This window comes from Scyliorhinus canicula, chromosome 1 (assembly GCF_902713615.1).
Source record: "Scyliorhinus canicula chromosome 1, sScyCan1.1, whole genome shotgun sequence".
Classification (NCBI taxonomy): domain Eukaryota; kingdom Metazoa; phylum Chordata; class Chondrichthyes; order Carcharhiniformes; family Scyliorhinidae; genus Scyliorhinus; species Scyliorhinus canicula.
The window spans coordinates 127,265,282-127,553,639 of NC_052146.1; the positions used below are offsets into that span (position 1 = coordinate 127,265,282).

Genomic DNA, 288,358 nt, shown 5'->3' on the forward strand with positions numbered 1-288,358 from the left:
GGACAGGGCATGGTGGGACAGATGCACATCCGCTGGCACTCCCCCAGCACCTTGGCACTGCCAGCCTGGCAGTGCCACAGGGTCCCTGAGTGGTATGACCAGGGTGCAAGGCTGCAGTTCCACAGTGCCCAGGTGCCAGGTTGGTACAGCAGGCGTCAGGCCTGGCGGGGGCCTGGTCATCTAGAGGGAGGGGTGAGTAGGATCCCCAGGGCTACCCCAAGGTTTGGGAGGTGAGGGGGTCAAAAGAGCATGGGGGTGGGAGGGGGACGATCAGGGCTGCTGGACAAAATGGCACCCTGGTCTGCAAGGAGCCCTTCCTTCAGCTGACCAGCAGGAAATCACAGTGTGCGACCTCGGCGGAGAGAATTTCCTCAAGGCCAAAATAAGCAGCAAAGTGCCGCTAGATAGCAGGGTGTTACTCGCCACTGCAGCCATCGGGAAACACCCCGCTAAACATGCCATTCAGAGGTCTTTAACTTGAGTCTGCTGAATCGTGCCCAATGAGTTACTATGAGCTAGAGCAGGGGTTTTCACACTTAGGGTGGCGACCTGCAGATGGGTCACGGCAGCTTTCACGAGGGTCGTGGCGCGATCGGTCTCAGCGTTCTCAATCATGGGAGGAACGCCCAACGGTCGCGACTGACTTTTAAAAATGCCGGTGCAACAGACTTTGAGATTGCCGATCATCCCGTGCATGCATGCCAGATCAAGCAGTGTGCCTGCCTGGAGCCCAGCGGCGTGGACCGCTTGCCCTTGACGTCAGCACGCTGGCCATGGCCAGTTTTATTCAGCAAATGACAGAGCCCTCCCACCGGAAGCGGTGGCAGAGTACAGATCACCCGCGCCCATACGCTGATATTACGTGTTCTGGGCACAAGAGAGATTTCTCCATTTTGTAGCTGCCAGCTGTGCTGGTGTGAACTCCAGGGCCTCTGGTGAACAACCCATGAAGTAGAAGCTGAAAATAAGTACAAAGCAGCACAAACATGATTACTTCAGTTATGGGTTATTAATTGAGCCACTGCAAACCAGGATTCAAAGCTCATGTGTGTTATATACAGGAAGTACTAGCACGTGAAAGTTCAAAACCTCAAAGACATTTGAAGACCATACATGGAGAGTTTGAGAACAAACCTCTTTATTTTTTTCAACAAATTCAGAGAGATCTTAAATCACCAGCTGAAGCCATTATCAGAAATGTAACATTGAATAACAAAGCAAGTGAGATTGTGGGGGCCAAGCAGACTTACCTGTCATATTAAAGGGAAGTGAAATGATGGGTTGCAAAGATTTGCTGGTGTGGGTTGCGAAGGTGGACCAGCCTGGGTTGCGAAGGATGGCCATTTGATAAAAATGGGCCCCGGGCAAAAAAGTTTGAAAAACACTGGGCAATGGATGCAGATTCAATAGTAACTTTAAAAAGGGAGTTGAATAAATACTTGAAGTGGAAAGATTTGCAGGGTTGTGGGGAAATAAGAGGGGAGTGAAACAAATTAGGTGACTCTTCTAAAGAGCCAGCACAGACATAATTAATTGAATTCTAGAAGTATCTTGCCACACCCCTGCAGAACGGATTCCTCATTTAAATTACTCCTCTTCTCACGCCCTCCAAATACCTCAGGCAATGTCCCCAGAATCTACTTACGCAACAATTGCAGCGGAAGAAATTCAGATATTTTTGTCATTTATCTCAAGAGGGTTGGAATATAAAAGCAGCGATGTGCTACTGAGCCTTTATAAGGCTCTGGTTAGGCCCCATTTGGAGTACTGTGTCCAGTTTTGGGCCCCACATCTCAGGAAGGACATACTGGCACTGGAGCGTGTCCAGCGGAGATTCACACGGATGATCCCTGGAATGGCGGGTCTAACATATGATGAACGGCTGAGGATCCTGGGATTGTATTCATTGGAGTTTAGAAGGTTAAGGGGAGATCTAATAGAAACTTACAAGATAATACATGGCTTAGAAAGGGTGGACGCAAAGAAACTGTTTCCGTTAGGCGAGGAGACGAGGACCCGTGGGCACAGCCTTAGAATTAGAGGGGGTAAATTCAGAACAGAAATGCGGAGACATTTCTTCAGCCAGAGAGTGGTGGGCCTGTGGAATTCATTGCCGCGGAGTGCAGTGGAGGCCGGGACGCTAAATGGCTTCAAGGCAGAGATAGATAAATTCTTGATGTCGCGAGGAATTAAGGGCTACGGGGAGAATGCAGGTAGGTGGAGTTGAAATGCCCATCAGCCATGATTGAATGGCGGAGTGGACTCGATGGGCCGAATGGCCTTACTTCCACTCCTATGTCTTATGGTCTTATGGTCTTAATATGATTGTGGACGTTCCCGACTCACATTTGGACAAACACCCAAGGCAGCAAAAAATTTGGAGAAGGGATGATTTTAAGAACCCTTAACCATTGGAGGCTTTTCTCAAATCCCAGTGTGTTTCGTCTCACAACACTCCTGCTGTAGGTTGAGCAGGATGTTTTGCAAATAGTGAATATGAAATGAACTTTTAAGTGCAATAGCAAGTTAAACATATATCCCATCTATTTCGGCATTTACATGTTTCAATCAAACATTTGGTTTGGCATCCATAACATTATATTAGTACAGCTAAATAAACACTTGCTGAATAAAGAAATGATTCAGTGCAGTATTAAATTGGGAAACTATATACCATTTGGCTACAGATTCTAGAAGTGGGAACAAAAAAATATATAAAAATAACAACCTTTATAAAATCTGCAGATTTCAGGTCAAGGAAGCCCTTTCTTCAGTATGGATTCGTACTAGCTTATAATATTCCCCCAAGATCACATTTCTTCCTTCGGTTGGTTTCGTTTGACCTCAGTTCATTTCACAGCAGCAAGTTACCAGTTACAAGTTACCAGCAAGTTACCAGTGCACATCAACAGAAAAGCATGGCTTTTCAGAGCCTGAGCGAATTTGGCTTCCTGATTTTTTTACTTGGTGAATTTTTTCCTTGTCAAAGTATCTCGTCTATTTGGCCCCCTGGCCCATCGCATTCATAGTAAAATTTTAATTAGACAACTCAAATTAATATAAAGAAGATATAGTCAGAGATTGCTGTACCGGATAATATTAATAATGGTCATTTGAATGCATTTCCTACTCACCATTTTATATGGTGCATAGGCATAGGGAACATGAAGTAGACCATATAATAATATAGTTATGTTCCACATGATTTGGGAAGAATTCACAGGAAGTAACAGCTCTTACCGTAGATTGAAATAATTATTTTCTCACCTCCCTCCACATTTCAAAGGAAATGAGGAGTTAAGGGGAATATTGTGGAAGAGGGAAGACTGCTGAAACGCAGCTAGTAGATTACCCCCACTATTGATGTGTTGCATTGGAAAGAGTTCTCCCAAAGTCACAAGTAATTACAGAGGAAGAGCATTGGGAGTAGGAGAGGGTTCGGGTTAGTCGGTAGCACAGTGGTTAGCACTGCTGTTTCACAACGCCAGGGTCCCAGGTTCGATTCTTGGCTTGGGTCACTGTCTGTGCGGAGTCTGCACATTCTCCTCATGTCTGTGTGGGTTTCCTCCGCGTGCTCCAGTTTCCTCCCACAAGTCCTGAGAGACGTGCTGTCAGGTGAATTGGACATTCTGAATTCTCCCTCAGTGTACCCGACCAGGCACCGGAGTTTGGCGACTAGGGGATTTTCATAGTAACTTCATTGCAGTGTTAACGTAAGCCTGGTTGTGACAATAATAAAGATTATTATTATTATTATGGGAGCCAGCCTGATCTATTCACCCAGTGTCAGCTATCAGGCAAAGTTACAAAAACAAGCTGTATCAATAGCTTTGATATGTTTCTTTAGAAAAGAGGGAATGTGATGTGAAGGTAGGTAGGTGGGGTCAATTTGTGAAAAAGTGTTTTTTCTTAACGTTCATGTTCTTGATGCTTTTTACATGCCAGCTTCAATACATTTTCATAGAATTTACAGTGCAGAAGGAGGCCATTCGGCCCATCGAGTCTGCACCGATCCTTGGAAATGTCTGAGCTATGTCTGAGTGGGCACTTTGCATCAGTGGTTATGGGGTCAAATCTCACTTGAGAGATTTAAGCACATAATCTAGCCTGACATTCCGGTGCAGTGCTGAGGGAATACTTCACTGCCATAAGTGCTGTCTATCAGACAAGATGATAAATCAAGGTCCTGTCTATCTTCTCAGGCAGATGTAAAAGATCACATGAAACTATTTCAAAGAAAAGAAGGGGAGTCCTGGTCATTACTTTTCCCTCAACTGCACCTCAAAACAGATTAGCTGACCATCATCATATTGCTGTTTATGGGTCTGACAGCATCTGCGGAGAGAGAAGGGAGCTAACGTTTCCAGTCTGGATGAGCCTTTGTCAAAGCCTTCAAAGTATTTTCTGGGTTTTTTTCAGATTCCAGCATCTGCAGTAATTTGCTTTTATCTTGCTGTTTATGGGAGCTTGCTGTGCACAATTTGGCTGCTGTGTTTCCTACATTACAACAATAACTACATTGTCAAAACTACTTCAATGGTTGTAACATTTTGGGGTGTACTGAGGTTCTCAAGGTACGATATAAATGTAATTTATTTCTTTACAGTCATTACAATTTATTAAAAGGACGCTGAGGGGGTGTCATTCATGCAGTTCATGTTGCCCCTTTTTAAATGAGCACAAAGCTGCAAAAATCTATATTTAGGCAGAGCCTTTCAAACACAGGAGTGTTTTTGATATCTTTAACGAAACAGCTGCAAAATATTCCACAATTTTATAGCTCCTGAAAGTGCTAAGTTACTAAAAGTAGCTCAGGATTTGAAGCAGATGTTTACTTAGGCAGTGTCTGCCATGAGACTAATTTTCTTCACAAGTTAAGCAAACTGTTAAGATTGTTTGTCATCCACATCTACCTCTTTTATAAAATGTGCAGTTTTCCGACACAACATTGAGAAAGAAGAAAAGGCAAAGTACTGCGTAATTGTATCTCGGAGTAAACCAAATCAAACGACTTACAAAATCATTTGTTCTTCAAATGAATTTCAGATGCCAAGCACTTCAGTCTTTGAACCCTTGTGGCTTGAGTTCCAGCAAACTCTGGAAAACCAAAGCTATTAAAGTGACAGTGTATTAGAGTGCCACTGATTACAGGGGAGAACAAATAGAGAACCCAGTCTGGTCAACCACCCACCCTGCCCTGACATGACATCTATACTTCACAACAGAGTTCACAAGATAGAAGGTATATGTTCTGAAGGAGGAACGTATTGGACTCGAAACATGGGGATGGATTCTCCGTCGGCTGACTCCAAAATCGGGAAACGCGATTGGGCTGACAATATATTCCAACGGCAGAATTGCAGAAGGTGGCGATATGATGCCAATTCACATTTCTCCGTCACCTTGACAGCGGTGTCAATGCAGTCTGGAACGTACGTATAGTAAACACCGTTTGCATATTCATTAGTGGACCTGACCCAGTATTCTCCGGGGCCTCCACGATTCTCCACCTCTGATAGGCCGAGTTCCCGACATTTGTGCTTTTAAAAATTATGAAACCGGCGTTGTATCTGCTGAAGGAGAGAGGGGTATGGAAAGTGTCCAAAATCGCCATAATTTGCTGATAATTGTGCCGCTGGCTGAGGGGATTCTGCCAGGGCCGGGTGGAGTAGTGGGGGTGGCCAAGAGGTGGGCTGTGAGGATGGGGTGGACAGGCATGGAACACCATTGCCGCATTCAGAAAGGCACGCCGCTGACAGCCCACTGTGAACTTAGGGCCACGGGTCGTATACGTGTTCCCCAGGACACCACCCTAGGTGCCCTCTGGGCCCAGCCGACCCATCAGCTGTACGGGCGTGCTCAAGCACAACCAATGCCATCTTGTTGGCTGGATTGAGCGTGTGTGGGGATTATAATATGTATATGTGGCTGCAGCTTGTTAGCCTCCCGTGTGTCAATCAAGGACCTGGCGAATCCGACAACATTTTTCATCGGAATCAATTGTGTTCCACGTGGCGCCAGTGCTAGCCGCTCCACAGTCGCTGAATCGGTCCAGGTGTGGAGCCCATTTTGCTGTCATGGAATTCCATGAATTGTGCGCTAATGTCAACACCTAGGGCTGGATTCTTCTATCCCGCCTAACGCAAGATCGCCACGGTCGAGATGAAGGTCGCCGGGCGGGTGCAGCCGGAGAATCCAGCCCTTAGTCTCAGAAACAGAGAATCACGTCCATTAGTTCTGTTGCACCCTCCACAGATGTTGTCAGACCTGTTGTTTACCAGCACTTTTCTATTTTTATTTAAAATTTTCAGTCTCCACAATATTCTGCTTTTAGTCATAAGGTAGCAATTTTTGACGGGGAAGAGCTGAAAATTGCGAGACCAAGGAGGTTTCTCCTGATGAACTCCTTAAGCAGAACCTCCAACCATCTTTCTTTGTATCAGGTATGACTCCAAGCACTGGAGAATTTCCCCCTTGACTTTCCTGGACTGCAGTATGGTCAGACTGATTGCTGATCAGTTGAGTGCCTTTTTAATGATGGAATAACAATTCAGTTCTCTCATCTGTAATTTAACTGCTGCTATGATTGAGGTTTGGAAACAAAAAAACTGCTCACAATATTCTAAATGGGGTCTGACTAGAGCCACATACAGCTTCAGCAGTACATCTCTGCTCTTGTATTCTAGCCCTTTCGAAATGAATGCAAAAATTGCATTTGAAATAAAAATTGCTTATTGTCACAAGTAGGCTTCAATTAAGTTACTGTGAAAAGCCCCCAGTCACCACATTCCGGTGCCTGTTTGGGGAGGCTGGTACGGGAATTGAACCGTGCTGCTGGCCTGCTTCGGTCTGCTTTAAAAACCATCTATTTAGCCCAGTGTGCTAAACCACCCCTTTAGGCTTCCTAACTGCCCACTGAACCTGAATGTTAACCTTAGGAGAATCTTGAACTAGGACTCCCAATTCACTTTGTGCTTCAGATTTCCGAAGCCTTTCTCCATTTCTAAAATATTCTATGAACCTGTTCTTCCTACCAAAGTGCATAACCTCACACTTTTACACATTGATTTCTACCTTCTACTTCTTTGCCCACTCTTCTAGCCTGTCCAGGTCCTTCTGCAGCCCCCCTGCTTCCTCAATATTAACTGTCCCTCTACTTGTCTTTGTATTGTCTGCAAACTTAGCAACAATGCCCTCAAATCCTTCTTCCAGGGCATTAATGTACATCGTGAATAGCTGTGGTCTCAACACTGAGCCCTGCAGAACACCACGGGTCACCCGCTGCCATCCTGAAAAAGACCCCTTTATCCCCACTCTCTGCCAGAGGCATCCGGATGGTTTCAGAAATTCTACATAACTTTACATTTACCAGTTTCTCTAATATTGAAGAATACAGAAGGTCTTGCCTCAGAGCAAGTAAGTCTAAAGAGTGTGACTGGACTCTCTTAACGTTGGCCAAATGTCTAGCTCAATTTCAATATATTTAACAAAATATTACCCAAAATGCTTTATTTTCTTCCCAAAATATGGTGGAGCACAGATAGTTTATTTATAGCCTTAAAATAATGTAAAGGCCCTCTTCAGTATTCTTCCGAGAGGCCAATCTTTTTACTCAAATTAGGATTCTAAGATGTTTGACTTTAATGATGTGATATATCGTTTCAGTTGGTCTAATTCTCCACGGCCGCACTCTACAAATAGCACCCATGGGGTTCCTTAATCCATTTTGTGTCATCAGCCAATTCAACTTTGGTTAGGTTCTCCCTAAATGCACAAGCATGTTTGGTAGGATGAAATGGAATTTTATTTCTGAAGTGCTTTCGCAAGATGTGATTTGGTGGAATCTTAGTTCTGAGAAGATTTACCCTTCATTCCCATTTTCACTTACCTACCTCGTTAAGCAATGCGCCCTTCTGGCTTGTTTGATCAATCTCGAAAAATTTGAGAGTTGCTATCACTCTTCCCCAGATGCCCCAGTCCATTGGCCATAAAAATATGGCCAAGCCAAGGTAGCTGCAGATTCCACACAGACAGTGACCCAGCAGGGAATCGAACCTGGGACCCTGGTGCTGTGAAGCAACAGTGCTACCCACTGTGCTATCATGCCGCCCGGGTTTCCTCTGGGTTCTCCGGTTTCCTCCCACGGTCCAAAGATGTGCAGGTTAGGCGGGGTTACGAGAATAGGGCGAGTGTGTGGACTTCAGTAGGGTGCTCCTCCAGAAGGTGGGTGCAGACTCAATAGGTCGAATGGCCTCCTTCTGCACTGCAGAGGTTCTATGGAAACTCTCCCTACTCTACCCTGAAACCCCCACACTAGTCCTGGATTCCAAAACGTAGACTCTGGGGACTTCAGACAGTCCCGGCCCTGTCTCCCACAGCTTCTGGGCAGCACGGTAGCATGGCGGTTAGCATAAATGCTTCACAGCTCCAGGGTCCCAGGTTCGATTCCCAGCTGGGTCACTGTCTGTGCGGAGTCTGCACGTCCTCCCCGTGTGTGCGTGGGTTTCCTCCAGGTGCTCCGGTTTCCTCCCACAGTCCAAAGATGTGTGGGTTAGGTGGATTGGCTATGCTAAATTGCCCTTAGTGTCCTAAAAAAATAAGGTTAATGGGGGGGTTGTTGGGTTACTGGTATAGGGTGGATACGTTGACTTGAGTAGGGTGATCATTGCTCGGCACAACATCGAGGGCCGAAAGGCCTGTTCTGTGCTGTACTGTTCTATGTTCTATGTTCTAGGGCTAGAGAGCTCGTTGAGGTGGGACCCCCCTCGTGAATATGGGGCTCAAGTCCCACCTTGGGCCAATTAATCCTTTAATGCTCCTTGGAGTGGTAAATGACTGCAGAGCTGCCAGTATCGATGGTGATGTGTTCTCCACAGTCTTTTCGGCTGAGGATTCTCGCCATCCGAAACTTCCTGGCCTTAGCATTGCTGGGTGCAACTGTGACTGAAGCAAATGCTTTAATTATGTAATTTTGCCATTTGTGATTTAACTTTTGGTGAATTATGAAGCCTGGCAGGCAGAGCAGACAACATGACGACCTTAATGATTCAGCTGTCACATTACAACACATGTCTAAGAGGTGGAATTTAACACTTGCCTTTAAAAAGCTATTAGTGAATTATTCCGCTATGTGTGAGGTACTTAACCATTGGGTCTGCTTGGTTCAAAATTCCACCTGAAGTCCTCAGTTGTCAGGAGAAAGTTTGATATTGAATCACATTATGTCTTCCACTTCTCTTTACTGTAACAACAAATTAATATTTTTCAATTAAAAACTTTTATTTTGTTCTTGCAGGTTACTTTTGTACATGACTAGATAGTTTTGGCTTATAAACATTGGCCTGGATTTTGTGGACAGCAGCAAAATAACAGCACTCACCCGTGTCCTTGAAAATTGCAAAGTACTGGCAATTTCTGTGGTGTGGATTTAAACTTTCCCAATGGTAATGTTTTCCAGTGTCAGCGTAACGTGATCACGTCCAGTGACAGTGAAGTCATCAAGCAGATTACACAGCCAATCACATTGAAGAATTCTCATGGACAGTAAACCAGGAATTAAAAAGCATAGATTATCTTTTACCTTTTATTCACTTTACAGAGAGAGAAATACAGATTGCAACATACACATGTTCAATTATCATCAAGACAATTATTCTATAAATGTATGGGATTTTTTATTACAGTGGTGAAATTTGACATTCCACAAATATACAATTAGTCTTTCAGGATGAAAAAGGTTGTCCAGCATTAGTTAGGACTTAATACACTATTACAAAGAACAAAGTACAAAGAACAAAGAAAAGTACAGCACAGGAACAGACCCTTCGGCCCTCCAAGCCTGCGCCGACCATGCTGCCCGTCCAAAACCTTCTACACTTCCGGGGTCCATATCCCTCTATTACCATCCTATTCATGTATTTGTCAAGATGCCCCTTAAATGTCACTATCGTCCCTAATTCCACCACCTCCTCCGGCAGCGGGTTCCAGGCACCCACTACCCTCTGTATAAAAAACTTACCTCGTACATCTCTAAACCTTGTCCCTCGCACCTTAAACCTATGCCCCCTAGTAATTGACCCCTCTACCCTGGGAAAAAGTCTCTGACTATCCATTCTGTCTATGCCCCTCGTAATTTTGTAGACCTCTATCAGGTTGTCCCTCAACCTCCTTTGTTTCAGTGAGAACAAACCAAGTTTATTCAACCTATCCTCATAGCTAATGCCCTCCATGCCAGGCAACATCCTGGTAAATTTCTTCTGCACCCTCTCTAAAGCCTCCACATCCTTCAGGTAGTGTGGCGACCAGAATTGAACACTATACTCCAAGTGTGGCCTAACTAAGGTTCTATACAGCTGCAACATGACTTGCCAATTTTTATACTCAATGCCCCAGCCAATGAAGGCAAGCATGCCATATGCCTTCTTGACTACCTTCTCCACCTGTGTTGCCCCTTTCAGAGACCTGTGGACTTGTACACCAAGATCTCTCTGACTGTCAATACTCTTGAGGGTTCTACCATTCACTGCATATTCACTACCTGTATTAGACCTTCCAAAATGCATTAACTCACATTTGTCCGGATTAAACTCCATCTGCCATCTCGCCGCCCAAGTCTCCAAACGATCTGAATCCTGCTGTATCCTCTGACAGCCGTTATCGCTATCCGCAATTCCACCAACCGTTGTGTCGTCCGTAAACTTACTAATCAGACCAGTTACATTTTCCTCCAAATCAATTATATATACTATGAACAGCAAAGGTCCCAGCACTGATCCTTGCGGAACGCCACTAGTCACAGCCCTCCAATCAGAAAAGCACCCTTCCATTGCTACTCTCTGCCTTCTGTGACCTAGCCAGTTCTGCATCCATCTTGCCAGCTCACCACTGATCCCGTGTGACTTCACCTTTTTTACCACTCTGCCATGAGGGGCCTTGTCAAAGGCCTTACCGAAGTCCATATAGACAACATCCACTGCCCTACCTGCATCAATCATCTTTGTGACCTCCTCGAAAAACTCTATCAAGTTAGTGAGACACAACCTCCCCTTCACAAAACCGTGCTGCTTCTCGCTAATACGATCACTAACTTCCAAATGGGAGTAAATCCTGTCTCGAAGAATTATCTCCAGTAATTTCCCTACCACTGACATAAGACTCACCGGCCTGTAGTTCCCTGGATTATTCTTGCTACACTTCTTAAACAAAGGAACAACATTGGCTATTCTCCAGTCCTCTAGGACATCACCTGAAGACAGTGAGAATCCAAAGATTTGTGTCAAGGCCTCAGCAATTTCCTCTCTTGCCTCCTTCAGTAATCTGGGGTAGCTCCCATCAGGCCCTGGGGACTTATCCACCTTAATATTTTTCAAGATGCCCAACACCTCGTCTTTTTGGATCTCAATGTGACCCAGGCTATCTAAACGCCCTTCTCCAGACTCAACATCCACCAATTCCTTCTCTTTGGTGAATACTGATGCAAAGTATTCATTTAGTACCTCACCCATTTATAGAACATAGAACATAGAACAGTACAGCACAGAACAGGCCCTTCGGCCCTCAATGTTGTGCCGAGCCATGATTACCCTACTCAAACCCACGTATCCACCCTGTACCCGTAACCCAACAACCCCCCCCTTAACCTTACTTTTATTAGGACACTACGGGCAATTTAGCATGGCCAATCCACCTAACCCGCACATCTTTGGACTGTGGGAGGAAACCAGAGCACCCGGAGGAAACCCACGCACACAGGGGGAGGACGTGCAGACTCCACACAGACAGTGACCCAGCCGGGAATCGAACCTGGGACCCTGGAGTTGTGAAGCATTTATGCTAACCGCCATGCTACCCTGCTGCCCCACGTGAGCCTCCTCTGGCTCCACACATAGATTCCCCCCCCTGTCCTTCAGTGGGCCAACCCTTTCCCTGGCTACCCACTTGCTTTTTATGTACATGTAAAAATCCTTGTGAGTTTCCTTAACCCTATTTGCCAATGACTTTTTGTGACCCTTTTTAGCCTCCTGACTCCTTGCTTAAGTTCCTTCCTACTTTCCTTATATTCCACACAGGCTTCATCTGTTCCCAGCCTTCTAGCCCTGACAAATGCCTCCTTTTTCTTTTTGACGAGACCTACAATATCTCTCGTTATCCAAGGATCGCAAAATTTGCCATATTTATCTTTCTTCCTCACAGGAACATCCGACCCTGAACTCCTTTCAATTGGCATTTGAAAGCCTCCCACATGTCAGATGTTGATTTACCCTCAAACATCTGCCCTCAACCTATGTTCTTCAGGTCCAGCCTAATATTGTTATAATTAGCCTTCCCCCAATTTAGCACATTCACCCTAGGACCACTCTTATCCTTGTCCACCAGCACTTTAAAACTTACTGAATTGTGGTCACTGTTCCCGAAATGCTCCCCGACTGAAATTTCTACCACCTGGCCGGGCTCATTCCCCAATACCAGGTCCAGTACAGCCCCTTCCCTAGTTGGACTAACTACATATTGTTTTAAGAGGCCCTCCTGGTTGCTCCTTACAGACTGCCCCGTCGAAGCCCCGAGCACTAAATATTTTTTTCCCAATTTTAGCGTGGCCAATCCACCTACCCTGCACATCTTTGGGTTGTGGGGGTGAGACCCACACAAACGCGTGAAGAATGTGCAAAGTCCACATGGACAGTGACCCAGGTCCAGGATCAAACTCGGGTCCTCAGTGCCATGAGGAATCAGTGCTAACCAATGCGCCACCTTGCTGCCACCTTAATACACTATTAAAACCCCTAGTTAGAATTCATTCAACAAGATGTACCTTTTTCAAGGACTTTCACATGACCTTGGCTAACAGTATAAAAAGTGGAAGCCGATATCATGCGACTTTGGGGGAACTTTCAACAGCACAGTAATTAAGTACATTTTGGTGTTAATTGTAGTCAAGTGCTGGGTATTATTTGGGAACTTGGCTGTTTTATATATATGGAAGCAGATTAAAAGGGATTTCTTGTTGGAGATGCTTGCTGTCCAATTTATTTCTCCAATGGAAAGCCAGTGGACGGAATTCTCCGGTTGTTGCAATTCATTTCACCCACTGGCAACGCACTCAGGCTTGCGGGGTTCCCAGTGGCGTCAGGTGGTTACATTAGGAAATCCCATTGACAAGCTGCGGGAAGATAGAATTCCACCCCCAGCGAATGGCGTGCCGCCAAGAAACATGCAGCAGGGAACTAGAGAATCCCACCCAATAAGCTAGTGAAGATTAAACTCCAGTGTTCTATCCTTCACCGCTTGGCTATTGAGCATTAACACAGTGCACCATGTAGAGGAGCAGGGAATCAACGACAACAACTTCTCGATCCTTTAACTGCACAGGTGCAGGCTGCAGAAGTTGCTGCGGGTTTCACAGCTGTAATGACACCTAACACTGACAAACCCACCTTCGTCCCACTGTAAAGTTCAGGCTATTGACCCCTGCTTCTGTCCTCAGAGTCTTACTTTGGACTTCCCATTACATTACTAGACGGATAGGCTAATGGAAAGCATTGCAGCTCGTTTAATATATCCCAGTGTTTGTCTCACATATAAAAATGCCTCAGTGCTGATCGACCTCCTACGGTGATGTATCCTGTGAAACAGGAAAGAGAGGAACTGTTAAGAAAAATATTTTCCAGGTAAAATTAATCTTTCCTGTTGAGATGAAAGTTTTTTTTTGTGTTGCACGGTTTCTTGGGACCTGCCCCAAGTTATTCTCATTCACCATTTGGCTTGTCATCCAAAATACCAAAAAAGTAAAGAATGTAGGAGCATCCTTGGGGATGGTGGTGTTGGTGGGGAGGGGTGGGGGGTGGGGGGGATATAATTCCATTAATAAGGTTGTGTAGCATTCCAGCTCTGCCTCAATTGAAACTTGAATATTTAACATAATGCTGGCATTTCCGTCCTTGTTTTTACAAGCGCTCCTTGCAAGGTAAGTACCTATATATATTTAAGTGGCAGAATAATTCTCCTCCTCTCCTCCCGCAGCCCTACAACTCTGCCAGAGAGGTGATCCATTCTCTTGCTTTGCAGGCAATCAGTCACTTTCTAGGAAAGATCACACGTAGTTGTGATCTCTCTCAAATAAAAACATTTTTCCATTGAATTTACCATGCCAGCTTTATGCAGAAACAATCACTGTTAACAACTGTACTGCAGTGACACTTAGTGGCCAACTTCAGGTCATCCAATTCTGAGTAACTATTGATTAATGGTGAACTATTTCCTCAAATCTATTGCCACACTCACATGAAAACTGAACCGCGCGATTCTCCGCAAATGCGGAGAGTCGTAAAGGCTGCCGTGAAACTGGCCGTGTTTCATGGCAGCCTCCGCGCCCCCTCCCGGGACCCGATTCTGCTCCCCGGTCGGGGCTAGCAGCGCAGCCCTGTGAAGAACGGAATCGCGGGCTTAGCGACCGTCGCTAAGCCCGCGCACCAAGCGTCACGGCGGCTGACGCGCACGATGACGTCAGCCGCGCATGCGCGGGTTGGACGGCTCTAACCCGCGCATGCGCGGATGACGTCATCACGCATATGCGTCAAACCCACGCATGCGCGGGCCGTCATGCCCCTCAGCCGCCCCGCGGACTGATCCTGCGGGGCGGCGGAGGAACAAAGAGTGCGTGGGTATCGGACCCGCTGCCCGCGATCGGTGCCCACTGATCGCGGGTCCATGCCACCCTTGGCACGGCCATGGTGCTGCCATGCCAATCGGTGCCATGGTTGTCCGGGACGGCACTTTGCGGCCGTTTTCACGAACGGTGAGAGCAGGTGTGTTTGCGTTTGTGAAAACGGCCGTAAAGGCCTGGGAACTCGGCCCATCGGCCAGGGGAGAATCGCTGTACGCCGTAAAAAGCGGCAAGCAGCGATTCGTGTCGTGGGGCGGCCGTGGGGGGAGAATAGCGGGAGATTGGGAAAAATGTCGGGAAGGCCCTCCCGCTATTCTCCGACCCGTCGTGGGCAGCGGAGAATCGTGCCCAATAATGTATCCGATGGAACAATTCAGCTGATGGTCTGAGATTTTCACACATCATAACAAATTGTAGCAGATGCAATTGGCTTCTCCCTTCGAGACAGTTACAATTTTATCATTGGCTGAAATTGCAGCTAATTGAATGCTGAACAGGGAAATGATTTAATTCAAACTTAGATTGAAGTAAAAACATTCATCGTGTGGCGCAGTGGGTAGCGTCCCTGCCTCTAGACAAGAAGCTCCGGGTTTGAGTTCCATTCCAGGACTTGATGGCCAAGGAAAGTGCATTCATAATGCAGCCAAAGAGGTTGAGAATCAACTTGTGAATCCATCCAACAGACACCAATCCACAGGCAGTAAGAGTGCGAGTGATTCCTGGTCAACCATGTGATGGAAGGCAGTTGGAGCCTCTACCAACACTGAGTATAGCTCCAGGCTACAACATGCATGTAAAAGTGTAAGTTTGCAACAAAATTCTAGACATGCCCAGTATTTGATATCAGCTCATTAACTTGATGGAGAGTCTAGTCAATCATTTTGTAAAGAAGCTCAGGCTAAACAAGGAAGTAATTTTTCACCTTTATCTTTAGCTATTTCCTGACCTTTCATGATATATGCATGCTGCCCAATTCTCCTTCCTATGTTTCATTCTTTACACTAATCAATGATCAATTTACTCGGGTATTGTTTCTGCCCAGCAATATCTCACTTCACTTTTTTTGTCATTTCCGGGCTGCCACCTTTGATACCTTCAACTGTGATATCATCTGAAAACTGGTTAAATTTGCATTGAGTTTCAGAATTCAAGGTGGTAATGCAAGTTGGAAACAGTAGTGATTCCAACACTGAGTCCTGAAGTACAGCTCAGTACTTCTCCTGGGTCAAGTGTCGAGTGTTACTGCTTTAACCAATCTCTGATCGATACTCAGGTTTTGTGCTGATTCCTCACAACTCTGACTTTACTTTGTAACCTTTCAGACGGACCTTCACCAGATAACTCATGGAAGGTCTAGGTTCCTGGGTTCTATCTGCATGTTCTCTTTTGGGCAAATCCATTCTGTTGGGTCTCCCATCTTGGGCCTGTGCTTTTAAAAAAAATCTATACAAGTTACTCAGGCAATAGAGATCTTGAAATGACTAGTAAATCTTTCAGAGAAGTAAAGGCTGTGATTCTCCAGCCTCGTTGCGCTCACACTCAAGTGAAACGAGGCCGGTGAATAGCGGGAGGGGAAAAAAACTAGAACTGCGCCAGGAGGCAAACAGTTTGCGATGCAGCCAGCCCACTCCTCCAGGTGAAATTGGGATCTCGCTGTAGTGTGGCGAGAAACCAATTATCACCACATAAACCCCATTTCCATACATTTAACAAGAGCCACCCCATATCCAACAGCCTGCCGTCATTCAGCAGCCTCCCCAGCAAGTGGTCATGCTTGCGGCGATTAGTACTCCTTTTAAAAAGGCGAACCTGGCGGAAGGGCTTCTGTGGGGAGCCGAGGAGGGGAGTAGCCATCTTTGCTCACAGGCTCGCCACCCCAGGGCACGGTGAGGATTGGGGGGCCCTCGACTGGGGATGGGGGACCCCTCTGCAGGAGGGGGCCACCATGGGAGGGTGGGGGGGGGTGCGCTGGGGAGGCAAATCCTTGGGTTGCGCAGTCCTTTGGTTCCTTATCTATCTTGGTTTTTGATTCTTAACTTACTCCTCGTTGCTGGCGCCGAACAGGTTTTAGAACAGGCCGACGAACTTCCCCCAAGTATCCAGGAAGCCTTCCTCTTACCCTCGGAGGGCGTACTTAATCTTCTCCAGGTGGAGAAATTCCGAGAGTTCAGCGAGCCAGTCTGCAGCTGTGGGTGGTGCTGCCGATCGCCAGCCCAGCAGGATTCTCCAGCGTGCGATTAGGGAAGCGAAAGTAAGGGCGTTGTCCCCCTTCCCCATGTGTAGTTCTGGTTCTAATAGGGAATTGACAATCATGGTTAAGTGAGCACTTCACACAACCCAAGTGGATTCCCATGGATGGGCAGGCCATGTAGCACGTGGGACTCATTGCCCAGCATCCGAATTACAAATTGATACCTGGACACTGTGCTTGAACACTGCGGGAGGCAACACCACACAAGCAACAGCCAACATCTGAACACCCAGGGGATGGGACACAGCTCCGGGGGACTTGTCCATGGCTGGAGGGTGGGTGGGTGCCGCAGGGAGTGGAAGATGCCTGGAGAGACGGGCCAAGGGTTTGGAGGTCGGCCTGTATCGCGGATGAAGGTGACAGAGGCATCATACTGAGCACAAAGGTGTTTATTGTGTTTGACAATCCCTGACCCTCCCGATGGTGCTGCCCCCTGCACCTCGGCAATGTCCACCTAAGACTGGGGCAAGCTCCGCTGCACCTTGGCCATTCCCACCTGAGAGCGGACATGTCCCGCAGAACCTTGTGAAGCTCAGCCTGGTACTGGGTGACATCCCCCAGAGAGGCAGACATTCTGTCGAGACCCTCAGCCATGGCTGTCACTGACTGCTCGACGCCTTGGACACCTTCACTAATGTTGCCAACATCATGCACCAGGATCTCCTCTGGGACTCCTCCAAGTGGCTATAGATCTTCTGGAGCGATGCTGACATCTCTCTATGAATGTCCTGGCCGCTCCATAATGTCTCCATCAGCTCCGGGAAACCCTGTTCCACAGGCTCAGCATCAGGCTGGGACCCAGCTGGGTCCAGCAGTCCTCTGACTGCTGTCTCACCTGGGGGTTTCTGCCTCCATTAGATATACATCAGCAGCAGATTGAGCCCTCAAAGCCTGACCACGAGCATTTCCCACCGAGGTGTGTGTATCTGCACTGGTGGGGATGACAACAGTGCCATGAATATTACGGTTCCACCCTCGGGGATCTCCTCTGGGGTGGTCTCCTGGGATGCTGGAGACTGTGCCGCCCGGAATGTGCCGGCGACGTCAGCTGGAGAACCTGCAAGAGAATGGACATGTGGTGAGTGGGAGGGATGGGTCAGTCTGGAAGGCAATGGCGACTCACGTTGATAGGTCCCCTGGGTGGAGGCCGGTGGTTCCTCACCTCTGTGATGTCTGTCAGCCTCTGTGTGGGTGACCGATCTGCCCTCAGTCACCCCAGTCACCTCCAGGGCACACTCCTCAAAGAAGCTGAGGATTCTTTGGCCAGGCAGACCACCGCCAGCCTGGGACCTCTCCCAGTGATTATAGAACATAGAACATAGAACAGTACAGCACAGAACAGGCCCTTCGGCCCTCGATGTTGTGCCGAACAATGATCACCCCACTTAAACCCACGTAACCCGTATACCCGTAACCCAACAATCCCCCCATTAACCTTACACTACGGGCAATTTAGCATGGCCAATCCACCTAACCCGCACATCTTTGGACTGTGGGAGGAAACCGGAGCACCCGGAGGAAACCCACGTGCACACGGGGAGGACGTGCAGACTCCACACAGACAGTGACCCGGCCGGGAATCGAACCTGGGACCCTGGAGCTGTGAAGCATTGATGCTAACCACCATGCTACCGTGAGGCCCCTAAATTATGGGACAGCTTTTCCTGAGGTGACACAGAGAGGGCATCGTTAGCCACACATGTGGTTCACAGAGTGAGAGGGGGTTGTGAAGGGAGAACTGGGTGGGGTTGAAGGGGAGGGAGGGTTGGGGGTTGCATGAGGGGTTGGGGAGTGGATATTCCCATGGGCTGGACAGGTCTTGGGCTGCGTGGGGAAGAATATACTCACTCATGCTGCCTGGTGTAGGTCATTAACCTTCTTCCTGCACTGAAGGCCAGTCCTCCTGGCGCTCACAACTGCTGCTACCTCGCCCCAGGCAGCACTGGATGCCTAGTGGCTCACCCTCCGAGACACTCGGGGGAACAGGACATCCCTCCTGGCCCACAGCGTCCAGAAACCTCCCTGGGTCAGTGTCCTCGAATCTTGAGGCTGGTTTCCTCGGTGCCATTGTTGTGAGCAGGCTGGGCTTGGCTGAGCAAGTGTTGATTAAGTGCTGCTCGATATTGTTAGCGGGAGGCTGGCGAGCACGGTTCCGGAAAATCGCCTGGTAAGCCTTCATTTGTGGCAAGAACCCCATGAGGCCTCATTAAATGGACCAATTAACGTTGAATAGCATTGTCGGCCTCACTGGGCTGAGCACCGGGGAAGCTCATGGCAATTCCCGCTCGCTACCACATAGAACATAGAACATAGAACAGTACAGCACAGAACAGGCCCTTCGGCCCTCAATGCTGTGCCGAGCCATGATCACCCTACTCAAACCTACGTATCCACCCTGTACCCGTAACCCAACAACCCCCCCTTAACCTTACTTTTTATTAGGACACTACGGGCAATTTAGCATGGCCAATCCACCTAACCCGCACATCTTTGGACTGTGGGAGGAAACCGGAGCACCCGGAGGAAACCCACGCACACAGGGGGAGGATGTGCAGACTCCACACAGACAGTGACCCAGCCGGGAATCAAACCTGGGACCCTGGAGCTGTGAAGCATTTATGCTAACCACCATGCTACCCTGCTGCTGCCACACTTAAAAACCTTTCCGGAGAATCGCGTCCGAAAGATCTGGGGCGGGATTCTCCAACCCCCCCACCGGGTCGGAGCATCGTCGGGGGGGGGGACGAATCCCGCCCCCGCCAGCTGCCAAATTCTCCGGCACCGGGGTTTTGGCGGGGGCGAGAATCGCGGCCAATCGGCTGAGAGGCACATGACTTACCCGAGTCAATGGGCAGCGAGTCCTCTGCACCAATTCTCCGGCCCGCGATGGGCTGAGTGGCCGCCCGTTTTCGGCCAGTCCCGCCGGCGTAAATCACAACAGGTCCTTACCAGCGGGACCTGGCTCCACGGGCGGCCTGCAGAGTCCTCGGGGGGGACACGGGGGGATCTGGCCCCGTGGGGGGGGTGGTGTCCCCACAATGGCCTGGCCCGCGATCGGGGCCCACTGATCCGCGGGTGTGCTTGTGCCGTGGGGGAACTCTTTCCCTCCGCACCAGCCACTGTGAAACTCCGCTAAGGCTGGTGCGGAGAAGAACCCCCTTGCACATGCGCTGGGATGACGCCAGCTCTCGCTGGCGGTCCCGCACATGCGCCAACTCGCAGTGGCTGGTGGAGGCCCTTCGGCGCAGGTTGGCATGGCGCAAAGCCCTTCCACGCCAGCTGGCATGGTGCCAAACACTCCGGCACCAGACTAGCCCCTGAAGGTGTGGAGCATTCCGCACCTTCAGGGCAGCCCGACGCCGGAGTGGTTCATGCCACTCCTCGGTGCCGGTGTAGCCCGCCCCGTCGGTTCATGGAGAAGCCCGCCCTTCATCTACAGTCTGGCTGAAGTTGTTTGTGCAGAATCTGTTGATCTTGACTCAAAGGGAACTTGACTGAAAGAGTGAGCAATTGGTATTCCTTTCACGACACCTTATTGCTGTGAATTGGATTGTGTGATCCAATTGATTGAGTTGTTTTTTTTTAAATAATTTTTATTGAGAAATTTTGATTTTATACAACATTGACGCACCTTAGTAAAATACCGAAAATAACAATAATATTAACAATCATATTCATTCGCCCCATCCCCATGAACCCAGCATTTTAACAACAACGCAAATTAACACACTATAAAGTTACAGAATAAACACTACAATAATGCACCCCCCCCCCCCCCACCCCCCCCCCCCCCCCCCCCCCCCCCCCCGGGTTGCTGCTGCTATTGACCCAGTTACCTATCTCTGAGCCAGGAAGTCCAGAAAAGGCTGCCATCGTTTATAGAACCCTTGTATTGATCCTCTCAGGGCAAATTTGACCTTTTCCAATTTTATAAATCCCGCCATGTCACTGATCCAGGTCTCCACACTTGGGGGCCTTGTATCCTTCCATTGTAACAGAATCCTTCGACGGGCTACTAGGGACGCAAAGGCCAGGACACCGGCTTCTTTCGCCTCCTGCACTCCCGGCTCTACCGCAACTCCAAAAATCGCGAGTCCCCACCCTGGTTTGACCCTGGATCCAACCACCCTCGACACCGTCCCCGCCACCCCCTTCCAGAATTCTTCCAGTGCTGGGCATGCCCAGAACATATGGGCGTGGTTCGCAGGACTCCCCGAACATCTGGTGCACCTGTCCGCACCCCCGAAGAACCTACTCATCCTAGTCCCGGACATGTGGGCCCGGTGCAGCACCTTAAATTGGATGAGACTAAGCCTCGCACATGAGGAGGAAGAGTTGACTCTCTCCAAGGCATCCGCCCAAGTCCCGTCCTCTATCTGCTCCCCGAGTTCCTCCTCCCATTTAGCCTTCAGCTCCTCCACTGACGACTCCTCCACCTCCTGCATTACCTTATAGATGTCAGACACCTTCCCCTCTCCTACCCACACCCCCGAAAGCACTCTGTCCATCGTCCCCTGCGAGGGCAGCAAGGGAATCCCTCTACCTGTCGCCTAGCAAACGCCTTTACCTGCAGGTATCTGAACATGTTCCCCTGGGGAAGGCCAAATTTATCTTCCAGTTCCCCCAGGCCCGCAAACCTCCCGCCAATAAACAGGTCCCTCAATTTGCTGATGCCCGCCCTTTGCCACCCCCTGAATCCCCCATCCGTGTTCCCCGGGATGAACCGATGGTTGCCACCCAGTGGAGCCTCCATCGAGCCCCCTGTTTCCCCCCGATGCCGTCTCCATTGTTCCCAGATTCTTAGGGTCGCCGCCACCACCGGGCTCGAGGTAAACCTCTTAGGGGAGAGCGGCAACGGTGCCGTTACCATGGCACCCAGGCTCGTACCTCTACATGACGCCATCTCCATTCTTTTCCACGCCGCCCCTTCCCCCTCCATCACCCATTTACGCACCATTGACACATTGGCTGCCCAATAGTACCCCAGAAGGTTGGGCAGTGCCAGCCCACCTCCATCCCTTAATTGATTGAATTGTTATATGACCATATCTGGCCACTATTTCCAAACTGCATTGAATGCTATTTTAACACATACTGCATCACAGCACCCCGTACTCCAGGCAGAAAATAACCCAGTGCAACAAAAGCATCATCAGTTCTCAGGCAAACTCCCAATTGTACACAAGGCATCCTATCAAGAGAAGGCAAACGAGACATAGTGCAACTCACACCATGTGAATCATTGATGCTTGCTGCAAGAAGAAAATTTATGTTAGGGTTTTTGCACTGAGAAATCTCAAATTACTTTGCATCGTGAACTGCGTGCTACTGCCATTACCATTAAAAGTAGATGGGGAAACATCAACAGCCTATGACATGTAAGTTAGAATTGAGCCACAGCAGTTAGCAACCTACATGGCAAAACATTGGGTGAGATTTTCCGTGCTCCTGGCTTCACTCCTCACCCCTCTTCCCCCCCCCCTTGTGGCCAATCAAAACCCATGTGCCTGCATCACCCTCACATCCCACCCTGCATCAAACCCCAACACCGGTATGTTCCTCTCTGGCCAGGTGCCTTGCACATACATGCCAACAGCTACAGACCTTCCGTGTCACTCACCTCAATGTGTCTCACCATGTCCTTTATGTGTCCTCAAGGAAAAGATGGCCCATAATCGCCAGTGGCGGGAGAAGACAGGAGGGGGCCAGACCTCCGGGTTCTCACCTCCGCTGAGGAGAGGGTGAAAGTAGAGCACAAGAACAGGCCCTTCGGCCCTCCAAGCCCGTGCCGACCATGCTGCCCGTCTAAACTAAAATCTACACTTTCTGGGTCCGTAACCCTCTATTCACATCCTATTCATGTATTTGTCCAGATGCCCTTTAAACGTCACTATCGTCCCTGCTTCCACCACTTCCTCCGGCAGCGAGTTCCAGGCACCCACTATCCTCTGTGTAAAAAAACTTGCCTTGTACATCTCGTCTAAACTTTGCCCCTCGCACCTTAAACCTATGTCCCCTAGTAATTGACCCCTTTACCCTGGGGAAAAGCCTCTGACTATCCACTCTGTCTATGCCCCTCATAATTTTGTACACCTCTATCAGGTCGCCCCTCAACCTCCGTCGTTCGAGTGAGAACAAATCGAGTTTATTCAACCGCTCCTCATAGTTAATGCCCTCCATACCAGGCAACATCCTGGTAAATATCTTCTGCACCCTCTCTAAAGCCTCCATATCCTTCTGGTAGTGTGGCGACCAGAACACTATACTCCAAGTGTAGCCTAACTAAGGTTCTGTACAGCTGCAACATGACGTGCCAATTTTTATACTCAATGCCCCGGCCAATGAAGGCAAGCACGCCGTATGCCTTCTTGACTACCTTCTCCACCTGTGTTGCCCCTTTCAGTGACCTGTGGGCCTGTGCACCTAGATCTCACTGACTTTCAATTCTCTTGAGGGTTCTACCATTCACTGTATATTCCCTACCTGCATCACCTCACATTTGTCCGGATTAAACTCCATCTGCCATCTCTCCGTCCAAGTCTCCAAACGATCTAAATCCTGCTGTATGCTCTGACAGTCCTCATCGCTATCTGCAATTCCACCAAACTTTGTGTCGTCTGCAAACTATTCAGGCCAGTTACATTTTCCTCCAAATCATTTATAGGAGAGGGTTACCTCCCAGGCGAAGATCGGAATGGGACAACCAAGTGAGCTCCTAGTGCAAAATGATATCCCTAGCTAGTGAATCACCCCTCTCCCCTCGGCCGCTCCTTCCCAAGATCTCACCTTGTGTCTCATCTTTTGTGTTTCAGGATCACCAACCGACGAAGTGGGCCAGTCTGGGCTCCTCAGCCATAACCCCAGAACACCCCGGAGCACCAGTCCGGGGATGACACCGATTTCTCGGCACTGCATTCACTTACACCCTCCACCAACCCAGATACTATCACTTCGGTGGGTCACATTGGTGAAAAGGTTTCTGGGTCATCTCTGGTGCGCATGTCACACATGTTGCGGCACATCAGGTGGAGCTAGGGACTCCTGAGGGAGGGGAAATCGGAGGGCTGCCCGATCCCAGGGACCAGCTGTAGTCCGCACAGGTGTAGTATTACTGGAAAGGATGATCCCATGACTGGTAGAGATGCAGAAACAGAGCCAGGATTTATAGGATGGGGTATTAGCAACCTTCCAGTGGTGCACTTGGAGGAATCTAACCCTCCACCAATGGAGTGGAGGGTTCAACAATGCAGGTAACCAAGCAAACACTGAACAGGTGGTCACCACGGTGAAAGCCTTGGGTGAAAAAGTCACAGCCATGGGTCAAGACGTTCAAGGCTCGAGGAAATCCGTGCAGTCGATGGCTGAAGCTCAAGTCAGCGAAGCCCAGTCACAGGCAGACATATACCATCCCACATGGACATTGCTGCAGCGCTCCAAAGCTTGCCTCAGTCATAACTGGCCATGGCTGAGGTCATCAAGAGCATTGGCCAGGCGCTGACTGGCCTGGGCCAGGCACACGGTAACATAGCACAGTGCCAGAGCGAGATGACCTAGGCAGTGAGGGACCCATCTCTGTACTCCATGGATGAGGGCATCGAGACCCTGGTTGAAACGAGAGTGGGCCTCCAGGATTGGTAGTGCCACGTGTATGTGGAGCCTCCAGGGCCAGAGGTGTGAGGCCTCTTTGTAGGATAGCTTACCCAGTGAGTGACCCATTGCCATTCACCATCTGCATAAAAGCAAAAACTAGGGCACACCAAACTGCAAAAGCTAGTGGTAAGCTGGAGGATTGGAGGGACTTCAATGTTTAGCAAGAGGCTACTGTCTCAGTCACTGAGAAACATGTCCCAGTCTCAGGGCTCCATGGCTGATGGCATTGAGACCCTGGTTAAGACGAGAGTGGACCTCCAGGACTGACAACACCAGGTGACGGTGGAGCCTCCAGGGCCAGAGATGTGACGCCGCCTTGTAGGATAGCTTACCCAGTGAGTGATTCATCACCGCTCACCATCTCCATAACCATCACCCTTCCACCACCCCCACCCCCACCCCTGCCACCCTCACTTCCCCACTCACCCCGTAACCCCTACACCCCACCCTCTATCCCCCGCCACCCACCCTCACCCCCACCTCCAATCCTCACCCCTCTACTCCAACCCCCACACATTTGGAAACCCCAACCTCCCCAAACCCCACCCTCTACCCACCCCCATCCTCACCACCTCACCCCCACCCCTCCAACCTAACCTCCCCCAACACCCTACTTCCACACCCCAATATCCCCACCCCTACCCCTAACTCTTCCCTCACACCCTCTCCAGTGCCAACCTGTGCTAGTGGCAGTGCCTGGGGAGCCACATGGGTGTGGGTTCCTGTTTTGTGTGATTGGGGGAAAGTGGCAAGGCCATCGAGGTGGGAACTTGCAGGCACGGGTGATGGTGGGGGGAGGGGGGGGGGGGTGCGGGGTGATGGTTTGTTGAGGCAGAGAGTTGAGGGGGAAGGCCGGTGTCTCTTTTGTAGTGGGAGGCCTCCAATGATTGTGCGGGGGGGGGGGGGGGGGGGGGGGGGAACGCCAGCGATTAATCCATGGTCGGGGAAGGGGTAATAGCTGATCTTCAGTTCTGAACAGGGTGTCCTTTAAAGAAGGTGCCCCGATCTCTGAGGAGTCAGCCTCACTGGCTCTATCAGGACACGCCCTGCCAGACCGACTGAGGCCCAAGATCTGGAGTGAAAACTGATCTGTGCAGCTGACGAGTCGGGCGAGATTCTCCCGCAATCAGCGGGGCGGGCCGCACCAGCGCCAAAGAGCGGCGTGATCTACTCCGGTGTCGGGTCTCCCGGGAAGTGCGGAATCCTCTGGATGCCGGCCTGAGTTGGCGCATGTGCAGAACCGCTGGCATGATTCCTGCGCATGCGCAGGGGGTTTCTTCTCCGCGTCAGCCATCGCGGAGTCTTACACAGGCCGGCGCGGAGGGAAAGAGTGCCCCCACGGCACAGACCCACCTACAGATCGGTATCCCCGATCACGGGCCAGGCCACCGTGCCCCCACCCCCCCCGGGGGCCGGATCCCCCCGCGCCCCCCCCGAGGACTCCGCAAGCCACCTACAAAGCCAGGTCCCGCCGGTACGGACCTTGTCTAATCGACGCCGGCGGGACTTGACGAAAATGGGCTGCCGCTCGGCCCATCGGGACCCGGAAAATCGCCGGGGGGGGGGGGGCGGGGGGCGCACTGCCAATGGCCCCCGACCGGCGCAGCGTGATCCCTGCCCCCACCCAAAAACCGGCGCCGGAGAATTCGGCAGTCAGCGTCGGAGCAGCGGGGCGGCACTGCCACTCCCCGCCGATTCTGCCTGATGCTTTAAACAAATGTGGTAAGATTTCGCACTGTGTAATAATTTTTTTTTTTTTTAATTTAGATTAGCCAATTATTTTTTCCAATTAAGGGGCAAGTTAGCGTGGCCAATCCACCTACTCTGCACATTTTTGGGTTGTGGGGGCAAAACCCACGCAGACACGGGGAGAACGTGCAAACTCCACACGGACAGTGACCCAGAGCCGGGATCGAACCTGGGACCTCAGCGCCGTGAGGCGGTTGTGCTAACCACTAGGCCACCGTGCTGCCCATCACTGTGTAATAATAATCAGTTATTGTCACAAGTAGGCTTGAATGAAGTTACTGTGAAAAGCCCCTAGTTGCCACATACCGGCGCCTGTTCGGGGAGGCCGGTACGGAAATTGAACCCACGCTGCTGCCCTTGTCCTGCATTACAAGCCAGCTGTTTAGCCCACTGTGCTAAACCAGCTCCTGACTGTGCTAAACAGCTATTACTGTTGTTGCTTTGTTTTTTGGCAAAGCCCTTCCTTTTGTTCCTGATTGGGAAAGGTATTCCTGAGCAACAGTCACCTTTCAACACCTCACCCAAGTGAATGTGTATCAACCAAGGACAGTGAATATTGGCAAGCCAATTTTGCACAGCGGGCATTGCAGACAAGCCCAATTTAGTATTTACTTGCTGATATATATGTGCATCCAGCAGGGTTTGTTGAAGATGAGTAAGAATGGAAACCTTACCCCTCCCTAACATTGTACAACCCTGAAAAAACAATTAACCTGAATTAAGACTAGCTAAATTAGAGCAAAATATGACCTTGGTCCTTCCCTCATCCATGTGGCTCAATGCAACCAGTGAGTCAAATTGATTTATTGAGTTTTGGTTTTTTTCCACATCTATCATTCAGTTGGGAAGCACTCTTACCTCAGAGTGATGATCTTCTGCGTTAAAGTCCCCATTCCAGGACTTGAACAGAAAAAAACCAAGATTGGCACTCCACTACAGTACTGAGGGAATGCGTACTGTCAGAGGGGCTGTCTTTCATATGGGGTTATACACTATCTGCCACTATTTTGAAAAAGGACAGGAGAGTTATTCTCCGTGTCCTGGCCAATATTTGTCTCAGCCAACATCACATTGCTATTTGTGGGCAGTTGGGGTGAGTATATTTGCTGCTGCATTTCCTACTTTATAACAGTGACAACACTTCAAAATGTATTTTATTCACTGTGAAGAGCTTTCTGTCATTTGAAATGAAAATCGCTTATTGTCACGCGTAGGCTTCAATGAAGTTACTGTGAAAAGCCCCTAGTTGCCACATTCCGCCGCCTGTCCGGGGAGGCTGGTACTGGAATCGAACCGTGCTGCTGGCCTGCTTGGTCTGCTTTAAAAGCCAGTGATTTAGCCTGGTGAGCTAAACCAGCCCCTGGGAGTTTGCATGTTCTCCCCGTGTCTGTGTGGGTCTCACTCCCACAACCCAAAAAGATTGGCCATGCTAAATTTTCCCTTAATAAACATGAAACATGTGCACATGAAAGGCACAATCTAAATGCAATTTTTTCTTTTATTTTACACTTCCATTTAACGGTTACTTTCTCGCTCACCTTCACTCTCGCCCAAGACAATATTTGCTTTTCCTTGTAAAACAATCAAAGGTGAATGTTGATGTCTTACTCTTTTCATTCTCACAAATATTTTGAGATTGGTTAGCTCAATTGGCTTGACAGCTGGTTAGTGATGCCAACAGTGTGGGTTCAATTCCCCTACCGGCTGAGGTTATACACGAAGGCTCAATCCTTGCTTGAGGTGTGGTGACCCTCAGGTTAAATCACCACCAATCAACTCTCCCTATCTCAAAGGGGAGAGCAAGCTATGGTGACTTTCATGTTGCAGTATTCGTCCTCTGGGGCCTAATTTTCTTTGTCCATGACTCACAAAGTTGCTGAGGATGGTTCAATGCCCTGGCGGAAACTCATTCTACATCTGTGAAAAGATAGTGTAAACTGCACGAAAGGTGTGAGCCAAATTTGAAACTGGGTCAAATCTGATCGAATTGGCTAATCCAGTAGCGATCCTGATGACTACCTTATTTGATTAACAAGCGGTAACCCATTGTCATAGTCCTAAACTCTTATCAGAAATCCATTAGTGGAAATATTATAAAATAAAGAATTACACAAAAATAAATTTTGATTATAAGCAGGTGATAACATTGTACAATACAATTCATGACTCTTGAGAATGTCAAATTTGAACTGAGGGGAAGGATCGAGGGGTTCCACAATTCATGGGCGTTACTCATTATGCACTTTCGAGAATTGGATTGCATCAAACATTAGGTAAGGGGGTTATGAGGGTTGGGGGGAGGAGGATTGTATGTGTTTGGGTGATTCCTGATTGCTTTTCATTATTTGTTTATGTTACCATGCGGACTGCTGTCTGGGGGTTTGGTGGGAGGATGGGATCGTTGTTATTTTATTTCATTTCATTGTTATTAATATGGGGACTGACAGTGCAGGAGGCGAAAGAGGCCGGTGTCCTGGCCTTTGCGTCCCTAGTAGCCCGGTGGAGGATCTTGCTGCAGTGGAAGGATGCGAGGCCCCCAAGTGTGGAGACCTGGATCAGTGACATGGCGGGATTTATAAAATTGGAGAGGGTCAATTTGCCCTGAGAGGATCAATACAAGGGTTCTATAAACGGTGGCAGCCTTTTCTGGACTTACTGTCTCAAAGATAGGTATCTTGGTCAATAGCAGCAGCAACCCGGGGGGGGGGGGGGGGGGGGGGGGGGGGGGGAGAGAGTGGGGGGCGGGGGTATTATAGTATTATAGTTTCTATTTTTTTTTCTCTACGGTTATGTAACTTAACATTGTGTTAATTTAAGTTGTTGTTAATATGTTGTGTTGTTCATTGAGGAGGGGCGAATGTTTATGATTGCTATCATTATTGTTATTGTTGGTATTTTATTATGGTTCGATGTTGTTGTATAAATTCAAAATTTTTCAATAAAAATTATTTTAAGAAAAATATGGGGACTGACAGCATTTGGGAGAAAATGTGAAAAAGGAGGAGAATAAAAATATATTTTTAAAAACATTGTGCATACAGATTCCACCCAAATCCAACTACTTCTAAAGTGGATGGCTGTCTCAGATTTAAATTTGTGTTATTACTTAGAATAACCAGGAGATGTCACCATTGATCGTCAAAAAGCTACGGGGTAGGAATTCAGTTGGGCCTGTTTTTGGACCCTGTTTTCAAAGGCAGCACCGACACAAATCCAGAGGCTCGAGGCTCGCTTGAAATTAGGCCTTGGGCCTCATTAACATTTGATGTAGCTCATCTAGTCGAACTGTAAGGGGCAGCACGGTAGCATAGTGGTTAGCATCAATGCTTCACAGCTCCAGGGTCCCAGGTTCGGTTCCCGGCAGGGTCACTGTCTGTACGGAGTCTGCACGTCCTCCCTGTGTGTGCGTGGGTTTCCTCCGGGTGCTCCGGTTTCCTCCCACAGTCCAAAGATGTGCGGGTTAGGTGGATTGGCCATGCTAAATTGCCCGTAGTGTCCTAAAAAGTAGGGTTGGGGGGGAAGTTGTTGGGTTGCGGGTATAGGGTGGATATGTGAGTTTGAGTAGGGTGATCATTGCTCGGCACAACATCGCGGGCTGAAGGGCCTGTTCTGTGCTGTACTGTTCTAAGTGTCTAAGTGTTCTTCTAAGTATGAAAGTTGGGCCTCCCGCATTAAATAAAACTTACAACCTCTGAAGAACCCTATTCAATTTCGGTGAGGGGACCAAAACTAGGCTTTAAGCTTCTTGTTTATATGTGAAGGGACTGATGTTTTAGGCAAAAATGACCGGAGCCAATATTGGGTCAGACGTTTTCCAGCATCCATAAAGACAAGCTGCGTAATTCTCCATCGGTAGGATCCTCCACTCCGCCGGCAGTGCACCCATGCCCGCACGTTTCGCGATGGCGTAGGGTGGCCACAATGGCAAATCCCGTTGGCCGGTTGCCGGAACAAAGGATCCCGCTGCCGGCAAAGACACGCTGCGCCTGAAAACGTGGCTGGCGGACTGGAGAATCCCGCCCAAGATTTTGGCCCTTGATTGATGCATATTGCACCTATTGCGCACTGCAGAAAACAGGCACAATGGGCTGGATTTTCCTATGGCCTCAGGAAACCCCAACCTTCACACTTCTGCATCTTCCAAAATGTACACCTGGCCAACTTTGCCTGGGATTTTTGACTTTTCACACAGGGTCTGGGGTTTGCAGTGCATTTTGTAAACTCTTGAGGGGTGGGTGAGGAGTGTGGTTGTTAAGGCAGGCCAGTTGAAATGCCCACCTCTGTCCTCCAACACAGTACTCCAGCTCCAAACATCTTTTAAAGGCCCTTTAAACCTCACCCCTGAACCCTATCTTCTCTCATGCCACCTCAATGCTCCCTGTGTATCCTCTATAGCTATACCCAGTGTGCAATATGTACAGTCCTCAGGAGAAGGAATAGGAATCATTGGGAAAAAAGTAAGCCTTTAGCAATCTAATGAAACCATGAAGTCAAACACATTTTCATTGGTAATGGAAAGAAATTTTAAAAAGCAGTGCAAAAAGAATCCTTTAAGTGCCTATTAGGTTTGTAAAGAAACCACGTCAAAGGCATAGTCTGTTATTGCAGCCTCTTAGAAACGTCAATCATTCTTGGGTCCATAGACCACCTGCTGAGCTGAAGCCATTGCAGCTCTGAAACCGAGTCAAACATTCATAATAGCTACAGTTGTCATAGCAAAAGTTTCCAACTGTATTTCAAAGCAGAGTGTTTGTCAATCATTGGTGGGTTAGCAGGAGCAGAGATTTCTTTTTTCGCAACTTCCAAAAGCAGAGGTTTTTTTTTAATAGCCAGAGCTATCAGTCGATTTAATTCTCAGATCAGCACATGACAGCAGAAGCTAACAGGAGTTATTTTTTACACATTGGAATGCATTGCAGCATTTTTGACAATTGGAAAAATTCTGTAATGCATGACAACAAACACATAATGCTGGTCAGCTTATCTTTGCAGGTCAGACCCCTGTGATAAATCACTGCATTAAAAACGCATGCACATTGTAATACAGCATCTAGGGAGTTAAAATATTGTCCTGTATCTGAATAGGTGTTTGAATTGATCATTTCAGTTCCCATTCCCTGACCTGATTTATTTTTGAAGATCGGGTCGAAGTTTAATGACAGAAAATCTACAACAAAATTAGAGACATTTTACAAGATCAGAATGGTCATAATATGTAACAAGCTCCAGATACTCACACAAAGTACTCAAAACACTTCAATTTAGAAAGTACATAAATGTTACTGTAAGGAGAAAAATAAGTTTCACTGTAACATTTCTCCTTTGACTTGTCTCACTTCCGACAAATAAAAGGTGTGGCTATCCATTCCTTATCCGGTGATGGACTGACCACCAATATTCATTATAAACCTACGGATTCCCAGAGCCAGCTCAACTCCAGCTCCTGAAACCCATCTCCCTGTAGGAACTCTCTCCCGTTCTCCTAGTTTCTCCGCCTTCATCACATCTGTTCTCATGATGTCACCTTTGAAACTAGTGCTCCTGACATGTCTGCTTTTTTTCTTAATCGAGCTTTACCCCTACCTGTGTTTGACAAAGAACTCAACCGGGTTCGACCCATTTCCTACACCTCCACCCTCACCACTTGCCCCCCACTCCCAGAACCAGGATAGAGCCTCCCTGGTCCTCACTTTCCACCACACTAGCCTCTGCATTCAAAAGATCATCCTCCACCAATTCAGCCAGCTCCAGCAAAATGCTATCACTAAACACATCTTCCTTTCAGTATTTTGCTTTAATAAGTTGGCAAGTTTTTATGCTTTTTCAACAATCTACAGTGATACAAACCAAAATCCTTTCTTCAATGCAAAAAAAATATATATATATATCTGGAGATTCCTGATCCGCAGGGAGATTGGCGAAGTGACAAAGGATTGAAAATTTGAGAGCATAATCTAGGCCGTAGATCATAGAATTTACAGTGCAGAAGTAGGCCATTCGGCCCACCTGAGTTATAAATGGGTCATAAATGTAAAACATTTGAGACTGTAATGCATTGTTGGGGGTGCCGTTGCTTGCAGAACACATTGAATCCAGTTCCCGCCAGTCCCCCCAGGTGGTCATAAATTAATCATTGGCACTATTTCAAAGACAAATAAAGGACTTAAGCCTGGTATCCTGGTCAATATTTATCCCTCAACCCACATCTGAAACAGCTAGCTTGGTTATTTATCGCATTGGCCAGTTTTGGGATCTTGCTCTGCACAAATTAACTGCCACATTACCAACATTACAACAGTGACTACACTTCAAAGTATATCTTCGGCAGTAAAGCATTTTGAATCACCCGGAGGCCATGATAGGTGATGTGTGAATGTAAATATTTATTTTTGAAACCGTCAAACTTCTTTTTAAAATTCTAATAATTGACTCAATTGCCGGAGACTCTGTACGAATCTGCAATATTAAAACCACTTCACTACTTTGGATTTTGTTTATTTTCACGTGTACCGAGGTACAATGAAAAGTATTTTTCTGCGAGGAGCTCAACAGATCATTAAGTACATGAAAAGAAAAGGAAATGAAAGAAAATACATAATAGGGCAACACAAGGTACACAATGTAACTACATAACACTGGCATCGGATGACGCATACAGGGGTGTAGTGTTAATAAGTTCAGTTCATAAGAGGGTCGTTTAGGAGTCTGGTAACAGCGGGGAATAAGCTGTTTTTGAGTCTATTCATGCGAGTTCTCAGACTTTTGTATCTCCTGCCCGATGGAAGAAGTTGGAAGAGTGAGTAAGCCGGGTGGGAGGGGTCTTTTATTATGCTGCCCTCTTTCTCCAGGCAGCAGGAGGTGTAGGTGGAGTCAATGGATGAGGCAGGTTCGTGTTCACGACTCTCTGAAGAGTCCCTGAAGACGCTCTCAGGGCTGTGTTCACGACTCTCTGAAGTTTCTTGCAGTCTTGGGCCGAGCAGTTGCCACACCAGACTGGCAGCCAGATAGGATGCCTTCTCTGGTGCATCTGTAAAAGTTGGTAAGAGTTAATGTGGACATGCCAAATTTCCTTAGTTTCCTTAGTTTACTTCCACGGGGAAAGGAGAAAGGTTCAAACATTCACACCAGGGCAGCATAAGCATGTTATAGTTCCGTTTCTTTGTATTATCACCATTATTCCGCATGATAAATGGGGTGGTTTTAAACAGCACAGGTTTGAAAAGTTGGACAGGACGCAACTGTCCTTGAAGTGATGAGATCATAGATCGTAGAATTTACAATGCAGAAGGAGGCCGTTCAGCTCATCTGAGTTATAAATGGGTCATGAATCTAAAACATTGAGTTTGCTTCTCGAGACCACTTCAGCTTAGAGACAGAAGTTGTTACTTGTCACAGTGTCATCATTAAAATCAGCCCAGGTTCGCAGAAATGTCTTCTGAAGCACGCCTCCAAATTTGGCAAGATATTTTTTCAAATATTGGGCTGGTGAGCTGTATTTATGATCTTCCATCTTTGCCATTAACAGGGACGGGGACCCCATAATGAAAATAATTAAACTTGAGAATCCAGTGGTGTAAACAAAGACAAGTTAAAACCTAATGATATTTTCAGGAACTGCATGTTATAATCCATAAGGTCAGTTGGTGAAGGATGATACTGAAGCCAATCTTTACTCAGTCGTATATTTATTTAGGGAGTTAAACATTGCAAGCACACACCTCCTATCTCAGCCAACTGTTTCACAAGTATCTCTTTATATGTTATCAAATGAAATCCCAGTTAACACCGAGCACCTGCATACAATTTTTAAACATTTAAAAAGTTAAACTTGATAGCCTCCCTATGTCATTTGTGGTCACAAATGTCTTACACAAAAAGGCTGCATTACAAGTAAGCTTACTCTGTGATCATTCAACAACCCACTGTTCTGATATATTCTGCTTAGATTGGGAAACTCTCGGTGCTTGAACAGCTTTTCAAAGACTTTCTCATGCACACGTCACAATATAAAGCTGCTGAGTATTATATAGAACAGTACAGCACAGAGTCAGCTTTTTTAGAGTTGTCATTTTCACTTCAAAACAGCTTCTTAATGGGCAATGTTTCCTTTTAGTCTAAGTACCTTGGTGAAGAATGATAAAAGTTGAAAGCCAGATAAGGAGAAATGGAACAGTAAGAAAGATATAAACTCCCTAAATAAATAAGCATCTGTGCAAAGCTCTGGCATTAGATCTGGATTTAATTTCATGGGGGTGAAGCTAATTTCACATTTACAATTGTCCTACATGTTGGCATCAACATGAAGCTGTTTTGGGTGTGCTCGATTGTCATGGTCACAGTCCGACATCCAAGTTTTTTAATAGTAAGTAGCGTGAGAACCCCATAGAAGTCTTCTCACCTTGCTTCCACCAGTTTCACGAGTAACGTTTTAACATGTCTAAGGTTTCGATGTAACCACTGGGGATGGATTTAATGCAGACATGCCCTCCACACCAGCTGAGTTTTTTTCCAGTATAGCTTCCCCCCCCCCTCCTACCTACTCAATTCAGGAATTGGTTCTGATGTTCATCTGTCAGCTCTTTACCTTTAGTTATGGCAGCAGGGTAGCATTGTGGATAGCACAATCTCTTCACAGCTCCAGGGTCCCAGGTTCGATTCCGGCTTGGGTCACTGACACAGGCATTTGAGGACTGTACCATGATGATAAATAGCATACAAAGATAAAATACTCTGAATGCTGAAAATGTGAAATAAGAACAGACTATTAATGCAACACAGGGTTTAAGCATACAGACTGCTCAAAGGTTTAAAAAAAAGGTTATTTCACCAGCATCAAAACTGTATAAATTGTTAAGTGAAAGAATAACTACAAGAATCAACTAATAACAGAGAGGATGCACCACCGATACTCCAAATCTCTGTCTTGTCCGAACCTCGCTTCCTCATAATCCAGGTCTGTTCAGGTTTGTCCTGTTCCCCATTCTGCTCCATGAGGCTTCTCGAACTCAGGGATACTGCCAATCAGTCTGACTAGGCCCCAATTCGCCTTCTTGAATTCTTCAGCCAATCTCAGGGGCTGCAAGCTGCCCTAAAAGCCTGCCACTCACAACTCCTGGCTTTGCCCTAGTTGCTTCTTCTCTTCCCTCAGAATCTTTACCTCCAGGCCCTCAACCTGTCAAAGACACTAGTCCCGAAAGGGCGGGATTCATCAGGTGGAGCTGACTGGTTTCCCTGCTCATTGCACTCCCCCAACATCACCACCTGCTGCTGGAGGCCCCTGCTCCCCCTCAGGGAAGAAGGCATTGTTCAGCAGAATCATTTTTCAATGAGTCACCAGATATTGGCAAAAAGATTGACACAAACATTGGGTATCAGTCACGTGGCTCTATGGGGTTTCAATCCCTTCTTACTGGAGTTCATGGGTCAGCCAGTTCAGCCTTTCTTTACTGCACAAAGTTCCCTAAATTCAAAATACGTTCACCCTGAATCCTGCTGTGTTCTACTGGTGTATGGCAATAGAATAGAGCTGGGACTGGTTAATTGCAATTAATGATCCCATTGTGTTTCTGAAACTTCACCGCTACATCAGGCAGCCCTCACTTCTTCCTGCTCAAAGCTTAATATCGCAAACACCGTGAGATTTCAGCCGTTTGGTCCGACAGCGTGGCAGAAAAGCCAGGATGAACCATCAGTGAGTTGTGTCAAAAAAAACTGAATTCCACCTGACAGTCACACTTCATTATTGTTCTGAAAGAAATTGTGAACTTTTGTGCCTGCTGATGAACACATTTTTAGGAAGTCTGATTTCACAAGAAATTGTAGATAATAGCATGTTTGCAACAGCAGTAAGTATTAACAGCTGCCCCCTGTTAAATCAGGTTATCCATTTCCCTTCATCAAAGTGTTTTTATTGGCATGATAGCTGTAATTCAGTTAAGGATGCCCTGTAGCATCTGCTATATTAATATTTAAAACAAAATTATGCAAAACAAGGAAAGCTCGGATGGTCATAGAGAATGAATAGAGTCTGGCAGCAGACATTTGCCAATTTGCCAAAGGGTTTGGTCATATAAGGTTCTCACTGAAATATTTTCCAGTACAATTCTTTTTAACTTCTTGGATTGGATTGGTTTTGTTTATTGTTTATTTGTTTATTGTCAATATTAAAATATTTTCCAGTGCAATTCTTTTTAACTTCTGAAGGGTATATTGGTCTTTCTTTATGAAAGTAAGAAAACAAGCTGTAATGGTATACTCTTCCTGTCAGAAGCGGAATCCTCGGCCAAGGCAATAAAACTGACTTTAACAGTAAGGACAGCTTTATATGAAAATATAATCTTGACCAGCTGTTTACTCTTCAGTACCAAGAGGCAGCCCACGCAGATTGGAATTCATTTGACAAGGGAACAGACAGGCCTCACGGTAGCATGGTGGTTAGCATCAATGCTTCACAGCTCCAGGGTCCCAGGTTCGATTCCCGGCTGGGTCACTGTCTGTGTGGAGTCTGCACGTCCTCCCCGTGTGTGCGTGGGTTTCCTCCGGGTGCTCCGGTTTCCTCCCACAGTCCAAAGATGTGCGGGTTAGGTGGATTGGCCATGCTAAATTGCCCGTAGTGTAAGGTTAATGGGGGGATTGTTGGGTTACGGGTATACGGGTTACGTGGGTTTAAGTAGGGTCATCATTGCTCGGCACAACATCGAGGGCCGAAGGGCCTGTTCTGTGCTGTACTGTTCTATGTTCTATGTTAAGGTGAAGTTGAGACCACAATCAAGTCAGCCATGTGGCAGAATTCTCTGTTCCTGAGACTAAGTGGTGACACCGGGTTTCACCCCACTATCCAAAGATGTGCAGGGTAGGTGGGTTAGCCACACTAAATTTCCCCTTAATTGAAAAAAATTAATTGGGTAATCTAAAAAAAACATTCCCTCAATATCTCCTGCCACCTTCTATGCTTGTGCACCCCAGGTTTTTTTGTTCCTTCACACCCTTTAGAACTGTGCCATTGGGCAGCATGGTGATGCAGTGGTTAGCACTGCTGCTTCACGGCACTGAGGACCCAGGTTCAGTCCCGGTCACTGTCCGTGTGGAGTTTGCACGTTCTCCCCTTGTCTTCGTGGGTCTCACCCCACAATCCAAAGATGTGCAGGGTAGGTGGATTGGCCACGCTAAATTGTCCCTTAATTGGAAAGTTTTTTTCAAAGAGATTTTAAAATAGAACTGTGGCATTAAGCTGATATTCCCTCTCCAAACACATCTCTTCTCACTTCTCTCTATTAAATTCCATCTGCCACTGGCCATTATGCAACCAATTTCTATCCTCCTCACTGTTGCTACTTCCCCACGTTTGACAAATTTTGAAATTTGAATCTCAATCCCAATATCCATATATACATTAAAAAAATGGTCCTGGCACTTACCAATTGTCGACCATCCTCCAGTCTGAAAATAATCAGTCTCCATGTTTTGCTGTTTTCTGTCCTTAAGTCAATATTTTTATCCAAGTATATCAAGGAATATTTAAGCCTCCCTAGAAGTATAGTTTTGTAGGGATGCAGGGAGACAGATTGAGGATTCTCCAACCTCGAACAAAGTAACATGCACCTTATTTTGTCTTTCAAAGATCATTTTTAAGAGTTATAACTATGAATGAGCAATATGGCAAAATACTAATTAATGATGTCAAAATGGAACTGTCTGTTCCTTGTTTTTCAGGTGCTATGTAGCCTCTTACCCACAGAATGAAGGCAGCAAGTGGAGACACACTTCAGACTCGCCATTTTGTTTAAAGAAAATGAGCTGCCCTTTTCATCTGCAAATAATCTGCCTGAAGTCCGCGTTGAATTCATTTTCGTTATGGCAGCTAGCTGTCTGCATTCAGGGAAACCAACCCTATGGAATGCCTGCAAAGAAAAAATGAAAAATTCTTCTGCTCTTCCATACCCCACATTATATCATCCTCTCTATCACTGCCACACCTGGCCCCAAACCAACACTCTCCCAACTCCTGACTCCTAGGTTTACTTGTCCCAATCCCTGATTCCCAGTTTTAAGATCCCTGACCCAGGACCCAATCTTGCAGGCTACTGGCTGCCAAAGCAACCCCCATTCAAGTCCTGCGTACCCCATTGAGATCCGTGGCATTACCCTCCTCACCCCCACCACTCCGCTCAATCTCAGACCCACAATCTCTGCCATCATTTACTTGTAGGCTGCTGCGGTATCAACAGCTGCCCAATTTTCAACCACTCCCCTTTATTGGATTCCTCCCACATCACTGCGCTTTTGCAAATGAGAAGAATGGGCCAAGGTCCAGTGCGCCAAGGCATGTGATAAGGGCCCAATGCTTTCTTCAATGCCTCCTTTGAACCTACCTCCACCCACACTTCCAGGCAGTGCATTCCAGACCCGAATCATTTGTGTGAAAAAGTTTTTCCTTGCATCTCATTTGCTTCTTTTGAAAATTACTTAAAATCTGTGTTCTCTCGTTATGGATCCTTTTATGAGCATGAACCATTTTCACCTATCTACTCTGTCCAGCTCCCTCATGATTTTGAACATCTCTATCAAAATGTCTCTTAGCCTTCAAGGGAAAGAGTCCCAAAGTGGCACTCCAATTGAGGTGAGCAAGGGGGGGCAGTTTACGAGCATGGAGAGAAGGCGGGTGTGTTGGCGGGTCAGCTCCGTAGAGAGGCTGCGGCAAGGGAAATTGTCCAGGTGCGGGACTGGGCAGGGAAGTTGGCGATAGCTCCAGATCAGATTAACAAGGTCTTTAAGAAATTCTATGCGAGATTGAACAGGTCAGAGCCACCTGGGGGAGGCCGGGATATGCAGGAATTTCTAGATGGGCTGGAGTATCCGAGGTTAGGGGAGGGGGACAGGGCTACATTAGAGGGGGCGATAATGGAGCAGGAGATAAAAGATGCGATTGGGAGGATGCAGGCGGGGAAGGTGGTAAAAAAATAAAGCTGGTACCACTGATGGTGGGGATGTTTGAGGAGGCGATAGGGAAGGGGGTGTTACCACAAACCTTGGAGAAGACACCGATTTCCCTGTTACTTAAGAAAGATAAGGATCAAATGGAGTGTGGGTCGTATAGGCCCATATCACTTTTAAACGTGGACGCAAAGATATTTGCGAAGGTACTGGCAGGTAGGCTGGAGGAGTGCCTCCCGAAGGTGATAGGTGAAGATCAGACAGGGTTTGTGAGAGGAATGCAGCTCTTTTCGAACCTTAGGAGGTATTGAACGTGGTTATGGTAACGGTGGAGGGGAAGGAAAGAGAGGTGGTTGTGGTATTGGATGCCGAGAAAGCGTTTGACTGGGTAGAATGGGGGTACTTGATGCCAGTTCTAGAGCGGTTTGGAATTGGACCCAGATTTGTGGACTGGGTAAAGCTATTATATAAGGAGCCGAGGGTCAGTGCCCGCACAAACAACATCAGCTGAGAATACTTTCCTCTCCACCGTGGGACTAGGCAGAGATGTCCTATGCCCCCCCTGTTGTTTGCACTCACGATTGAGCCACTGGCCATCACATTAAGACATTCGGGGGTATGGAAAGGGATAGTCGGGGGTTGGGGGGCGGGGGAGGCGGCCAGGGGTGGGGGCAGGGGGGGGGGGCTGCCATTCCGTAAGGCAGGGGCTTACTTTAGATACCCGGGGGTGCAGGTTGCACGAGAGTGTGTGTGGGGGGGGGGGGGGGGGGGGGGGGGGGGGGGGGGGGGGGGGCTCCGAAGGTACAACATTTCTAGTTTGGTGGGGAGGGTGAAAGCTGATCTGGCAAGGTGGGATGGTCTCCCTCTGTCACTGGCAGGTCGGGTACAGGCGGTTAAAATGAATGTGCTGCCGTGATTCCTGTTTATTTTTCAATGCTTGCCGATTTTCCTGCCAAAGGCATTTTTTAGAGAGATTGAAGGGATCACTACCTAGTTCATATGGGGAGGGAAGGTGGCTTGATTTAGAAAGGTGCTACTACAGAGAGGAAGGCAGGCAGTGGGTTTGGGTCTTCTGAACCTGTGGAGAAGGTACAGAGCTGGGTCAGAGGGGTTGACTTCCAATGGGTCAGAATGGAGGAGAGTTTGTGTAGGGGGTCAGGATTGAAGGTGCTTGTGACAGCGCCGCTCCCGACGGCTCCGGAGAGATACTCAGGGAGTCTGGTAGTAATAGCATCGCTGAGAATTTGGAGGCAGTTTCGACAGCACTTCGGGTTGGGGCTGGGTCAAGAGAAATGTTGATTCGGGGGAACCATAGATTTAAGCCAGGGAAGTGGGATGGAAATTTTCGGAGATGGGAGGAGAAAGGAATTAAGACACTAAAAAGTTTATTTCTTGGGGGTCGTTTCGCGGGATTGAAGGAGCTGGAAGCGAAGTATGGGCTAGAGCAGGGGGAAATATTTAGATACATGCAGGTTCGAGACTTTGCCAGAAAGGAGATACAGAGAGCCAGTAGAGCCGGCTTCCACATTGCTGGAGGAGGTGGTGACGACCGGGGGACCGGAGAAGGGGGTAGTATCGGCCCTTTACGGGGCTATTTTGGAGCAGGAGAAGGCGCAGCAGGAAGGGATCAAGGCAAAGTGGGAGGAAGAGTTGGGAGAGGGTATGGAGGAGGGGTTCTGGTGTGAGGTGCTCCGGAGGGTGAATGCCTCCACCTCGTGTGCGAGGTTGGGGCTGATACAGCTGAAGTTGGTGGATAGAGTGCACCTTACAAGGGCGAGGATGAACCGGCTCTTTGATGGGGTAGAAATTGTGTGTGAACGTTGGGGGGGTGGGGCCCGCAAACCACGTTCATATGTTTTGGTCCTGTCCAAAGCTGGAGTATTACTGGAAGGAGGTTTTGAGGGTAATCTCTAAAGTGGGTGCATGTGAAACTGGACCCAGACCCTTGGGAGGCCATATTCGGGGTGTCGGACCAGCCGGGGTTGGAAACATGTGCGGAGGCAGATGTTGTAGCCTTCGCCTCGTTGATCGCCCGAAGGCGGATCCTGATGGGATGGAGGGCAGCCTCTCCACCCCGTGCCCTGGCGTGGCAAGGGACTTGTTGGAATTCTTGACTCTTGAGAAGGTTAAGTTTGAACTGAGGGGAAGGATGGAGGGGTTCTACATTTCATGGCCATTATTCATTATGCACTTTCGAGAATTAGATCACATCGAACATTAGGGTGGTTGGGGACTGGGAAGGTTGGGGGGGGGGGAGGACTGTATGTGTTAATGGTGACTATGGGTGATTCCTGATTCCTCTGTGTCATTTGTTTATGTTAACACACGGGCCAATGTCTGGGGTTTGGTGGGAGGATGGGATCATTGTTATTGATATGGGGATTGACACTACATTCATTACTGATTATTATTGGGTGTAAATTTGGGAGAAAATGTGAAAAAGGAGAATAAAAAAATATTTTTTTTCAAAAGAAGAGTCCCAACCTTTCCAATCTACCCTCATAACTGAAGTTCCTCATCCCTGGAACTATTCTTGTAATCACTGTTTCTAATCACTAGCTTTCTAATCAGGAGCACTGCTCCTTCACCTTTTGGCGTTTTGTTTAACGGAACTCGAAAAGCAGCTGAAGCTGGGAGGCTAGAGAGTGAACAGTGCTCAGCTCTGCCAGAAGCAATGAAACCACACCATGGAGTATTGGCAATAAAGCAATCCAGACAAATTAAAGGACAATTAGTTCTCGAGAATGTAAAGAGGTCTCCAGGAAGATTAGTTTTAAAAGGTACAAAGAGATACTGCAATTTGAACAGGGGACTGTTTGTTGAATTTAAGGTCAGATCTGGAAAGAGCTGAATTAATGGCGTTGGCCAGAGAAAAGCCATGGGTGTGATACTCCGGTCCGCTAGCCGTGTTTTCCTGTGCGCCGCATCCCCACCGGCAGCGAGATTCGCCGTTCCCGCAGGGGCCAATGCGAGCCATCCCACACTGCTGTGAAACGCGCAGGCATGGGTGTGCTGCCGGCGGACGGGAAAATCCCACTGACGGAGAATTCCGCATCATTCATCTGAAGCAATCGTAAGGTTTGGGTCACGATTCGATGGAAAAGGTTCTAAGTATGGGAATGGGAAATCATAGAATCCCTACAACACAGAAAGAGGCCATTTGACCCATCGAGTCTGCACAAACCCTTTGAAAGGTCACCCTACCTCAGCCTAATCCCCACCCTTATAAACTCACCCTAAGGGGCAACTTAGTATGTCCAATCCACCTGACCTGCACATCTTTGGACTTTGGGAGGAAACCAAAGAACCCAGAGGAAACCTACGCACACATGGGGAGAAAGTGCAAACTCCACACAGTCATCCAAGGTGGGAATTGAAAAAGGATCCCTGGCGCTGTGCTGCAGCAGTGCCAACCACTGTGCCACCGTGCCGTGAGCTCCCCGACACTCGGCCTGGTGAGGCCGTCACCGCTAAAAAATGTTAATTGGCCAACCTAATAAGGCCCCACGTGATTCACGGCGCAAATCATGGTTTGCCAACTGATTGGCCCAGGACCTTACTTGCTAACACGTGACAGCAAGTTTTACCACTCCTGCACAGCCAACTCAACTCTGGCCTTAGCCAAGCTGCCATGGAGAGCAGCCCCAGACTTTGGTGACGTCATCCTGGGGTGACTGTTGGATGCGGTGGAGGCCAGAAGAGATGCCCTGTTCTCTACGAGGGTCCAGGAGGGTCAGCCACAGGGCAGTCACCGCCACCTGGGAGAAAGTGGCAGGAACTGTTAGTTCAGGGAACATGATCAGGAGGACCACCACCCAGTACCGCAAGAAGGCCAGCGTCCTCCACCAGGCCACTCGGGTGAGTTTATACTGGACACCCCCCTGCCCCCACATGTACTCTCCCCCCTATCCCTCCCATATTGTACATGCCCCCCAAACCCCCTACCACAATCCCCAAGCCGCCCCCACGCTTGAGGAGTAACCAGGCATGCAGCTAATGATGCCCCTCCCACCCGCTCTGTGACCCACAGGAGAACTGGCTCACAACCGACAGGAGAAGGCCCAGACGGGCGGCAGGGTGCCGGACATCAGAGACCTCACCCGTATGAAGAATGGGCCCTAGAGGTTACAGGGGTGACTGAGGACAGATCGGTCACCAACGTGGAGGTCGACACACACCACAGAGGTGGGGATCCATCAGCCCCTACCCAGATGAACTATAAAACGTGAGTTGTTAATGCCATACAGACTGACCCAGCCCTCCCACTGGCCACACGTCCATTCTCCTGCACAACCTCCAGGCAGGGCCGGCCCAAGGTACCGGCAACGCGGGCAGTCGCCCGGGGCGCCATGTGCTAGGGGGCGCCATGTGCTAGGGGGCGCCAGAGACTCGGGTCCTGCGCATGTGCAGTTGGGCCGGTGCCAACCAGCGCATGCGCGGTGGCCGCCCTCCCCCAGGGCGGCCCCTTCCGCCGCCCCCTCCGTCCGCCCCCCCTCCGCCCGTCGCCCCCCCCCCCCTCCGTCCGCCCCCCCCCGCCCCCGCCCCCGCCCCCCTCGGCCCTGCCCCCGCCCCCCTCGACCCCGCCCCCCCTCGGCCCGCCCCACCCTCGGCCTCGCCCCCCCCCTCGGCCCCGCCCCCCCCCTCGGCCCCGCCCCCCCCTCGAAGGGCACCGAAGTTCAGCTTGCCCGGGGCGCCAGCAACCCTAGGGCCGGCGCTGCCTCCAGATGTCAGTGCCGGCCCATCTGGGGTGGTCCCCCTCCTCCCCCACCTCCCCCATCATTGTAGCCACCTGGGGTGGACACGTCCCGATTTCAAAATGGACACTTGCAAAGAGTAAAGGGAAAATTGGACAATGCTAAGAAAACAAGCAGGTGCAAGGTTTGCCTGTGGATTGGGGTTTGCAGCTCCCAGACAAAACCGATACAACAAGCCATTAGCATAGTAATGAGCTATCTCTGGGGACAAAAGAGAAACATTTAACCAATCGGTACCAGGGCAGACTCCCAGGCGCCAATGGAGACTAAAACAAAGGCAGGCCAACGGTCACCTAGGGCCCGCCCAGCGATCAAGCAACGACCCCTTTATTGGAGAAAATCAATACAAATGATTAGGACAAGGTCCAATTAATTGGGGCCAAGTCCAAGGCCCGCCCAAAAGGGTGCGAAGCCCCTTTGGGGTATAAAATGGAGCCCCCAAGACAGGTCGCTCTCTTCTTCTTCATCTTCATCATCTTGGCCTTGGCTCTCAGCGACGAGAGACCCGCCAAGCACCAGACAAGTAAGTCTAAGGCCAACGCACGCTACGAGATAGACGCTCCTAGCTACTATTCTATACCAGTTCGATGCCAGCAGCCTCAGAACCGGACAACGGCCATTGTTCCTCTGACTGAGTGGGCAGCCGAAGCTAAGTATAGGCTTTTAGTAGTAGTTGTAGTTTAGTGAGTAGAGTTTGTTCATGAGTATAATTGACTGTGTGTGTGTAAATAAATGTGCATTGATTTCAAACTTACTAACTGGTGTATAGAGTCTTTGATCAGTAGTCGGTTTTGAACCTTGTGGCGGTATCGAAAGAATACCTGGCGACTCTTGAGCAATTAAAACAGAGCAAATTAAGGAGAGCATAACGAGCAACACCATCCATGACAATACCTTGGAGGAAAGCTCCATGATGCCACATAGACGCAGCATAGCTATCATCCTCACCCTCCACTACACAAAGACACACACCTCGGTGGGCAACAGAAGTGGACAGGCTTCTGGGGCAGATTCTGGTGAGCACCACACAGTTGCTGATGCACATCAGGTATGTGGTGATGTGCATCACTGTAAATACACAAGGGGTTAATGTAAATACACGTAGACTAGATAGACACTAGAGGGAGCACCAGAGACATGACACACAGCCATTCAACCAATAGGTCAGTAAGATAGGACACGACCAATGGACATTCACGACACACACACAGAGGTGACACTACCACAGGGGGGCATTACACCAACCCATATAAAAGGACACAGCCCACATGATCTTCCTCTTTCCAGTGGAGACTCTCAGTGAGTACACAGGGTTGATTTGAAACACATCACACTCACCACGTAGATTGTAGCAGACTGGTTTGTCAGTCTGAGTAGCTATAGCAGGATTAACAGGAGAGTCGAATCCAAGTAGGAGAATTGTTAACAGTTTACTAAATGTGTTAAAGCTATCTCCAAGTCTGAACCTTCCTTTGTCAGAACGCACATCAAGGAAGCAGCTTATGCTACATCAAGAGCATAACAAAACAGGGTGGAGGCAGGAACCCCCAGGAGAGACAGCAGTCAGAGGTCTGCTGGATCCCAGGACCCAGCTGGGTCCCGGTCTGATGCTGAGCCTCTGGACCAGATTTACCCGGAGCTGTTGCAAATAAAAGCGCGAGGCCTTGATATTCAGAGGGAGATGCCAGCGACCATCCAGCAGGTCCATAGCCAATTGGAGGAGTCCCAGAGGCTATGGGCACAGGAGATGGCGCCGGCAATGTGTGGCACCGAGGCCAACACTGCTAAGGTAGTGACCGCACTGGAGAGTCTGGTGCATAATGTCAGCATCATGAGTCGAGGTGTCCAAGGCGTTGCGCAGTCGGTGATGGTCATGGCTCAGGGCCTTGGTAGAATCTTGAACTCGCTGGGGGACGTGACCCAGTACCTGAACTTGAACCTGAACCAGGCTGAACTTGAAGAGGAGCTGCGGGAGATGGCCCAGTCACAGCTAGGAATTACCCAGGCACTGCAAACCAATCGCAGGTGCGCATTGCAGGGTATAGTCCAGTCACTGAGGAGCATCGCCAAGGGCATCGACAACATGCTGCAGACATTGGGGATGCGCCAGGACTGACAGAGCCAGGTAATACATGGGTAGCCGGGTCTCAAACCAGTTGCCCCTCCATCCCGAGGTGAACCCCCAGGGCCCATGGGCACCGACCAGGAGAAGGGGCACTGGATGCCAACCTGGAACCTTCCTATGGAGTGGCGACGGTGGCCACCAGCTCCCCTGAGTTCCACTCCATTTCGCAGTCAGCACCCAGGACAGTGCGGCAGTGCGGGTCATTTTCCACTGGCAAGTGCCCCAGCGTCCACCAGCCCCTGAGCCCCCAGAGGACACCCGCCAGGTGCATCAAATGTCATGGGATGTGGTAAGCAGCTGGCTGCCTCCACCTCTGATGTGCATCCTGTGGTTACACCTTGACGCAGCGGTAGAGCACAGAATACTAGGCACATCGAGGATCATTGAGAGGGCATTAGGGGTGGGGAAGGGCCAGAAAGTGAGTAGATAGGGAGTAATGGCGTGTGTGTGTGCATTGGGTGAGGTCTGGGGGGGGGGGGGGGGGTATGGGAGTGGTGGGGAAGGAGGCAACACCATCAACAGAATGGAGCAATGATAGATACTCAGTGAAGCCTATTAAAATATCTGGACGAGGCCACATCCAACGTGAAGTGGGTGAGGATGAGGGCCTCCCTGGCCCTCAGGGCTTGCCAGACCCTTGCCACTCCCGCCTGTACTCCATCCTCTAGCTGGTCGTGTGGGTCCCCCCTGGGGTCTTCCTCCAGCCGCTGCTGTTCCGGCACCTCCTCATCCTCGGTAGCCAGATAGTCCTCCACCTCCAGCACATCGCCCCACTGCTGTGCCAGGTTCTGAAGGATACAGCGCAGACCACTACAAAGTGGGTAATTCTCTGGGAGATGTACGGAGACGACCAACAGAGCAGTTGTGGATTGGAACTACATTTTGAGCAGTCCAATGCACCGCTCAATGACTGCCCGGGTGGCCACATTGACCTCCTTATATCGGGTCTCCGCATCAGTCACTGGCATCCATACTGGCGTCATTAACCAGGTCCTAAGCGGGTATCCCTTATCCCCCAAGAACCAACCAGCCACCCTCGGGTGATCGTCAAAGAGGGGGGAGAAAGTCCGACTGGTCCAGGATGTAGCCATAGTGCACATATCCTGGGAAGCATGCAGTCACGTGCATGGTCTTCACCTGGTGATCACACAGGAGTTGGGCGTTCAGGGAGTGGAACCCCTTCCTGTTGATTTAGGACACTCCCAGCTGGTCCGGTGAGCGCAAGGCGACATTGGTGCCATCTATTAGCTCCTGGACCTGGGACAACCCGTCAATGGCAGAAAACCCTACTGCTTGGTATCCTGTTGGGCTTGGTCCATGTCAAAGTTTATATAGTTCACTGTCCGGGCAAACAGGGCATCATGACTTCACAGATGTACTTATGGGCTGTAGCTTGTGAGATGCCACACAAGTTCCCACTCGAGCCCTGGAATGTTCCTGAGGTGTAGAAGTCACGGCGGGGCCCTGGCTTGTAGGCCGGCTAGGTGTGTCCTCGGGGGGGGGGGGGTCCCACGGTGGCCGGTGGCCTGGCTCGCGATCACGGCCCACCGATCTGCGGGCGGGCCTATGCTGTGGGGCTCTGCCATGGCCAACGCGGAGAAGAACCCCCCATGCGCATGTGCAGAAACACGCCAGCCGGTCTGCACATGCGCGGAACCATGCCGCCGGTTCTGCGCATGCGCCAACCCGCGCCGGCTCTTTGGCGGCGATTGCCGTGGCACCGGCCTAGCCCCGGAACTGCAGAGGATTCCGCACCTTCCGGTCGCCCCGACACCGGAGTGGTTCGCGCCGCTCTTAGCACCAGCGTTGGGCCATCCGGCCAGTTGCTGGAGAAATCCGCCCGTGTTTTTAGGTGAATTGGACATTCTGAATTCTCTCTCGGTATACCCGAACAGATGCCAGAAAGTGGCGACTGGGGGCTTTTCACAGTAACTTCATTGCAGTGTTAATGTAAGCCTACTTGTGACAATAATAAAGATTATTGTTATTATTATTAAGCTTTTCAGGTGGCACTTTGTAAAAAGTCTATTGGAAGTCAAGATACATTGAGCTACAGGAGGTACCACAGGCCATGTGGATTCTCACTTCCTCAAAGACTTCGAAGAGATTGATCAGGCAACGCTTTCCCCTTCTGAACCCACATTGATTAATTCTTTTTTTACTGTTATTATTTTATGGAAAATCTTCGTGTTTGCTTCAGTTAATTTATTTTTACATGAGCCTGCCTCTGTTTTGTTGCTCTCTTTGAATATGGTACCCCACCAGTGAATTTCCAATCAACTTGCTCCATCCTTATACCCATTGCCTCAAAATAATGACAGTCGGTGTCTCATAAATATCATCATTATGTTTGCTCCGCACTTGAGGAAATATACCATCCATATCTGGTCATTTACTGTGTCTTGAGCACTTTTAGCCTTGTTAACATTTTCACCTCTGTTTACATCAGTGGCATTTTACTTAAGGGCTGGGATTCTCCCTTCCCCATGCCGGCGGGAAAACCGGCACCAGCGCCTCTGGCGTCAACAGGCCCCCAAGGTGAGGAATTCTCACCTGTCTACGGGGCTAGGTGGATGCCGGAGGGGTTGGCACTGCTCCAGCGGTGCCGAAGCGACTGCACGAGTTCGCAAATGCGCGGAACGGCCGTCATATTTTGCCGCATGCGCGGGGGTGTTCTCTTTTCCGCGGCGGCCATGTTGGAGCCCTACGGGGGCTGACGCGGAAGGAAGAAGTGCCCCCACGGAACAGGCCTGCCCGCAGATCGGTAGGCCCCGATCACAGGCCAGGCCACCGTGGGCCCCCCCCCCCCCCCCAGGGGTCAGATCCCCCCGCGCCCCCCCCCTGACTTAACTGCCAGGTCCCGCCATGTGGGACCGTCTAACCCACGCCAGCAGGACTGGACAAAAAGGACGGCCGCTCAGCCCATTGGGACCCGGAGAATCGCCGGGGGGGGGGGGGGGGGGGGGGGGGGGGCCTGCCAACGGCCCGCGACCGACGTGGCGGGAATCCCCCCCCCCGCCCGGAAAATGGCGTTGGAGAATACGGCAGCCGACGTCGGGACGGGAGTCGCGGGGGGGTCGGGGAATCGCGTCCTAGATATCTCAAATTGGGCAAGACATGTTGCTCATATCTCCCCTTGCAAATATTTGGGAGAATTGATCGTTTGGATTATTTACTATTTTGTGCTCATCCTCAGTTTGGAGTATGTTTGTAGCTTTAATCTTTCTCACCTCTTTCCTATTATCTTACTGTTGTTTCCAAACCTCAACACAATTATGTTTGAAGGTACTTTGCACGGAGAATCTCAAACATAAGCACTCAGCTGACTAAGCATGACAAATGGTTCCTATTGGAGCCAAGATACTAACACTGCATTTATTCTCCTTTTCACTGCCTGGATTCTATCCAGGAAATGTAAGAAAGCCTTTGCTGCAACCCAGTCCAAATAACAGAAACTGATCCTTGTTCCTTAGGCTTACTGATACAATCAAATTAATCAGTGTTATATTCGGTTGAGCATTGGGCATCAGGTCCATATTGAGTGTCAATTTCCTAGCTCCCTGTGATACATGCTCCAGGTGTCCTTGTGTGTGACTATTCCAATATGGATTCCAATTTGCTTACCCAGACAGGCAGAACTTAAATTTACAGTCAAATGTTCCCAAGAAATCTTTCCAAATGTGTTTCGTTACATTCAGGCAAATCTAAATAAGAGTGGTTGAGTGATATGATTTATGCAAAGCTTGTGTTTTTGTACATGTTACTGAGAACTGAAAAGTCCCAACTTGAGTTACAAAAGGCCAAATATGGTCAAAGTATGTTCGCAGTCCAGAAACAGATTGACTTGATGAAATAATTGAGGCAATGAGCTGCAACTTTGCAGCGACCTCTGAATGAGATTGCAATGTGTTGGAAGAATGTGCCTGCTCTTCACAAATGGCATTTAAATTGGAGAAGAGCAGTGTTACACATGTGAGCAGGGCCAGCGATAAGCCCACTTGCAGTTTATCAGAAGGAATTGCAGCCTGTGCTGAAAGGAAAAGACAAGTTATAACTCTCCAAATGTTCGCAACCAATGCCATGAAACTTCAGGGGCTGGATTCTCCCCTACCCAGCGGGGCGGGGGGTCCCGGCGGGATGGAGTGCCGTGAACCACTCCGGCGTCGGGCTGCCCCAAAGGTGTGGATTTCTCCACACCTTTAGGGGTCAAGCCCTAACCTTGAGGGGCTAGGCCCCTGCTGGAGTGGTTGGCGCCCTGCCGGCCGGCGGGAAAGGCCTTTGGCACCATGCCAGCCGGGGCCGAAGGGACTTCGCAGGCTGGCGGAAGTCCGTGCATGCACCGGAGCATCAGCGGCTGTTGACGTCATCCCAGCGCATGCGCAGGGGAGGGGGTCACTTCTGCATCGGCCATCGTGAAGGCTATGGCCAACACGGAAGGAAAAGAGTGCCCTCACGGCACAGGCCCGCCCGCCGATCAGTGGGCCCCGATCGTGGGCCAGGCCACTGTGGGGGTACCTCCCGGGGCCAGATCGCCCCCCCCCCCCCCTCCAGGACCCCGGAGCCTGCCCACGCCGCCAGTCCTGCCGGTAAGGGAGGTGTTTTGATTCATGCCGGCGTGACAGCAGCGGGACTTGGGCCCCATCGTGTGCCGGAGAATCGCGGGGGGGGGGGGGGGGGGGGGGGGGGGGGCGCCAACAGGCGCGCCGCAATTCCCGCCCCCATGGAATCTCTGTTGCCGGAGGCTTTGGGAGACGGCGGGGGCGGGAGTCACACCCCCCCCCCCCCCCCCCCCCCCCCCCCCCCCCCCCCCCCCCCCCCCCCCCCCCCCCCCCCCCCCCCCCCCCCCCCCCCCCCCCAATCGATCTCCGACCCAGCGGGGGGTCGGAGAATCCAGCCCCAGTTCAGTAATTTGATGTTGTTTGCATTCACAGGACAGCCAGCTAAACACACCACTTTGTCTTTGTGTAAGTCATTCATTCAGAATTGAGAGTCCAGGTTTGGTCCCCTCACATGGTGGATGATGTCAAGGTTTTGGAGCAGGCCAGAGGAGAGCCACAAATATGCTTCCCAGTTTAAAATACATTAGTTAGCCTAAATGCTTAAATAACTGGTGTGTAGATTCTTAAGGACTAAATTGTGTGCAGGTTGACAAATTATTTCAGTTACATAGGTTAGCTCAACGGTATCAATTACACAAGGAAAGGAATAGGTTAGATATTATGGGCGGGATTCTCCGACCTCCCGCCGGGTCGTAGAATCGCTGGGGGCCGGCGTGAATCCCGCCCCCGCCGTCTCCCGAAGTCTCCGGCACCAGAGATTCGGCGGGGGCGGGAATCGCACCGCGCCTGTTGCCGCCCCCCCCCCCCCCCGCCTGGCGATTCTTCGGCCCACGATGGCCCGAAGTCCTGCTGCTGTCATGCCGGTCCCGCCGGCGTGAATCAAACCACCCACCTTACCGGCAGGACCAGGCAGCGCGGGCGGGCTCCGGGGTCCTGGGGGGGGGGGGGGGGGGAGGGGATCTGGCCCCGGGAGGTGCCCCCTCGGAGGCCTGGCCCGCGATCGGGGCCCACCGATCGGCGGGCTGGTCTGTGCCGTGGGGCCACTCTTTTCCTTCAGCGTTCGCCATAGCCTTCACAATGGCGGACGCGGAAGTGACCCCCCTCCCCTGCTGACGCTCCGGCGCATGCGCAGATTTCCGCCGGGCGGCGTAGTCCCTTCGGCCCCGGCTGGCGTGGCGCCAAAGGCCTTTCCCGTCGGCGGGCGGGGCGCCAAACAATCCGGCACGGACCTAGCCCCTCAAGGTTAGGGCTTGGCACCTCAAGGTGCGGAGAAATCTGCACCTTTGGGCAGGCACGATGCCGGAGTGGTTCACGCCACTCCATCCCGCCGGGACCCCCGCCCCGCCGGGTAAGGGAGAATCCCGGCCCATGTGTTTCTTCTTTGCCTGGACAACTATGGATCTAGGGAACAAGGTGCAACTTTTGTACACCTTCAAGAGCAACTCCCGCTGGCGGGAGATCACATCACTACAAGAAGTAGGTCACAAATAACTCATGCCATGGTCAATGGGGCATTCTGAGCTAATGTGGTGATTGTCCCTTTAAGGGCACCACAGAAGAGTAAGGGTCACATGGCCCTGTGACCAAACAGGACTCAGTATGGAATCACTCCATGGTGAGAGAGGCTCTTAGACAAAGACTTTGGGAGCTCACCACTGCCATGGGGATGTTGTACAAATCTTATTCATAAATACCATTTGTATTCACTGATGAAATATTTGAAAGAGCACCTTTGCATCTGGTTATGAGGATAAATTACCCTGATAGTGCCTCTGGCCCGACACCTATTTTAATCGAAGTCTGAAACAAAAAGCACTCACCGGAGTGCCTCTTGTTGGGCAAATAGACGCATTTGACTCCTCCACAGGGAATTGAGCACCTTGGGTACTATTTCCAACCAAACAAAATAAGGGAGGAGGCAAAATTCCCCGAAGTATTTGTCGAACTCATACCTGTAACCTTATTCACAGTCTTTCAGCCCCAACCGCGCCTGACTCCAAATTATTTCATGATCTTGTGGACTTAGTGAAGGCTCAATTGCACCCTCAACTATCAGTCATACTCCAGAGTATTAAATTTAATTTGAGGGTAAGAGCTCCAGGCGAATTGATCATGATTTACATTGCTAAACTGAAGCAATTATTGTGATTTTGGAGCCATCCTAAACAACATGCATAGGTTAGTCTGTGGTGTGAACAATGGCGTTATTCAACACAAACTGCTTGCAGAAATCGACATAAATTTTGAACAAGCAAAGGAGATAGTGCTGGCCATGGAAAGCACCAAAAAAGGTGGGCAAGAGCTGCAGAACACACAAAGCGGCGGCATTCACCAGTCAGGGAAGGAATCTGCAGACAGCCATTGCCCCACAACGACCAAAGCAGCCGGGAAGTGGGAAACAATTTCAGCCACTAACAAAACAAATAAATACAAAGTAGGCAATCAGTCAGTAATGCTTAAAGTGGAATGTTACCGACGTGGAGGTAAACACATTCTTGAATCATGTTGGTTGAAGGAGACTGAGTGTTTTTATTGACACAAAAGAGGACACTTGATAAAGCAGTGCGAAGTCAATATCACCGAGTAATCAATCAACCAAGATGTTGCAAGTACACAATGTGGAAGAGCTCAGCACCAGTGGTATTCACTCTCTGTATAATCTAAAAACAGGCAAGACAGACCCTATGACTGTAACATTCTGGGTAAATGGGAAGCCTCTTAAGACAGAAGTGGATGCAGGGGCACCAGCCACTGTGATGGGCAAGCATACATTTCAGGACCCAAGAGAGGGAATCTAACATTGAACTTGAAGACCACTTCTGCCAAGTGAAGGCTTATATGGGAGAAGCAATAAAAATAAAAGGCATCACAGTGGTACCAGTAAGCTATGGATTACAGTCTACCAAGCTCCCAGTGATAATAGTGATGGGTGAAGAACCAATCCTTCTTGGCCGCGATTGACAAAGTAATCAAGTTGAATTGGGCCGGGATTTTTCAAGAGTGGGAAGATAAGAAAATATGAGAGTGTCTTCTGTGATGAATTAGGCAAGATCAAATGGCTACAAGCTCAGAATTTTGTGGATCCAGAGGCGATTCCCTGATTCTTTAGGGCAAGACTGGTACCATGGGCGAGATTCTCCGCGAACCGGCGGGGCGGGCCATTCCAGCGCCGAGGAGTGGCGTGAACCACTCCAGTGTTGGGCCGCCCCAAAGGTGCGGAATCCTCCGCACCTTCGGGGGCTAGGCCGGCGCCGGAGAGTTTGGCGCCACGCCAGCCGGCGCGGAAGGGCTTGGTGCCATGCCAACCGGCGCCAAAGGGCCTCTGCCGGCCTGCACGAGTTGGCGCATGCGCGGGACCGCCAGCGAGTGCTGGCATCATCCCAGCGCATGCGCAGGGGGGTTTTTCTCTGCACCGGCTATGACGGAGGTTGACAGGGGCTGTTGCGGACGGAAAGCGTGCTCCCATGGCACAGGCCCGCCCGCGGATCAGTGGGCCGCGATCGCAGGCCAGGCCACCGTGGGGGCACCCCCCGGGGCTAGATGCCCTGCGCTACCCTGAGGACTCTGCAGGCCATCCATGGAGCCAGGTCCCACCGGTAAGGACCTGTTGTGATTTACGCCGCGGGACCGGCCAAAAATGGACGGCCACTCAGCCCATCGCAGGCCGGAGAATCACTGGGTGGGGGGCCGCTGCCAACAGCCCCCGATCGGCGCGGTGCGATTCCCGCCCCCGCCAAAACCCATATGTCTTATGAGAAAAAGTGGATACTGAGTTAACCAGGTTGAAAGAACTATGCATTATCCAGCCAGTTCAGTTCTCAGAATGGGCAACATGGTCCCCATATTGAAACCGGACAAGACCATCCACGGCAATTATAAGCTAAGATTTAATCAGGCCGCCAAGCTGGTTAAATATCCAATCCTGAGAATCAAAGACCTGAATGCTAAGCTGGCAGGAAGACAATTTTACACAAAGCTGGATATGAGTCACGCGTACCAGCAATTCAAATTAGATGACGATTTCCAGAGTTGTGTCACTGTGGTGATATGCATCACTGTAAATATATCAGGGGTTAATGTAGATATACTAGGACTGAGTAAACACTAGAGGGAGCACCAGAGACATCATGACACACAGACATTCAACCAATAGGTCAGTAAGATAGGACACGACCAATGGGCAGTCAAGACACACCCAGAGGTGACACTACCACAAGGGGGCTACTCATATAAAAAGACAGGGCACACAGTCTCTTTCTCTTTCCATAGGCGACACTCGGAGACACAGGGGCAGATCAGGAAGCATCACACCCACCTCATGGATTAGAGCAGACTGGTTAGTTAGATTGAGTTACTATAGTAAGATCAGCAGGAGAGTCGAACTCAAGTAGGAGAATTGTTGACTGTTCAATAAATGTGTTAAATCTATCTCCAAGTCTGAACCTTCCTTTGTCAGAGTATACATCAAGGAAGCAGCTTATGCTACATGAAGAAGCATAACACAACAGTCACGATAAACACACCCAAAGGCCTATTCCAATATGCACACCTGCCTTTTGGCATGTCTCTGTTTTGTCTTTGTTACATTCTTTGTTGCAGCCGTAAAGAGAAAGAATCAGAGGTGGCACACATCGAGTTCGTACAACATAGTCAAAGGCATTTATTTACAAGAGGCTGCTCAAATAGTTGAACTCCGCAATGCATGCAAAATTCTCTGATGATGTAATTACATAACATGTGATATTACACCAGCCAGTGTTGTTACTCTGCTACGTAGCAGTTAGCAGTGCTGCCTCACCGTGCCAGGGACCCGGGTTCAGTTCCAGCCTTGGGTGACTGTGTGGAGTTTGCGCATTCTCCCTGTGTCTGTGTGGGTTTCCTCCGGGTGCTCTGGTTTCCTCCCACAGTCCAAAGATGTGTGGGTCAGGTGGATTGGCCAGGCTTAATTGCCCCTTAGTGTCCAGGGATTTGCAGGTAGGGTTAGGGTGGGGAAGTTGGCCTGGCCTGTCAGAGCATCGGTGCAGACTCGATGGGCCAAATGGGCTTTTTCTGCACTGTAGGAATTCTATTCTATGGTTCTGTAACAGTTTTTGCCAGATGGATTTTGAAGGTATTGGATTTCCAAAGCATACTAAAGGTGGCCAAGAGGTCAAAAATTAGGTCCTTTGTGAAAGTGTACAACTACAACCTTCTGACCTATCAAGTGTTCAGTTGACATTTCCCTGGATAAGATTATTCTGAAGGAGAATGTGTCCGTGCATCCTGCTTTGAGGAGCCAAAGTAAAGAGTAAGGAATGGTACAAGGCAGGAAAGAACAAATTCTTTTTCCAGAGGCACCAATTCCAACTTGTGTATCAATCTAAATAAATATATTAATTTTGAGCTAAATTCTGCAAATAATTTATTTTTCTTGGTATGGAGGAAAGACGACACACAAATTTGCCTTTAAAATAACTGCTACTCTTGGGAGTGAGGAGTGTTGGTGTAATCAGAATGTAATCAGGCTAAATTTGTTTTCCTCAGAATTTGAAGTTAATATATACAAGTTTACCACTGTGAAAGTCGACAGAATTTATCTGTAATTACTGTAATCATTAAGAGGAAATTGTGCTGGTTAAAAATTTCAAAGCTTTGTCTCAGGCTTTGTCAATTAGATAACAGTTTGACAAGTCAAGAAGGTGCTGTTCACATCACATCTGCTTGAGCTGTAGATATAATTAATATTCTAATTAAGTTTAATTTTCAAAGAATTCCGAATGGGAAAGGACTGCTTTGATACACGATATCAAAGGCCTGCTTTATACTGCTGGTTTTCCCCAGCAATTCCAGTTCGTAGCATCCTGTCTTCTGCTGCAACAGTGGGAAGAGTTCTGTGGAGAAGGAGGCCACTTAATATTCAAAAACTCAGTGAAAAAACAGAATCTGAGTATCACACCAAATGTTTCAACTTTTCATTTTTAGAATCAATTAAAAACTGCACGCACTGAATTTCCAACTGTTCACTAGATTTTTGTTGCCTTGTTTTATTACAGTTCTTTAAATAAACCTCACTATCACTTTAATCTGAACATCACCATCTGATATGTGCTCGTTTCTACCTTTCACTGTGGACAGGAAGCAGCTGACATTTCCTCTGGCGAAAATAATCCTGGTCAGTTCTGTAAATCATGGGTGGGATTCTCTGATCCGGAGGCCAAGCGCTAATGCTGTCGTAAACGCCGTCGCGTTTCCCGACGGCTTCAACATGGCCTCAGGAGCAGCAATTCTGACCCCTACAGGGGGCCAGCACGACACTGGAGCGACCCACGCCGCTCCAGTGCCAATCCCGGCATCAGATGAGCGCCGTGGGTCTGCGCATGTGCAGTGCAACCGGCGCCAACACGCGCATGCGGAGTGGGATTGGCCCGATTGCCACGCATGCTCGGTGGCTCCCTTCTGTGCGCCGGCCCCGACGCAACATGGCATAGGGGTACAGGGACCGGCACAGAACAAAGGAAGCCTCCGGCCCGAGAGGCTGGGTAGGCCCGATCGCGGCCCAGGCCACAGCGGAGGCCCACGCCAGGGGTTGGACCCCCCCCCCCACCAGGCTGCCCCCGGATCCATTCACGCCGAGGTCCCGCCGGGTAAGATCAGGTTAGAACGACGCCGGCACGACTTTGGTCTTTTTGTACGACTGCTCGGCCCATTCCGGGCCGAGAATCGCCGGTGGGACCGATAGGCGCCGCCCCGCCGATTCTCCGCTCTCCGGAGAATCCCGTGCCGGTGCAGCATGGCGGGATTCGCACGGCCCCCAGGGATTCTCCAACCTGGCGCGGCCTCACAGCGCCGGAAATCCGTGTTCGATTCCAGCCTCGGGTGCCGGTCTGTGTCGAGTTTGTACAATCTCCCCGTGTCTGCGTGAGTTTCCCCCGGGTGCTCCGATTTCCTCCCACAGTCCAAAGATGTGCATCTTAGGTGTATTGGCCATGATTAATGCTCTGGGTTACGGGAATAGGGCAGGGGAGTGGGCCCAGATAGGGTGCTCGTTTGGGAGGTCAGTGCAGACTCGATGGGCTGAATGGCCTCCTTCTACACTGTCAATATTCTGGGGATTCTATGGCTATATGCCCATACAAATGCTACAGGAAACACACTTGAATGTGAAAATATAAATTTTATTTTATGAACAGCTGCCAGCAATATACTGGTGTTTCTGCAAAATGTTTTCAATATACAGTGATTTATGTAAGCATACCGTACAATTGAAACTAATAATAGGCCTGAGGGGCAAAAGGACCCAAACTGTACAGAAGTACTTACTTTATATATTTTTGAAATTGGCACATTAATTTTCTGATATGTTTCCAGTACTGGCAGGGTGCTTGTCCTAAATGATAAAGTACGAGTCTGCAATGTTTGTGTTCTCTCGGCATTTTAACTGGATGCTACTAACTCAGTGGCTAGAATTATTTTGCCACAAACTTTATAAATATAACAAAAGGTTATTTGTTGTAAACCAACTTCGAAAGGGCTACAAACAGATACGGCTTTCAAGAAGTCGTTTATAATTTAAATACGTTTTTGTCAACCTGGCATGTGTTCCTTGATGAACGATTAGCCCGTCAGTCTCAATCTTGTTACAACCTGAGGAACACCCAAATGTTTGTCAGTTTAGTTTCATTTTTAGGTGTTGATTCCCATCGAACCTCATTGGCCAGGGCAAAGCAGTAACCCGAGTGGTTCTCTTGTGCAGCACCAGGAAGTCATTTAAATCAGGATTGACTGCAGCAAATACCAACTGTGAACAAAATGAGCCAAACGTTGTTCATTTCATTGGGTTTATGCAGCGATTCTTTGAAGGTCATCACATTTGAAAAATGAAAATTAAAAACTTCAAATAGAAGCTTTATTTTGAAATCTTCAAATCCAATCCAATGAAATGAATATGTCCAGCAGCACTCTTGTGGGTACTGAAGTGTGTGTGCTCCTTGTGGTTTAGAGGAATGTGTGTTGTGCACAAAAACGTGGATGCTAATTCTGTATTAATACTCTTCAGAAGCTTTGTTTCAGTTTGATTAGTGTTACTTTAATGACTTTGCACATAGTGGGTGAAATTTTCAGGGCCCGTTTGCCGTGGGCGCAAATCCCGTTATGTTCCCACACTTTGGCGAGAGGGTCTTGTCGGGATTTGTGATAGTTTTCAGTTTGAGAACCTCCCCGCTGGCGACGAGGACCTGAACCTGATTACCATTCATTTAAATGCGTTATTATGTTCAAAAACGGCCTAACGCCATTGCTTCTGGGATTGTCAGATGTCACGCTGGCCGGAATCACTACTGGGGTTGTGTCTGTATGGCGGGGAGGGGATAGAATCGGGGGGGTTGCCCCAATACTGGCAAGGTTGGGGAAGGGTTGGCTCACCCTGATGCCTGTGAGGCATGGAAGGGGGTGGGTGACCCGACCATTGGTGGGGGGAGGACTTGGCGCTGTTTTAGAGGGTTGGAGATGTTCCCCTTGTCTGCCAGGGACGAAGGTTGGGGGGGGGGGGGGGGGGGGGGGGGGGTGCTTTAACTTAACTTTGAGATCAGGGCACCATTTTTCCGATCTCTGAATCCCTGCTTTGCTGGTGAGTTTAGCCCATGGCCTCCCAACTGGCTATGTGATCCTCGCCAGCACTTCAAAATTGTACAGAGAGGGCAGCACGGTGGCCTAGTGGTTAGCACAACCGCCTCACGGCGCTGAGGTCCCAGGTTCGATCCCGGATCTGGGTCACTGTCCGTGTGGAGTTTGCACATTCTCCCCGTGTCTGCGTGGGTTTCGCCCCCACAACCCAAAAAAAATGTGCAGAGTAGGTGGATTGGCCACGCTAAATTGCCCCTTAATTGGAAAAAATAATTGGGTCATCTAAATTTATAAACAAAAACAAAAAAAAAAATATTGTACAGAGTGCCATTTGATCTGGCTGGAAAAGGCAGCTGAGAAATCAGCGAGTTGCACATGGCTTTTTCTGTCTGATCCTACACTCTCTGCAATTTTTGGAAACTTCCACCCAGTTTCACAATTTCTGTTGATAAAGTATTGCCCTCTCTCTTTAACTAAACACTTGCATTAAATGTGCATAACTATTTCTTTACAAGGCAATTAGTACAAAGAAAATGAACATGGAGAAAATATTTTCAAATGACCAGAACAAATGTGTAGCGAGTACAAGCTGAAAATGGATATGAACATTTATTTAATGACTGAGGCTTTCTACTGAGGTAGCTGCTTTAGAAATTACACATTAATTTATGTTTTCATACAGCTACAACAGGTAGTTACTGTGCCAGCATTAACATGTCTGCATGTATTTGGCAATTGGTACTCAGATTTGAACTTTACAATAGTCTTAATAATCTGTTTCAAATACAATTTCATTGATTCAGTTCATTTCTATTTTTAAAGCATCATCTTTGACAGTAAGATGGGGTTTTATTTTTGCAAGACACAGTTTAGAGATAATTGCAATCTTTCAGCTTTCATTAAGAGATTGTAATCATGATTGACGTTTCGATTTATTCATTAGTGAAAAAGCAGTGTTCCCCACTTTATTATTGTCTAAAAACAAAGAGGAGACAATATATTGCAGTACTAGGATCTTCTGAACATAGCTTCCTCTGAAAGGTCTTTATATTAAATGTCCAGTTAAAACCCAACAAGCGTTTTAACTGTTGTCTTCATTATTTCACAATTTTTGAAAAAACACGCATTAAAAATTGTATCTTAAAATTAGAAATCACAGTGGTGCTACGTCTGGTCTAATGCCTTAGTTTTACTGATGAGCACTGACCTTTAATCAAATGAAGCTCAACGCAACACCCCCTACTTGGAACATCATATTGAGTCGGAACATTTTCTCTGGGTTCTCTTCCAACACTTAATTATTATTTTGCTATTGGCAGGCACAGAGATTACAATATTTTGCCAAATGTCAGCTTAATCTGTGTTAGATGTTCTCTGAAGCTGTTCCGACTTCAAATTCTTAACAGTTTGAGGTAATAGTCAATTAACGTTGACCCCAATAAATAGCCCTTCAGTACATAGCCTTTTTGTATGATACAGCAAACCGTAAACGTTAAGGGACAACTACAACTGGTCACAGGTCCCAGTATCACAAAAACACAATTAGGTATTGGTACAGAGCCTTATATCAAAACACGGTGTGCTTAAAAACTCACCATTGGGTTATCAATGCCATGCTAACTGGAAACTAACTGTTGAAGTAAAGACCATCATGGACCTAAATATGGAATTCAAGATCATGTGAACTTTGGACAAATTGAACCATATTTTTACTTGCAAATCTAAATGTGCAACGTTAAAAAAAGCAAACCTTATGTATAATTGCTGACTTTGACTAGGGAAATGAGTGCGGACTTTGACTAGGGAAATTACGTTTTTTAAAATAATTTTAGAGTACCCAATTCATTTTTTCCAATTAAGGGGCAATTTAGCTTGGCCAATCTACCTACCCTGCACATCTTTGGGTTGTGGGGACGAAACCCACGCAAACACGGGGAGAATGTGCAAACCCCACACAGACAGTGACCCAGAGCCAGAATTGAACCTGGGACCTCGGCGCCGTGAGGCAGCAGTACTAACCACTGCGCCACCGTGCTGCCCTGGGAAATGATGTTTCAGCAAGTTCAGTTACAGGGTACCAGCTAGACTGAAAGTGTGGAAGCTACTCTCTCACCATTGTGATCAGCTAAATTCCTCGATACACCATTCTAGAGATTTCTTTTAGGAATTAGGCTCTTGGATAATTGGACTGATTCTTCCATTATTTATTTATCATCATCAATATGTTGGTAGTCATGAACAAGATGGGAATGAGAAAAGCCAAGCTAAACTAACATTCCTACTGTCCAATTTGTAAAGCTGAGCTCCTGAAAACCTATTGTATATCACCGCACGGTTAGGACCAAGATTGTAGTTGAATTTTAAAAGGTGTATTGATAAAAAAAGGCTGCATCACAAAGATAATATTCTTGGGGTGTCCTTAACACGGCAATTGTGTGACTTCAGTCTCTCAGGGAAAATAAGTCCCCCACCCTCCGGAGTGGCAGTGCCAGAACTCAGTGTTGGCCACGGCTGTCACTCCATGCAGTACCACAAAGAAGGTCCATGGCAATCAGATGTCAAGATAAGTCTGGGGTTTTTGGTCATGAAGGGATTAGGGACCCTAGGCACGGGGAGGAGGGAGGGGTGGTAAACAGAGTTTTGGTGGCCATTGGAGCCAGAAAGGGAAGGGGGGTGTTAATATCTTGAGGAGGTACTCCCAATGGACACAAGGCACCCCCCCCCCCCCACCACCCACCACCACACGGTAGCATTGTGGATAGCACAATCGCTTCACAGCTCCAGGGTCCCAGGTTCGATTCCGGCTTGGGTCACTGCCTGTGCGGAGTCTGCACATCCTCCCCATGTGTGCGTGGGTTTCCTTCGGGTGCTCCGGTTTCCTCCCACAGTCCAAAGATGTGCAGGTTAGGTGGATTGGCCAGATAAATTGCCCTTAGTATCCAAAATTGCCCTTAGTGTTGGGTGGGGTTACTGGGTTATGGGGATAGGGTGGAGTTGTTGACCTTGGATAGGGTGCTCTTTCCAAGAGCCGGTGCAGACTCAATGGGCTGAATGGCCTCCTTCTGCATTGTAAATTCTATGATCTTGATCCCTAAAGGAGGTACCCACTTTCTCTTCCCACCTTTTCACCTGAAATACTGAAGCAGTGAGCTGGCATCCTTCATTCCACTTTTCCCAGCTGCAGATTATTGCATGGATCAGAATGTGGTCCTTAACCATCCAATAATTGGCCAAATAAAGACCTCAATAGGCCTCAGTGTGGACAAGATGGTTGACTCCTTACACATCCATCGTAATATGGGAGACAGCTCGGGTGAGCAAGGGGGCAGTGGGCAAGTAACTCATCCTATTTTACATGGCCACATCCAAACCCACGCTGGCATCAGTGTTCAAATAGGCTGACTGAGGGTGGGGGTGGGGGGGGGGGGGGGGGGGGGGGGGGGGGGGGGGGGTGCAAAACATACACCTGCCTCAATTCAGGCTAATTCAAGATTTACTGAGGCCTATAAACTTGATAGTTTCCTAATATTCTATTTGAAGCCTTGGCTTTGCTCCCTTCCAATTTCTGTCAGTCTTGGTCCCTATCTTTCAATCTGCTTCCATTTGCCTAGCATTGTTTTCAGAAATATTTTCTGAGTGTTGCTAGATTTATTTTCATCTTGGCAGCAAAGTGTGAGAAATTATGAATGCAAATATCCTATATACTCATGTCTATCAGCAAATTTCTTTAAAGTAATGTTCAATGTGATATGAATATTGCAAACATTTGTTATAGTTTCAGGACAGCCTTTGTCAATAAATACCGACCGCTCATTATCCTATAGGTAAATACATATGAACACTTCTGAGCATGGAATATATTTGTTACACAGTTTAGAAGACTCATGTCGAAAAGCAAGCAATAATTCATCAATTCACAAAAAAGGAAATGACTCCTGATGGTCACATAAAAGAGGTGAACGTTTTATTTGGGGGATTTGGCAAGATGGCTCCCGATAGCATCTGTCTCCCTTTCTACACTGTGGATCAAATTCCTTGAATAAGTATTTTCCTTCTGACCTACTTTATCCCCCACCATACGAGAATTAATGTGTACAATACTGAATTCATGTTCGCATCGCTGTAATGTCATTGTCGCCTGGAAAAGTGCTTACCTCGCTCCAAATCCAATGTCAGCATTTGCACAAAATCTCATAAAAACTCAAATCAAATCCAATCCTGATTCAACTTGACTCAGTGTGAACTCAACTGGGCACGCATCGGGGTGAACAATCCAGCATCTGTGCTGAACTAAATTATTGGTGTTATCACAGGGGAAAAGAAAATAGTTTAAGGCATATTTATTGGAACATGATAAAGTCGATCTGGGCTGAATCAAGGAATTAAAGGGCCACTTTCGTGGGAGTTGTACCTTGTCCAGTTCCCAAATGTTTTTGGAGAGGAAAGCACATTCACTTCAAATTTCAAGCTGCGAGCCCCACCTGTGGCTTTACATGATGGGCCGAATGGCCTCCTTCTGCACTGTAAATTCTATGATAATCTATGAATATCTGATCTTCTTAAATTATCACAGATAGTCCTGAAATTATGCATTTGTTACCTTTTGACACCAGCAGTCTCAATTGTCACATTGTTTCAATTAGATGCAAATAATTTCTTCATCCTTGGAGGGAGGGAGTTTCTAGAACTTCCTCACACATATAATAACTATCAACCATTACCTGTTCAACATTCAATTTATTCTTTTCATGCAACATGACATCAACTTAAAACTGAAAAGACAGTGACATTTTCCAGAAGAAAAATGGGTAGCTCAAATGATGTATAGCTGTTTGCTGCCTTTTGTGGCACAATCATTTCTTAAAAGGACATGCTAACATTCAGGTTATAACACATTGAGAATTAGTTTATTCTACAAAATAGAGCAATTCAGCCATTTTGTATTTTAAGTGAAGATTTACTCTACATAAAGATGGAGAAATGTCAACACAAATTCAGGTTGAACCATTGCACTTTGTCACATCATGTGGATACAGACACAGGCACAGAAACAGAGAGACAGAGACACAGGGACAGACAGAGGCACAGACAGAGACACAGACACAGAGTCACACACACAGACAGAGTAACAGACAGAGGCACAGGCAGAGACAGAGACACAGACACACACAGACACAGATAGAGAAACAAACGGAGACACAGAAAAGAGACACAGACACAGGCACAGAGACACAGGCGGAGACAGAGACACACAGATACAGACACAGACAGAGAAAGTGACACAGACACAGACATTCTGATTATTTTGCTTTGCTTATGGAGGTCATGTGTAAATAATGCCAGACGAGACTAATTAATGACTTAATGGTGCTTTGCAACTCAGTACCCTGGGGTAACTATCCCACTTGAGATTTCTTTCCTTGGGAACAATGTTTAGAACGAAGTCAGCCTGGTATCAAGTGAAAGCAAATCATAAATATGACCGTCATTAATTGAGAAAATATAATTTTACAATTCAGGTTTCTTTACAAGCTGGCAGACAATTCTGTAAGCTATCCTGTTACTTACAATAAAAGCACTTGGACTCATTTTAAACTGCTTTTTTGGGGGGCAGAATGTACATTCTCTGGATTCCTCTGATGAGACATTTTCTCTTGCTGTACAGCTTCTGCAGAGGTGATTACCTGGATTGACGACTCTCCAGCACAGGCCTCAATTGTTGTTTTACCATCAGCTGGCTGGAGATGTACACAAAGGTAAAGTGAATGAATTGGCCACAAGCTGATGAAACCCACTGAGCTTAGCAGTTCTATGTCTTGATTGTGCACACAAACAGGCAGCAGCAGTTCAGCTGGCATCAAATGATTTGCATTTCTGCGTTCAGGAGTATGAAAATGTTTAGAAAACCAATGTGGTGTAACTTAATTGTCACTGCATTTCAAAGAGAGTTATTTTACACTGTTGCAACAATCACTTCTATCTGAACTGAAGTTGTCTTGTTACTATTATAGACTTGTAATTCTTCCACCAATGGGAGAAAATTAAATTGGTCCAAAGTTCAACTGAGGAAATGGCAGCTTTTGATCTTCATACAAAATCCTTCATAAAGCGCTAATAAAATGGCATTAAATAAATCACCCTGTGATACCTTTAGGTGATGGATATTCTTTCCAGAGTAACTGTATTACAAAGTGTCTTAGATAAGTAGCCTGTAGGTTGTCAGGTGGCAATGTCTTGTAGTGCAGTGGGTAACATCCTTGTCTCTGACCCAGGAACTCTGGGTTTGATCCCCACTCCACATCTAGATGGCCAAGGAAGGTGCATTCATAATTCAGGCAAACAATCCAAGTATTAACCTAAAAATCCAACACATGCCAAGGGCAGGTGGCTAGAGTGGAAAAGATTCCTGGTCAGCCATATGGTGGAAAGAATGTTGGAGCCTGTACCAGCACTATCTTTAGCTTCAGACTACAACACACATGTAAAAGTGTATATTGCCGCAGCAATCCAGACTTCTGGAGTGAACAGTACAACCACTGTCAGGTTATCAAGTACCTTACGTCTGACAACAAACAACTAACTGAGCAATGAGATTATCAACAGGGAAAGTGTTGTCTTTCATTCTATGCTGAATATCAACCATGAACTGGGCATATGTCAAATGTACACTCCCTTTGTTCTTGTGATTGGTATTCTGATGCAGATAAAGAGCGCGGGGGGGGGGGGGGGGGGGGGGAGAGCAATGAAGGACCAATTTGAACATTCCTTGTCAGAAACCTCTGACAGCACATACCCTATGGAGCAACTGACCCTGCAGTGCAGAGAATTGCATCATGTATTGCATCTTGAGAACATCCAATGTACAACCGGCTTCAGCTCTTTTTGTGCACTGACATATTGCGCATGAGGTTACTCACCCAGGAAAGCTGGCCATCCCTTTTCTTTAAGTATTCAAATGAACCACTCAATCTCTTTTGAAATTACACTAAAACATAGGGAGAGCAATTATTCCAGACTTTATTTGTCTTGAGTGTGTGTGTCTATGTAAGAACAAAATATCCACTCAACAAAAACTTTTAAAAATTCTAAAAGCCAGATATTGCATCACCCTTGACAGCCACTAATCACCATGTTTTACTTCAGTGTTGATTTTGTCTAATCTTTTGCTCAGCCACCCTCTATATCAACTATACGAATTCAGGGCAAACTGATTCTTCTGTTATCAAAATATCTATAAAACCAAAGAAAACAATATAATGTGTCATAATAGTTTAGAATGAAGTTTAACAATAGGGCAAATGGCAATATTTTACTCATGATTAAACAGTCAAGGAAGTGAGGATTATCGCAGCATTATAAATACAATGATAAAAATGAACAGATGAATACTGTAACTTATTTAGCATTTGCATGTGAATTTCTTTCATAATACCTACAACTAGGGCTTTCAAGGTTACCTGCTTACTTAATGATGGTGATTATATCCAGGTTCTTCTGTTAACTAATGGAACACTAAGAAGGCAATTTTAAGCTGCCAACATTTGAAGCTAAGCTTGGGTCTGTGATGTCTACGTGGAAATGTGATCAAAATTGACAAAGATGAGCAATATTCTCTTGCTATCTTTCACATATTATACAGTGATCTTTCACAGCACAAGGTCTTAAAGGCACAGGTTCCTATAACATTTTCTCATAGATATCCAGAAAGCCAACACCTTGTTGGATATCGATTGCCAATTGGTTCCGCTCACCGAGGCAAGTGCTTGCTTGGTTTACTGAACCTTGAAAGCCCTTCCTAAAAATATATATATATATATATGTAAAAAAAAGGAAGGTCGGAGATACCTGAAGTTATAATCCAATGGAAAATATAAAATATCTGACAACTTTGCAAAACCATGCAATAAAAGTAAAGCGTAGTCTGTTAACAAAAGCTTTTCTGTTAGTGAATTCTTCTGCTGGTCTTGTCCACCATCACTTGCTGAGGCGTTTTGCTACATCTGCATAAGCAATTTCAATCTCTTTGTCTCCGGGGCATGTATTTGTGAATTCATCCCTGGTGTAAGCGTTCTGCAGGTATCGCCAGATTCCAGTCATGGATTTTGGAATGTCGAAGTTCCGATACTTCTTTGCTACCACCTACCAAAAAAGGAGAGCTTGCATTTATATATTGCCATATCGTATCATCAGGATGACCCTGTGTATTTAAAACAAAAGGTCCTTTAGAACAACATGTTTCAATCTCATTTGTGTTGCTGATCAGCTGATTGATTTGTGATATGTACTGTGATTTGTAGAATATTATTCAATAAACTTGCAATGACCATCAGTTTCAGTGTCAATATCATGTGTCAACATATGAGCCACATGGTGTGCTCAGATTCCACAATATTCACTATTTGTAAGAATAAAAACCAGAAGGCACAATGATAAAGGTGCTCCATAAGCTCCACTGTAAATGAAAGAAAATAATAGGTGCAGGAGAGTGAGTACAAAGCCATCATTACATCTCCTGGTTCTGGATGGACTGCTTAGGGAAATTGTTGCCATTTACAATTGTCCATTGTTTATTTGATAAGGTTGGAAAGGATCAGGATTTTTACACAAGATTAGGGTTCATGGGATTGAGAGTAATACATCAGCATTGTCTGAGGATTGGTCACTATCAGTGATTAGAGGGAAGTGCTGCAAAGACTAGTGTTTAAGCCTCAACTGTTAACAATTTATATCAATGACTTAGATGAGGGGAGAGAATGTAAAATATCCAAGTTCATTCATGAAACAATGTGAGTTTGGGGTGTAATTTGTGAGGAGAATGCAAAGAGGCGGCAAAGGGTTAAAGAAAAAATTGTTTGATTGGCTAGATTGGAAAAAAGATGGCAGATGGATTGTAATTGTGGGGAACTGTGTGGGTATTCATTTTAGTATGAAGATCAGAAAAGTTGAATATTTTTAAATGGTTCAAAATGTTTAAATATTGATGTTCAGAGAGATCTAAGTGCCCTCATACCGAAACACAGAAGTTTAGCACGCAGATACGAGTATAGTATCTAGTCAGTCATTAGAAAGACAAATAGCATGCTTTTTTATTACAAGGAGATTGCAATAGAGAGAATGGAAGTTTTGCTGCAATTAGTTTTGTACTTTGTTGTGACCACATCTGGGGTATTGTGTGCAGTTTTGGTCTTCTTACTAAAGGAAGCATAGACGTGCCTTGATTATAGTGCCACGAATGCTCACTGATTGATCCCCGAGGTGAGACGTTTATCCCGTGTACACAGTTAAAATAAAATGGGCAGCATAGTAGCATAGTGGCTAGCATGGCAGCTTAACAGCTCCAGGGTCTCTGGTTCGATTCCCTGCTGTGTCACTGTATGTGCGGAGTCTGCACATTCTCATTGTGTCTGCATGGGTTTCCTCCGGGTGCTCCGGTTTCCTCCCACAGTCCAACGATGTGCAGGTTAGGTGGATTGGCCATGATAAATTTCCCTTAGTGTCCAAAAAGGTTAGATGAGGTTACTGGGTTAGAATGGAGGCATGGGCTTGGGTGGGGGGCTCTTTCCAAGGGCTGGTGCAGACTTGATGGGCCAAATGGCCTCCTTCTGCACTGTAAATTCTGTGATTCTGTGAAAATCGGCCGATGATATTTGGTGTTTTGAAGAATGAAAGGTGATTTAATTGAAATGAGTAAAATTATTTGAGGGCTTGACAGGATCGATGCTGATGTTTTCCCTGGCTGGAAGGTTTAGGACTAGAGACCACATACTCAGGATAAGGGGTCAGCCATTTAGGACTTATGTGAGGAGGCATTTCTTCAACTCAGAGGATTGTGAATCTTTGGAATTATCACCCCTGCAAGCCTGTAGATGCACAGTTGAGTACATTCAAGACTGAGTTTGAGAGAATGTTGGCTACAAAGGGAATCAAAGGAAATTACAATAGTGAGGAAAAGCGGGGTTGATGTTGAAGATCAAACATGATCTGACTGATCAGCAGAGCAAGACTAAAGGTGCCAAGTGGACAAACTCCCGCATCTTTTGTTCTAATGCTGCCATTTCTCCATGTTCCTTTTCAACTAAGAATGGCAACAACTGCAATGTCTGCACAGATGAGATCTAATTATGAGCACAAAGAAAATTTGAATATTTTCTGAACTAAATATGCAAAATGTTTACTGATTATTACTGCCTCACAGGGAAGTAAAAAAACATGCTGAACAAAGGCAGCTACAGTGATAAGCTTGTGGTCTTAATATCAACAATATCTGCAGAGTGAAACCACGGGGACTTCATTAATCTGTTCTGATATTTTCTCTCTTTGTTTAGTTTTCATTTGATAACACGGTGGCTCAGAGTATGAAAGTACCTCGAGTTGGCATTTAGGACTGGATTTCCGTCCTTGAGGCAGGTAACAGGAGGTGGGAAAATTCCTGGCTTGCCCTGCACATTTTAAGAGAAAGTGCTCGCCAGAACAGGGGGTGGGATTCTCCAATAATGGGACTATGTCCCCACGCCCGCGTCAAAACGCGGGCGTTTCAGTCTGGACTTTTCTTAAGGAAAGTCCAGAGTGATTCTCCAATTTCCAGGGGGCTAGCAGGGTCCCGGAGTGCTTCTCACAGCTCCAGCTGCGGATACGGGGTCCTGCACCTCCGGTCGGGAGTCCACGCATGTGCACGGCAGCAGCCTGCGTGGCTGCCCCGTGCGATATGGTGGACTCAGCCCGTGAGCTGCCAACTGCGAAGGTGTGCTCTTTAAAAGTCCCGCTTCAATGCTGTGAGATTTGGTCATTGTTAAAATTAAAACAGAAAGGCCCTCCATCCCACACACCCTCACCACACATTCCCTGGGCGGGATTCTCCGACCCCATGCCAGGTCGGGGAATCGCCGGCGGGCCGCGTGAATCACGCTGCTCCGCCCCGCCGCCGGCGTGCGATTCTCTGCAGAGTGGAGAATCGGCGCCATTGGTGCTGGCGTGGTCGGCGTGGCGCCGGTTGCGGGCCACTCTACGCGGCCGGCCCACCGATTCTCCGGCCTAGATGGGCCGAGCGGTCGTAAGAAAAGAGCCGAGACCCACCGGCGGCGTTCTAACCTGCTCTGGGCCGGCGGGACCTCAGTGTGTAAGGGTCGGGTGGCGGCCTTTGGAGGGGGGGGGGGGCTCCGACCCTGGGGGGCCTCCAATATGGCCTGGCCCACAATCGGGGCCCACCGATCGGCAGGCCGGCCTCTATGGCTGCAGGCCTCCATCCCTACGCACCAGCCCCTGTAGTCCTACACCATGTTGCGTCGGGGCCAGCACGGTGATGGAGGCCACTGCGCATGCGCGCGTTGGCGCCGGTGCCACTACGCGTGTCCTCGTTGGCGCCGGCACAACTGCGCATGCGCAGATCCCGCGGCGCACGGTTCGCGCCGGGATCTGCAGCAGGAGTGGCATGAACCGCTCCAGCTCCGTGCTGGCAACTGGAGGGGCCAGAATTAGTCGAGGGAGCCGCCTGCTCACGCCGTCGTAAAACGTGAGGGCGTTTGCGACGGCGTGGACACTCTGTCGCAGGATTGGAGAATCCCGCCCTCTATGTCTCATTAATGCTGCCTCATGCCCCCACCCACCCTCTATGGCCCCTCGTGCCCTGCTATCCCTATCACCCTTCATTCTCCCCATGCCAAGTTATATCCCCCACTCATCCCTGATGGCCCTGCATGCTCCCCCATGCCAAGCAATGGGACATCCAAGCCCATCTATTCACTGTATAGGAGCAATGAACCCTATTGTGAAAATTTTAAAAAAAAAGATTTTCACTTAAAAATAAGCTTATTTTTAATTTCAGCCCAATAAAAAAGTGTCAATCATCTCAATACTTTAAAGTATCAACAGCAGGGCAGCATGGTGGTGCAGTGGGTTAGCCCTGCAGCCTCACGGTGCCGAGGTCCCAGGTTCGATCCCGGCTCTGGGTCACTGTCCATGTGTAGTTTGCACATTTTCCCCATGTTTCTTTGGGTTTCGCCCCCACAACCCAAAAGGTATGCAGCGTAGGGCACGATAAATTGCCCCTTAATTAGAAAAAATGAATTGGGCACTCTAAACATTTTTTTTTAAGTATCAACAGCAAGAATAAAGATTACGAAACTCACAGCACAGATCAGAGAGCCAGAGCTGTCAACCAAACAATATTTTCTCTAGGACTCAGGTCTTTCAAAAGACTAATGGATTGATGGGATCTCAGCCAAGTCTCAATATGTATTCTTGGGGGCAGCACGGTGGCGCAGTGGTTAGCACTGCGGACTCACGGCACCAAGGTCCCAGGTTCGATCCCGGCTCTGGGTCATTGTCCGTGTAGAGTTTTCACATTCTCCCTGTGTTTGCGTGGGTTTCGCCCCCACTACCTAAAAGATGTGCAGGCTAGGTGAATTGGCCATGCTAAATTGCAATTGGTAAAAAATTAATTGGTTATTCTAAATTTTTTTAATGTATTCTTGGCTCAGAGCCCAGTCATCCATTAGAGTACAGTAGTCCCCCTTTATAACGCGGGTGTTGGGGTCCAAGACAGCCACCCGCGTTGCAACCGAGCCGCGGATATCCACGATGGGGGTTTTAAATTTATTTAAAAATCTATGCTAGCGCTTCCCATTGAGAGTCTACGGGGGGCGGGGGGAGAGGTCAGACCCCCGTAGACTCACAATGGGAAGCGCTAGCATAGATTTTTAAATAAATTTAAAACCCCCATCGTGGATCTAATTAAAACAGTGTCAATTTCAGCGGCCGGCTCACTTTGATCCGGAGAGGGAAGCTGCTCTCTCACTGAAACAATCAGCCGGCCGCTGAAATTGACACTGCCCGCTGCTCTCTCCCTCCAATCCAACTTTTAAGTTTTAATGTTTATGATTGGAGGGAGAGAGCAGCCGGCAGTGTCAATTTCAGCGGCCGGCTGATTGTTTCAGTGAGAGAGCAGCTTCCCTCTCCGGATCAAAGTGAGCCGGCCGCTGAAATTGACACTGCCGGCTGATTGGAGGGAGAGAGCAGAGAACACAGGAGGAGGTCATACGGGCCTCTGCAAGACCAGCATGGTCTCACATCGCCCCTCCCCTCTGTAGCTGGGGTTCAGGCTGTGGCTGCTGGGGTACAGGCCGTGGCTGCTGGGCTTCAGGCTGTGGCTGCTGGGGTACTGTGGCTGCTGGGGTTCAGGCTGTGGCTGCTGGGGTACTGATTGGAGGGAGAGAGCAGCCGGCAGTGTCAATTTTAGCGGCCGGCTGATTGTTTCAGTGAGAGAGCAGCTTCCCTCTCCGGATCAAAGTGAGCCGGCCGCTGAAATTGACACTGCCGGCTGCTCTCTCCCTCCAATCAGAAACATTAAAACTTAAAAGTTGGATTGGAGGGAGAGAGCAGCCGGCAGTGTCAATTTCAGCGGCCGGCTCACTTTGATCCGGAGAGGGAAGCTGCTCTCTCACTGAAACAATCAGCCGACCGCTGAAATTGACACTGCTGGCTGCTCTCTCCCTCCAATCCAACTTTTAAGTTTTAATGTTTCTGATTGGAGGGAGAGAGCAGCCGGCAGTGTCAATTTCAGCGGCCGGCTGATTGTTTCAGTGAGAGAGCAGCTTCCCTCTCCGGATCAAAGTGAGCCGGCCGCTGAAATTGACACAACTGACAGTTGGGGTCCATAAGCCCCCCCGCGGTATATCGCGAACCGCGGTATTGCGGAGCGCGGTATAACGGGGGACTACTGTACTCAAACAGCCCCAGTGAAAACATTGCTTGGTTGACACCTCTGGCTTCCTGATTTATTCTGCCAATTTCACATTGTTTGTTTACATAAGATAAAGAGTTTTCACCTGCTTGCAGTTTCAGCTACTGATACTTTAAAATGGCTTGGAGGATTTGCAAGTAAAAAGGAGCTGTTTTGAGAAAGTGGAAAGCTATCAATGAATGACTGTTTCTTTTAAAAACTGTTCCTCATGTCCCACTGTCACTGCAGAATTAATTGATTCAATGCAGTGTATAATGGCTGAATGGGCACCAACGTACCACAGTCTGGCATGGAAGACACAAGAGGTTATGGGGGATGTTTGGTTGGCATACATTTTCGACTCAACTTTCTAAAGATCCCCTCGTGTAGACCATGGTTCACAACACCATGGACTGGATTCTCCATCGGTGACGCCAGAATCAGGAAATGTGATTGGGCGGAGAATCGGTTTTGACATCAAAATCACGGCGGGTGTCGGTTTCACGCTAAATTGCAATTCTCTGTCACCTTGACAGCGGCTTCAATGCATTCCAGAATGCACCAATGCACCATTGGCATATCATTAGTAGACACGACCTGGTATTCTCCGGGGCCTCTGCAATGTTCTGCCTCCACTGGGGTGAATTCCCAAGGGCGAGGTTCACTTGTGCTTTTAAAAATCGTGGAAAAAGAGGTGTACAGAAAGCGTCCAACATAGCCATAATTTGCTGACAGTCGTGCCGCTGGCTGGGGGGATTATGCCAGGGCCGGGGGCAATAGTGGGGGTGGCCAGGAGGTGGGCTGTAGGGTCGGGGTAGACGAGCACAGAACACCATTGCCACAGCCGACAAGGCATCCATGCAGCTGTGCATGTCGCTGATTGCCCACTGTGAACCTAGGGCCACAGGTCAGACGGTGCTCTCTGGCCCCAGCTGACCCATCAGCGGGATGGGTGCATTCCAACGCACCCAGTGCCACCTTGTTGGCTGGGATGAGTGTGTGTGGGGATTATAAAGTGTATATGTGGCTACAGCTTCTCCGCCTCCTGAGTGCCAATCACAGACCCACCGAATCCCGCACCATTTTTCATTTGAATCGATTGTGTTCCATGTGGTGTGGCGCCGGTGCTAACCCCTTAGTGGTCACTGAATTGCTCCAGCTCTGGCGCCAGTTTTGCTGTCGTGGAAATCCATGAATCCTGCCCTGGCATCAACACATTGTCTCAGGAGCGGAGAATCCAGCCGCATGTTTCTTTGAAAAACTGGCCTGAGTACATGGAAATTACAGAGTATTAGAACATGCCTCTCCCATGCTGGTTTGACATGGCAGGGCTGGGAGGACAGAGTGCAGACTCATGATCCAAATCAACCCACACCCTTAAAAAGCACTCCCAAAAATCAGAAACCCTGGGAATGGGATCAGGAATATCAGAATCAGTCCCAGGATGTGTTTTTTAAAAGGGCTTTTGAGTCATCCCAACCCAGCGAAAATCCAGCCATGATTGAAAGAGAGCTAAGGTATCTTCAGTCCTAATTTAAAATGGAGTGACTTAACTACAACTGTCTTGCCCTATTCTAGCTGTCAACGGTAAGGCCTTCCCACACCAAACCGGCAGTATCTTCTTGAATTAACACAGATTGGACTCCAATGACAGCATTGAACCCAATCTGCTGTTCGAATGGGAAAGCTGAGCAGTGGAGTAATGACAGCCTGAGCAAACATGCCAGGAGCTGGGCCATGGGCAGATGAGGTGCAACCAGCTAAGATTCTTTTAAATGGATTTTGCTTTCCTGATGATCCAAGAGGAACAGAATTTCTAAGTTTCATAAACTATTTCACTGCAACGTTATAACTGAATGCAAACACACCCAAAGTGTACTGGCAAAACAATGTGTCCCCATTGTTCTGGATCACCTGGTCCTGCAGAGAATGCTTTCTTATTTGCGTTCTTTGTTGAAGCAAATCTGTAAAGTTGACTGGGTCCAAACACAACGTGAAATAACTCAGTACCTTGACAATGTGAAGCTTTGGGAGCAGATTGCAGTCTGCGAGTGTCATCTCACTTCCATCCAGAAACTTGCGGTTGGAGGCCTTGACATCCTCCAAGCTGTCAGCATCGATCTCTTCGGGGAGGGGTGTGTTCAAATACTCATCCAGCTTCTGCAGTGTCTTCAGCAGGCCTTTTTCCAGAGCTGTGGGAATAGGAATGGAAACAGATATAACGCACTCCAGTGAAGCAGATGTGTCTGATCCATCAAAATAGAAGTGTACAGTAGAGAAAGCCAAATCCATTTAGAGTATTATGGTACCAATTTCTGAAATTTCATCAATAAGCCTTGCTAACTCTTTGCTGCAACAGGTGCTCTATAAAACCTACCTCTTGACTAAGCTTTTGACCAGCTGGCCCTTATGTGGCTCTGATCATATTTTATGTGACAATAGTCCTGTGAAGTTTCTTGGGGTGTTTATTTTTCAAAGGTGCTTTATAAATGTGGGTTCTTATTGGGTAGCCAGATGGATTTGTAGGGAATGGTGCTGGTAATGATTCTGTTATGGTCACTAACAGCTTCTCTTAGCACTGTTGCTTCACAGCGCCAGAGACTTGGGTTTTGATTCCCGGCTTGGGTCATGACTGTGCGGAGTCTGCATATTCTCCCGTGTCTGCGTGGGTTTCCTCCGGGTGCTCTGGTTTCCTCCCACAAGTCCCAAAGACTTGCTTGTTAGGTGAATTGGACATTCTGAATTCTCCCTCTGTGTACCCAAACAGGCGCCATAATGTGGCGACTAGGGGATTTCCACGGCAACGTCATTGCATTGTTAATGTAAGCTAACTTGTGACACTCATCAAGATTATTATCTTTTGTTTGATTTATTGTCCTAATACCATCCCGTGCACCATCATTCTCATCATCCTATCTCAGACATTCCCTTTAGATCTTTCATCCTCTTCCCCCTTTCTCTCCCTCTGTATTTGGTTAGAACCTGTTGCATGTCTAAGTTTCCCCATTTCTGAAAGAGCATCACAACCTGAAATATTCCTCTTTTTCTCTCTCCACAGATGCTGCCAGACCAGCTGAGTTAATCCAGGACGTTCGCTCTTCATTTATAATAGATGTCATGGTTTTTACAAATAGCAGCTAATCCTATTGGAAGTAGACTGCACTCTCCTCTGTATCTCTGAGTGACCACTGGCTCATACTCCATCTGTATTGGATGTGCTCAGTCACAATTACCAGCAATTGATCAATGAAGCTACTCCTAGGTGAAGCTGAAATTAAATCATATTTTATATGCATTAAGCCTGAAGGGCTTAGTACATATAAAATAGTGAAGTTACATAAGGTTTTCCTAATTTCAGCCAATATTTTTACTGGTAATGCTATATGGTGGATATACTGTATTCATGCCTCCCCATTTTACAGCAAATTGTATATATGAATTCAAGAAGTAATTAAGTGTGTTGAGAGAGGCAGAGAGAGAGAGATGGTACTGCAGGGTATTGTGAAGAAGAGGGAAGGTCTGGTTGCAACATCATATTTGACCTGATTGTCTTTCCTGCTTCCAAGAGTGTAAGGAGAACAATAACCTGTTCATAGATTGAGGTCTCTAAAGGTGACAAACATCGCTATTTATTTATCACTTATGTCACTTGAATGACAGAATATTGAAGCCCTTGAACGTATTGTTGCCCCAATCTATACACATCTATCCTACAACACGGGCAGGATTCTCCGACACCCCGCCGGGTTGGAGAATCACCGGGGGGGGCGGCGTGAATCCCGCCCCCGCCCGTTGCCAAATTCTCCGGCACCGGAGATTTGGCGGGGGCGGTCGGCGCCCTCTGCGCATGTGCTGGGATGACGCCAGCACACACTGGCGCGCCCGCGCATGCGCCAACTTGCGCCGGCCGGCGGAGGTCCTTCGGCGCCAGTTGGCGTGGCACCAAGCCCCTTCCCCGCCGGCCGGCGCTGGCGCCAACCACTCTGGCGCCAGCCTAGCCTCTTAAGATGCGGAGGATTCTGCACCTTTGGGGCCCTTCTGCGCTGGCCGGCGCGGCGCAAACCACTCTGGCGCCGGCCTTGCCTCTGAAGGTGCGGAGGATTCTGCACCTTTGGGGCGGCCCGACGCCGGAGTGGTTCATGCCACTCCTCGGTGCCGGGACCCCCTGCCCCGCCGTGTAGGGGAGAATCCCGCCCAACTTGTTTCAATCTCTGGGATCAGGTATCCACCACCGCCACTACACTGAAACTGCCTGAATTAAAGTGGCAAATGACATGCCCTCTCAGTATGACCATGGCCCTTCTCTACTAGTTTTGGCATATTATCATTGACTTTATAGTGCAGAAGGTAGCCATTCGGCACATCGAGTCTGCACCGGCCCTTGGAAAGAGCACCCCACCCAAGCCCACACCTCCACCCCATCCCCTTAACCCAACAACACCACCTAACCTTTTTGGACACTAAGGGCAATGTATCATGGCCAATCCACCTAACCCGCACATCTTTGGACTGTGGGAGGAAACCGGAGAACTCGGAGGAAACCCACGCAGACACGGGGAGAACGTGCAGACTCCACACAGACAGTGACCCAAGCCGGGAATCAAACCTGGGACCCTGGAGCTGTGAAGCAACTGTGCTAACCACTGTGCTACCATGGATAGTAGCTGTTATAATCCCCACGAGGCCTAAGTTGATGACACGATTAATCTCCCCATGAGTCTCGTGGGGCGGAGGCCCATCAGTGGGCCTTGTTGATGCATTGCGATAAAAGCCGGCCCAGGTAGGAGCTGAGTTAAAGAGTAGTCACAGCTGAGACTTGCACTGTTGTGTGTAAATACTTCCCTTGTTGAAATAAATAATTTTTTTACTTTCCTTTCCGGACTCCTCCTTGACTACTAAATTGGCGATGAGAATAAATCAGAACTACAGTCGGCGCTGCGAGCCATTTGAACACAACCACCTCTCCTCACGACGGAATAAGGTTTGCACCTTTTTGAAAAGGCTGCTCTTTGGCACACTTGGTGCATTTGATGCGGGTGAAGAGGACTGGACTCAGTATGTGGAGTATATATGCTTTTGTAAAAAGTGACACTATCATTGGGGATCATTGCCAGATGGTAGGTCTTCTGACTGCCTGTAGATTTCCACTTTCAGCATCAAAAAGAGCCTAATATACCCCGCGGCCCCAGACTCCAAGACTTTTGAAGAGCTAGTGGCGCCCGTGACAAATCACTACGACCCCAAGCTGTCAATCATTGTACAGAGGTACTTATTTAATAAAGCCGAGAGAACCCCTGGGGAGTCTGTTACCGTGTTTTTGGCGCGATTGCGTAAACTACTGGAGCTTTGTGGCTATAGGCAACCCTGACCCGAAATGCTAGGGACCAGCTGGTATGCGGAGTAAATAATATTGCAACCCAACGGAAATTGCTGGCTGAGCAGTTACCAGACCTGACAAAGGCCGTTGAGATCTCCGTCTCATGGGAGAGGGCAGAGAAGGGAGTCAGGGAGTCCAGGAACTCCAAGAGATGCCAGGGATGGAGGTAAACAGTGTAGGAGGCACCCCACCCCCCGATCCATTCTGGTGAACAGCATCCCCTACGTACTGGGACCCTTGAAATCCTACTCTGGCCCAAACACCATTGGAACCAGAACTGTTGGCCAAGGGCCGCTGCAACCAGGCAGGACACCTCTCCGGAACCGATGGAGGATGATCCAAGGCCGTGTGGCCCGCAAAACCATAGGGATAGGAAACCACAGGTCAGCCAGCAAACAAGCTGTCCTACGTGAGGGAGACACCAGCCCAGAACCAGGACCCTCCTGGTGCTAAACCGGTCGTTTAGCTACTCGACCGGTGTAGCACCGCCAGAACAGAACTGTTGGTGGGCCGGGGGGTCAGGACCCGTCTCAGCCTCACGTTTCCCAATATTGGCGAGAGAGTGCAACCTGGTAAAGACTTGTAGAGGCAAGGCCAAGGCAGGCGGACGAGGACCAGAGGTTTCCAACCAGGGGATACTGTGTACATTTAAAACTTTGGGGATGGGTCTCTTTGGGTTCCCGGGGCAGGGTACAACTGACCGGACCAGTCTCATACAAAATAAAGACTAACAAACAGACAGTGCGGAAGCACTTAGATCACCTCAGGAAAAGGGGACCAGTGTTAGAACATGCTCCACCAGAAGAACCATCTTTCAGCTATATTGCTCCAGCTGGGGCTGGGGGTGTCGTTCGTTGGAAGCCCCGACACCGAGATGGAAGAGTGGTGGTCTCGGATTGTAAGATGGAGACAAAGACATCAAAGGCTTCCGGGGCGACCTTACCGGGGATCAGTCACCAGCAGTAACCCCAGATGGTCATCACGTAAACCACATTCGCCGACACCTCCCGACCCTGCCCTGCAGCTGCCGGAAGTGCAGCCACGGGCAAAAAGGAACTGCACTCCTTTCTTCAGAAGGACTTACGGATTTCGATGGGGAGGAATGTTATAATCCGCGCAAGTCCCACAGGGATGACACGATTAATCTCCCAGTGAGTCTCATGGCGTACTAGCTTCCCCGCTGAGGGGCAGAGGCCCATTGGCGGCGGGTTTGTTTGATTCACTACCATAAAAGCCAGGTACGAGTCGAGCTGCAGAATAGTCCCGGCTGGGACTTAGACCGTTGAGTGTAAATGCTTTCGTTTGGAAATAAATCATTTTTCGACTCTCCTTTCCGGACTCCTCCTTGGTTACTGAAGTAGCATAGTGGTGCTGTTATCAGAATAGCAATCCAGAGACCTGTCTACAGTCATGAGTTCAAATCCAGCTAGGGCACCTCTTGGAATTTTAATTTAATGAATAAATCTGGAATAAAATGGTGGGATCATTAATAATGATCATGGAACTGTCAGATTGTTGCAAAGAGCTATCTGGTTCACCAATGCCCTTCAGGGGAGGACATCTGCTATCCTGACCCAGTCTGGCCTACATGTGACTCCAAATCCACAGCAATGTGGTTGATTCTTAAATGACCCAGCAAGCCACTCAGTTGTTGGTGGCTCACGCCACCTGCTGGAGAGCAATTAGGAATGGACAATAAATACTGGCCATTGGCATTGCTACCTACTGCGCTGAGGACCCGGGTTCGAATCCCGGCCCTGGGTCACTGTCCGTGTGGAGTTTGCACATTCTCCCTGTGTCTGCGTGGGTTTCACTCCCACAACCCAAAGATGTGCAGGTTAGGTGGATTGGCCACGCTAAATTGCCCCTTAATTGGAAAAGAAATAATTGGGTACTCTAAATTTATAAAAATAAATAAATAAATACTGCCCATTTCAGTGACACCCTCATCCTAAGAATGAATTAAAATACCACACTATTCTCTTCCAATGTCTTTCTCCTGTACTCCAGTTCAGAGGGACTGTCATCATTTTGTTAAACTCTTCCACAATTGTAGCCAGCACATCTCCACCAACCTCTGATTTAACTTTGGGTTACCCTTTCTCATTACTCTTTTTGCTCAATGTAGATTTTGCTTGTGCGACATGCTTTAAGATATTTTTCTATGGGTAAATTGCTGGATATATACAAATTACATTATGTAGACTATAGGATGGGCTTTCACTAAAAAGAATACAGAAAATCAATGTAGAGATAGATCTCAAGGCAAGCATAGCTTTAGGTGTGTGGTGAATGTGATTCACACTATATATAGTTGCCAATATCACTCCATGTATATATGTTCGTTATCTACCCATTGTAAGTGTAGTTGCACTATCCGACCACCAGGGGGAGTCACTCTGGGAGTATGCGAGAGTTTGTACTGGGCTCCTCCCTTGGCTCCACCCAGGACTCCTCCCCCTGGGACCGATGTATAAAGATCAGTGCCTTAGAGCCAGCTTGCCATTTCACCTGAAGTTCAACGACGAATAGGCTGGCTCTATTGTAAGTGTATTAAAGCCTCTGTTCAGATCCAACAACACGTGTTCGCTGAATTGATGGTTCCATCAAGGTGCTAATAGTGGGGTACGGTGGTGCAGTGGTTAGCACTGCTGCCTCAAAGCACCGAGGACCCAGTTTCAATCCCAGTCCCGGATCACTGTCTGGGTGGAGTTTGCCCATTCTCCCCATGTCTGCGTGGGTCTCACCCCCACAAACCAAAGATGTGCAGGGTAGGTGGATTGGCCACACTAAATTTGCCTTAATTGGAAAAATAATGAATTAGGTACTTTAAATTTTCAGCTGCACTCTCAGACAGATGTCACCATGTTATGCTATACTGCCATTTTTCTAATCATTTTTATTATTGTCTGTTAATGTGAGTTATATTTTCAAAGCAAGAAGAACTTCTTTATGTTGCTGGGATTTGATTCACTCATGTCTTCCTGGGCTGTCCACAGTGGCTGGTGTTATAAATGTGGATACTATACTTAGATGCAAGTGATTATTCCTTTTGTGTATCTGATGACATTAAAGTGACATTCCTGAAATGGCTTGCGTGTACAGAATCAAACAAATAATAAAATATGCAGCTTTGGAGCTATCTGCCTCTGTTTATCGCACAACTCCACTCAATCTACCCACAGAGATTCAAATACTGGGTGAGGTTGCAGCATGATCAGGGGAACTGGCTGCTTGAATCAACTATAAAAGAAAGTGAGATTTAACCTCAAGCCATCATTGAAAGTAGCCCTGAGGATGATTCTGGGCACCAAGTACTGTATATTTAATATAATAATGCAAAAAACTGGATTTGACTTTGCTTACATTTGTGAACTCATTCTGCCAATCATTATTGGGCTAAACTCTAAGCCATGAAAATAGACAGCTTCCATAGAGATTACATTTGAGGCATTCATCTAGTTGGTGCTGAAATATATTTCATGAAAACATTGATTTGCTGTTTTTCATGACACAGCTCATGTTGCTTCAATCTTATATTACTTAGAAATGATAGAGTGTGACATGACCTTGAAAACTACTTTGCTGAAGTGCAGTAACAAATGTTGATGTTAATCAACTTTCTGATAGTCAGAGAACAGTCCTCGTGTAAAGAAAGGCAAAAACCATCACCTTCTGACTGCCCTTGGTCCTGAGAAGTGATCAAAGGGTGCCCACCCATCAGTATGCCTGAGGCCTTTCACAACCACTGGGCTCGCAAGATATTTAATCTTGGGGGTGGTTGGGGGGGGTGTTCCACTCGCCGATGTTTCAGCAAGCAGGAATGGCAGCGGGGACGGAGAATGGAGGGGGTGCCCTAAAATGGCTCTCATGCCAGCAGGAGTTCCCTATTTGATTGTCCACACCCCTGACCAGTGACATAATAGGGCTCACACCATGCAATGACGGGAACCCTTTTTGAATTCATTTGAAGAGAACTAGTGGACCTCCCTCTTGGAAAATCCTTCCACGTATGAAAGTATCTAATTAGATGTTTGAAAATCCATGCTCTTGTATGTCATGTGCCTGAAGGAAGGTAGGTGTTCAGCTCATTGATGCTTCACCCTGAGCTGTTTTCATTAGTGGTGGTTTGCTATTGCCTTCCACTCTCAGGCAGGGAAAGGAGGCAAGTCCAAAGTCTACCTCAGGCAGAATGGGAATTGAACCTGCACTGTTGGCATTATTCTAAACCACAGGCTAACTATCCTGCCAACTGAGCTAACCAGCACCCTTTCATGTAAACCTGTCCAAATGCACTTGCCTACACAGACTAGGATTCCCCAAGGACTATTTGCACTCATACACCCAGCCAGTTACATAACTAGGACATATAAGAAGCAGCTTTACGAAACTGTAGGAAAACACCAAGAATTTTCTTTAACTCCCTTCGTTCAACCAAATCAAAACTATACAGCAACAATGAGCTGCTGAGAGATACATTGCTTTGAACAACAAGAACCCAACTCAGTCTTCCCTTAAATTGTCTGTTGTATTTTGGTGCTTTTCCCGTTACACATTGCTTAGGCAATGGGATCATATAATGAGGACATCTTCTCATCATTACAATAATTCAAACTTTTAATGAACCTTTTGCACAGGTTACAAAGGCAGATTTTAGCTCAGAGGCTGGTAGCTCAAATTGGGAATTTTCCCCACTTGGCAGACATGTCCCAGTGGAAAGTGCACTTTATGCGTTATTTTCCTTCCGGGAAGTTCGGGTGAAGAGACTTCGGTCTGACGTTCCCAGTAGAAGACTGGTGAAGGCCACAGGGATGGCTGAGTGCCAATGCGGTTAAAAGGGCTACCTCGATTTCTAGGACAAAGTCTAGGCCGTCTTAGAAAAGGATTACTTGAGTGAGTATGTTTAGACAGGTGCAGAGAATCGTGGAATCACAGAATCCCTACAGTGCAGATGGAAGTCATTCGGCCCATCAAGTCTGCACCGATTCTCTGAAAGAACACCCAACCTCGGCCCACTCCCCCATCCTACCCCCATAACCCCATCTAACATTTGGACACTAAGGGCCAATTTATTATGGCCAATCCACATAACCTGTCCATATTTGGAATGTGGGAGGAAACCGGAGCACCCCAAGGAAACCCACGCAAACACAGGCAGAACATACAAAGTGTTCACTTTGCTCGATTGACATTTCTATGAGTTTCTAATAAGTTTTTTTTTCTGTGATCTCATTTGTCAATGTATCAATGCTTACTTGCACAAGGTTAATAGGGTTCACGTGCTTACAGTATCTGTTACCAGTAATTTAATGGTCTATTTGATAAGGTTGAAGAATACCAGTTTTTCTTTTTAAAAAATTATGATTTTTTTCCAAGCAGTTTCACTCACACCACTGTTACTATAGGATTCATTGGTTCTTTACACAGTATAAACTGGGTGAATGGAAGTGCTATGAGTTACCATGTAAGATATGAAGAGTTACTGGGGGTGGGTATCAGTTGGTATTAAGTTAGCATGGGATCTACAAGGGATTTAGGGGCTGGGTGGGGGACAGCTGTTGACATTGAGCTGACATGGAGGCAGCATGGCTAAAATATTGTGAAGTTACCTTTCAAAAGATTCTGAATCCAGAATATGATTCATAACTCCTCTGAGGGGTTGTGAACCATGGGTCAGAAGAAGCTGGAATAATTCCTTGGAAAGTATGAGTGGCTAAGATATGCCTACCCCGCAATGGATCTGGCCAGGTTGGGGGTGCAGGGTGTGGGCTCGCCATATACATCCCTATGCTGTACCAGTGAAAACTGGAGGCTTACGGAACGGGGGCTGGAATCCTGAAATTGGGTCCAACCTACCATTTGAAGCCAGCCCCATTGCTCATTACATTTTTGGACCCCGCGAACAGGATAATTGCATTATCAGGAATAGAACAGGCCTCAAGTTTGATGCCTGATAATAGCGATTTGAACAAAAATATAAAAGCAATAACAACCTGTGGTTATCCATCTCTTTCAACATAGTAAAATGTCCCAAGAACGTTATCGGAGAAAATTTGTCACTTAAAGAGATAATTGCCTATAACTTCCTTGGAGCGGCAGACAGTGGTGGATCGCCATTTCATAGTGACTTACCTTCACTTGAAATCCAAAGCCCCTGTCTCGCCCATATTCCTGATTCAGGCCATGTGAGGCTAAAAAGTGTAAAAGGAGTGGAGTGAAGGAGGACACGCCCCCTTTTTACAGCACTAGATGTCGTAAAGTAGGTGAGTCAAAGGGGACCATGGAAGAGACACGATGGGCGGAATTCTTTGACCCCCCGCCGGGCCGGAGAACTGCCAGGAAGGGTGGGGCGCGGCGTAAATCCCGCCCCGCCGCCCCAACGGCGAATTCTCCGGTGCCGGTTTTGTGGCGGGGACGGGAATCGCGCCGGTCGGGGGCCCTTGGCAGCGCCCCCCCCCCCCCCCGGCGATTCTCTGCTCTGCGATGGGCCGAGCTGTATCAATATTGCCAGTCCCACCGGCGTTAATTACCCGTGGTTTATACCAGTGGGACCTGGGCGGCCTCCTCGGGGGGGGGGGGGGGGGGGGGGGGGGGCATGGTGGCCTGGCCCGCAATTGGGGCCCACCGATCTGCGGGCCGGCCTGTGCCGTGGGGGCACTCTTTCCCTCCATGACGACCGCTGTAAGGCTCTGCCATGGCTGGCGCGGAGAAGACACTCACTGCGCATGCGCAGGAATCATGCCAGCGGTTCTGGGAACATGCTGGCGCTCCTGCGCATGCGCCAAATCGTGCCGGCCGGCGGAGGCCCTTCAGCGCTGGTTGGTGCGGCGCCAATCACTCCAGCGCCGGCCTAGCCCCCAAAGGTGCGGAGGATTCCGCACCTTCCAGGTGGCCTGACGCTGGAGTGGTTCATGCCACTCTTTGGTGCCCGTACGGCCTGCCTGCCGGATACCGGAGAATCCCGCCTAATAAGTTTCAACGGTAATTGAACGGAATGGGGTAGTGGTTCAGACAGCAGTTGGAGGCCAGGGAGAAGGGGGGGCAGGTATGGGGCCTGGAAGGGAGGGCTGGAGACTGGGGCAGTTTTGGGTTTGTACATGGGGGTAGAGGTAGGGGGCGGATGATGGAGTCAGGTACGGACACGGGGAATGGGGGGCTGTGACACGGGGGTGGGAGTTTTCGGGGTGGGTGCCGGAGGCCCCGTGCATGGCTTGGTCTGGGTATTTAAAGCAGTGACTCTGGCAATGTTTTTCCCCTTCTAACTCTTTCAAAGTAACTATGAGGGTCAAACTGACAGAATTAGCGATTTAAGTTGTGTTGGTTGGATGATTCCCAGTCTACCACAATTGCCCAGGGAAAGTTGTGGATAATTGTGGGGGAAACCCTTATGTGGGAACTTCCAAAAGGGATTCCCCAGCACATTTTTGGGGTACTCCCCAAATGCAGCACTGCGGAGCAAGGAAGCTATGACTCATTAGGACAGGTGACTGAAAGCTTGGTTAAAGAGGCAGGTTTTAAGGAACAACTTAAAGGAAGAGGGAGGGACAGAGCCTTGGTGCCACAATTATAATGCCTGAAATGCTCTGGGTGACTCTGATAATATTATTGACCCCACGCCCACTTCCTCCCCCCCACCCCCCACCCCAAACAACACCCATGACTATATAACAACCATAGTGAGCATCACACTGTAAACAGAAAACTCCCATTCCCCGAGTGGCTGAGAAACGAGAGGGAGGGACCACTGAGTGTGAGTATTGAGACAGCATTATGTCACCGTTCATATAAAAAAAATATGTGATTATTTTTGTGGTTCTGGATTCATTGTAATGAACCTCGACCCAACCTTCTTTTGCTAGATTTTAAAATAGTGTTTGTCAAAGCAAATAGAACAAAAGACAGAGATGATAGAAAAATCCTCCCTCCTGTTGCATTGTATGTTTCAAAATATTTAAATGTCCTGAAATATCCAAGTACTTTTTTCACGAGGCGATGATGAATTGCTCATGCTCACTTTCACTGGGTTTGGGCAATGTATTTATTCAGAAAAGTGATATTAATACTGAAAGAACTGAAGTGAATTGTCAGCCCCAGCTGCACAATGACTAATCTCCATGGGATGGTATGTTTTCTTTTTTTCACCAGCCCTGTTAGCCTAGTCACGAATCAGAACGGGCATTGAAGTGGCTTCAATAACTCCATTGTCTCCATTTCCAAGAGGCCAGCCAGTGACTGCAAGGAAATGAGCTCAGTCTTGCATGACTTCAGAGACTGATGAGTTATTTAACCTACTGCACTCTTTAAAACTCACTGCTTACCACACTACGTGACCGGTGTGAGGTTGGGTGCTCAGATTAGGTTCAATTCATTCAAAATATTTTAAAGTTTTCATTTAACTTTAAGGTAATTTACTTCAGAAAAAAGAAATTGAAGATATATTTACTCATACAGGAATAAGACAAGAAACCATCTGGAATTCACCTCCTCAATCCCTGCAGATTCATGTTACACTACTCCCCACAGGAATCATCAACCCTGTACTTTGTGCAAGCCAGTACTCTTCATGTGTTAGTTTAAACCTAACTTGAGCTTCATTACATGTTCATTCGCTTCAGTGTATTTATTGTATTCATATTGTCAAAAGACAAGTATCTCTAATGTCTGTCCATCCTATTAATACAAACAGCAACAGCTTTATCAGTTATAAGTTCACGCAAATCCTTTTTTCTTATTTTGGGATATGGCATTGCTGGCAAGGTCAGTATTCATTGTCCATCCATATTGAGAAAGAGGTTGGGAGCCTTCTTTCTGAAGTGCTGGAATCCAAGTGTCAAAGATACTCCCGCTGTGCTGTTCGTGAGGGCGTTTCAGGATTGTGACCCAGTGACAATAAAGTAATGCTGCTGAGTCAGGATCATGTACAACTTAGTTGGAAACGTAGAAGTGATGGTGTTCCCCCACATCAGCTATCCTGGTCTTCCTATCGCATAAGTGTATACAATCAGATTAGAGCTGCCACTGGCACATTGGTTAGCTTGCGACTGCCATCGAGTCAGAGTGGGTTGGGCTGCCAAATGTCATCAGGTCAGGTCCAGGCTGAGAATTAGAGTCAATTGGTGAGCAGAATTTTGAGCTCTCTCCATTGCCAGGCACAGAGGTGGGCAGGCGCTAAAAATGGCACCACCAGCCTGCATGGTGGTTTTCAAGCTCCATCCGCTCCAGAGTTCTTTTTGCAGAGGAGGTGGGGGGGGGACCTAAGCAGAAACCTAACTTTGGGACAAAGTTGATTTCTTGAGGTATGGTTTTGTCAATTGTGCCGATGCAAATAAGGATCCAAAGCCCTTTGGCATTTGGCACGGGGGAGGAGAATCAAAGTTTATGAATCAGGCCCGGCGCCGCTCCGGTGATTCTCCAGGCCCCGAATATCCGCTTTATCCGTGAATTACACCACGCAGCTGGGGGGGCATTGCCAGAGGCCCGCCCTGCGATACTCCGCTCCCAGTAGGCCGAGTTCCCAACGATGTGGTTCTAACTAGGTATGGCTGGTCAGGAACCTTGCGTGGCGGCTGCGGACTCAGTCCACGGCCGCACTGGTGAGGGGTGAGGGGATCAGCATCCGGGGAGAGGGGCGTTATGGCAGCTGTGGCAGCGATCGGAGGAGGGGCAATGCCACAGAGGAGTTTCAAGACAAGATAAGGTGCGGGATTCTCCCCTAACCGGCGAGGCGGGCCGTACTGGCGCCGAGGAGTGGCGTGAACCACTCCGGCGTCGGGCCGCCCTGAAGGTGCGGAATCCACCGCAGCTTCAGGGGCTAGGCCGGCGCCGGCGGGGTTAGCGCAGCGCCAACTGCCGCAGAAGGGCCTCCGCTGGTCAGCGCAAGTTGGCACATGTACAGGAGCGCCAGCGTGTACTAGCATCATCCCAGCGCATGCGCAGGGGGGTTCCTCTCTGCGCCGGCCATGGCGGACGATTACAGCGGCTGGCGCGGAGGGAAAGAGTGCCCCCACGACACAGGCCCACCCGCGGATCGGTGGGCCCCGATCGCGGGCCAGGCCACCGTGGAGGCCCCCCGCAGCCAAATCCCCCTGCACCCCCCCCCCTCATAGGACTCTGCAGGCCGCCCGCAGAGCCAGGTCCCGCCGGTACGGACCTGGTTTGATTTACACCGGCGGGACCGGCCGAAAACGGGTGGCCACTCAGCCCATCGCGGAGCGGAGTATCGCCGGGGGGGGCGCTGCCAACGGCCCTCGACTGCGCGACGTGATTCCCGCCCCCGCTGAAAAACCAGCACCAGAGAATCCGGCAGCCGTCGTCAGGGCGATGGGGTGGGATTCACGCCTCCCTCGGCGATTCTCCTGCCCGGCGGGGGGTCTGAGAATCCTGCCCCAGAAGTTTAAAAACACTCCCATGTTGCTTGAGTGGGAACCAATGAAGGTCAGCCAGCACTCAGGGTGTTAGGGGACCGGCACTTTGTGCGATTTACAAAGGGTGGAATGAGGGAGACCATCCAGGAATGTACTAGAATAGTTAAGTCTCGAGGTAACATGGGCAGCACCGTAGCAGAGTTGCTTCACAGCTCCAGGGTCCCATGTTCGATTCCCGGCTTGGGTCACTGTCGGTGCAGAGTCTGCACGTTCTCCCCGTGTCTGTGTGAGTTTCGTCCGGGCGCTCCGGTTTCCTCCCATAGTCCAAAGATGTGCCGGTTAGGTGGATTGGCCATGCTAAATTGCCCTTAGTGGTAGCCGGGATAGGGTGGTGGTGTGGGCTTAGGTAGGATGCTCTTTCCAAGGACTGGTGCAGACCCATTGGGCCGAATGGCTTCCTTCTGCATTGTAAATTCTAAGATTCTAACAAAGGCATGAATAAGAATTTCAGCAGCAACTGAGACAAGGATGATGTTATAGGGATGGAAATAGATAGTCTTCGTGGTGGTGCAAAAGTGTGGTTGGAAACCTATCTCGGAGTCAGCCATTTCACCAAGGTTGTGAACAGACTGGCGGCGTAATCTCAGACTGTTGCCCGGAAAGAGGATGAACCCTGAGTTTTATTTTGCCCATACATAAGTGGAGGAAAGTTTTGGTTATCCAGTTTTGGCATTCGATAGAACTGTCAACTTCTGATTGGCCCACAGCTCTTGGCAGGTGGGGCCTCAGCCATCAGGGTCCTTGATTCCAGGGTGGCGCAGGACTCTCATCAGCTCTCCAGCTGGCGGGAAAGAGGCAAGCAACGTTGACTAAATAGAACCCAACGTTTCAGGTCAGGAAAGATAGATATTTAGTAGGTGTTAAGCCAGTGGAAAGGGGAAGGAAGAACAAAAGGGAAGGTCTAGGTGAGAGCAGAAGGCTGGAGAGATTAAAGAACAAAATATTCTATGGTCCAAAAGCCAATGATAATGAGTCCGGTAAATAAACACAGCAGCCATGTAAATACAACATAAAGGGTTAAAGATAGAAACGAGACATGACCAAACCAGCCAAAGAAATAAACAAGATGAAGGCAGAGGTTATGATCTAAAATTGTTGAACTCAATATTGAGTCCAGAAGGCTGCAGAGTGCCACAGTGAAACATGTGGCAATGTTCCTCATTCTTGCATGGAATTTCATTGGGATACTGTAGCAGTCATGGGCAGAAAGGGCAGAGTGGGAGCAAGGTAGGGAATTTTTGTGAGGGCCAGGAAGAATCCAGAATGAGTTTGTAGATTCAAGCAGAAAGTAACTTTATTTACAAGCATGTGTACACAGCGCCAGTTGCTCACTACTGGTCCCCTCTCTAGCTGGTACTACACTGGCCAGCTCTTTTTATGCAGCTGTGCAGCTAATGATTGCTTCCCCCCCCCATCCCTTTCATTGGGGGAGCTCATATTGGCCAAATAACATGGAGTAACCAACCGTCCCCAGCCAATAGGATCCAAGCAGGTTATAACAAGAATCAAAAGGACAAGTGACAGGATGTTCAGGGTCATGCTTGCAGAGTAACTTGTCATTAGATAGACAACCTCTCCCCCACACTGCTACATTCCACAACTACTTCTCAATATCAACAGTTCTACAATTAGTGCTCCTTAGAATAAACAATTGAGAGAAGTTCAAAGTTTGGAATTCACCATTTTGCATGTCCCGACATTCTGTTGTGCTAAAATCAATTTTCACTGCACAATCTCTTATTCCGACTATTCTTTCTCAGAATCTCAAGTCTGTGGAATGCCAGATATCCCTGTCTTTTACTCCTCCCACAATCTACAACAGTGCTTCCCAAACTTTTTCCGAGGTTAATCTCATTTTAATGCCTCACATTTTGTGTGAGCCGAGAGTGAAAACTTGGGTGGCGCTCGTTTGGGGGAGCAGTTGAGAGTTGGGGTGTTGATTGAAAGGCAGAGTTTCTTCAAAAAACAACACCTATCTATTCATAAGTTTCAGTTACAGCAGCAATTGCCTCAGAAGCTGGAATCAGATGTAACGGTTTTACAATTGAATAAAGGCCACTACAAGGACATGAGGGAGGAGCTGGCCAGAGTTGATTGTGGAACCTAGCAGAGAAGATGGCGGAACAGCAATAGCAGGGGTTTTGGGGGGTTATTCGGGAGGCACAAGAGAAATTCATCCCAAGGAAGAGGAAACATGCTAAGGGGAGGACAAGGCAACCATGGCTGACAAGGGATGTTAAGGACAGCATAAAAGCAAAAGAAAGAACATTCAGAATATGTGGCAAGGATTAGTGGGAAGTCAGAGGATTGGAAAGCCTTTAAAAGTAAGCGGAGGACAACTGAAAAAGCAATGGAGGATGGGGAAAGATGAAATATACGTGTGAGCTAGCTAGTAATATAAAAGAAGATTGCAAGAGTTTTTTTTCGATATATGAAAGGTAAGAGAGAGGCAAGAATGGCCATTGGACCATAAGAAAATGAGGCTGAAGAAGTGGTAATGGGGAACACAGAAATGGCAGAGGAACTGAATAGGTACTTTGCGTCTATTTTCACGGTGGAAGACTCCAGTGGCATACCAGAACTTTAAGAGAGTCAGGGGGCAGAGGTGAATATAATGGCCATCACTAAGGAGGTGCTGTGGAGGCTGATAGGTCTGAAGGAGATAGCTGAGGAGATTGTGGAGGCATTGATGGTGATCTTTCAGGAGTCAAGGAGAGTCCCAGAGGACTGAAAAATAGCTAATGTAAGACAGTTATTTAAGAAGGGAGGGAGGCAGAAGATGGAAAATTATAGGTCGGTTAGCCTGACTTTGGTCGTTGGTAAAATTTTAGAGTCTATTATTAAAGATGAGACTTGGAAGTACATGATAAAATGGGCAGAGTCAGCATGACTTCATCAAGGGGAGGTCATGCCTGACAAATCTGCTAGAATTCTTTGAAGAGTGGTTAGCACTGCAGCCTCATGGCGTCGAGGTCCCAGGTTCAATCCCGGCTCTGGGTCACTGTCCGTGTGGAATTTGCACATTCTCCCGAGTTTGTGTGGGTTTCGCCCCCACATCCCAAAAGATGTGCAGAGTAGGTGGATTGGCCATGCTAAATTGCCCCATAATTGGAAAAAATGAATTGGATATTCAAAATTTATTTAAAAAAAGAATTCTTTGAAGAAGTAACAAGGAAGTTAGACAAAGCAAAACCAGTATACGAGATCTATTTGGATTTCCAGAAGGGCTTTGTCAAGGTGCCGTACAGGAGGCTGCTGAGATATGAGCCCATGGTGTTAGGGACAAGGTCCTGGTATGGATAGAGGATTGGCTGACTGGAAGAATGCAGAGAGTGGGGATAAAGGGGTCTTTTTCAGGATGGCAGCCGGTGACTAGTGGCGTGCCTCAGGGGTCTGTGCTGGGACCACAGCCTTTCACAATATACATTAATGATCTGGAAGAAGGAACTGAAGGATTGTTTCTAAGTTTGCAGATGATACAAAGATAAGTAGATGGATAGGCAGGGTTGAGGAAGTGAGGAGACCTGGCCAGGCTAGGAGAGTGGGTAAAGAAGTGGCAGATTCAATACAATGTCGGAAAGTGTGAGGTTATGCGCTTTAGTAGGAAGAATAGAGGCAGTGGCAATTTTCTAAATGGGGAAAAGCTTCAGAAATCTGAAACACAAAGGGACTTAGGAATCCTCGTTCCAGATTCTCTTAAGGTTAACGTGCAGGTTCAGTTGGCAGTTAGGAAGGGAAATACGTTGTTCGCATTCATGTTGAGAGGTCTAGAATACAAGAGCAGGGATGCACTGCTGTGGCTGTATGAGGCTCTGGTCAGACCCCATTGAGAATATTGTGGGCAGCTTTGGGCCCCGTATCTAAGGAAGGATGTGCTGGACTTGGGGGTGGTTTCGAGGGGAATGAGGGGCTTGTCATACGAGGAGCAGCTGAGGACTTTGGGTCTGTACTTGAACTAATTCAGCAGGGGGATGGGAACCTAAATTGTAGACCCAGTGTACAGGATGTTGAGAGTAGTGAGGTCAGGGATAGGGTTAAAAGTTCGAAAGAGGGCACCGGCAAGCAGGACACTGGTTTGAAGTGTGTCTACTTCAACGCCAGGAGCATCCGGAATAAGGTGGGTGAGCTTGCAGCATGGGTTGGTACCTGGGACCTCGATGTTGTGGCGATTTCGGAGACATGGGTAGAGCAGGGACAGGAATGGTTGTTGCAGGTTCCAGGATTTAGATGTTTCTGTAAGAACAGAGAAGATGGTAAAAGAGGGGGGGGTGTGGCATTGTTAATCAAGGAAAGTATTACGGCGGTAGAAAGGACGCTTGAGGACTCGTCTACTGAGGCAGTATGGGCCGAGGTTAGGAACAGTAGAGGAGAGGTCACCCTGTTGGGAGTTGTCTATAGACCTCCGAATAGTCCCAGAGATGTAGAGGAAAGGATTGCAAAGATGATTCTCGACAGGAGCGAGAGTAACAGGGTAGTTGTTATGGGGGACTTTAACTTTCCAAATATTGACTGGAAATACTATAGTTCGAGTACTATAGATGGGTCAGTGTTTGTGCAGTGTGTGCAGGAGGGTTTTCTGACACAGTATGTAGACAGGCCAACAAGGGGCGAGGCCACATTGGATTTGGTACTGGGTAATGAACCCGGCCAGGTGTTAGATTTAGATGTAGGTGAGCACTTTGGTGATAGTGATCACAACTCGGTTATGTTTACTTTAGCAATGGGCAGGGATAGGTATATACCGCAAGGCAAGAATTATAGCTGGGGGAAAGGCAATTATGATGCTATTCGGCAAGATTTAGGAGGTATAGGATGGGGAAGGAAACTGCAGGGGATGGGTACAATCGAAATGTGGAGCCTTTTCAAGGAACAGCTACTGCGTGTCCTTGATAAGTACGTACCTGTCAGGCAGGGAGGAAGTTGTCGAGCAAGGGAGCCGTGGTTTACAAAGGAAGTTGAAGCACTTGTCAAGAGGAAGAAGAAGGCTTATGTTAGGATGAGACATGAAGGCTCAGTTAGGGCACTTGAGAGTTACAAGTTAGCCAGGAAGGACCTAAAGGGAGAGTTAAGAAGAGCGAGGAGAGGACACGAAAAGTCGTTGGCGGATAGGATCAAGGAAAACCCTAAGGCTTTCTATAGGTATATCAGGAACAAAAGAATGACTCGAGTAAGATTAGGGCCAATCAAGGATAGTAGTGGAAAGTTGTGTGTGGAATCAGAGGAGATAGGGGAAGCATTAAATGGATATTTTTCGTCAGTGTTTACACTGGAGAAAGACAATGTTGTCGAGGAGAACACTCAGGTTCAGTCGACCAGGCTAGATGGAATTGAGGTTCAAAAGGAGGAGGTGTTAGCAATTTTAGAAAATGTCAAAATAGACAAGTCCCCTGGGCCAGATGGGATTTATCCTAGGATTCTCTGGGAAGCCAGGGAGGAGATTGCTGAGCCTTTGTCCTTGATCTTTATGTCGTCTTTGTCGACAGGAATAGTGCCGGAAGACTGGAGGATAGCAAATGTTGTCCCCTTGTTCAAGAAGGGGAGTAGAGACAACCCTGGTAATTATAGACCTGTGAGCCTTACTTCGGTTGTGGGTAAAATGTTGGAAAAGGTTATAAGAGATAGGGTTTATAATCATCTTGAAAAGAACAAGTTGATTAGCGATACTCAACACGGTTTTGTGAAGGGTAGGTCATGTCTGACAAACCTTATTGAGTTTTTTGAGAAGGTGACCAAACAGGTGGATCAGGGAAAAGCTGTTGATGTGGTGTATATGGATTTCAGTAAGGCGTTTGATAAGGTTCCCCACGGTAGGCTATTGCAGAAAATAAGGAAGTATGGAATTGAAGGTGATTTAGCGGTTTGGATCAGTAATTGGCTAGCTGAAAGAAGACAGAGGGTGGTGGTTGATGGCAAATGTTCATCCTGGAGTTCAGTTACTAGTGGTGTACCGCAAGGATCTGTTTTGGGGCCACTGCTGTTTGTAATTTTTATAAATGACCTGGAAGAGGGTGTAGAAGGATGGGTTAGTAAATTTGCAGATGACACGAAGGTCGGTGGAGTTGTGGATAGTGCTGAAGGATGTTATAGGATACAGAGGGACATAGATAAGCTGCAGAGCTGGGCTGAGAGGTGGCAGATGGAGTTTAATGCGGAAAAGTGTGAGGTGGTTCACTTTGGAAGGAGTAACAGGAATGCAGAGTACTGGGCTAATGGCAAGATTCTTGGTAGTGTAGATGAACAGAGAGATCTCGGCATCCAGGTACATAAATCCCTGAAAGTTGCCACCCAGGTTAATAGGGCTGTTAAGAAGGCATATGGTGTGCTAGCCTTTATAAGCAGGGGGATTGAGTTTCGGAACCACAAGGTCATGCTGCAGCTGTACATAACTCTGGTGCGGCCACACCTGGAGTACTGCGTGCAGTTCTGGTCACCACATTATAGGAAGGATGTGGAAGCTTTGGAAAGGGTTCAGAGGAGATTTACTAGGATGTTGCCTGGTATGGAGGGAAGGTCTTACGAGGAAAGGCTCAGGGAATTGAAGTTGTTTTCGTTAGAGAGGAGAAGGCTGAGAGGTGACTTAATAGAGACATATAAGATAGTCAGAGGGTTAGATAGGGTGGACAGTGAGAGTCTTTTTCCTCGGATGGTGATGACCAATACGAGGGGACATAGCTTTAAATTGAGGGGTGAGAGATATAGGACAGATGTCAGAGGCAGTTTCTTTACTCAGAGAGTAGTAGGGGTGTGGAACGCCCTGCCTGCAATAGTAGTAGACTCGCCAACTTTAAGGGTATTTAAGTGGTCACTGGATAGACATATGGATGAAAATGGAATAGTGTAGGTCAGATAGGCTTCAGATGGTTTCACAGGTCGGCGCAACATCGAGGGCCGAAGGGCCCGTACTGCGCTGTAGTGTTCTATGTTCTATGTTCTATGAGTTTAAGTATGATGAGGGGGATCTCATTGAAGCTTACAGAATACTGAGATGCCTAGATAGAGAGGACGTGGACAAGATGTTTCCACTGGTCGGAGAGACTAGAACCCGAGGGCACAGCCTCAGACTGAAGGGACAATCCTTTAAAACTGAAATGAGGAGGAATTTCTTCAGCCAGAGGGTGGAACATTGCCGCAGAATGCTGTGGAGGCCAAGTCACTGAGGCCTTTAAGATGAGATGGATAGGTTCTTGATTAATAAGGGGATCAGGGATTACAGGTTGGAGACAGGAGAATGGGGATGAGAAACTGAGAAACATCAGCCATGATCGAATGGCGGAGCAGACTCAATGAGTAAAATGGCCTAATTATGCTCCTATAGCTTACGGTCCATTAGGCCACCCCCACCAACAATAAAGCAAGCATTTAAAGGGGCCTCGCAGCTGTCAAAAATCAGTCTGAGCTCCACAGTAGTCATTACCGTCACTTGTGACCCCAAAATCACATTTCATGACTCTATGGGGGGTTACATCCCACAGTTTGGGAAACCCTGATGTAGAAGCTTTAAAAGCGCAGCTTAGAATCACTTCATCCCTAGTTTCTTGATTTCACTGACTTCTCTTTTGCTCCTTCTTAAACTTAGTGCTGTCCTGCACTATGAGCCTCAGCCTAATACCCTGGTTTTTAAATGCTGTTTATTAGTGTCCAAAGATATGCAGGGTAGGTGGGATTACGGGGTTAGGGCAGGGGAGTGGGCCCAGGTAGGATGTTCTTTCGGAGGGTTGGTGCAGACTCAATGGGTGAATGGCCTCCTTCTGCACTGTAGGGATTCTATAATTCTAAAGTTTGACCAACACCTCACTGGCAATAAATACATCCCAAATCCACCCTCTCAAAATGCAAGAATTTAATCCATAACCAAATTACACAGCTTGTTCAAGAGTAAAATTAAACTCACCATAGTCAACAATTAGAGAGTGTATTGTGTGTGTGTTCCTGTGTTGATACTTTGAATTGATACTCAGAAAATTAATGCCAACATCCCACCATTCCCGTACCAGCCTCCCCGGACAGGCGCCGAAATGTGGCGACTAGGGGCTTTTCACAGTAACTTCATTGAAGCCTACTCGTGACAATAAGCGATTTTCATTTTTCATTTTCATTTTTCTGCTTACCTTCATTAGCTTCAGGCTTAGAATTTTTGATGTAAGCTGAGAACTTTGCAAAGATATCATTCCCAGCTGTGTTGGACTCTGGGTGCTTTGTGCCAAGCTTCATGTACCTTCAGAAACAAAAAATATAACGAGTGAGAAATTCAAACAAATCACATTGATGAAAATTGCAGCATCTTTGCAACATTCCAAAATGGTTTCAACCTCCATTAGAGCAGTGGTGTTCAGGCCAGTTTTGGTGCATGCTACAGGGAAGATCTATAAATTGGCTGCCCGGAGCAGGATGTGGGCAGTTACAGTTTAAAATGAAAAATGAAAGGAAAGTCATTGTGGAGGTCATATATAATCACAAATGGATATTACGTATAGAATGGAGGTGCTGCGGAGAACTTCATTCATGTTGTACCGCTTTCTAACGATGCTATACTGACTACCTGCTTCTTGAATTATATCATTGAGCAACACTGCACATGCAGAGGCCCACAATGCTACCCACCCACAGGGAATCAAGAAACAAATATGTTCCCCAGAATCTCCTATCATTTAAGCTTGGTACCTGCTGTACACTTGCATCATCAGACAGACTGATCAGTCTTTCCTCAAGACAGAGGCTTATTAATCAGGTTATATTAAATTAGAACTCATCTTTTTTTGAAAAAGTGAATGAAACATTTCTTAAAGTGAGGGAGACAAGAACTGGAGTGTAGGGGAATGGAGTCATTCATTTATTATTGCACTTTTTACAACATCCCAAAGCACTGTGGCCATCTAAAATGGCCACCCGCAAAGTGTGATGGGAAATGTGGCCAAGCTGGAACACAGACAGGCTGCAGCCTATAAATATCCAAACTACAGCTCAGATTATGCAGAAACTAACACAGGAAAAGGGCCATTAAAAAGGTCTTCTCAGGAACAATAGAACTATCCTGTCAATCACATCGTCAGCATCACCCAATCACTGCTCTGAACACTTCCAGGCATGGCCACTGAGTGCCCATCACAAAATTGATGGGACAGCTCTTAATTGGACTTGATCGATCAGGGGGATGGAGCCCTGATCAATTGATTGACAGCGACCCTTCACAAGAGAGACCGTCCACAAAAGGGGCAGGGAAGATCCAAGCCGATTAAAAGCATTGCGCAGCCATCACCCGCTCTCTCTCGACTGCAGCATCAACAGCTACCAACACCAGCCAAGACCAAGAGCCTACGCCATCCACAGAAGGACGACAACAGAGAACACAGACTACCTACAAAACTGCAACCTCCGCCAATCTACTAGAACCAGATAAGGCCTCATCTACTCTGGAAGTCACCTGGAAGTAAAGTCAAGGACGTTTGAGTGTGTTAGTTATAATCCAATGTGCATGAACGTGTGATTAATTAAGTAAATCTTGTGTATGTCAAATAAACTATCGTACTGAACAAACTTCTGTCATCATTTGTCCATCGTATATGGGTTAAACACACTGTGGTTATAAAAGAGCAACAGCACTTTTAAAAGCTGTGAAAAGCTTTTGAAGCGTATAGTCACTGATTTTATGTTGTACACACAACAGCCAATTTTGTGCTGAGCAAACATCCAAAAACAGCAAAGTTAGAACGGCCAGATAACCTGCTCCCCTGAATTAGGCTCAGGCTCAACTATTGGCCAGTCACTGGAAGGATTCCCTGCTCTTCTTGTTTCACAACCACCTGGGGGGGGGGGGGGGGGGGGGGGCAGATGTGGCCTGAGTTTTTATCTCATTCAAAGGACAATTTGCACTGGAGTGCCAGCCTAGATTTTTTCTCCAGTGTCCGGAGTGGGAGTTGGAATGGAGATTGCTATTGACTGAGCCACCGCTGATACCATGGTTAACCTAAAGCACTCTCAAGAGTAGATGCAACTCTCTTCTCACGACACTTTCCACGCCATCCATCCTGAGCCTCTGACTGAGTTTACCAATCAGTGCCCATGGAATTAACAGCAGATTCAAGAGTGGTCAAAGGCCAGTATCCAAGGAGTATCAGCAGTGCATCTGGGAGGAATTTCACTTTTAGAATGCACCACAGTCCATAGATTTTACATAGGTTTCAGTCATATAATAACCCCACTGTCAATAATTTTGGTTCCGGTCCCTCCCTGGCAGCGAAAATGAGGTTAGCCCCACACCGGCATGCAAAACACATATTTGCATTTATTTAAACGTGATTACCGGGTTGGACCCAGTATGCTCCCCGCTTCCGCTGTACCCAGCCCCTCTTAGGTGGAAGTCACGCAGGCGCAACTTACTACAAGTATTTACAAGCAGAGACTGGACGCCATGGCTGCGGAGGGGGAACGGGATCTAAAAAAGAATACTGAAACACCATTGAAAACAGTTGGGCTAGGGCAGCAGTGGCACAGTGGTTGGCATTACTGCCTCACGGCACCGAGGGCCCGGGTTCAATCCCAGTCCCGGGTTACTGTCCGTGTGGAGTTTGCACATTCTCCCAGTGTCTGCGTCGGTCTCACTCCAACAATCCTAAGATATGCAGGGTAGGTGAATTGGCCACGCTAAATTGCCCCTTAATTGGAAAATAAAATGAATTGGGTACTTTAAATTTATTTTTTTTTAAAGAAAGCTATTGGGCTTGCTGCGGGTAATAGCGGAGAGCAACTTGGCGGCCAAGTCCGTGGACTTACTATGTCTCCCTCGGGATCAGGGTGGCCTGGCTCAGACTGCCATTGCTGTAGTATGTCTTTTAAAAGCGCTCCTTTGGTGCTACCTACAGTCTCCTGGCTGCTCACACTGCTGAGAGCTGCCTGTATCCCTTAAATGCTCAAAAGGCCTCTGGGTGCCCACCCAGGCACCCTCACACCTCAGCTATATCACGAAGAGGATGAATAGGGCCAAGTTCCATCAGAGGCCCACCAGTTGATGGCGCTCCTCAGAAGCGCTGCCCCACTGCAGAGGAAGCAGGTGATCAGCAGGTCTCACCCAAACCAGAGGGCTCTCCCTGGATCTCTGCCCCTCTCAGGGCAGAGGCCTCAGTAGTTACCTCAACCCCTCCGAATCACCAGCTGTCTTCTCCTGGTGAGGCTGGCAGCGCTGACTGCCTCTGTCACCACCTCCCACCCCATGTTCTGGAGGGCATTCGTGAACCTGTGGCCCACCCGAGGGAAGAGGGTGTCCCTCTTTTCCTCATTGGCATGGAGCTGTGGTTCCATCTCAGACTCCCAAACTCAAGGGACAGGTCTTCTGTGAGCCACCTTGGTGGCTGCAGTGAGTGTGTGGTACGTGGGGCATGTAAAAACAGCTCCAACGTCCAGGCTCTTTAGCACTAACTCCAGTTCCAGCGGTTAGAACATGCGTTGGGCTAGGAATTGCTCTGAATATCGCCAGCAGAGTGCTGGATTTGCATGTCCTGAATCTCTTTCTGAATAGTGCCCCCAACGGGAACGGAAATTGCACGCAATTCAGTCCCGGTGTCAACACAAGTCTCCCAAACGGAGAATCCTGCCCCTGGCTGATTGCAGCAAAAACATGATAATTGACATCAATGTTACCGAGATTGAGGGATGTTGTGAGGGTCTTCCTGGTTGTTCCCTTATTTCTCCTTTCTTTGATTTTTACCATTACATTTTTGATTCATGGATGATTTGTGGACACGTGTCTTTAAGGTAGCCTGTATCTTTAATTCAAAGAGAAGGATCCAGAAGGCTGTACTGTTTTAGGCTTGCTGACATCAATGATGACTATGATTGATTGATTTGTCTGGTAGCCAATGAATTGGCTCAAAGGGCTGTGTTCTGCCCGATAGCAGGTGGTGATCGGATTTGATCCCATTGGAATGATTTTTATAGTACGAGGTTCCAGTTTGATTCTGCAGTCTGGATGGGGGAATATAACTACCTCACACCAAAAAGATCTAACTAATCCTCTCCATAGGGTCACTGTGAGGGCTGACTCTCTCTCCAGCGAGTTTGGGTGGCATTCTCTTGACTGCAGAGGCTTGATGTCAAACCACGAGCTAAAAGCAAGGTTTGATGTAAAATAAAGTGTCTATCCAGAAAGTTATAGGCCTGAATATGAACCACGAACTGGAGGCCCAGTTTGATCAGAAATAAAGGGCGCGATTCTCCGCACTCACGACGGTTCGGAGAATAGCGGGCGGCGCAAATTTTCACGGCAACGCTGGTCCGACGCCCTCTCGCTATTCTCCGAACCCCGCACAAACTACAAGTCGGCATTCCCGGCAAACTCCTCGAAAGCGCCCCGGACACGACCAGAATCGCTACTTATTGGCCCCCCCCCGCTATTTTCCGGCAGGATGGGCCGAAGTCCCGACGTCATCACACACTGTTTTCACGCCGGCCAACACACCTGCTTTTCAAGTTCGTCAACCAGTCGTGCTGGCTGACGACAGCTTCGAGGAGGTGGGCGCACCGCTCAGCGCACTGCTGGAGTCTGGCCACAACGGGGAAGGCATCCCCGAGAACGGGAGGGGGTCCAGAGCGGGGGGGAGTGGGGGAGACGGAGGGGGGGAGTGGGGGAGTCTGAGCGGGGGAGTGGGGGAGACGGAGTGGGGAGTGGGGGAGACGGAGGGGGGAGTGGGGGAGACGGAGAGGGGAGAGTGGGAGAGATGGAGGGGGGAGTGGGAGATGGAGGGGGGAGTGTGGGAGATGGAGGGGGAGTGGGGGAGTCTGAGCGGGGGAGTGGGGCAGACGGAGGGGGGGAGTGGGGGAGACGGAGGGGGGAGTCTGAGGGGGGGAGTGGGGGAGACGGAGGGGGGAGTGGGGGAGACGGAGGGGGGAGTGGGGGAGACGGAGGGGGGAGTCTGAGGGGGGGAGTGGGGGAGATGGAGGGGGAGACGGAAGGGGGAGTGGGGGAGACTGAGGGGGGGGAGTGGGAGTGGGGAGGGGGGTAGGGAGAGAGTGAGCGAGTGACCCGTCCAACCCCGGTTACAAAATGTCTGCCACCATGCCATGGCGTGCCGGTCACAAGGACACAGCCGCTGGTTGCCCTGTGGCTTACGGCCACAGGCCACTGACGCACCGGTGAGGAGGACGTAGTTAACTGCCTGTTGGATGCAGAAAGTGACCAGGGGTTAGGCTGCCCGCGTGTCAGCAGCGCGACCAGGCCACCGGGACACACAGGTATCCCGTGGCAGGCGGCTGCTGAGGTGTCGACTAACCTCCGTCTAACATGTCCCGTTTCTCTGCCCCCCACCACCCTTCTGTAGGTTAGCACAATGTGAACAGAACGGCTATGTTCTGCGCAATGGTTGGGGCCGCTGCACTGCATTTGGCGATGCAGCAGCATCCACAGCCACAACCCGCAGTGGCTGCAGGGCCAGCTGCAGCAGCAGAGGGAAGGGCCGAGGAGTTGCCAGTCGTCGAGCAGCATGGGGAGAAGGAGGAGGAGGAAGAGGAAGAGGAGAGAGTGAGGGTGCAGCCACGGCACCAGAGGCAACGACCAAGGCCGAGGGTGTACCGTGCCCGGATCTCTTTCCTAACAATGACGGACATCACCTGCAGGAGGAGACTCCGGCTGCATAGGCGGACGGTGATACATATCTGCCACCTCGTGGCGCACCTCGCCCCACGTGAACGGGGGGAGGACACGCGATCCCGGTTGCCATCAAGGTGACGGTCGCTCTTAACTTCTATGCGACCGGCTCCTTCCAGTCTCCGAGCGGGGACCTCTCCGGGATCTCCCAGTCATCGGTCCACAGGTGTATCCGGGATGTGACCGACGCCCTCTATGCCATCGCCGATCGCTACATCACCTTTCCCGAGGACCGAGCAACTCAAGACTCACGAGCTCGTGGATTTGCCAGGGTGGCCGGGATACCGATGGTGCAGGGAGCAATCGATTGTGTTCACGTCCCCATGCGCCCGCCTGCAGGGGACAGGGACGTGTTCACAAACAGAAGGGGGACATACTCCATGAATATCCAGGTGGTATGCGACCCCCACATGAGGATCATGAACCTCTGTGCAAGGTTCCCAGGGAGTGTGCATGACTCTTACATACTGGCGCAGTCGTACATCCCTGCGATGTTTGAGGGACGTCCCCCCCGGCTGAGGGGCTGGTTGCTAGGCGACAGGGGTTATCCGCTGAGGTCTTGGCTGATGACGCCTATACGGAGGCCTCAGACCAATGCGGAAACACGATACAACGAGGCCCATGCAGCAACCAGGGGTGTGGTGGAGCGCTGCCTTGGCCTCCTGAAGATGAGATTCAGGTGCCTGGACCGCTCCGGAGGGGCCCTGCAGTACCAGCCCGACAGGGTCGCTCGCATTGTTGTGGTCTGCTGTGCGCTCCACAACATCGCGATGCAGAGGGGAGATGACCTGCTGCAGGAGGCGGAGGGAGAAGCCAGTGGCAGTGGCGCCAGCATAGAGGAGGGGGAGGAGAGGGAGGATGAGGAGGAGGAGGAGGCTGGCGGAGTGGCGGGTGCAGCACGCAGACACGACCCAGGTGCTGGTGATGTCCAGGAGGCGGCACGACGGACCCGGCGAGGATGGCGGGCACGCGACGCCTTGGTGGCAGCACGGTTCACGCGTCGTATGCGACGTCCCCGCTGAACACCAAACCACCACCTGCATCGCTAGTCGTGCAGAGGGTCAACACACAACTGCCACCACCACAGCCCCCCCCCCCCCCCCCCCCTCTCAGTGTACACTGCTCCACTTAGACATCACCCTTACCACTGGGTCCAGACGGTATGGCACAACATTGATGGCTGTGTCAGAGGGTGTGATCAGTGCCATGTGGAATGATGACAGCCCGCTCTGTGAAGAGCTGTGAGCTCAGAATCGTTAGAGAGAGTCTGACCCATGGCAATAGCTGAACCATCCACCTTGGTGGCCGCTGAGTTCGTCACGGACACTCCATCACGTGCCCGCGTGGGCTAGCTGTGGGAGGTGGTGGGGGGGGGGGGGAAAGGGACTGCACACCCGGCACCGAAGTTTCACCGCTCGTCGACCCCAGCGACACTCGGTCACCATCACGATTCCTGTGGCTGTGGAACAATCACACGGTATTACAAGTAAGGTGGAACAGTGCGTTTAATGTTAACAAACATTTACAGGTGCCCTAGCCCCTACAACTAAACTGTGCCCTTCACCCGTGCCAACTTACTCAGTGTCTATCTTTGTTGCCTTACGGCCACTACGTCTAAGTGATTCCCCAGATGATACAGCAGGAGTGGAGGAGGACTGCTGCGAATCGCCCCCTTCGACTAGTTTCTCCTTCGGCAAGCGTTTCCTGGGGCGACCCAGCCTTGATGGGCCAGGCTGCTCTGCGGGCGTCTCGGGTAACGTTGTACCACCCTGCTCTGCCTGCTGCCCACTCGATGCACCAGGGATGGGACAGGGGAGGCCGAGAATTCCTGGACGTCCCGTGATGGAGTTAATGGGACGGGCCCCGAAACTTCCTCCTCCCTCGGGGAGCCTGGTGGCCCCCGGGCCTCACATTGGGACAGAGGGGAGGTTCCCCGTCGCGCCACCGACACCTGGCGCTGCCAGTCCTGGAGGCCTGCAACGGTATCCACCAGGATCCGAAGGTTTGCAGAGACGGAGTCCAGGGAGTTAGACATTCCCGCCAGGGACTGTGCGACCTCAACCTGTGAGTGCACGACACCATCCAGCACGTGTCAGGCGGTTGATGTTCTCCGTGACTGACTGCTGGGACTGTGCCATCGACTTACTGTGCCATCGACTGCTGTGACTGTGCCATGGCGTGCTGTGACTGGGCCATGACCTGCTGAGACTCGGCCAGGGCCCGCAGCGCACCGGCAATGTCATTTTGGCTCTGGCGCATTGCTGCCTGTGAGAGGGCAACCCTGTCCAGGGCCAAGGATGACGCCTGCACGTGAAGCCCAACGTCTTGCATAACCTGACCCATGGCCAAAACCGTTTCACCCATTGCCTCCACCGCGGATGCCACCCGTGCGGTGTCGGCCTGGGTTTCTGCCATGAGCGGCACCACTCCCTGCTCATGGACGCGGTTCGACTCCTCTAACAGCGTCTGCAGAGTCTGGAAGACAGCCCTCATCCCGTCATCGAGTCCCTGGGTTTCTTGATGCATCGGCTGTGCGGGTGGGTTGAGAAAGTCCAGGAACTCTGAAAACGTCTGGGAGCCAGTTGCATGCTGGGCCTGGCCTGGCCTCCGCTAGTCCGGGCCCTCGGCTGCTCCGACCTCCACCTGCTGTACCTGCTCAGCTGTGACGTGCGACCCAGACTGTGACCCAGGAGCCTCATCACTAAATAGACCAGCCGGGGTGAGTGTCTCTGGGATGGTGGATGGTGTGGGAGATAGCTGTGCCGCAATCTCGAGGTCGTCTTGGGTGGATGCCTCCTCAATGTCATCGGCCCGCCGAGAGGCCGCAGGGCGTTCGCAGGCCATTTCTTCAACTAGGGGTGTCGCCGCCCTCTGGGCGTCCTGCTCCCCTTTTGGGGAGGATGGGACTCCCTGCTGATCGGGCACCCTCTGTCGTGCGGCCCCGGGTGAGGTGGGGGCAGATGCCTGTGTCCGTCTGGAGCCAGACAGCCCTGGTCGTTCGGCATCATATCCTAGGGAAGAGAATGAAACAGCATATTTAGAGACGCTCGGCCAGGCGCTGGACGGTCCCAGTGGGCAGAGTGTGAAGGGACAGAGGATGGGGGAGATATCCCAGTGGGCAGGGTGTGTGAAGGGACAGAGGATGGGGGAGGTATCCCAGTGGGCAGGGTGTGTGAAGGGACAGAGGATGGGGGAGGTATCCCAGTGGGTGCGGGTGTGTGAAGGGACAGAGGATGGGGGAGGTATCCCAGTGGGCAGGCTGTGTGAAGGGACAGAGGATGGGGGAGGGGGGTGTTTGTCATGCAGGGTTGTCTCACTTGTTGCAGCTCCGCCAACCTCGCATTGCGCGATCTCCCGGGTGGCAGATCCGCCAACAAGGTCCAGAGCCCTCTGCTCAAAAGTGGTGAGGGGCTGCAGGATGGGCGAACCCCCTCCCGTCTTGTTCCGCTCACGGGTGTTGTGAGCGGTCTTGTCCTGTTGGGGGAGGGGACATAGGTAGATCATTACAATACGGCAGGTATCAGCAGTCCGTTCAGATACTGGCACAGTTTGGGGGTCAAGTTGTAATAAGACGATTGCATCTCTCCACGGGGGCCAGAGCGCTGGGTCTGTGACAACTTTGTGAACCACCCTCAACTCACTCTGCCCCAATCCCCCTCCACCCCCCGTGCCAGGGGGGGGAGGTGGGTGATTAAGTAAAGGGGGGGAGTGATGGTTGTGACCCGGGGGCACCCTCTTGGCACTTACCCTGGCAGCCCTGGTGAGGTCGTGCATCTTCTTCCGACACTGGTCAGCAGAGCGAGGGATCTGCCCCACAGCACTGACGCAGCAGCAACCTCACGCCAAGCCTGGCGCACCGCGCTGGCAGGGTGGCGATGCCCTCTACGCGGGCAGATGATGCCCCTCCTCTGCTCGATGGAATCGAGCAGCGTCTCCACATCAGCCTCCACAAATCGCGGGGCTGCTCTCCTCAGCTCCGACATCTTGGCCTGCAGTTTCTGTGCTCGCCCGCGCCTTTTTACGGCGTCGGGCGGCGTCACGTGGGCGTGTTCGTAGCGTCGCAGCGTTCCGGCGTCATCGCGCACGTGATTGACACGGCCCCGCTCCTAGCCCATTTCCCGGACATGAATACCTCGGGAAATGGGTCATGTGGGGCCGTCGCAAAACCCGGCCGTTTTCACGGCCAACTTCGCGATTTTCCGCGGGTGCGGAGAATCGCGCCCAAAGCGTCTCTCCAGAAAGCCTGCTGACTGTAAGTGCTGTATTGAATGAATAACTCTACAAAGAATACCAATATCAGCTGTAAACCAGAAACTTTAATGCTGTGAGGAAAGCATGCTGAAAGGGCAGCACGGTGGCCTCGTGGTTAGCATAACCGCCTCACGGCGCTGAGGTCCCAGGTTCGATCCCGGCTCTGGGTCACTGTCCGTGTGGAGTTTGCACATTCTCCCCGTGTCTGCGTGGGTTTCGCCCCCACAACCCAAAAATGTGCAGAGTAGGTGGATTGGCCACGCTAAATTGCCCCTTAATTGGAAAAAATAATTGGGCAATCTAAATTTAAAAAAAAAAAGGAAAGCATGCTGAAGAACCACCATTTGAAGCAAAGACTATTTTGACCCTTTCCACCCCTCTGTCTTGTGTGTATGGATAGAGGGTGGTACTATTAAAGTGGGTAATGGGTATTAGTTTGTCGTTATCCCGTTGTATTTACTGCATATTTAATCATTATTCTTGTTATAAATAAACAGTAATTGAGTTTCAACTTACAAACCTGTAATCATTGGGCAGCCAAAGGCAAACAACTTTGGGTATTTGTATAAGAATTATTGGTTAATTAACGCATGTTGTGACTCCGGGGCATGTGGGGCTGGAATTGACCGTCTACTTGCCCAGGGTGGCGTAACATGTAAAACTACCCACTCCTGATCGGAAGAAAATTGACAAAATAAATAAGCAATTCTGGGATTTGATATATCCAGTAGCATACTCCATGCAGCCTGTGCAACAGTAGAGATGTGCACTATTTCTTTACTTATTTAAACTGTTTTCCTTACTTGTCCTGAAAGGACACAATTGGGAAACAGCACTGCAAGCCTCTTCGAAAGTGCTGACAATGTTTTTTACAGGAGGGTGATAGTAGCGCATTACTCATTCTGAGGTTATACGCAGCATCTGCTCCTGGCAGCTCTGCATACTACAGCTTTCCTGATATTAATATTACAGACTTGCTGCCTGCACCAATGTGACCATCACCATGGAGAAGTGTCTCTGAACTTGGACTAGCCCTGAATTTGAAGGAGAAAGGAGCAAAACAAGAAAACAATGATTCAAAGGCTTAAAAGGACTCGCCTGATTGAAGCTGTCACCACTTCAAGACATAAATCCTCCACTTCTTAATTAACAGCATCTATAAATAGCAGGGGACTACTGTTGTGCTTTTCACCTCAGAAGTATTTGATGGTTATATGGCAGAAAAGCAAGATCAGCTTTGCAGTTCTAATTAACACTGGGCTACCTTCAGTACAAAACATGCAAGGAAAAGTTCTGTTAGATTTCCTTCTCACTAAAGGTCCCCACCACAATCCCCCTTGACTACTGACAGGAAAATGAAGGACAGATTCAGTAGTCCTGTTGCACACTATTTACCCCTTATATGCCAGCAGTCCTAATAATGGTACACTTCCTTTTTAAAAAAAATAATTTTTATTGAAATTTTTACAAAATACAAAATATAAACATCTTAACTCTATTAACAACCACCCGCGGTAACACCCCATGAACAATACCCCCCCAGCTTCAAGAGCAACTTCAAACAAAAGGAAAGAACAAAACAAAAACAAAAAAAAACAAAAGAGCACCCAGACAACGAAAGGGAAAGAGATATCACCCTCCACAAACCCATGTCACAGTTCTCCCCCCCCCCCCCTCCCGGGTTGCTGCTGCTGTCGGCCTATTTCCCTACCGTTCCGCCAGGAAGTCCAGAAAAGGCTGCCACCGCCTGAAAAACCCTTGTACTGATCCCCTCAGGGCAAATTTCACCCTCTCCAATTTAATGAAACCCGCCATATCAGAGATCCAGGCCTCCATGCTTGGGGGCCTCGCATCCTTCCATTGGAGCAAGATCCTCCGCCGGGCTACTAGGGACGCAAAGGCCAGAACACCGGCCTTTATTGCCTCCTGCACTCCCGGCTCCACTGCAACCCCAAAAATTGCGAGTCCCCAGCCTGGTTCGACCCTGGATCCCACCACCCTCGACACCGTCCTTGCTACCCCCTTCCAAAACTCCCCCAATGCTGGGCACGCCCAAAACATATGGGCGTGGTTCGCTGGGCTCCCCGAGCACCTAGCACACCTGTCCTCGCCCCCGAAAAACCTGCTCATCCTCGACCCAGTCATGTGGGCCCGATGCAGCACCTTGAACTGTATGAGGCTAAGCCTCGCACAGGAAGAGGAGGAATTCACTCTCTCCAGGGCATCCGCCCACGTCCCCTCCTCAATCTCCTCACCCAGCTCCTCTTCCCATTTACCCTTCAGTTCCTCCACCGAGGCCTCGTCTACCTCCTGCATTATCCGGTATACGTCCGAAATCCTCCCTCCTCCGACCCACACCCCCGAGAGCACCCTGTCCCGTACCCCCCGTGGGGGCAACAAGGGGAACCCCTCCATCTGCTGCCTGGCAACCGCCCTAACCTGCATGTACCGAAACATGTTCCCCGGGGGAGCCCAAACTTCCCCTCTAACTCCCCCAAACTCGCGAACCTCCCCTCCACAAACAGGTCCCTCAACCTCCTAACACCTTGTGGTGAGATAACCACTGTAGTTATGTGTACTGCAGTAGGGGGATGTATGCCTGTACTTGTAATACAGGTTCCTCCGGTCAGCCCCTGCCGGCTAGCTCCGCCCACAGGGAGCTTGTGTATAAATATGTATGAGAGCTGCTCAGACCCTCAGTCTACAGTTGCGGATGGAGGGACAACATCGTACAGCAATAAAGCCTCTATTGTACTAGTCTCTCGGCTTTGAGTATAATTGTTAGCGCCACAATTTATTGCTGTACGATTTCCCAGTCACCATGGACATCAGAGTCAAGCCTGACCGTCTGCAGCTGGATCCACATTCGCCTCACGCCAGAAAAGACTTTGATCACTGGCTCGCAGTCTTAGAGGCCTACATCTCTTCAGCACACCCTCCCCCGACGGAGGCTCAGAAGAAGCAACTCCTGTACTCCAGACTTAGCTCCAGCGTCTTTCCGCTCATTCGAGATGCGACCGACTACACCGCAGCTATGGAACTGCTCAAGGAGAATTATGCACCATCGACGAACACCCTGTTTGCGAGGCATCAACTTTCTACTCGCGTCCAGCAGCCGGGTGAGTCGATTGAGGACTTCTGGAGGGCCCTTATACCTCTGGTACGAGACTGCGACTGCCGGGCCCTCACAGCCGCGGAACATTCGGACTTACTCATGCGCGATGCCTTCGTTACAGGCATTGCATCGGACCCCATCCGGCAACGACTGCTGGAAGGGGTCGCCCCCCGACCTCGCGGCCGCAAAGGCCCTGGCGCTCTCCATGACGGCCGTCTCCCGTAGTGCGCACACTTACTCCGCTAGCCACTCGGCCCACCCATCCTACCCCTCGTGGACCCCGCAAACGGCTCCCCAGGCCCATCCGTCCCACCCCTCGTGGACCCCGCAAACGGCTCCCCAGGCCCATCCGTCCCACCCCTCGTGGACCCCGCAAACAGCCCCCCCAGCAGCCGCCCCCGCGCACTATGCCTGCGCTGCCCGCCGCACCGCACCCCCTGGGGGTCCCTACTGTTACTTCTGCGGCCAACAGAAGCACCCTCGCCAACGCTGCCCGGCCCGCACAGCGACCTGCAAAGCTTGTGGAAAGAAAGGCCACTTTGCAGCGGTGTGTCAGTCCCGGACGGTCGCCGCTATCGCGCCGCCGGTCCCCACGCCTCAGCCGCTCCCTCAATGGGCCCCGCCGTCCGCTTCCCCCGACTCCACGTGCAATCAGTGGGCGCCGCCATCTTTTGCCGCCCCCGCCACGTGCGCCCCATGGGCGCCGCCATCTTCATCCACCACAGCCATGTGCGTTCCATGGGCGCCGCCATTTTGTTCCGACCCCATAACGTGCGCTCCATGGATGCCGCCATTTTACCCACAGGTACTGCGGATGCCGCCATCTCGTCTCCAGGGGCCGCCATCACGGGACACGGGTCGCTACCGCTCCTCGTCGGACTCATCTGACTCAACCGCCGACCAACCACTGCTCGCCTCCGTTACGCTCGACCAGTCCCGTCCTCGCAACCTGGCACCCTCTTCCACATCGGTGCTGGTCAACGGCCATGTGACCTCCTGCCTCATCGACTCCGGGAGCACCGAGAGCTTCGTCCACCCGGACACGGTAAGGCGCTATTCCCTTGCGATCCATCCCGCCGACCGGCAGATCTCCCTTGCCTCCGGTTCCCACTCTGTCCCGATCCGGGGTTTCTGCCTGGTTAAACTCACTGTCCAGGGTGTGGAATTCGACCGTTTCCGTCTGTACATTCTCCCCGACCTCTGCACTTCACTCCTACTAGGCCTGGATTTCCAGTGCAATCTCCAGAGCCTCACCCTCAAATTCGGTGGACCCCTACCTCCCCTCACCGTTTGCGGCCTCGCGACCCTCAAGGTCGAGCCCCCTCCCTCTTTGCCAATCTGACTGTGGATTGCAAGCCTGTCGCCACCAGGAGCAGACGGTACAGCACCCAGGACAAGGCCTTCATCAGGTCCGAAGTCCAGCGGCTGCTTCGGGAGGGTATCATCGAGGCCAGCAACAGCCCTTGGAGAGCCCAGGTGGTAGTGGTTAAGACCGGGGAGAAGCACAGGATGGTCGTGGACTACAGCCAGACCATCAACCGGTACACACAGCTCGACGCGTACCCCCTCCCCCGCATTTCTGATATGGTCAATCAGATTGCACAGTACCGGGTCTTCTCTACTATTGACCTGAAATCCGCCTACCACCAGCTCCCCATCCGTAAATCGGACCGTCCCTACACTGCCTTTGAGGCGGACGGTCGTCTGTACCAATTTCTGAGGGTTCCCTTCGGCGTCACGAATGGGGTCTCGGTCTTTCAGCGAGAAATGGACCGAATGGTTGACCGGTACGGATTGCAGGCCACCTTCCCGTACCTCGACAATGTCACCATCTGCGGCCATGACCAGCAGGACCATGATGCCAACCTTTATAAATTTCTCCACACCGCATCTCTCCTTAATCTCACGTACAACAAGGAGAAATGCGTGTTCCGCACAGACCGCTTAGCCATCCTTGGCTACGTAGTCCAAAACGGACTACTGGGGCCCGATCCCGACCGCATGCGCCCCCTCATGGAGCTCCCAATTCCCCACTGCCCCAAGGCCCTCAAACGCTGCCTGGGGTTTTTCTCTTATTACGCCCAGTGGGTCCCGCAATACGCAGATAAGGCCCGGCCACTTATCCAGTCCACACATTTTCCCCTCTCGGCCGAGGCACAACAGGCCTTCGCCTGCATTCGATATGACATAGCCAGGGCGGGGATGCACGCCGTAGACGAGACTCTGCCTTTCCAAGTAGAGAGCGACGCTTCAGATGTCGCCCTTGCCGCCACGCTGAATCAGGCCGGCAGACCCGTGGCATTCTTTTCACGCACCCTCCACGCCTCCGAAATTCGGCATTCCTCTGTCGAAAAGGAATCCCAGGCAATCGTTGAAGCGGTGCGGCACTGGAGGCATTACCTGGCCGGCAGGAGATTCACTCTCCTCACTGACCAACGGTCGGTAGCCTTCATGTTCAACAACACGCAGCGGGGCAAGATCAAGAATGACAAAATCTTGCGGTGGAGAATCGAGCTCTCCACCTTTAACTACGAGATCTTGTATCGCCCCGGCAAGCTCAACGAGCCCCCAGACGCCCTCTCCCGAGGTACATGTGCCAGTGCACAAGTGAACCAGCTCCGTGCCTTGCACGACAGCCTTTGCCATCCGGGGGTCACCCGCTTGTACCATCTGATCAAAGCCCGCAATCTGCCCTACTCCGTCGAGGAAGTACGGACAGTCACCAGAGACTGCCAGATCTGTGCGGAGTGCAAGCCGCACTTCTACCGGCCAGATCGCGCGCGCCTGGTGAAAGCATCCCGCCCCTTTGAACGCCTCAGCGTGGACTTCAAAGGGCCCCTTCCCTCTACCGACCGCAACACCTACATCCTTAGTGTGGTCGATGAATTTTCTAGGTTCCCCTTTGCCATCCCATGCCCAGATATGACGTCTGCCACCGTCATCAAGGCCCTGGATTCCATTTTCGCCCTGTTCGGTTTCCCCGACTATATCCACAGTGACAGGGGATCCTCATTCATGAGCGATGAGCTGCGTCAGTTCCTGCTCAGCAGGGGTATCGCCTCCAGCAGGACGACCAGCTACAACCCCCGAGGAAACGGGCAGGTAGAGAGGGAGAACGGGACGGTATGGAGGGCCGTCCAGCTGGCCCTACGGTCCAGAAACCTCCCAGCCGCTCGCTGGCAGCAGGTCCTCCCTGACGCGCTCCATTCCATTCGGTCGCTACTGTGCACCGCAACCAACAGTACACCCCATGAACGCGTTTTTGCCTTCCCTAGGAAGTCCACATCCGGAGTGTCGCTCCCGACTTGGCTCACGACTCCGGGCCCAGTCCTTCTCCGTAGGCATGTACGGCACCACAAGGCGGAACCCCTGGTGGACAAAGTACGCCTTCTCCACGCCAACCCTCAGTATGCCTACGTGGAGTTCCCCGACGGCCGCCAGGACACAGTCTCGCTCCGGGACCTGGCTCCCTCAGGTGCCGATCCCATGCCCACACCCCTTCCTGCGCCAACCCCAGTGCCCCCCCTATTCGTCCCCATCAGGTCCATCCCTCATCCCCCTGCCCACCCTGGAGGACATGGAAGATTTCGGCTTGCTCTCGGAGTCATCCCGCCAGCAGCCAGCACCAACACCGCCAGCACCTGCACCATCGGGGCCATCACCGCCTGTGCCGACGTCACCACCACAGCTACGCCGATCACAGCGGAACGTCCGACCACCGATTCGGCTCAACCTGTAACCTGCTAACCGGATGGACTCTTGATTTTCCTTGTTGGACCCTCTTGTAAATAGCATCCTTTGTATTACAGTTACATGTCACCCCCGCCGGACTCATTTTTTACAGGGGGTGAATGTGGTGAGATAACCACTGTAGTTATGTGTACTGCAGTAGGGGGATGTATGCCTGTACTTGTAATACAGGTTCCTCCGGTCAGCCCCTGCCGGCTAGCTCCGCCCACAGGGAGCTTGTGTATAAATATGTATGAGAGCTGCTCAGACCCTCAGTCTACAGTTGCGGATGGAGGGACAACATCGTACAGCAATAAAGCCTCTATTGTACTAGTCTCTCGGCTTTGAGTATAATTGTTAGTGCCACACACCTGCCCTGTGCCAGCCCAGAAATCCGCCATCAATGCTCCCTGGGACAAACCGATGGTTCCCCCGTATCGGGGCCTCCATCGAGCCCCCCATTTCTCCCCTGTGCCGTCTCCATTGCCCCCAAATTTTGAGGGTAGCCGCCACCACCGGGCTTGTGGTATACCTCGTTGGAGGGAGCGGCAACGGCGCCGTTACTAGCGCCTCCAAGCTCGTGCCCACACAAGACGCCGCCTCCATCCTCTTCCATGCTGCCCCTTCCTCGTTCATTACCCACTTACGCACCATCGCTGCGTTGGCAGCCCAATAGTACCCACAGAGGTTGGGCAACGCCAGCCCCCCCACCATCCCTCGTTCCAGGAACACTCTTCGAACCCTCGGAGTCCCATGCGCCCACACAAATCCCATGATACTCCTGTTGACCCTCCTAAAAAAGGCCTTCGGGATAAGGATGGGGAGGCACTGGAACAGGAACAAAAACCTCGGGAGCACCGTCATCTTAACGGACTGCACCCTCCCCGCCAGTGACAGCGGTAACATATCCCACGTCTTAAACTCCTCCTCCATCTGCTCCACCAACCTTGTGAGGTTGAGCTTGTGCAGGGCCCCCCAGCTCCCCGCCACCTGGACCCCTAGGTACCTGAAGCTCTTCCCTGCCTGCTTCAATGGGAGCCTACCAATCCCCTCCTCTTGATCCCCCGGATGCACCACAAACACCTCACTCTTGCCCAGGTTCAACTTATACCCCGAGAAACCCCCAAATTCCCTAAGAATCCTCATCACCTCCGGCATCCCCCCCACCGGGTCCGCCACATACAGCAACAGGTCGTCCGCGTACAGCGACACTCGATGCTCCTCCCCACCCCGCACCAGGCCCCTCCAGTTCCCTGACTCCCTCAATGCCATGGCCAGGGGCTCAATCGCCAACGCGAAGAGCAAGGGGGACAGGGGGCACCCCTGTCTCGTCCGCCGATGCAGCCGAAAGTACTCCGACCTCCTCCTATTTGTGGCTACACTTGCCATCGGGGCCTCGTAGAGCAGCCTCACCCACCGGATAAACCCCTCCCCAAACCCAAACCTCTCCAACACCTCCCACAAATACTCCCACTCAACCCTATCAAAGGCCTTCTCCGCATCTAATGCCACCACTATCTCCGCCTCCCCTTCCACAGCCGGCATCATAATGACGTTGAGGAGCATTCAGACGTTTGTGTTCAGCTGCCTTCCCTTCACAAACCCCGTCTGGTCCTCATGAATGACCCCAGGCACACAATCCTCTATTCTAGTGGCCAGGATCTTTGCCAGCAGCTTTGCATCGGCGTTCAGCAGCGAAATCGGCCTATATGATCCACACTGCAGAGGGTCCTTGTCCCGCTTCAGGATCAGGGAAATCAGCGTCCGTGAGATAGTTGGGGGCATCACCGCCTTCAATGCCTCCCAGACCGTTCCTACTCGAACCTCCCTGTTATCATTGGCCTCGAGGTACCTCTCGATACACCCCCGAACCCTCCCGGCCACCTCCTCATCTGCCAACAGCCCCACCTCCAAGCGCCAGAGCGGACGTTGGTCCCTCTCTTCCCCCAGCCCGAGGTCCATCCAGTGCGGGGCATGATCCGAAATGGCAATGGCGGAGTATTCCACATCCTCCACCCTCGACACCAGCCCCCTGCTCAGGACAAAAAAATCAATCCGCGAGTAGGCCTTATGTACATGGGACAAAAACGAGTATTCCCTGGCCCTTGGCCTCGCAAACCTCCAGGGGTCCACCCCCCCCATCTGGTCCATGAATCCCCTCAGCACCTTAGCCGCTGCCGGCCTCCTACCCGTCCGGGACTTGGATCGATCCAATGGGGGATCCAGTACTGTGTTAAAGTCCCCCCCCCCCCATGATCAGGCCCCCCGCCTCCAGGTCCGGAATGCGGCCCAACATACGCCGCATAAACCCCGCATCGTCCCAATTTGGGGCATAGACATTCACCAACACCACCCGCTCCCCTGCAGCTTGCCACTCACCATCACGTACCTCCCGCCACTGTCAGCCACCACCTTCAACGCCTCAAACGACACCTTCTTCCCCACCAGGATCGCCACCCCCTTACTCTTCTCATCCAGCCCTGAGTGGAACACTTGGCTCACCCACCCCTTCCTCAGCCGGACCTGGTCCACCACTCTCAGGTGTGTCTCCTGGAGCATGGCCATATTCGCCTTCAGTCCCTTCAGGTGCGCAAATACTCGGGCCCGCTTGACGGGCCCATTCAGCCCCCTCACATTCCAAGTTATCAGCCGGATCCGAGGGCTCCCTGCCCCCTTCCCCTGCCGATTAGCCATACCCTATCCCTTGCCCACCCCCGGCCAGCGTCCCATGCTCTGCCCGTTTCCCACGGCGGCAACTCCCCCCCCCTCCAGCACTCCCTGCGTCCTCCAGCCCCTTCCTGACCGTTTCAGCAGCAACCCGGTACCCCCCCCCCCCCCCCCCCCCCCCCCAGGCTAGGACCCCTCCTAGCCGCGTCCCCCCCTCTACAGCACTCCCGTGAGCCAGCTAACTTCTGCTGACCCCGGCGACTCCCGCCCTACTTTCGGCTCCTCCCAACGTGGGCCTGCCCCACCTCCATTGTGCCCGTCAACGAGTCCACCCTCCCCCCGCTCCTGTGCGGGAAAAGAAAACACGCCCCCACCCTCTCACAGTGCGGGAACCCCGCAGAAAGCCCGCGCTTTCGCCCTGCCGGGCCCCGCCTCCTCCAGGGCCACTCCCATTGTCAGTCCCCCCCACCAGCTCCCCGAACTCCCCGTTTACCCCTCTGCCCAAACCCGTCCACCTGACCCCTTGTTAAAAACCCATATAGAAAAACCCGTACGACATCACCCCACCCACCCTAAAGCCACCCCACATCTTACACTAAACCAAGCAAATACAAATACAGTATTATACAGCATCCCCCATCAGGGGGACCCTCAGTTTGAGTCCAGCTTCTCGGCTTGCACAAAGGCCCACGCCTCCTCCGGGGACTCAAAATAATGGTGCCGATCCTTATAGGTGACCCACAGACGCGCCGGCTGCAACATTCCAAACTTCACCCTCCGTCTGTGTAGCAGCGCCTTCGTCCGGTTAAACCCGGCCCTCCGTCTCGCCACCTCCGCACTCCAGTCCTGGAAGATCCGCACCTCCGTGTTCTCCCATTTGCTGCTCCACTCCTTCTTGGCCCACCGGAGCACACACTCACGATCCACGAACCGGTGGAACCTCACCAACACCGCCCGCGGCGGCTCGTTCGGCTTGGGCCTCCTAGCCAGAATTCTGTGGGCCCCCTCCAACTCCAGGGGCCCCTGGAAGGACCCAGCCCACATCAGCGAGTTTAGCATCATCACCACATAGGCCGCTAGGTCCGACTCCTCCAGCACCTCCGTGAGGCCCAGGATCCGCAAATTCTTCCTCCTCGACCGGTTGTCCAGCTCCTCGAACCGCTCCTGCCATCTTTTATGGAGCGCCTCGTGCATTTCCACCTTCCCCGCCACAGCCACGACCCTGTCCTCCCTTTCGGCGGCCTGCTGCTGCAGCTCCCGGATCGCAGCCCCCTGGGCTGTCTGGGTTTCCATCAGTTCCCTGTTGGTTACCTTGATGGACTCCAGCAGCTCCAACTTCAGCTCCTGAAAGCAGCGCAGCAGAATCGTCTGCTGCTCCTGGACCCACTTCCTCAGCTCCTCGAAGCCTTCGCGGCCGCCATTTTGTTTTTCTGCCCCCGATTTCTCCTAGCTGTTTCCGACGGTTTTCTCGCTGCCCCACTCCTGGTCCGGACCATGGGACCGTTGGGGTCGACTCCTGGGCTCTTCCCCCGTTGGGATTCGCCGCCTCAGCTCCGTTGGGGGCCCTGAAAAGAGCCCCAAAGTCCGTTATTCGCGGGAGCCGCCGAATGTGCGGCTCAATTGCGCATCGCCGCCACCGGAAGTCCTCATAATGGTACACTTCCATAGAACCAGCTGTTAGGAACCAACATCCACATGACATTTATAGCTTATTCAGTTTTAAAATCAGCTATTTCTCTGAATCTATTTTTAAAGCTATGTTTTAGCTGCACAGATTAATAACGCGGCCTCAAGAGTAGAACAGAAGGTAGGGATTCTGTGGCGAGTAACTCACCTCCTCCCCAAAGCCTGTCCACCATCTACAAGGTATAAGTCAGGAGTGCAATGGAATACTCTCCCCTTGCCTGGATGAGTGCCGCTCCAACAACTCTCAAGAAGCTTGACATCATCCAGGACAAAGCAGCCGCTTGATTGCTACCCCTTCCAGAAACATTCACTCCCTCCACCACTGATGAACAGTGACAGCCGTGTGTACCATCTACAAGATGCACTGCAGTAACTCACCAATGTTCCTCAGGCAGCACCTTCCAAACCCATGACCATTACCATCTGGAATGACAAGGACAGCAGATACTGGGAACACTATCACCTGACCTGGGGGTTCCCCTCCAAGTCACGCACCACCCTGATTTGGAAATATATTGCCGTTCATTCACGATCACAGTCAAAATATTGGAACTCCCTCCCTAACAGCATTGTGAAACTGCAGCAGTTCAAGGAGGCAGCTCACCACGACTTTCTGAAGGACATTTAGTGATGTGAAATAAATGCTGCCAAGCCAGCGAAACCCACATCCCTTGAATGAATAAAAGAAAGGACATTTATAATGGTAATATGCGAGTGACATTCCTACATTCATTTTTGTTTAACAAAGCTCAAAGGCGCATTTCAGCAGTTTAAGTTAAAGTCTGCAAACGGCACGTTGAGAGGGGTGCGTCTCGGCGGCCAAAGCATCAGGAAACATATCGCTATATGACGGTACTGAACCGGTTCCTTTTGGACTCGGGGAATTTTTCCTCACCGAGCCCGCACTTAGAGGGCTGTCTGCAGATCAGGGTGCCATTTTGGAAGGCTGCCCCCATCTTTTCACCCACCCTTTTCAGGCCCCTCTGCTCATCTAACCCCCCCCCCCCCTCAACCTTGGGAAGATCCCTGGAACCCCTCTCCATTAGGCATGGCCACTCCAGGCCTGACCCCTGTCAGTGGCAACCTGGCACTCGAGTGCCTTGGCATTGCCAGTCTAGCAACTGACAGTGGGCCTAGATTGGGTGCTCTTTCAGAGGGTCGGTGCAGACTTGATGTGCCAAATGGCCTCCTTGTGCACTGCTGTGGTTCTATGGATTCTATCATTCTATAGAATGACTTTAAGATGGCTAATCATGAAGTAGAACTCAATTCCTGAGTAATTCGAGGTCCAAATTCCACTGTGTCAGTCCAATGCTGCAATGTTTGTAGTTCACTCAGATATTTCTAGGAAGTTATTTCAACAGTCATGTTTCTCTGAAGTTAATTATTTGTTCAGTATTTGCTTCTCTGAACCCGTACTCTATTCCACCTGCAATCATGTCCTTTATTATATTGAAAGTAACTGAGACACAATTGTAAAATGATTATAAGCATGATCTCCCAACCATGCTGCACCGGAAAAGCATCGCACTACAGCACAACGTGGCCGGTGAAAGCCAGGAGACCCCGCCCCCCCAGATCCACCCAGCTCGCAACGCCTCACGAGATTCAACACGACCTCACAAGACGCTGCAAGGAGAATCCTGGCCACAATGGCAGTAAGCCTTACTCTAACATGCAGATTTCCAAGGTACCTGAGGCTTTGCGATTCAAACACTTCGCCTCGGAGACCTCGGGCGAGCGCCGCTCAGCACTGGTCCCCACAAACAGGGACCAGATGGAACGACACTTGTGGGGGTCTCCAAGGGGATCGGAGGCCCCCACCTACATGCCTTTTGGGCAGGGTGGTGCCCTGGCACTGCTTGTGTCATCCTGGTTACCCAGGCTGTATCAACCTGGCACCTTAGCAGTGTCAGCCAGGCACTGCCAGCTGAAAGGGGCACTGCCATAGTAGCAGGTTGGCACTGCCAACGGGGACTCTCCCATGTTACGTTCGGGCCGGGGGGAGGTCGGTGATATTATTTGTAGGCCCTGGAGATCGAGATGCCGTTTAAAAATGGGGTCCTGATCTCTCGCTACAACGGGTAGTTCCGGCGAGCAGAGTTCCCCATTGTAAAACCAGGGCTATGAGTGGCCTTGACTGTGTGTTCCCCATTCAGGCCCCTTATTCAGCAAGAGTAGCGTTCAATAGCCACGCGTTTCTCGTCACTGCGAGTGCCAGGAAACACGCGGCTATATCTGCTCGCTGGGGACTTTGTTCCCTTTTGGGAAGATCGTGCCCTATATTTCCAAATCTGGGGCTGGATTCTCCGACCCCCCCCCCCCCCCGGGCCGGGTCGGAGAATCGCCGGGGAGCGGCGTGAATCCCGCCCCCGCCATCTCCTGAAGTCTCCGGCACCAGAGATTCATTGGAGGCGGGAATCGCGCCGCGCCTATCCCCCCCCCCCCCCGGCGATTCTCCGGCCTATGATGGGCCAAATTCCCGCTGCTGACATGCCGGTCCTGCCGGCGGGAATGAAAATACCTCCCATACTGGCGGGACTGGCGGTGCGGGCGGTCTCCAGGGTCCTGGGGGGGGGAGGGGGGGCGCGGGGCGATCTGGCCCTGGGGGGTGCCCCCACGGAGGCATGGCCCGCGATCGGGGCCCACCGATCGGCGGGCGGGTCTGTGCCGTGGGGGCACTCTTTTCCTTCCGCGTTGGGCATTGCCTTCACGATGGCGGATGCTGAAGTGACCCCCTCCCCTGCGCATGCGCGGGGATTACGTCAGCAGCCGCTGACGCTCCAGCTTATGCGCAGACTTCCGCCGGCCGGCGAAGTCCCTTCGGCCCCAGCTGGCGGGGCGCCAAAGGCCTTTCCCGCCGGCAGGCGGGGCGCCAACCACTCTGGCGCGGGCCTAGCCCCTCAAGGTTAGGGCTTGGCCCCTAAAGGCGCGGAAAAAAACGCACCTTTGGGGCGGCCCGACGCCGGAGTGGTTGAAACCACTCCATCCCGCCGGGACCCTCCACCCCGCCGGGTAGGGGAGAATCCCGGCCCAGGATCCTGCTTTATCAGGTGCAGTTATTTTAACCCAGGAACACATTTCTCAGGAAACTACAATCAATATAGAGATCAAACTCCATAATAAGCAAACATTTTCTTGAAATTAAACAAAAATGGAATTACTTGCAAGAAGAAAATGACGGTCTGTTTACAAAAACCATAAAAATAACCTCCAGAGACAGTAGATTATTTTTGATTTATATTTTATGACTAACTATACAGTATAGAAGAAGGGGTCTTGTGGTCCCATGGTTGGCATATCTGCCTCTGAGCCAGAAGCTCCAGGTTCAAATCCTACTCCAGGACTTGATGGCCAAAGGAGGTATGTCATAACGCGGTCAAACAGGTTGCGCACATCAACCTGTAAGTCCTTCCAAACACACCAATGACTGGTTGTAAAAGCGGGAGAGACTCCTGGTCAGCCATGTTTGATGGGAAGTGAATTTGCAGCGGAACCCTATGCTGGTGCCCACCATGGCAGGTCGGGAAACCTGCTGGATATGGGTGTGAAACCCATGTACCTCCTGCCAAAAGGGTGCAGATGAAGGCACGACTGCCACAAGTGGCGCCAGCGGCAAAAAATTGCCGGTACGAAACATGTTTGGAACGTGGCCTGCAGATGTTGGAACTCACCTGAACAATGCATGGGACTGCTTCAGGAATTCAGGATGGAGGCTGATGGCAGCCCTCAGCACCAGAACACCACAGCAGTGGGTGTGGGGACCATCTGCGGGCAAACCTTCCTGATTCAGTGTCCTGGAGGGGGGTCCATCTTCCAGCCTCAGAATGTTCCTGCCTACTCAGGAGATCCATCTTTTAGTCTCAAGAGTGCTCCCGGAGATCTATCTTCATTAATGGGAGTACACCTTCTTTCTGCAATAGTGGGTCAGTGATGTTGGGCGCCTTTTCAATATGGCACCCGGATAGCATTGTGAACTATGTGTCATTAGACCTGTCCTGTCACAGAAAACGGTACAAAACACCCAGCTGCATAATTAATGATATTGGGGCTGGAAGAATTGCCGTGTTTTCCCGCCAGATTTCGCAATGGAAAACATTCCACATTCCGAACCATGGCAAGACATTTAGTCCCGAGATGGGAGAATTCCATCCTCTGTTGATTTCAAGTTTAAACCCTTTCTACTCTTGTCTCTTTCACAATTGACTCAGAGCCAGTTAATTATGTGCAAATTTTCTTTGGAGTGAAACAAGCAGTGGATTAGCAGGAACTGCCCCATCTCCTGAAGCTCACTTTCTGCTGATTCTGACAAAACTCACCAGACAAAGGCAGGACATAGTCATGGCAGGTCCCCAACAATTCCAAGATTGTCTGGGAGACTTGTAGGGGAGAAACATCCAGTTGCCTCTTACAAGACTTATAACACTCAGAGGACTACGCCACTCAGATCCTAGCATGTTAATGAAGATCCGTATACTGAGGGAGTTGAAGCATACTGACTCCCAGATAATAATAGTTTATAATAATCTTTATTGTCACAAGTAGGCTTACATTAACAATGCAATGAAGTTACTGTGAAAAGCTCCTAGTCGCCATGTTCCGGCGCCTGTTTGGATACACAGAGGGAGAATTCAGAATGTCCAATTCACCTTTCAGGACTTATGGGAGGAAAACGGAGCACCTGGAGGAAACCCACCCTGATACAGGGAGAACGTGCAGACTCCGCACAGACAGTGACCCAGCCGGTAATTGAATCTGGACCCTAGAACTGTGAAGCAACAGTGCTATCCACTGTGCAAAATCCCACTTAGCACTTTGCTTCATGTTTCCTAGGTCTGTCTCTTCGGATTGTATTTGTTTGATTTGTGCCAGATACGAAATTGCACAGCAGCACAAGACCAAATATGAATTCACTTTTAAAAATAAAGATACATGGTCCAATCACAAACCTAACTAAGTTCTTGAACTGTTGCACTCCCGTGGGTATACCCTTTTAAATCACATTTATTTTTGCCTACATGTATACAGATGTTCCATAAATATACTTACAATTTGTTCTGAAGTTTGTTTTTAATGAACAGCAGCAGGAAGAGGTAGTGTGGGCATCTGTGAGACTTGGTGGGTGGTACGGGGACACTGCAGTATCCAAGGGGAGGGGCAATGGGGGCTCCCGCAGTGGAAATATATCAGGAACGAGTCCACTGTCAGTTAATTCCAGTGTTAGTCTATATGCTTTCAACATTGGTATGAAAGCTATCCCTGTAGTGAGTCTAGTTTACAAAGGGCCAATTGAGAATGTACAATCCAAACAATTTATAGTGGCAAATGTTGATGAGATTTTGGCAGACTCCAGGCAATCTGACCTCCAAATACCATGAATGAATAAAAATTAAGGTCCCAGCTTTTTGAGGCCTTGAGGGTTGGGCTCCTTCTGTACCCTTCCCACCTAATAAGAAAAAAATGCTACATTTTGAGATTTAGAGTCAAAAGGTGTTACAACTTAACAATTACAAAGGCACTGAAACAGAAAATTGATGTGAACTTCGTCTCTTGCAACTCTTTGGGTTAGCCTGGGGCTCAATAAGAGCCATTACTTTTCACCTCTGACCTATTTCAATTAGGTGTTCTTTCCTCAGTTCTAACAAAAAGTCTTGGAGGGATTAAACTGGGAGATGTAAGTCAGTCCCTCAGGGGACTGATCTCTCTAAATGCTTCCATAATGGTATTTTGAATCTGTGTATGTGCACGCACACACACATTAGGTCTATGCCATGTGATCCATTGCTCTGTTTCTCCAGGAGTGATTGTTTTCTACTACAGTTGATCAGATCTCACGAAAAATGGTCTTTGGAAAATACAGGAAAACTTGGTTGAAAACTAACACTGAAAAACCACTGTTCAGGCAGCTTATTTATAGCCATTTAAATCTGCTCAGTATTTGGCATTTTCACTGCCTGTGGATGTAGTTTCCAAAATCGTTCTGTTCGGGAGGTAGATTATGTTTTGTGGGATGTCACATGACACCAAACCACTTGGCTACTTATCATTAATGCCATTTCATTCCTTTTATTCTTCTAAATTTATCTTTTTTAAAGAGTTAATTATTCCTTTACCATTTAGCTATTACATCTTTAATGTATTTCTTTAGTATTTCAATATTTGCATGACAAAAAAAATCTTTATACAAATGCCATTGACTAAACTAGTGTTAAACAATGAGCAAAAGATGTGTAATGTAATGATGCTAATTTATTAAGGATGCCAATTTGATTACCAAAATAGCCACCTTTCATCTTGAGGTGTTAATATATTTTTTGACCTTTTTGTAGAATCTATTTAATACCTATAGTGCAGGTGGAGGACATTCGGCCCATCGAGTCTGTACTGACCCTCTGAAAGTGCACACTATCTAGGCCCATGCCCCTAGCCTATCCCCATCACCCTGCTCATTGATCATGGTCAATCCACATCTTTGGACACTAAGGGGCAATTTAGCATGACCAATCCACCTAACCTGTACATCTTTGGACTGTTGGAGGAAACTGGAGCACCCGGAGGAAACCTACTCAGACATGGGGAGAAAGTGCAAACTCCACACAGATAGTCACCCAAGATCGGAATCGAACCCGGGTCCCAGGTGCTGTGGGGCAGCAGTGCTAACCACTGTGCCACCGTGCCCCCATATATTTCACAATCAGTGAAACACTTAAGGATTTTTACTTTAGTAAATGTGCTTTATTGTTGATGTGGAAACAAAGTTGCTGAATAGATCACAAGATGCCCGTAGCCACTTTGACGACAAGAAACTTGATGTGTGTAGGAGGGTATAAATTTAATGGGGATAAAAATTTGGGAGAGATGTCAAGTAAAGGGTTAACATCAAAAACATACATGATGCTGATGTAGCAATTATGTCAGACCACATGACTGAGATGATCTGGAGAGGGAGAAGCTCCAACCTCTTTTCGAAGTCCAAATGTGTGAACATTTGTTGTAAATAAAGAGTAATGGTTTGGGGAAACTACATGCTCAAGCAGCATGCTTTGGGAAAATTAACAATCCCCAAAAACCCTCTAAAACTTGTCCACCCGATGAAGCATTTTGATCATGGAACAAAATTTTATGTGCAATGTGTGGGTGCATCCCGATCTGGAAATGTGTGAAATCACATGAGAAGAAGTCAGGCGCACCCCTGACATCATCACGTGATTTTCCGGTTGGCGGGCACATGCAGGAGTTAGAAGCACACCTGCCGACAATCAAGCAAGCAATGTAGCCCATTAAGGGGCCATTGACCGTAATTTTAGGCGGCCCATCTGCCTTTACAATTGGCCGGGGGGGGGGGGGGGGGGGGGGGGGGATCCAAAAGGCCAGGCAGCCTTTACATGTAAGCTGCAGCCTCGATCCAGGGCGGGTGAACTGACAGGGCTGAAATAAAATGAACAAATGTGTCTGGGGACTGAGGCGTGTGTATGATTGTGCTGCCTGGACACTCTATGCATAGTTTTTCCATTGCTATTTATTTTTCACAAGTCTGCAGCTCTGCTGTGACTGTCCCCTTGAGAGAGTACCTTGGAAGTGGCAGCCTGCGCCCTCCCTTTTCTTGGCACCCATTCTCTTCCCACCTTAGAAAGTAATCTATTTCTTTAATCCTTCTTTGGAACAAAGTGGATGACCTTATATTTTCCTGTATTGAAATCCATCTGGCACAACGGAGCCCCCCCCCCCCCCCCCCCCCCCCCCCCCCCCAACCCCGGGGTCGGACCCCACCACCCTTCCTCCCCCACAGGCCGCCTCCACGCCAAGGTCCCGCCGGCTGAGAGCAGGTTAGAATGACGCCAGTGGGACTCGGGTCTTTTGTTATGGCCGCATGGCCCATCCCGGGCCGAGAACGCAGCCTCCGACTGGCACCGCGCCGATTCTCCGTTCTGTGGAGAATCGCGTCCCGGCGGCGTGGCGCGATTCGTGCCAGTCGCGGCGATTCTCTGGCCTGGCCCCGGGCTGAGAGAATCCCACCCCCTATGTTTGGCCAACTTGACTATCATTCCTTGCTTTTCCTCTCCTGCATTTCTTAAATAACAGAGAGATAGGCACAATTTTCCAATTTAAAGGAATGGTTTACAAATTGAGAGAACTTCCTTTAATACCCTGGAATGGGAATTGGTCACCAATGTCATTATTTGCCTCATTATTTTGCGTGCATTAATTTTGGTGAGTCCCTGATTCAATATACAGTTTCTTGGGAATCACTGACTTGTCCATGCTTCTCTTATTTTCATTAAGACTATCACTGTTAATAGCTTTTAAGGGACACACATTGCTCCTGATTACCCTCTTTTTCATAACTTCAAAAAAATTGGGTTGATTTAGACATTCTTTTTAAGTTTATTTTCATACTCCTTTTATAGTTCTTTCTATCTGTCTTGTTATCCTTTTCCATTCTTTTGATCTTTTTCATTCTCCAGGATCTTGGCTATTTTTGCATTTTTGTACTGCTTTGCTTTTTTATTTTATGTTGTCGCCTACCTCTTACAGATGTCCGTGGCTGTTTTTTTTGGCAAGTAGAGTTTTTACCCTTTAAGGGCATAAACTGGCTGCATCACATTAACTTTTTTTTCTTGAGCATCTCCTGGTTCTGTTGTTTTGCCCAATAACACTCTTGCCCAGTTTACTGTGGACAAGTTCTGTCTCATTGCACTTGTCGCCTTTCCCACTGCTGCCCCAGTTGGAATCAGTTAACTCCCTCCACCACCAACACACAGTGGCAGCCATGTGTACCACCTACAAGATGTACTGCATGACCTCACCAAGGCTGCTTTGGCAGCCCCTTCCAAACCCACAACCACTACCATCTAGAAGGGCAAGGGCAGCAGACACATGGGAATACCGCAACATGGAAGTTCCCTTCCAAGCTGCCCCCCAACCTGACTTCAAAATAGATCACCGTTCCTTCACTGTTGCTGGGTCAAAATCCTGGAACTCCCTCCCTCGCAGCATTGTGGATGTACCTACACCTCCAGGACTACAGCAGTTCAAGAAGGTAACTCACCACAAATTCCCATGGGCAATTAGGAATGGGCAATAAATGTTGGCCTAGCCAGTGATGCCCCCATCCCGTAAATGCATTTTAAAAACTATGATTCATCTCCACAGTGAACATTTACAGCCCTTTCTTAATCACTAAGGTGAGCCAAGTCAGAGGGGGGGGGGGGGGGGGGGGGGGTGTGGAGTTGGCCAGTCTTTTAAGGTCTTCTTCGGAGCAGCGGTCTTGGGGGTGGGGGGTTGAGGGGTAGTCTTGGTATAAATCTGGATTGATTTGGTTTGTGTTGTATTGGAGTTATTTTTGTAATAATGAAAATTTTGTTTGAATAAATATATTAAAAAATTGAAAATAAGCTGTGCAGAAGCCCAATTGCTACTCAGCAAAGCTAATTAGAATTCAAATGGGAACATTTAGAATAGCTTATGATGAAATGTAAGCAACTAAAAATAGAAGCTGGTCCCTCTAACATCCTGTTGTGCAAGATTTACTCACCATACATGGAAACTAATGAGCGTTTTTCAATCAACACCAGGAAAGTGTAACTGAAGAAAGCCAGCATTCAAGACATCTAACTTACCACCAACCTCCAAAGTAATTTGTTATACACCCAAGAACAATTCAATGCATGATTAATAAATACTGAATAATAATTTTAATAGAAGGCCAATAAATATGAATATATCTCCTCCTTGACCAAATAAGCCATGATTGATACCGTTTTATAAATACCTCTTCTGAAATCCCATGTTTAATTGGCTGTTGAACATAGAACATAGAACAGTACAGCACAGAACAGGCCCTTCGGCCCTCAATGTTGTGCCGAGCCATGATCACCCTACTCAAACCCACGTATCCACCCTATACCCATAACCCAACAACCCCCCCCCCTTAACCTTACTTTTATTAGGACACTACGGGCAATTTAGCATGGCCAATCCACCTAACCCGCACATCTTTGGACTGTGGGAGGAAACCGGAGCACCCGGAGGAAACCCACGCACACAGGGGGAGGACGTGCAGACTCCACACAGACAGTGACCCAGCCGGGAATCGAACCTGGGACCCTGGAGCTGTGAAGCATTTATGCTAACCACCATGCTACCCTGCTGCCCATGCAGCTTCTCCCAAAAGCCTAGTACAAATTAAAATTAGTGAAATTAGTATGGGCTGGAATTCTCCGGCCATCGGGATTCCCAGTTTCCCGGCGGCATGGCTGAGACCTATGCAGGCACAGGGATCCCCTCTAGTCATATTTGAAATAGAAGTAGCCATAGTCCCAGAGGACCATAGGCTGCTCTCCCTTTTGAGAGAGCTGACTGGTGGTGATTTAACCCGAGGGTCACCATATCTCAGGTGAGGGTCAAGGCTGAGGCAACCATGAAGGTTGCCTTCATGGACAACCTCAGCCAGTCTGGGAATTGAACCCACACTGTTGGCGATGCTCCGCATCACGAGCTAGCCATCCAACCAACTGCGCTAACTAACTCCCAGTTTTGTCACATTTATACCACACATTTCTTTTTGTCTTTTTATAAATTTAGAGTACCCAATTCATTTTTTCCAATTGAGGGGCAATTTAGAGTGGCCAATCCACCTACCCTGCACATCTTTGGGTTGTGGGGACGAAACCCACACAAACACAGGCCGAATGTGCAAAATCCACACGGACAGTGACTCAGGGCCAGGATCAAACCTGGGACCTTGGCGCCGTGAGGCAGCAGTGCTAACCATGTGCCACCGTGCTGCCTGACATTTATGTCACACATGATCACATTGGCTGGAGTGCTTTAGGTTTGATCAAGGTTGGCATCCCATCCCAAGTTGCAGCACCAAAATCCCATTCAACTGAATAATATTATTGTTATTTCCAGCTTTAATAATATGCCGCTCACTTTAATTCAAAAAACTCATGCTTGCATAACTTGTATTGAGGTGTTTAACATGATAAGATCATTTATAAATGCAACTGTGATTGATCACTGTACATTCTGAGATCTTCCTCTTCACGCTTCTAAAACTAAATAGGTTGCTGCTCGGATTAAATAACAGCAGCTGGGAAACCCATTCTAAAGGGTTTCAGCTGATTTTTGTTCAGTGTTTCTCAGACACTGGAGGGGCTATTGTCAGAGTGAAGTTGAAATCAGAGAAGATCGGAGGAGAGGTTGCCTGGCCAAGACATTCAGATCCATTTTGAAGGCCGGATTGTACCGTTTGATGCTGGACTGACTGTGGCTGAAAATTCAAGCAAGACAAGCATAGTTTGGGCTTTCATGTGTTGTGGTGTAAAAACAAAGCAATATTCACTGCAAGTTCCTGGGGACTTAACAATGTTGCTGTTCACCCAAAGTGATTAATGCACACAGCACACACACATATTACAGCAACTGTTAGGTGACAAGGCCAAGAGGCTTATACTCAACAGATCAGCTGTAATATTGTCATAAACTTTAGTATTAAGGTAATAAAATGTTTGGAGTCTCTTTAAAATCTTGCATGGAATGTCCATTTTCAAAACACAATCTCGTGGGTCAAATTACATCAGGTCATAAATACTTCAGACAACATGAATGGAAATATGGCACAGTTGGTGATGCAATCTGTTTAACTGTGTTTCTTCGCTCTCAGAACCTAGGTTTAAATCAAAGCCAGACAAAGGAGGTTACAATTTCCGTCATTGTTAAGGGTGGAAATTAAAATGAGCCAATCCAGCCGTCATCCAATTATCATTCAACATAAAACTGACCATAGCATGGCAGTAACTGTACAGTCTCACTCACAGGGCATAACTCATAGCATTCAGAAATCTATTCCTGCTGCAGTAAGGTTTGAGGGAAGGCGTGGGGAGAATGTTGGAGTTGAGGCCAATCATGAGAAGAGTTCAGAACTGCACTTAAACTGTGCTCAGTACAGTGACTGTTTTTTCCATGCAGGAATGGTCAATTGGCGAGCACTATTGTGTTTCACCTCAAGGAGCACAAAATCCTGAAGTAATTTGAAATCAAAGAAAATCGAATGCAGCAACTATAGAGGAGTATTTCACCACAGCGGCACAGAGAGGGGCGGAGCTGCAGTTTTCCTGCAGCAAAAGGTAGCCATCAGAGAGACATTTGGAAGATGAATTGCTACGCAGCAAAATGACAGGAAAATAAATAGGCTGCTTTGTATAGTGACTGTTTCTACAATCGTCGGCAGATGCAATTATCCCAATCAATCAGAGGGAGCTGTGAGGGCCTGTGTTCAACTGGGAATTGTTGCAACAGAGAAGGAATAGAGGCTCTTATAAAGTCGCCACACAAAAAGACAAAGGGAACACATTCAGTCAACCGTATTATTTCAGTTGTGAGATCCGAGCGATCTCGCTGCTCACTTTTAAGAATGTTTGCCCACCGGCTTTGCAAGAGCCCAATAGGACGGGACCCTATGCATTCTAAGCGGAATTTGTGGATTAAAATTATTTTTAAATGACCCTTTCACAACTTGTGATAGAGCTCATTTGGAATTGCAAAAATGACAACAGGATTTTATTTTGAGGGGCACTGAACTATACTTGTGGGCACTAAACCTGATGCCAAATGGGTTGAAAATGGATTGCGTTATATGTTTACAGATTACACGTATCATGGAGCTGTGCACAGCTGAATTTAAAATGTGCTTGCTTTCCATTATAGAAATAATTTTGCTTGATCATGAGTGGTCGGGGCAGAAGAGAATATGGAGAAACTCTTTCAGTTGCAAACCAGACGGGACAGTTTTAAGGTAATTGGCAAAAGAAGCAATGGCGGCAGGGGGAATAACTTTCTCACATAGTGGGCTGGATTCTCCCCTACCCGGCGTGACGGAGGGTGCCGGCGTAGGGGAGTGGCGCCAACCACTCAGGGGTCGCGCCTCCCCAAAGGTGGGGAATTCTCCCCACCTTTGGGGGCCAGCCCCGCGCCGGAGCAGTTTGCACCAGAAGACTGGCGCAAACACCCGGCGCAGTCGGAAGCGGGGCTGGCCGAAAGGCTTTCGGCGGTCGGCGCATGCGCCGGCAGTGACGTCGGCGGCAGCTGGCCGCTGACGTCACTGCCGGCGCATGCGCGATGCGGGGTTCTCCTCCGCGTCCGCCATGGCGGAGGCCGTGGCGGCGCGGAAGGAGAAAGAGTGCCCCCACGGCACTGCCCCGCGGAGTGAGCGGGGGGCCCCGATCGCGGGCCAGGCCTCCGTGGGGGCACCCCCCCGGGTCCGATCGCCCCCCGCCCCCCCAGGACCCCGGGGGCCTGCTCGCGCCGCTGAGCCCGCCGTTTCAGAGGTGGTTTAAACCTCGGCGGCGGGAGAAGGCCTCCCAGCGGCGGGACTTCGGCCCATCCGGGCCGGAGATTTGAGGTAAGTTTTAAAAAAATGAAATCCCGCCGGCGCCAGCTGTTTTCACAGGCTGCCGGCGGGATTTGCACAACGCCGGTTTATGACCGGCGGGAGAATTCAAAAACCTGCGGGAGCGGAAATAACGCCGCTTCCCGCCAATTCTCCGACCCTGCGTGGGGTCGGAGAATTTCGCCCAGTGAGTGGTTAGGATCTGGAAAGCACTGCCTGAGAGTGCAGTGGAGGCAGGGTCAATTGAGGCTATGGAAAGGAAATTGGATCATTATCTGAAAGGGAAAAACTTGCAGAGCCAAGGGGAAAGGGCGGGGGGTGGGGGTGGCACATGGTGAATTGCTCTTTCAGAGGGCTAACGCAGACACGACAGGCTGAATGGCCTCCTTCTTTTTGCTATAACCATTCTATGATTTATATGATCCAATATTAAGTAGATTTTTAAAATTCTGTTGAGCATGTGTTATTTCAAAAGCTATGCAAAGCATACAATTCACCAATCCCAAAACACTTGTGGTAAGCTGTGCGTAAAGAGGGCATAGTTCAGGATCTGACTGTGATGTTTTTGTAGCTCTATCGCTGAACCATTCCCATCAAGCATGTCTGCCAACGGAAACAAAGAACTAGTGAAATTATCCTATCATTCTATGGGCGGGATCCAATCTAAGCATCTTATATGTAAAAAGAAAACTCAAAACAAGCCTGATTTATTTTCTCAATTGAGTTTTGCATTGTACACAGTAAAAGTACTAAACTTTTCAATGGTTAAAAAGTTTTGATATGAAAATTGTCCTGCATCCATTGCTGGCCAGGATTGCTCGGTAGCCAAGGCTAATCACATACACATTATGTGGAGATGCCAGCGTTGGACTGGGGTGGGCACAGTAAGAAGTCTTACAACACCAGGTTAAAGTCCAACAGGTTTGTTTCAAACACTAGCTTTCGGAGCACTGCTCCTTCCTCAGGTGAATGGAGAGGTATGTTCCAGAAACATTTATATAGACAAAGTCAGAGATGCCAGACAATGCTTGGAATGCGAGCATTTGCGGGTAATCAAATCATTACAGATCCAGAGATAGGGGTAACCCCAGGTTAAAGAGGTGTGAATTGTCTCAAGCCAGGGCAGTTGGTAGGATTTTGCAAGTCCAGGCCAGATGGTGGGGGGGTGAATGTAATGCGACATGAATCCAAGATCCCGGTTGAGGCCGCACTCATGTGTGCGGAACTTAGCTATAAGTTTTTGCTCGGCAATTCTGCGTTGTCGCGTGTCCTGAAGACCGCCTTGGAGAACGCTTACCCGGAGATCAGAGGCTGAATGCCCTTGACTGCTGAAGTGTTCCCCGACTGGAAGGGAACATTCCTGCCTGGTGATTGTCGCACGATGCCCGTTCATTCATTGTCGCAGCGTCTGCATGGTCTCGCCAATGTACCACGCTTCGGGACATCCTTTCCTGCAGCGTATGAGGTAGACTACATTGGTCGAGTCGCACGAGTATGTGCCGCGTACCTGGTGGGTAGTGTTTCCACGTGTAATGGTGGTATCCATGTCGATGATCTGGAATGTCTTGCAGAGATTGCCCTGGCAGGGTTGTGATGTCGTGGTCGCTGTTCTGAAGGCTGGCTAATTTGCTGCAAACAATGGTTTGTTTGAGGTTGCGCGGTTGTTTGAAGGCAAGTAGTGGGGGTGTGACAGATCCAACCAAGGAACACATCCACCAACTCAATGGACTGATCAAGACCTTGGATTCAGACCTTCAGAGCACCCTACATGCTCTCATCCCACGTAATCCCCGCATTGGAGATGTCTACTGCCTCCCGAAAATACACAAGGCCAACACACCAGGCCGTCCTATCGTTTCAGGCAATGGGACCCTGTGTGAGAACCTCTCTGGCCGCATTGAGGGCATCTTGAAACCCATCGTGCAAGGTACACCTAGCTTCTGTTGCGACACGACGGACTTCCTACAGAAACTCAGCATCCATGGACCAGTTGAACCAGGAACATTCCTCGTCACAATGGATGTCTCGGCACTCTACACCAGCATCGCCCATGGCGACGGCATTGCTGCAACAGTCTCAGTCCTCAACACCGACAACTGCCAATCTCCAGACGCAATTTTGCAACTCATCCACTTCATTCTAGATGACAACGTCTTCACCTTCGACAACAAATTCTTCATCCCGACGCACGGAACAGCCATGGGGACCAAATTCGCACCTCAATCTGCCAACATCCTCATCCACAAGTTTGAACAAGACTTCCTCACTGCACAGGACCTTCGACCGACCTTATACACCAGATACAGCGATGACATTTTTTTCCTTTGGACCCACGGCGAAGAATCACTGAAATGACTACACAATGAGATCAATAAGTTCCATCCCACCATCAGACTCACCATGGACTATTCTCCAAATTCAGTTGCATTCTTGCACACTAATCTCCATCAAGGACGGTCACCTCAGTACTTCGCTTTACTGCAAGCCCACAGAGAATCTCACGATGCTCCACTTCTCCAGCTTTCACCCGAAACACATTAAAGAAGCCATCCCCTATGGACAAGGCCTCCGTATACACAGGATCTGCTCAGACAAGGAGGAGCGTAACAGACGCCTACAGATGCTGAAAGATGCCCTTGTACGAACGGGATATGGCGCTCGAGTCATCGATCGACAGTTCCAACGCGCCACAGCAAAAAACCGCACCGACCTCCCCAGAAGACAAGCACAGGACACAACTGACAGAGTACCCTTCGTCGTCCAGTACTTTCCTGGGGCGGAGAAACTACAACATCTTCTTCGCAGCCTTCAACACATCATCAATGAAGATGAACATCTTGCCACGGTCATCCCCACACCCCCACTACTTGCCTTCAAACAACTGCGCAACCTCAAACAAACCATTGTTTGCAGCAAATTAGCCAGCCTTCAAAACAGCGACCACGACACCACACAACCCTGCCAGGGCAATCTCTGCAAGACATGCCATATCATCGACGTGGATACCACCATTACACGTAGAAACACCACCCACCAGGTATGCGGCACATACTCGTGCGACTCGACCAATGTAGTCTACCTCATACGCTGCAGGAAAGGATGTCCCGAAGCGTGGTACATTGGCGAGACCATGCACACACTGCAACAACGAATGAACGGGCATCGTGCGACAATCACCAGGCAGGAATGTTCCCTTCCAGTCGGGGAACATTTCAGCAGTCAAGGGCATTCGGCCTCTGATCTCCGGGTAAGCGTTCTCCAAGGCGGTCTTCAGGACACGCGACAACGCAGAATTGCCGAGCAAACACTTGTAGCTAAGTTCCGCACGCATGAGTGCGGCCTCAACCGGGATCTTGGATTCATGTCGCATTACATCCACCCCCCACCATCTGGCCTGGACTTGCAAAATCCTACCAACTACCCTGGCTTGAGACAATTCACACCTCTTTAACCTGGGGTTACCCCTATCTCTGGATCTGTAATGATTTGATTACCCGCAAATGCTCGCATTCCAAGCATTGTCTGGCATCTCTGACTCTGTCTATATAAATGTTTCTGGAACATACCTCTCCATTCACCTGAGGAAGGAGCAGCGCTCCGAAAGCTTGTGTTTGAAACAAACCTGTTGGACTTTAACCTGGTGTTGTAAGACTTCTTACATACACATTAGTGAGACTGAAACATTAATAATTAATCATTATGTCAAGAAACCAGATCAATACATCACTTTGATTCTGTTAAAATATCCTGGTCTTTTTATAATCACAGTTCAATTCAAAGTAGTTGATCCATTGTGGAGGGATTTGTTTTTCTCCCCTTGAAGGATGCTTAGAATTCCATATTGAGCTGGGGAGGGTTGGATTGACAGCCATGCCATCCATTGCTGAATAGCCTACAAGCACAAATTATGTAGGCTCTCAAATGAAGAATGTCAAGCACTGGGGCAGGAGTGGGGGTGCTTTAAGGTGTGAGGGTGGGGTAAGGATCTAGGTGGCATTAGCAGCTGCTAAAACCTTATCCGTTAAAGATCCCTTAAAAATCTTCTGGAGATGGGGGAAGAAAGGTGGCTGAGTAATAAATATTAAATGCTTTTTCCAACTCTGATTGGTGCCTGCAATGCCGGTTTGGATCTCAACTCTTCAGCTCACGCTGTCTCCTAATCTTGCTCAGTTGAATACATGTTCTGCAGTCGGTCGGAATCACCACCAGCATGAGAAAAAGAGATCATTAACTTCTCACTGCAGTTACTGGTTGGCATCTTCTGGCTGTTGCTTCAATTGTACAACAGTTTATGGTTGTTTGAAGTTGCCAGTGTCCACAGGGATTGACCAGGTGCTCAAGGGTTTTTTGCTGACTTCAGACAAGGAAGCACTATCAGGCAATCCTCTTGGAATATTGCATAACCTGGAGTATGAGATCAAGGTGGTCCTCCAGACCCTTCTCCAATCTCCTTCATTGCAAGTCAGCAGCCCTCCCCGAGGCATGCTACAACCACTGGAGTAGCAGTGCATGGGAGGATTAGGACAGTAGAAAACATATAGAAGGCAGGCACTAAAGGAATGACACAGGGGTGACCTTTGGCCTTTGTATGCACTAAATGGGTTAAGGCATGATCTGTTGCCTCTGGTTGTGCGTCATCTTGTCCTGCAACAGACTCTGACAGTTAGTATCATGCAATCATTTTGAGTGATGTTGCTGTTGAATTTGAATAACTGGCAGTGTGTGCAACCTGTGAGACATGGGTGTGATGTGCAAGGTTAGTGTGTGAGGGTGCGGTAAAATGTATGAATGCCTGGCACGAGCACTGACTTGGTCGTTGTTGGTAGTTGAGTGATGTGGGTGGAGTGAATAGAGCAGCATTTGAGGCTACTGGTGAAATTGGTGGGATATGTTTTTTGAAAACCCATTCACTGACCTTGATCAGTCATGTTACTGGACTGGAGGTTACTGAACTTCTTACAGCACTGCACTCAAGTCCTCAGGGCTTAACTCCTGGGTGGAATTTTCCATTTACTGCACTGAGTGCTGACTGAGGTGAAAAACCGTTGTGCAGCTCAAAGGTTGCATAACTGACTTTTCTCAACAGATAATCCAGCACTTTGTGCAAAACTAATCTGCAGGTGGTGGCCCTTGCTGACAGATGGGGCCAGAAAAAGCCAAGAATCCCGAGATCAAGGCACCCATGGAAATGGGGGACCACACCCCATAGATACATGCCCCCCAGCCCCACACGTACAAGGGAAACTACCCCCCAACAAATAAGGGAACCTCCAAACAATGGAGCTCCCCTGAGGACATCCAGGCACTGCCCCTGACACCGAGAACTATTGGGCAGTGCCAGGGTGCCTGGGGACAGTGCCAGTTGTAAACCCTGTTAATGTCATGCTGGTGAGAGGGGATTTCCAAATGTGAGGGAACGATATGGCACAGAAGCCCTCTGGCTCAAGGCCCTCCAAAGGGCATCTGCCAATAGCACCAAAGACCACAAAGTGCCAAAAGCATCAGGGTACCTCCACCTCTGGTGTGCATCTTGGGGACACCTGTAGATGAAGCACTAGACCACAGAAGATCAAGAAGAGAGCCGATGAAATGAAATGAAAATCGCTTATTGTCACGAGTAGGCTTCAATGAAGTTACTGTGAAAAGCCCCTAGTCGCCACATTCCGGCGCCTGTCCGGGGATGCTGGTACGGGAATCGAACCGTGCTGCTGGCCTGCTTGGTCTGCTTTAAAAGCCAGCGATTTAGCCTTGTGAGCTAAACCAGCCCCTAAACCAGCCCCTAAACCAGGATCACTGAGTGGGCACTGATGAGGTAACTATTTGTAGCTGGGGGGAATGGAAATCTATCAAATTGAAATGTTTACCAGCTCTGGGTCACTGTCCATGCGGAGTTTGCATATTCTCCCTGTGTCTGCGTGGGTTTCGCCCTCACAACCCAAAAGATGTGCAGAGTAGGTGGATTGGCCACGCTAAATTGTCCCTCAATTGGAAAAAATTAATTGGGTAACTGAATTGATTTTTTAAAAATTGAAATTCTCACTATTAAAACACGTCACTAATCTTCACAGCGGGTCTGCCGCCACCCCTACCATCCCTGGGCACAGTGGTCCAAGATCAAAATCTCCAGATGCAGACCCCATTCAGAGGAAGGGTGTGAGTGCGCTGTCAGCAGAAAGACAGGGGTCAGACATTGGAATAAACTGAGGATCACCAGAGCTTACCTCACAGCGAGTGATCATCACTCTCCTGCCTTATTGACCCGCTGACAGTGCCAACACAGGCCCATCATCCTGCAGTGATGTCGCACAGACCCTGGGAGGGTGGAACAGGGTGGTTGGGGAGGAGGCGGTGTGATGGAGGGGGAAGGGGGAATTGGGGTAAAATGAGGGATGAAGTGGGCAAGGGAAATGTGCGGGAGATGGGGGAGTCGGGGATGGCAGAAAAGGAGGGTGGTGCACTGAGCTGACGGACACAGCCTTGTCCTCTGAGAATGTGGAAATGATAAGGGCCTCCCTGGTCCTCCTCGCATGTCGGAGCCTCGCATCAGCCTGTCCTCCATCTTCTGGCTCCTCCTCAGGCTCTTTTTCCAGCCCCTCCTGGTCCACCTTTGCCTCCTCAGATGAGGCCTTCTCCTCCTCCAGCATGTCACCCTGCTGCTGTGCCAGATTGTGAACCGTACAGCAGACCACAACAAAAAGGGTGACCCTCTAGGGGAGGGGGGGGGGGGGGGGGTGTACTGCAGGGCACTGCCAGAGCGGTCAAGGCATCACAGAATCACTACAGTACAGAAGGAGGCTATTCAGCCCATCAAGTCTGCGCTGATCTTCTGAAATACCCTGCCTAGGCCCATTCGCTCACCCTATCCCCATAACTCAGTAACCCCACTTAACCTTTTGGACCATAAAGAGGCAATTTAGCATGGTTAATCGCGCTAACATGCACATCTTTGAAATGTGGGAGGAAATTGGAACACCCAGAGGAAACCCACGCAGACGCGAGGAGAATGTACAAACTTCGTACGGACAATCACCCAAGGTCAGAATTGAACCCAGGTTCCTGGCACTGTGAGGTAATTGTGCTAACAGTGCCATCACGGCAGCCCAATGCCCCGCTCAATGACAGCACAGGTGGCAGCATGATCCTTATTTTATTGGGTTTCCGCCTCAGTCTCAGGCCTCTGCACCAACGTCATCAACCAACTCCTCAGCGGGTATTCCTTGTCCCCGGATGAGGATGAGCTCACCCGTCATCCTGGAGTGGTTCTCGATGACACCGGGAATCTCCGAATGCCCCAGGATGTAGCTGTCATGCACACTCCGCTCGAGCCCTGAGATGATCCAGCAGCATAGACATTTAGGGCTGCAGTGACGTACACGGCCACCAGGAGCGGCTGTCCTCCTCTGCGTAGACGTGGCAGAGGTGACGCATTGTCTCCCTGTTGAGACGGAGTCTTCCGTGGCATATACCATCAGCTCATGGAACGACCAACGACACCTGTACAACTTGGGCTATCGCTGGGCTCCCGTTCCGGCCCTCTCCTCAGCCTGATGATGCCCCAAGCCTCCCCATGACTTTCCCACCTTCTCTCAGAGTGCCATTCAACGAGCCAGTTGTGCTGGCAAACCTTGCTCTGCACACTCACCCCCGGCCATGTCAGGAGCCCATAAACCTCAGAGTCTGCCGGGAAGATTAGGGAGGCCGTGCTCAGCTGCCCTCTCTTTACTCACATACTTACCCTTTTGCAGCAAGAGGATCCTCAATGGCGAAGTCCTGCTCTTTAATGTTTGATTGTTGGCAGCTGCCTTTATGCTGCTAACACCCCGAGAGTTCAGGAAAACTGTTCAGGCATCAAAGACTGCTGGACATGCAGTGCACTAATCATCCTTTGAGACATGGCACCTGTGCCTTCGAGGAAGCGCTTGCAAGTTCAGGAGCATGAAGTGTTCTCACAATTAACACGGCTAATTCCTCATTTGAAGTAGCCTTCAGCTATGAAGCTAGAGGCTGCTCACAGTCAAAGGGAGTGAAATTGAATTTCAGGATAGAAGCCACAGAAGAGCTCTGCCCTGAGAGAGTTTGTTAGGACAGACAGGCTGCAGCTGTGGTTGGCCCTGTTAGGGGTCTCCACAATATTTAAAATGTCTTCTGGCCCAGCTCAGTTGCAACCCCCAACCTGGAATGCCCAACCCCCCATAGGCCACCAACAACCCTTCCTTCCCAAGCACTGGAGCAGTAGCTCCGGTGCCCTGAAATGCATGCTGGAAAATGGAAAGGGCTACTCACGACATCACTTCCCCTCAGTAGCCATTGCACCACCTTCCCGTTTTTGAAAAGGATTACTAAACGACATCCGCGTGACTTCCTGTTGGGGAGTCAGGTAATTCCCAGGATGCTGCTGCACTCAATGTCAATCTCGTTAAAGAGATTGAAATTAATGCAAATTATGGTTGAAGGTATTCTTGTCATTTTTGGGCGAGAGCCGGAACTCACGAACGGGTGGGCCAGGTAAATTGCAAAATGGTTCACGTGAGTCTTGATTTGCCCTCTCCAGCTATTCGTCTGGAGTGCCCAGATCCACAGCGGGTGCAACACACTAACTTAATAGTGCCCATGGCATTTTCAGTCCAGTGGTCGAGATCCAACAAAGCAGATTCTTTCATTTGCTTAAAGGAACCAAGCCATAGAGACCACAAAAGGGTTGGCTTGTGACCTCATGTCTGTGCTGGAGCGGAAAGAGTTGCTACAACTGACGGCCCCCATGTCAAAATTCTTGTGTCCGATTGTCTTCCAAAGACTCCGACTTGAAAATATGTGTGGATGCCTTTGTGCATAACTTTAGTTATACCCCTTATAATGCAACAGCCTGACCAGGCAGAAGTGCATGTCCATCGTGTCTCAAAATAATTTGGATGAAAGAAAAAAAAAAGAGTGGATATGGAAAAAATGGAGAGGATTAGTGGGGGGATGAGATGACCAAAAGCGTGGTCAGAATAAAGAGCTTCCAGGAGATTTTTGCAATCAGGTAAGAAGGTGGCAAGGAGCAGAGAACCAGGCAAGAGGATCTTAAAGATCAGGGTTGTCTGGCGGCACGTGGCGCAGTGATTAGCACTGGGACTGCAGCGCTGAGGTTCGAATCCCGGCTCTGGGTCACTGTCCGTGTGGAGTTTGCACATTCTCCCCGTGTCTACATGGGTTTCACCCCCACAACCCAAGGATGTGCAGGGTAGGTGGATTGGCCACTCTAAATTGCCCCTTAATTAGAAAAAAATAATAATTGGGTACTCTAAATATTAAAAAGAAAAAAAAATGATAGGGGTTGTCACAACATGTGGATATTGTAAAGTACATAAAGGGGTAATGTAATCTCACTATCTGGTGCTATAGAGCAACCATATAAATATCACATGCTTCTTTGACTTCTGGGAGATAGATAGAGATAAATGGAGAAAGCAAGACAGAATAGCTGTGAGATAGTTGAGCTAATAGTATAGTTAATAGTGTAGATGTGTAGTGTAATCTTTATATAGTTAATTCCTTAGTAATATGTTCAAATATAATGCAGTGTAGTGTAATAAATTAGCTTTGCTGGGGTGGCATGGTGGCACAGTGGTTAGCATTGCTGCCTACGGCGCTGAGGACCCTGGTTCAGTCCCAACCATCATCACGACAAATTAGCAGAGTTGGTACTTGCTCAAAGTCCAGAATTCAAACCAGTTTTTCGGGCAAGGCAGACACAAGATCAGCATCACAAGCACAAGAAAAAGAACACTATCTTTTCAGATACCTGATACTCAACTTCCTGATACAAATACCAATCAGCCGTCAGGAAATTCTGACTCACTGACAGTTGGACTGAGAAGACAACGAGATCAAGAAAGAAACCTAATCATCTCAATTTCTGAACTGTAAAACACTGATTTAACTCATGTGTAACTTTTAATGATGTTCATTATTGTACAATTCCCCTACAGTCCCTGTATGTTTATTTGAATGCGGGTTCAAAATTTTCAAAGGAAGGGGGATGTCACAATATGTGGATATTGTAAAGCACATAAAGGAATAATGCAATGTTACTACTCTAGCCACCAGGTGGTGCATTAGAGCAACCATATAAATATCACATGCCTCCTTGACATCTGCAAGGTATATAGAGATAGATGGAGATAGATGGAGTTGGCAAGACAGAGTCCAAAAGAACAATGAACAAAGAAAAGTACAGCACAGGGACAGGCCCTTCGGCCCTCCAAGCCTGCGCTGACCATGCTGCCCATCAGAACTAAACCATCTAAAATCTTCCACACTTCCAGGGTCCGTATCCCCCTATTCCCATCCTATTCATGTATTGGTCAAGATGCCCCTTAAACGTCACTATCATCCATGCTTCCATCACCTCCTCCGGCAGCGAGTTCCAGGCACCTACTACACTCTGTGTAAAACAACTTCTCTCGTCAATCTCCTCTAAACCTTGCCCCTCGCACCTTAAACCTATGCCCCTTAGTAATTGACCCCTCTACCCTGGGAAAAAGTCTCTGACTATCCACCCTGTCTATGCCCCTCATAATTTTGTAGACCTCTATCAGGTCGCCCCTCAACCTCCGTCGTTCCAGTGAGAACAAACCAAGTTTATTCAACCTGTCCTCATAGCTAATGCCCTCCATACCGGGCAACATCCTGGTAAATCTCTTCTGTACCCTCTCTAAAGCCTCCACAATCTTCTGGTAGTGTGGCGACATGAATTGAACACTATACTCCAAGTGTGGCCTAAGGTTCTATACAGCTGCAACATGACTTGCCAATTTTTATACTCAATGCCCAGGCCAATGAAGGCAAGAATGCCGTATGCCTCTTGACTACTTTCTCCACCTGTGTTGCCCCTTGCTGTAGTTATGAGACAGTTGAACTAATAGCATGGTTACTAGTGTAGATGTGTCATGTAATCGTTACTTAACTAATTCCTTAGTAATATGTTTGAATCTAATTCAGTGTATTATAATAAATTAGCTTTGTTTATTAAACACAGCTCGCTGTTCTTTGTCAGCACTTCAATCTTCACCATTCTGAAAGAACTAAAACAAAGTACTAAAACAAAGAGGTTGTTACTGAACATGCAGCTACTAATGCTGGAGCAGAGAAATAGAAAGACAAAGAGTAATGCATGGATGTAGGAGGAGGCATATAAGGAGGTGAGAGGCAATGCAAGTTTTTGACAATGTGGATGAAAAACTGAAGTCAATTTTCAGGGAGAAGCTCAGAGATGACAGTGGCAATAGAAATGTGGGACTTTACCTGGATGAGGATGTTTATGAAGAACTGAAGGAAAGAGATCAGGTGAGAGGGCACTGGAGATGCCAAGATCTCGTGAGATGATGAAAGTTTAGACCAGGATTTTAGTAATTTCGGAGAACAGATAATTTCAGGACTGGGCAATGCTGCAGAGGTTTTAAAAATATAGTTTTAGCAGTACAGCAGATGTGGGAGGAAGTGGAGTTTTGAATTGATTAGTATGCCAAGGTTCCACAGTTCCCGATTTAAGTTGAAGTGGCAGATGTGAAGGCTGGTGAATCAAGCGTTAAGTATATATTAATTTGGGCAGCACGGTGGCCTAGTGGTTAGCACAACCGCCTCACGGCGCTGAGGTCCCAGGTTCGATCCCGGCTCTGGGTCACTGTCCGTGTGGAGTTTGCACATTCACCCCGTGTCTGCGTGGGTTTCGCCCCCACAACCCAAAAATGTGCAGAGTAGGTGGATTGGCCACGCTAAATTGCCCCTTAATTGGAAAAAATAATTGGGTAATCTAAATTTTTTTTAAAAAGTATATATTAATTTTACATTTAATTGTATGCAGTTGGTGGGCATTAACTGTGGATTCACTTACACTCCTATAAATAGGAAGGGTTCATCCCAAAAGAGTATAAATAGGAAGGGGTGGGCCTGACTGGCTCAGTTAGTCGAGCTGATGGGTGGGAGTTTCCACCTCATCCTCCCTGGTGGCTTGCTTTCTGACAGCAAAGGAGGCCTGTCATTGGCCAGCAGCAGGGTCTTCCAGAACATTATGGTCATTGTCCCTGTGCTAAAGGCCCCAGATTAGAGTCCCACTCCAGGCCGAGGTGGAGTTTCAGTTTCAGTTGTGGCCATTACAAATGGGCCAATTGATTGGTAATGGGTTTACGAAAAAGGCATAAATAGGAGCAGACTGAAACTGTGGTGGTTGGATTATGAGCTGCATGTTTCTAATGTGTGTGAAGATTGGCTCCAGTCTTATCCTTGACTACTGGGCTTTATAGAGTGGAAAATCATGGTCAGGGGACGCAGGTAAATGATGAATAACAGAGCCAGGGATCGATTCCTCAAGTACAGCAAAGGAGATTGTACTGGCAGAGAAGGAGCATCAGAGATCTTTTTCTTAAAGTAAGTTTTAATTTTTTTAAAATAACATGAATTTAAATTGTATCTTGTCCCATCTCTTAAAAAAACTCAAAGTATTCCACACCCAATGCATTACTTTGAAGTCCAGTGGCTCATGTTAAGCAAGCAAATATAATAGTCACTTTGCTCAGCAAAAACCAACAGGCAGCAATGTGATAAATGGCTAGTCAATCTGTTGTGATGATGTTGTCTGAGGGATAGATACTAAGCAGAATACCAGGAGAACATCCTGCTCTATTTCAATGTTGGATCTTTATTTTCCACCTCAACTAACAGATCAGACAGCTGACCATCTAAACTGAAGGATTGTACTTGTAACAGAACCGTACCAACTCAGTGATGTATTGGAATATTGGCCTACAATATGTACTGAAGTGCTGAACTGGAGCTTGAATCTCAAAGCTTCATCGAGCTTCAGCAGATGAGGATAAAAACTTTCCTTTTTATAAGCAGTCAATATTAACATACCTCTTACAGATCCAATAATGTTTCGGATCAATTTTGGTAAAAGTGGTTAAGAGGGTCCACTGCAAAAGCTACTTCTGTTGATATTTACAAAATTATTTGCTTACATTATGAAGGTTTTAAACCCATTTTGACAATTTTTGTTTTCTTCTTGTGAAATTGGTAACCATGGGGCATTAGCTGGAAGACCACTTTAAATTTTCAGCATGACGTCCATGAACCTAGTTTGACACAGACGTCGTCCTGTGGATATCCGGGAAACAGAAACTTGGGTTCCTACACTGAGACACTTACCTGGGCGGAGCCAGGATATCCTCAAGGAATTCCTCAATCTTATTGACATCAGTTTTCACTTCTCCATTGAAGGTTATGAATGGGGGATGTGTTCCCGGAGCCAGATTTTGCAGGTCAGCAGGTTTCCTATTGAGTTAGAAAGGAAGAGAATCAGTTATTGTCAGCAGAATAACTGGGCAGCTCCAATACGTCATGGAATCCATTGAGGGAACGGAATGCTCACACAATAGGCTTTGTGGCAATCAGTGTTAGTGCCTTACAAACAGGCCGGGGAAGGTCCTGGCTTTTTCATGTTATGTTCCACTGATGCCCTGAGCCCAAGCACAAGACCCTTGACTTGAAACTCGCCTGCAACACTCGCCAGCTCCCTCCACTATCCACCACCTGTTCTTGGCACTGGGCAGCATCCAAGAAAAGAAAAGATAGATGTTCCAGTCAGCAGGAGAGAGAGAGAGATGAAAAGAGGAAAAGCAAAAGACAGAGAGAAAAGAGTGTAGCACAGAATTAACCGGAAAATAAGAAAGACAGCAGCAAACAATCACAAAACGGAAACCTGAAACTCCCGGAGATGGAGATAAAGAGAAGAGGAGGCAGAGACAGCCAGCAACCTGATAGCAAGACAGGCAGCACATCCTGAGACTCACTGGAAGCAATGGTACGGGAGATTCACTGGAGATACACAAGCAGTTATTTGGAGACAGTGCGGAAAATCTTTCTGAAATAACAAGTAGAATCATTCTACAGTGACAGCCCTGTCACCGTGCAGTATCGGGGTAGAGGAAGAGAATTTTAAACCTGGTACTACATTAATGGAGTTCAACCAGTGAACTACAGATACAACTTCACTCATGTAAATCATTCAAGCTCTTGAGACGTGATGTTATTGAAGACCCACATTTTTTACAGTTCTCATTTAAACTCAGTTTAAATTAAAAATACAGAATCACATTACTCCTTTTTTAGACATGGGAATCACAGATCTGTAGACTTGGATGGCAGCAGAGTAAGAAAAAAGTAAGTAAATAGCAAAGAGTCACAAGGGTGTTGCAGGTTTCTAGATGGTGTTTCTTCAAGTCTATTTGGCATGATGTAAAAGCAATATTAAACAGGCCTGTGCACATCCGATATATGATGGGTAATATTATAGGCAAAGTTCATGTGACAGAATGAAAACTGCGGGCGCGATCTACCCACCATGTTGCTCTCGGAATAGCGGCGCGGCCGGTAGATGCCGGGAGATTCCTCTTTCGGGATCTACCCAGCTTGCCACACCGCGCCAGATCTAACGCTATCTTACGAAACGTCCCAATCTGAATCTCGCCCATTGTGGGTGAGGTCAGTATTTGGCAAATATGCATTTTAGAGCGAGACAGCTAGTCTCACTCTAATATGAACTTGCCTGATCTACTGAGGCCCTGAGATCGAACCACTTCACCTCGCAGACCTCAGACGAGTGCTGTTCAGTGCTGGCCACACAAACGGGTACCAGATGAAATGGCACTTGGGGAGGGGGGGGGGGGGGGGCAGCATCTCCCAGGGATCGGAGGGTCCAAAGTGGTTGCCTCTGTGTAGGGCGGCATCCTGGCACTGGTGCTATCTTGGCAATGCCAAGGTGTCTAAGATGCCACTGTCAGCTGGCAAGGGTGGTGCCAGGCTGGCATTTTTCCTGTGACGGAGATTGGGCATGGGTGTGCCTTGCTAGTGTGAGGTTGGGTGCCCAAAGACCCCCTTATAGGTTTGATGCCATACGGGCACTTTGGGGGTCGAAAACTCAGGATGCTATTTAAAAATGGAGTCCCAATCTCTTCCTGCATTGAGGAGTTCTATTGAGTGGAGCTCCTCAGTGCAGGAAACGGGACCAGGTGCAGCATTGGCGGGGTATTACCCGCACATGCCCCAGATTGCAACCAAGTCCCAATCATAGCCCGGGGCCTTTGAGTACCCCGAATAAGGAGGAGGTGATAAGGGCCCATGCCGGTGCCTCCTACAATGGAGGTGCTAAAGCACATCAGTGCATCTGAATCTCTCCCCACCTGACACAGCAACATCTGATGGGCTGCAGGAAGAACAGGGTGGCACCTCGTCACCTGCGACACACGAAAGTTAGCATGATGTAGCCAGGTCCAAGCCATGCAGAGGAAGGCCAGCAAAGGCACCTCAGGTCAGATGGCAAAGTACGCAGTAGGCTGCTTCCATGTGTGATGTACTGTCTGGGGTCACACCGAGAAGGAGCAGTCGGCCAGGTAAAGTAAGGAAGTTAGACACCAGTTAAGTTTGCACGCGTGCAGAACTTGGAGAACCTCAGGAGGCCACGTGAGACCTCATTAGATCTCACGAGGCACAGTGATCTTGATCTCGCCCTCGATGTTCAGGATCCAGATTTGCATATTTAAGTGCGCAGTTAAAGTTACTTAAATAGGCGGCATGGTAGCACAGTGGTTAGCACTGTTGCTTCACAGCAGCAGGGTCCCAGGTTCGATTCCCAGCTTGGGGCACTGTCTGTGCAGAGTCCGCACATTCTCCCCGTGTCTGCGTGGGTTTCCTCCGGGTATGCCGGTTTCCTCCCACAAAGTCCCGAAAGACGTGCTGTTAGGTGAATTGACATCCTGAATTCTCCCTCTGTGTACCCAAACAGGTGCCGGAATGTGGCGACTAGGGGATTTTCACAGTAACTTCATTGCGGTGTTAATGTAAGCCTCTTGTGGTAATAATATAGATTATTATTAAATATGTTCGCGCCAGAGTCTCCCAAGGCTCAGGATCGAATGCCTGCTCTTGGAGATCTTGCCAAGGTGCCATTTAGCACTGGTCCACACAAACGTTAAACCAGGCATAGTGGCATTGGGGGGGGGGGGGGGGGGGGGGGGGGTGTCTCCTTGGAGATCTGAGCCCCCCGGGTGGTCAGGCTCTGGGCAGGATTGTACCCTGGCACGCTTGATGCCATACGGGCACTTTGGCACTGACAAGGGCACGGCCAGGATGCCAGGCTGGCTGTGCTAAGGTGCCCGGTGGCATGTTGTCTATGCTGGGGATCCGGCCCAGGGGTGCCTTGCCCTTATGAGGTGGGATGAGAGGGGCTCAAAAACCCCATAATGAGTAAGTTGGGGCATGTGGGGGTGGCACGATGGCACAGTGGTAAGCACTGCTGCCTCACGGCGCCGAGGTCGCAGGTTCAATCCCAGCTCTAGGTCACTGTCCGTGTGGAGTTTGCACATTCTCCCCGTGTTTGCGTGGGTTTCGCCCCCACAACCCAAAGATGTGCAGGGTAGGTGGATTGGCCATGCTAAATTGCCCCTTAATTGGAAAAAATGAATTGAGTACTCTAAATTTATTTTTTTTAAAGTTGGGGCATGTGGGTGTCCTGAGACCGCAGTGGGGGGTTAACAGATCAGGTAGTATTTAAAAATAGTGCCCCGATCTCTTCCTGCACTGATGAGCCCCTTTAATAGTGGGGTCGTTCTCGGCACCAAGAAACACCCACTAAACGTGCCCAAAAAGGGACTCTGTTTTTTCCCATTAAATGTGTCATTCATTCAGTAACAATTTTCAGGCAGGGTTGGGAGGTGGTTTATGCATAATTACGGTTTCTCATTTTTTAAATGTGCTTCTTTTAGCTTTCGGTTTCCAATGCTGATCCATGCAATCAGGAGACCTGTACAAAAGTTATGAATGGAAACATTCACATGTCAATTAATCATTTTTTTAAACCATCTTTTTCCTGTGATTTGAACAATTCCTCGTATCTTTCCTTATTTCTCCCATTGCCTTTCTCAGCCATTAACTTGGTGCATCTTGATGAGGCAATACTTTAACTGGATCAACATAAGAAATATCAAAAAGAATATCAGACTATCTCAGTCTTAAATGCATCCAACAATGAAGTTTAAGTCTCTGGGTGAGAGAGGTCCAAAGGTTCACAACCTTTTGAGCGATGAAGAAATATTTCCTAACCTCAGTCCAAAATGATCGGCCTCTTATTCTCAAACTGCACCGCAATGTCATGTGCCCTGCAGTGGACTCCTGAATCTTAGCGCAAGCCATTCTAGGACGAGATTCTCTGGCCTCCCTATAGGATGCTTCTCAGCACCAGGAGGCGTGCCGCTATTGGCCAGCAGCAGTACTCTCTGGTCCCGGCGGAGTGGGATTTCTCGTTGAATCCATTCCACTCTGCCGGGAAACCCAAGGCGCGAGTGTGCCGTTGGCAGAACTGAAGAATCCCGCCGGCATTAAGAGTCAGGTGATCTCGCCCCTATTTATTTTAACTATGGCCGGCAGTCCTGCCTGTTTCTGATCTCCTTGCACATTTGCAAGGAATTTTAAACAGAGTTCATAATAACTTTCCACATCAAAGTTGGCAAAATGCTCCCTCAGCTCTTTGTTCTTTTCCTTCACTCACTCACAGTGATTTTGATTGTCATATCCTGAATCAAGTCTGCACAACAGATAGAGCAATGTCTGTTCATACTTTCTGGGAGTAAATTGGAAATTATTGCACATGGAGATCTGCATAATTTATATACTGGCAGGATGCATACTTTTATCACATTGTTGCTCCAGTTAAGCACTACCTCTTCTTCTGTTTTTATATCCATCATATTTATTCCCTTCAACCAATTTCTTTAAGTTTTGTTTTCACAAGTTTATCATTGAACAAAACAATTCACTGAGCGCTTACTTAACTTTTCTTTTATTCGTTCATGGGATGTGGGCGTCGCAGGCTGTGCCAACATTTATTGCCCATCCCTAATTGTCCTTGAGGGGGCAGTTACAGTCAGCCCCATTGCTGTGGGTCTGGAGTCACATATAGGCCAGACCAGGTAAGGATGGAAGATTTCCTTCACTAAGGGACATGAGTGAACCAGATGGGCTTTCACGACAATTGACAATGGTTTCATGGTCATCATTAGACTTTTAATTCCAGATTTTTACTGATTTGAAATTTCACCAACTGCAGCGGTGGGATTTGAACCTGGGTCCTCAGAACATTATTCTAGATTCACTAGTCCAATGACAATACCACTATGCCACCGTCTCCCCAACTCAGAGTAACAGGTAAATGATCTTCATCCAGGAGAACAAGAGCCTCCTAATGAGATGGTTATGAATTCAAGTTCAAAGACTCAGTAGTTAACCGCAACAGATTTTGACGGTACAAATTATTACCATCCCATGGGGAAACCATAAACCGAAATAATCAATTTTACTGAATAGCCACAAGATGAAGAAATTACCAGCAAGATTTTACTTTTTGTAACTTTTACTTGAAAATGAATCAGAACTCAAGGAAATTGAACATTAATTTACAGGCAAATGACACTTCAAATAAAAAATCTTACCCAACCATAAGCATCTGCATCATTCCACATACAAATGTGGTATTATCTAGCTACACAGTTCCACAATATGCTGTTCCTTAATCACGCAGGCTCCTATCCAACAATAGCTGTTGCCTTTGAGTTTCACAGGCACAATTAACATCTGCAAAGCATACTTCAATGAAGCCTCTCTCCTGTGGGTCATAATAGTCCTGATGGTGTAACGTTCTGGACTTCCTGTTCAACCGACCAACCAATAACACCCCGGTTCACAGTTTGGCCACTTATGCAACTCTTTAGCATCTCCAAGCTATTCACCCAACTTTCCAGGTTTTAAATACTTTTAGACAGCTTACACATTGCCTCCAAGAGCTCTTGTCTTATTTTCTGGCAAACCGCAAAACTGACCTTTTCTTTAGAGTGATTTTCTCCCACTTCCTGTTTCTGCCTGCGTTCACTTTGTGTCTGTGTCTAGGCCCCCAACTCTTCTACTAAAGGTCTTCTTTGCGTCTGAGGCTCTCCTTTGTGTCTGGTCAATTAGCATCCTTACCTCAACTTCCTTCATGTTAAAACTGCTTCCAGGCCAAGGATCATCAAGTCACATGGGCCAGTAATTCTTATTATCCAATGAAGGGCAGCACGGTAGCATTGTGGATAGCACAATGGCTTCACAGCTCCAGGGTCCCAGGTTCGATTCCGGCTCGGGTCACTGTCTGTGCGGAGTCTGCACATCCTTCCCGTGTGTGCGTGGGTTTCCTCCGGGTGCTCCGGTTTCCTCCCACAGTCCAAAGATGTGCAGGTTAGGTGGATTGGCCATGATAAATTGCCCTTAGTGTCCAAAATTGCCCTTAGTGTTGGGTGGGGTTACTGGGTTATTGGGATAGGGTGGAGGTTTTAAACTTGGGTAGGGTGCTCTTTCCAGGAGCCGGTGCAGACTCGATGGGCCGAATGGCCTCCTTCTGCACTGTAAATTCTATGATCTATGATCCCTTTATAATTGACTCTTAAAAATCGTTCTCAAATACTCTCAAAAACAATTACAGATTCCACAGACATTTCAAAGAAATTAAAAATGTCCCTTATTTTATTGCTTCTGGGTCAAAGTTTGTCATAAAATACACAGAAATCTGTGTCTATCGCAAGTCAGAAAACCTAGATCCTCTGATTCTTAAAGCTATTTCAGGGTGCGAGAAGGAAATCCTTAATGTTCTTCAGGCAGCTGGTAAACACTCACCCTACCACATATGGCCATCCTTCAAGAGAGAGAAAAATTAATTTGCCAAACAATTACAGGCTTTTGATGATTTCCATGCTCTTTTGACCAAGCACCACATCAGCCAGCAGCAAAGTGGCCGGAAAGCCCCTTTTACTAATTTTCATGTTTTCAGCTTAGTACATGCAACGTACTGTAAACATCTTTGGAAGGAAATGCACTCACACAGAGGAAGTGAGCAGAACACAAACACTCTCAGACATCTGCATTATAATCAGAACAGGACACTATGCTCAAACAATGCCAAGTCGTTAAATCATCTGAACCAGACCCAAGTACTGGTGAAAACATCGCAGTGAATGTTACTTTTATTGGCTTACAACCCAACGCAGTCAAAAGTCATTTGAACATAAAGTATTACTTTGAAATCAAACATAATGGTTCAAGTTAGTCCAAATGTTAATTTGTTTTTCAGGAATGAATAAACTTATTGAATTTTTATGTCTTAACAGCAATAAATGCTAGACCCTTGTCACAATTAACCAAACAGTTGCACCAACTGGTCATTTTCTCTCCTTGGAGTTTGAGCGTTTTTAGCTGCAAAATTGGACTCGATTCTCCAGTCCCCCACCCGTGTGTTTATTGGCAACATGCTGTTTGTCGACGGCGGGATCCTACACTCCCGCCACTTGTCAATGGCATTTCCCATTGAAGCCACCCCACGCCGCCAGGAGACACACAACAAATTCTGGCCATTGTTTTTACCTATAATGAATCAAATTTTTGTTCCTTTATTATTAAATATTGGAACAATAAAGACCCATAACAAAATGGTGGCCAGAATTCTCCAGCCTTTAGGATTCTGTTCCTGTCGGCAGTGCATCCCCACCAGTGGGTTTCCCAGCAGTGTGGGGTTGCTTCAATGGGAAATCCCATTGACAAGCGGTACGAAGAGAGAATCCCGCCACGAGCAAACGGCGATCCTCCAAGAAATAAGCGGCTGGGGGACTCGAGAAACAAGCCTGACGTTGGAAACATTCAATGAAGAAGAGGAAAAGTGAAAGTAAATAATCGCAGTAAGTAATTTTTCATGCGTAACGGGAAATAGCTATTTTTTTAAAAGATATTAAAAAGCAGATGAAGTATATATAGCAGTTCTTGCAACCAAGAAAAGAAAGCATCCATTTTCCGTCAATTGTCTTTTTAACCAAAGATAAGGGCGGTCACACATTCAGTTCAACTCATCAAACCTGAAATTCTCCATCATCCCCATTCTGCAGAATTGTATCCAGCTGTTTAAACATTTTTAGGGTCATCACTTTGATTACTCACTCCATTGATCACTTTGTGTGAAACATTTCTTCATGTCAATGTTGTCTTCTACCAATGTCATTGTGTAAATTGATGTCATTTTGCAAGAACTCCCTTCTCTACAATTGTGATATCTTACGTACTTCATGAAAAAACCCTCTTAATTTCTTATTTTCAAGGGAAGGCAGCTCAATTTTCTCCACACTTCTCTCATACCTCTTTCCCCTGATACCAGAGATCAATCACAGAAAATGCATATGATACATTTGTGAGGAATCTAGTATGAGGTATGATATTGCAATGTCCCACAAACAGCAAAGAGCTGAAGGGTTAATTAAACTATTTTACTGGGGAGAACTCTCCTGCCCTCCTTCAAAGAGTTATTTTATATTCATTGAGACAGTGAACGGGTCTCAGTTGAATGTTTCACCTAAAGGATGGAACCCCCAACAGTGCAGCACACTGGAAAGGCCTGGACCAAAGTATCAGCCTGGAGGATTATGTGCTCAAGCCTCTGGAGTGAGTTGTATACACAACCTTCTGGCTCAGAAGTAAGTACTCAACCACTGAGCCAATGCTCACACCATACGTAAATAATACGTTTACATGTTGGCAAAAACAATCACAATCACAATCGCATTGCAGATGACAGAACAGGACCAATTAAGTGCGTACGATTTGGAAAACAAAAATCATTTTGAAAATGTTATTTGGATAAAATAATTATAAGTCACATCAACGAAAGAGGTTGGTAACAAATACTTTGAGTGAGTTGACGTTGGGGATAAGGCGGGAAAATGGAGTTGAGGATTATATCAAATCAGTCGTGATCTCATTGAATGGTGGAACAGCCTCCGAATGGCCTACGTCTTCTCATACGTCTTATGGTCTATGGCCTTATTGAACACTATTCAACTTACCCAAGACGTGTACCTGGTGCACAGCACAAAAAAGTGAAGCAGTATTAAACTGTATGTAAGCAACAATGGGCCACATTTTGTAAATTCAGACAGCTTGGCAAAGAATGGAATCTCACTCGCAAAACTTCAAGTTGACCAGAGTTAACTGGATTTGTGGAGAAGTGTGTGTGGATGTGAAGAATCTTTGAATCAACAGTGTGAGAATGGAAACAATTGGTGCAATAATCTCTAATCTTATCATAACACCCCACAAACCCTTTTAGATAAATTATCATCAATGAGATTGCATAAAAGAAAGAAAATAAGAGCCAATGTACAGCCAAGAAAACATTTGTCAAACTGGTATTTTAGAAATGCTAAGGTCTAAAAAAGAATAAATAGCCACAGAAAAAAGTTTTATTTCAGTAAGGGAACCCAAATCGAAACAGCACTGGAATCTAGTAATAGCTTACAATTATACATGAACAAGGGCGCAACCCTGGAGGAGCACCATCTGAGGTTTTGAACTCATGCAAACTGGGCAGCTACTTAAAGATATCATTGCCGACTCTCAAGGAAGCCAATAAGGAACAGACTCCTGAATCACCTGTTGGGGATGAAGTAGTCAATCAATGTGACAGATCAGAGACCAGGCGAGAAGGGGAATAAAGACTCTGTCCACCCCAAAGTATCGATGTTGTAATCAGTTAGATCCAGATTGGACCAATAAGTTTGTGTGTGAGATGGGCTTTGTCAGATGCAGCGAGTTGCTAGATGTAAGGCTGCCGTAAACATGAATAAATGTAGTGATTATTTCTTTCTCCTTTAACACTGAACTATTTGTTTTTTAAAACATGAAACCAAAATGAACGTGCTATGGATTGTAGACAAGCACAGGCAACATTAAAATAAATTACAACACCAGCAATCCAGACCAGCTGGCCAACTAACATGATTGCTCAGTCCATGGCCCAGAAAGAATGTACATTTTTGGCCAGTCTTCACTGCAAACTCTTGATAATACAGGAATTTGTCTGAGAATTTGCCCTTGTTTATATATTTAAAAGCCTTTCTTTTGTTCCCCTTAGTTAAAGATAACTTGACCTCATAGTTGTTAGCTTATCACAATGGAATCATATAGCATAGGAGGAAAAATTATTTGTAAGCCCTGTTATGTTTTCTTTACATATTGAAATATAACACGTGGCTACAATACATTGTGCTTTGTTAATGGCCAAGGTTATCTAAACCCCAAGAGCAATTTATACAATTGTTGGGAGTCTGTGATTGTGTTTGACTCAAATAACACGATTCATGGCAGCTGTTATTTCTTATAAATGTATATGGCATCTCCTATCTTTTGTTGCTATGTTACTTTCATGAGTTTAGATCCTGTTGAGCTGCCTTACCAACTGCAGCGCAAGCAGGTGCAATGATACAGGGTCACATGGCAAGAGAAGAGTAAAAATGATCCCCTTCAACAAAACCTGACTTTCAAATATTCTACACAGATGACAAAGTACATAAGCAGTTTTCGACTGTCCTCATCCAAAAGATCAAAACAAATATCAAAATTGTGAGCTCCTCAAAAATGCTTTGAGACGACTGACACATTCAACATTGTCATTTTCCCAAATTCTTTGGAATCTGGAATGGTTCATACAGATTGGAGTGTAGCTCATGTAAGGCCACTATTCAAATACGGAGGTCAAGAGAAAACAGGGAACCAGTGAGCCTAATTTCGGTAGTAGAGAAGTTGCAAGAGTCCATTTTCAAGGATTTCATAGCACAGCATTTGGACAGCAATCATATAATCAGACAGTCAGCATGGGTTTATGAAAAGGAAATCATGCTTAACAAATCTACTGGTATTCTTTGAAGATGTAACCAGTAGAGTTGACCAGGGGGAACTGGTGGATGTGGCTCATTTCAACTTTCAGAAGGCTTTCGACAAGGTCTCACATTGATTACTATGTAAAGTTAGAGTGCATGGGATTGTGGGTAGCATCTTGAGATGGATAGAAAGCTGGTTGGAAAAAAGGAGGCAGAGTTTGGAATAAATGGGTTGTTTTCCAATTGGCGGGCAGTGACTAATAGGGTACCGCATTGATCTATGCTCGGTCCCCAACTGTTCACATTATACATTAATGATTTGGACAAGGGTATTATATCCACATTTTCAGATGATACAAAGTTGGGTGGGAGGGTGAGTTGCTTCAGGCTGAGTGAGTGGGCATATGCATGACAGTATAATGTGGATAAATGTGAGGTTATCTGCTTCACTATCAAAAATAGGAAGGAATATTGTTATTTGAATGGTTGTAAATTGAGAGAGGTGAAGACTGAGCAAGACCTTGATGTCCTCGTGTACCAGTCGCTGAAAGTAAATGCTCAGGTACAACAGGTAGTAAAGAAGGCAAATGTTATGTTGGCTTTCACAGTGAGAAGACTTCAGTATAGGAATAGGGGTGTTTCACTGCAATTGTATAAGGCATTGGTGAGGCCACACCTGGAGTGTTGTGTGCAGTTTATCTGAGGAAGGATATTCTTGCTATGGAAGGATTGCAGTGAAGGTGTACCATGCTGATCCCTGTGATCGTGGGACTGTCATATGAGGAGAGACTAAGTTGGTTAGGATTAAATTTAGAGTACCCAATTATATATTTTTTCCAATTAAGGGGCAATTTAGCGTGGCCAATCCACCTAACTTGCACATCTTTGGGTTGTGGGGGTGAAACCCATGCAGACACGGGGAGAATGTGGAAACTCCACACAGACAGTGACCCAGGGCCGGGATTCAAACCCAGGTCCTCAATGCCGTAGGCAGCAGTGCTAATTATTGTACCACGTGCTGCCCCAGGATTAAAGTTTAAAGTTTCTCGTATGAATTTATAAAATTCTAACAGGATCAGATAGGGTAGATTCAGAAAGAATGTTTCCTATGGTGGGGCAGTCCAGAACAAGAGGTCATAGTTTGAGGATAAGGGGTAAACAGTTTAGGATTGAGGTGAGGAGAAATTTCTTCACCCAGAGAGTGGTGAATCTGTGGAATTCACTACCACAGAAAGTAGTTGACCAAAACATTGTGGACGTAATTCTCCGAAACCTGGAGAAATCGTGAGGCTGGCGTCAAAAACGGGCAGGTTTGATGCCAGCCTCCGCCCCCCCGACTGGGAACCGATTCTGGTCCCCGGCCGGGGCTAGCATGCCGCGGCCGTGAACTCCGGCATCGCGGGCCAGGATGCCCCTCAGCCGCCCTGCGATTGGATACAGCGGGGCGGCGGAAGGACAAAGAGTGCGCGGGGTAAGTACCCGCTGCCTACGATCGGTGCCCACCGATCGCGGGCCCATGGCACCCTTGGCACGGCCGTGGTACTGCCGTGCCAATCAGTGCCATGGTTCCCAAGATCCCAACTTTACGGCCGTTATTACGAACGGTCAGACCAGGTGTGTTTGACGTTCCTAAAAACGGTCGTAAAGGGCTTGGACTTCGGCCCATCGGCCAGCTGAGAATCGCTGCTCGCCGTAAAAAAACGGCGGGCAGCGATTCGTGTCGGGAGGCGGGCGTGGGGGGGGGGGGGGGAGAATAGCGGGAGGGCGTCAGACTAGCGTGGCCGTAACAATTTACGACCCCCGCTATTCTCCGCACCGTCGTGAGTGCGGAGAATCGCCCCCTGTGTGGTTTCAGAAGGAATTAAATGTAGCCCTTGAGGCTAAAGGAATCAAGGGATATGGAGGGAAGGTGGGATCAGGGTATTGAATTTGATGATAAACCATGATCATAATGAATGGCGGAGGAGGACCAAATGGCCAAATGGTACTCATGCTTCTATTTTCTACCTATGTTTCTATGTATGTTTATTGATTAAATATTTAAGTTCCTACCTCTCAAAGTCAAAAGTGGTCATGCAAAGGATGTGCCTGTAACAAATTTGAATCTTAAACTTTGTCATGTGCTGAGTACTTTACTATTTATGCTCTGAAATATAACACTGGATAAGTAAAAATTTACAAGATGGGCATACCATCAGATATAGAAGCAGAAGATGTAGGGCAGCAGTGGCACAGTGATTAGCACTGCTGCCTCACAGTGCCAGGGACCCGGGTTCAATTCTGGCCTCGGGTCACTGCGTGGAGTTTACACTTTCTCCCAGTGTCTGCACGGGTTTCCTCCGGGTGCTCTGGTTTCCTTCCATAGTCCAAAGGCTAAACAGCTGGCTTGTAATGCAGAACAAGGCCAGCAGCGCGGGTTCAATTCCCGTACTGGCCACCCCGAACAGGCGGCGGAATGTGGCAACTAGGGGCTTTTCACAGTAACTTCATTGAAGCTTACTTATGATAATAAGCGATTATTATTATTAGGTTAGGTGGATTGGCCATGCTGAGTTTCCCCTTAGTGTCCAAAAGGTTAGCTGGGGTTACTGCGTTACAGGGATAGGTTGGAGATGTGGTCTTAAGTAAGGTGCTCTTTCCAAAAAGGGCCTGTGCAGACTCATTGGGCCAAATGGCCTCCTTCTGCACTGTAAATTCTATGATTCTATGAAGCAGGCCATTCGGCCCATCGAGCCTGCTTTGCCATTCAATGAGATCATGGCTGATCTGATATAATCCTCAGATCCACTTTCCTACTTTATTCCCATAACCCTCGATTCCTTTATTGTTTAAAGGTCTATCTCAGCCTTGAACATTTTTAACTCCCCAGTCTTTACAGCCCTCCACGGTAAAGAATTCCACAGATTCACTCCTCTGTGAGAGAAGAAATTCCTCCTCAGCTTTGTCTTAAATGGGCGACCTCTTACTCTGGGATTAGGCCCTCTGGTTCTAGACTCTTTCACAAGTATGCCAGTCGACAACTATGCATAAAAAAACCCTGAGAATGAAATAGCATTGTTGAGAATCTCATATTTCCAGCTTTTTTATAGCAATTCCTGTTTTTGTCTTCATTTCTTAATTTATCACAAGCTTCATGCCATGATTTCAATAATCTATATTAAATTTGGTTAGTCTCGTTCCCATTGGACACCAGGCGCTGGATTCTCTGAGCCTTGCGATTTTGGTGCGGAGCAGTAGAATGGCCGTTTTATCCAGAAATCAGTACTGGCACCGCTGAAGCGATTCTCCGCGCGAAACCTGCTGAGTTCCTGATGGCATGGTTCTAACCACGTGTCGGCCATCGGCAACCTCAGGTGACGACTGCGGACTCAGTCCACGGCCGCCCTGGTGGGGGGCAGGGGGATCGATCACTGGCGGGGGGCCTCATGGACGGCCAGGGTGGCAGAGATCCGCGGGTGCACGCGATCTCAGGGGTGCCTACATTCTGCATGACGGTCCACGGTGTGAGTCCGCTATGTCGCACGGGGCGGCCGCCGCAGGACGCCACCATGCCCATCCGCAGATTCCCGTCCGGAAGTGCAGGGTCCTATATCCGCAGCCAGAGCTGCGAGAAGCACTCCGGGGCCCTGCCAGCCCCCTGCAGGTAGGAGAATCGCTCAGGACGTTCTTAAGGAAAGTCCAGAGTGAAACGCCAGCTTTTTGACGCTGGCGTGGGGACATTGCCCCATTTTTGGAGAATCCAGCCCCAGGCATAAATTTCACAACACTTTGGCACAAATTGGGCCCCGCTTTTTTGAGAGTTTGGGATTAAAGCACACTTTGTGGTTTCACTTGGGAAGCTTTCCTTTGCTTTTTACAACTGCAAATGACTTGGGATTACTCAATGTTGTCAGAAATGGAATTAATTCCATTCTAGTGCAAAGACTAACATGATAAGCATAAAAATATAGATCTACAATTGTAAGGTTGCCATTATAACTATGATCTGAAACGGCTATCGATCATGGCATTCAGGTGTCAGCAGTGACATTTGCTAAATTGTTACAATTTATTGTAAGGACAGAACTGATGAGAACATGGGTTCTCTTAGCATGGTGACACAGTGGTTAGCACTGTCTGTGCGGAGTCTGCACGTTCTCCCCGTGTCTGCGTGGGTTTCCTCCGGGTGCTCCGGTTTCCTCCCAAAGTCCAAAGATGCGCAGGTTATGTGGATTTGCCATGCTAAATTGCCCTTTAGTGTCCAGGGATGTACAGGTTAGATGGGGTTATGGCCTAAGTAAAATGCTCTTTTGGAGAGTTGGTGCAGACTCGATGGGCCAAATGGCCTCCTTCTGCACTCCTGACGTGATTCCTAAAGTACACGTTTTTTTCTTCTGATCAGCATTGATATATTGGCAGTATTATAACAGCCCTATCCTTCTCATTTCAGCCATCCTCCCATGGCGTTAAGTGCAAGAAGAAAGGTGCAACTGAAAATTATTACCACTCTTTACTGTCATAAATGGTCATAGATTGGAAAATGTTGGCGTACAAAGGGACCTGGATGTCCTAATACACCACTCACTGAAAGTAAGCATGCAGGTAGAGCAAGCGGTTAGGAAGGTAAATGGTGTGTTGGCCTTCGTTGCACGAGGACTTGAGTACAGGAGCAAGGATGTCTTTAGGCAGCATGGTAGCACAAGTGGATAGCATTGTGGCTTCACAGCGCCAGGGTCCCAGGTTCAATTCCCCATTGGGTCACTGTCTGTGTGGAATCTGTCTCCCCGTGTCTGCGTGGGTTTCCTCCCGGTGCTCCGGTTTCCTTCCACGGTCCAAAGACATGCAGGTTCGGTGGATTGGCCGTGATAAATTGCTCTTAGTGACCAAAAAGGTTAGGAGGGGTTATTGGGTTACGGGGATAGGGTGGAAGTGAGGGTTTAAGTGGGTCAGTGCAGACTCGATGGGCAGAATCGCCTCCTTCTACACTGTATGTTCTATGTTCCACTGCAGCTATACGAGGCCTTGATGAGACCACACCTGGAGTATTGTGTACAGTTTTGGTCTCCTTAGCTAAGAAAGGATACACTTAGAGCGAGTTCAGCGAAGGTTCACCAGACTGATTCCTGGGATGGTAGGATTGTCGTATGAGGAGAGAGTGGGTCTACTGGTCCTATATTCGCTGGAATTTAGAAGAATGAGAGGGAATCTAATTGAAACATATTGTGACAAGGCTGGACTGACTGGATACCGGGATGTTGTTTCCTTTGACTGGGGAGGTCCAGAACAAGCGGACACAGTCTCAGGATATGGGGTAGGCCATTTGGGACTGAGATGGGGGAGAAATTTCTTCACTCGGAGGGTGGTGAACCTGTGGAATTCTCTACCACGGAGGCTGTGGAGGCCAAATCACTGAATATATTTAAGAGGGAAATAGATTTCTGGACTCTAAAAGGTGTCAAGGGGTATGGGGAGAATGCTGGAGTATTGCGTTGAGATAGAGAATCAGCCATGATCATGTTGAATGGCAGAACAGGTTTGAAGGGCCAAATGGCCTAACCCTGCTCTAATTTTCCATGATTCTGTGAATGCCAAGCCAAAGAAGGAGATAGAATAAGGGGAGGCCAAAAGCTTAATCAATCTGTTTTTACAGAGAGTTTTAAAGAAGGTGGTGACAGGATTTAGGGAGGGAATTCTAGAGCGTGGAGCCTTCACAGCTGAAGATACAGCGGAGCAGGGGGAATGCAAGATGAAAAGGATTCAAGGGGAGATACAAGCTCTAAACCTATGCATTGATGAATTCAGTAGGCCTGTTTGGAAAACCCATCCCTTACTCTAGAACTCCATGTAATGCGAAGCCAAAGGGAGTAGATACCTCCTGCAGTGGTGAAAAGACGCAATAAGGATGCCATTCACCTCCCACAAAGGTTTTCAAACTTTTTTGCACTGGGTTCCATCAAAACAATTATCATAGTTTCCCAATGCGGCTCCTGAAGAATAAGCTGAATGGTGATTTCTGATCCACAAGTGGGAAATCTATGGACAGTTCCCTTGTAAAATGTCTTCATGTTTGTTCAGTGCCCCTGCAACATCTGGATTGATTTGGTGGAACATTTCTTCCTGTTACAGTGGTACCAGCTGTAGCACAGCTGGTTATGCCACCAAATCCACCACAAAATGTTCCCCACAGAAAAGTAATTACAGGATGATCCACAAGATTCATTGTTGTCTTTAACTGTCATGTATTTTGTAGCAATTTACTGCTTCTCTGACTGCCTTCGAACTATGTCTTATGGAAAGTATTTCAGCAGCCAATTGTCATTGTTACACTTGATTGCTGCAGTTGCTGGGCGGGAAATCCCGTCATGGCCCCGGAATCTCGCGAGAAGTCAAAAAACGGGAACTTTCCGATAGCACTCTTCCTGTGCCATCCCTGATGACGCGATCAGGTCCACAAAAATCAGACATGACGTCACGTGGATGCGAATCGCCACTGCTTTTTCTAAACGGGGACCAGGCGCCATGATCTCCGAAAGGGAGGAAGGAGCTGAGCACCACAAACTTCACTGAGCACCAAGGAGTACCAGGGGGAAGATTCTGCTGGCCAGCACTGGCGGGGGGGGGGGGGGGGGGGGGGGGGGGACTCAGAGGGCAGTTTCCGGGATGGGGGCCAAGGTTGGTTAGGTGATCCTGATGTCTGCTGTTTTAAAAGTGTGTTTAGGGTTGTGTTAGTCTGCTGTATGTGGCATTGGGGGTATGGGGCGGGTGCGGTTGCAGGTCACATGGGGTGGGGGTCCAGTGTAATGAGAGTCAAGAAGTCAAGCTTAATGGGCTGGGTGGATGAGACCCTGAAAGCGAAGGCAACACCGTTCCCAGCTTGGGCCGGCGGTGCGGGTGGTGTGGGGGAGGGGGTGGGGGGGCACAAACTCTGGAGTAACTGTCCAGGAGTGTTAAGTGTTGAGGCATGACATCAATGAGATCTCGGAATGATGCATCCTGGGTAAGAAGTGTGCCTATTAGCTTTGTCTATCCCTGAAGCATTAAGCAATTGTCTCCTCCAACATTCCTGAGACTCATGCTCGTCAGATTAATTGGCCATCAAGTGTTAATCCGTAACAATGACAGCTGCTCCACAATCTTAAAGTCAAGGAAGCAAGCATTCCTTGTTAGTATAGTGGTTAATATTCCCGCATTTTGGAGATTGGGGTTCAATTCACCGATGCGGTTACGAAAGAGTTCAAAGTCAAGGAAATGAATGAATACTCAGGGTTCAGGGCTTAACACATGGTTGCACGGGATGAAGAAACTCTGGGCTCGCTTCTGTGCCAGACTCCAATGCCTGCCAGTCAGGATCCATCATCCACCCTCCGCCCCCGGCGTAGGCATCACTGTCCAGTTGACTCTGCCCATTAGGGGCATGCGGGCATCTCACCCTCCTGTTAGAATCTTCAGTATTAGTGAGCAGAAGGGAGGGGAAAAGCAGATGGGAGCACACACAAGGGTTAGTCCAACAGGACAAGGGCAGAGGCCGGGGCCTGTCCTGTAATGGAAATGGGAGTGTACCAGAGCTGTGAGTAAGCAATCGCTGCTGGATAAGGTCTGGGGCTGGCTTCTTCCAGGTCCGGGAAGCCAATGGGTCAGTGGAGGTACTGATGTTATCTGGATGTGACACCAACCTGACTCTCTTTCTCCTTCTCTATAATTCCTCGCAGGAATCTGATAGTATGGAGCTGGTGGAGGTGACCATTGAGTTATTACAGAGCTGGAAGAGCGCTGGAAGACTCAGGAAGCAACATGTGGCGGCACCAAGGGAAAACCCTGCGGAAGGAAACCATGGGCTGTAGGGCAGGCTCAGGGCCCGGAGGCCACACCAACCGTGAGCGGGCACTAGGGCACAGAAGGAGATCATGGGTCTACAAGACTTGAGTGTCCTTCATAGAGTTGTCAGAAGACAAGCGCTAAAGACACCGCCCCACCGGGAGACTGTGCCGTATCTGTGCAACATCCTTGCCAGGTTCTCCTGTGTGGAAAGCCCAGGATGTGGTCCAGCGGATCCTCTTCCTCCTTCCAGGTGATTATGAGCCCCTCAGTTACTCCATAGGGCAGATGGGCAGCTGGAATGAGCTCCAGAAGTCTCAAGTTCATTTGGTGCTGTCAGTCCTGGAAGTCCGTCATTGTCTGCATGTCCAGTTGTACCCCTCAGCCATGATCCTCAGGAACCTCTTACCCAGATTTTCCAATGCGGATGCCACCCTTGTAGTGTTGGCCTGGATGCCATGTATTGTCAGCACAATCTCCTGCGACTGAAAGGTTTGGGACTTCTCCATTCAGCCTTGCAGTCACAGGAGTGTTGCTGACCCCCCTTCCTGGTATTCCCGGCTCTGACTTTGCATCTCAAGCAGTTGAGGGACCTAGCAGAACACTGACTGTCCAGGCCCGGAGACGTTCCTGCCTCCACCTGATGTGCATCAGAAGTAATGTGGTGCTCACCAGGTAGTGACCCAGAGCCTGGCTGCTAAGGTTGCCCACTGAGATGTGTGTCTCTGCAATGCTTGATGGTGTGGATGATAGCTGTGATGCTTCATCCATGTCCTCCTCCGAGGTGGTGTCAAGGGTGGGCATTGGGGCACTGCTGGTAGATGAGCCATGTTTAAGGAGGTCAGATGTTAAGTTCTTGCGAGGTGGCAGCATGTGGGATCGAAGTGGCATTTCGGGGGGTGCTGGAAGGGTGGAGTGCAGAGAGGCAGTAGGGAGAACTTACCCTGGCTGATGGGAGTAGGTCTTGCATTTTTTTCTGCATTGCCCTCTTAGTCAGGCTGCTGACACTGACCAGTGCTAACACCGTCTCCCAGATGGGATTTGTCACCTTGCTAGAGGGCTTCCTGCCAGCCAGAGGGTAGCCCGCTTCTCCTCCATGGCATCCAGCATATGGGTTGGGGCCCCTTCTATAAATCGAGGAGCTGGTTTTGTCGCTGCCATCCTCCTGGCTTGAATGAGAGCAAGGGCTGTGGCGCCGTTTAAATGCAGCGGCCCCTTCATTGAAGTGCTCTGATGACTGGGGCTGCAAAATTGTTTACAAGTGGGGAAAAAAAACTCTTCCAAGTGCCTAAAAATTGAGTTCCGGATTGTGCCCTGGAGCCGATGGGAATCACGACGATTTTCTCACCGAAAATGACAATTTGTCAATTTTCGTAAAATGCCACTTCTTCGGATAATTGGTGCAAAGTTCAAATATACAATATTGTTACAGTCAGTAGTGAATGTGTCAAATACAATTTGGCCAATTAATGTATTTTTTTTTTCCGTTTGTGTGATGGAAATTTAATTGTCTTAATTGGATCCTAGTTGTTGAAAACTAGCATTGTGTGCTGGACACGGGAGGTAAGCAGAGAGAATTTGAAGTAGTTGAATGGTATTTAACTGTAAACTGTGCTAGTCAAAGGCAGGAAAAATAACCTATTTCATTGGGCAAACTTATGAGAGTGTTGTGAGAATTTAATCATACGGAGCTGCAGAATGATACAATTAGTGCCAAACACAGAGAAAATTGACCAAAACAAGTAAAAGAAACAGAGATTACACGGCCAACTAGGGCACTGGGCTACATCTTATTTATTGATGCCTTTTCTTTGTTTTGAAGAGCGATGCCCTCTCAGCTAAGAATCTGCCCCCTAGACACTTTGGCTGGGACGTTCTGGCCCCGCCTGCCGCCAGGATCTTCCAGTCCCGCCAAAAGCCAATGGGCTTTCAGCTGGCCCACCTCATCCCCCACAGCACCAGGGCCAGAAAATCCTGGCCAATGTCCTTCTTGATAGATTTGCAAGAAAATAAAGTCAAAGGTTTTTAGGACGTTTTCGGAAATGCTGCAACCTATATCATACCGTCATCTTGACAGTAGGTTACCAGAGCAACCCACGCTGAGGGGAAGGTGACACTTTGGAGGCTTGGCTGTGATTTTGCTGAACAGTCCATTACAATTAGGGGAAAATATGATGTGTTTATGACATGAAAGAATTTGAGGCAACAGATGGTCTCAGTGCTCACACAAAGCCCTACACTACAGGACTGTGAGACTCCGATGAATGGGCTCTCTGTCCCGCCTGTGCACAGGCCAAATAGTGGAATCTACAATCTACTTTTGCATCCCATACGATTTCCACTCCTTGTTAAGACATCCACAGTTCACTGAAGGGTGACACTGGAAAATCAAGACAGGAATTTGCCTCGCCCATTGAACATTTCAATATCTGAGTCGGAATCACTCCTTAGAAAAGTGTAGCTTCTGTACGGGACAATCCCACAGGACATCCATGCCAGGGGAAAACAAGTTTGGATGTCTGCCGAGTTCTTCCCTCCAGGATCACTGAACCTGCCTACACCTGCCTACACCTGCCTACACCCACACACCCACACACCCACACACCCACACACCCACACACCCACACCCCCACACACCCACACCCCCACACACCCACACCCCCACACACCCACACACCCACACACCCACACACCCACACACCCACACACCCACACACCCACACCCCCACACACCCACACACCCACACACACCCCCACACACCCCCACACACCCCCACACACCCCCACACACACACACACCCCCACACACACACACACCCCCACACACACACACACCCCCACACACACACACCCCCACACACACACACACCCCCACACACACACACACCCCCACACACACACACACACACACACACACACACACACACACACACACACACACACACACACACACACACACACGGAGACGGGGCCTTGGGAAAATTCTTCCCTATGTTTTGAATGCCTGAAGGTTGGAATGGGTGAAAAAACCTGTTGAAAACTTCAACAGTCTTGAGGTCCTGGGATAAAAACGCTAGGCGGGATTCTCTGGTCTCCGACGCCGAAATCGCGTTTGCCGATCGGCTGCATGATTCCCCTTTGGCACCGAAATTGGGGTGGCGCTGCTTTTGCGATGCTCCGCCACCTTCAAAACAGCGTACTCACAGAGTACGCTGCACGCTGTATGGGCGGCCTCAGGACGTCAGCTGAGGCCCTCCCCCGATGCTCCATCCCGATGGGCCCAGTTCCCGACGGCGTGGGTCACTCATGCTATTTTTTTCCGGGAACCCGGCATGCACGGCCACGGTCCCGGCAATTCTCTGGCCGTACCCGCAGCTAGAGTCAGGGGCTCTACGCTGCCTGCCTGCTAGCCCCCCACCAGACGGAGGATCGGTGGAGATTTTGCGCCATTTTTTTCGGCATAAAACGCCACTGTTCCCACACCAGTGTCAGCACTCAGTCTCAAAATTGGAGAATCCAGTCCATGTTGAGTGGAGTAGACAATTTTACTTGACTCCTACACAGTGAAAGTCCAGGGAGGAGGTTTGTGGGACTTCATACTTTCAACTCGGGCAAAATGAGAAAGAAAAATCAGGAACACCACAAGCAGTAATGTCACATTGGCATGCTATCCAGAAGAGATGTATACCATTTATAGGGTGATTGCACCTACCCCAAATGCTCGATAAAAGAATGCTCCACCACCGACAAAACTTGTCCCTTTCTGAAGTATTATCTCTGTTGTTAAGTTGGGCATGAAATCTATGTAGCTTACAGCACAAATGTGACAACTAACACCAAGACAAAAAAATAAGTCACATGACCAGAGAGGCCAGATATTATTGTTGAAAATACTGGAAGAGTTTCTTTTGTCTATTGTTTTAATGCACTTGGTATCCTATTTATTTTAATTGAGTTAACACTTCTGTTAAAATATCAAACAGAGAAATGTCATACGAATGCAATAAGCACTTACTTAGAGTAATTTTTCAGGTTTCTTGTGAGCCGATTGTTACTATTAGATGGTATTTAATATAACTCTCTGAAGTGACAGGAATGCATTATAGCATGTTGCAGCTTTACATTATTAAAGTCCATTGACTACTTCCGTTGCATTGCACTCTCCCCAGCTGAAAGAGATTCTTTTGCTGCCATCAGCAGATTTAATTAGCATTCAAGGCCATACCAGTATTAATACAATGTATGGAAGCATAAAATGACTGCTGTACTGCCAGGATAATCCATTTCAGGATATTGTGAGTACAAACCTGCATCCTTGTTCTGAAATATGAAAAATTTAAAGGATGAACTATTAAAAGGAACATATTTAAACTAATTTGATCAATAAAATTTACAAAGCCGCCAGTTCAAGCCTCCAAGCTGTTGGCTGAAGTCTGATTTGGTGATTTTACAGGGAGAGCATTCTTTAGATAGGTAATAAACAATATGGTAGGGTCTTAGGCTATCCTACGATCTTCAATGTGTACTATTCTGGCAGAATCTAATGTTGAATTAATTTTGGAATCAATTTGTCGACGTGGAAAGCAAGTTACACGGTGAATATTTTCCACTCACTGGAGAATGGCATTCACTTTTTGTCCACATTCTTAGTTAGAAGAAAACAGAATAAGAGCTTCCTTTTCAAATCAGATTTTGTTTCGGTAGTAAGTAAGGTGAGGATCAAAGAAGGGGCTGAGCTGTGTGTCGGGGATTTTGAACTAACATGTGATTTTCCACTTTTTGGGCTGGCGATAAGGAGAGTGGGAAAATCTCCTGGTATGTTTGGTATAATCCTACTATGCATTCCTCCCTGACTGAATCTTGAAATATTTCATCCATACAGCACTTTTCACATATATGGAGGTCGCAAAGTGCTCTACAACTAATGAAGTACTTTTGAAGTGCAGTCACAGTTGTAATGTAGAAAACTAGTAATTTACTTCTCAAACACAACCAACTGTTGGGCAAGGAAACCAGTTGACACTGCATGTACTCCTTGGAGTAGACAAACATTACCGGTGTCGTCAATGAAATCCATTTGCACCTAATGGAAGAAAATTCCACCTCATATAAAACTGAGAGGACAACTTGGATTGGCTGGTTTCACATTACTTTTTAGTTGCTTGATTGAGGTTTGCGTTCTGACTCAGCAAATGTGGTGCATAATTTGACTAGCGTGCTCAAGTGTCAGGCCAACTGGCCTGAAGAGAGTTTGATTGTCCAGTTACAGCAGCAGCAGCAGTAGTGTTGAACCAGCAGCTACCGTGTATACTGCAGGGCGTTGGGTATAAAATCTAACAACATTCTGAAGACTGGCTCACAATCTTACCTCTTCAAATCAACTGTTGTGACGTTGAAGACCACACCCTTCAGCCACAAGATCATGAAGAGTCGTTGAGAAAAGGGACAATTACCGATACTTTCTCCGTCACTCCCAGCCTGCAGAACAATGAAACAAACAAACCTTCATTAGTGCTGCCGAACAATTCTATTTTCTAATGACTTTGCAATGTGACAATACAAAGTGCAATGAGTGAAGGGCATTTTATTCTGTCTGGATTTATTACTTCTTTCCTGATAACTCTTACCATAAATGATTCCAACAGCACATTGTAGGATTAAAGTTGACGCGTTAAGCAAACAGCATCCCGATCGTACAGATCACTGGAAGGTGTCAAAAATCAAAGGCCTTTACAACATTATTGCCATAAGTGGATACTCCAGATGGTGGGGCCATCATTGGGTGCCATACAATGAACGCCTACACATACAGACCAGCATTGTTCCAGGTTTAATCTGTGGATGTGTGCTAAATTATCAGAACAGTGGAAAAGTGTTGAAATTGACCTCAGTATGCCTGCACCAAGTACAAAGGGGGAAATCGCATAGCAGTCTACTCTTGATAAGTATCTAGGCCCTTGAGTAATTACAAGTGTCTAGATGGATAATGAGTACAGAATCAGATGCGGCACTGATACCCCTGACAGCCAAAACTGTCTGCTGCCATTCATTGTCAAGGGTTGGCAGTCCATGCCTCTGCATTATGAACACTGTAATTTGACCATGTGCTTAAGCAGATGAGGAAGAGATTCCAGTGACCTCTGACAATTTGAGTCGTGGCGAAGCACAGAAGCCCTGTTTTACATCATCCTTCTTGTTCCCATCAATAACGATAAATCGTGGGGACTTCCGGTGGCGGCTATGAAGGAGTAAGTTGCACATTTGGTGGCTCCCGCTTTGGTCGGACTTTTGGACTTTTCCCCCCAATTTTCTACCGGACTTGAATTGTAAAACTGATGACAGAGGCAATTGTGCACTGAATTCCCACATTGGTGCATGGAGAGAAGGACTAGGAGTGCTCATACAGGCAGAAACAGAAAGACAGAGAAGGCTTGGGTTGAAGCTGCAGCGGGAGACAACATGGCGGAGGACCGGACCTCTGGTTTGTCGACCAAGCGGTCAACGGAGCAGCTGATGCAAGTTATTCAGGAAGGCTTTGCGAAGCAGAAACGGGACTGCTTGGACCCTTTAAAAGAGTCAATTGAGCGGCTGGAGCTTAGATTGGACGCCCAAGATCGGGCGATCCAGAAGGTAGAGAAGGCGCTGGCTGAGCAGGAGGAACATCAAACTGCAGTGGAGTTGGAGGTGGGGATGCTGAGAGACCAGCAGAAGAAGTTCCTGGAGAAGGTGGAGGACCTAGAGAATAGGTCCCACCGGCAGAACTTGAGAATCGTTGGGCTCCCGGAGGGGTCCGAGAGGGGGAAGCTGGGGCACACATTGCGGACATGTTTAAGAAGCTGCTGGGAATGGGGCATTCTCCCGGTCCTTAGAGGTGGATAGTACTCACAGAGCACTCGCGAGGAAGCCGCAAATGGGAGACCCCCCTCCCCCCCCCCCCCCCCCCCCCCCGAGGGCAATGGTGGTGAGATTCCACAGGTACTTGGATAAGGAGTGCATACTGCAATGGGCCAAGCAGACACGGAGCTGTAAGTGGGCCAATAGTATCCTGCGGGTCTACCAAGACCTGAGTGTGGAGGTGGCCAGGAGAAGAGCAGGCTTCAACCAGATCAGGTCGATCCTTTTTAAGAAAATGGTGAAGTTCGGACTGTTATATCCGTCCCGTCTCTGGATCACGCATGAGGAACAGCACTTTGATTTCGAGTTGCCTGAGGACGCACTGGACTTCGCAAAAAGGAAAGGACTGGTAGTGGACTGAAAAATTAACGTTCATGTTTTTTAGGTTTTTTTTGCTTTTCTGTTCTTTTTTTGAAAGTTGCTCATTTTTCGTTTTGTGGAAGCTGTTTGTAATGCCTTCTGTATTGATTTGGGACCAGTGGCAGAGCTGAGTGAATTAAGGTTTTCATTTGCACTGTTGGGGGATGGAGGTGTGCTTGTTTAGATCTTGGTGTTTTTCTGTTGGGCAATTGTGTGGGGATTGTTTGATGTTGGAGTATGTTTGTATGAGCGGGGACGACGACGACAATAGGTGGGAGACTATCCGGCACCAGGGATGGGGGCCACCAAGCTAGCTGGCCGGCCTAGCTCACAGAAGCGCAGTGGGGGGGTGCATATCTTCGGTTTATTAATGGGGTTGGGTTACAAAGTGTTGTCACTGTGGGGGGGGGGGGGGATGTTCTGCTGACGAGGGAGGGACTAGGGCTAAGGGACAGAGAGGAGGTTGGGGGCGGAGGCTGCCTGGGGGCAGACCGGTGGATGCACGGAGCATGGGCTGGAGGCCCAAAAAAAGGGGGTGGCTGATCGGCAAAGTGGGGGGCAATGAGCCCCCCAACTAGGCTGGTGACCTGGAATGTTCGAGGGTTAAATTGGCCGGTCAAAAGGGCGCGTGTGTTCGCGGATCTTAAGGGACTGAAGGTGGACGTGGTAATGTTGCAGGAGACGCACCTTCGAGTAACTGACCAGATTAAATTGAGGAAAGGCTGGGTCAGTCAGGTCTTTCACTCGGGACTAGACTCAAAGACTAGAGGGGTCACAATCCTGATCAATAAGCGGGTGGTGTTTGAGGGGCAGAATAGTCTCGGATGTGGGAGTTCGGTACATTATTGTTGCTGGGAAAGTGGAGGGGGTGCAGGTGATATTAGTAAATGTGCATGCGCCAAATTGGGATGATGTGGAGTTTATAAAGAGGATGCTGAGGAAGATACCAGACCTGGACTCGCACAGGTTGGTCATGGGAGGTGACTTCAACACAGTTATTGACCCTGGCTTGTACCAGCCAAGATCGAAAACGGGCAGGGTGTAAGCAATGGCAAAGGAACTAAAAGGGTTCATGGAGCAGATTGGGCAGACGAAGGTGAAGGAGTTCTCCTTCTACTCAGACGTGCATAAAGTATCTTCCCGGATTGATTTCTTTGGGCGAAATTCTCGCCGATTGACGTGCCCTCCGCGCTGATCGGCGAGCCCCCTGCGGCGATTCTCCAGCCCACGATGGGCCGAAGTCCCGCCGCTGAGAGGCCTCTCCCGCCGCCGTGGTTTCAACCACCTCTGGTGGCAGTGGGATTGGCAGTGCGAGCGGGCCCCCGGGGTCCTGGGGGGGGGGGGGGCACGGGGCGATCAGACCCCGGGGGGTGCCCCCACGGTGGCCAGGCCCGCGATCCGGGCCCACCGATCGGCCGGCGGGCCAGTGCCGTGGGGGCACTCTTTTTCCTCCGCCGCCGCCACGGCCTCCACCATGGCGGAGGCGGAAGAGAACCCCCCTATCGCTCATGCGCCGGTGGTGACATCAGCGGTTGCTGACGCACTGGCGCATGCGCGAACCGGCGAAGGCCTTTCGGCCAGCCCCGACGCCGGCCGTCAAAGGCCGTTGGCGCCGGTTTTGGCGCCAGTTGCGTGGCGCCAACCACTCCGGCGTGGGCCTAGCCCCGCCGGGTAGGGGAGAATCCCGGCCTTTATTTTGAACAGGGCCTTACTGATGGGGGTGGTGGACACGGGGTACTCGGTGATCACAATCTCAGACCATGCTCCGCACTGAGTTGACCTGCAGGTTAGTAAAGACACTAACCACTTCAGGTTAACTGGAGGTTAGATGTGGGACTTTTGGCTGACGAAGGGGTGTGCGAGCGGCTGACGGGGTTTGTTAAGGGTAGGCAGTTGGTCGCCAATGTAAGAAGGTTGTTAAACGTGATCATGATACCCCCGGAAGGTAGGGAGGTAGAGGTAGTGATCGCAATAGATGCAGAAAAAGCTTTTGATCGGGTAGAATGGGATTATCTGTGGGAAGTACTGGAACGGTTCGGATTTGGGCGGGGCTTTATTGACTGGGTCAGCTTGCTGTATCAGGCTCCTGTGGCAAGTGTACGGACGAATAGGACAACATTGGACTATTTTAGACTGCACCGGGGGACGAGACAGGGATGCCCCCTCTCCCCAATGTTGTTCGCGCTAGCTATAGAGTGTTGGCAATTGCTCTGAGAGCCTCAAGGGGATGGAAGGGGTTGGTCCGGGGGGGGGGGATGGAGCACAGAATCTCGCTCTATGCAGACGACCTGCTTCTGTATGTATCAGACCCAATAGAGGGGATGGAAGAAATAATGAGGTTTCTCGGGGAATTTGGCCGGTTTTCAGGTTATAAGCTAAATATGGGGAAAAGTGAGATGTTTGCGGTCCAGGCGAGGGGACAGGAGAGGCGATCGGGGGAGCTACCGTTTAGATTAGTAGGGGGAAGCTTTAGATACCTAGGCATTCAAGTGGCGCGGGAATGGGACCGGGTGCATCAATTAAATCTGGCCCGGCTAGTAGACCAAATGAAGGACGATTTGTGGAGACGGGATGCGCTTCCGTTGTCGCTGGTTGGGAGGGTGCAGATGGTGAAGATGAAGGTCCTCTCAAGATTCCTGTTTGTATTTCAGTGTTTCCCCATCTTTATTCCGCGGTCCTTTTTTAAATGTGTCAACAAAGTGATCACTGGCTTCGTTTGGGCGGGCAAGACACCGCGAGTAAGGAAGGTAATGCTTGAGCGGAGTTGGGGAGAGGGCAGGCTGGCGCTGCCAAATTTTAGTAACTATTAGTGGGCGGCGAATATAACCATGATCAGTGTTCTCAGTCCAGTTCACTGTTGGATTAGGATTGTAGCTCACTGGTGTCTGATATGTACCCTTTGCTTAATGAAATAATTCATTTGAAATATCAGTTCGGAAAACTGAACTGCGAATTGCCGTAAAATGGCATCCAGTTAAAAGTGGATGGGCCTGTCAGTTTGGTATTTAAACCTTTGCTTGGATTGAAAAGCATATGGAGCAATTCATTCGGAATACCGTTTATCTGAGGTGGAATGAAAAGACTGTGAGGTGACATTCAAATGCGACTGCAGTCAATACTCCATTTAATTTATTATATGTGACATTACGGTTGAGCTTTCTAGGATTCCACCTCGGAGGATGGCTTACGACTATTTTTAAAACTCCTCAGAGCTAGATGCCAACATCTCCTCCTTTAATGAAATGTGTCTATTGTGCGGATAATGGGTGAATTCCTGCTCCTGGGTTTTGAAATAATTGTGCGTGGTTTGAAGCACCACGACATAAAGCCCATAGAAGACCAGGGAGTTGACATGTAAAGTTGTGGACTTAACCCTTGGAAGAGTGAATTGTCCTGTAACCTCAACAACCCACTGGCAGCTGTAAGTTGGCCTTTCCATTGGGAGCTTGTGTGGTACTGAAAACAGGCTAAGAAGATGCACAGGGGCCAGGAACAGAAACTGCCTCATGAAACCCTGGCTGGAATCCATAGTGGCTGCAAAAGTACTCAAGTCAAAGCATGAACCTATTATTGCGATAAGGACTTTGATTACCCACTCCAAGTCTATGGATATGTAACAAACTTCCAGACACAGATGATCGACGTTGCAGCAGGACGAAGAACAGACAAAAGAAGCCATCAGACTCCTTAATAAGCTGATGGCTGGTCAGACAAAGGGAGTTTCAGAGGATAATGGGTCTTGATTGAGCCACTATCGATAGACTGCAGTATCCTGTATTTCTCATTAACCAGTGGGGTCTGGCTGGGACAATGGCCGGTGGTGGGCCTATACATATGATTTAATCCAAGCTTCCCAGTTTAAGAAAGCAGTATTGAACAGATCTGGAGAGAGAAGCTGAGAGTTGCCCAGGCACAACCATCGCACGAAGAAAGGGCCCTGGGTTTCGAACCCAGAGAAGACATCAACATCAAGTGATCGTAGCCTGCCAGCCTCCTTTACCAAGTGTGGGTAAAACCCAAAGCTCAGCTGTGAGTCTGAGTCATATTTCCTTGAGTAATAGAATTGTGAATAAAATTGTGTTAAACTCTGAAAACTTTCAGTAAGTAAACTGGTCGAACACTTCAGAGGTTTTAGAGGTACAATACTTATCACTCACAAGGGGAAGAAAAGGGTTTAAATAAGGTAAATCTCTTTCAGGCATATTCGCTGTTCAGCTAGTCTTCTGTGGGGAGTTTTTATTTTTATTGCTGTACCTAGCTGTCTCAGCACAGTCTTTCTTACAAGAACAAACTTACAGATGGCACAGTTGCATAACAAGGCATAAATCTGCAGAAATCCAACTAGATACTGTTGGATTCTGAGGCTAAAGAATCATATCATGTCAAAATGCATAAAACGCAACATCCCTTGTTGCTAAACTAATGGCATAATGGTCCACTCATGTCACTTACACCTCACATCACCCCAGGATGACCCAACTTTTGAAAGGTGTTTATCAAATGCAAACAATGCAAGCATTATTGGTTGTGCAATTACTAAATGTTGAACCAACAGTGCTGACTTTGTCATCAATGACTGGTTAATTACAAACCTTTTTTGTTTCCCTCCATGGATATAGCAACAGCAACCTGGCTTTGAGCCACTTCGCAAGAGCAAATTAAAGCAAATTTTCCACCGGGTCACATAAGGGGATACAGATAGTCACAAGCTTGGTCAAAGAAGGTGAGTCTTAAAGCAGGAGAGACAGAGAGATTTTGGGAGGAAATCCCAGAGTTTAGGGTCTAGGCAACCGAAGACGTGACCACCACCGGCAGAGCAATTAAAATCAGGGATGCTCAAGAACCAGAATTAGATAAGCGCAGACACCTCAGAGGGTTGTGGGGGTGAAAGAATTACTACCAGGACAGGTAGGTGTGAGGCCATGGAGGGATTTGGAAACAATGAGTATTACAAAATTGAGATGTTGCTTAACCACGAGCCAATGTAGGACAGCGAGCAAAAGGATAACGGGTGAACGGGACTTGGATTTGGTGTGAGGAAACGATGACCTGTATTTTACAAAGAGTAGAATGGACTATTGCCCCCTCCCCCTCCGCATTGGAAAAGTGAAGTCTAGACGTAAAGAAAGTCATGCTATATTCATATTCTGGTCATATTTTTACCTTTGCAGTTGATATTTGATATAGACATGCAAATGTGAATGTCAGCCAGAAGATTTAAGCTTCGGTTCCCAAAAGTGCAAAGGATCTTTGGAGACAAGTACATGGACATCTCGAATGCCAGATTGAGCGTAGATTGTTCTTAATCATGCCAAAGTACAGCAAACATGAGGATTTCAGCTGCTGGGACTAGAATCCCAAAATAGTAATACTAGTTAACAGCCATTTCGGAATAGAATATGTGCAATTAATATGGTAACAGGAAGCTAATTAAATGATATCCCAATGATATCCAACTAACTAGCCAAATAACATCCAGAGATCACAAATATAACATTCACATAATAAAAATAGATGGTAATATCCTCACGAACGGTAGCTTTTTCTGCACTTTGTGCATCAAAGTTGAAGAAACCTAGGAACTGTTCAGATATTGACTGTTAAGAATAACAGCTTTTACATATAACTGTAATATATTCAGGTTCTGTACCCACTAGCCCTTTGGGAAGATACTGGAAATGTTAACACACCAGCACATAATTGTTCTGCAAAACTGCCTCGGGAGACATTAAAAACTCAGGCATACAAAACTCACCCCATGGGATTCTGAGCTGTATTATGACTTTGTGAGAAGAAAATGGATCAAAATCATGTTGAAGCGCAAATTCACGTCTCTTTTATGTGGAAACGTTCATTTGTGATTTTGGTGAAAGCACTCCAAATTCAAACTTACTTAAGGACCCTGAACATTACATGCAGAGTAATTTGCAAATTTGAAAGTGATTATGTTACTGCCAACTAATATCTCAAAAAATGTTAGCTAAAATTATATCCCTTCCACTTTCTTTACTATTAGTCAGTGTCCTTCGGTTCCCTTGTGCTGAGGATGCAGGCCTTAGATATATGCCCTTGGGATTCTGCCAGTGTGCAGCTGCAGAGAGGGAAATTCATTAAACAATGATGCACATTTGTACATGACATCATGTCTCTTTGTGCTGTATACATGCAAGATACTGAGTTTGACTATGAGCTACAGGCTGAATTACCAGCAGCAAGGTGATTCACAATCATTCAACATTATGATCACTGACCCTGCTATGATTTCTGGGATCATTCTTAATTGTAATATTTTACAGAGTTCCAGAGTTTACAAATTCACTGATTTTGAAGTCTTTTGAGTAGGGGAGGAGTGGGGGTAGGGTGGGAGGAGTGCGAGGGGGGGTGGGGGGGAAACAAGTGGGGAGGGGATGGGTATTCAGGAAATAAGCATGCTGCTACAGAGATCATCATCATTGCTTTCTGCAGAAATAATCATCAAAGTCATTTATATGATAATCATCGGTACTTACATGCTAGATCGACAAGGATATAAGATCATAAGCACCATCTCCTCCCCTCACACCGGTCAATCCCAGGCGTTCTACAGAGAATTGATAACATTTTGGCCAGAGATTTCTCACCAAACTTTCACCTTCTAAAAGCAATAAATCCTTGGTGAGGTACGAATGCACTGAAGCCAGGCATGCACCAATAGCGTCACCAAGTAGCCTTAACTTATGTGAGTGTTGGCGTTGGCGGCTATTCTGTCATGGGGGCATCATGGAGAAGCCCAAACCTGACGTGTCCACCACACACTAACAGAGCTCACTGTATAATGAACGGGAGCTTCCTCCAGCACCTGCAATCAGGATTATTGAGGGTGACTGTGGTGTCTGGCTGAGCCAAGCCACATAGTATTAATGAAAGGATCAAATATTAATAGTTTCTTGTCCAAAGCCAGTCTCAGAGTAGAGATTTATGGCAGTGTAAGGCTGCCTATTTTGTTCACACAGGACCTTCTCTTTGCTGTCAGCAGCCTCGGAATTAGTGTGCCAGAAAGCCACGAAGGCTCATTCTCTCCTTCCTGCCTCCGATTTCAGACAAAGCCTCATGAAGTAGGCATGTGGCACAGGCTCAAAATAAACAACCTTCGCTGAACTTAAAAATAACATTGCTCCAAGACAGCATGGCACAGAATATGAATCAGAGACTCGATCTAGTCATATCAGACTCCTAATTCAGATCATTTACAGGAATACGGTGCACACCCAGGGCTTTCTGGAGCACATGCGGTGAAACTTCACTGAAAGGGAATGCTTTGCAGAAGCCGAATGATGTTAATCACAATTTCATCTTCTCCAGAGGCTTCGGGTGACAGCACATCCTGTTAACCCTCAAGGCACCACTCCATTGTTGTTTATGTTACCACTCATTAAACGTACTTACTTAAGTGTTAAAAGAAACTATGCAATCCTCACTTGTGAAGGAGGGGCGAGTTAGCTAAATGCAACACATTTCCACAGGAATGTGTGTCTGTAAGCAACCAGGAAAAGCTTTGCATGTGCAAGAATATGGCACAGTATCATTTCTTCCATACAGAAACACACAAAAGATGAAATGAACTGGAGGGGAAAATGCTGGAAAATCTCAGCAAGTCTGGCAGCATCTGTAGGGAGACTAGCGTTTAGTCTGATGACTCTTTGTCAAAGCTGAAATGAACTGTTGCAAAAGACAAGCGTTGGTGACTCAAACTATCTTGAGGAACTGTCCTTTTCTGTCCTTTTTTCTTTCGCCAATGGTGTATTAATTTCTGAATGAGTTGATAATTGCTTTTCCTTTTTCAAACGTATTTGAGTAATTTGCACAGAGCAATGCATATAACGGTGGGATTACCAATCAAATCTTTTGATGGAAAGCCAACAAAGTCAGTCAAATTTTAATTCAGATACAAGAAGCAAGCAATTCATGAAACTCATAAAAAGGCAACCAGGTGAGTATTTTCCTAATGGTAAGAGATGGGGAATAATGGTTATAAACAGTTAGAGAGAGAGATGAACAGTGCTGGCAGCTCCACTAAAGGTTGACTCTCGTAAGATTTGGCTGCCAACAGTTTCCTCTGTCTCTGAGCGTAGTCTGCAGTGACTTAATGGAAAAGGAGGTGGGGTCAGGAATGACTGATGAAACACACTCAACCAAATGAAAATCTAACAGAGCAAATAAACATTGGAATAAATGGCACACAAGGCTTGCCAGCCAGACATTTAAAAATAAACTTTTTTTTATTTTAGTGTCCTGAAAACCATTTCTAGATGATAGATATAGTCCTGTCAGAAGGACTAGTGCTAAATCCTGCATGTGATAGGCAGATTATCACCTTTTAATTACTGAGATCATACAGATATGTAAGATCAGAAAATGTCAGTTACTCCCAAATGAAGCTGACATCAGGTTGACAGTAGATGTTTCCATCTGTCCTGCTGCAAAATGTTGAGAATATTTTTTAAGCAAGCGTTGCTGTTATTCCGCAGAATTAGGGCACAGCAGCAATTTGGTAATCACCACTGATGTTCCTATACCCTTCTTGATGGATTGGATAATGCGTGGAATTTAATGCCCAATCCAAGGGTGAGTTTGGAGGCTGGAGGGTGCCGGTGGAAAGTCTACTCCAGGTAACCTGGGGGCTTCCTGAAGGAGGCAACTCGGAGCACTCGCCATGCTCTCCAGCCGGTGGGCAAGGCCTCTGTTGCCTGGGTTAAATTCTAATCAATGTCCCTGCTTGCTGAGGCAATACTGACCACATGTAGCACGATTAACTCCCCAAGTCTAGAGTACTATTGTCCACTCTCAGGCATTAAACAACTGGGTTTTGCATCACATCCATGCCTATGGATCTAGAGATAGCAGGCCTACTGCGATTTCACGCCCAACTGAACTCTGATTGGCAGTAGGCGGGACTTCCATCCGGACCTGGGAGGCAGGCCTGCCTTGGGGAACTGTCAGCCAATCAGCTTAGCCGGCAGCTTTCTAGCCTGTCCAAGCACAGTGCTGCAGTGGTGAGAAGAAGTACTGCAGCGTTGTGTCTCGAACCAATGGACCACACTTGAAGGGTAGGGTATGCTCTGGAGGGGTTCAACTCGGCTTTGGGGGTAAGTGAGGGCAAGGGCGGAGAGAGAACTGGATCTCCCAGGTCTCGGAGGGGAGGGAGCCCCAAATTTGAAGGAGCTTTCAGGATTTTTGTTCCGTTCATGTGGGATGTGGGCATCGCTGGCTGGTCAGCATTTATTACCAATCCCTGAGGGGATTTAAGAGACAACCACATTGCATGAGTCACATATAGACCAGGTAAGAGCAACAGATTTCCTTCCCTAAAGGACATTAGTGAATCAGATGGGTTTTTATGACAATCAACAATGGTTTCATGGTCAAATTCAAATTTTGCCATGGTGGGATTCAAAGTCGGTTCCCAGAACTTTCGTCTGGGGTTACTAGACTTTGAACTTTGGATTACTAGTCCAATGACAATACCAGCATGCCACTGCCTCCTCTTGTGAAGCACTTGCCACTGCCTCACTTCCCGCTAGAGTTGGAGATTCATCCATTTCTCGCTTTCCCACCCCTGCTCTGACTTGTGCCCGTCAGCCTAAAAATTGAGGCTGCGTGGGAAAAGGCTCTGAAGTGGCCACTTATGGGCCTTCATAGAAGTGAGGGTGGGCTTCCTGTTTGAGGCCTGTCCGCCCCACCGTGAAATTACATGTGGGATGGTGTGGCGGGATTCAGGAGAGAATCTCGTCCATGCAATTTTACACCCGCCTCCCACAACCAACCGCCCCCCCACCTCAGAACCTATCAGAGGTGTTGGGGGGGGGGGGGGGGGGGGGGAGCATAAAATTCTGCCCCATTGGTCCAATGACAACACACTGGGTGAGATTCTGTAGTCTCCGTGCGACATGTTTCCTGGCGGCGGGTGGTGGCCTACCATTGGCCCCACTGCTGCCAATGGGATTTCCCATTGAATCCACCCTGCACCGCTGGGAAACCCACAACAGGAGTGCACCGTCGGCAGGACCGGAAGATCCCGCCAGCATGAACAGCCGGATGATCTTGCTCGTCTACCAGCTGCAGAATTCAGACCAGTGTCAGTTCATTGGTTAAAAAAGGCAGCTATGATGTGTATTTGCATACCATGATGCAGCAGCATCTATTTCTATTTAACCTTGGGCCTGGTGTTGATCTTTCGTGCTGCATTGTCGAACCCAACACTGTGCTGTTCAATCACTCAAACCATTTTGTATTCCATTGCTCCACACAATGACTTTACACTCTATTTACATCACTAAAGGTAAAACAAAACTCCTGTCACAGCAAAGGCAAAATTGGCTAGTCAGATAATTTGTTCACTGACATTAAAATAATACAGAATTATCTGATTATCTGTCTGGTTTAAGTAGCATTTTAATCGAAGTGCAAGATTTTAGTTGTGCATTTTCAGTTACTCAATCTTCATGAACGGGTTAATTAAAAATTGTAACACAGACAGGCCTGTTTGGGGAAAAAATAGACTTCAAAGGTGATGACATGCCAGTGACACACCTATTAATAATTTTCCATAGATCTTAGAATCCCTACAGTGCAGAAGGAGGCCATTCAACCCATTGAGTTTGCACCAATCCTCTGAAGGAGCACCCTACCTAGGGTCAGGCCCCCATCCTATCCCAGTAACCTCACCTAAACGTTTGGATACCAAAGGGCAATGTGGCATGGCCATTCCCCTTAAGCTGCACATCTTTGGACTGTGGGAGGAAACCTCAGCACAGGTGAAAACTCCACAGAGACAGTCACCCAGGTCGGAATTGAACCTAGGTCCCTGGTTCTGTGAGGCAGCAGTGCTAATCACTGTGCCACCATCCCTTGTCACCCTTTTTAAAAATAAATTTAGTGTACCCAATCATTTTTCCAATTAAGGGGCAATTTAGAGTGGCCAATCCACCTAGCTTGCACATTTTTGGGTTGTGGGGGCGAAACCCACGCAGACACGGGGAGAATGTGCAAACTCCACACAGACAGTGACCCAGAGCCGGGATCGAACCTGGGACCTCAGCGCCGTGAGGCCGCAGTGCTAACCCACTGCGCCACCGTGCTGCCCTTGTCACCCTTTTGACTGGAGAAATAATTCACATTGCGAACTTTCACCTGTTTCCATAGCTAGTAACTCCCAGAACAGGTTGCTAGTCTGTTGCCAGGGACTTATACCTTAGGGGGAGGGTGCCAGTCCACATAAAGCTTGGCTGACCAGGAGTCTCTCCCGCTGTTACTGCCAGCCATTGGTGTGTTTGGTTGGATTTTCAGGTTCACCCACTCAACCTGTTTGACCACCTGATGCACACACCTTGATTGGCTATCAAATCCTAGGGAGGGACTCGAACATGGAGCTTCTGGCTCAGAGGCAGGATACTACCCACTGCGCCACAGGACCCATAACTATAGTATATCAGTTGTGACTTATTGGTAACACTCTCGCCTAGACTCCAGGTTCAGGTCCCACTACGATCCATGGTTAACCCTGCTTCAGAGTCAGCTGGCTTTCACACCATGGGATGGGGTTCTCGACCTCGTTCATGGCGGGACCCGTTGCGAGCGAGAACAGAAAATTTGGCATTCCAACCAAAACTTCCCTTTCAGTGGTACCAGAAAATCCCAGCTGCAAACGAAGACGGAGCAATTCGGCCCAGCTTTACAAGTCTTAACTGACGCTGCTTTGTACTGCACCAATGCTAAACTTGCATTGTAAATGCATTTTGAAACAGTGGAAGAAAACAAGTATAAATAAATTAAAATATGGGTAAAAAGCAACAACAAAAATCTCTTCCGAGGAACATGGCCCAAATCATTATAAAATCTTACAATAGTAATTCTATTAAAGAACAACCTGTCAGGGAGTAGTGCAGAAATAGTTAATTTGGGAGGTGTCATATATCAGGCAGAATAGTTTATCTAAACCCTGGGCCAGACAGATGATGAAATAATGACCCTTGAGGATCTAATAGACACAGACTGTAATGGGTGCCAGTTTTCTTGCAGATTGCCAACTCTCAGACTCTCAGCAGATGACCTAATTAAACCAGCTTGAGTCACCAGAAGTTAGTAATAGTTGGAATTATTTTTAATCCTAAATTTCTTCCTTTCTTGGTCAGACTTGAACAATGCACCGCAGACATGTGACCTTTTATGTAAAAACCACATGAAGCTTGAGCAACGCTGACTCAGAGTGATAGGATCTGACCATAGCTTGATTTAATTTTCTGACCCCATTTGTATCCCATATATATATTTTCAATGTCCACCTGTGGGTTGTATAGTGCTCTTAGCTGTCAAAGTGCTGTGCCACTGAGAAATAGCTATGACGTCCTTCTTTAGGAATTTGTTACCTCACTTTTATGCTGATAGGGAGAGATGGAATAAGGTGGGAGGATGCTCATGTGTACACAGAACACAGAACAGTACAGCACAGAACAGGCCCTTCGGCCCTCGATGTTGTGCCGAGCAATGATCACCCTACTCAAACCCACGTATCCACCCTATACCCGTAACCCAACAACCCCCCCTTAACCTTACTTTTTTAGGACACTAAGGGCAATTTAGCATGGCCAATCCACCTAACCCGCACATCTTTGGACTGTGGGAGGAAACCGGAGCACCCGGAGGAAACCCACGCACACAGGGGGAGGACGTGCAGACTCCGCACAGACAGTGACCCAGCTGGGAATCGAACCTGGGACCCTGGAGCTGTGAAGCATTTATGCTAACCACCATGCTACCGACGTGTAGCGCTGGGCGGCTTGTACGCTGTAAAGTTCAATGCAATTCCGTGTAATTTACGAAGAGGTAACAAATGGAAGGCAGTTATGTCCCCAGAGGTGTGTCTTTGCCATTGTGTGTGAGCAGTGACTAATTGGTAGCACTCTTGCCTCTGAGACACAAGTTTCCAGGTCCAAGTCCTGGTCCATACTCTAGGGCTTGAACACTAAAGTCAAGGCTCTCACTCTGGTGTTGTAACGAGGGAATGCTGCACTGTTAGAGATGCTCAGGCGGGATTCTCCGACCCCCAACCGGGTCGGAGAATCCCCGGGGGCGGGGGGGGGCGGCGTGAATCCCGCCCTGCCGCTCCGACGGCAGCTGCCATATTCTCCGGCGCCGATTTTCGGGCGGGGGCGGGTATCATGCCACGCCAGTGGGCTTCCCGACAATTCTTCGGTCCCCGATGGGCAGAGCAGCCGTCGGTTTCTGGCCAGTCCCGCCAGGGTGGATTAGACATGGTCCCACACGGGTCCTGGCTGGTAGGCTGGCTGGTGCGGTCCTCGGGAGGGGGGGGGGGGGGGGGTCCAGCCCCGGGGGGGTGGGGCTGCCACGTTGGCCTGGCCTGCGATTGGGGCCCTCCGATCTGCGGGCGGGCCTGTGCCATGGGGGCACTCCTTCCTTCCGCGCTGGCCTCTGTTGGGCTCCGCCATGGCCGGCACAGAGGAGACACCCCCCCTGCGCATGCGCTAGAATACGCCGGCCGGTCTGCGCATGCGCGCCAACCCTCCGCTGCCGGCCTAGCCCCCGGAAGTGTGGAGGATTCCACAACTTCCAGTCGGCCCGACGCCAGAGGAGTGCGCGCCGATTTTTACGCCGGTGTAGCCATCAGGGAAACATGGCCACTTGCAAAAGAATCACGGTAAATATGGCCAATGCAGGATCCAGATGAACTCAGAGCTTAAGTGTATATTTGCCACTAGCTACCCAGACACTATCGAAACCCCCTGCCAATTTGCATTCTAATGGCCCATTTCCCCAGAACAAAAGACTTGTATTCAGGTATAAGATACAGATCCAGACTCATCGGCGTCACTCCCTTCACCCAGGAAGCCCAAACAGCCACGGTCAATGACCGCTCAGGACACGCTCAGCCATCAAGGCACCCATCCCTTTATTGGCTAAAATCGAAGGCAGTAATCGAAGCCTGCTGAATTATTGGGTCCAAAGCTAAGGACCGTCAAAAAGAGCGTGAAACCTCTGACGTATAAAAAGAGACATTGCCATGTGTCCAGTCTCTTTTGGCCCTAGCGCACCGGCACTCTCTTGGCCCCGGCGCTTGCTCTCCTGGCCTATGACCAACCAAGTGTAGCATCACGACCAGAAGCAAGTTCAAGATCAATGACCGCTACCAGACGGATGAGCCTAGCAGAAACAAAGTCACTTCCCCAGACCCAACCACGCCAGATCCAAACAAAGGCCTTGTTCCTCTGCATAAAGCCGGGTGCCTGAAGTTAAGTACAGGTTGCTGTAGTGTTAGGTGTAATTCAGCTTGTAGTGTTTTATGTGCATGTCAAAGTAATTCTTGGGTGTAAATAAACTATCATTGAACTTGAACTAACTAGCTTGTTATTGGGGTCGCGGTTCTCCGCTCCCGGGAAAAATCGTGAAGGCCGTCGTGAACTCGGCCGAGTTTCACGACGGCCTCGGAGCCCACTCCTCTCACCGATTTCACCCCCACCCGGGGGGCTAGGACGGCAAGCGTCAAGGCCCGGCAGCCGAGAATGACGCGTCGACGGCGCCTATGTGACGTCAGCCGTGCATGCGCAGATTGGCCGGCTCCAACCCACACATGCGCGGCTGACGTTACGACGGCTGACAGCTCAAAGCCGCGCATGCATGGTGGCCGTCTTTCCCCTCAGCTGCCCCGCAAGACGTGGCGGCTGGATCTTGCGGGGCGGCGGAGGGGGAACAGTGCGTCTGATTGAGACGCCGACCCGACGATCAGTGGGCACCGATCGCGGGCCTGTCCCCTCCCGAGCACAGTCGTCGTGCTCATTCCCCACCAGGCCCCCTACAAGCCCCAAAACGGGCATCTCACGGCGATTTCACGACCGCAGCGACCAGGTGTGGTTGCCGCCGTCGTGAAACGGTCGCGAACGGCAGACCGCTCGTCCCATCCGGGTCAGAGAATCGCTGGTCGCCATGAAAAACGGCGAGCGCCGACTCTTCCGAGCGGGGGGTGGGAGAATCGGTGGGGGCGCCAGGGGGTCGTGAAATTAGTCGGGGGGCCCTCCCGCGATCCTCCCACCCAGCGTCAGGAGCGGAGAATCGCGCCCTGGGTCTTTGATCGATATCCGGCTAAACCTTGTGATGGTATCATTTGATACCTGCCGACTCTGAAAAGCAATGTCATCATTAATAACTGTCATATCAGTATCCAGTTATAAGGAGCAACATTATTGGTGCAAATTGGCAACACCGGCGTCGGGCCATCGACGAGAATCCCGCTGGCTGTCTTTCGAATGAACCATTAAACCAAGACACCATCTGCCTGCTTGGGTGGATGCAAAATAACGCCATAGCACTATTTTGAAGAAGGGCAATATTTGGTTAATATCTGTCATCCATCAAATCACAAAGAACAGATTATCAGGTCATTATCACATTGCCATTTGAGGGAATTTGTAGAGTGTGAATTGGTTGCCACATTTCTCATATTACAACAGTGAGTACACTTCAAAAAGTACATCTGTGGTGATAAAGCTTTGAGGTGTCCAATTGTCATGAAAAGTGCCTATAAATAATGGGCAGCACGGTAGCATTGTGGTTAGCACAAATGCTTCACAGCTCCAGGGTCCCAAGTTCGAATCTCGGCTTCGGTCACTGTCTGTGTGAAGTCTGCACGTTCTCCCCGTGTTTGCGTGGGTTTCCTCCGGGTGCCCCGGTTTCCTCCCACAGTCCAAAGATGTGCAGGTTAAGTGGATTGGCCATGGTAAATTGCCCTTAGAGGTCCAAATTGCCCTTAGTGTTAGGTGGGTTATGGAGATAGTGTGGAGGTATGGGCTTGGGTAGGGTGCTCCTTCCAAGAGCCAGTGCAGACTCGATGGACCGAATGGCCTCGTTCTGCACTGTAAGTTCTATGAAATCTATGAAATGTCATTCCTTCTTTACTTTCACTGTAACAGTGTAGATGGAGGCATCAGGTGAGGGTAGGATAGGCTCAGCATTGAGGTTTGCAAGAAACAGCTAATCAACAGTCACAGACAAGAACTGGACCCCAACATGAATTATCATCTTCTAGAGAACCTTATCAGGGGCAAAGTAAAGGGAAAAAATGCCAACGGTATGGGCCGGGATTCTCCCCTACCCAGCGGGGCGGGGAGTCCCGGCGGGGCGGGGAGTCCCGGCGGGATGGAGTGGCGTGAACCACTCCGGCGTCGGGCCGCCCCAAAGGCGCCGAAGTCTCTGCGCCTTTAGGGGCCAAGCCCTCACATTAAGGGGCTAGGCTAGGCCCATGCCAGAGTGGTTGGCGCTCCGCCGGCTGGCGTGGACGGCCTTTGGCGCCACGCCAGCCGGGGATGAAAGGACTTTGCCAGCCCGCGTACGTCTGCGCATGCGCCGGAGCGTCAGCGGCTGCTGACGTCATCCCCACGCGTTAGCAGGGGAGGGCGTCACTTCCGCCTCTGCCATGGTGAAGACCATGGCGAAGGCAGAAGCAAAAGAGTGCCCCCACGGCACAGACCCGCCCGCCGATCGGTGGGCCCCGATCGCGGGCCAGGCCACCGTGGGGGCACCCCCCGGGGCCAGATCGCCCCACGCCCCCCCCACAAGACCCCGGAGCCCGCCCGCGCCACCAGTCCCGCTGGTCAGGTAGGTGTTTTGATTCCCGCCGGCGGGAGAGGCTTAACAGCGGCGGGACTTTGGCCCATCGCGGGTCGGAGAATCGCCAGGGGAGGAGTCGCCGACCAGCATGGCGTGATTCCCGCCCTCGCCAAATCTCTGGTGGCGGAGAATTCGGGACACGGTGGGGGCGGGATTGGTGCCGGCCCCCAGCGATTCTCCGACCCGGTGGGGGGTTGGAGAATACCGCCCATGATCTTTTTACAATATTGAAATTGGGCAGAAATTGCTGCTTAGGAGACTATATTAGATGAAGATTTCCCCAAAAAATTGTCTCAGACTCCACGGGCGCAATTTAACAGCCTTGTTGCACCCGACTTGGTGACACAACAAGGCCTTTGAATCTCGCAAGAGGCCTCTCGCAAGATTTACGACGCTCCAAAAGCCTCGTGAGATTTAACATAATCTCGTGAGACTCTGCGATCTGGACCTCGCCTTCACTGGGCGAGATCCATATTAACATATTTAAATGAGCCATTAGGCCTATTGCCATAGCACCCATATTCACCCAGCGCGCAGGAACCAACAGCCTCACCTGGGGGACCTCGCCAGGGCACCGTTTAGCACTGGTTTCCACGAACATGGACCTGGGGTAACAGCACCTGGGGGGCCTCCCAGGCCATTAGAGGTCCCTGGATGGGCGAGCGTAGTACCCTGGCATTCCCTCTGACTCCCAGGCACCTTGACACCGCCAGACTGGCACCTTGGCATTGCCACCTGGACACCCTGGCTATGGCACCCTGGTAATGACAGGGTGCCCAGGATGGCATCACCAGAGTGCCAGGCTGGCAGTGCTAAGGTGCCCATGCCAGGTTGCCCATGACACGATCAGGTTGCCCTTCAGAGCTGGGGTCGGTGGGGGTATCAGGGATAAATTGGGTGCAGTAGGAGGGAGGGGGTTCCGAAGCCATGGTGGGGCAAAGAGGGGGGTCGTAAGTTTGGCCAGCATTTGAAAATGGCACCCTAATCCACAAGTCGTCTTCCTGCACTGGTGAGGTGCAGGAAATGAGGTACGTGTGGCCTCGGCTGCCCCCCCCCCCCCCCAAAAAAAAGACAAAAAATGGCAAAGTCCTGTTAAATCGCACCACGTTTCACAGCGGTGTAAAGAAATACCCCATTAAACGCATCCAAAACAGGACTCTGTTTTTGTCTTGTTGTATCGTACCCCACAACTTGACTTCCTGCCTCAGGTTAGGTGGTAAACCATATGCCCCCATAACAGGAAATAGGCATCAAACCACTGAAAGCCAAAAGGTTCCTAATTACATATATTAAACAAATTGACCATCTGCTGTGCAATAACATGAAATAAGTGGATAAAAATGCTACCCTTGGACTGCGATTATCCTCCAAGTTTTGTTTCCATTGGTGGCATTAATAAATCCTACACGATATGAGTAAATGAGAGTTTTGTTCCATTCTAATTAAGTTTATGTTGTGGGTGGGGGCGGGTGGAAATGAATGAGATCTGGAATTCTGAGTGAAACATTCGTTCTCTGGAATTTTATATTTTGGCTTGCTGTCCTTGAGCCAGTTATTACTTTGTGCACCTAGGCTCCTTATTAAATATAACAATCATTCCTTGTGCATTCTAAATAAAGGTTGAATGATGCACTTTTAACTAGTGACAGATATATTGCACAGAGGAAATTATTGCTTCTGCTTGGAGTTATTTTTGCAGTGCTAAAAATAGCTCACGGCATACGAGGATGGAAAGGTTTTTCCTGTTTCATAACTGCCCCACTGAGCTGAGGTGTGGTGGAAGAATTTAAAATGGAGTGTGTATATTGGAGCTCCAGAAAACTCTTTCATTACCATCAACCCACAAGTCGGATGTTGCCTCCAGCACTTGGAAAAGTATTTAGTGGGACTTTGTTAGTGAACCTAGCCCAAATCTTTTGAGGCTACAAAAGCAGCCTGTGAATTACAGACCTTGGATAAGCTCAAAGCTCAGATAATGAATGCCTAATCAGAACTCGTTTACCAGTTGCCATTAGGTTACGGAGAGTTCTAACGTTACTTTTAGATTCGCAAAGTCAGCTTTAGCTTTCATTTACAAATGCAGCAATATGGCCATTAAAACCCACCACCCAGCTAGAAATGTTCGTAGTCATAGGTGAAACGACACCTTTCATCCAATTTCATTTACCACTTATTAAAACAGGTCGTCCGGCCATTGAAAGGAGAAAAGCACCTCCAGTTAGTGATTTTCAAGCCCATAAAGCCCAGTCACTTCTTTTTTATTTGTAACTATAATATTCAGACTCAATTATTCCAATGCTCTCCTGGCCATCCATCCCGTCTTCCATCAATGCAGCTTCATCGACACCTCTGATACGTGTACTAATAGCTCGCACCAACCCCCCACTCAGCCATCTCAAAATCAGCAAGCCTTGATTTTAAAATTCTCTGCCATTTTTCTCCAAATCATTCCATGGCCTCGGCTCTTCATGTTCCTGTAACCTCCGCCAGCCCTCTAGCTCTCCAAGATCTCTGTGCTCCCAATTGGCCTGATAAGAATCCCTCAATCAATCCTATTTCACCCTCTCTCTTGCTCATCCGTCAAGAAGGTGACCATGACCATCATCTGGGGTATTTGGTCGAGTGGATAGGTGGTTGCTTAGGCCAATATGTGCCCGGAAGGTTCTGCTGTAAATAGATGAGTTGCTGGCTCAGGATTTCACCTCCTTGTACTTTCTCTTGGTCTCTGATATGCATGTGCTTGCTTTCAAAGGAGGCTGCACCATTTTTTATTTGGTTCAGGAAGGTGCTCAAATCCTGGATAAACTTCGCCCAGCACTTTAAGTTAATATAAAAACAGCTCAGTGATGCCTATAGGGTTCTTGTCACGCTTCCTTTGACTGTCAAGGTAGTGCACCCCAGAATCAAACTCGCCATAGAAGATTCACTTTGGGAAGTGAATGTCAGGTATTCTGGCTGGTGACCAGCGTGACTCAGTTGTGACTGTCTCAATATGGTGTGGACACTCGGCATGCCAGTTCAGGTGAGCACATCAGTGGCTGGTATTTTTTGCAGCCATCTGATCTTCAGGAACTTCTGAAGGGAGCTCAGATGAAAGTTGTGAGCTTTTTGGCATGAGGTTGGTGCACAGTCCATGTCTCGCATCCATGAGGCAGAGTGGGCATGACTATTACATACCTTCAGTTTGGTAAGCAGACTTACATTTCTTCATTCCCAGGCTGATATTTAAATTCAGCCAAATGCTACACTTGCTTTGGCAATTCTAGCACTTGTCATTGCATGTGCGGAGTCTGCACGTTCTCCCCGTGTCTGGGTGGGTTTCCTCCGGGTGCTCCAGTTTCCCCTCTCAGTCCAACAACGTGCTTGTTAGGTGGATTGGCCATGCTAAATTGCCCTTAGTGTCCAAAACGTTTAGGCGGGGTTATTGGGTTATGGGGGTAGGGTGGAAGTGAGGGCTTAAGTGGGTCAGTGCCGACTGTGTTGTATTTTATATTTTCCCCGCGTCTTGACTGTGATAGAGAAATACAAACATGATTCATTAGGTAAGCAAAACTGAACTTTATTTCCGAATTTAGAACTGACTGCTAGCAGTATGGCTGAGATTTGAAGTCGGAAAGCAGTCAATTACAAACTGCTGAGTCCGTCCCAAGTCTGCGATATTACAGAAAAGAAGGCGATTCTTATACATTATAGGATCAAGATAACATGAATACAACTTAGTCAGGAATTTGATCGAAAGTAAAACATAAGTAATAATCGTTACAATGGCGTCACCTTGCTGACCTTTAGGGGACTGGAGTCTCATATCATTATCTTGTCTTTGTTTTAAGAAAGGGAAGAAGTTGTTTAGGAACAAGAAGAAATAGTTGTTCAGCTTGTTATGTATTAAGACTACTTCTAGGTTCAAGCCTTATCTAGTCTCTCAGTGTCACCCTGTTCCCAGGACATGCTGTCTCTGTGTATTCTGTGCCTTAGGTTATATGAAATCAGTTTAAATTCACTTGTACCAAGAAAACTTGACTACTTTTCCCATCATGCCATTATTTGCATCACACAATACCACAACTGGATGGGCCGAATGGCCTCCTTCTGCACTGTATATTCTATGTATCTATGTGTCGCATGTCATCAATAGAGACAGTTCGAGAGAGTGAACATATCCACTGCTGACTGGTTCTGATGATGGACTTGGGGGAAATTCTCCAATATGGACCCCAAGTGTTCACGCCGTCGTTAATGCCGTCTCGTTTCACGACAGCACGAACCAGGCCCGGGTATGACAGATTCTGGCCCCCACAGGGGGCCAGCCCGGCGCTGGAGTGGTTCACGCCCCTCCAGCCTCCTTATGGTGCCGCACCAACCCGCGCATATGCAGTTGGGACGCAGAAGAGGCCAGCCCGCCTATCGGTGGGCCCCGATCGCGGGCCAGACCCCATCGGAGCCCCCCCCCCCCAAGGTGAAGGAGCCCCCCCCCACAGACCACCCCCCGACCATCCCCACAGAGTTCCCACTGGCAGCGACCAGGGGTGAACGGCACCGGCGGGACTCTGTCATATCGGCGCGGCCGCTCGGCCCAACCGGGCCAGAGAATTGGCGGCCCTGCCGATTCCAGCGGCCCCAGCGCCGTGCCAAACGTGCCGGCGCAAATAGCGCCAATTCTCTGCACCTGTGAACCATGCTATTCTGACTGTTGGTTGATTATCTGCACTCCCTCGCATCCCAAGAATTATGACTGCAAACTGATAATTAAGACATTGAGAATTCAAATAAAATATTGAATGTTAGATTGAACTGAAAGATGATTGTTCAGCCACGAAGACTATCAGAGTGTGCACGAATGACTGTTTGTATTGCAGCCATTAGGAGGCTAAATCTTTGTTTGAAAACGCACTTCCATAAAAATATCTTATCACAACATGGAACTATCAAAATATGTATAATTCACAAATAAACTTCGAAAGGGCGTAGATCATATGACATCATGTGAATTATGAAACAGCATCATTCATAAGTTTTCATCGCAGTCAGGATAAATTATATCATTACTTTAGCTTCTTACACATGTGGTGTAAACATCATAAACAGTGGGTTAGAGAGAAACATCATATTCATTCAACTTATGGGGAAGGTCTTCATAAGAGTTAATGTGCTGGAAATGCAGCTCTGCAGCACATGCAAAGAAGGAACGTAAACCTGTTGGAGGTCGCTTTGGAGGTAGGGGATATTAGTGGCTGTCTCAGGTTCTGCAGCAATTAGACCTACGAGGGAGAGGGAGTAGTATTGGTGAGTGCCATGCCGTTTTGGCCACCTTGCTATCATGATGGAATAGCTGGCAATTTTTGCATACTGAGATTTTGGTGTGAGGCATGCAGTGATGCTGAGTGTGTGAGGGTAAGCTGAAGCTATGAATGGCAGGTATGAGTTGTGATTGATTGAGAATGTTGGTAGGCGAGTGATGTGATGCATTTTGCAGTGTGTGAGGCTAGTGGTGCAGTTGATAGGATATGGCACTTACTGACCTTGACCACGCGTGTGAGGTAATTGAACTTTTTGTTGAACTGCCAGATCCTTGGGGCTTGACTCCTGGATTTGACTACCAAGACCATCTGGTCCCACTGCCTTTGAAATGTTAACCTGGAGGATCTCTTGGGTGCTATGTAGATCACGGGCTGGATTCTCCACCCTGCCACATTTCTGTTTCACCCCGCCGGCGGGATGTTCCGTTACACCGGCTGGTCAATGGGGTTTACCATTGTGGGGCAGCCCCACGCCGTTGGGAAACCCTCAGGTTGCCGGCAAAATAAAGCATCCCGCCAGCATAGAATCCAGCCCCCACCTCTCCTCCTCTCCACATTCCCTGCCAAGACACCCAGGCAAGCATCGCAAACATAGAATCATAGAATCCCTGCAGTGCAGAAGGAAGCCATTTGGCCCATCGAGTCAGCACCTGATCCTTCAAAAGACCACCCTAACTAGGCCCAATCCCCTGCCCTATTCTGCAACCCCACCCTAAAGGGCAATTTAGCCAGACCAAACCACCTAACCTGCACATCTTTGAACTGTGGGATGAAACCAGAGCACCCGGAGGAAACCCACTCAATATGGGGAGAATGTGCTAACTCCACACAGTCAGTCGCCCGAGGTTGGAATCACACCCAGGTCCCTGGTGCTGTGACGCTGCAGTGCTAACCACTGTGCCATCATGCCGCCCCACTGGAGCAGGCATTCTCCGCTGCATCATCATTCTTTCTTGTACTCGGCCTCCTTTCCACAGACAGTTCCAGCACCTTTTTCAACTAGAATGCACCTCTTCTTTAAGAGACTAGTTGGCTTTGAGGTAATGCAGGGTAGCTTTAAAGGGTGCTTGGCTTGCACAGGCTTGGGGTCCCTGCTGAGGCATGCAACCACTCAGCTGTGCATTTAGTGCTGGCTTCAAGTGATAATCATGCAGATTATCAAGCAGCATGATGTTGGTGTGCTGCCTCCATCAGAAGCAAAGAGTGCAGATTAACTGTGCATCGTGATCCCCATGCCCATTTTCAAGTGCTGTCCAATTTTGCCCCCATAGAGTAGGACAGCACATAGGGAAGCCATTCAGCCCATCAACTATATTCTGGCTCTTTTGGAGAGTAACCCAGTTAGTCCCACTCTGCCGTTCTTGCGCAATTGGGCCAATGGGCCAATGAATGGCAGATGGAGTTTAATTTAGATAAATGGGAGGTGATGCATTTTGGTGGATCAAATCAGGGCAGGACCTACTCAGTTAATGGTAGCGCGTTGGAGAGAGTTATAGAACAAAGAGATCTAGGAGTACAGGTTCCTTGCTCCATGAAAGTGGAGTCACAGGTGGACAGCGTGGTGAAGGCGGCATTTGGCATGCTTGGTTTGATTGGTCAGAACATTGAATACAGGAGTTGGAACGTCTTGCTGAAGTTGTACAAGACATTAACTTGGAATACTGTGTACAGTTCTGGTCACCCTATTATAAAAAGGATATAATTAAACCAGAAGTAGTGCAGAAATGATTTACTAGGATGCTACCGGGACTTGATAGTTTGAGTTAAACGGAGAGACTGGAATTACTGGGACTAGCATTGGTGGCTTAGGAGTGATCTTATAGAGCTTATAAAATAATGAGGAGCATAGATAAGATAGATAGTCAACACCGTTTCCCAAAGGTAGGGAGTCTAAAATTGGAGGGCATAGGTTTAAGGTGAGAGGGGAGAGATACAAAAGTGTCCAAAGGGGCAATTTGTGGTGAATGTCTGGAACGAGCTGCCAGAGGCAGTAGTAGAGACGGCTACAATTTTGGCTTTTAAAATGTATGTAGACATTTATATGGGAAAGATGGGTATAGAGGGATATGGGCCAAATGAGGGCAATTGAGACTAGCTTTATGGTCAAAAACTGGGCGGCATGGACAAATTGGGCCAAAGGGCCTGTTTTCATGTTGTAAACCTCTATAACTGAGACAGAATCATAGATCATAGAATTTACAGTGCAGGAGGCCATTCGGCCCATCGAATCTGCACCGGCTCTTGGAAAGAGCACCCTACTCAGACCCAAACCTCCACCCTATCCCCATAACCCAGTAACCCCTCCTGACACAAAGGGCAATTTTGGACACTAGGGCAATTTATCATGGCCAATCCACCTAACCAGCACATCTTTGGACTGTGGGAGGAAACCGGAGCACCTGGAGGAAACCCACCCATACACGGGGAGAACGTGCAGACTCCACACAGACAGTGACCCAAGCCGGGAATCGAACCTGGAACCCTGGAGCTGTGAAGCAATTGTGCTAACCACTATGTCACTTTTAGTGTTTGTATTTTCTATCATCAGATTAGATGATTTGTCAAAAGGCAATTCCAAAACATTTCTTTTTGAACTATTTGAAGTGCACCATTTATACCTTGCATGGTTTCTTTGCATTTTAAGCCAGTTTCATTTTTACAGCTGACTGGAGGGACAACAGATTAGCAATATGGTAAATGTCGTACATCATTTATTTAACTTTAAGGTATGGCATTTTTGCATTGGCGACACACTTCCAGTTTTAACATAAACACAGAGTTCAGTGGCGAGGTTGTTTAATGTGGCACATGACCAATCAAGGGCACGAACACTGTTAATGATTGTGGCCTCTGATAAATGTTATGGCATTCTGACATTGACACTATTAACCAACATTTTTATGTTTTAAATATACAGCCACACCTTTCTCACACATGAGTCTGGGCTGTAATGCCTTTTTTGTACCAGGTTGCAGATCCTTGATGAGAGACAGGAAATTACCTTTTTAGTGTGTGTGAATTTATTTCTAATGTTTTAACTGTGGTGTGGTTCAGATCAATTTTAAATGAATTTCTGCATTTAGAATTTGCCGTGCACATTGGATCTTCACGCAGTTAAGTAAAATGACACATTCTCAGAGAGGACTCACAGGATTGTGTACGAAGCCCGAATGTCGGGGCTGACACACAAAAGAGAAATTCTAGTGTTCAGTGTGCTCGTGTTTTAAATATAAAGCCGGGCATCTGGTTCTCCGCACCCAGCATAAGAGATTATTGATTCTGCTGGTGACAATTCTGTTGTCGAATTTGAAGTGGTCCAGCCCAGGACCTGCTGTGAATTAAAGAACACAGCACAGTCCTGCACGAGCAAAAGGCTGCTGGAAATCTGAAATAAACAAAGAAAATGCTGGAAGTACTCAGCTGGTCAGGCAACATCCGCGGGGAGAGAAACAGAGTTGGCGCTTCAAGTCAGTGACCTTTCATTGGTTCTGACGGGAGGTCATCGAAGAACATTAAAACAACTCAATTTTCTTTACTGCTCAGGATTTTTTTCCTATAGGTTCCTCATGGCAGCGACCATTAAGAATCATCCAATCATATTACTTTCCAACTGGCAGGAAGGGTATGGACATGTAGGGCAGCACGATGGCACAGTGGTTAGCACTGCTGTCTCACAGCACCAGGGACCCGGGTTCAATTCCGGCCTTGGGTCGCTCTGTGTGTGGAGTTTGCACTTTCTCCCCGTGTCTGCGTGGGTATCCTCTGGTTTCCTCCAACAGTCCAAAGATGTGCAAGTTAGTTGGATTGGCCATGCTAAATTGCCCTTTAGCGCCCAAAAAGGGTTACGGGCCAAAAGTCATTTGTTTTTGGGAAACAGAAGTTCCCGTGGGACCATAAAAGGCCAATAGATCTACATTGATACCATGAGTTCAGCCACTTGGACATTATCCAATCAAACACCTTGATGACAAATGCTAATTTATTACTGTATATGCACCTCAACAAACTATTAAAGCCACAGCCCAGATGTCAGATATGTTATAGAATATCAAAAGTGAACTGACTTTTGACAATGCAATACAACTGAATGCAGAAAATGTAACACCAATATGTTCTCTGTAGCGATTACTAGCTCCTAGTGTTTAGTTTCATTGTCCCTCATTTTATTCAGGTCAACAATGAGTAACACAGGGCTCATATTATCAATAATGACTCATCAAAAGCAAACATTTTCATAGGTTTGTTGTCCTGTTGTACAGCCCATCCTTTCCAGTATGGGAGTGGAGGCCAACTCCATTAGCACAATAACAGGCCCAACAAAATGATGCACAAAATAGAGCCCAGGCAACCAGTAGAGTACTAAAACAGCAGCGCCCCAGAGAAAACATTGTTCAGTTGACATCTCAGGCTCTCTGATCTCCGCTGTCAATTTCATGAAGTCTGTTTACATAAGTTAGGTGGTTTCAAGGGTTTGTGGGTTTTGCAATTGATACCTTAAAGAGTCTGGATGATTGAACTTTGCTTGCAGCGAAGAGATTTTTCACCACAGGAGAAAATTATTAATGAATTACTTTTTAAAAGCTTTTTTTTATACCCACCACTATACAACTCTAGGTTTCATTGGTTCTAGACAGTGTATAGTGGTTCAGTAGACTTTGAAGTGCCATAGCTTACAATAAGAAGCATAAGATGTATTGGGGTGGGTGGGTGGAAGGGCAGAACTTGGTATACAGGGCCTAGGCAGCCATAGGGAGTGGGTGGGGAGCATGAGGAGGACCTTTTGAACTTACCTTTTAAAAGATTCCCTCATGTAAACTAGGATTCAGGACTCCTCAGAAGGGCTGTGAACCATGACTCGTTAAGAACCTGGCCTGACACCATGAAAATTGCAGAGGAGAGGAGATGCACAATGGAGTCAGCCAGATCAAGAGTGCCAGATGTAGTCTTTTGACAGGAACTAGCCCACACCCTTTAAAGGCACTCTCAAAAATCAGATAGTCTGAGAATCGGGTCAGGAATCCCAGAATCGGGACCTGATCACTGTTTTTAAAGGGCCCTCAAGTCATCCAAGCCTTGTTCCTTGCTGCGGTTCAACTAAGAGAGTTGCTACCTGGAGACTCCAGGTGGTTAGGTCCACCTGCTGAGAGCACTTATACTCCTTGGCTCTTGCCCAATCATTTAACCTGCTCTGTGTCAATTCTGTTTATTCTCTCTCCATTATGCTGTAGTAGGAAATATATTCTCTCGCAATCATGTAAGAGTGCTGGAAATAAGGCCACGGTCATTTAACACATAGAAATTACAGTGCAGGAGACCATTAGGCCCATCGGTTCTGCAATGGCGTTGGAAAGAATACCCTACTTAAGACCATGCCTCCACCCTATCCCCGTAATCCAGTAACTCCACCTAACCTTTTGGACACTAAGGGGCAATTTAGCAACGCCAATCTATCTAACCTGTACATCGTTGAACTCTGGGAAGCACCTGGAGGAAACCCACACAGACGCGGGGAGAAAGTGCAAACTCCGTACAGACAGTGACCCAAGGCTGGAATTGAACCCGGTCCCTGGAGCTGTGAGGTAGCAGTGCTCGCCGCTGTGCCACCGTGCCACATGCCATACCATTCCCTGTAAACACGAGCAACTTTACAGCACTTCAGAAACCCCCGAACACTTCAACAATCACAGCAAGAACCAATGAGAATCGATCAGCTAATTAATGATCGCTTTAAATAGCACTGGAGAGGGTTCGTTCCTGCTGCTGAACACATGTTCGGCAGCGTATGTTTAAGAGATGACTTTAGCAGCAAAAAATTGGAGGGGGATCCGAAGGGGAGGTAGAGAGCACAGAGTCTCACTCTATGCGGATGATCTGCTCCTCTATATCTCGGACCCACAAAGCAGCATGGACGGAATCATAGCGCTCCTGAAAGAGTTTGGAGCCTTCTCGGGCTACAAACTCAACATGAGCAAAAGTGAGATCTTCCCAGTACACCCGCAAGGGGGGGGGGGGGGGGGGGGGGGGGGGGGGGGGCAGCACTAAAGGGGCTGCCGTTCAAACAAGCCCGAAATAAATTCCGCTACCTGGGGATCCAAATAGCCCATGACTGGAAAGGGATCCACAAATGGAACCTCACCAGCCTGACGGAGGAAGTTAAAAAGGACCTGCAAAGAAGGAACACACTCCCGCTCTCCCTCGCGAGGAGAGTCCAGACGATCAAAATGAACGTACTGCCCAGGTTCCTTTTCCTGTTTAGATCCATTCCGATCTACATCCCCAAGGCCTTTTTCAAAGCGCTGGACAAACATATCATGGCGTTCGTATGGGGGGGTAAAAATGCTAGGATCCCAAAGAAGGTCATACAAAAAACAAAATCCAGGGGGGGGCTAGCCCTCCCGAATCTACAATTCTACCACTGGGCGGCAACAGCCGAGCGAGTAAGGGGATGGATCCAGGAGCCAGAAGCCGAGTGGGTGCGTGCGGAGGAGGCCTCCTGCATGGGAACGTCCCTCCGGGCCCTCGCCACGGCAGCACTCCCATCCCCACCCAAAAAACACTCCACCAGCCCAGTGGTGACAGCCACCCTCCAATCCTGGAACCAACTGCGGCAGCAATTTGGCCTGTACAAAATGTCGGACAAGGCTCCCATCTGCAACAACCATAGGTTCAAACCAGCACTGACTGACGCCACCTTCAAAAGGTGGAGGCAGGACGGGGGGACACTGACAGTCAGGGACCTATACACGGACGACAGGATCGCAACACTGGACGAACTGACAGAGAAATTTCAGCTAGCTGGGGGGAACGAGCTACGGTACCTGCAGCTCAAAAACTTCCTACGAAAGGAGACAAGGACGTACCCACAACCGCCACGACAGACACTACTGGAAGACCTACTGGACGCAAGTATCCTAGAGAAAGGGAACTGTAGTGACATGTATGACCGACTGGTAGATAGGGACGACACCGTACTGGACGCAACAAGAAGGAAATGGGAGGACGACCTGGGGATGGAGATAGGGTGGGGACTCTGGAGCGAAGCACTGCATAGGGTCAACACCACCTCCACGTGCGCAAGGCTCAGCCTGACGCAACTAAAAGTGGTACATAGAGCCCACTTAACGAGAAACCGTATGAGTAGGTTCTTCCCGGAGGTGGAGGACAAATGTGAGCGGTGCCAGAGAGGCCCGGCCAACCACGCCCACATGTTCTGGTCTTGCCACAGACTTGTGGAGTACTGGACAGCCTTCTTCGAGGCTATGTCCAAAGTGGTGGGGGTGAGGGTGGAGCCATGCCCGATAGTGGCGGTCTTCGGGGTTTCAGACCAGCCAGATCTATTCCTGGGGAGGAGGGCGGACGCCCTTGCCTTTGCCTCCCTGATTGCCCGCCGTAGAATCCTGTTTGGCTGGCGGTCAGCAGCACCACCCAGAGCTGCAGACTGGCTGTCCGACCTCTCGGAATCTCTCCAAATGGAGAAAATCAAATTCGCCATCCGAGGGTCGGACGACGGCTTCCACAGAAATTGGGAGCCATTCATGCAACTGTTCCGGGACCTGTTTGTGGCCAACGTACATGAGGAAGAATAGTCAGGTGGCCAAGAACCAGGGGAAAATGGACGGGAATCGGGGGAAGGTAGCCGGGGGGAGGGGGAGGGTGGGCTACGGGCTCGGTATGGGGGTTTGATGGCAAGCCAAGGCCCAAAACCAAACTATAAATAAATGCCTATAAACATGTGCCTCGGCCATATTGGGGAATGTAAAATATGTATGCTGGCTAAAGGGGGCGGCCACAATTATTGTTATGAAGATGCTTACCTGTAAATATTCATGTTAAATTTTTGTGTTTTCCTTTTTTTTTCTCTCTCTCTAATAACTTGTAATTTGTCATATATAAAATATGAAAACTCAATAAAAAAACATTTATAAAAAAAAAAGAGATGACTTTAGCTGAAGCTTTAAGCTCCAAAATGGCACGCTGATTGACAGCACTGTAGTGTTCTATGGTTTGTTTGATTATGTATGTCTGCTGATCGATGTTCACCGTAATTGGTTAGTTTAGCCTCCTGTAGACTCAGAGAAACAAAACTGTTGAGAGGGCTGGAAGCTCGAGCTGAAGCATGGAGGAGACATTTTAAAGCGCTGTAAATAAAATCTGTTACTCACATTGGGGTAAATTTTACTACCCGCCCACTGTGGTATGTTGACTTCGGGCAGGAATTTCCGGTCTCGGGGCAGACGCGACCGGAAAATCTCACCCATAGTAAGTAGTGTCCTCTCTGCATAGCTCTGAGATCTAAAATATTACAACAATCGTGATGTGCCTGCTCTGCATATTCCTGACAGATGAGCCCTGTATACAGGCTAATCCGCTCAAACGAATTGTAGCCAGTGAGGCTCCGGTGACACATCTTTTTTTGTTGTTTTACACTGTGCTTATTTTGAAGATGCTGTCAGCATGTTAGCATTAGCGCTGCCTCCAAATCTGCATTATACTCTGACAGATGTCACGATCTGCCGACACTGCATACATCCAGCTGATGCACCTGTGTTCATGCCAATGCGCTCAACAAAATGGCACCCAACAAGGCTTGCGCCATAAATATGCAAGTTTGCCACTGACTCCATTTTGGTGCCAAAGGCACTCGTAGGGGCTGGTTTAGCACAGGGCCAAAGAGCTGGCTTTTAAAGCAGACCAAGGCAGGCCAACAGCACGGTTCAATTCCCGTACCAGCCTCCCCGAACAGGCGCCGGAAGGTGACGACTAGGGGCTTTTCACAGTAACTTCATTTGAAGCCTACTTGTGCAATAAGCGATTTTCATTTCATTTTTCATTTCATAGTGGCGAGAGACTGGCCGTGAAGGAGCCAGGTGTTGTGATCTGCGAATCTAAAACAAAGGAAAATCACTTTCTAAAAATCAGTAGCTGAGGGAATTTACTATTAATATCAATCAGCATGATTTAAACTCCTTCCCAAGAATTCCTGTTAATTCATAAGAAGGGCTATGCTATATCCCCTGAATGAATACATCGTAACCAGCCTGAGAGGTCCGAGGTGTAGAAAGATAAACATGCTCCTGATGCATCATCATTTAATCACTCCAGAATCCTTAGAACTAAAATTGTGACAGGTTAAAGAATAAATAATTCTAATAAATAGCTGTAAATTTGAAGTTACTTCGAAGAGTTTTAACCTCCCAACCCTTTAGTCACAGTGAAATTAAATTTGTGTCTCTTAGCAACAGAGGCTACCTTCTAAAATATTATTGGCTGCAGACCGTACCATATTAATTGTGATTTTAGTGGGGTGAGGTATCAGAGGGAAAAAATTAAGCTGCAGTTTAAAAATCATTAACAGTATCTTGCACAACTACAATTGAATTGAAGTGCCTTGCAGCTTTCCAAAAAAGCATACTTTCACATATTTAAAGCTGTTAAGACTGTAACAAGAGCAGTGTAACTGCTAAGTGTGACCCACCTTGTTCTGCTTTGGTACAGGTCAACACTCCAATTTTCAGCATTTTACTCAGAAGAAACGATAATAAGACACAAGGGACGCGATCTACCCAAAAGGGAACAAAGTCCCCGAGCAAACACTTTTAGCCGCGTGTTTCCCGGCACTCGCAGTGCTGGGAAACACATGGCTATTCAATACGACTCGCTTTGAATAAGGGTCATGAATGGGGAACGAGTGACCGAGGTCGCACATAGCCCCATTTTGTACACTGTGGATGCTCCGCTGGCAGAACTCCCCATTGTAGCGAGAGATCGGGAAAAGAATCCTTGACCTCCCCCCCCAGCCGGAGTGCAATACCCTCACCGGGCAACCCCAGCCTGATCACACGTGTGCACAAAATGCCAGCTTGACCGTGCCAACCTGGCAGTGCCCCTGCCAGCGCCACTTGGGCACCTTGGCAATGCCAGGCTGCCACCCAGGTGGCACTGCCAGGGTGCCAAGCTGGCAATGCCAGGATACTCAAGTAACACCAGCAGTGCCAGGTACTACCCTGCCCAGAGGGCATGCAGCTGAGGACCTCTGACCCCCTCAGAGAACCCCACGAGTGCTGTTCCATCTGGTGCCCGTTTGAGGGGATCAGTACCAAACAGCGCTCGCCTGAGGTCCCTGAGGTGAAGGGATTGAATCCCAAAGCCTCAGGTACCTTGGGAATCTGCACATTAGAGTAAGGTTTACTGCCTTGCTTTAACACGCAGATTTGCTAAAAAAAAGTGATCCCGCCCAAAAGGTGATCCCACCCATAGCGTTGAATCTCGCGAGGTGTTGCGAGCTGAGTAGATCCCAGAAGCAGGGTCTCCCGGCTGTCACAGGCCGTGCTGCGTCGCGGTAAGCTGCTTTTCCGGCACAGCATGACCGAAGGATTGCAAAGGCCTTCTAGAGTAACACAGACAATTACAATTAAGGTACCTTTCACAAGCTAGGCTCGGGCGCTCATCTTGAAATGTGACCTAATGGGTTACAGAATGCACCATGCCCCCAAGGTTAACAAACTAATCATTTTTAATTAATATTAAACTTAGACTGCCTGCAGATAATCTTCCTCATGTCATCACCACAGTCAAACCTATGAGTCCGATGAACCCAGGTGTGATCTTATGGTAAACCAGGATAGCAGACAACAGGTTTGGTGCACCTTGTAAGTTTTTCAGACACAAAATTATGGCCTCGGCTTCCAAAGGGGTGGGGTGCACATGCGGAGAAGGCAGGAAAAGAGGCAGCTAGGGCCTAAAACAGGACCTCTTGGCTCTTTGTAAATAAAATTAGGGGCCTAATGCCTATGTAAAGTTGGGCTGCCCTGAGTGTAGCCAACATTAAGACTATGCAGTTATTCCAGGCAATAACGATGTCTGAGACAGAATTGCACAGGAGGTCCTGAGCAGATTTTCTTAGAATTCCTTGTAGACGTGTTTGAAATCCAGAGTGAAAAAAAGTGAAACAAATTCCCTTTTGTCCAGAAATACTGAGAGTTAACATAAATATACAAGCAAACCCACATCTGCTGAATGACTCATAAACACCCCAGGCAGTCTGGAACTTACGATCGGTTTGCATTTCCATTTTCCCGTATTGCTGTTTCCTTTTCCTACAATGGATCTTGGTTTCTTTCAGTTAGCTACAGAGATATTCCCTGCTTCCTGGAATTATAATCTCACATTCTATGGATTCGCAGCTTCAGTGTAATTATCAACAGCCAGTGCGGAGTCTATCAGCAAAGAACACATGGCACAAATCAATTCAACAGGCCAAATCTACTTGTCTTTGCTGCCATATTGAAGTGTTTTGGATGTTTATGTAAAAGGTACAAGATCCTGTGCGCAGATATGCCCAACAATTATATATTGTTTCTGCATAATATGTTGTGACTATCTAAAACAGTGGCAAATACATCCCAAAGTGTATAGGTCCCTCTTGTCACTTGAGTGAGCTGCATGGGAGAACTTACATCACAACTGCTCATGTATCGTGTCACTTGGCATAATAATCAGTCATTTTCAAGCCGACATTTGTAGACAATTGCAGACCCCAAAGCCATAAAGGCAGAGTACTAAAGCACCAGCGCACACAGCAGTCACCCAATTGCAGGTGGAACGCTGTCTGAAGTCAGCTCAATATAGCTGATGACCAGACATATGACCACAAAATTGTTCATATGTCCTGCATCAACAATTATTTCATTACACTGTGTCTTGTTTCTCATGGTGAATTAATGTCAATTAATTTCATAGGATTAAAACACAATTATTCATATATCCAAACGGGTATATTTTACACTCTGCTTGAATCAGTACATGGCCAATTATTTCAATTAAAAACATCCACCTCTATTACTGAAATAATAACAATATTTCATTCAATGCTTTGGAGTCTGCTATTCTAAGATTTACTTTTAAATTAATATTCTGAGACCAATGTTAACTGAAAGCAGATGGCGTGCACATTTTAGTGGCCAATAACAAAGTTGTATAAAGACACTGCCCATCTGAGCAAGGTGCAAGACGTTGGTATGTATGCTGACCACAAAAGTCAAGGTGACTGGAAGAAATTAAGGCAACAACACAATGTTCAGGATCGAGCCTCACCGTCACCTTCTCCGGGCAATTAGGAATGGTCATTAAAGGCAGTCCAAGCCAGCGACATTTACATCCCATGAACATATCAAAAGTGGCCGTTCCAAAATGCGGCTGGTGATTAAAGAGCAGATTGAGCTATAGCTGTGTAGCAGACTATAGTCTACATAATGGCATAGGTCATTTTCTAAATACTTATTTGTTCAGCATTATGATTGCAAATAAATAATGCAGTGAAAATATACTTGCATGTTCAAAACTCCAGTAGAGTTGAAGTCCTGCATGTACTCCAAAATGGTCTCTACTTTGAAGAAATTGGCTTGATAATTTGGTCAGTATTAAAAAGGTAGGTACTGATCGTCACCACTATTTTGAATCACCAATTTGCTTTTATCCAACTGTAGCAACAAAAATTATGTTTTTTAGGGTTGTTGCTGCATTTGAAAGGTGCCTACTGCAGCATTTGGTGCATTGGATAAGACCATTACACGGCAGACTAAAGCTATCAGAACTCCAGTTAGGCGAATGGAGGCAAAGTGCAACTTTTATGCTTGTTGCTGGAGAGTTTTAAAGGACTTCATTGAGGTGTATTCCATGATTGCACTTCCAAAACAGTCTGAAATGTATTTTGTGTGCATGTGTTTCTTTTAGTTTTTGATTCTACATGCTGACTTGTATATTTGCTTCACATCTTTTGGATTTGTAAACCATAAATGTTTGAAGATTAACATCCAGCTTTGTACAAATTTCCTCCAGCTAAACATAACGATTGGCTTCTGCCACAGATTCTATTCTCCTCTGTCGTTACTCTCACAAGCAGGCTCTTTGGAGCCTCATCATCTTATATGACCCAAACTGAGTTTCTGACCACATATTCTCTCCATCACCAAGGCCACTTGCTTTTGCCCCCATCGAATCATCCATCACTGCTTCATCTATGCTCTTGTTTATCGCCAGACCCAATTACTCCAATGTTCTCCTGGCCTCCCACCTTCCGTCCTCCATAAACCCGAGCTTGACAAAACTCAACTGTCTGTATCCTAACTCGCAGCAACCCATGGTCATCTATTACCCCTCTGCTTACTGTCCTCTATTTGCTCCTAATCTACCAATACTCCTCCAATGAGATTTTGATATTCCCACCCGCATGTTCAAATCTCTCCATTGTCTTACCCCAACATATCTTTGTAACCACTTCCAGCCCTACAACCTGCCAAGAGATCCGTCTAATTCTGGTCTTCCTGCAACCCCAATTTTCTTTAATCCAGCATTGGTGCTCATGTCTTCAACCATTTGGACCCTAAACCCTGGTGTTCCCTTCTTAAATCTTTTTGCCACTCTTAAAATCTACTTTAAACAATCTTTTATTTATTTGCCCTAGTGTCTCCAACTTTGGTTTAGCTTGTTTAAGATTCTGTGAAGTGCTTTGGGATGCTTTACTATGTTGAAGGTGCTATATAAATGCAAATTGTTTATTGTTGTTTTCTGTGCACGTAAACTTAAATGCTACTTTCAGGCTTTGAGATCTGAAAATAACCTGCATGCTTGATGGTCAAAAAGATTGATGGTGTAATTAATCTTTCTGTGTTACTCCTTTGTGTTACTCTTGTACAAAAGCAATTTCTCATTCACAACTATTTCACGTGGGACTGGGTGGTACAATGTCTACCAAGAACTTTGTGCATTATTGTACAACCAGGGCCGAGTTTACCTTAGTGGGCTAGATAGCTGGTTTGTGATGCAAAACAAGGCCAGCAGTGTGGGACAATTCCTGTACTGGCTGAGGTTATTCATGAACCTTCTCAACTTTGCCTCTCGCCTGAGGTGTAGTGACCCTCAGGTTAAACCATCACCAGTCAGCTCTTACCCGCAAAGGAAAGCAGCCTTTGGTCATTCAGGGCTATGGAGACTTTACCTTTTGTATTATTGTCCTTTCAATATTGATCTGTTGTTTCAGTCCCAGGCTAAAGGGTATGAGAAACAAACCCGTGAATCCAAATATTGATCCAAATCAATGGCTGGAGTTGTGTACACGTGTGCAAACATGTGAGGGCAAGAAACTATTTGATTCAAAAAAATAAATACTCATTGCAAACGTAGTCTTCTTTCTCTTAAACAGCTGGTTTTATGCAGCCTAATTAAAGCAACCAGACTTTCTACCTAGTCGCTTTACACCTCTATGCAGTATCTTGAGACACGTTTGCTAAATAAAATACACTGCAGAAAAATGTTCCCAGACCCTGCCAGAGACATAATTAGACCAAATTTTATGCTGTGTTAAAAAAGGAGATATTAGTTGCGGCAATCAAAAGCTTGGTCAAAAAGTTGGACTTTAAGAAGTGTCTTAAGATGGATGAAAGACGGGCAGCACGGTGGCACAGTGGTTAGCATTGCTGCCTATGGCGCTGAGGACCTGGTTCGAATCCCAGCCCTGGGTTACTGTCTGTGAGAAGTTTGCACATTCTCCCCGTGTCTGCGTGGGTTTTGCCCCCACAACCCAAAAATGTGCAGATTAGGTGGATTGGCCACGTTAAATTGCCCCTTAATTGGAAAAAATAATTGGATATTCTAAATTTTTTTTTTTAAAAGATGGATGAAAGAAAAGTGAAAAGGCAGCGGTCTTAGAAAGGATATTCAATAGTGTGGGTAATAAAGGGTTAAAGGCACGGCCACCAATGTTGGGACGAGGGGATAATAGAATATTAGGATAAGAGACACCAGGTGATAGGACTGCACAAAGTTACAGAGGTGAAATGAAATGAAATGAAAATTGCTTATTGTCATAAGTAGACTTCAAATTAAGTTACCATGAAAACCCCCTATTTGCCACATTCTGGCGCCTGTTCGGGGAGGCTGGTACGGGAATTGAACCCGTGCTGCTAGCCTGCCTTGGTCTGCGTTAAAAGCCAGCTATTTAGCCCAGTGTGCTAAACCAGCCCCTAATAGGGAGCAATGAGGCAATGAGTAATTTTAAATACGAGGAAGAAAATTTTAGATTGGAGGGAGTTGTGGCAAGGCAGTCAATGTAGGTCAGTGGGAAAGCAGTGAAGAGTCAGTAGATTTGAACCAGGTTAGGATATGTGCTGTGGAATTTTGGATACGTTGATGCTGCAAGGAGTAGAGAATGGAAGCTGGCTTAGGTACATGGAGCAGTGGAGATAATAACAGGCATGGATGAGAGGGTCAGCAGGAGAGGGCTGAGGTGACACGGTGACAGCTATGGAGGCAAAAGGCAATCTTTGTGATGGGGTGTACATGGTATTGGGGGCTCAGCTTCAGATTGAATAAGATGCTACGGTTGAGAAGAGTCTGGAAGAAAGTCTGGATGGGCTGGGAAAGAGATGCAAGTGAGTGAAGGCACCAAATTGGCAGTGAGGCTGAAAATAATGGCTTCAATCTTTCCAATGCTTAAGTGGAGGATGGGTGTCCAAGCATCCTTCAGCACAATAATCATAAAAAATAAAAATAAAATACACAGAATTTTAACTACGTGATTGATTTGCACTCTTGCCCTTTTTTAAAAAAGCAGCAGGCTCACATTATTATAATAATCTTTATTGTCACAAGTAGGCTTACATTAACACTGCAATGAAGTTACTGTGAAACTCTCCTAGTCGCCATGTTCCAGCACCTGTTCGTGTACACGGAGGGAGAATTCAGAATGTCCAATTCACCGAACAAGAACGTCTTTCGGGACTTGTGGGAGGAAACCGGAGCACCCGGAGGAAACCCACGCAGACAAGAGGAGAACATGCAGACTCCTCACAGACAGTGACCCAGGCCGGGAATCGAACCTGGAACCTGGAGCCGTGAAGCAACTGTGCTAACCACTGTGCTATAATTTAAAGTACACGATTCATTTTTGTTCCAATCAAGGGGCAATTTAGCGTGGCCAATTCACCTATCCTGCAGATCTTTGGGTTGTGGGGGTGGGACCCACACAGACATGATCCAGTGTTGGTCAAATGTACACCAAACCACTTCCAAGGAAAGCTGCTAGATATCCCTCAGTTGCTGTTTCCCTTCCTTAGATGGCAGCTATCCAAACAGCTGGCCACCAAATTGTAGTGTCTTTTCAGCTATTCATGCAAGTCAAGATCAGTTAACTCAACACAGTCTGCGGTTTAAACCTGGGTCTTACTGATCAAATAGCTCAGCAGGCTAAACATGCTGAGGAATCAATGAATGACTCACTGTCATGTCAACAAAAAATAGATTACACTACAGCAATATGACATCGCCCATTACCTTCCAACAACTGCTGACAATGAACCATCACATTTTAAAAGCCACTGGTTTAATATAAACGGCAGCAGATCTTTCCCACTGACCCACAAGAACCGAGATGACCCACAAGAACCGAGATCATCCACGGAATCACAAACATTGCCAGTTTAAATTAATCGTGTTAAATAATGGCACCAGATCCTTTGAATTAATAATGCATGTCTACAAGGAAACAGCCGAGGAGACTAATGCATACAATGCGGCGGAATTGTTTTTGCATTTTCAATTATCAGCTATTCAAAGAATTAAATATTTGTTTCAGGTAACACAGTCATCACTCCACCTGTTTGGGTACTTTAGCATAATAGTTGCTGAAGAGATTAAAGGGTGATGTACGACAGGATTTAGCAGGCACTGTACAAGGTTCTTGGACAAAGACATGCAATGGTGCGATTGAGAATAATTATCTATGCCACTACCACATCTCCTTGTGGAAATTATTGATTTTTTTTCCTAAATGCTTTTAATGGAAATCAAGATCAAAGTGCAAAACATACTTCAATAAATTTAGGCATAGCATCCAAACTCAAAAGGGCAGGTAATGTAGCAACGTGATACTCAAAGAAAGAAAGATCTTTCACAACCGCATTATTAGAATGAATGAAATACTTTCGAAGTGCCGTCACTGATATTGTAGGAAATGCAACAACCGATTTACACACAGCAAGATCCCACAGACAGCAGTGTGATAATGACCAGATCATCTCTTATGTTTTGTGATGTTGATTGAGGTCACCAGGGATAACTCCCCTAATCTTCTCCAAATAGTTCCACAGAATCTTTTATTCCACCTGAGCAGATAGGTGAGACACCATTTTTTTAAAAGAAATTTAGATGACCCGATTAATTTTTTCCAATTAAGGGGCAACTTTGCGTGGCCAATCCACCTACCCTGCGCATCTTTGGGTTGTGGGGGCAAAACCCACACAAACAGGGGGAGAATGTGCAAACTCCACACAGACAGTGACCCAGAGCCGGGATTGAACCTGGGACCTCGGCGCCGCGAGGCAACAGTGCTAGCCACTGCCCCGCCGTGCTGCCCGAGACACTGGTTTAATGTCTCCTCCAATGGTCAGCACCTCCCAACAGTGCAGTAATCTCTGTAATCCATCGGTGAGTCAGCTTTGAGTTTTGTGCTCAAGTCCTAAAGTGGGATATGAACCTCGATCCTTGTGACTTAGAAGCAACAGTGCAGCCAACTGAGACCCAGCTGAGACAAAGGGAGAGAGGAGAGCTCCATGGAGGCTTTACAGGAGTCCACACCGAGTAAGAATAGTAAACTTAGGTTTATTTACAATTAGGTGATACACAACTCCCGGCAGATCCCTACCGAGTCTCTCCTCAGTGCCTCACTGGCCGACCCTTTTACAAACAGTTGAATGGAGCTCCCCCGCCCCTCAGCGGGGAGTTCGTACTCCGTGAGAACCATGGGGAAGATAATCATGCCCACCCCGTAAGTCACGTGTGGGATTTTACAGAGGCCTCTCAAGTTGTGTGTAACCTGGGTATCATGCACAAAACTGAGGGCGTTATTTTCTGGAAAGATTTCTAAGTGTGGTAGCGAGCGGGAACTGTTGCGAGCTTCCCGGTTCCCGGCCCAGCGACTCCGGCAACATATTCAACGTTAATTGGTCCACTTAACGAGGCTTCTCGCCACAAAGGAAGGCTCGCTGACATATTCACCGGGACCGTGCTTGCCAGCCCCCCCACTAACAAGGTCGAACATCACTTAAACAGCACTTGCACAGGCAGCGTCACTCAGCTCGCAGCCATGGTGCCGAGTAGACTGGCCCCAAGTTTCGGGGATGGACACCTGGGGAGGCTCCTTGTTGCAGTGGAGGCCAGGAGGGATGTCCTTTTCCCTCTAGGGACCTGGATCCGGATTGAGCCACAGGGCAGTCAGTGCCTCCTAGGCCGGGGTGGTGGCGACCGTAAGCTCAGGTAGTGTGAGCAGGAAGACTAGCCTCCAGTGTCGGGAAAAGGTCAAAGACCTACACCGGGCAGCATGGGTGAGTTGACACTAACACCCCCCCCACACACCACCTCCCTGGGACCTTTCCGCCCTCATGCGAGCATCCACACCCCAACCCTCCCTCTCCCTTCAACCCTTTCTTCACACCTCCCGTCCCACCACTGTGAACCACGCATTCTGCTAATGATGCTAATGATGCCCTCTCTGTGGCTCCGCAGGAGAAGCTCTGCCACATTCACTGGGAGAGGGCCCAAACTGGCCGAAGTGCGCCAGACATATGGATCCTCACCACCTTTCGAGGAACAGCCCTGGAGGTGATGGGGGTGGCGGAGGACAGAGCGATCACAACACGGAAGTTGGCGGAAGCTGCAGAGGTGAGGATTCTCTTTTGGGTTCCTCCCTGGCCTGATGGGTGGCTGGGTCCTCAGGGTGTGGGACGGGGTCCAGCACATGGGCCACCACCTCGAGTATCCGCAGACACTGCTGCTGCCGCTGTCTCTGGTGTCTGGCCACCCAGGCTAGCAGCAGCACCACTAGGGCATGTTATGCGGGTCCAAAATACTGTCCATACCATACAAAATCTGTAAGGAATTGGGAGAGGGTGACAAACAACGGTGGCTCCTACCCCTGGACCCTCCATTCCCCCATTGATCCCCCCTTCCCCCCAATCAGAACTCCCTGCCCACACATTCCCAACAGCAGCATGCTCCCCCAAGACCCTGTACCCCAGACGCCTGCTCATAATGTCATTTGGACCAGGTGCTGCTCCCCTCCCCGTTGCATTCACCCACTTTCCAGCCATGGACAAGTCCCCTGGAGCTGTGTCCCATCCCCTGGGTGTTCGGATGTTGGCTGCTGTGTGTGTGGTGTTGCCTCCCGCAGTATTCAGGCACTGTGTCCCGGCATCGCGGTCTGACTGGGATGCTGGGCAATGACTCCCACATGTTACATGGCCCGCGCACCCACAGGAATTTACTTGTGTTGTGTGAAGTGCTCACCTAACCACGATTGCCAATTCCCTATTAGCATTAGCCTTCAGCTGCACCGCCAGAGGCCTCGGCAGTCAGTGGAGGTTATGGGTGGATGGTGGGACAGACGGGCAGGGTCAAAGGTTGTCCCCAGAATGGGTACACACATTCCAGGGGTTAGCATGGTGGTACCGTACGTGGTTGTCCCACTCAGCGCCTTCCCTCCACCCTCCCATGGCAGCCCACCCCTGTGGAGGCCCCCCTCCTCACAGCTGAGGGTTACCTCCCCGAGCACTAGGGCAGCAAGCCCAGTACCCTGGGCTCTTTGATGTGAGGATAAATGGCTACTCACGTCCTCGGCTCCACACAGAAGCCCTTCCATCAGGTTAATGTTTTTAAAAAGGAGTATTAATCGGTGCCAGCGTGACCACTTGCTGGGGAGGCCGATGAATCAAGGATGTTCGTTGGATATGGGGTCGTTCCCATTAATTGTTTGGATATAGGGCATAAGTGGTGATAATTGGTTTCTCGCATGTTGCGGCGAGATCTCAATCTTGCCTCTGGGAGCGGGCCGGTTGCATCGCAAACTGTTTGGCGCCTGGCACGGGTTCTCATTTTCAGCCTCTCTCGGTATTCACCGGCCTCGTTTTGCTCGAGTGAAAATGCAACGAGACTTGAGAATCGTATCTCATTTATCCGAAGACTCCCATAGAGATGACAAACCCTCTTTAAAACAAAGAGAATGCACAAGCACAATAAACTGTACAAGGTAGCTGCTTAACCCAGTGAGTAGCTTTCTGTGGTGTTCGTTATGTTGCTAAATTCAGGGTGGATGGCGTAGTGTTCACAAAGGCCACAAAATAGCTTAAACTTGAACAAAGTTATAAATTTATTAACATTACTAATTTGGATTTGACACGTACTCTGAAATAATACAGTTGATCATTAACATATAAACTACACTCATCTACAACTAATCTTTATGCTGATATAAACTATGATCTGCTCTTACTCACACTATCTATACTTCTGTCTGTCTCTAGCTAACTCCTTCACTCCTCTCCCTCCCACAAGGCTTAGCATCAATGTCTTATATACTTGTAACTGTAGCTCCCTCGAGTGGCAATTCTAGACATTTCATTAACCCTTGCAGTTCTTACATTTATGATAATACACACCATCCAATGCAAAGCAGCAAGGTCACAGGTTCAATTCCCTGCCTGCATTGATTTACCTGATTAGAAGCAGTTGGGCTGTTACAGTTGGACTTTGCACACCCTATTAACAAGACAAAAACTGGCCTGGGTTCCTCCCACTATTTCCGTTGCAAAATCTCTTAATGGCAGTGCATGCGGAACTGGAAAGAATTAGGTTTGGATGCAGCACTCCAGGACAAGAATAGTCTGCTGATTGTCTGTGTGTACTTGGGCACGATACCAGAATCAGTGACCAGGGATCTGTAGTCTAGAGTTCATTGTTATCCAGGTTCCACCTCCTGATCTTTCTAATCAACCCTTTCTATCAGAATAAAAGTATATTTTGCCTGTTCAGTAGCTTTTTTTTTATAAAACTGAACAACAGTACCTTCTGGATTGCAAAATCTATTTGTTTAAAAAAAGGAGAGATTGGGGCACCACAAAGTACAGGAGATTTTGGACAGGAAGAACGGTGGTATTGCTTTTACAGAAATAAAGCAATCATGTGCGTCTATAACCATAATCAAGCTGCATACAGAGACAATGAATTTTCCAAGCATATGCACAACATGGTTTAACTCACATTTTTATAACCTTGGGATGGAGCAGATAAGGTCAGAGACTCCACCCCATCTTGGTGACATTAGATTGTTTTTATTCCCTTTCCTTTCTGAATCCAGATTCTGGCTCCAACCCAGTACAAGCAATGGGCAGATAAGTATCAAACTATTCAGACTTGACCTGACCTTGTAGGAGATTTTAGCCATTTGCAGTTCTTTGATGAATTAACCATTGTTCCTTTCAGACTTCAGATATGTCAGGAGAAGTGATGTAATTTGCAATGAAATGGTACCAAGTGCTTTGAAGATAATTAGTTGCTCTGAAAACCGAGTGGCTCCTGACACCACCTCTAAATATTTCACTAATTCTAATTATCGACTCAGGAGATAAAAGATGCGATTGGGAGCAGTCGGGGAAGGTGGCAGAGCCAGATGGATTTCTGGTAGAATATTATTAAAAATACAAAAATAAGCTGGTACCCTTGATGGTGGGGATGTTTGAGGAGGCGATAGGGAACGGGTGTTACCACAAACTTTGGGGCAGGCATCGATTTCCCTGTTACTTAAGAAGGATAAGGATGCGACGGAGTGTGGGTCGTATCGGCACATATCACTTTTAAACGTGAACGCAACGATATTGGCGAAGGTACTGGCAGGTAGGCGAGAGGAGTGCCTCCCGAAGGTGATAGGTGAGGATCAGACGTGGTTTGTGAGAGGAATGCAGCTCTTTTCGAACCTTAGGAGGGTATTGAACGTGGTTATGGCACTGACGGAGGGGAAGGAAACAGAGGTGGTTGTAGCATTGGACATCGATAAAGCGTTTGACCGGGTAGAATGGGGGTACTTGATGGCAGTTCTGGAGCACTTTGGGATTGGACCCAGATTTGTGGACTGGGTAAAGCTACTATATAAGGAGCCGAGGGCGAGTGTCTGCACAAATAAAATCAGCTCGGAATATTTTCCTCTCCACCGTGGGACTAGGCAGGGATGGCCTTTGCCCCGCCTGCTGTTTGCACTCGCGACTGAGCCATTGGCCATCGCGTTAAGACGTTCGGGGGTATTGAAAGGGATAGTGTGGGTGGGGGATAGAGCATAGGGTGTCCTTATATGCCGATGACTTGTTATTTTACATGTCAGAACCGAGTGTGTCAAAAGGGGGAATACTGGAACTGCTTTGGGTGTTTGGGTCTTTCTCGGGATACAAATTTAATTTAGACAAGAGTGAATATTTTGTGGTGTCTCAGCCAGGGGTGGGGGCACTGCCATTCCGTAGGGCAGGGACTCACTTTAGATTCCTGAGGGTGCAGGCTGCTCGGGATTTTGTGGGGGGGGGGCTCCGAAGGTACAACATTTCTAGTTTGGTGGGGAGGGTGAAAGCTGATCTGGCAAGGTGGGATGGTCTCCCTCTGTCACTGGCAGGTCAGGTACAGGCGGTTAAAATTAATGTGCTGCCACGATTCCTGTCAAAGGCATTTTTTAACAAAGATTGATGGGATGATTACCTTGTTCATATGGGGAGGGAAGCTGGCCAGAATTAGAAAGGTACTACTACAGAGAGGAAGGCAGGCAGGGGGTTTGGGTCTTCTGAACCTGATGTATTATTACTGGGGCGAATGTGGAGAAGGTACGGAGCTGGGTCAGAGGGGTTGACTCCCAATGGGTCAGAATGGAGGAGTTTACGTAGGGGGGTCGGGTTTGAAGGCGCTAGCAACAGCGCCGTTCCTGACGGCCCCGGAGAGATACTCAGGGAGTCCGATAGTAATAGCTTCGTTGAGAATTTGGAGGCAGTTTTGACAGTACTTTCGGGTTGGGGGCTGGGTCAAGAGAAATGCCGATTCGGGAGAACCATAGATTTGAGCCAGGGAAGTGGGATGGAAATTTTCGGAGATGGGACACTAAAAGATTTGTTTCTTGTTGGTTTGCAGGATTGAAGGAGCTGGGTGCGAAGTAGGGGGAAATATTTAGACACATGCAGGTTTGAGACTTTGCCAGAAAGGAGATACTGAGCTTCCCTGTAGAGCCGGCTTCCACATTGCTAGAGGAGGTGCTGATGACAGGGGGACTGGAGAAGGGGGTAGTATCGGCGGTTTACGGGGCTATTTTGGAAGAGGAGAAGGCGCCACTAGAAGGGATCAAGGCAAAGTGGGAGGAAAAGTTGGGTATGGAGGAAGGGTTCTAATGTGAGGTGCTCCGGAGGGTGAACACATCCACCTCGTGTGTGAGGCTGGGGCTGATACAGTTGAAGGTGGTGTCTAGAGCGCACCTTACAAGGGCGAGGTTGAGCCGGCTCTTTGTGGGGGTAGAAGATGTGTGTGAACGTTAAGGGGGGGGGCCCCGCAAACCACGTTCATATGTTTTGGTCCTGTCCAAAGCTGGAGGATTACTGGAAGGAGGTGTTTAGGGTAATCTCTGAAGTGGTGCATGTGAAACTGGACCTGGGCCCTCGGGAGGCCTTTTTCAGGATGTTGATCGCCCGAAGGCAGATCCTGTTAGGGTGGAGATCAACCTTTCCACCCTGTGCCCTGGTGTGGCCGGGGGACCTGCTGGAATTTTTGACGCTTGAGAAGGTCAAATTTGAACTGAGGGGAAGGATGGAGGGGTTCTACAGTTCATGGGTGTTATTCATTAGACACTTTCGAGAATTGGATTATATCGAACATGGGGGAGGGGCTGGGAGGGTTGCGGGGAGGGGGAATTAATGTGTTAATGGTGACTATGGGTGATTCCTGATTCCTTTTTGTCATTTGTTTATGTTAACATGCGGGCTAATGTTTGGGGGGTTTGATAGGAGGATGGGATCATTGTTATTGATATGGGGATTGACATTGCATTCATTACTGATTATTGTTTATTGTTGGGTGTAAATTTGGGAGAAAATGTGATAAAGGAGGAGAATAAAAATATATATATTTTTAAATTCTAATTACCGACCATTTAAGCACATGCTTCATGCTATGGATGGGATTCTCTGATCCTGAGGCTAAGTGAGGCATGCCCTCAGGAGCAGCGATTCTGACCCCTACAGGGGGCCAGACGGCACTGGAGCAACCCACACCGTTCCAGCTGCCGATGCCGGCATCAAATAGGCGCCAATGTGCGCATGCGCAGTGGGACTGGCGCCAATGCATGCATGCGCAGTGGCTTCCTTCTCTGCGCTGGCCCAACGCAACATGGCGTAGGGCTACATGGGCAGAGCAAAACAGACCCCCAGCCCAATCGGCCGGCTGATCAGTAGGCCCCGATCGCGGGCCTGGCCACAGCGGAGGCTCCACCCCCCGGGATCGGTCCCCCCTCTCCTCCCGCCCACTAGGCCGGATGCATGTACGCCGAGGTCCCACCGGGTAAGACCACACGTGGAATGCGCCGGCAGAACTCGGATTTATTTTGCGGCCGCTCGGTCCATCCCGGGCGGAAAATCGCCGGCGGGGGGGGGGGGGGCCGCATAGAGTGGCCCCCGACCCGCGCCGCACCGGCGCCAATGCCGCCAATTCTTGGCTATCCGGAGAATCGGCGGACCGGCGTCGGAGCAGCGGCAGGCTATTCGCGCCCGGCCGGGCGATTCTCCGGCCCGGCGTGGGCTGAGAGAATCCCGGCCTATATGCCTCATTTTCAAATACTCATATTTAGAAAAAAAATAATTACGTGACTTTTATTCAAATTGCAAAGCAGAACAAATAAAACCTGCAAGAGCATGGGTTAGTCCACAAATTGTATTCTTTCAATAAATGCACATAATTCAAATTGCTTCATTTTCTTCTCTCATGCTGCAGACGGCTCACAGATCACCAAAGGTTTAAACTTAAATATGGTCATTTGCTGGAGCTAGGATATTCTTTAGACATACATCGGCCAAATGACTAGGTTATTAAAATGCCATCTGTTTTAGATCTGCCTCCAAAAATATTAAACTCATAAAGCTCTGGCAACTCCTGTGCTTAGTTTGGATGCTTAACCTCAGGGTGGTACGCTGTTACAGTTTCTTGTGAAATAAATGCCTCCTTAAACAAGGCTTCCATTTTTGTCATGTCCATGTGAAGGTTTACTCCCAAATATTTTGATATGCAGCATGAAGACTAAAGTACACTCGCTTTTGATTCTGGCAAACATCCAGTTTGTTTCAAACCCACAGTACAAGCCACTCCTCCAGTTTCTAATTCGAGCCTCACAACTATCAAAGTTTGTGTGCCAGAGCAATTTTTACATAATTAATCAAAACAAAAGATGCAAATTCGATGCAGTTCTGCAATGACAGACATTGCAATGAAAATGCTACAAATCCTTGCTCAGAACAGCACCAAAATATATGCCATAATTGAAAAATATGGGACGTGGTCAGAGGGACAGATGTGAGCTATGAATAGTTTGCTACTGCAGTAGCAGTTTTTATTAATCTTATACGTTTTCGTACAAGTGCATAATGAATAACGCCTATGAATTGCAGAACCCCTCCATCCTTCCCCTCAGTTCAAATCTGAAGTGTCCTAGGTTGCATTTACTACATTGACGTGATCTTTCAAATTTTCACCAAGATGCAATGCCCTCGAGTCTCCTCTCTGCTGTTCTTTGTGAGGTTTGGCACTAATGTGCTCATTTTCTCCCAGGGCAGAGATATGGGGTGGAATTCTCCGCAAGGCCCGACGCCGTCGTGAAACCTGGAGGTTCACGACGGCGTCGGCAGCCTCTCCCGGCACCCTATTCTCCCCTACCCGGGAGGATAGGCGTGATGTACCGGGAAACTTGGCGGCTGGGCCCTGTCCGGCGCGCCAAGAATGATGCCGCAGCGGAGCCTAATGACGTCAGCCGCGCATGCGAGGGTTGGACAGCTCAAACCCGTGCATGCGTGGTTGCCGTCTTTCCCCTCAGCCGCCCCGCAAGGCGTGGCGGCTTGATCTTGCGGGGCGGCGGAGGGGAAAGAGTGCGTCCCCTTGAGATGCCAGCCCGACGATCGGTGGGCACCGATCGCGGGCCAGTCCCCTCCCGAGCACGGTCATGGTGCTCAATCCCCGATCCGCCCCCCCTAGGCCCCACACTTACCTGGCGCGCCATGTTCACGACGGCAGCGACCAGGGGCGAAATTCTCCAACCCCCAGCAGGGTCGGAGAATCGCCTGGGGCCGCCGAAAATCCTGCCCCCGCTGTGGCAGAGATTCTCCGCCACCCGGGAAGTGGCGGTGGCGGGAATCACGCCACTCCAATCGGCGAGGCCCCTGTGGCGATTCTCCGGCCTGCGATGGGCCGAAGTCCCGCCGCTGGGAGGCCTCTCCCGCCGCCGAGGTTTGAACCACCTCTGGTGGCGGCGGGTCGGAAGCGCGACCGGGCCCCCGGGGTCCTGGGGGGGGGGGGGGGCGATCGGACCCCGGGGGGTAGCCCCACGGTGGCCAGGCCCGCGATCGGGGCCCCCCGCTCAGACTCCGGGCCAGTGCCCTGGGTGCACTCTTTCTCTTCCGCCTCCGCCAGGGCGGAAGCGGAAGAGAAACCCACATCACGCAGGCGCTGGTGGTGACGTCAGCGGCACCTGGCCGCTGACGTCACCGCCGGCGCATGCGCCGACCGGCGAAAGCCTTTCGGCCAGGCCCGCTGCCGGGCGGCGAGCCTGAAAGGCCGCTGGCGCTGGTTTTTTGCGCCAGTCTTCTGGTGCCAACCGCTCCGGCGTGGGGCTAGCCCCCAAAGGTGCGGAGAATTCCCCACCTTTGGGGAGGCCCGAGTGTTTGGCGCCACTCCCCTACGCCGGCACCCCCCGTCACGCCGGGACCCCCCGTCACGCCAGATAGGGGAGAATCCCGCCCCAGGTGTGGTTGCCGCCGTCGTGAACAGGTCGGGAATGGCAGGCCGCTCGTCCCATCTGGGTCGGAGAATCGCAGGCCGCTGTGAAAAACGGCGGCCCGCGTTTCTCCGAACGGCGTGTTGGAAAACCGGACACCCCATTTTGGGGGGGTTGGGAGAATAGCGGGACGTTCGGGAGCGGACCTCCCGCTATTCTCCCACCCATCGTGGTTGCGGAGAATCGCGCCCATGGCATTTTCTCCTGCTTATCCTACACCAGCCAAACACAATTGAAAAAAACAGAAAATGCTAGAAAAACCCAACAGGTCTGGAGAGAGAGAAAAACAGAGTAAATGGGGAAGTGGGGGGATTTCCGCCCTCGCTTTCAGTGGGCAGGAATAGTGACGGGGGCAGAGAGTTATGGGGGAGTTCCAAAATGGCTTTCACACTGTCGGGATTTCCCTGCTCGATTATCTCTGTCCCCATAAGTGACATAACACGGTTCCTGCCATGCAATGATGGGAACTCATCATAATACATTAACATATACTTAACAGACCCGCCCCACTGTATCATACCCCCACGTAGGGAAATCCCTCGCTCACCCAATGCCAGCGTGACATCACATTGGCAGAGTTTACAACAGGTTTTGAAAGATGGGGAACTGGTGACCACAACCCGCATGCGACACACAGGTAAATAGAGCCCCTGGGGAAGAGAGGGTCATGATTTAGTATTATCCACGCTGCCCCCTGGAACTTCCCAGCCACTGCCCCGGCTCTTCCCTGGCATTGCCCCTTGGCCACTGCTGGAGGGGTTTCCACTGTGGAGGTTTGGGGTGGTGGGTGGTTTACTTTGGGGGAGGATGTTTTGTGTCCGAAGGGAGGAAGTTGCGAGTCCGAAGAAGGGTAATACCGACTTGAAACAGACTTTGTTCGTCTCCCCACAAATGCTGCCTGCTGAGTTTTTCCAGCATTTTCGCCCTTTAATTCAGATTTCCAACATCTACAGTATTTTGCTTTTAGGATTCAAAAAGCTCTACGTTTCAATTTTCCTTTCACTCCAATCCCGTCTTTCCTCAGACTTTCTGTTCAGGTTCCACTTATAAAAGAAAGAATGAACTCAAATTAACGTGGCGCCTTTCTTGGACTCAGAACATTCCTACGCACAATTAAGTGCTTTTGAAGGGCAATCATCTCTTGTAATGTAGGAAATGCAGCAGCTAATTTACAGACCGTGAAGTTCCACAAACAGCAATGTGATAAGGACTGGATGATCTGTTTTAATGATGTTAGTTGGCCGGAGTGGTCAGCTGACCTGACAAAACTCCCATGATCTTCTTCATATAGTGCCATGGGATCTGTCATAACCTGCTGCTTGGGGGGCTTACAGGGTGGAATGATTGTTTTCCCTATGTCCCTTGAGGAGTACGAGCTCCCTTGTTAAGGGAGCAAGGGAAACTCAATCCATATTTTATATAAGATCGGCCAGTTTGGTCCCGACCGTCGGACCCAATTGGGAACTACCGGGAGCCTGTAATTAAACTTACATTTCTTCGATACAACTCTGTGGATTCCCGTCACTTCATAATTTTACATTGACTTGATTAGAATCATAGAACTTACAGTGCAGAAGGCCATTTGGCCCATCGAGTTCCCTCTGGCCCTTGGAAAGAGCATCCTACTTAAGCCCAGACCTCCAACCTATTCCCGTAACCAAGTAACCTCGCCTAACCTAACTTTTTTGGACACTAAGGGCAATTTTAGCATGGCCAATCCACCCAACCTGCACACCTTTGGACTGTGGGAGGAAACCCGAGCACCCGGGGGAAACCCACACAGACACTGGGTGGGGGGGGGGGGGGGGGGGGGGGGGGGGGGGGGGGGGGGGGGGGGGGGGGGGGGGGGAACGTGCAGACTCCGCACAGATCGTGACCCAGCGGGGAATCGAACCTGGGACATTGGAGCTGTGAAGCAACAGTGCTAACCACTGTGCTACAATGCCGCACAGTAGCAGGTATAGTGTCATCTGGCATTAACAGTAACTTTGGCAAGGCCAAGAGAATATTGACATGCCTGTCACAGGCAGATGAAAACGACAAATCAAGAAGGTGGCACATCAGTGGAAGTGTAATGGTCAGTGTTCAAAGGACATGCAGTTCCCTTGGTAGGAATCTATTTAGGAGCGGCACGATAGCACAGTGGTTAGCACGGTTGCTTCACAGTGCCAGGTTCAATTCCCGGCCTGGCTCACTGTCTGTGCGGAGTCTGCACATTCTCCTCGTGTCTCCATGGATTTCCTCCGGGTGCTCCGGCTTCCTCCCACAAGTCCCGAAAGACATGCTGTTAGGTAATTTGGACATTCTGAATTCTCCTTCAGTGCACCCGAACAGGCGCTGGAGTGTGGCGACTAGGGGATTTTCACAGTAACTTCATTGCAGTGTTAATGTAAGCCGACTTGTGACAATAATAAAGATTATTATTTATGGATGAGGACTCAGTATTTTCAAGATTGTCGGGCTTTTATCAATTGCAATTTTATTCCCCTGAATTAAACCACCATTTGACAACAAAGAGTCCATTTTTAAAAATGCATATTTCTGCCTACTGTGCACATCAATTCACAGGTTATAATGGATCATTTGTTAGGATGCAGACATATCACCCAGGCTATCTAATCAATAAGGAACAATTTAGATTTAGTAACCATAGCTATTTGAAAAATTGTCTTGAATATAAACGCCAGATTTATTTATTAAGATTGATGTTGGTCCTGCTGTTCAAACCAACTTGTGTTGACGGATGAATTCCAAACTTTCTGCTCGCATTATTTTTGATTAAAGGCCTGATTTGGTTGATTTGGTTTGTTTGACAAGTAGTCTGTAACATCCTTTTGATATTAAATTAGGACAGTATAGATGTAATATTTTGAATGTATTTTAATAAGGGTGTCAACCAATACAACTTTTTAAAAGTATGTAGTGAGCACACCTTAATTTAAGATTTGCGATGTTGATGTTGTGCTCTTTTTTAAAGTATTTTTATTGAAGAAATTTTTCACTATAACAAAATAATACAATACCACCAATACATAAAGACACAATGCAAAGATAATTCAATCAATACTCAACAACCCCACTAAACCCAACTCTTCAAACATATAAACTAAAATGCCCCCCCCCCCCCCCCCCCCCCCCCACCAGCTGACGGTAACTAACTCTTTGAAAAGGAAATGAATGGCTGCCATCACAAGTAGAACCCTTCTACCGACCCCCTTAATAATTTACATGATCTTCTCCAGATATAGGAACTCCATTAGGTGACCCAACCAGGGAGAGGCACTGGGAGGAATTGGAGATCTCCACCCAAGCAGAACCTGCCTCCAAGCTATCAACGAGGAAAAGGCGAAGATATCTGCCTTCACTCCCATCTACAGCACTGGCGCGTTTGACGCCCTGAAAATGGCCACCAACAAACAAGGCTCCAAATCGATATCAAGAATCTCTGACATGGTGCTAAAGAAGGAGACCCAAAAGCTTTCAAGTTTTGGACACGACCAGAACATGTGGGTATAATTCACCAGCCCCCGAGAACAACACTTGCACCTATCCTACACCCCCGAGGAAAAAACATCCATCTTCATCTTGGCCAAATGTGCTCTGTGCACCACCTTGAACTCAATGAAGCTGAGCCGAGCACATGAGGAGGTAGAATTGACCCGGTAAAGAGCCTCACTCCACGCCCATCCAAAACCGGACCCAGTTCACTCTCCAACATCTTCTTCACCTCATCCAGTGGAGTCGTCTCTGGCCATAATTGTCCAAAATTGTCCCCTCACCTGCAACAGCCAGAGATAAAATCCTATTCAAGAGAAAGGACAAAGGTCCCAAGGGAAATGAATAAAACACCTTACGCAAGAAATCTGGAACCTGGAAATCTAAATAGATTAGTCCTCAGGAGTTGAAACTTGTCCAACAGCTCTCCAAAACCTGCAAACCTACCCTCCACAAACAGGCCCCCAAGCCTCTCCAGACCATCCTCCTCCCATGATCTGAACATCGAATCTAAACCCACTGACACAAAGAGTTGATTACTAGAAATAGGGGCTAACAAAGACATGGAGCCCAGCTTAAAATCATAGAATCTCTACAGTGCAAAAGGAGGCCATTTGACTCATCGAGTCTGCACCGACTCGCCGAAAGAGCACCCTACCTAGGTGCACATCTGCGCCTGACCCCGTAACCCCAACTTACCTGTACAAATCTGATAACTAAAGGGCAATTTAGCAAGGCCAAACCACCTAACCTGACACCTCTGGACTGTGGGCGGAAACCGGAGCACGTGGAGGAAATCTACACAGACACCGGGAGAATGTACAAACTTGACATAGATAGTCATCTAAGACCAGAATTGAATCCGAGTCCCTGTGCGGCAGCAGTGTTAACCATTGTGCCACCGGCCACCCGTTATAAATGTTACACAAACTGCCTCCAAATCCTCAAAGTGGACACCACAACCGGACACAAAGTAAATTTTGCAGATGAAAACGGAAGCGAGGCAGTTACCAAAGTCCCCAGGCTAGTATCAGTACAAAGGCTCGCCTCCATCTGGCCCCATATGGACTTTGGTTCCTTGAGCGGCCCTAGTACTTTTTTAATATTAGCTGCCCAGTAATAAAATAACAAATTAGGTAAAGCTAAGCCACCTGACTGTGTCTCTTTCTGAAGAAATGCCCTATGATTTCTCGGGGTTTTGCCTGCCCAAATGAAGCAAGCTATCAATTAGTTGACTGACAAAGAAAGGTTTGGGAGAAAAATGAGAAAACACTGAAAAAGAAATAAAAACCTCGGGGAGGACTTTCATTTTAACAGTCTGAACACTGCCCATCAACGGCAGGGGAGGTTATCCCACTTCTGTCAGTCAGATTTCACCCCGTTCACCAGAATAGCGTTTCAATTTATGAAGCAAGGCCCAATTGTGGGCCACCCGGATTCCCAGATAATGGAAGACAGAGCGAAGAGGCAAGAACCCAGATCAGCTCCCCTCCCTGGAGGATTCATTGGAAAGTATTTGCTCTTGTCCAAATTCAACATGTACCCTGAGAAGGAGCTAAAGTTCCTAAGTAACTTCATCATCTCCATGATATAAAGAAGCAGATCATCTGGATACAAGGACACCCGATGCTCCCTCCCTATTTTATCCCTCTCCAATCAGTGAAAGATCTTAACGCTGTGGCCAATGGTTCGATAGTCAAAGCAAACAAAAGTGAAGGCAATGGACAACCATGCCTCGTAGCCCTATTCAACTGAACGTAATCTGAGCTCAAGGCATTTGTGCGAACACCTGCGGTGGGGGTCCTGCCCAGAAAATAAATCCAAGATATAAACTATGGCCCTAAACCAAACCTCCCCTGAGCCTCAAAGAGATACCCTCACTCCACCACATCAAAGGTCTTTTCGGCATCCATTTAAACAATCACCCCCGATTCGGGCACTGAAGAGGGGAAGAGGATGATGTTTAATAATCAACTTATATTGGCCAGCAGCTGCCGACCCTTGAGAAAATATATCTGTTCTTCCAAAATGACCTCTGGGAGGCAGGGCTCTAACCAAAGTGCCAGTACTTTAGCCAACAACTTAGCATCAGCATTCAACAACAATGAGATAGGCTGATACAGCCCACACTCTACAGGGTCCTTGTCATTCTTCAGAATCAAGGAAATAGAGGTCTGCGCCAATGTAACAGGCAATACCCCCCAGGATATGGAATCATTAAACATGTCCAATATCAATGGGGTCAAATGCCCTGCAAATTTCTTATAGAACCCATCAGGGCCCGGAGCTTTCCCTGACTACATTAAGCATTTCATTATCTTCTCAGGGCCTAATGGGTATTTCAACTCTTCCCTTCTCTCCCCTCCACTAAAGGGAGGAATAACCCATCCAAAAACTGCAAACTCACCTCCGAGGGCTCTGGTCTACAGAGACTTTGATAAAAGGCTTCAAACGCAGTGTTAAACTTCAGTGGGGTGGAAACCAAACTGCCACCCCAGGCTTTTACCTGCACAATCTCCCAGGAGGCAGCCTGCTGCTGCACCAAAAAGCGACTGGCTGTCTCCCTGTAGGAAGGGGGAACCTTCTTCCTACTCACCAGCAACTCCGGTGGAGGGACGAGTACTGATGGTCCACCTCAAGGATGGAATCTACCAGCCTCTACCGCTCCACCTTCCAGTCCTTTCCTGGTGTGCTTATTTTTTTTTAGCATTAGACCATGAGACCGACCATAAGACAAAGGAACAGAAGTAGGTCATTCGTCCCATTAATTTTGCTCCGCCATTCAATGAGATCATGACTGATCTGAGATCCCTCAACTCCACTTTCCCGCCTTATCCTCATAACCCTTGATTCCCTTATGGATTAAAAAAACGTCTATTTCAGCCTGGATCATATTTTGTTTTTAAATGTATTTTATTACAAACATGCATCAAAGCAGGTTACAGCCAATAAACACCCCGGCAGACATACTTCCCAACAATCAACTATACAGCCTGTACAAATTTTTCCCCTTTTTCACCTTCCCGCCATCTCATCCCATCGCCCACCCCACCCACCTGCGACGAACAGCTCCTCAAACAGAGTCACAAATATCACCCTCCTTTTCTCAACCTCCCCTGCTGAGCCCCTGAACTCATACTTTATCTTCTCCAACTGCAGGAAATCATACATGTCACCCAACCATGCCGCTACCCCTGGTGGCGATGCCGACCGCCACTCCAGCAAAATTCGCCGCCGTGCAATCAGAGAGGCGAAGGCCACAACATCGGCCTTCCTCCTCTCCATGAGCTCCGGCTTCTCTGAAACCCCAAATATTGCCAGCAAAGGGTCCCGGTCCACCTCCTCCTCCACTATCCTGGCTAAGACCACCCAAAATCTTCCCAATTTTTCACAACCCCAGAACATACGCACGTGATTTGCTGGCCCCCGCCCACACCTCTCACACTCATCTGTGACCCCCTGAAAGAACCCATGTATTCTCACCCGAGTCATATGCACTCTGTGCACCACCTTAAACTAGGCCCATCCTGGCACAAGAGGTCCCGTTTACCCTACGCAGTGCCTCACTCCATACTCCCCAATTGATCTCCCCTCCCAACTCCGCTTCGCATTTCTCCTTGTTCTTCACCACCCGCTCACCTCCCTGATCCCCCAGCCACTTGTGTAATCCCCAATTCTTCCCTCCCCATCCACATCTGGAAGCAGCAGTCGCTCCAGCAGGATGTATCCCGGCAACCTAGGGAACCCCCTCCAGACCTTTTGCGCAAAGTCCCTAACCTGCAGATTCCTGATCTCACTCCCCCTTGGCAACTCAACCCTCTCCCTTAGCTCCTCCAGACTGGTGAACCCTTCCTCCAAATACAAATCCCTCACCTTGACCAGCCCCACTTCTCTGCACCTCCTGTATACACTATCCATCTCCCCAGGCTCAACCCCATGATTCTCCCACAGAGCCGTTAGCACCGACATTCCATCCATCCTAAAATGCCTCCTCAACTGATTCCATATCTTCACCGTGGACTGCACCACTGGGCTCCCTGAATACCTACTCGGAGCCATTGTCAAAGCTGCCATCGCCATAGCACGTCACTAGACCCCTTACAAGATTCCTCCTCTGTCCTAACCCACTCTGCCCCTTCTCCTTCCCATCACCACCGCAACTTGTCCACATTCACTGCCCAATAATAATGAAGCAAGTTCGGCAACGCCAACCCTCCTGCTGTCTCTGCCTCTGTAGCAGGGAGCCTTGAACATACTTAACAACCCAGTGTCATTAGTTCTCTGCAATAAAGAATTCCACAGATTCACTACCCTCTGAGAGAAGAAATTCCTCATCTCTATCTGAAATGGGTGACCCATTACTCTGAGATTAAGCTCTCTAGTCCTGGACTCTCCCACGACAGGAAACAACCTCTTAGTATCTACCCTGTCAAGCCCCCTGCAAATTTGTTATGTCTCAATAAGGTCACCTCTCAATCTTCTAAACTCCAATAAGTACAGGCCCAACCTACTCAATCTCTGCTCATAAGAAAATCCCTCCATAGCCCGGATCAACCTAGTGGAGGGGTTCTCATTGTGATGAAGAAATCTGAAACACCAACATATATATATATATATGAAGCACCTTTAAAATAACAAAACATCCCAAGGTCCATCACAGGAGCACTACAAAGTAAAATATGGAATATTTATTGGATGTGATTATATTTAGATTAACTGAATTGTTTGTGAAATATCTTTTTTAAATTCCTCAAATAGAATTAAATAGATTCTGTTTATATTCCGCACAATTCTTCTCCAATGATCAGTAAAACCACACCAAGAAGGTCAATGGATGGGTGAAAGACATAGAGCAAGACCTGGGAGGAAGTGGGATGTCGATGGAGGAAGTCTCACAGGGCATGGATGTAGCACCTGAAGTCAAAGTCATTGATGATGAAGTGATAGGCGTGGAGCACAAAGGAGTAATAGTGTCAACAAACACTGCCTTAACTTGCTGGTAGTCTGAACCAAGTTGTGGAGCAGTGCGAGGTCAAGCAGGCTTTGAAAAGAAAGATGGGTAACTTTATCTTGAAGTCACTGGGGTTGGCTTGGTGAAGACAGATAGCAGTAACGGACATTGCCACTAGGAGGGCTATCCTTGGGCCAAAGAATTCACATAAGCATGTCCCATTACATCCGACCTCCCCCGTCTCCAGGAGGCTGCCAGGATTTACCTGGCAGTCTCTGCGCCACATTGCTGGCCAGCTGATGTGGGAAGAGGCTCTTAATTGGCCATTTAACCCCTGGGCAGGAGGATCGTTCATCATCTTCCTGGCCACCGGTAACATGGCATGATGGCGGGAAGATGACCCCACCTGGCACCTACTCTCACCATTTTATGGATCCCCCTTGCCTCCCAGCCGATCACAGAGGGCTGGTGAAATCCAGCCCCTGATTATTTGGTTATTGAGTCATTTGCTTTTTGTGGCACCTTGCTGTGCAGAAATCTTTTGCCACATTGCATCACAACTGAAGTTAGCCACCAAGGGTGCCTGCATATTTATTGATTGTGTTCAACACCCTGATGATTTGGGAAAGATCCCCAGTGGGGGTAGCTGAGCTATTCAGCAGTGGCAGTAGCCCAGGCTATCCCAAATTTGACCACCCTTGATTTTCACAAATGCAGTCTTGAAAAACAGTGAGCACTGGACAGAGATGAGAAACAACCGGCCTCTGGGGAATTTCCCCTTCTCGTGTCCTGTGCCATACAATAATTGACGTGCCTCTTAATCCTGCACCAGCCAAGATCGGCGATCTCAGCATGGTCTGGGAGCCAGCCCAATCTGTCTGATTCAGCTCCACGCTGGCCAATATACAAATGAGCCATCGAGCAGTTCATGGGTGTGGTCTCTGGTGTGTGTGTGTGCAGACATTACAATTCAGTGTGTTGCTCAGATAAATTACTTTACTTAAACTGATCATTCAAATCAGGGCAGAATAAGAGATCTGTGACTCTCTGATGGTAAACTTATTTTGGAAAAATAAACTTTTAAAAACTGACGAGGGAATGAATGAAGGGGTCAGTCAGATCGCTTCCCCCACCCCCGCATCGGTTGCTGACTTCTCCATGAATGGTGCTTATGTTGCAAGCATAGATTTTTTTTAAACACACCCCCCAAAAATCCTATAATGACGATATTGATATTGACATATTTCTTTGCTGACATAATTAATTCTGAAGTTCTCGCCTGTGTATGAAAGATAGCTAAACTCAGAACATTTTCTATGGCTACTGAGTACTCAGACCTATTCCAAGAAACTGCTTTATTCACACAATCTTTCAGTTGGAATGATTCATAGAATATCGATCTCAGTTGGCGTTCAGGGAAAGCGACTGTAATCAATGGGAAGTCTCACACCATCACTGACACGCTGTACACTTTTTTTGCAGCAGTAAGTTCCACAGGAATGCTTGAATTCCACTTAAAACAAAGACATCCGGGCACAGATTTACCCAGCAGGAAACCAATATTGGAATCATTGTCCTCAATGCCTGTCGACATAAAATGTGATTGATAGCTACGCATGACTTCATTAAAATATTTACTGACTAGCAACTGTTTCCCGCACGCTTGAGAATATCACACAACTGCAACAAAAGCAAGTGTGCAGCACAAAGCGCGCCAGAAATAGAATCAAATCACCACTTTTTAAAAAAAACTGTTTCAGTACAAAATGTTACGCTTTGAAGCACAGTTCTATTTTTGATGCACAACTCTTTGGAGTCCGTTGTTCAGCAGTTTAATAATGATCGCTTCTGCCTATTTCAAAAATAAAGATTTGTCTTGTTGAGAAAAAGGCATTGAGCCTAGAGCCTCTCAGACAGCTGTCTGCTGGCTGTTTCTGGAATAAAAAAGTCAGATTCGGGTATATCCTACCTTAACAAACAACTCTATCAAAGGATCCTTGTGTCCGTCCATTCCATTCTGTGGGGTCGAGTAAGCCATGGTGAAGTAACTTCAAGATCTCTTCAATAGTCCACCGATTCTGACTTTTCGCTCCAAGTTTACAGACTTGCTCCTTTTCTCTCACTGTGATCAATTCGGACCAGCTGCTGCAAGCCACTCTTCAGCAGAAAAAAAAAGAGATTCCCTCTTGCTTTCCTAAGCCTGTTCAAACAGTATTGTTCTTGGTCTGCCTGATTGTGGCAATATGAATGTCTCTCTCTCTCTCTCTCTCTCTCCTCAGTGAGACGCTTTCTTTAGTCACGTCCTGGGAAACTGGGTGGCGAAGTCTGGAGCTGAGCCGTTTCCTCTGCTCACTCTACATGGTCATTGTGTGCAGCACAAACTCGCTGAGGGGAAAAAAAAGCAGCTGGAATATTTAAAGCTGGTGATGTCATTCAATACAGGGCAGGCCTGTGGAGAGCGTCAAAGCACAAAGCATTAGCAGTCAACAAATCAGATACAACTCGACCAAAAATGTACAAGTCTGGGCTATACCTAAACTTATTTACTGTAATTGCACTTCAACTCACTGATTAGAGAGTCCATGAGGTCGAGGAGCTGGGGAAATCCCACATTATAATGTAAAAATCCAAACTCTCATCGCATATTTTTAAATCAATTAACAAGCAAAGCTTTTTTTCACACATACTGGGCAGGATTCTGCATTTCAGACTCTAAAAAGGGATTCTTCGTCCCTCGACGCCGATATCATAATCGCCGATTGGGCGGAGAATCCCATTTGATACCGAAATCAGGGGCGGTGCCTGTTTGACGCAGGTTTCGTATGCTCCGCTCCCTCCGAAACTGAGTCTTCGCTCTGCACACCCTTGGGATGGCCTCAGCACATCACCTGAAGGCCCTCCTCTGATGCTCCACCCCCGATGGGCCGAGTTCCCGACGGCGCGGTTCACTCATGGTCCCAGCCGTGCAGGAACCCGGCGTGGCGGCTGCGGACTGTGTCCAGCATCGCCACAGTCGTGGCGACTCCGTGACGTGGAAGTTCAGGGCGACTGTCACCTTGATGGCCACTGGGAGTGGGTGTCCTCCCCCTGTTATAGGCCAGGGTTTAGAAAACACCAAAGTATATTATAGAGTTCACCTGACCTATAACTGTTTATTGATTTTGGCTACGATGAGCACAAGAGCCTGCCTTTCAGGTGTTATTCAACAGAGTTCTTAGGTGCTTTTAATCAAAACACAAGCTTTATTCTACAAATTTAGTTAACATTTGCATAAACACACACAATAAGAATTTTTATAAACTGCAAACATAAAGACCCCAGACAGCTACAGTAATCTTTTTTTATAACAAACATTTTATTAAGGCATTTATGTTTTTGTAACACTAAAAAATACAAATACAAATGTCAACATAGTTCAGTATGTAACACATCTCTCCATCTCCTACTGTTCCCGCCTAATTGACGGAACCATCAATTCTACGGACACATGCTTGCAGGATTAGAATAGCGGTTTTAATATACTTAGAACAGAGCCAGCCTGTTAGCCGTTGAACTTTTGGTGAACTGGCTGGCTGACTCTGTGGCACGGATCTTTATACAGCAGCTCCAGGGGGAGGAGTTCTGGGCGGAACCAAGGGGGGAGCCCAGTACAAACTCTCGAGTACTCCCAGCGCTACTCCCCCTGGTGGTCAGGTAGTGCAAATGCACTTACAATATCGGTACATATATATACTGGGAACAGAGTGACATTGGTAACTTATAATACCGTGTGAATCTCATTCACCACATTCACCCCCTGTGAAAAAAATCAAGTCCGGCGGGGGGTGGTGGCTCACAGAGTTAGTCTGTCCGGTGGACGAATTGTTCGTTGCGATCTGCGGAGCACCGGGGTTGCAGCCTCTTGCGGTGGCTGGGTGGGGGTGCTGAGAGCTGGGGTACGATGACAAACTCCGGGACAGGTCTCATCCAAACTTCATACACCTCTGGCTCGACCGAAGACTGGGGGTGCTGGGGGCGGGCTGGTGCTGGCGCTTTGAACCGGTGGGGCGAGCTTGCGGGATCGGGGGCGCGAGGGGGGCGGCAGCATAGGGAACGGGGTAACGGGTTCCTCAGTGGGGGTAAGGGGGGGCTGGATCCAGCGGGTGCCAGGTCCCGAAGGGATACTGTGAACTGGCGCCCGCCCGGGAACGCCACGAATGCGTACTGTGGGTTGGAATGGAGGAGGCGCACCTTTTCAACAAGGGGGTCGGTTTTGTGTGCCCTGAGAGCGTTCTCAGGAGAACCGGGCCTGGTGTCCTCAGCCACGCTGGAAGTGAGACCCCCGTGGTTTTGCCCCTAGAAAAAATGAAGAGCCGCTTGTGAGGGGTTTGATTTGTCGCTGTACAGAGGAGGGATCTAATTGCGTGGAGCGCATCTGGGAGGACTTCTTGCCATTGGGAGACTTGGATTTTTCTAGACCGGAGGGTCAGTAGGACGGTCTTCCAGACCGTCGCGTTCTCCCTCTCCACCTGCCCGTTCCACCTGGAGTTGTAGCTGGTAGTCCTGCTCGAGGCGATGCCCTTGTCGAGCAGGTACTGACGCAGCTCGTCGCTCATAAAGGACGAGCCCCGGTCGCTGTGCACGTAGCTGGGGAACCCAAACAGGGCGAAGACACTGTGTAGGGCCCTAATGACTGTGTGGGAGGTCATGTCGGGGCACGAAATGGCAAAAGGGAATTGGGAGAACACGTCTATGATGTTGAGGAAATAAATGTTCTTGTTAGTGGAGGGGAGTGGCCCTTTGAAATTGATTGCAAGGCGTTCAAAGGGCCTAGAAGCCTTGACCAGGTGGGCCCTGCCTGATCTATAGAAGTGCGGTTTGCACTCCGCATAGATCGGGCAGTCCCTGGTGACCGCTTTTACCTCCTCGTGGGAGAAAGGCAGGTTTCGGGCTCTGATGTAGTGGGCGAGCCGCGTGACTCCTGGGTGGCAGAGGTCATCGTGGATGGCTTTCAGATGGCTGATCTGCGCGCTGGTGCATGTCCCGTGGGATAGGGCATCCGGAAGCTCGTTGAGCTTCCCCGGTCGATATTTAATATCGTAACTATAGGTGGAGAGTTCGATCCTCCACCGAAGGATTTTATCGTTTTTTATTTTGCCCCTTTGCAAGTTGTCAAACACAAAGGCAACTGATCGTTGGTCGGTGATGAGGGTGAACCTCCTACCTGCGAGGTAGTGCCTCCAGTGATGAACAGCCTCCACGATGGCTTGTGCTTCCTTCTCGACTGAGGAGTGTCGGAGTTCTGAAGCGGATAGGGTACGGGAGAAAAATGCAACGGGCCTCCCTGCCTGATTTAAAGTGGCTGCCAGAGATACCTCTGAGGCGTTGCTCTCAACCTGAAAGGGAGAGGATTCATCCACCGCCCGCATGGCTGCTTTGGCGATGTCCTCCTTGATGCAGCTGAAGGCCTGGCGCGCCTCAGCTGACAGGGGAAATCGTGTGGCCTTAAAGAGTGGGTGGGCTTTGTCCGCATATTGAGGGACCCACTGAGCATAGGATGAAAAGAACCCCAAGTCCCGTTTGAGGGCCTTGGGGCAATGAGGGAGGGGGAGTTCTAAGAGGGGGCGCATACGGTCTGGGTCTGGGCCCAGGACTCCGTTCTCCACGACGTAGCCGAGGATGGCCAGTCTGTTTGTGCGGAAAACGCATTTCTCCTTGATATAAGTGAGGTTTAATTTCTGTGCCGGTTGGAGAAAACGGTGGAGGTTGGCGTCGTGGTCCTGCTGGTCATAGCCGCAGATGGTAGCATTGTCCAGATACGGAAACGTGGCCCGCAGCCCGTACTGGTCTACCATTCGGTCCATTGCTCGTTGGAACACCGAAACCCCGTTAGTGACGCCGAAGGGAACCTGGAGGAAGTGGAAGAGACGGCCATCGGCCTCGAACGCCGTGTAGTGGCGGTCCTCCGGGCGGATTGGGAGCTGGTGGTATGCAGACTTCAGATCCACCGTGGAGAATAGCCAATATTGGGCGATCTGGTTAACCATGTCTGCAATTCTGGGGAGGGGATACGCGTCTAGGAGCGTAAAGCGATTTATTGTCTGACTATAGTCGACGACCATGCAAAAGTTTTCCCCGGTCTTGACGACCACCACCTGAGCTCTCCAGGGACTATTACTGGCCTCTATGATCCCCTCACTGAGCAGCCGTCGGACCATCGATTGGATAAAGACCCTATCCTGTAGGCTGTATCGCCTGCTGCGAGTAGCTACTGGCTTGCAATCTGGAGTGAGATTGGCGAAGAGAGGAGGGGGGAGATGTGCAGCGTGGCTAGGCTGCAGATAGTGAGTGGGGGCTGGGAACCGCCGAAGCTGAGGGTGAGGCTCCTGAGGTTGCACTGGAAATCCAGGCCTAATAAGAGTGGCGCGCAGAGGTCGGGCAGGACATAAAGTTTAAATTTCGAATAGCTAGCGTCTCGAATTGTGAGCGTAGCGACGGTGCGTCCTTGGATTTGGACTGAGTGGGCGCCCGAAGCGAGGGCGATAGTTTGGCTCACAGGAAAAATAGGAAGCGAACAGCGTCTCACCAGCTCTGGGTTTATAAAGCTCTCGGTGCTCCCGGAGTCAAAGAGGCATGGCGTGCTGTACCCGTTGATCTGGACCTCCGCCATCGAACTTCGTAGGTGCTTGGGGCGGGATTGATCTAGGGTGACCGTGTTGAGTTGCGGGCCACGTGATGGGTGCCCGGGGAAGTCGTAGTCTTCCGAGTGGGCGTCCGGTCGAGTAGATGCCGGTACGTTCTGGCGAACTTGATGCAGGATCGCTGCGCTGAGTTGTGGGCCGCGTGATGAGTGCCCGGGGAAGTCGTAGTCTTCTGATGAGCTATCTGAGCATGGAGATGCAGATGGGGCCCGTGGATCGCATGAGGAAGATGGCGTCCAAGATGGCGGCCCCCATGAGTCGCACATGGCCGGCCACATGGTGGGGGTTTGCCAAGATGGCGACCCCCATGGATTGCACGTGGCGGGAGGGGGCGGAGTCGGGGCATAGGCCGCAGCGTTTCAGGCCCCGTGGGCCCGCTGGTGCTGGGAGCGATTTGTTCTCTCTACTGGGGAGTTAGAAACTGGGGCCCTTTTCGCGAGGCACACTCTGGCACAGTGGCCTTTCTTCCCGCATCTGCTGCAGGTCGCGGATCGGGCTGGGCAGTGCTGCCGCGGGTGCTGGCTTTGTCCACAGAAATGACAGGCTGGGGCAGCTGAGTAGCTGGCTGGAGCAGCTGAGTAGCTGGCTGGGGCAGCAGAGTAACTGGCTTTGGCAGCGCGATAGCTGGGGGGCCGTGCGGCACAGGCTTGGGGGAGTTGTTGGTCGGGGGCCCACGATGAGGTCGCGGGGTCCGCGGGAAACGAGGTGAGGCTGCGGAAGGAGACTTCCATAGTGGTAGCAGCCTCCACAGTAGTGTCTAAGTCTTGGGGCCCTTTTTCCAGCAACCTTTGGCACACATAGCTTGATCTGAGGCCCGCTACAAAAACATCCCGCAACATAGCAAGCTCCCTATGTTCGGCCACGGTAACGGCCTGGTAGTTACAGTCATTGGAAAGATTGTTAAGTTCCCGTACGAATTCAGCTAGTGTTTCTGTCGGCCGTTGACGGCGAGTCATAAACACATGGCGTGCATAAACCTCGTTGATGGGCCTAATGTACATTTTGTCCAATATCGCCAGCGCTGCGGTGTAAGAACCGGCCGGGTTTAGCTGCGTGGAAATTCTGTGGCTTACCCTCGCGTGCAGTAGGCTGAGCTTTTGTTCCTCCGTTGTTTCAGCGGTGCTGGCTTCTGCCAGGTAGGCCTTAAAACATCTCAGTCAGTGGGAGAAAATTTCTTTAGCCTCTGCATCCTGCGGGTCAAGTTCTAGGCGTCCGGGCTTGAGGGCTGCTTCCATGATTTACTTTGACTGTTTCGTAAGTATATTAAATTGATGGAACCATCAATTCTACGGACACGTGCTTGTAGGATTAGAATAGCGGTTTTAATATACTTACAACAGAGCCAGCCTGTTAGCCGTTGAACTTTTGGTGAACTGTCTGGCTGACTCTGTGGCACAAATCTTTATACAGCAGCTCCAGGGGGAAGTTGATAAACGGCTGCCACCTCCGAACAAACCCTAACGTTGATCCTCTCAGGGTGAACTTCATTTTCTCAAGTCTGAGAAACCCAGCCATGTCGCTAACCCAAACCCCTGGTTTTGAGGGCTTCGCGTCCCTCCACGCTAGCAAGATCCGTCTCCGGGCTACCAAGGAGGCAAAGGACAAAACGTCAGCCTCTCTTGTCCACTGGAATCCCGGGTCTTCCGACACTCCAAAGATCGCCACCTCTGGGCTCGGCTACACCCTCGTTTTTAGTACCGTGGGCATGACATCCGCAAATCCCTGCCAGAATCCCCTAGGCTTCGGGCATGTCCAAAACATGTGGACATGGTTTGCTGGCCCTCCTGCACACCTCATACACCTTTCCTCCACCCGAAAAAACCTGCTCATCCGGGCCACCATCATGTGTGCCCGCTGGACCACCTTGAATTGTATCAGGCTGAGCCTGGCACATGATGAGGACGTGTTGACACTGCTCAGAGCATCCTCCCACAGGTCCATGGCGGTGGAAGCGGAAAGGTCGAAACCTGCCTTAGCATAAAATCCCTCACCTGCAGATACCGAAACCCATTCCCTCCCGGCAATTCAAACCCCTCCTCCAAATCCTCCAAGCAGGGAAAGCTCCCAACAATAAATTTATTCCCCAGCCTCTCAATCCCTGCTCTCTGCCAAGTCCGGAACCCCCCATCCATCCGCCCCGGGACAAACCGGTAATTAGCACGAACTGGAACCCACACCGACGCTCCCTCCACTCCCATATGCTTCACTGCCCCCAAACTCCCAGGACTGCCACTACCATGGGGCTTATGGAGTACCGGGCTGGCGAGAACGGCAGAGGAGCCGTTACCGATGCCCCCAAATCTGTGCCCTTACATGAGGCTGCCTCCACCCGTTCCCACACCAACCCTCTCCCACTATCCACTTCATGGCACCGAGGTCCCAGGTTCAATCCCGGCTCTGGGTCACTGTCCGTGTGGAGTTCGCACATTCTCCCCGTGCTTGCGTGGGTTTCGCCCCCACAACCCAAAGATGTGCAGGGTAGGTGGATTGGCCACACTAAATTGCCCCTTAATTGGAAAAATGAATTGGGTACTCTAAAATTAAAAAAAAAAACATTTTACCGTTTGTACTCTCCCCGCCAGTGACAACGGGAGCATGACACACCTCCGAAAGTCCTCCTTCATTTGTTCAACTAAACGGGCCAGATTTGATTTATGTAGCTGCTCACAACCCCGTGCCACCTGAATACCTAAGTAGCAAAAACTCTCTCCCACCACTTTACACGGCAACTCCCCCAGTCTCCTCTCCTGCCCCCTCGCCTGGATCACAAAAACTCGCTTTTACCCATATTGAATTTGTCCCCCGAGAACCGGCCAAATTCCCCCTAAGATCCGCATAATCTCTCCATCCCCCTAGCGGGTCAGAAATATATAGGAGCAGGTCATCTGCATATAACGAGACCCTGTTCCCCCCCCCCCCTCCCCCCCCCCAATATTTCGCGATGCTCTCAGCACCATCGCTAATGGCTCTATACGGCTCTATACCCAAGGCAAACAACAGTGGGGAGAAGGCTTGCCCCCTGGTGCAGTCTGAAGTAGTGAAAACTCACCCGGTTTGTCTGCACACTCGCCACCGGCACCTAGTACAGCAACCAAACACAGTCAATAAAGCCCTGCCCAAACCGTCCCAGGACCTCCCACAGGTAATTCCATTCCATCCGGTCGAAGGCATTCTCCTCTTCCATAGCGACAACTGCCTCTGCACACACACACACACACACACCCCTCACCACCACCTCCAGTCTGAATGTCGATGCAAAGTTGCCGGCCAAGATTCTGGCCTTGAGGATAGAGGATTGTGTTCCAAGGGTGATAGCGGAAGACCAAACAGAGTTTGTTAAAGGCAGGCAGCTAATGGCCAATGTTAGAATGCTCCTGAATGTGATCATGCTGCCCTCCAAGGGCACTCTGCCCTCCCCACCCCGGCCACTGGGAACCTCTGGCCCGGGCGCTGCCGGGGTACCATTGCCAGGTGCTACCGATACCAGCGGTATGCTCCGTGGCCCCCATCCGATGCTGTCCTGGAGGGACTACTGTGGGCGTTGCCCTTGGGTGGGCCATGTCCTGCACCACCAGCGAGTGGCGGCCGGTGTTGGGGAGGGGGGTTTGTGGGATGGGGGTTGGAATGTGGGGGTGGTGGGGTGGGGACACTCATACAGCCGGTGTCACTCTGCGCAAGCACGGGCCACAGTGGGCAGTCAGTGAGATACGCAGCAAGATGGCTGCCTTGCAGGTCCGAGCCCTGGTGTCCCAGTACCATGGGGGGTCACCCCAACCCCACAGCCCATCCCCTGGTCACCCTCCATCACTCCCTGCTGCCCTCCCGGGCTTGGCAGACATCCCAAACCCCCACCCCCTCCCCCACCCTCCCAGCCAGTCCTCCCAGTGGCAGGTATGACAGCCCACAGCTGTGCCTCTGCATGTCCAACTCCTCGCTCTCCCTCATTTTTCACGGTGCCTGTTTTCCAATTTTTGAAACTATTAGTGAACCCGCCACTGGTAATTCCTCCCGACGGAGGCAAAGAATTGCCGTGGCGACGGAGAATAGCGAGTCAGGCCCGCTAATAATATGCAATCGGCGTTTACTGTATGTGTAGAGTAGATGCTGATGTTGAGGCACCGGAGTGTGGCATTTTCGTGGGCGCCTGGTGCCAGCCATGACTTATAACTTGAGGAGCGCCACTCCACACCAAGCATGGCTGACTAGGAGTCTCTTCCGCTCCTACCACCAACCATTGGCATGTTGGAATTTGCAGGTTGGTAGTCAACCTATTTGACCATGTTATGAACGCGCCTTTCTCATCCATTAAGTTCTGGGGTGGGACTCAATGCCAGAGCTTCTGGCTCAGAAGCAGGGGTGCCACAAGACCTCCTGAAAAAGCTTCACTGCTGTGCGATACAGAATAGATCTTTCTTCAAACATTTGATTCAAAGACCAGTGCTCTCAGAAGACACATTCTGATCTATGATATCATCAGGTAAACAAATATTGGATGCATGACTAGGTTTTCCTCATTAAACATAACGGCAATGCACATCAAATATCATATAGAATTTATCGATGAACTGTTTTTCAGGCAAAATGCAACATTGCTAGATATCAGTACCTCTGAACATCTGGGGCAGGATTCTCCGATTTAGCGGCAGAGTGTTGACGGCGCCATAAACGCCGAAGCGTTTTACGATGGCATCATCTGGCCGCTAGGAGCAGCAATCCCTCTACCCACAGGGGAGCAACACAGTGCTGGAGCGCCTCATGCAGCTCCAGCTGGCGATACGGGCCCCAGCACTTACGACCGCAGGTACGTGCATGCGTGCCATGGCCGCCACCGTGCTGGCCCCCACGCAACATGGTGGAGCCCTACAGGGTCCCGGCCGCTGATCAGTAGCCCCCCTGAACATGGGCCTGGCCACTGTGGAGGCCCTCCGGAGTCGGATCCCCCCCTCCCCCCACCAGAACAGCCCCCGCAGCCAGGTCCTACGTAGAGGACCACACGCGAATGACGCAGGCAGGACTTGGCGGGCACTTGGCCAGGGGGGCCGGCACAGCGGCGACCGCGTTGGTGCGATTGTCGCTGATTCTACAGTCTCCCCCCCCCCCCGCCGATTCTCCGACTCGGTGCGGGATCGGAGAATCCCACCCCTGATATTCCAGCATATTCCTCCTGCAAATCAATATGTCAAGTTTTATCAGAATATCAGTTTATATGGAATGCTGCAGTGCGCTAATATCAGTGAGGCAGTCCGACCTTTGCAATAGTGCCTTTGCCAACAAATGTAGACACAGTTCCTCGCAATTATATTCTGACTGTGAGAATGTACCATGCTCCTCCCGAGATGAGCAGTTTTTCTCCAAGGTCCACACTTCTCTAAAGGGCCATATTATGGAGATTGTCAAGAAGACCACCACAATGACAGAAGCGATTTTCATTTCATTTCAGACTCGATGGTCAGAATGACATTCGAGCAGGTGACCAAACGCTTGGTCAAAGAGGTTGATTTTAAGCTGCATCTTAAACAGTGAGATGGATAGAGAGGGAAGAGGATTTGGGGAGGGATTTCCAGTGTTTAGGGCCGAGACAACTGAAGGCACAGCCACTAACAGTGGAGCAAGCATGTACAAGAGGCCAGAGCTGGGTGAATACAGAGCTCACGGAGGATTGTAGAGCGTCGGGGAGGTTACAGAACTAGGGAGGGGAAAGGGCAAGGTGAGATTTGAACATGTGAGTAAGAATTTTAAAATGAATGTTTTTGGGGTGGATCCGCAACCAATGTAGATTAGCACATGTGTGATATGTGAAGGGAACCAGTTGCAAATCCGTATGAAGGGGCAAGAGTTTTGGAAGAGCTCGGGTTTATACAAGATGCCAGTTTGGACAGCAGTTGAAGAGTCAAATCCAGAGGGTAACAAAATCATGGTTGTGCACCATTGATTGACTGATCCTTGCTTAATTACTGGAAGATGCAAGAAGGAAGCCAATTGAATTAAACCTGCTGGCCACTGTCACTTTAAGTGCAACTGACAATGCTTGTATAACAGTGACATCTTAATTCACTTTGCATGAGAAGCATGAGAAGTAAACATGAGAGCTGATTTTTGAGCCAGTCAATTTGACCAGTCCTTTTTTGTTTTATTTACATGGTAATACTTGCTCCGACTTCAATTATTATTAATTTTGCTGATCCGTAACTCTGATATATGGTTGGTCTGTAATTCCTACCAGCATTAATCACTATCACCCACAAGGAAATCCAGCCCTATTTTGTTACATCATGATATCCCCTGTCAGATGACACAGGCTTAAGTTTCTCAAGATCATATTTCACCTTTGTTACTTGGCTACACGAAGCGGTATTTCACACTGCCTAATAGGTATTAATACTTTCATTCTAATAGACTTCAGCCACATATTTTCGGCAAACTGTGCAGTAATTCTAGGAATGCATCAGGCAAAAAATACCCTCAGATAATGTAGCAAACATACTCATAAATTAACTGCAATTTAGTGATCCCTGCTGCAATGATCGAGCTCAGTTATGACTCCCCCCCCCCCCCCCCCCACGCCGCCGGCCTTGATAACACACTTTCTACCTGAAAAATCATCACTTGTTTGAGGTGCAGAAGGGGACCCAGGAAATTGTACTGCGGCATTGGACAATACAGCAGAGAAGAGAGAAACAACTGAAAAAAAATTAGACTTACTCGATCTGTGTGCCATGATTCAAGTGTGCAAACGTCACACCTCGGAACAGCAGTAGATCATTCAGCCCCTTGAGCCTCATAAAATCATAGAGTCCCTACAGTGCAGAAAGAGGCCATTGAGATTGCACCAACATTTTTAAAGACCACCCTACCTAGGCCCAATCCCCCGCCTGTAACCTTACCCTAACGGACAATTTAGCATGGCCAATCCACTTAACCGGCACATCTTTGGACTGTGGGAGGAAACTGGATCACCCGGAGGAAACCCACGCAGACACGGGAAGAAAGTGCAAATTCCACACAGGTAGTCACCCGAGGTCAGAATCGAACCTGGGTCCCTGGTGCTGTGAGGCAGCAGTGTTAACCACTGTGTCACCATGCCGCCCCTGCTCCACCATTCAATGAGATCACTGCCCTGAATCCTAAACTCATCCACCAACACCACCCCCTTGTGGTATTATCATAATTGTAAGAACTGCAAGGATTAATGAAGTGTCTACAGTAGCCACTAGAGAGAGCTACAGTTACAAGTATATAAGGCAGTGATGCTAAGCCTTGAGGGAGAGTGTGTGCAGGAGTTAGAGAGAATCAGAAGTACAAATAGTGCAAGTGAGAGCAGATCATAGTAGCATATCAGTATTAAGATTAGCTGTTTGTGAGTGTAGTTTAAATTTTAATAATCAACTGTGTATTCTTTAAGAGTGTGTGTTGAATCCAAATTAGTAGTGTTAAGACATTTATAGCTTTGTTTAAGTTCAAGTTATTTTGTGGTCTTTCTGAACACTACGCCAACCATCCTGAAATAAGCAATACAAAGAACACCACACCCATGTTCCCCACATCCACTTTGATTCCATAACCCTTAACACTCTTGGCGAGCAAAGTAAACTATTGACCTAATTCAGTCAGCATCCACTGCTCTGGTGAGAACAAATCCCCAGACTTCTACCACCCTTAGTGTGAAGAGGTATTCCCAAACCTGCTTTGATGTTGAGGTTACACTTCCTTGTTTTACAGACTCCCCAATCAGTGGAAAATGTTTCTCGCTATGGATCCTCTTAATTCCTTTCAAAATCCTAAAGGCTACAATCAAAAAATTAACACCTCAACCTTCTCTGATCCCGGGACCAGATAATTCAATCCACAAGCCAGTGGGCACAGGAGTTTCTTTTGTCAAATGTATCAAGTCACACATTTAAATATTAAAAAATGAGAAAATATCAGCAATATTTTTTGAATGTGAACTTCTCAACCGTGAATGTGAATAGCATTGCTCATCATTTTGCAGGTCTATCATAGTGCAATAATTACTACAGTCTTATTGTTCGGCATTGGTTCATGTATTTCTTGTTTTGAGTAATACTTCACCATCAGGATTCTAAAATGGCACACAGCTTTTAATGTCAATGCTAATAGATTCCACTGCAACCTGTTTAATACCTTGCTCTTACATTCTGTTGACAGTTGACAGTTTTCTACAATAGCTCCAATGGTGCAGATATATATGTATGTAAATATATGTGCAAAGTCTATATATACATATGCATATGATATACAAAACAGAGGTAGAAGATATTATAATTGTTTAAAAATTCTAAATCAGCCGTCTAATCAAAATGCACCAACCAAAGCCATGGCTCAAAAATAATCACAACGCACTTGTTAGTGGTTATTTTATATTCAGATCACTACACTGCTGCCTCACGGCACCGGGGACCCGGGTTTGATCCTGGTCCTGGGTCATGCCTGTGTGGAGTATGCACATTCTCCCCTAGTCTGCATGGGTCTCACCTCCACAACACAAAAAGATGTGCAGGGTCAGTCAATTGCCCCTTAATTGGAACAAAAAAATTGTGTACTCTAAATTTATTTTCAAAAATAAATATATTCAGATCGCTATCACAGTTTAAAATCTGCAGTGAGATGCCTCACCTATTGGTGGGCTGTTCCTACTATTTAACCAGTTTGGAGTTGAATCTGTATTATGAATCCACCTGTTCCTAAAGAGTGCACATTATCACTTTGGTTGTTGTAGTGACAGTGATTGTGAATATTCAATACACACCATAGCTTGGTTTAGAATTCTTTTTGTTCTTCCTACCAAGTATTTACTCTGAATTTACACTTGGTCTGATAAGAAGAATATACACTGTAATACGAGGTGCAAATATTCTCCCCCAGTAATATGAAATATGCAGATATGTAGATGTCCTTCTTCCGCCCAAGGCCCTCCCTGACACCCTTATATTCAAATTGTCACCTCTCCATGAATATCTGCCCAGCGCTATAAGCTTGACACATTAAAGGAACTGAGTTTAAACTGTCAAAAAACACTTGCTGTTCCATCATCCTGGTCCATATAATTGGGTGGGATTCTCCGACCACCCTCTGGGTCGGAGAATCGGCGGGGGGGGGGGGGGGGGGGGGGGGGGGGGGGCGTGAATCCTGCCGCCGCCGGCTGCCGTATTCTCCGGCGCCAGGGATTTGGTGGGGCGGGAATCGCGCCGTGCCGGTCGGCAGCCGCTAGCAGCGGCCTCCCCGCCGATTCTCAGGCCCGCGATAGGCCGAGTGGCCGCCCGTTTATGGCCGGTCCCACCGGCGTAAATTACACCAGGTACGTACTGGCGGGACCTGGCTCCGCGGGCGGCCTCTGGGGTCCTCGGGGGGCGCGGGGGGATCTGCCCCCAGGAGGTGCCCCCACGGTGCCTGGCCCGCGATCGGAGCCCACCAATCCGCGGGCAGGCTTGTGCCGTGGGGGCACTCTATTCCTCCGCGTCGGCCGCTGTAACAGTCCGCGATGGCCGACGTGGAGATGAACCCCACTGCGCATGCGCTGGGATGATGCCAGCACATGCTAACATGTGCCAACTCGCGCCCCCCGGCGGAGGCCCTTTGGCGCTGGTTGGCGTGGCGCCAAGTCCCTTCTGCACCAGCCGGCATGGCGCAAACCACTCCGGCACCAGCCTAGCACCTGAAGGTGCAGAGGATTCTGCACCTTTGGGGCGGCCCGACGCCGGAGTGGTTCACGCCACTCCTTCGTGCCGGAGTTAGCGGCCCCGCCGGTTCGCGGAGAATCCCGCCCACATTCTCTTTACTTTTCCATTCTAATCTCTGCCACAAATCCCATTGCCGAGCCACAAACTGTGTGCCCCTTCGTGCCTATTCCCCACGGTTGAACCAGAGTAGATGCAATCTTCTGTCTAAACCTGAGCTCAATTTTGTACCCCACATCCCACCTGTTGTCAAAACTGGTAACGCCCTAATTCACCTAATTCACCGCTCCCATGTTAAAATGCTGAGCCAGGACTTGGTCATTTTCAGGAGAGGGGCACAAAGCGCGAGGCAAAGAATCCCATCTCAAGGTGTAGCGGCTGGCAGGAGACCATTTGGACCCTCGAGCCGACTTGCCGTTCAGTAAGATCTTGGCAGATCTGATTGTGGCTCTAACGTCAGTTAGCTAACTCAGCCTTGAATATATTCAATGACCCAGCCGAGACTGCTCCCTGGGGAAGAGAATTCAGACAAATTAGCCTCTGGGAGAAAAATATTCTCCTTATCTCCATCCTAAATGGGAGACTGGTGGAATTCTCTGTTCCTGAGACTAAGAGTTAATGCTGGTGCAGGATTCGCTGGGTTCGCGATTAACACTCAGGAGGTTGACAATATCCAGTCGCATATACACACTTCATTCCCCACACACACCACCACAACCAACAAGATGGCAGCGAGGACAGCGGCACCCCATTTTACAGAAACCAATCTCAAGACCCTGCTAGACACTGTGGAGGAGAGGCGGGCTAACCTGTATCCCAGCCCGGGAAGGAGGGTGCCAGCCACGCTGTTCGCTGACCTGGGCGCAGGTGGCACGAGTCGGCCAGCGCCGTGAGCAACACATTCGGACCAGCCAGCAGTGCCGGAGTAAACTGCACAACCTCCTCAGGGCGGCTAGGGTAAATAGGCAGCACAGTGCCCCTGGCACCAATCCCCATCCCACACACACGTAACCTCACCCCATCCTGAACTAGAAGGGCGGCCAAACCCACACCATGCACCACATGCCGGCGCCCATAACGGCCGCCGTGGTGCGTGTCCTAGCCACTGAAGCCGCCTGCTACCCACCCCCTGGGCTGCATGCGTTGCACTGTCGAACACTGTGCGTTTCCTGTTCCAGGAGCAGGCCGCTCATAACCGCCAGGAACGGGAAAAAATTGAGGGGGATCGCTGGAGCTGCAGCACCTCACCATAGCAAAGCAGAGGGCCCTGGATGTGGTCATTAGCCTGAGGAAAGGGCAGTCGCCAGGGTGGAGATTGGCATCGAGAGTGGAAGTGAGACCCCACTGAGTTGCGGTTCCCCGTGACACGTTTAACACCCCCTCCGACACCACCCTCACTCCCACACCACCCTCACACCACCCTCACACCCTCCACCAACCCACACCACTCCCACATCACCCCCACACCCCCACTCCACCACCACCTCCTCCCCAACTCTAACACCCCCCAGCCCTCGGTCTAATTATGCATCATGAGCTGTTGGTGATGGGGCGGGTCCTTCTGGTGTCCCCCGCCCCCGACCCCAGGCACAGCCACAGCCAGAATCCCAGGTGCTGACCAGCGACGATGACACCGACACCAATGTGAGCCATCGACCCGAGAACGAGGACATCCCAGAGCTCGAGTCCGCTGTTGACACGGATTTCCCGTCACAGCTGTCTCCAACACCCTCCACCATCCCAGAGACATGGTTGGGAACTTTAGTGAAGAGGTTCCTGGGGCATTATCAAGTGGGCACCCCACACATGCTCCGGTACAGCAGGTGGAGGTCCCTCCCCAGGTGGCAGACGGTCGGAGGGCGGGCCGACCCCCAAGCTCTAGCTGCCATCCAGATGCGTTTCAGGCTTCTGGAACGGACAGTCTCATCTTTTGTGGCAATGCAGTCACAGAGCCAGGGACTACATGAGGGGTTATCTCCGAGCATCTACTACCTGCAGGTGCGAGTGGAGGGCTCCAACCACACTCTAGAGCAGGAGGTGGTGCCGGACATGTGCGCCACCCAGTCCAACACTGCACAGGTGGCGTCCGCAGTGGAGGCATGGGGAGCAAAACTTTCGGCCATGGATGTCCAAGGCCTGGGGTATTCTGTGCAGGTGGTGGCCGAAGCCCAGAACAGGGCTGCCCTCTCACAGGCAGCCTTGTGCCAGAGCTACCTGTACATTTCAGCGGTACTCCTGAGCATGGCCCAGTCACCGTAGGCCATGGCTGAGAGCTTCGGCGGCGGCCTTGCCGAGGCGCTGGCCGACGTGGCACAGACACAGAGAGAGGTTGTCCAGTCCCATAGGGAGATGGCGCAGTCACTGGCTTTTGTGACACACACACAGGAGGTGGTGGCACTGTCACAGCATGATGTGGCACAGTTCTAGGAGGATGTGGTCCACTCCCTGTGCTCCATGGCTGCGAGCATGCAGATCCTGGTCGAGACGGCAGCGGGCCTTCAGTACTGGCAGTGCCAGGTGGCGGCAGTGTTTCAGGGGATGGCTCCTCTTGCACCGCCGTCTCATATAGTAGCCCGGAGGTCATCGAGCACCCCGTGGGAGGAGATGTTGGGGCCTGTGCCAGGTACTCCTGCAGGGGAGGTGCTGGAACACCGCAGCATCACGGAACCATCCCTCCTGTCCCTGGTGCATCACATGGAAGCGGGCAGAACAGAGCAGCCCACACCACCTGGGAGACAGAGGCAGCTGATGGGCCCATCCAAACGCAGTCCCCCCAGAAGATGGCTGCCAACGGGGACCCAGGTCACAGGGTGGGAATCACAACAGGCCACCGTCACTCCTGATGTACCATTTGGGGATCTGCCTAGATATAGTGTTAGAGTCTGTAAGGCCGGAAATGTAGACACCAGTTAAGTTGGCATGGGTCCAGGGCACAGTGTAGTGATAGAGGTTAGGGCACAAATCTGTATATATGTTTTCACATTAAACACTTGTGCACAATGTTACAACCTGCCTCAGTGATCTGTCAAAAGGTTGTGATGGGTGGGTTGGTCTGGGCTGGCTGCAGAGGGGGTAGGGGGCTGGCCAGATGCTGTGGGTGGGCTTGGCTCAGGGACCGCAGTTCAGCAGGCCCTCACCGCTCCGTATCTTCAGGGTGCCAAAGCACCGCTCAATCATGTCCATGGTCGCTAGTGGGTGGAAGCAGGTTGGCGGGGTAGTATGACGGACAATGGGGTGCGGGGATGGTGGGGATGGGGGCACCCATATGGTTGGTCTCACTCTGCAAAACTAGGGGCCAAGGTGGCTGGTCAGTGAGGTGTACAGCAAGATGGCTGCCTTGCCGGCCGCGGCAATGGCGATCTGTGCTTGGACACCGCCACAGTCTCTTAGGTGGTCACTCCAGCCCCATAGCCCATCACCCCCCCCCCCCCCCCCCCCCCGCCATCCCAGCCAGCCCGTCCAATATCCAGCCCGACAGCCGATGGTCGCGCCTCTACGTGACCTACCTCCTCTCTCTCCTTCATCAGCCATGGTGCCTGGTTTTCGATTTTTAAAGCACAAGTGAACGGCGCCATCAGGAATTCCCCCCAGTGGAGGCAGAGAATCGCGGAGGCCCCGGAGAATACCGGTTCAGGCCGCTAAAGATATGCGCTTACTGTATGTGCATTCTTGAACGCATTGATGCCATTTAGAGGCACCGTAGAATTGCGATTTGGCATAAAACTGGCACCCATGAAGATCTCGCCGTCAAAATTCGAATCTCCACATTTTGCGATTCCGTCAGCCGACAGAGAATTCCGCTCCAAATCTTTCAACTCTGTTCCTGTTCCATGCGCCCCCACAAGGGGAAACATTCTCACCGCACTCATGCTGTCACATCCTCTCAGGACCTTAATTTGTTCCAATAAGATTAATAATAATCTTTATTATTGTCAAAAGTAAGCTTACATTAACACTGCAATGAAGTTACTGTGAAAATCCCCTAGTCGCCACATACCGGCACCTGTTCGAGTACACAGAGGCAGTATTCAGAATATCCAATTCACCTAACAGCACATCTTTCAGGACTTGTGGGAGGTAACTGGAGCACCTGGCGGAAACCCAGTCAGACACAGGGAGAACGCGCAGACTCCACACAGACAGTGACCCAAGCCGGGAATTGAACCTGGCGCTGTGAAGCAACAGTGCTAACCACTGTGCTACTTCTAAACTCCAATCAATAACGACCTAACTCTTCCTCATAAATCCAAAGGTGTGCAGCAATTGGCCATGCTAAGTTGCTGCTTAGTGTCCAAAGAGGTGTAGTTTGGGTTGCGGGGATGGGGCGCGGGAGCAGGCCTGGGTGGGATGCTTTTTCGGAGGGTCTGTAGACTCAATTGGCTGAATGGCCTCATTCTGCATTGAGGGATTCTATAAGATAACCACCCCATTCCAGGGAATAGCTGAGTTCCCTGTCTCTGAACAGCTTCAAATGCAATTATATCTTATCTTAAGTAAGAAGAGCAATCTGCACACAGTACTCCAGAGGCAATCTAACTAAGGCATGGTACAAGTGCAGCAACAATTCCTTACTTTTATATCCAATTCCCCTTGCAATAAACACCAAAATCCCATTTGCCCGACTAATCACTTGATGTACCTGCGCACTTATTTTTTGCGATTCATGTACTAGGAGCGTCATTTTCAATGCCCCCCGTGGCCCACTATTGGCCGCTGGTGGGATCTTCTAGTCCTACCACTGTCAACGGGGATTCCTGTTCTATGCACCCCCTCCCCCCGCTGTCGAGAAACCCACGGCAGTAGTTCATCATCGGCTGGACCGGAAGATCCTGCCGACGAGAATGGCCGGAAAAGTCTGACCCAGGACACCCAGATATCACTGTACCACTGAATACTGCAGTCTCTCTCCATTCAAATAACATACTAACTTTCTATTCTTCCTGCCAAAGTGGACAAGCTCACATTTTCCCACATTATACCTCATTTCCCAATATTTTTCCCACTCGCTTGTCCTATCTAACCCTCTCTATAGGCTTACTGGGCAGAATAATATTTGTGTACAGTGGGGCGGGGGGCATGATAGATGGGACACTACACCCCCCCCCCCCAGCAACCCGACCCACAGGGCAGACTAAAGAAGGCCGAGTGTAGCTGCTGGCCAATCCGATTGGTCAACAGCTTCAACAGTCCCGGCAGCACCAAGAAGGTATCAGTGGCCACTGCATGGATTGTGAAAAGAAAAGAAAATCAAGGCCCAAGGATCCCCATAGCAGGTAGGTCTGGGGTCTTAGGGCCAGGAGGATTTGGTTAGGTTAAGAAGAGGCACAGGGCGGGGGTGGGGTGGGGGGGAGGGGGGGGGGGTGGGGGGGGGGGGCAAGGGGTGGGTTTAAGGATGGGTTCAGGTAGGAAAGGAGTGTTTGATCTAAGGGGGGGGGCACCTCGTGATCAGCAAGGAATAGCCGCTGATGGGCAGCCCCACCATCCTTCCTGCCCTTTAAGATGTTGGGATTGGTGACCACACCATTTTACGTGCCCTCTCCCATGGGAAACACACCCATTGGGGGCACATAAAATTCAACCCTTCATATCTTCTTGACAGATCCTTTCCTACCTATCTTTGTATCGTCAGCAAATTTGTTTGCCATGCATTTGATCCCTTAATTGAAGCCATTGATATAGATTGTAAATAGCTGAAGCCCCAGGACTCTTCCCTGTGGCACTCCACTAGTTATAGCTTGTCAACTCGAAAAAAGAACCATTTATATCTGCTACATGTTAGCTAACCAATCCTTTATCCATACTAATATGTAACTCCCTATACCATGTGCTCATACCCTGTGTAGCAACCTTTGATGTGGCACCTTATCAAATATCCCAGCATGCATCACTGTGCCACTCCTTTGTTAGCGGCTGCCTGTCCACAAATGACCCATTTGTCCCCAATATTTGCTTCCTGTTAGCTAACCAATAATCTATCAATGTTAATATGTTTTCTCCTATACCATGAATTCTTATTTTGTCTGGTTATCTTTTACGTAACATATTACCGAGTGTCTTCTGGAAATTCAAGTACAGCACATCTACAGGTTCCCTTTATCAACCTTACTTGTTATTTTCTCAAAAACATCAAATGAGTTCTGTTTCATAAAACGATACTGACTCTGCTTGATTGTGTTATAATTTTCTAAATGTCCTGCTAATACTTCCTTAATAATGGATTTAGCATTTTCCCTATGACAGAAGTTAGCAGCACAGATGGTGAATCGAAGGAGCTTGTAATTGATAATATGGAAAGATGTGTCATTTGAAACATGGAAGTCTGGCAATATCTGATCTAAGAGAAACATGAAAGAATGTAGGGAAAGATCCCATGAAGGTTTAATAGCAGCTGCAAAGAGCAGGATTATAAAATGCAGATTCCTTCTCCCAAACAAATAGCATTTTTGTATGAAGCTAAAAACAATGGCTCACACCTTCATTGAAAGTAACTATCTTAGTAAGCATCTGGAAAAGCATGGATGAGGGTTTTAGTTGAGCTAGGTGATAAATGTAAACCTTTCAAGTCATAACCAAGTGGATTTTAGCATACAGCTAAAAGCAATGTTTCACACCTTCATTGAAATTAACTATCTTAGTAAGCAGCTGGAAAGGAAAGGATGAGGTTCCGTTGAATTTGGTGACAATTCTAGGTGTGAAATTCTGCTAACACCAAGTCAATTAAAGAAAACTGGAGACTATTAGTCTACGAGAAACATAATTTAAAGTCAAAATCAAAGTCAAAGTTATGAGCTCAGGACACAATTGGAAAATAAAACTATAGAAATGACAGGAACCAAACCAAAATTCACACCTCTATTGAAACCAAAGCATTTTTGAATATCACAAAAGAACTTTGGACATCACAAAGGAAACAATGTAATCAGGGGCCTGAGAGGTGAGGTCATGTCAAAATGAATATTTAGTTGTATTAGAATGTTTAGATCAAAGATACTTTTTACAATCAAAGTGAAATAAACGTTACTTTACAATAAAGTCATAAAAACAATAACTATTAGAAAGAGAATATAAACCCAGATACCAGAGCAGGAACTACCAGAACTCAGAGCAAAGCAGAGAAGGAACAAGAGAAGCAAGCAGATTCAGCTTACAGCCAGCTCAGTCATGGGAAAGATAAGACATAGCAGCTAAGCTAAAACAGATAATACATCTAAGGAAGACTAGAATTTAAAGAGGAGGCAGAGTCAGCTCAGAGATAGCCAGCAGAGCCAGCTCGCATTGCTCAGTACATGGGATCGACAAGACATAGCAACCGAGCTAACCAGCGAATACATCTAAAGAAGAACAGACTTTAAAGAAGATTGATTGTCAAGGTGGGCCTGAAGGTCCCTTGAACCAACCAGAAGGATCCAGAAGCAAGATCTTTTTACCTTTCTGTAAAGACAGTGATTGCAGCTTTTAAAAGAAAAAATGTAATAATAAAATAACTTAAAAGTTTTAACCTGAAACAGTGGTTATTCCTAAGTCTACGTTACTTACTTAGCAATGCGAGACCCAGGATCAATGCTACAAAGTGGTAAGTAGATAAAATCTTCGGTGAAGGTATGGGTCATATCGGGGATAACTTGAAAATATAGTTCGACCTGAATAGCACCCACTGAAGCCTGCATCGGAGTCAGGGAGTGAGAATCCCTGTTCACCATTTAGAATATTGGCCCTTTTTGGTACAGAGGGAATTCTAAGAATAGTGTTCAGTTTTCAACTTCAAGCTGCACTAAACAAGAAGAGCAGTCCTGTGACCTGTGACCTGTGATTTATGACATATTACCTGTGCTCAGGCTGTGAGAATGAATGGGAAGGAAAAAAAATTGCATTGTGACATCAGAATAGGTGGGATTTTCTGGCCCCGACAGCGTATTTACCGATGGCGGAGGCGGCCTGCCATTGGCCATTGCTGGGATCGGAAAATTCCACTGATATCTGTGGTGTTTTGTGTGGTTCGTCTGTCCCGCCACCGGAAAACCTGCCGCAGGGAGTTGCTTTTGGCGGGCCCAGAATATTCCGCTAGCAGGAAATTGGCAGGACTTAAGATCCCACCAGCAGGAAGGGCCAGTAAACTCCATCCAATGTAACAAGCATAAGGATTCATATGACTTGAGTATACTTGTCAACATTTAGTTTAATTTAATCAACTATGAAGTAAGATGAGAGCAATTAATTAGGATAAAAACTAAAGCCAGTTGGATAATTTAACAGATAATTACAATTAGTGCTTCATTCATTAATCAGATCCAGACGGTAAAAGTTAAAATTAAATAACAGGGGATAGTAATATTGAAGGGTTCCAAATTTAACAGTAAATTAAAGTTTGGGATCTACAGACGGTTTGGGTTAAGTAAAAATATTTAGGTTAACCTTTCTGTGATGGCAGAAGTGGAGCAGCTGATTTGTGAGCAGTTGATGAGTCTTTCTCCATTTATTTCAGAGAAGCCCGTTAACCATTTAATAAATACAGACATCGATTGGACTTCCTGTCACATGTGGATATACCAGGATGCTTCTCACATCCTGGACAATCATATTGCAGGAAATATCATCAGCTGGAAAAACCTGAGTTCTCGGTTTTGGAGCTTTAGCAACAATTTCTGACACTGCGATACATCTGCAAAGGTTAGAGTTTTGGCGATAGACATTTCTGGATATTGTCACCCCACAGCTTAAAGTGAGCAAGCAGAGAGAGAATGGGTGACTGCCAGATAGTCCAGGAGGATGAGGCAGGTAGTGCAGTTGTCCCCAGTGCATCTCACTTTAAAGTCCACCTTCTGTTCTGAATACTGATGAAAACTAAGGTTTATCTTGGGAATTTAGCCAAAGCCAAGCTCAGGGCACCATGGATGCTTATTTCTATTGGCAGGCAGAGGGAAAGTTTGAACACTTTTGAGTATTGTTATGACCATGTGTGAAGGGGTAAGAACAATTCTCCTATCCTATGACTCCAGGACGGACTGTAACAGGGTTTCTTTTGTGAATTTATAAGGATGGAACTATTAACTCAATGTCTGTGTTTAAAAGTTACACGCGGATTGCAAAGAAACAAGTCTGTTGGGCGTTCTTGAGTTTAAAACACAAAGGAGTTCTTTTTTATTGAGTTAAAAATCCACCCAGGCAAAGATATAAAGATATTCAAAAAGTAAACCCACGTCCCACTCTTTGCAAAACACACTCACCCATGCATACATACATGTACACACATAAGCATGCAGGATTACAAGTATACAATAGGAAGTTGATTTCTGGCTGATTTAAAATTCAATGCTGAAAGGTTAAAAATAGAGAGTTCACTGTTTATGAGTCCTTTGTGGGTATCCCTGACAGCTGCAAAATGACAGCGCAGTGGTCTTAAAATTTCAGGGGTGTTGCACAGCCCATGAAAACTGTAATTTCTGGAGACAATCTATTTTTAAACATGATCTTTTCCAAAAGTCAATGATTTTTGCACCTGATCTCTCATTTGTTTGAAAATTCACTATCTCTGTGCTGGATTTCAAACAGCTATAGAGATAGGGTGTAGGACATGGGAGAGAAAGCAGAGAGATCATTACTGCTGCATTGGCAACCTTCTTGAAGACTCCTGTTCAGCAATTTGTATGTTGCAATAAACAAACACTCAAAAATGGTTACATCAATTAAACAACCTCTCTCCCCACAATGATTTCAGAAGGTGATTGATTAGTTCACATCTGGACATAGAAACATAAACAATAGAAGCAGAAGGAGGCCATTTGCCCTTTGAGCCTGTCCGCCATTCATTATTATTATGGCTGATCATCAAGTTCAATACCCTGAGCCTGCCTTCCCCCATATCCCTTGATCCCTTTAACCCCAAGATCTATATCGAATTCCTTCTTGAAACTACACAACATTTTGGCCTGAACTACTTTCTGTGGTAACGAATTCCACAGATTCGCCACTCTCTGGGTGACGAAATTTCTTCTCACCTCAGTCCTAAAAGGTTTACCCCTTATCCTCAAATTATGACTCCTAGACCATGGCTATTGTCCCATGGCATTGGTGATTAGATTCTATACTGCCCTAACCATTACCTCCTGAATGATTCATCATTTCTCTTGCTGAGGTAGGACAAATACCTTTCATATAGCTATTGTCCCAATAGACTTTCTGTCTCAGCTTCAGAGGTAGCTTTCTAGATATGTAAATGGTGAGGATCAGTGCAGTTTAAGTAAATCTTTTGAAATAATTTACCTGAGGAAGGAGCAGTGCTCCGAAAGCTAGTGTTTGAAACGAACCGATGGACTTTAACCTGGTGTTGTAAGACTTCTTACTGTGCTCACCCCAGTCCAATGCCGGCATCTCCACATCATGAAATAATTCTTGACATCAGCAGGTGTGAAATTCTATAGGATAAGGTCTGAGCATGTCTTGATTGTATTCCTGGAACCTTCCGGAAAACTGATCAACTTGTAATAACAAATGTTACTTCACTTGTGGTAGCCTTTTTAAGTCATTGTCTTTGCTTGCGGAAGGGAAGGCTTTGGATTTCTGGGCATTGGGACCAGTTCTAGGGAGGTGGGACATGCACACACCAGATTGGTTGCACCTCAACAGGGTCAAGATTAATGTGTTTGCAGGTGGTTTACTAGTAAAGTAAACTAAAGACATCATAGCCCCAGATGACCATTGACTGCTTTCCTCTTTGAGAGGGAAAGCTGACTGGTGGTGATTTAACCTAAGGATCACCACATCTCAGGATCACCACGTCTCAGGGGAGAGGGGCAAGGTTGAAAAGGCCTTCATGAATAACATCTGCTGGTACAGGAATTGAACCCTCTGGCCTTGCTCTGCATCATGAACCAGCTGCCCAGCCTACTGAGCTAAACCAACCCTTTTAATGGTTTGCTTCCTTTTAGCTTTTAGGGAAGGCTTAAACTAACTTGGTTGGTGTTTAGGAACCAGAAAGGAACACCAGAAAGAGAACAAAAAATAATTTGCACAAAGAATTGAGAGAGACCAATAGAACTAAAGTAAGAAATAATAAGGTGGGGACTGAGTAAGAGAGAATACAATAAGGTCCAAATTAGTTTTACTATACATATATGTGAAAGTACGCAGTATGATAAATAAGATTAATGAGCTGTAGGCACAGGTAGCCACATTGGAAGATGATAACAGAAACCTACCTGCACGTCTGGCTACTAGATATTCCTGGGTACAAGATGTTCAGGAAAGATAGGGAAGGTGGGAGGAAGGGCAGTATTGATTAAGGAGAACATTACAGTGCGGGAGAAGAGAGGGTGTGGTATGGTGTCAAGGACAGAGTCTATTTGGCGAGAGCTGAGGAACAATAGAGGCATAATTACATGCACATTATCTTTTTTTTTTAAATTTAGATTAGCCAATTATTTTTTTTTTTTCAATTAAGGGGCAATTTAGCGTGGCCAATCCACCTACTCTGCACATTTTTGGGTTGTGGGGGCGAAACCCACGCAGGCACGGGGAGAACGTGCAAACTCCACACGGACAGTGACCCAGAGCCGGGATCGAACCTGGGACCTCAGCGCCGTGAGGCGGTTGTGCTAACCACTAGGCCACCGTGCTGCCCTACATGCACATTATCTATCGGCTAGTGTGAGATCTGTGGGAAAAGTATAGTGGAACAACTTTGCAAGAAAATTACAAAGGAAGATGCAAAAACTAGATCATAGATCATTTCATTTACAGTGCAGAAGTAGCTAGTAATAGTCAAAGTAACAGAAGACTTCACGTATCCCAATCCAGGCTGGGTTGTTATAAAGGGCAGAGAAGTGGAATAGTTTCTGCAGTGCATTCAGGAGAATTTTCAAGATGAACAATTTTCGAGTCCAAAGAGGAAGAAGCCGACTTCCGGTGATGGCGGGCGGGAGGCAGCCGCGTGTTGGAGGCGTCCCGTTCAGGAACGGCATTGTCGGGGGGTAACGCCCGGCCCTAAGGGCAGCGGAGGCAGCAAAAGTCGGGAGACAGCACAGGGAGGGGAAATGTCGAAGGTCAGCAAAAAAATGGCCGTGAAAAAAGCGATGAAAGTCTGTCGGGGCGAGGAAAGGGCACCGCGGAGTCAGCAAAGAAAATAGAGGCTGGAGCACTAGGGGAGGCCGCATTGCTTACGGCTGAAGAAATAACTAAGGTGATGGCCATGGAAGTCGAAAGGCAGTTTACAAAACACATGGAGGTAATGCGGAAGGAGATGGGTGGGGTTTTGAAAGTGCTGGTGGAGGAGGCGATTACCCCGGTGAGGACAGCGGTGGCGAGTGCAGTGGTGGAGGTGCAGGAGCAAGGTGAGACGCTGAAGGAAGTGGAAGAGACATTACTGCAGCACAGTGATCAACTTACCTCGATGGGGAAGGAGATGCGGAAGATGATAGAGATCAACAAGGATCTGCAAGGCAAAATGGAAGACCTGGAAAACAGATCCAGGCGACAGAATTTGAGGATTGTGGGGCTGCCCGAAGGAGTGGAAGGCCTGAGGCCCACTGAGTATTTTGCCACGATGTTGGCAAAACTATTGGGGGAGGGGGAGGATCCCTCCCGATATGAGCTGGATCGGGCTCATCGGTCGTGGAGTCCTGTACCAAAGGTGAGTGAGCCACCAAGAGTAGTGACTCTGTGCTTCCGTAGGTACAGTGTAAAGGAGAAGGTCCTGTGCTGGGCTAAGCAGAAGCGGGTGGTGCAGTGGGCTGGAGCTAGTATACGCGGATATCAGGATTTTATGGTAGTTCTGGTGAGGAGGCGGGCTGCCTTCAACTGGGTGAAGAGGGCACTGTACATCAGCAAGGTGCAGTGCGGCATTGTATATCCAGCGAAGCTGAGGATGACCTACAAGTTCAAGGACTTTTATTTTGGGATGGCGGAAGCAGTGGAGAAGTTTGCGAAGGCAGAAGGGCTGTGGCAGAATTGAGAAATGGTCATGTACCGATGTTGCCTCATGACTGTGTTTTTTCTTTTTTTGTTTCACTGCGTGCTGGTGTATGGGCTACAGGAGCCAATGTTGTATATATTTCGACAAGGGAAGAAATGGGACTTTCAGTCATAATGAGGGTTCTTTGGGGTGTGGGTGTGTATGCGTGGTTTGTGTGCTAAAGGGGACTTCTGGGTTTTTCCTGGGGCCGGGCAAGGGGGAAAAAGACCCTGGCGGGGGCCCCCACGCTGGCCGGTTTAAGCCAGCCAGTGAACGGGGGTGAGGTGGGGGGAGGGGCTGCGGCCTCGGAGCCTGGCAGAACAGGGTCCGAGGGGTCTAGCCGGGGTGGAAAGTTGGGGGGAAGGAACCGAGGTTGGGGGGGAGGATTTTTTCCAAGAGTAAGTGGAGGGGAGGAGTTGGGGAGAGGGGGGGGGGGTTTACAACTCTTGGGTGTAATTTACGGTACTCTTTTAGAGGTTGGGTGGCATTGAGTGTCGTCGGGCGGGGGGAACTCTATCGGTTAATGGTGACCATGGGCGATTCCGGACTCCTTTCTCTTTTTCGCCTTTGTTTTTTTTACACCATGGGAGGGTTTGTTTTATTTGATGCATATATTGACAGGTGGGCCGTTGGCTGGGGTGGTGGGAGGATGGGATCGTTGTTGATGTTAAGGGTATTGACTTTGTATATGTTACCGTTTACTGCTTGTTGGTGGGGTGTAAAGTTTGAAGGAAAATGTGAAAATGGAGAATAAAAAGATTTTTTAAAAAAGAGGAACAAACCAATGACAAATTTCGCTCTGGAGCATGGATGTGGGTCAAGTAGACAATGTGTTAGAAGAAAGCACATAGGGGACAGTGATCATTGTGTCATAATATTTAGATTAGTTATAGAAAAGGACAAGGAGCACTCCATTACTTGAATAGAAACAATGTGCAGGAATGAAAGGAAAAGGCAGGGGAATGGTATGAAGTCATAATGCTTGTACGGAGAGCCGGTGCAGACACAATGGGCCAAATGGCCTCTTTCCCTGCCATAACAACTCTGTGTTGTCCTCCACACAGTTCACAATACTTCCAGGTTTTGTACATTCTGCAAAGTTTGAAGTTGCATCATGAACAACAAAGTCTAGGTCATTAACACTGATCAAGAAAAGACTGGGGAACCCTACTATACACCTTCCACCCACCATGACTCTCTGTTTCCTGTCACTCAACTAACTTCATATCCATGCTGCCACTGTCCCTTTTATATCATGGGCTTCAACTAGACTGGCAAGGGCAGCATGGTGGCGCAGTGGGTTAGCCCTGTTGCCTCACACGCCGAGGTCCCAGGTTCGATCCCGGCTCTGGGTCACTGGTGTTTGCATATTCTCCCCGTGTTTGCGTGGGTTTCACCCCACAACCCAAAGATGTGCAGGGTAGGTGGACTGGCCATGCTAAATTGCCCCTTCATTGGAGAAAATGGATTGGGTACTCTAAATTTAAAAAAACTAGGCTGGCAAGCCTATTATGTGCCACTTTATCAAATGCGTTTTGGAAGTCCGTGGACACCGCAGCGTCAACTGCATTACCCTCATCAACCTTGTTATCTCATCAAAAAACTCGATCAAGTAATTTAAACACAATTTGCCATTAACAAGTTCCGGAAACCGGCGCAAATACGGGTGCAATTCAATTGGAAACAAATCTATGTCGGGATTTGGACGCATTTTGGCTGCAGCACTAACAAACACCGCACTATTCAATGACACTTTGCCGTTTTTCTGGCCTCAGGAGTTTCTCTCCACCGAGGCCACATTGGAGTCATTTCCTGTCGGTGAGCCCAGCAGGAAAGGCTCTTCACAGGTAGAGGTGCCATTTTATTTCGCTGCCCGAACCTCCCCTTTTTCGATCTCCCCCCTCCCCCTCCGCCCAGCCTCAGGGAGGCCCCCGGGTACAAACCCTCACCCCCCTCCACCTGCTAATTCCCTCCTCCCCCCAGGCCCGAACCCCGGCAGTTCCAACCTGGCACCTGGGCACCCTGGCACAGCCAGACTGAGACCCTGGCAGTTCCCCTGCCAGCCTAGCAGTGTGGGTGGCACTGTCAGGGTGCCTAGGTGGCATTGCCAAAGTGCCCAGCTCCCAGAGGGAGTGCCAGGGTGCCATCCTGCCCTGTCCCCTGTGTCCCCAAAAAACCGAGATCAGAGAGCCAGGTCACTATTTTCCATAAATGTCTGAGATAAAGTAAGTAAAAATGTAACATCGCTTCCAAAAGAAAGAGTGCAAAACATTCCTTAATAACCTCAAAGTATAATCAGGATGGTAATAAAAAAATACTGACTCCATCTGAAAGCCTTTGAAGCTGTGATCAGAATGGGGCGCAATTTTCCGCCCCCCACGACGGGTCGGAGAATAGCGGGAAGGCCTTCCAGACATTTTTCCCGACCTCCCGCTATTCTCCCCACCTCCACGGCCGCTCCACGACACGAACGGCGAGCAGCGATTCTCCCCTAGCCGATGGGCCGATTTCCCAGGCCTTTACGGCCGTTTTCACGAACTCCAACACACCTGCTCTCACAGTTCGTGAAAACGGCCGCAAAGTGCCGTTCTGGAGAACCATGCCACCGATCGGCCGTGCCAAGGGTGGCATGGGCCCGCCATTGGTGGGCACCGATCGCGGGCAGCGGGTCCGAACCCCGCGCACTCTTTGTTCCTCCGCCGCCCCGCTGGATCAGTCCGCGGGGCGGCTGAGGGGCATAACGGCCCGCGCATGCGCGAGTTTCACGCATATGCGTGATGACGTCATCCGCGCATGGGCGGATTGGAGCCGTCCAATCCGCGCATGCGCGGCTGACGTCATCGTTTGCGTCAGCCACCGTTAACCTTGGCGCGCGGGCTTAGCGAAGTTCGCTAAGCCTGCGATGCCGAGGTTCACGGGGCCCCGCTGCCAGCCCCGACCGGGGAGCAGAATCGGGTCCCGGGAGAGGGCGCAGAGGCTGCCGTGAAACACGCCCGGTTTCACGGCAGCCTTCTCGACTCTCCACATTTGCGGAGAATCGCGCCCGATCTGCAACCAGTTTCCAGATTTAAAGGAACTCTCCAAATGCAAAGTAAAGTAAGATTAATTGGCAATTCGAACAAAGCGCTGATACAGACACAATGAGTCAAAGTGCCTACTTTTGTGCTGCATGGTGCTATGAAATTATTTACTCATTTGACAAAAAATTCAGACAGCAGGCATCAAACCTGTCATGAATGTCAACACAATACTGAGATTGTTAATGAAATAACTAGTATTAATTGTCTACGGAAATGTTGGAAAATCTCAGCAAGTCTGACAGTATCTGTGGAGAGAGAACGGACCTAAAGTTTCGAGTCTGGATGACTTCTTTTTATTTGAATTTCAAAAAATATATATATTTAAAATTTAGAGTATCCAATTCTCTTTTATTTCCAATTAAGGGGCAATTTAGCGCGGCCAATTCACCTACCCTGCACATCTTTTTTTGGGTTGTGGCGGTGAGACCCACGCAGACACGGGGCGAAAGTGCAAATGCCACATAGGCAGTGACCCGGGGCCGATTTCAAACCAGGGTTCTCAGCGTCGTGAGCAGCAGTGCTAACCATTGGGCCACCATGCTGCCCAGTTCAAAACGTTTCACACAATGTGCTTATATCTCATCTGACACTGGACATATTTCATAAGTATGATTATCTCAGACCAGACCCCAACAGTTGCTAGGATACCGGACAGAAACCCAATATTTTATTTAATTTTCAGTCTGCGAGGAAAGGATATTTCACTCAAGGAGTGATTTCACACACAAATAGGGAAATGATATATTAAAACAAACTGTATTGTTACCACAATATTATTGACTTTAACATCCAAAAGAAAATGGCTTACAATTGTCACTTTAAAAAAGCTTAACAATAAAAATGAAACCTTTTAACTACAAACCGCAATCTATTAATCTCCACTCAAGCAAAACCCATCTCGGGTCAAAACCCTTAATTAAATACAATTAGCAAACGCAGGATTACCTGCTGTACACTTGAGCAGAGTTCCTTTTCAAAGACATACTGGAGAGAGAGAGAAATCCAGTCAGAAAACAACCTGCAGATTCTTGGCCGGGATTCTCCCGTACCCGGCGGGGCGGAAGGTCCCCGTGCCCCCCCACCCCCAGGACCCTGGGGTCCGCTAGCGCCGCCTGCTCCCACCGGCACCAGAGGTGGTTTAAACCACGTCGGCGGGAGAGGCCTGACAGCGGCGGGGTGTGATTTCCGCCCCCGCCGATTCCCGGGTGGCGGAGAATTCCGGCCACGGCGGGGGCGGGATTTACGCCGGCCCCGGGCGATTCTCTGACCCTGCGGGGGGGGGGGGGCGGAGAATTCTGCCTCATGTCTCTAATTAGCAACTCCCCGGGGAACCTTCTTTATACAAGCAAAATTCCAGTAGCCTAACTTCAGGTAATCAATAATCATGGTTAGAATGAATGATGATTTAATTTTTTACAATGCTTTAATTGCATTTATGGAGCCAAAGTTGTCTGCTTGTCTTGTAAACCAGGATTTAAAAGAAACATTACTGCAGCAGGCACATACACACTAGCCCAGGCTTTTAACCCTTATTGCACCAAATACATAGAATACAATATATCTGAAATTCCTACATTCATCACAATAAATCATTCCTGTTTATCTCCACAGCACCACAGATGATAACATTCCCATTTCAAGTCACATTGACACTTTGGAAATAAAGCGTAATCATCCTGGATGAGAAAGAAGGCAAGGAACGACAGTGGAGGGCAGCAGATGTCGCTACAATCTAAGTGCCTGATTCAACCACAAAACAGAAAAGTAGCAAGACATTAGATCAGTTCTCCTGCAAGGGCCTCTCAGTCTATCTCAGCACATTGCCAACAACACTATGTCTGCTAACTTTCTGTGGTTTTCATACGGCACCATGGGTGGAGAATGTGACAACATGCCTTCTTCCTTAAAGACATTCCATATTCCTGGTTGCTGCATTATTTGCAACAATTCATTTTTGCCAATCAATCTCCAATTGGCATACTCCAGCAAATCAGTAGTAATATCAACATGGTGTCACTTCACACATCATTGCAATAATGTTGCTTTTAAAAATTAGCAGTAAAACAACATTTTCATCAATACATTGAGAAACTTGATGAGACAGTAATCTGATTACCTTGTAGATTCATGTTTTAGATCATTGCCTTTGTCATGTGAAGAAGACGGATCAATTTAACAAGCAAAGTCCCAAATATCTACGGACTAATACCATTCTTAACAACCATTCAATGGTCACTTTCCATCATTTCCCATCTAATCAGCAACTTGTTAATGCAGCACAGTTCTCTTTTGACAGAACATTAGTACTGTCACTTTGGAGCCAAAATGTCTCTGAGAAGTAATTTTCAAAACCAAGTGAATTGTTTGAGGTAGCTAGGTTAATGCAGAAGCTGAATCAGACAGCTGCTTAGTACTCCAGTGCAATGGTAATGATTGACTGGCTTACTAGAAGGGTTAAACTGTCTATGGAGGCCAGGATTCTTCCCACTTGGCTCAAGAGAACTCTGCGACAAAGCTTTCATGGTTCTTAGCTTGACAACCATCTCAAAATTTACCAGCATTCTACCTATGCCAGGAACCTATGTCATTTTGGATATTAACATTCCAGCAGTAACCCTGTGCACATGTGGACCTTGGCTCTGTCAACGTGTGCTTGAACTCTCAGAGCAGAGATAAGTTTTGGAGTGATGGTGGGGGGAGGATGGTGAGAAATCTTTAACATGATTTATATGGGAAAATGGAAATTCTGCGAAGGATTAGGGGCTGGATTCTCTGTCCCGGGATGCCCAGGTCATGTCCCTCCTATGGAACAGTGAATCTGGACAGGGCAAATCAGGTTGGCGCTGGTCACCAGTTTTATTATTACACTTCTGGTAGTATGTTATGTTATACTACTGAATGTAATATATGTTACTCAATATTGTTGTTGATGAGATTTTCTGAATCTTGATGAGAAAGACTCAAAGTCGTCCAGTAATAACAAAAGATTTATTGAGTAACTAAAACAATAATATTGTGAGTTCTTTACTTTAATATTTATACTAGCAATAAGGTTAATAAGATCTAAATACAGTAACTACGGTTATCTGCACTAACACTCTGAACTAATCTATCATCCAGTCACAATACACCCAAAAGAGAGCAGGAAACAGAATGAGCTTGCTTTTATACCCCAGTTAGTGTTGCCCTCTAGTGATCATCTGATTCTACTGAATACACATTAACCCCTTATGTACATGCACATACAGAGATCACAACATCCCTCTTTTCTTTGTGTCACATATTTTCTGTATGTTGTGAAGAAAATTGAACAAACATAATTGATGAAGTTTGCAAATGCATTACATAAGATCAATGAGTTAATCAGTCCAATGGTCACAAGTTCAAACAATTTGGTTTGCGTCTTCTTTTAGTTGATCTCCTAAGTAGACACGGAGTCACTGAAGTTTTAATGCCCACCTGTTCGTTGACAGGTGGTTTAAAGTGTTGTCGAATGAGTGAATCATGTAAATGCAACGTTGGAAAGATAGGTTTTGGAAGTTGAACCTTTAGTAAGTCTCACCAATTACGTCTAAACAGCACACCCTCATCAAACTTTACAATATAGGAGCGTAGTGCTATTTGTCGTATTACTAATGCAGTGTTCAACCATCCTCCATCCGGATGTCACAATTGAACCAGGTCATTAACTTTCAATGGTTGCAGTGGTTTCGCTGATCATAATGCTGCTTTTGTTTAAGACGTTGGTGTCTTAACTTGTCAAGCACTTTTGAATGGTCCGGATTACTGAACTGTAGTGCTGGTAATGTTGTTCTCCCATCTCGGTTGAAAAGCATTTGAGCTGGTGATAGCCCTGAGCTTAACGGTGAGGATCTATGTGACAATAGAGCCAAGTGAATGTCAGAATGTAGTTATTCGTCTTGCTTATGTGCCCACTTTTCTTAACTTTGCCATTTGATTGCGGAAAGTGTGGACTTGATGTTACGTGGTTAAAATTGTACTGAATGGAGAATTCCGCCCAATCCCAGCTCACAAAACAAAGACCATTATCGGACATAACAGCTTGTGGAATACCATGCCTCGAGAATGTTTCCTTACAAGCCTTGATTACTGATGTATAAGTGAGATCCGGATGTTTCATCACTTCAGGAACATTTGCGTAGTAATCTATGATGAGAACATAGTCTTGACCCGTAGAATGAAACAAATCTATGCCAACTTTAGTCCACGGTGATGTAGTTATCTCATGCTGCTGAAGTGGCTCCTTACATTGTGCCGGTTGATGCTTTTGACATGTGGCACACGTCAGTATCATGTCTGCAATGTCATCATTAATCCCTGGCCAATGCACAGATTGCCTTGCTCTTCTTTTGCATTTTTTGATTCCGATATGTCCCTCATGAATCCTGCTGTGCATCTCTGACGTGAGAGTTAGCGGAATGACGATTCTGTAATTTCTCAGTAGTAGTTCATCCACTCCTTCAATTTAGTTAGGGGTGGGGGGGGGGGGGGGGGGGGGGGGGGGGGGGGGGGGGTGGGGGGGGGGGGGGGTAAGGGGGTAGGGGAGGGGAGGAGAAAGAGGCCCAGGGGGTGGGGAGCAGAATTAATCCAAATTCCTGCTTATTCCTCAGACCTCTTCAAAAGGTTGTTTCTCCGCAGGATTAGAAAAGGTGCCTTGATAATTCACAGCGCAGAACCCTTTCTGCGCTGTGAATTATAAAGGCAGAAACCCAGAACTTTGCCAAAAGTTTTTCCCTCTCTCTCCGCGCGTTTTTTCCTGTTGTGAAACTGACCTGAAATCGCAGAGGCTGAAGCTGAAATAGACAAATCCAGACACATTTCCCACCCCGGGATCCCAGCATTTCCCTCTGCATTCTAACCAGGCAATATTCCTGGGTTTAGGCAGATTGCAATATACTCACCAAAGCCCTGCTCTCAGCCAGGGGACGGACGGGACTCCCTCTCTCTGTCTCTCTCTCTCTGTCTGTCCCCACAATCTCCCTCTCTCTCTCTCTCTCAAACAAAGACAAGGCAGCTGGGAGGAAGGGGAGCCTTGAGGAAGATCTGCTGATGCCCCCATCCAATGGATGCCCGGGGCCAATGCATCATCGCCCCCCCCCCTCTGCACGCCGCTGCCCCCTACCCCAACCCCCTACCCCTACCCCCTACCTCTACCCCTACCCCCCCACCCCCCCACCCCCACAAACGCCGGTACTCTCCCCCCCCCACAAACGCCGGTACTCTCCCCCCCCCACAAACGCCGGTACTCTCCCCCCCACCACAAACGGCGGTACTCTCCTCCCCCCCAACAAACGCCGGTACTCTCCTCCTCCCCCCCCCCCCACAAACGCCGGTACTCTCCTCCTCCCCCCCCCCACACAAACGCCGGTACTCTCCTCCTCCCCCCCCCCCCCCACACAAACGCCCGTACTCTCCCCCCCCCGCCCACAAACGGTGGTACTCTCCCCCCCCCACAAACGCCGGTACTCTCCTCCTCCCCCCCCCCCCACAAACGCCGGTACTCTCCTCCTCCCCCCCCCCACACAAACGCCGGTACTCTCCTCCTCCCCCCCCACCCCCCACACAAACGCCGGTACTCTCCCCCCCCGCCCACAAACGGTGGTACTCTCCCCCCCCCACAACCGCCGGTACTCTCCCCCCCCACAAACGCCGGTACTCTCCCCCCCCCACAAACGCCGGTACTCTCCCCCCCCCCCCCACAAATGCCGGTACTATCCTCCTCCCCCCCCCACACAACGCCCGTACTCTCCCCCCCCCACAGACGCCGGTACTCTCCTCCTCCCCCCCCCCACCCCCCACACAAACGCCCGTACTCTCCCCCCCCACACAAACGCCCGTACTCTCCCCCCCCACAGACGCCGGTACTCTCCTCCTCCCCCCCCCCACCCCCCACACAAACGCCGGTACTCTCCTCCTCCCCCCCCCCCCACCCCCCACACAAACGCCGGTACTCTCCTCCTCCCCCCCCCACCCCCCACACAAACGCCGGTACTCTCCTCTCCCCCCCCCCACAAACGCCGGTACTCTCCTCCTCCCCCCCCCCCCCCCCACACAAACGCCGGTACTCTCCTCTCCCCCCCACACAAACGCCCGTACTCTCCCCCCCCACACAAACGGCGGTACTCTCCCCCCCCCCCACAGAAACGCCGGTACTCTCCTCCTCCCCCCCCCAAACGCCGGGCGACGTTGATGATGTTGCCCGATATCAACCGACGCGCCACTTCCGCAGCGGGTGAAACTGACGCGTATAGCATCAGTCCGCTGCTGGCCCTTTCGGGAACGGGGATTTAGGGCTTAAAAGCAGGCCCCGACGCCGGAGTCACCGGCGCTGCTTTTGCCCGCCGGTAATGGGCGTCACGCAGGTCTTCAGAGAATTTCGCCCATTATCTCCTCTCGCTTAGGGATAGGGTAGTGTTCCCTTCGAATGATCTTGTTCAGCTCATTGGGATCTATACATAATTTAAGATCACCTGATGGCTTTTTGACACAGACCAATGAGCTGACTCAGTCGGTTGTGTGACTTTGAGATTATGCCTTGAGATTGTAGCCATTGCAACTCTAATTTTAGGCTTTTACACAAAGGAGCTGGTACCCTCCTAGGTGGATGAATAACAGGTTTTGCATCTTTCTTGAGTAAAGTTTTGTATTGGTTAGGTAACTTACCCATACCATGAATTACGTCAGGATATTCACTGAGCAGTTGCTGGATGTCATCGTCCAGTCGTAATGTGTCATTCGTATTCATGAAGATTTTCAGGACAAGCTGCAAGTCCTTGCAGACTTGAGCACCTAACAGCAGAGATTTCTGGTCATCCATGATCTCGAACCGTAGTACTTTCTTGACCTTCTTACTGACTACTCTTAAATGGCATGATCCTCTTGAAGTGATCTGGTTACCATTGTAGTCTTTTAACTTGCATGCAGCAGGTACCATCTTATGTTTTCCAGGAATGGATGCAAGATCTTTGCTTGTCATCACGTTTGTGGAAGCTCCACTGTCAAGCTGGAACGTAATTGGGAAGTTGTTCACTTGAACCGTCGAGGTCCAGTCACTGTTGGAGTCAATGACGTTGATGTGTCGAGGAGCCTTGGTCATTGTTTGAATCTAATATTCCAACGAAGAATGTGTTCTCCAAGAAACAAAAATCTTCATGGTCAGAAAGATTTTCTTCGGTGTTTTATTCTCCATTTTATCAACACTGCGAACCTTGAAGTTTGTTTGTTTCTGTGTTGGAGAGTGATATTTTGCTGTTGACTTACACTGGGAGGCAAAATGATTAAGTCTGGTACACTTTAAACATCTTTTCCCTTGAACAGGACATTTACCTTTTAAAAGAGCATTGGTAGCACATCATGACATTGTCTCTCTGACGCACGGAGCACGTTCGCACATGCGCAGACTTCATTTCTCGAGTCTCGCATTTCGGAGCGAACCGCCCATATGCTGGGCTGGAATGTGCACGCGCAAAGTTGCTGCCGTTTTGAATCAGCATCTTTGTTGCCTGCGACACCACTTTAACATCTTTAACCTCACGGAGGACTGTCACGCTGTTTCCTCGCTGGAAACATTCAAGGTACTGATTTTTTTTTTGTTCTTGCGATATGCACTTTTATTTTTTTTAATATTTTTATTCTCCTCCTTTTTCACATTTTCTCCCAAATTTACACCCAACAATAAACAACAAGCAGTAACAAATGCAATGTCAATCCCCATATCAATAACAACGATCCCATTCTCCCACAAAATCCCAAATATTAGCCTGCATGTTAACATAAACAAATGACAAAAAGGAATCAGGAATCACCCATAGTCACCCTTAACACATACAGTCCCCCTCCCCCCAACCTTCCCTGCAATGCCCTAATGTTCAATCATAGCATTTACAGTGCAGAAGGAGGCCATTCGGCCCATCGAGTCTCCACCGGCTCTTTGAAAGAGCACCCTACATAAGCCCAAACCTCCACCCTATCCCCTTAATCCAGTAACCCCACACATGGTTTTTGGACACTAGGGCAATTTAGCATGGCCAATCCACCTAACCTGCACATCTTTGGACAATGTAATCCAATTCTCGAAAGTGTATGATGAATAACGCCCATGAACTGTAGAACCCCTCCATCCTTTCCCTCAGTTCAGATTTGACCTTCTCAAGAGTCAAGAATTCCAGCAGGTCCCTCCGCCACACCAGGGCACAGGGTGGAGAGGTTGATCTCCACCCTTACAGGATCCGCCTTCAGGCGATCAACAAGGCAAAGGCGACAACATCTGCCTCCGTGCCCGTTTCCGGCTGGTCCGACACCCCGTATATGGCCTCCCGAGTTTCATGTGCACCACTTTAGAGATTACCCTAAAAACCTCCTTGGTATGCACTTTTCTATCGCGGTTTTTAGAGTTAGATCATTTTGTTGTAAAAGTCATTCCCTTAAACTTACATCACATAGTCCAAAAACTAATTGATCCCTGATTACTGAGTCTCGTAAATCAGCAAAATTACAGGTTAGTAACTTGAGGTCTGTAATGCAATCAGTGATTGGCTCACCGTTTCACTGGAACCTATTACAAAATTTATATCTTTCCAGGATCTCATTAGTCTGCATTTTACAGTGGTCTCCAAATTTTGCGATTATCACATTAAATTTAGTTTTGTCTTCACCTTCCAAGTAATTAAAGGAGTTATAGATCTCGAAAGCTTGCTGACCTGCCAGGGACAGTGGTATTCTTCTTGCTTCAGAGGCTTCCATACATATTTGGAACTGCTGTTTAAACATTCTCCAGTTACTACTTTAGTTACCAGTAGTTTTCAGCTACCGTCGAGCCTGAACGTGGTCCATCGAATCAGTTGGTAGTCGAGGATCAGAATGCTGCAAAGTCTTCCATAGTCGAGCAGTTGGTACTTTATTTTCTTTCTTTTTTCTAACCTAATTCAAGCAGTACTGTTTTTTTAAAGCCTATTATCCTGGTACCACGTTTTATTACAGTTCTGGGAGTATATTATGTTATACTACTGAATGCAATATGTTACTCAATGATGTTGTTGATGAGATTTTCTGAATCTTGATGAGAAAGACTCGAAGTTGTCCAGTAATAACAAAAGATTTAATGAGTAACTAAAACAATAACATTGTGAGTTCTTTTTACTTTAATATTTATACTAGCAATAAGGTTAATAAGATCTAAATATATTAACTATGGTTCTCTACACCAGTGTTCTTCAAACGCGGGGGCGCGACCCGCAGGTGGGTCGCGGGTGACGGGAGAGTTGCGGAGCCTTCCTTCGTGGCGCTCCCGATCGCGCAAATCCCTGCGCAGCAGCCGGCTTTTAATTGGGCCGGCTGCAAGCGGCATTTAAAATGGCCGTGAACATGTAAAAGAAATTTGACTGCATTGTGCATGCGCGCACGATCATCGGCGTGCATGCGCAAAACTATGCGCATTCGCGCCGATGATCAGGCGCGCATGTGCAATGCTGCCGTTATTTTTTTAAACAGTCGCAGCTTTTTGTTTCAAGTTCGGGGTGGTTGTATTCATTTTATTCATTTATTTTATTCAATTAATTTTTATTTTTTTCATTTATTTTATTCATTTTAATTTTGTTACAAGCTTGGGGGGTTTTATTCATTTTATTCATTTATTTTATTCATTTAAATTTAATTTTTTTCATTTATTTTATTCATTTTATTTTTAATTTTTTTTTACAAGTTCAGGGGAGTTTATTTGATAAAATTTTACAGGAAGAAAAATGCAGAACTTTGGACAGATGGAGACTCCATACTTTCCGACACAGGAAGGCTTCACCTTCATCCCATAGGTTCCATTGGAGGAGTGTGTACGAAGGCCAAAGGGACCCAAAGCCATTTCCTCCATTTTTATCAGCAGCAAACAAGTTAAGAGAAGGTAAGGTCGCTCAGGTCAGCCGGCATGGGTCGCGAAGGTTGGCCGGCGTGGGTCGCGAAGGTTGGCCGGCGTGGGTTGCGAAGGTCGGCCGCGTTGGGTCCCGAAGGTTGGCCGCGTTGGTAAAAATGGATCCCCGGAAATAAAGTTTGAGGAACACTGATCTACACTAACGCTCTGAGCTAATCTACACTTCTATCCTCTGGTCACAATACACCCAAAAGAGAGCGAGAAACAGAATGAGATAGCTTTTATACCCATGTTAGCGCTGCCCTCTAGTGATCATCTGATTCTACTGATTACACTTTAACCCCTTATCTACAGGCACATATAAAGATCACCACCGACCTGAACGCGATGCTCCAACCCCCCCCCCCCCCCCCCCCCCCCCCCCGGTAGCGGGAACGAGGTCCACGCCCCACGTCAATGGGCGTACGGAAATAAATCTAAATGGGTCTTAATGGCCATATGTATCTAAGGGAGGCATGGTAGCACAGTGGTTAGCACTGTTGTTTCATAGCACCAGGGACCTGGACCGTCTGTGCGGAGTATGCACATTCTCCCCGTGAAGCGTGGGTTTCTTCCGGCTGCTCCGGTTTTCTCCCACAAAGTCCGGAAAGACGTGCTTGTTAGGTGAATTGGACATTCTGAATTCTCCTTCAGTGTACTGAAAAAGGGGCCAGAGTGTGGCAACTGGGGGATTTTCACACTAACTTCATTGCTGTGTTAATGTACACCAACGTGTGACGCTAATAAAGATTATTATTATTTTGTGGGCCTGTGCTCGATTTCCCGCTCCCCGTGGCAGGGAATCACGTGGACAGTAATCACTTGTGGTTTTTATCAGCTTGGCCCTGGCGTGGTGGACCTTGCGGTGGGCCACACCACAAGGTCCACCACGTTATGGCCGCGCTGTTAGAGACAATCCAAGGACCAATCCCACCATCCCAACAATGCACCGCCTGCACACGCCTCCTCTACCAGCCCGTCACGCCCCCACCCCCCTCAGATGGATCATTTGTTACTTTTTTTTCCTTTTTAAAAAATAAATTTTAGAGTACCTAATTAATTTTTTCCAATTAAGGGGCAATTTAGCGTGGCCAATCCACCTACCCTGCACACCTTTGGGTTGTGGGGGCGAAACCCACGCAAACAGGGGGAGAACGTGCAAACTCCACACGGACAGTGACCCAGAGCCGGGATCGAACTTGGGGCTTCAGCGCCATGAGGCTGCAGTGCTAACCACTTGCCACCGTGCTGCCTTAGACCTTTTGTTATAACCTACATGGGACTCATCCAGCTGAGGATGAGTGTTCCCTCGTGCTGATTGGACTATGAGTTAACCAAAACTAGTATAACAGGTCAGCTGCTGTAAAAGCTGACAGAAAGGTGCGAGGACCCTGAGATGTGTAAATACTGCTCTTATGCTGAATAAACATCTTTCTTCTCAACTTTTTGGACTCTACTTTGTCATTTACAACACCCTTGTAATAGGGCACCACGGTAGCACAGTGATTAGCACTGTGTCCATATCTGAAAGGAGAGAAGCTGTGCCTATGTCAGGTTCCCCACAGATCCATTAGCTGCAAGCCATTCTTAGCTTTTCAATAGTGGTCTATGATTGAAAGCTCCTACAAACCATGTGTAGCTTTGATCCATTCATATCCCTTCACGGTTCAGTGGCCTAAGTGGTGAAACCCTACTGTTTGTCCACATTGAGCACATCAAAGAGAGGTAAGTACAGTGAAATCACACACTTGAGTGATTGGAATGCACTTAGTGCTTGGGATGCTTGAAACGTTCTCCCTGTGACTGCATGCCTGCGTGGGGTTCCTCTGGGTGCTCCAGTTTCCTCCCACAGTCCAAAGTGGTTAGGTGGATTGGCCATGCAAAATTAGTGTCCAGAAGTGTGCAGGTTAGGTGGGGTTACAGGGATAGGTTGGGGGAGACTGTTAGGTAAGGTGCTCTTTCAGAGGGTGGGGTAGACTCAATGGACTGAATGGCCTCCTTCTGCACTAGAGGGATTCTATAATTCTATATGGGCAGCACGGTAGCATGGTGGTTAGCATAAATGCTTCACAGCTCCAGGGTCCCAGGTTCGATTCCCGGCTGGGTCACTGTCTGTGCGGAGTCTGCACATCCTCCCTGTGTGTGCGTGGGTTTCCTCCGGGTGCTCCGGTTTCCTCCCACAGTCCAAAGATGTGCGGGTTAGGTGGATTGGCCATGCTAAATTGCCCGTAGTGTCCTAAAAAGTAAGGTTAGGGGGGGGGGGGGGGTTGTTGGGTTACGGGTATAGGGTGGATACGTGGGTTTGAGTAGGATGATCATGGCTCGGCACAACATCGAGGGCCGAAGGGCCTGTTCTGTGCTGTACTGTTCTATGTTCTATGTTCTATAATTCTAGAAGCGAGTTGATGGATGCGTGAGTCACATGCATTTTTTTTAAAAATGTTTTTTGTTGAGTTTTCATATTTTATATCCAACAAATTACAAATTATTAGAAAAAAAACACGCAAAAATTAACATGTATATTTACAGGCAAGCATCTTCATAATAACAACTGTGGCCACCCCCTTTAACCAGCATACATATTTTACATTCCCCAATATGGCCGAGGCACATGTTTATAGGCATTTATTTACAATTTGGTTTTGGGCCTTAGCTTGCCATCAGACTGTCACTTGCGGCTTTGTCCTTCCTTTTTTTTTGGAATAATTTTTATTCAAGTTTTCAACAACAAATCTTATCACAACAGAGAAAAACAGTAACCCCTCCCCTCCAATACAAAAACAATAAATTAACAAGAAAAATAAATAAGCATAGAACCATGAGAACAAACCCCCATAACGAACCCGTAGCCCTCCCCCCCCGGCTACCTTCCCCCAATTCCCGTCCATTTTCCCCTGATTCTTGGCCACCCAACTATTCTTCCTCTTGTTCGTTGGCCACAAACAGGTCCCGGAACAATTGCATGAATGGCTCCCACGTTCTGTGGAAGCCGTCGTCTGACCCTCGGATGGCGAATTTGATTTTCTCCATTTGGAGAGATTCCGAGAGGTCGGACACCCAGTCTGCAGCTCTGGGCGATGCTGCTGACCGCCAGCCAAACAAGATTCTACGGCAGGCGATCAGGGAGGCAAAGGCAAGGGCGTCCGCCCTCCTCCCCAGGAATAGATCTGGCCGGTCTGAAACCCCGAAGACCGCCACTATCGGGCATGGCTCCACCCTCACCCCACCACTTTGGACATAGCCCCGAAGAAGGATGTCCAGTACTCCACAAGTCTGGGGCAAGACCAGAACATGTGGGCATGGTTGGCCGGGCCTCTTTGGCACTGTTCACATCTGTCCTCCACCTCCGGGAAGAACCTACTCATACGGTTTCTTGTTAAGTGGGCTCTATGTACCACTTTTAGCTGCGTCAGGCTGAGCCTTGCGCACGTGGAGGTGGAGTTGACCCTATGCAGTGCTTCGCTCCAGAGTCCCCACCCTATCTCAATCCCCAGGTCCTCCTCCCATTTCTTTCTTGTTGCGTCCAGTATGGTGTCGGCCCTTTCTACCAGTCGGTCATACATGTCGCTACAGTTCCCTTTCTCTAGGGTACTTGCATCCAGTAGGTCTTCCAGTAGTGTCTGTCGTGGCGGTTGTGGGTACGTCCTTGTCTCCTTTCGTAAGAAGTTTTTGAGCTGCAGATACCGTAGCTCGTTCCCCCTGGCTAGCCGAAATTTCTCTGTCAGTTCGTCCAGTGTTGCGATCCTGTCGTCCATGTATCGGTCCCTGACTGTCAGTGTCCTTCCGTCCTGTCTCCACCTTTTGAAGGTGGCGTCAGTCAGTGCTGGTGTGAACCTATGGTTGTTGCAGATGGGAGCCTTGTCCGACATTTTGGTCAGGCCAAATTGCTGCCGCAGTTGGATCCAGGATTGGAGGATGGCTGTCACCACTGGGCTGCTGGAGTGCTTTTTGGGTAGGGATGGGAATGCTGCCGTGGCGAGGGCCCAGAGGGAGGTCCCCATGCAGGAGGCCTCCTCCGCACGCACCCACTCGGCTTCTGGCTCCTGGATCCATCCCCTTACTCACTTGACTGTTGCCGCCCAGTGGTAAAATTGTAGGTTTGGGAGGGCTAGACCCTCCTGGATTTTGTTTTTTGTAGGACCTTCTTTGGGATCCTAGCATTTTTACCCCCCATACGAACGCCATGATTAGTTTGTCCAGCGCTTTGAAAAAGGCCTTGAGGATGTAGATCGGAATAGATCTAAACAGGAAGAGGAACCTGGGCAGTACGTTCATTTTGATCATCTGGACTCTCCCCACGAGGGAGAGTGGGAGTGTGTTCCATCTTTGCAGGTCCTTTTTTACTTCCTCCGTCAGACTGGTGAGGTTCCGTTTGTGGATCCCTTTCCAGTCATGGGCTATTTGGATCCCCAGGTAGCAGAATTTGTGTCGCTTTTGCTCATGTTGAGTTTGTAGCCCGAGAAGGCTCCAAACTCTTTCAGGAGCGCGATGATTCCGTCCATGCTGCTCTGTGGGTCCGAGATGTAAAGGAGCAGGTCATCTGCATAGAGTGAGACTCTGTGCTCTCTGCCTCCCCTTCGGATCCCCCTCAAATTTTTTGCTGCCCTGAGCGCGATTGCTAGCGGTTCGATTGCTAGTGCGAACAGCAGCGGGGTCAGTGGGCATCCTTGTCTGGTGCCCCTATGCAGCTGGAAGTATTGGGAGTTGGTATTATTGGTCCGTACGCTCGCCATGGGAGGGTTGTATCGGAGCTTTACCCCAGCGGTGAACCCTGTTCCAAGCCCGAACCGCTCCAGTACCTCTATGAGGTATTTCCATTCGACTCTGTCGAAGGCCTTTTCTGCGTCCAGGGAGACGGTCACCTCTTGTGTTCTCTCCCCGGAGGGGGTCATTATCACGTTCAGCAGGCGCCTGATGTTCGAGGTAAGCTGTCTACCTTTGACGAAGCCCGTCTGGTCCTCTGCGACTACTTCGGGTACACAGTCTTCTGGCCTTTTGGCTAGGATTTTGGCCAGTATTTTGGCGTCTGCGTTCAGCAGAGAGATGGGTCTATATGACCCACATTCCATTGGGTCTTTGTCTTTCTTAGGTATCAGCGAGATTGAGGCCTGTGCTAACGTGGGTGGCAGTGTGTCCCTAGCTAGCGAGTCCGTTGACATCTCCTGCAGGTGCGGGGCCAGTGCTTTCATGAATTTTTTGTAGAAGTCCGCCGGGAATCCGTCCGGTCCCGCCATCTTCCCCGTCTGCATGGAGCTAATGCTGTCCATGATCTCTCCCAGTGCTAGTGGTGCTTCCAGGTCCCGTTTTCTGCCCTCTCCCACGACTGGTATGTCCAGTCCATCAAGGAACCGGTTCATCCCAGCCTTCCCCGTTGGGGGCTCTGAGGTGTACAGCTCTAGGTAGAAGGCCTTGAAGGTTTTCTTAATCCTCTCTGGTTCTGTTTCCAACGTGCCTCCCGTACCCCTGATTTGCGCAATTTCTCTGGTGGCTGCCTGCTTTCTCAGCTGGTGTGCCAACAGGCGGCTGGCTTTGTCTCTGTGTTCGTACAGGGCCCCGCGTGCCTGGCGGAGTTGGTGCACTGCTTTCCTGGTTATGAGCAGGTCAAAGTTCCTTTGTAGTTCGTTCCTCTCCGCCAGGAGCTCTACGGCCGGGGCCTCGGAGTATTTACGGTCTACCTCCAGTATGGAGTCGTCCAGCTTCTGCCTAGCCACCCTTTCCTCCCTATCTCTTCGCGCTTTGAAGGCAATGATTGTTACTCACATGCATGACATATACAAAAGAACTGGCAAAGATCAGAGAGCTAACATTGCTGGCATGCAAATTAAAACAAATCTCCAGTGATATTTTTGTGATAATTTATCACCTGCCCAATCAGGAAATGAGCCCTGTGAATGTCATACGTTCTGATCAGGTGCACAGATGCAGTCGTTTTCTCTGCTGCTGTTGTTGAGAAATGAGTGCGGAAAAGCATCCTGAAACTGTGTGAAATGTTTAATTTACACTGGACAAATTAAGTGAATCAGACCATGACCATATGAAATTAGTACCAGTGCATTGAAGCATTGTTTAATAGTCGCATGATTTAATCCAAAAATCCCTAGATACTCGTAAAAAGTAGAGTACGATGCAAATCAGACAATGATACATTATGAAACACAGTGTTCAAATTGGGGCGTGGGGTGGGGGGGGGGGGGGGGGGGGGGGGGGGTTGTTGGGTGGGGGGGGTGGAATCTGAGGAAGAGTATTTTGACACAATAAGTGGTCATTTTAAAAAAACTTTAGAGTACCCAGTCATTCTTTTCCCAATTAAGGGGCTATTTAGCGTGGTCAATCCAACTACCCTGCACATCTTTAGGTTGTGAGGGTGAAATCCACACAAACACGGGGAGAATGTGTAAACTCCACACAGACAGTGACCCAGGGCCGGAATCGGACTATGACCCTCAGCGCCGTAGGCAGTAGTGCTAACCACTGCGGCACAATGCCGCCCCACTAAACGTGGTAACCACTGTGTCAGCGTGTCGCCCTGAATAGCAGTCTTAAGGAACAATAATGCTTTTCAACTTTTGACAGGCTACAAAAATGCTGGTTTCCTTTACGTTTTTACTCTTTTGAATAGTGCGCTTACTAGGATGTATAATATAACGAGGACAAAACATGATTAGAACATTCAATCTTGGTCCTCACCCACCCCACACTCCAACACTACTGCCCCCAGTCCTGGCACCCACCCCACACTCCAACACCACTGCCCCCTGTCCTGTCACCCACCCCACACTCCAACACCACTGCCCCCTGTCCTGTCACCCACCCCACACTCCAGCACCACTGCCCCCAGTCCTGGCACCCACCCCACACTCCAACACCACTGCCCCCTGTCCTGTCACCCACCCCACACTCCAACACCACTGCCCCCAGTCCTGGCACCCACCCCACACTCCAACACCACTGCCCCCAGTCCTGTCACCCGCCCCACACTCCAACACCACTGCCCCCAGTCCTGGCACCCACCCCACACTCCAACACCACTGCCCCCAGTCCTGGCATCCACCCCACACTCCAACACCACTGCCCCCTGTCCTGTCACCCACCCCACACTCCAACACCACTGCCCCCAGTCCTGGCATCCACCCCACACTCCAACACCACTGCCCCCAGTCCTGGCACCCACCCCACACTCCAACACCACTGCCCCCAGTCCTGGCATCCACCCCACACTCCAACACCACTGCCCCCAGTCCTGTCACCCGCCCCACACTCCAACAACACTGCCCCCTGTCCTGTAACCTGCCCCACACTCCAACACCACTGCCCCCAGTCCTGGCACCCACCCCACACTCCAACACCACTGCCCCCAGTCCTGGCATCCACCCCACACTCCAACACCACTGCCCCCAGTCCTGTCACCCTGCCCCACACTCCAACCCCACTGCCCCCAGTCCTGTCACCCTGCCCCACACTCCAACACCACTGCCCCCTGTCCTGTCACCCACCCCACACTCCAACACCACTGCCCCCAGTCCTGGCACCCACTCCACACTCCAACACCACTGCCCCCTGTCCTGTAACCCACCCCACACTCCAACACCACTGCCCCCAGTCCTGGCACCCACCCCACACTCCAACACCACTGCCCCCAGTCCTGGCACCCACCCCACACTCCAACACCACTTCCCCCTGTCCTGGCACCCACCCCACACTCCAACACCACTGCCTCCAGTCCTGGCACCCACCCCACACTCCAACACCACTGCCCCCAGTCCTGGCACCCACCCCACACTCCAACACCACTGCCCCCCTGTCCTGTCACCCGCCCCACACCCCAACACCACTGCCCCCAGTCCTGGCACCCACCCCATACTCCAACACCACTGCCCCCTGTCCTGTCACCCACCCCACACTCCAACACCACTGCCCCCGTCCTGTAACCCTGCCCCACACTCCAATACCACTGCCCCCTGTCCTGTAACCCACCCCACACTCCAACACCACTGCCCCCTTTCCTGTAACCCACCCCACACTCCAACACCACTGTCCCCTGTCCTGTCACCCACCCCACACTCCAACACCACTATCCCCTGTTCTGTAACCTTCCCCACACTCCAACACCACTGTCCCCTGTCCTGTAACCTGCCCCACACTCCAACACCACTATCCCCTGTCCTGTAACCTGCCCCACACTCCAACACCACTGCCCCCTGTCCTGTAACCCTGCCTCACACTCCAACACCACTGCCCCCAGTCCTGTAACCTGCCCCACACTCCAACAACACTGCCCCCGTCCTGTAACCTGCCCCACACTCCAACACCACTATCCCCTGTCCTGTAACCTGCCCCACACTCCAACACCACTGCCCCCTGTCCTATCACTCACCCCACACTCCAACAACACTGCCCCCTGTCCTGTAACCCACCCCACACTCCAACACCACTGTCCCCTGTCCTGTAACCTGCCCCACACTCCAACACCACTATCCCCTGTCCTGTAACCTGCCCCACACTCCAACACCACTGCCCCCTGTCCTATCACTCACCCCACACTCCAACAACACTGCCCCCTGTCCTGTAACCCACCCCACACTCCAACACCACTGCCCCCTGTCCTGTAACCCACCCCACACTCCAACACCACTGCCCCCTGTCCTGTAACCCACCCCACACTCCAACACCACTGCCCCCTGTCCTGTCACCCACCCCACACTCCAACACCACTGCCACCTGAGCTGTCACTCAATGAGTTCGAAGGGTCCATCACCATACAATATTTGAGTGGGCAGCACAACTGAATGTGGAAAAACACATTCAACTAATGAGGAGAAATGTGGAGTGACTTGTTCTAGGATTTTAGCATCTTCGCAGTGTTGAATATTTAACTGCATGATGTGAGCTGACAGATTGAAATTTCAGAGCCGGTTCACTTATTTGTGTGTGAGATGACAGAATCGCAGGGTCCCACAGCACAATAGGAGGTTATTTGGCTCTTCGTGGGCTGGATCCTCCGATTTGCAGACGAATTGCTGACGCCGGCATGGGAACAGTTTTACAGCTGCACTGATCCTCCGTCTGGTGGGGGATACCTGTGGATATGTCCGGTGAACTGCTGGGTCCATGGCCGTGCATGTGCACGGTGGCAGTCTGCGGCGGCCGTGCCGTACAACATGGCATCGGCCGTATGCGGACCCGGCCTGCCAAATAATATCACCCAGTAACCCCTATCGCCACCACCACTGGATCACCCCCCCCTCCCCACCAGTTTCCCCAGCCTCCGCCGAAGCCCTCCCCGCCATCTGAATGGTTCCCCCCCCCCCACCCCGTCTGTGGCGGTGCTGTTCACAGTCCGCATCCGCCATGCGGGGTTCACTAAAAAAAACATGTGTTCCACGCCATCAGGAAACCAGCCCATCGGGGGCAGAGCATTGGGGATGGGCCTCAGTTGATGCCCAGAGGCCATCCATTCAGTGTGCGGCGTACTACCCAAGTGCGCCGTTTTTGAGGGGGCGGAGCATGCCAAAAGTGGCACCACCTCCAATTTCGGCACAAACGGGGATTCTCTGGCCGATCACCGTACACGATTTCGGCATCGGCGACCATAGAATCCCGCCCATGACTGTGCTGGTGATCCAATTAGTCCCATTTTCCAACTCGTTCCCCATGGACCTGAAAAATGTTCCTCTTCAAGTATGTATCCAATTTCTTTTTAAAAGTTATCATTGAAACTGCTGGGGAGGCATGCGGTGCAGTGGTTAGCCCTGGGACTACAGCACTGAGGTCCCAGGTTCAAATCCCGGCCCTGGGTCACTGTCCGTGAGGAGTTTGCACATTCTCCCCATGTCTGTGTGGGTTTCGCCCCCACAACCCGAAGATGTGCAGGGTAGGTGGATTGGCCACTCTAAATTACCCCTTAATGGGAAAAAAAATAATTGGGTACTCTAAATTTATTTTAAAATGTCATTGAAACTTCTTCCACCACCCTTCCAAGCAGTACACTGCAGTTCAGGACAATTCGCCTCATAAAATAATCTACATTAGGACGTGTGTAAAATCTATTTTTAATCTACAAGATATGCAGCAATAATATTTTTGCACATTTGATTCTTGTAGCCTGTTTTTTGCTTTTTATTCAATTCTCTGTCTCCCCTGAAAGAACAGTCACAGTGTTACGAGCGATAGCAGCCCTCTGATTTTGTAGCCAATTTACAATTCTTCACATGTCATTCCAGGCAATGCACAAAAAGGCAACTGAATGAATTCATAATTTAGGATTAGAGTCTGTGTTGTGTTTGCTCTTCTGTTTGCACTGTGCCCAATAGGTTAGTGACAGTGGCCGAAGGAGTGTGAGACTGTTGGTGAGTAGAAAATTGGGGGTGAGGTGTCTGGCATCACACTCAAATTAGTTCACCGTGTACAGTCCGGGCAGAAAGGGGCAGACCCGGTTGTAATTGGCAGCACAGTAGCACAAGTGGGCAGCACGGTAGCACAAGTGGATAGAACTGTGGCTTCACAGTGCCAGGGTCCCAGGTTCGATTCCCTGCTGGGTCACTGTCCGTGCGGAGTCTGCACGTTCTCCCAGTGTCTGCGTGGGTTTCCTCCGGGAGATCCAGTTTCCTCCCACAGTCCAAAGACGTCCAGGTTAGGTGGATTGGCCATGAAAAATTGCCCTTAGTGACCAAAAAGTTTAGGAGTGGTTATTGGGTTACAGGGATAGGGTGGAAGTGAGGGCTTATGTGGGTCGGTGCAGACTCGATGGGCCAAATGGCCTCCTTCTGCATTGTATGTTCTATGTTCTATGTTCTAGTCTCCCTTCTATATCTACCAAGTACTGCAGGACTCCTAATGGGGTAATTGCTTCAAGATGACATCTGTCTGGTCCATCAGATTTCTTGTTACAGCATGGCTTTCGTCGTTGTGTATGGGTTGGGAACTTGAATTGCGAGCCATGTCACCAGCAGGCACACGTGTCACCCAGTAGCCATCATTTGATTTGCAGTGGTGGCTGAAGCTGACATTTAAAAAAAAAATTTTTTAAATTTTTTTTTAAATAAATTTAGATTACCCAATTATTTATTTATTTTTCTATTAAGGGGCAATTTAGCGTGGCCAATCCACCTACTCTGCACATTTTTGGGTTGTGGGGGCGAAACCCACGCAGACACGGGGAGAATGTGCAAACTCCACACGGACAGTGACCCAGAGCCGGGATCGAACCTGGGACCTCAGCGCCGTGAGGCGGTTGTGCTAACCACTAGGCCACCGTGCTGCCCTGGCTGAAGCTGACATAAAGGACTATCGCAGAATGACAACTGCTGCGAGAGCATTAACCGCCATGATTCACTGCCTAAGGTCATACACCCAGTGCACGTTGGAAGAATGGATCCTTTTGATTCAGGTACATGGTAGAGGTGACATGAGGCACAAGCAAAGCGGTGTGTGTGTAGTCAGTGTTATCCAGCACCACAGCCTGGCCTGCAATCCTTGCAAATCCTCATGCTTACTTCACCTGCTTCTCGCTGGCAAGAGAGGACAAAATGGAGTTAGCTCTCTTCGCATGGAGAGACTCCGTAATCTCCCATACGAGTTGCACACTGCAAGATGTTGATAAAATCTGCAACAGCAGCCTGGAAGGAGCCAGGACATAAAAGTTAATTGTTACAGTCATCTTCCCAGCCATTGGCCCTGCTTTCTGCTTGGAACTGGCTGCAGTGGAGGGCAGAAATCAATGACAACCTCCTTACAAAGGTTCAGATATCTCAAATATTGGCCGTCGCCTATGTTCAGGAAGGAGAAAGGCTCCCTGAACACACTGGGCAGACCTGACGACCTTCGCCACCTCCCTCTTCCCACAGCTTGTCCTGCTCTGTCTGGCCTCTGCTGATTCTCCCAGTCATTGGTTATGCTTGATTCCAAAAGGCTGACCTTTAGCATTGCCATGTCTAAGAGTAACTGACTTATACAGAGGCCTCCAGCAAAAGGTCTTTCAATGCCTGCCATGCCATTCCCTGTAAGGTTTTGAAACTTGAAACACGGTGGAAAACACCAAAAGCACGTAGAATTGTCGCAGTGTCCAGAAGTAATAAACCAGCAATTAGCCTGCAAGTAGTCGAAATTTAAATAATAAATAACACTGGTTGGTTGGAGATGGACCTTCAGCTGATTGATGCCATGTTCAGCTCTGTGTAGTTTGCCAAAATGCCAGCTGGAGAGTGCCCAAATGGAAGTGCTGGCGTCAAATCAGTTTTGCATGCTGATTGGCGACATGATGAGCCAGCTCTGCGAGCTGCTGGAGGGCTGCAAATACGTGCACACTATTGCCATTACCAATGTTCGGCACACATCAGAGGATGTCATTTTGAAATCCAACAGGCCTCAATCCCCAAAAAAACAGTAAAACCATCCCCCTTGTGTACCCTTTACAGAGTGCAATGCAACTAGATTTTTCAAAAGGAGTCCAGCATTGAATCATTTCCAAAATCTCTGACATAATGTTTAATAATGTTTTCTTCACTTATTTATAATCAGGCGGAACATAAAACTTCAAAAGAAATGCCATTAGCACGTCAACTACTCCACATGGCCTTCGGCAATCTGACCAATGTTTTTGTCTCAGTTAATTGGGAAGTGCTATGGAAGTCCCTGTCAAAGGCCGGATATCCAGACAAATACAATAACATCCTCCGACTCCTCCACGGCAAGATGTCGGCAACAGTCCTCATTGACGGAAATAAGACCGAAACCTTCTGGGTCAAGACTGGAGTCAAGCAGGGATGTGTCATCACCCCTATTCTTTTCTCTATCTTCATCACCACCATGCTTCACCTTGTCAACAACAAGCTTCCCAGTGGAGTGAATGTTGTCCACAGGATGGACAAAAAACTTTCCAATCTCAACCCGTTGAAATCCAAGAAGAAAACGACCCTGAATTCAATCTTCGAACTCCAGTATGGGGATGACATCGCCATCTCCACTCTCTCAGAAGAGAATCTCTTAGCCATTCTTGACACCTGGGCAGAAACATACCGAAGAATCGGTCTCAGCCTCAATATCAAGAAAACACAAGCGGCGGGATTCTCCGCCCCGCCGCACCACATTTCTGCCTCACCACACCGGCGGGATTCTCCGTTACGCCGGCCGGTCAATGGGGTTTGCCATTGTGGGGCAGCCCTATGCTGTCGGGAAACCCACGGGCTGCCGGCAAAACGGAGCATCCTGCCGGCGGAGAATCCGTCCAAGTTCTTTACCAACCTGCCCCAGGGCAAGAGCCAGTCTCCCCTCCATCAAGATCAATGGAAAAATCCTACCAAACGTGAACATTTCTCCTACCTGGGAAGCCACTTCTCATCTGAGGCTGACACTGATGTGGAGATGCAACATTGTATCCAATCCTTCAGAAAACTAAGGATGAAAGTCTTTGATGACTGCGACATTCATGCTGATACCAAGATCCTCGCGTACAAGGCAGTCGTCATCCCAATTCTTCTATATGGCTCAGATACTCTGAATACGTACAGACACCACCTTAAGTTCCTGGAGAGATAGCATCAACGTTTTCTGAGGTGGGGGGGGGGTGGGATTCTAAGGTCCCCGACGCTGTAATCGCGTTTGCCGATCGGCCGGAGAATCCCCGTTCACGACCAAATCAGGGGCGGCGACGTTTTGCGATGCTCCGCCCCCTCCAAAGCAAAGTACTCTCCGAGTGTGCCGCACGCCGTGCCGACAGCCTCAGGAAATTGCCTAAGGCCCACCCCCCGATGCTCCGCCCCCGACTATCTGAGTTCCCGACGACATGGGTCTCTCATGGTCTCATCTGTCGGGAACTCGGTGTGGCAGTTGCGGACTCAGACCAGCACGGCCCCAGTCAGAGGAGGGCCGATCCACGGGCAGGGTTACTAAACCAAGGGCTGGGTGCACTGTTTTGGGGGTTTGTCTGGGGCTCGAGGGCCGGCCAAAGAGGGGGCACTATTTCGCAGGCCGGGTCCGCGAGCAGCCAACGCCATGTTGCATGGCACGCCGCAGCAGGCTGCTGCCGTGCGCATGCGTGGCCACGGACCCAGCAATTCGCTGGGCCATATCGACAGCTAGTGCCGGGTGCTCTACGCCGCCTTGATGCTAGCCCCCAGCCAAACGGAGGATCAGTGGCTGTTTTACGCCATTTTTTCTGTCCTAAAACGCCACCGTTCCCACGTCAGCGTGGGGACATAGCCTCAAAATTGGAGAATCCAGCCCGGGTTCTGTGTACAGGCTGGGAGGATAGGCGTACTAACATCAGTGGCTTTGAAGAAGCTAAGAGCACCAGCATCAAGGCCATAATCATCTGAAAGCAGATCCGCTGGGCCAACCCACGTGCTCAGGCTGTCAGAGTCCTGACTGCCAAAGCAAAGCTTCTTTCCTCAGCTCATAGAAGGCTGACAAACAAGAGGAGGACAAAGGAAGCGCTTCAAAGACACCTGGAGGTCTTGCCTCAAGAAATGCAACATAGACGTCAATGCCAGGGGGACCCTTGCTCAGAAGAGACCTAATTGGAGGATCCTCAGAACTGAAGGGGCATAATTCTTCAAGGACATACAACGGCTAGGGGAGGCCTGGAAAAGGAGTCTGAAAAAAGAATACCAGCCCTGTTTTGAGGCAGCACGGTCATAGTAATTAGCACTGTGGCTTCACAGCGCCAGGATCCCAAGGTCAATTCCCGGCTGGGTCACTGTCTGTGCGTAATTTGCATGTTCTCCCCATGTCTGCGTGGGTTTCCTCCGGGTGCTCCGGTTTCCTCCCACAGTCCAAAGATGTGCAGGTTAGGTGGATTGGCCATGCTAAATTGCCCTTAGTGTCCAAAAAGCTTAGGAGGGTTCATTGGGTTAGGGTAATAGGGTGGATATGAGGGCTTAAGTGGGTTGGTGCAGACTCGATGGACCGAATGGCCTCCTTCTGCACTGTATGTTCTATGATCTCGAGTTTAAATCCCACCTCCTAGATCCACCTGCCAAGTGTACGATTGTAGATGTGGCTCAAGGATCGGGCTCATCAGCCACATACAAACACATGGCCAGCAATAAGGAGTTTCCTAGCTGGACAATTATACTCATTACTGAGTGATCGCCTAAGAAAAAGATGGCGTTCAACCCACTTTGATCTGTGACGCAGAACACTTATGAAATCTTGGTCTATTTTGAAAACAGGAATTAGCTTGGATTAATACATTTGAATCCAGACAAACACATAATAAACTAGCTTGCCACAACATTTTTTATTTGAGTTAGTATTTTGAGAAACAGTAGGCAGAAAGTGCCAGTTTGAAAATTCTTGTACTATAACCCAGCTAAACAAGCAGTTAATGATTCGGCAGGGGACCAGACACCCAGAGGAAAACATTGTAAAGTGCATTTACGTTAAATATTTATGTAAAATGATTAGATTTCTAAAATGTACTGCTGTGTGTAAATGAGAAATTGAGAATGAATTGATGATTTCTATGTTGTGTAGAAAAATCTAATAAACTGAGTCAAAGATCTATCATAATGGGATTACAAGCGGATTCTGCTTTCCAGAAACATCGTAATCGGGGATTGGGCGGACAATCGACTCCCTCGCCCAAACCTGGGCCGGGGCATTCGCCCGGGATCTGTGCTGCTGGCCGGGGGGGGGTCATCCGTGAGGGCCCGGGGGGACTGGTGGAGGGTGGCCAGGGGGTGACGTGTGGGGTCGGGGATGGCGGGTCAGGTCCATGCACAGCTGGTGCCACATTGTACGCCGTGACCTCTGCAGGTCGTCAGCCGTGCACATGTGTGGCCAGGGACCCGGCCATTCTCCGGCCGGTTTCGGCGTGGGAGCCGGGAATTTCACCCGGCGCCGCTGCTAGCCCCTCTTCGGTCCCGAAATCGGTGAGTGGTCGACTCCGATTTATTTGTTGCAGAATTCCCGCGAGTTCGCCGTTCGAGCTGGCACTTCGGCACTGAAACGGAGAATCCAGCCATAAGTATTGACGCCGGGACGGAATCGGTGAATTTCTACGACAACTAAATTGACGCCGGTCCTGGAGCAATTCATGATCCGTTAATGGGCTAGCACCGGTACCAGGTGGAACTCGATCAATTCCAATGACAGAGGGTGTCCGATTCGCCGGGGTTGGGATTGCCACTCGAGAGGCTGACAAGCTGCAGCCACATTTCAGCACTCCCCTCCCCACACAAAATCATCCAGCCAACAAGATGGCAGCATGCAGAGCAGCACCCTGGTTCACGCAGAGTTCGAGACCCTGCAGGACGCCATGAAGGAGAGGCGGGCCACCCTATTCCCCAGGGTGGGAGGGAGGCTGCCACCCGCTGGCATACACTGGGCCTGGGCGCAAGTGGCAGATCGTGAACCATAGGCTCCACCACCAACACTGTAATTGTGCCAGATGAACCTGCGCGACCTCCTCAGGGTGGCCAGGGTGAGTAGGCAGCACCATGTCCCTGGCACCAATCCCCGTCCTACGCACCCATAACCCCAGCCACCCCCCCCCCCCGACCCGAAGGTCAACTGAACCCCATCCGCCGGCAGTATGCGTGCACCCAACCCTGCCCCAAATGCCAGCACCAATACCACCTGCCATGGTGTGGTGCCCTGTTCACAAAGACCACAAGCTGTTCACCACCTGTGCTGCCCGCGTCTGACTATCTAACACAGAGAGAGAGAGAGAGAAGATGGGTGGGGACCATCAGAGCAGTGGTCACTGGACCTTGTCGGGTGGGCCTGGAGATAGGGCAGTCGCTGAAGCGGAGGTTGGCATTGGGCAAGCAAGTGAGCCCCTGCTGAGTTGCGGTGCCCCTATAGAATGCATGGCACCACCCGCTACACCCCCACACCACCCCACTACCCCAACACCCCACACCACCCCACTACCCTATCACCCCACACAACCACACTACCCCCACACCACACCCTCATCACTCCACCTCCCCATACCTCTCCTACTCCACCGCAATCCCGGATCCAATCATGCGTCATGTCCTGTGTCTTTCAGGATCACCTGGTAATGAGACGGGCTCTCCTGGTGTCTCCCTCCCTGACCCCAACCACAACCCCAACCCCAAACTGATAGCAGCGAGGAAGAGCACATAGGCAGTGATGCGAGCCCCCAAACGCCGGCCAGAGACATCCCGGAGCACCAGTCCAGGGACAACGTTGACTTACCATCACAGCTGTCTCCAACACCCTCCACTATCCCACAGACACTCACCTTGGTTGGGCATGCTAGTGAAGAGGCTCCTGCGGCACTATCTGGTGTGCTTCACACAAGTACAGTTGGAGGTAAGAACCCCGAGGGGACGGACGGTCAGAGGGCGATCAACCCCAGGGACTAGCTGCCATCCAGATGGATCTCGGGAGCCTGGAAAGGGAGGGCCCATCGATAATGAAGATGCATGTGCAGAGCTGGGGACTACATGAGGGGGTGTGAGCAAACATTCAGTGCCCGCAGGTGCAGTTTGAGGAGTTGGAGGAGGGCAGGAGGTGGTGCCGACCATGCGTGGTACCCAGGTTGAAAATGCATGGGTGGCGTCTGTGGTGGAGGCCTTGGGGGTGAATGTACCGGCCATGGGTCGTGGGGCCTGGGGAAATCTGTGTGGGCAATGGCTGAGGGTTGTCCTGTCACAGGGCGCCATTGCAGCGGCGCTACAGAGCCTTCAGGGGACACTTCTCGTAGGGGACATGCATTCCGCTGATCATCCCATGGACCTGGGGCATCCTGGCGATTGCGGCGAACACCACTGCCTGGGCAACCTGGTAGGCTCGGTCCACATTGAATTTGATATATTGGGACTTCCGGTGTGGACCATGGAGTAAGTGGTCACACACAAGGCAGCTCCTGCCCAAGGTTACAGAAAAGAGCTCTTTTTTAATTAATACGGGGTGGAATTTTGATGAAAAGACGTAGGTGAATGTTGGAGGAGTACTTTCCCCCAGGAATGGTATGTCTCTTGGTCACCAGACCCGGCAGAAACAGTGAAAGATTTGGCTGGAGTTGCAGCAAAGACAAAAGCCTCTTCCAGCATGCAGGCGGGGGAAGGGCGAGCTTAAAGGCCTCAAGCTGACTTGAGGGTCTTGATTAAAGCTGAATTCTAGCAGCAGAGAGAACAACTGTGAAAAGATCTCACCAAGGCCATTGAAGAAACGGTGACGAGACATCCGGTGGCGGCCATGGAGGAGTAGATCGCGCATTCAGCAGCTCCCGTCTGGAACGGACTCTCGGACCTTTTTCAGGAGTTTCCACAGGCTTTTTGGGGCAGATTGGTGAAGCGAACACTGCCAAAAGGATTCCCTCTCTATTGTATGGATAGCTGGACCAGGAGTGGCCGGGTGAAGCATTTAAGTCCCAAAAGACAGAAGCGTGCGGAGCGGGCGCCGAGGCACGGCATGGCGGCCAGTATAGACCAGGGTGCATGGGCGCAGTGGGCACAGGAGCAACAGGAGTTCCTTAGGGGCTGTTCTGCTGATCTTAAAAAAGACATGCTGGCCTCGATGTCTTATTCGCCCACACAAAGCCCGTAATGATCCTACTCACCCGCTTTAAAAATGCTTTAGGGATGAAGCTGGGGAGGCACTGAAAGACAAACAAAAATCTGGGGAGGACAGTCATGTTCATGGTCTGCATCCTCCCTGCCGGTGACAGCGGGAGCATGTCCCACCTTTTAAGGTTCC

The 288,358-nt window shown here is 48.7% G+C and overlaps 1 protein-coding gene across 2 annotated transcripts; it reads right to left on the reverse strand.

Annotated features, from left to right (window-relative positions):
* Positions 1 to 64,001: 64,001 nt before the first annotated feature.
* On the reverse strand, positions 64,002 to 229,760 carry LOC119967274 (chloride intracellular channel protein 4). 2 transcript variants are annotated; one of them, XM_038799594.1, is made up of 6 exons: positions 229,336 to 229,760; positions 168,198 to 168,307; positions 144,465 to 144,590; positions 96,911 to 97,017; positions 75,012 to 75,193; positions 64,002 to 67,423 (listed from the first exon to the last, which is right to left on the reverse strand). In XM_038799594.1, exons 1-6 carry the CDS (start codon positions 229,402 to 229,404, stop codon positions 67,259 to 67,261), a joined length of 759 nt encoding a protein of 252 aa, XP_038655522.1. In that variant the 5' UTR covers positions 229,405 to 229,760; the 3' UTR covers positions 64,002 to 67,258. The 2 variants fall into 2 exon arrangements, with proteins under 2 accessions (XP_038655522.1, XP_038655532.1); XM_038799604.1 differs by lacking the exon at positions 229,336 to 229,760 and adding an exon at positions 176,593 to 176,740.
* Positions 229,761 to 288,358: the final 58,598 nt, after the last annotated feature.

What these genes read in the sequence shown, in the direction of transcription:
- LOC119967274 (XM_038799594.1), bottom strand. Translation starts at nt 229,404, where the DNA reads ATGGCTTACTCGACCCCACAGAATGGAATGGACGGACACAAGGATCCT. An exon ending in TGATAGAGTTGTTTGTTAAG is followed by an intron (nt 168,308 to 229,335) that starts GTAGGATATACC and finishes ATTGTTCTGCAG; the next exon opens with GCTGGGAGTGACGGAGAAAG. An exon ending in TAAGCCTGAAGCTAATGAAG is followed by an intron (nt 75,194 to 96,910) that starts GTAAGCAGAAAA and finishes CTATTCCCACAG; the next exon opens with CTCTGGAAAAAGGCCTGCTG.